The 288358-nt window shown below is 37.7% G+C and overlaps 4 protein-coding genes across 5 annotated transcripts in view; 2 read left to right on the forward strand and 2 right to left on the reverse strand.

The window, feature by feature from the left end:
• The window catches only part of LOC306854667 (chemokine-like protein TAFA-1), a 159113-nt gene extending 151812 nt beyond the window's left edge, over positions 1–7301 (reverse strand). Inside the window, exons 1-2 of the mRNA XM_079392863.1 lie at positions 6833–7301; positions 4853–4990 (exon numbers count right to left, since the gene is read on the reverse strand). Coding sequence (XP_079248989.1) covers positions 4853–4976 — 124 coding nt within the window. The 5' untranslated portion in view covers positions 4977–4990; positions 6833–7301. The remainder of the gene's footprint in view (positions 1–4852; positions 4991–6832) is intronic.
• Positions 7302–11257: 3956 nt separating this feature from the next.
• LOC306854670 (uncharacterized protein) lies at positions 11258–17048 on the forward strand. 2 transcript variants are annotated; one of them, XM_079392866.1, is made up of 17 exons: positions 11258–11513; positions 11923–11986; positions 12148–12295; positions 12496–12546; positions 12669–13049; positions 13223–13324; positions 13450–13682; positions 13761–13939; positions 14038–14128; positions 14248–14595; positions 14672–14789; positions 14896–14987; positions 15140–15254; positions 15373–15468; positions 15559–15726; positions 16295–16462; positions 16557–17048. In XM_079392866.1, exons 2-17 carry the CDS (start codon positions 11924–11926, stop codon positions 16775–16777), a joined length of 2574 nt encoding a protein of 857 aa, XP_079248992.1. In that variant the 5' UTR covers positions 11258–11513; position 11923; the 3' UTR covers positions 16778–17048. The 2 variants fall into 2 exon arrangements, with proteins under 2 accessions (XP_079248992.1, XP_079248993.1); XM_079392867.1 differs by having other exon boundaries at positions 11299–11509.
• A 3055-nt stretch (positions 17049–20103) lies between these two features.
• Positions 20104–24969, reverse strand: LOC306854810 (uncharacterized protein). The gene is made up of 9 exons (XM_079393038.1): positions 24910–24969; positions 24283–24362; positions 24057–24191; positions 23512–23674; positions 22823–23363; positions 22245–22309; positions 21024–21091; positions 20355–20398; positions 20104–20266 (listed from the first exon to the last, which is right to left on the reverse strand). The coding sequence occupies exons 2-9, from the start codon at positions 24355–24357 to the stop codon at positions 20200–20202; spliced, it is 1158 nt and encodes a 385-aa protein (XP_079249164.1). The 5' UTR covers positions 24358–24362; positions 24910–24969; the 3' UTR covers positions 20104–20199.
• Positions 24970–118556: 93587 nt separating this feature from the next.
• Positions 118557–235153, forward strand: LOC306855419 (succinate--CoA ligase [GDP-forming] subunit beta, mitochondrial). Its single transcript, XM_079394129.1, has 11 exons — positions 118557–118660; positions 143384–143525; positions 169396–169495; positions 172324–172414; positions 175285–175437; positions 176491–176580; positions 181115–181211; positions 186435–186596; positions 190764–190906; positions 226293–226413; positions 234071–235153. The coding sequence occupies exons 1-11, from the start codon at positions 118577–118579 to the stop codon at positions 234184–234186; spliced, it is 1299 nt and encodes a 432-aa protein (XP_079250255.1). The 5' UTR covers positions 118557–118576; the 3' UTR covers positions 234187–235153.
• Positions 235154–288358: the final 53205 nt, after the last annotated feature.

Genomic DNA, 288358 nt, shown 5'->3' on the forward strand with positions numbered 1-288358 from the left:
CTACAGTTTCCACATAAATATTAAGCAGCACAACCACTTTCAACAATGATAATAATAAGAAATGTTTCTTAAACATGTTAAGTTAGCATGTTAGAATATTTTTTAACAATCACATGATGAATGTTTATGCTGAATGCAGTTTCAAGTCCACACATATACATATTTTTAATATCCATCCATACATATATACGTACATAAAATCTGTGCTTCCCAGCTCTTAAAAAAACACCAGCCACCACTGGCATTTTTGTTCTTCACATTTGTTATTAGAAACTCTAGTTAACATAACTTGATGAGTGACAGCATTTCTGATTCATAATCCGTTGTCGTCATTGGCTGTATACCAGAAGACAAGGTTAACTATGACCCAACATGCACCTATGATATTGGTAATTCTCATTCTCAGGAGCGTTCTGGAGGCAAGCAAATTGATGTGAAAAGAGAAAAGGTTAGTTTCTCTCACTCTGTTGCTGGGCTACACCACCACCCGTTCGGGAAAATATTCAACAGTGGTCAGTGAATCCGGCCAAAACCTTCATTTGGTAGGGAGAGAGGAGGAAGAGAAACACTGCAGCCTGGGATTGTCATGTCATATTCTACTCATCTGTCAATGTAGTGGATTATTTCTTGAGAGACCAGAATTGGCTGCCCGGAATCAGACCGCCATCAATCTCGGCTGAGAGTGGAAGGCAGGCGGGGGCCCATCCTGCACAGACTCATGGGATGCGGACGGCTTGGAGCCGGTGCCTGAACAGGTGATGGAGTAACGGAGCGACTCAACTCGTTACTCAATATAAGCCTCAGCTGTGACTGTTTTATTTTTTTGGTCGTTTCTCAAAAAAATTGTGTTTTGGGGGACAGAGAGAGAATTCAAAAGCAACCAAATCCATTTTGGTATTCATGTCAAGCTCTTGTTAAAAGGAGGTAAGCCGATTTCTGCAGTATTGTGAAATGCCTGAACTGCATGGAGGATTACACTTGTACAGAGACACCTCTGACCTGACAACTACTGTATCCATCATCCTCAGACAAATAATGATTCTGCTAACTGTGCAGCTAAAGCTACCAGACTGCATCAATTCTGTATTTACTGCATTAACATATTCATTTTAAACACATTTTGCCTTTTTATTGAAAAAAGAGAGCAAAGGGAAACGGTATCAGGATATGTTGCAGGCTGGATTTGAACCTGCATTACCCACTTAAGCACCAAAACTCAACATTTAGCATCTGATTACTTGTTGCCTGATCATTTGGTGAGCTAAAAGTGGTTAACTAAAAGGCAGTACTTTGCAAGAAATCGTCAATAACTGAAAATATATTTACTGAGTGATTTTTACCAAAAAAAATAGCCTATTATTATATATTTTTTTGTATTGCCTTGGTCAATTGTGCAACAGTATTCAAGGCATTAACAAAGGCATGTTTTCCGTCTCTTTATTAAAAAGAGAGCGAGAGAGAAATGGAAAATGCATCAGTACACATTGCAAGCTGGACTTGAACCTGCACTGCCCACACAAGCACCAAAAGCTCAACGTTCAACATCTGATTATTTGTTGGTTATTTGTTTTTCTATCACTGATTTTTTTTGTCTAGCTGCAAGCATTTTCTGTAAGAGAGAGAAAAAATTGGACTGTGTTTAAGACGCGTTACATGTCAGACATTAACAAAACAATTCTTCCTGAAATAGAAAACATTTTTCATTGTTCAGCACAACATCTATAATCTTAAGTTTGTCTTTAAAAATAAAGAGTCAGTCATTAACAGAGAATGTAGAAAGATAAACATCTGCCTTAATCTTTTCAGCATCAAGGAAATCAGCCTGCACTTCATCATTTACGAAAGATTTTGGCTCAGGCACTTAAACTTCCACCTTGATTATGGAAATACAATTGCTCCCGGTAACACGGACACACTTCTGTCTAACCCACAGAGTAATATGGTGCTGTTCTCTCCTATCTGGATTTTGAAGCATTTTTTGGCATTGGTATAAAGTGTTTGTCCTGGAATATCATCGGTGGGGGTGTTTCACAGTTAAATAAATGATGACAGCTTTTCAAAATGAATCATGCTCTGCTTTCCTTTACTCAGTCTCATTTTTAATCTTGGATACTTTTTTTAATAGGCTTTGATTGCTGGATAATAGCACCATGGATAAAAGGAGGGGCAAGAAAAAACATTTCAAAATGTTAAATCTCTCTCCAGGCAATGGAAATCTATTTATATTAAAAGGTCTTCTTAATGAAACTAGATATGGTTTTAGAAATACAAAATCAATTTTAATTTAGGTATTAATGATAGTTTTTTTTAATTCCCAGAAAATTGCTGCAGTCCAAGTGATTATTTCAATGACAAGCCTTTGTATTATCAAATTCTTATGACTAAGTGCTTTTTTTATTTTCTAAAACTTTAGAACTGCACACACGGGTGGAGATCAAAGAAATGAAAGTTGTAAGAAAGAATCATATAATAAACAAAATAAGAAAATAAATAATTATAAAAGAATTTTCAAAAATATAAAAAGACACAAAAGTAGAGTAAAAACAGACAAGTTTATTTTTCTTGTCAAAAGTCTTGCTTCACATTTGTCAAGAAGAGCAGATATCTTGAAATCAGCTTCATCAAAACTCTCCATCCAAAAAGTTACTGCAATTTAAGATATTCTCTGACATTCGATACAGTTTTAAAGTCAGTTGAGATGGAAGAAGCCAGGAGGTAATACCGAAGGATAGCCAATGATGTCTGCAGACCTGACATCAAGAAAGATCATTATCAATACTGCCGATACACCAAGCTTTAGATGTTTGTTGATTCAGTTAGCTACAAAACAGGGCTTTTGAGGAAAGGCTTGAGGAGCTCAGTGACATCTAATTAGCCCGTTCCATGTCTTTGCACCTTTGCCATAATAAAGGACCTAAATAAAAAGACTCCATTAAACCAGGTTCATCTAACAGATGCAGTATTAAGCCCAAAGTATACTTTGTTGTATGCGTACAGTCGAACGTGTAGCCTTTCAAAGTATACTCCATCTGAAAGCTTCATCCATGTCCAGCGTCTGCTCTACTTTTCCCCATATGTTATGGCCGATAAATAATTTTTCTTGTACTCTTTTAAACCAAACCAGGGCTATCTTATTCCCTCTCGCTCACAAGCGCTTGTCAATGCAAGCATCTGTTGTTACTGCAGTCCCTGCTATTTTGTTGTAGTTCCACCTCTTTTCAGTTTCGTTTTCTACTATGAAACAACCGAACACGATAGTGTTTCCACCTTGTGGAACAACTGATTACTGCAAAACAAATTCATAACTATAAGCGTAGACAAAGATTTCATACTTTGAATTATGATTCAGTCACAAACAAGGTCTCACTAAGAACTGAATCTGTTACTGAATCATTTTAATGTGAAAATGTCACTGCGGTATTTTTTACATAAAAAGAACATGAATTTTGGTACCACCATGATGGTCCAACAAAAGTTGCAGTTTGAACAAGTAATGTTTTCACAGTAAACATGTGTTTAGGTTCAGTTTTTTCCTAAACAAACATGTGCCAAACCATGAGCACTTTAGCAAAAGCAGATGAAAGATCTTCAGCTGCTGCTATATGGATGCGTGCGAGCATGGGAGAGTGTTTAAAAGCTACAAACCACCATTACCAAGGCCTTCTTGACCTTCCTAACACCAGAGATGTGATTTCTCACACACGTTTTTGTCTAACTTTTTCATATACCGCAGAGTAGGGTGGGGGATGATTTCTTTTTGTTGTTCAGCCGACCCCTTCAATAATTCAGGGAACACTTACTATAGGGCACGCTCTTCTTTGTACATCTCTGGCACCGTGCTCTGCTGGGCCGGATAAAAACCTGGAAGCATGGTGTTAAAAATTCATCTGGGTCTTTCTGACGTTCATCGCACTTTTCTCTCCTTGTTTTGGATTAATGTGTTTGAAGAGCTGTCTGAGATGTGAAACTCTCTCACATGTGTAAGGCATCTTATAAGATGGTAAACATTAAAAATAAATGAATAAAATTTGCAATAAATCAGGTGCGAATCAGCTATACTAGGTCTCCTGGTGTGCTCCTTTTTTAAAATCGATAGTAATGAAGTAACAAACACATTTGCTTTTATTATAAGGACATTTATAAGGACAAGACATTGCAAATATTTAATGAGCATGCGGTGATCTAACTCGCACAGCATTAAATTGCTTTGGAGTTCTTTGTAGCCTTGCTCCGCTGCTGAAAGTATGCCACAATCGCTTCCATTTGCATACTTAGTGTTGAAGAGAGACCCACCTTGCTGTCTCTCTTCCCGTCGGCCCTCATAGCGAAACACTACTTAATTGCCAAATACTTCCATAGAGCAGTCGATAGATGTAAATTGTCATTTCCACCAGAGCCTCTGTGATCAAAGCTGCTCATATTCACAGCATGCTGATAGGAGAGTTTAGCCTCAAGCCTGTCTCGCACACACATACACACACATGGAAGATTGCAGTCTGGGTAACTCGCGATGCGAAACCCTTTACAAGCCACTCGTTGAAAGCAAAAACAAAGCGTCTTGAGCTGGATTTCTACATAAATCTCTTTTCATGACCGAGGTGGGGAACAAGAAGAAGATAAGATACCAATCACAAAGTTTCATAAGCACCGCAATGAGCGCTTTATAGATTTAAGATCACTTTTATGCAAATCTGATTGATAAAGTCAATACATACTCATCTCGATCTCAAAACACGGGCGTCCCCAAACAGAACATCTACAACACTTGGACTTCCACAATCAGCAGGGTTAAACACTTGTTAAACGCACTGATTCAGTGACAAAGAACATATTGTTTAAACGAAACACTGACCCAGTATCTGTATGGCGTTGCGGCCCGGGCGGGTCACATGATGCTGTTGGATGGTCTCGTACAAAGTGGCGTGGCACAGCAGTAAGCAGCTAACACTTATCCACAGACACAGGAGCCAGGACATGGCAGGAGCACCGGCTGAAGAGAAAAGACATCAAAGACAGAAAATAAAAGCAGGATGTTTATTCTATATGACAGACAACTACATGCACGCGCTATTTCAGCCCTCAGCATTACTGAATATTCTGCCGTTAACAAGCATTATTTCACACTGTAAATTTATTTAAAGTCAATATAATATAAAAGTGGCAATGCGGTTTGAAATCAGCAGGTATAGTGAAATATGACCACTGACTGATCACTAGATAGTCTTAAAACTACACGAATTAATCTTAAGGGAATTTTTTTGCAGTACTTTATGGTGAGTCCTTTCATAACTAGTGTATAACCTTGGATTGATCAGCACTGCGAGACAGGAAGACAAACCATATAGGTTCATTTATTTCTGCTTTCTCATATAATGACACAGTTTTTGGGTCAAAACATATGGTATCCAATAATATCAACCAAAACAATAAACAATAATTGACAGTATAGACAAATGTGCAGTGATGAGCCAAAATCCTCAATATAGAACCTCTTGAAATGTTTAAACGAGTCCAAGTTTTCTCCAACTTTAAATTTGTAAGACAAAGACTGACATATGTATTGCTATTAACACTTAAATTACACCTCGGCTCATCTTCTAACTAAAAATGACAAAATCGCCCTCACTTTAAATGGCAAACAGTGTTTAATTAATGGATGGCACATCTGAGTTCTCCTGCACTCTTCAAGCTGACAGGCAGGAGCATCAGTCAGTGTACCCTCAAATGACATTGAAATTTCCAATGAATATTCATCAAGCCCCAAAATTAAGCATATAATTATTAACAGCACATTGTAATCCCCTTTGCTCCACTAAAGCCTCCTTAATCCACAGTTTTGTGGAAATGTGAACTGTTCCCAGAGGAGAGTTATTCTTTCCCTGGCTGGCAAACTGCCTTAAAAACTTCAACTGTCTTCTTCAACACTATAAAAGAAGATTTTGCACATGCAATCAACTCTATTGACATGCAACAGAGAAAGATTATCTTTAAGCAAAATAATCAGCCTTGGACTTTAGAAGGTCACATAAACCTCAACACCGACGCAATGTATTCTATTGCAGATCTTTCATTTTCCAGGTAATATAAGTCACTTCTCTATGAGATGGTGGTTGGCAGGTTACTGAGAGCAGCTTGGGGATTCGGTGCTCGCAGCTACTGTATAATTAATGCACTGACCTGACAAATCATCTGTTTGGATGCTTTTACATGTTTTACTTTATGGTCCGCATGCTCATCACCGTCCTCTGACACACCTGGACACGATCACTGCAAGATATTACGTACTCTACACAATTCAGATGAAGTGCCTATACATTTTTGAGGGTAGAAATAAATAAATACATGTTTTAATAAATTGTATTATTTTCTAATATGAATAATAATAATTATTATTAATATACAATTTATGTGTGGCTTCACACATATTATTCTGAGGGAAAAAAAGTAAGAAATATTGTCTATATAGCCTACTCTATTTGTTCTTGGACTGTATTGCATCTGTTATTATTACAAAATACAGCTTGAGTGTGTTATTGAATGTAAAATATTGTCCATCATATGTTCACTTATCAGCACTGAGCTTAGAAAGGACTGGCAGGAAAATCCTATAAGATCATCTGATCTGCACCGTAGTGAAACTGTCAACTCTTAGCATCTTTTATTAGCACGTAGGCAAATTATCACATAATACATGCTTAAAAGTGGTCAAGTTTTCTGCTTCAAAGATGCACACACCTGCTGGCTTTCCAGTCATTCTTGCGAACTGACTTCCCGTAGATTTTTTTTTTCGCATCCTCCCATGACAGAACTATCACATTAAACAATCACTGACCTGTGAGATACCGTGAGGAGAACGTTAAAGAAACGTGCCGTCAGAGCTGTTCATCCAATATCCTTAGCAAATAGTCATAAATCCATCCATGCTCTCGGGAAAGAGCTTCCCAGCAAAACTTCCTGTTCAGATCTGCGGGTCAGAGGGGGGATGAGGAGACTTTTGTTCCCGCTCCTGCCCTTGATCCCCTCTTCTGTTGTAAGTCCTCCTGGCTGCAATCCACCGAACACAGTCAGGCACCCGACAACAGAAACTCCGTCACAGCTGTGAAAGGCTGTCAGAAACTAGCTGGGATTTGAGGGACGAGAGGCTTGTCATGTCACCTTTAAATCACCAGAAAAGCAACCACTTCCTCCTGTTTCTCAGCCTCCTCACGCCTCTCTCTGAAGGTGAAGCTTCTTTGGGGGATAACAAGATAATTTGCCTCTTCACTTTTTGGTCTTGCACATGCAACGGCACTTCTATTTCTTTCTCTCTCTCTCTCTCTCTCTCTCTCTCTCGTGCGCTCGCTCTCTCCTCTCAGCTCTTCTCTCTCATTGAGAAGCCACTCAGTACGAGTCTCTCCTCTTCCCAGTGTACTGATTGGTGTGCACACACATGTGTGAGTGCAGGCGTGCTTGTGTGTATGACAATACCGCCTCGCGAGTGGGAGAGCGAGACGCATCAGACATCTTAAAGCAAGACTACCCACTGTAGCCGAACAGAAAGACACCTATACAGATGATCTAACCTTGTATGCGTGTGGATTCTGCGTGCAACTGCAGCCTGGAAAGAAGACAGACAAGATGGTTTAATTTCACAATATGCTTCCTCAGTTCTTCAGATTTTGGAGGGTTTGAACAAAGAGACTGAAATATGCTCAGAGCAACACGCTTTTAATAGAAGGGTGTCTGCAGCTGCGTTTGCAATCATCTCATTATTCTGAAATTGCTGCTGTGTTTCTTTGCCTGTTTGTACAATCTAAATGGCTCTTTGTGTTGCGCGTGGCTCTGCTGGTTGTTGAGTGTTGCCAGAATAAAGTTGCAGCTGGCACGCCTGGCACACAGAAACAGTCGTCCCCTTTATGTGTGCTGACGCTGTTGTGGGAATTCAGTCGTTTTTATTATCCAAGATGATTTTTAGATAATAAAAATTGATAAATAAAATAAAATTACAATAAGAAATATGTGTGTGTGTGTGTGTGTGTGTGTATAGTACATACAAGTAATATGCGTCAGTGTGTACACATGCATACACATATATATATATATATATATATATATATATATATATATATATATATATATACATATTAATATAGAGTTTAAATTATACATCCTTTTATATACAATTATATTTATCTAAATATTTACTTATTTAATTTTAATCAGATATTCTATATTATATATATTCCTATATATGTATACACACACACACACACACACATATATATATACATAGCAGATGGCCCTGATACAGAATAATGTGGTTAGAAAAGTATCATATGAATAATAGAATGTATAGAGTTTAAGTAAGTTAGAAAGGCAAAATGATACACACACACGCACACATTTATATATATTTATGACTTTTCATATTACTTTTCTAACCAAATATATATTGTATTAGCAACAGAAACCACTGTCTCTCAGGGGCCAACTGGGATACGAAATGTAGGCAAACCAAATCTCTTGAAATTTTACAGGCGTGTGCTGAGGCAGTCCTGTCAAGATCTATTCCTTCTTTCTTGACACGACTGACTACATCGTGACATTTCAGTGACAGTAAAGCTGACAAATGCTGCATAGAGCAGCTGGAGCGGAGAACCTGCACACGCTGTCGTCACATGAATATCTAAGGGCTAAAAAAATATGTGTGAGAGCGATGCGTGAGTGTAGATGAGCGAATCGAGATCGGACAGATAAAGCATTTGACTTCCCCAACTGATGCTTAAATCTGAGATTCATTTCTGATGGTAGGAACATGGTTCTACTTGAGCGCAGACAGTGAGCCTAGCCAAAGGGTGTTTCTGAGACGCTCGATGGTCTCCACGTGCAAGACTGCCAAGACTGGGATCGCAGGCTGGAGTGGAGCAACTGTTGTTAAGGGGTACAGGGGAAAAATACAGTGTAACGAAACAGTGAAAGGCAGATATTTATTACTTTCTCAGTAAGATGCCCTAAAGAGACCAAGGGACTGGTTACCTGCTGAGGTAATTGGCCCCTGTGTAAGTGTAACTGTTAACAAGGCATTTCTGCATGTACACTAGTGGCTGATGATGTGTTTCTCCAAATCGCATGGTAATGGCTTCAGAATGTCTATAAACTGTCTTTGTGAAAAAAAAGATCTAAAAATACTGTTACACGTGTTTTAGTTCTCATCTGTTTACATTCACTTAAAGGGATAGTTCACTCAAAAATAACAATTCTGTTCGCATCACCCTGGCGCCATTTTGGAGAGTATCGCATACACAAACAACATATGCAACGTATCCGGGTACGGTGCTGCTGACACAGACACAGTATGATGATATAATGATGTATTTTTGTGATTATTGGTTGGTAAATGTGAAAGAGAAGTCAATTTCGGCTTCAAACAACCTTTTCTGCAGTGGAAATGCACGGAACGGTTCGAGAACGGACACAGGCTGGGAACCCGCACCAGGATCACTGTTCTCTGTGCTTCATCTTGCGCTTCAGATGTGTGTGCAGCATGGAAACAGTGTGCAAGTTCTTTCCCCTCCTGCACTTTAATAGTTTAAAATCACATTAAAATGTGAATGCAGGAATCGTTTAACTGAATAGAAATGCACGCGTCTTATCAAATACCCGGTTCTTGGAAATTTTGAACTGGTTCTAAAATGGAACAAGTTCTCAATACCCAACCCTATCTATAACATGGCTAAAAAAGAACCGAAAAGGAGCAACCATCAATGGAAGAACAAATTTTGTTATGTGGCTTCCAGTCTCGACAGCTCCATTGATGAGAACAATCTAGTTTTGACAAGCTGACATGGTGTGAGCAAAAAGGCAACTGTGAGTAATGAGGAAAAAGTTTATGAGTCCCTGTGAACTTTGAGCACAGACCTTGAATTTTATTATGGCCGCCCTGTTGACCACTGCTTTAATCAGAGCATTAGAGCCATAATGTAATGGCCGTGACTCAGCAAAATACTGCCGCTAAAGATGAAGGACTTAATGGCATGGACAAGAAGCACAGAATGTGACAAAATGAGTATAATTTGTAACTAATGCACTGCCACAAAAGCACAATGAAGGGGAGAAGGTGGAATTAAGGCAGCAGGGTTAAAAAAAAATCTGAATTAGCTTAGATGAATGCATTAGCATTTGACTAGATGTGCTTTTAAAACTCCTTTTGTGCTGGCTGTCTTCATGAAAATGTTTGGCTTATGAATATGGCTTGTGTTTATTTTAGGCGCTTCAAAATCACATTTGTGTTCTGTCAATGTTGTGTGCCACTAAAAACTTGAAACACATCTTTCTCAAAACATCTTTATATGCCTCTAAGGACGACTTAAAAGAAAAATCATCCAATTAGCAGTTTCTCACGGCGATTATGTATGTTTACGACAGCGATGCCGTTCCGCGTCTCATTGTTTTGTCATCTGGGGTTAGGTTTTCTCATTTATGACTTTTTTTTGCATCTTGAGGTTTTCGTTTTGAGACGCCACTGGCTTTATCGTTACTGTAGCTTTCACTCTCTACCCTTCCTTTAGTCTCTCTTCTCTTGGGCTCCTAATATCTCCAAGCATCTGTCGCCGCTGTCCATGCCAACCCAGTCTCTTACTACTGCGTATCTATACAACGAGTTTGCATTTTCATTCGGCGTAGTATTTACACGCCAAAGTCACATTTTTCGTTCACACTGCACGCAAAGCCCTCCCGTTACGCTTCCATTGCTGGAAAACGCGTAAGCATTGTACGCAGTGAATGTATTATTGTCAACGTCATCACCATCGTCCCGCCCCTTCAATCATAGTCAAGATTTATGTTTTTGTTTGTGATTGTATTTGGAATAGTACAAGTATTAACTAGTAATAATGATGATGATGATGATGATGAATATATAAAGTGGTTTTTAGCTCTTCGCTGATTCAGGACCCACCCACTCCAGCTCGGAACCAATCAAATCGTTTAGCGTCTCATCATTATCCGGCGAGTATTCTCCAGTTCATCACGTCATCACCATCGTCCCGCCCCTTCAATCATAGTCAAGATTTATGTTTTTGTTTGTGATTGTATTTGGAATAGTACAAGTATTAACTAGTAATAATGATGATGATGATGATGAATATATAAAGTGGTTTTTAGCTCTTCGCTGATTCAGGACCCACCCACTCCAGCACGGAACCAATCAAATCGTTTAGCGTCTCATCATTATCCGGCGAGTATTCTCCAGTTCATCACGTCATCACCATCGTCCCGCCCCTTCAATCATAGTCAAGATTTATGTTTTTGTTTGTGATTGTATTTGGAATAGTACAAGTATTAACTAGTAATAATGATGATGATGATGAATATATAAAGTGGTTTTTAGCTCTTCGCTGATTCAGGACCCACCCACTCCAGCTCGGAACCAATCAAATCGTTTAGCGTCTCATCATTATCCCGCGAGTATTCTCCAGTTCATCTCGTGCGACCTCGTGCATCGTCGAAGCTGTCAATCAGCACAACACAAGCAGGTATTTAGACAAAAATATGAACAAATAAATAAATATTGTAAATGCAAGTGCTAATAGGATTTCTAATGCGTGTCAATGCTGTCAGCATCAAACGTTATTATTCTCTTAAGTGAGCGTGCACTTGTAGGCCCACAGTGTTGCCACGCGGTGTCTGTTTAAAATCATTTTCATTAAATGTATTAGAATAAAATTAGTGTAAGGGTCATCTGTGCGCAAAGATTACTTTTTATTGATTCATCATATGTATTTGGTTACATTATGATGAGATCACATTACTTGTGCATGCCAGGCATTACGTGTCGATCACAGATATGTAGATTAATCTCATTGTAACCCTGGCTTAGAACAACTTGTTTTTTAATTATTATTATTTATTTTTTTTTCCTCCCTATTTTACATGTTCAAGCAGAATGTCCAGAGGCTCTTTGGAAGCAGCACATCTTCTTGGAGATGTGTTTCTTGATCATATGCCGGTAATTTTAGAAATTGTATCTTAAATAATAATTTACTTTGACTTATTTTTCTCTGTCAAATAATTTAAAGAAAGCTACAGATGATTAATTATATAGGCTAATATATTATTCATGTAAGTGTAAACTACTTTAAAAACCTGTAAAATATATTTGCAATTTAGAAAGAGGAAAATAATCAAGCCAAAAGGTCTAAGCCACATCACACGACTGTAAAGTGGAGGAAAAGGGACAAAAATGGGAATGTGGTAAGGCCACTCAGAAGAAAAACTGCAATGAAACCAAATCTGAAAAGAGCGGCCCCTAATCATGGTGAGACAGTTGTGAATTTACAGTTATCATTTAAATGTATTGTTATTTTCAGTTGTGATTTTGTCTTTTCTCCCTATTTGAAAAAATGTTTAGCTATGTGCAGTCTGTTTTAATCTTCAAGTGCACTTATTTACTTACAGAACTAGATATAAAGAACCTTAAAGCATTATTTATGTATTCACATTTTATTTTGTTTAAAGCTCCTACCAGTGAACCTATCCAAGAGGAATTTGTTTATCGAGCAGGAACTGGTAACTGTTTTAAAATAGTTTATTCTGCCAGCTGTAACATAAATAATTGCATGATCATTGTACAATATCTCCATAAAAATGGATTGTATTGTGACTATAACACTGTTTCCCTTTCAATGAAGTCACACTCATTGAAGAATTGGAGCATATCCTTAATGACGACTGTGTTCAGCCTGAAGAGGTGTCTTTGGCCACAGCCTGGCAGAAGCGGCAATCCCTTAGCCATGAAAAATGGCACATTGCAAGGCAGTCCTTGGTTATGAATCTTTTGGAGGCTGAATATGTTCAGGAATGCATCTGCCAACACTGTCTAACTGCTGAGGCGATCGTACGGTGCAGGGACTGTCTACCCAGGCAGTATCTATGCACCCTGTGTGATGGAGATGTCCATCAGCACCTACCTCTTCATAACAGGGAGTCTATGGTCCATGGGTTCTTTAAGCCATTGTGTCCAACCACTGCAGTGAAGAGACATTCTGATTCATTTGAGTTCTCTGAACAAGGTATGCTTTCCATGTGTCCCATCATTCGTCTGAACATTTTAAATGGCTGTTCATTAGTGAAAAAAAATAATAAAGTATTTTTTAATAATATGTGAAATTATATTACATTTGACTTTTTTTATGAATTCTTTGCTGAGGAGTTGTTTATCATTGTTTTGCTTTTACTTTTTTAGTCCGATATCTTCCACTACTTTTGCCAGATAAAATCTGTGCCTGTTCAGAAAGTTCATGCAGAGTGACCAGTGGCAAGCCCATTATTCTAATTAATTTTAATGGTAAGATGTGTTTTCTTTCTCTTCATGAAAAGAACACTTGAAGTAATACAAGAAAACTCGATGCTTGCATGTAATATCTGTTATTAAGAAGTTGAAAGCTGTTGTGATACATCATTTTTTATTAGGACGGTACAATCTCACTCTTCCATCTCTGGAGTGCTCATGCTGTGGGAAAACATGGACAGTGGAACTCCGTAATCTCCTCAAGTCTGGGTACTGGCCAGCCTCTATACATTTTGAGACTGTATATGAGGTTGAACTTTTTAGGTCTTTTCTGGACTTAAAACTATTTGCTCCAGGTCTTTCACGTCAAGCATTTCTTGGAATGCTTGACCGAAGAACAGAGTACAATGGCAGGGTAAATATTCTTATTCAATGTACTGTTTACATGCAATTTATTCCTTAAAGTGATTGATTGGTTTGGTTATTTCAACAGAATGGTAAAATATGTGGAGACACATTCCAGAAAGCCTTTCTGGAATGGACCTTTGCCCAGCATGAGGTTGAGAGGCTTTGTGGTGCCCAACCATTTAAATGTCCTGCTTGCAGTCCATCCATGCATGCAGTCTCAGTGGATGGTAACAGGAAGCTATACAGGTTCCATAATGCACATGGGTATGTATTTTTTATTTTTTTGTAAATTTTATTGTGTTTTATTTTATTTATACTTCTTAACTGCCTATATCATGTTTTTCTTTCTCTATAAAATCAAGGACAGAGAAGGGCTACTTTGATGGCATATTTATAATGAAAGCTGATGATGTTTCCTCCTTTGTGGAATATGTTCATGAAAAGACCAAGCATGTAATAACCCTTAACTTATTTTATAATTTTATGTTTTTATTTATATTTTATAATATTGCATATTCAAGTCCACCTGCCATTATTGAAATATTAATACTAATTTTAATGTAATATCATAGGGCACAGGTAAAGGGGTTTGTGGCTCCTCTCAATGGACAGCAGCAAAGGAGTCAGCGAAAAAGTCAGCCTCAAAGATTGATGAGGAAGGCCTTGAGGTGGCTGTTTGCCGACATGGAGGACTGTTAAAAGCCCTAAATATGTTTAGAGGGGAAATTTTTGCTTATCCCTTGTTCCTTCAAAACACCCTCTCGAAGGAAAATGTGGCATTTTTCTGTTCAGATGTTGCCTGCAAGTACTGGCCATACTTAAAGAGAGTGGTGGGACACTGTCCGGAGCTAAGCCCTTTATTAAATATGCGCCCACTATTATCAGTTATGCATGCCAAAGCACATGAGTGGAGTTGCGAGGTAAGATTCTGTTATTACATATTTTTGGGGTATGGACATTCGCTTTTATTTCAACAGCTTTTATTTTTTTTGGTAGATAAAATGGTCCGGAAGAAATCAAGAGGGAGCTGGTCTTACAATTGGAGAAGAGGTGGAGCAGGTCAACTCCTTCTTGTCGAGAGCAGCAGTCTGCACTAAATATATGTCCAAAGCTGGTGAAGATCTTTCTTTACTACTTATACTACTTTTAACATGTTATTTCTAAGTATAATTTAATCATGACTAACAATATTTTTACTTTGACCACTTGTCTAATAATAGCACGCTCAGACATGCTCACAGTTCTTGCTTCTGCATGGAACAAACGCAAATCTGAAAATCTGGCTAAAAGTTTGTCGCAAAGATACGTTAAGGTATTTTACTGATGCAAATGTGATTTTTTTTTTTTTTTTTTTTTATTATATAAAAAGTATATTTACAATTATTTAGCAATTATTACTATTGCATACTTGTTATGCTATAAACATTTATCAACTTAATTTATAGTGTTTTGATATGTATTTAGACAACCGAAAGGCTGAAAGTGGAAAGAGACAGATTTGCAAGTCTGCAGGCTGAGCTTAATGTCAGCGACGAAAACATTCAGCAGTGGGTCAGTGATGTCCAGCAGTGGGCCGCAGGTAACACATGTTGAAGGGCCTGTTTGAATTTTTAACGTAATTTATTTTCCATTATAAATGTTTTGCACAAGATATCTAATTTGCAAAGTCTAATTTCGACTACATGTTTGACATGTAGTATCAAGAGCGAAGGATGACGCTGGACTTGAGGGCAGAATTCGAGGCCTTTATATCAGCATAAAGCTGAGAAAAAGCAATCTGTACCATCGGACAGGTCAGTTATTATGATGATAAAAATGTAATTCACATAGCTAAGGAATGAACTTGAGTGCTGTAATAATAATGTATGTTGTTGATTTATTAGATAGCAACAAAAGAAGGCACCGAATAAGAAGAAGAATTCATGAAGATAAGTCAACCTTGGCAGCTGCCATTAAAGAATTTAATGAACAGTCAGTCCACCAGCTTCCTTCTGTGGACGAACTCCTCGCAGCGGATCATTTCCAATGGCCATGGGAATGCCCGGACACTAGTAATTAACCTAGAAAATACACAGTGTATTTGATAAACATTGTTTGATGTTAATACAGTTCTCAGTGTTAACCTCTTAACTGTCACCCGTCCCCTCAGTGAAGTTATAGTGAAGTTTACTTCACTATAATGCAAATAAATCCTAATCTAATCATGACTAACTATATATCATTGGAAAGGTCTAAGACTCCTTAATAAATGTTTTACACGTTACAAATTATGTAGGAAAAGTATTTTATGGCTAGAGTGGACCTTAAATATCTACATAATAACAGGAGTTCTGACCTTTGTCACAAAAAGTCTTTCTTTGTTGCCTTTTTCCCTGTCATGCTTTAGAAATCATCATAAATTACATATCAATTGAAAGCTTAAAATCTCAAAATTCCTCCTTTTCAAATCAGACATCGTAATACCATGGAACTGGTGCATTAAAATCATATTACAAAATGTTTTCATTCATTAATTTGATAAAAATGTAAGTTTGGATAGTGCACTTCCACGTCTGTTCAAAAATGGGAGTGACAGTTAAAGGCTTAAAGGTGGTCATTTTAAACCTTAATTAATTGCAGGTAACAGCAGCCTCTCAACTAAGAAGATTTTCTTTGACCGGTTCATGTTGCTTTCCCGACTGAAGGAGGAGGAGCAGATCATTGTGATGGAGGTCAAGCAACACTGGCAATCACTGAAGGAAGCTGAATGTTCCCTGAGGGATCTCTCTGTTAAAATACAAAATAACAGTGAGTAGCCATAACAAAATTCAATAACCAATGCACTGATGGAATTAAAATTTAGGAATAATTTTATTTATGTTTTCATTTCTTTTTTATGTAGACAGTGACTTCGAGCTATCAGAGGGGAGCTCCAACGGACTACTGTGCCTTCTCAAGAGAAAATTGGAAGATCTTCAGTTTCTACAAAATAACGCTAGGATGTTATACAGACAATGTGTTCTGGGACAGGCATCAGACAGCATTCTATTTGAAAACATGTCCGATGAAGAAACTGAGGATGCAAACTATAGTTCTGATGAAACCCAAAGTGATGAAGACTAAACCTGACCATGTAGACTACTGAAGAACAATCATACAACCTCGGTCCCTATTATCTCTTTTCTGTTATTTCAGTCTTTCTTAGCTCTCATGGGACCATGCAGTGTGTAGTAGTGTATATGATGGTGGAGGGGGAGGGGATAATGTTTTGCAGTGTGTACCTACATCTTACATTGATGGAGGATGCGTTTACATATACTGTTGATAAAGTTTCTACATAATACATGTTTTTCCCTACTGTAAGAAAAATAAAATGCTTGTATAGTGATCTACAAAAACAGTCTTGTCTTTTTATCTCCTTGATTTAATCTCTGTTCAGGCAGGTCTTGCATGATAATTCTGCAGTATATAAGAAAATGTATTCCATTCTTTAACAACATTAAGTGCATTAAATGTTACATTATGTCAGGTTTTCCCAGATGGTGTTAAAAAGCTATAAATTAAATTAAAATTAAATGATTTAAAAGACGACATTAAAAAGTATTTCAAAAATATGATTTGTTTATCTTTGTCATGTGACCATTTGATAGACATTAGAGTATAAAACTTATTGACTTATTTTTATCATTGATATAATTTATTAACTAAAAATCTTAGAGCTTCAAGCAAATTTGTTAGGTTAAAGAGCTTCAACTGTCAAACATTTTAGAGAATCCCTGCATTACATGTAAATATTAAATCACATGAATTTGTACATTTTAATGTGTTTAAAAGACAAAAAGCTTTCCAAAGAGAGTTATACATGGTTAAATAACCCACTGAATGATATTCATATAATAATGTTTCTATCAGGAGTTAATTAGATATGCAATGTTGAGAAAACACTTGTTAAAAGTAAAATGTTTTCTGTAAATTCAGTGATCAAATACTGTGTTTTGCTTAGTTTTCAGTGATAGACACATGACTAGTGGCTAGTCTGTGAGTGCTATTCCACAAAGAGTAGGCCTCAGAATGTAAATAGAACAATCAGAATGTAGGCTTTTTCAGAAAAATAAATAAATTATATATATATATATATATATATATATTTAAAATACAAAAAGTATGGATAATTTAAAAACTATGCTTTTAAAAAGTAATTTTAAAATGTAATATAATCTAATTACAAGTAGGCCTGCATAATTTCTGGAAATCTGATTACATAATCCATAAAAAATATGTACAACAATTGCATTTTAGGTAATAGTACAAATCTCTACATATATAGTTTACATATACATCTTGTGCCACAATCAAGAATCTTGAATTAGCATTTCATTAAATGTCTTGGGTTAGGGTTAGGGTTAGAGCTGTCCTAACGTAAGTAACCAGGAAAATGTCAAAATGTACCCGGAAAGTGGCCTATTTCATCAATGTTTATAAATACATAAACCTAATCAGTTCAAGTAAGCATATCAGTAAGCAAATAATGTTGTATGCTATAAATTACTCAATCAATGCTTCATTAAAATTATTACTAAATTAGTACAAAATCAGCCTGTAAAGACCAGTTGTGTTTATTTGAATCATTACTTATTTATATTGTGGTGATTATTAAATTATAAAATACAATGACACTTGTTCCTTTTGACCTGAAGAATGAGAAAACATTTGAGGACAAGCAGGGCCCCACACTGGATAAAGATGATGAGGCTCCTCTTTTATCAAAGCCATTCTCTTCCATTGCAGAGTTATCTTGAATCCTCTAGAAATTATTAATAAATTTGACTTTTGAGTCTTAGAGTCTTCTCCTTAGATTTTCCTACAAACTTTGGAATGGTTTTCATGATACTCTGAAGGATCTAGAGTGTCTTTGATATAAACTGAGACTGAAGACTCGTCGTTTTAGACTGGTAAACAAATAAATCATTACAGTAACATTGTTTTTGAGTTCCCTTCATTTTTCTTAAATGTTATGATCTTCCTAATACAAAATTATCTTTTGAACTTCAGTTGCCTTCAAACACTGAGACACTCATTTTGTTGCCCACTACCTCTGATGCTCCCACCACAAACCCTACTTCTTCACCCATCTGCATTGCAAGGTCTTGTGTAGTGTAAGTTCTGTCATCAAAACCTTATTTTTCATTATCATCTGCTTTCATTATATTACCATAAAATTGACTAACAGTTATTTCCTCCTTAGAACTTTTTCTCACCCCATTTGATTTGTTCAGAGGCAATGTGCAGGCACTATTAGTTGATTGTTTATGTTTTGTATTATTAAAAGCATTGTTTGACTATACAGGGTAAATATTTTGCATTTTTAATATGGAATTTACTGTCCTAAATATATTATACAATTATGTTGTAAATGACTGTAAATACAGTTAGTTGTATGTCACTTTTTCTAGATTCAATTCACTGGGCCCATTTGGAGCAATCATTGTCTATGTTCTTATACAACATACCTTAATACCTTGCTATGCCTCACTGCTCCACTCTGATGCCTCGGGAACAGTGGACGGACCAGTCTGTACCACCTCAACTTTAGCACACTCAACCACCAAATTTATTTCTTTCTTTCCTCTCTTCTGCTTTATAATCTAATTATTTACTGAATTATACTATTATTTGAATTATTTTCCCTCGTCCCTCTGTCCTTAATGAAAGGAGGAAAAAAACTATATATAGAGAGGTGTACAACTCATATTCATAATCTCACACCAACACTGCACATAGTTACATGTAAATTTAATTTAATTGTTTGCGCTCTTGTTTTGGCTTAGCTTGTTTGTCAAATTTTCTTTCTATTTACAGCACTGTTTTCTCCTATGTTGTGCTGTTTCTCTGTATGTCCTACTTTGTCCTGTTCTCTTGTTCTAAAGCAAATAAAAAAGAAAGCAGCAAAAGAGATGCAAATGCAGTGCATGATTTTAATTAGAGCATTATCATCCCTTGGGGAAAAAGACAACATACCTTGTGCATCTACTCTAGTGAGAATATGGTTGTTCATATCTATATATTTACTAAACTGACAAGGACTAAGGTTAGTTATTATTTCATTGTGTATATTAGACTGTACACATACACAATAGGCTTATAGTATTAAAAAATGACAATGTAATACAACAAATCACTTTTTTTATTTCCTTGAGCCCTTCTTGATTGTTTTCCTAGTGTTGCTGGGGGGTCCCTCTGTGTGCACCAGTGTTTTCCACACTTCAAGAATAGGCAGCTATGGTTAATCAGGAACTATTGGCTATATTGTGGGTGTCATCTTTGTAAAAGACCGGTCATCTGTTCGGGGTGATTCTCTACCTTTGGCCTGTAGCTGGGATCCTGGATATTTCAGATATTAAAAAAATGTGTTTTTGAAGTTTCAAAAGATATAAATAGAAGACCAAGTTGCACATAGTGAAAACACAAACCTTTATTTGTCCACTACAACAGAAACTTTGAACTCAAATGGACAAACAAACTGTCATTATGTACCGGTAATGTAATTAACACTGACTGAGGGTAATTTGAACATTATCCTCAGGCTCCCAGGTGGGTGGCCATGTCTTCTCACTGAAAAAAAAGAAGTAAAAACAACAACCAATTTGTGAGAACATTACAGTAGTTAATTAAGTTGGCATGTAGGTTTACTTATTCTTACCAGGATGGACATGGCAACCAATGCACCAAGACCTCTTTACGTCCCTATGAATTAGGTGAGAAAAACAGCCAATTACAAAAATCATCATTACATTTCCATCATTACGTTACGTTACTGTGGTACAGCCACATCACAGCTCAAAAATAGAGACAGGGTAGCGACAGGATTCTTACCACTGAAGAACTGCTGTTACCATATTCATAAGCAATGGAAATATACACCTGTACTTTAAATGTTATATAGATTATTTGTTATATTCATAGTACACTACTGTAAAAATTGTTTTACTCCTAATCTTTACAGTAACATACATTTACAATTCTTCATGTTGTTTATTTATTGATTGTGTACTGTGTGTGCTTCTCTTCTACCTTATGCTCTTTTGCACTGCCTTTACTCGTACTGAAATGAGTCCAATATCTTGCATGCAAGAGGTTCAATAAGCGACTAAGAATTCCAGATGTACATTTGCCAAAAAAATACCATATTTAATGTGGGGTTTTTAAAATTACAACAGAGACAAATTTTTGGATACTCATCCATCCGTTTTGGAGCAAAAAACAATTATTTACATTGATAAATGTATTACATTAATTTATTGTAGAGGAAAAGGTCACCGGTATTATTAAACATAACATTAACAGACTGTAGATACAGATTAATGCCAACCTTTCTGAGACGCCACCTAGAAACAAATTCCACAGGAAATGTGTCCAGAGATGCATGGAAAGGACATTCTGTATAAATGTAAAATTTGGTTAGAAGTGAATTAATTACTTAACTTGAACGGAGAACGTATAAAAGTTTAAATGCAAAACAAATATGAAACATTTCAAAATCTAAACAGCACTGAAACAACAAATATAAATATCAATATTGTGAAAACTTTCCAAATAGATAACCTGTAATAGTTTAACAATGCTAAAGAGCTAAACTGGTCTCAAACTCAGTTCTTGGAGGGCCACAGTTCTAGTTTTGCTCCAGTCCTACTTAAACACACCTGATCCAGCTAATCAACGTCTTCAAGATTATTAGGGCGCATTTCCTATTTGCGCATCCTTGTTTCCTTTCCTTGTGTCTTAGCTCACTCCCCCCAGAATATGAGGTAAGGATGTGTAGAAAGAAAATGAGGATGAAAGAATATTTGTAGTTTGGAATATTCTTGATCACTCAAGCATCACTTCAAAGGGATCTGCCCTTATGTTGTTAAAGTTTAAGACATTCATATTAAATATCAATAAAAACAAGATGCCCCATTAAAATATATGACATGTATGATTTATTAAAACTGCAAAGGTAAAATATAAATTATTATGACAGATGTGAAGGTGGAGGAGAAATTATATGTCCGTCAGGTTTGTCGAGGAGAACTTCCGTATAGGATACACCTGTTTTCTTGCTCATAGCTCCTCTGGAAGCTTCCTCATTCCTCGTTCCTTGCCTCCTCAGGTGCAATTAGAGCAGGGGTCAACAAACTTGATCCTGGAGGGGCGGTGTCCTGCAGAGTTTAACTCAACTTGCCTCAACACACCTGCCTGGAATTTTCAAGTATACTTAGCAAGACCTTGATTAGCTGCTTCAGGTGTGTTTACTTAGGATTGGAGCTAAACTCTGCAGGACACCAGCCCTCCAGGACCAAGTATGGTGACCCCTGAATTAGTAGAGAATTCAGATGTCCTTCAAGGTGGCTGAGTTTGATCGGTTTCCGGGTCACAGGATTGAGGACAGGAAAGCAAGGAAATGAGGAAGCATGAATTTGAGTATTATGAGAAGCACCCCTAGAAGCTTCCAAGCAGGAGTTAGCTGGAGTTGGTTGGAGCTAAACTGTGCAGGGCTGTGGACCTCCAGCAACTGAGTTTGAGACCACAGAGCAAAACTGTATTGTATAACCTTCTATGCCTGTGTCTATCTTTTTTTGACGCTTTCTTTTTGCTGCCATGTTGACAGGTGATTTGCTGTGAAGAAAAAAAAAAATTAGCATTAGTTCAAGTGCATGTCAAAGAACAGTTTTCATTGAGCCTGATTTCACATTGTTCCTTGTTCATTGCACTGGCTTTACCCAAATTCCCTTTAAGACAAGTCATTTCACTCAGCAGTCATCTTTGATACACCTCTTGGGCGTCTCCAGTAAGTGCAGATCCTATCTCTTTGAATGGGGAAACTGTTCACTAAGCTTACGATTAAATTTCATGTTTGAAATCACCAATGACATCTCTTACATCTGTCTTATAACGTTCAAATAGAGTTTAAAAAAAGCTTACTTTTCAGACTAAACCAGCCAATGTGCATGCACAGTCATACATGCACGTCTCAGAATACTGTCTATTTCTATAGAAACGGAGCTTCTAATGGCAGCTGGGGTTAATTCTCCATATTGAGCGTTACACTTTCTCCCATTCATAAGTAATAGGAGTGCAGCATTTTCCTATATCTAGAGTCTTTGCTTCACCTCAATTTCTTCTACTCACCAATCTGCCTTTAATACGACTCCCTCCATCTCTCTTCTCTCTTCCATTTCCTCCATCTCAAGTGCATTAAACTTTCTTTTCTCTGCCCGTTTCTTCACCCTCTTTGCCTGTTCAGTCTTTTTTGTCACTTTGTCTCTCTCTTCCTCAACAGGCCTCTCTGGTTCTTCCTCCCTACTTTCTATTTGTTGTTCTTCGATCTGCTCTTCATTTTCCAGTCTTCTCACTTCTATATTGTCCTCCACTACAATGTTCTCTTCATCTTCTACAGTCTCTTTCAAGTCCTGACTTACTTTCTCATCACTTTTGATGAACTCTTGTTCTTTTTCTGGACTTTTGTCTCTCTCTTCCTGAACAGGTCTCTCTGGTTCTTCCTTTCTACTTTCTATCTGTTGTTCTTTTATCTGCTCTTCATCCTCCAGTCTTTCCACTTCTACATTGTTCTCTGAGATAATGTACTCTTCTTCTTCAACAGTTTCTGTCATGTCCTGACTTTCTGCCTCATTACCTTCTGTGACCTCTTGTTCTTTTTCTGGACTTAAACCTTAAAAAAAGTCATGTTAAAATACATTAAATAAAAAACTCTAAAAGAAAGCGCAGTTTAATATAGCAACTTTATAGCTACATAACTTATTTTACACATTAAAATATTTTCACACATTTAATTATTGGTGCTTGCCAATATGTCTTACCCTGTAAAATATGCTCAAAAATTATGAGCATTTTTTCCATCACACCATGTCCCTCAGGTGGGAACTCAAGGGGGCATTGGACCTCTGCTGTCCACTTTTGGGCCTTAGAACATTTCCCCAGGAAAAGAAGAGGGACATATCCAAGAGCTTTAAGCTTTTCCATCTAAAATATAAGAATGACAAACATTACAGATTTTTTAAATGGTTTGTAATAATTCTGAAAACAAACTGTTAAAAAAATCTGTTTAACCTCATGTCACTCCAAACCAACATGTTTTTGTTTTTTTGCAGTTATGTGTCACTTTACCAAATGCTAAATAGCTCTTTTATTTAGAAGAGTTCTGCCCATTTAAATCTGGCACATCAATTTACTTTTTATTTGAACGGTCAGTTTACAAGAATTACAATTTTCGCATGTTTAAGTAATGCATTATGTTTATGTATTTACATGTAAAACATCTTTATATTGTATTGCCTCTTATTTAATTAATTTAATTATTGTAAAGAACAAAGTGTGAGGGATTAGGATGCTGGATTTTGCTTACCATGACATTTAAATTGTCAAGAACTTTTGATTGATTCCGAGACTTAATAGTTGTTTTTGCCCACTGTTGGGCTTGGGCACGAAACTTTGCCAATCGTACTGATTGTCTATGTTTAAAATCAAGCAATTTTCCACACTACAAAAAGAGAAACAGAAATACATTGAGTATTAAAATAAATGCAATACCATATAAAGAACCAGTGTTAGTTACACACAATCACAATCACCTTAACACAGCACCGGTTTCGGCAATTCATCTTGTTCTGGCAGTGGGGGCATTGGCGAACAGTTGAACCTGGCATTTTGACTATACAAAAACAACACAAAATGAATGAATTAGGCAAGACAGACATCACATGTAAAGGTTTAGGCAAATTAAAGATAAATTAATAATTAATAAGTATAGTTTTTCAGAGGTGGGTACCTCTCAAAAACTACATACTTATTAAAGACTAATTTATCTTCATTATCATCAAGAGTTGGCCAAAATAAACGCTGTAACAAAACTTGATGACTGTGCAGACCTGTAAAATCTACATATCTGTGATCGACACGTAATGCCTGGCATGCACAAGTAATGTGATCTCATCATAATGTAACCAAATACATATGATGAATCAATAAAACGTAATCTTTGCGCACAGATGACCCTTACACTAATTTTATTCTAATACATTTAATGAAAATGATTTTAAACAGACACCGCGTGGCAACACTGTGGGCCTACAAGTGCACGCTCACTTAAGAGAATAATAACGTTTGATGCTGACAGCATTGACACGCATTAGAAATCCTATTAGCACTTGCATTTACAATATTTATTTATTTGTTCATATTTTTGTCTAAATACCTGCTTGTGTTGTGCTGATTGACAGCTTCGACGATGCACGAGGTCGCACGAGATGAACTGGAGAATACTCGCGGGATAATGATGAGACGCTAAACGATTTGATTGGTTCCGAGCTGGAGTGGGTGGGTCCTGAATCAGCGAAGAGCTAAAAACCACTTTATATATTCATCATCATCATCATCATTATTACTAGTTAATACTTGTACTATTCCAAATACAATCACAAACAAAAACATAAATCTTGACTATGATTGAAGGGGCGGGACGATGGTGATGACGTGATGAACTGGAGAATACTCGCCGGATAATGATGAGACGCTAAACGATTTGATTGGTTCCGAGCTGGAGTGGGTGGGTCCTGAATCAGCGAAGAGCTAAAAACCACTTTATATATTCATCATCATCATCATCATCATTATTACTAGTTAATACTTGTACTATTCCAAATACAATCACAAACAAAAACATAAATCTTGACTATGATTGAAGGGGCGGGACGATGGTGATGACGTTGACAATAATACATTCACTGCGTACAATGCTTACGCGTTTTCCAGCAATGGAAGCGTAACGGGAGGGCTTTGCGTGCAGTGTGAACGAAAAATGTGACTTTGGCGTGTAAATACTACGCCGAATGAAAATGCAAACTCGTTGTATAGATACGCAGTAGTAAGAGACTGGGTTGTCCATGCCAAGCTGGGCTAGACTAGTCCAAACACCAGGAGCCAGCTGTTTGCAACCAAGCACCACAGATAAATGCTGGTCTGGTCCTGCCACTACCCACAATTTCTGCATGTCACAAATTAGTTGAACAACGCCTTAAAGGGACAGATCAAGCAAATATGTCAATTCTGTCATCATTTACTAACCCTTGTCTCATTATAAACCAGTATAACTTTATTTCTTCTGTGTAACAAATATATTTTGAAAAATATATTGTTTTTATTTGTCTGTTCAATGAAGGTAAATGGGGTCCAATTTTGGACAATGCACATTTTGAGTTCCGCAGAAGAAAGAAAGTTTGGAATGAGATAAGGGTGAGAAAATGACACCAAAATTTTCTTTGAAGGTGGTGACCAAGGTTATATCAAGCACATTAGAACCTAACACGCACTTGGATAGTTATGAGGCTTACTGGGGTATACTTTGTGGAGTGCATGTTTTACAACATCAGATGTCTTCAGAGTGAGATATTCCAAAGCAAGAAGAGGAAGTGCACTCAATGATTCATAAACTTAGTGGGGTGAGTGTCTGAAGCACATATGAAACAATCTTGCTTCGCTTGGAGGTGCCTCAAGGCCAAAAGGGCCTGGAAATGAATTAAGAAAGCAAAAAAAAATAAAAAATGTGCGTGATCCAGACAAAGACAAAATTCATTGCATACATCTGTCAGCTTCTTAAACACAAAATACTGACTTGTCCTTGATTAACCTTTGGCAGAAATCAAAATAAAAATGTTCTTAAATCTTAAAACATCAGACATGGGAGGAAGATCCCACCCAGAAAATTATAAAATGATATTGTCATTAAAACAGATTTACACTGAAGTTTAGTATTCAAACACTGCAAATGTTTGACATTATTACAGTGCCCACAATCCTCTTTTTTGGACATTAAAAGGGGTCCAATCAGGATTTATAAACTGCCCATAACCTCCAGTTTTTTGCTTTGTTTTTCTGAAACAAAATGCTTATACATCTAATATACACGTTTCTGCATTGCTTTGACTCTTCTCTACAGATCCCACCTTCTCGAATAGCATAATTTTTCGAGTACTTTTTAATTACTAACTTCAGTAAAGGTAACACAGGATTCACATCTCACACACAGATCTAACAGATTACAGCATTCACACTAAAAGCTTGAACCATTGTGTTGCGTCCCTTTCACCAAAATCAAAATAACGTTAAAAGCTTTGTGGGTACAATTGCGAATGACTGACTCTCATACCCAAACGAAAATGTATATTCATGGAAGGATTATACAAATATTCCTATGCTTTCATCTCAGGCAAGATTGTCTGCAAAGCTAATGCGTGTCAGTGGCAAATTAAGGAAACCAATTAGAAACACATATTAGACAAAAAACATTGGCCAAGGGAATGAGCTTGTGAGCTACGTAAATTAACTGAATAAGGCTTGTTAATATTAGTTCAGAAACAATATTTATTTTATAATTTTATAAGTAAAAATTAATGTTAATTTCGGCCTAAAACACTGTTTTTTACATTTATCAAGTTGCATAAACGGTATATATACAAGTATACCTAGATAAAAGATTCCTAATTACTATTTTGTTTTAGTTTTTATGATTAAATAGTATTATAGGGACCTCCATTCCGCCTGCCAGTGTCCTCCTTTTTCTTTTTCTTTTTTAAACCCAATATGACCCTAATATTATGTTTGTAACTTTATTAGTCACCTTAAGGGATCTTATGCTAGGGTAAAATGTGAAATTGATTTGCTTGACTGCAGTGTTATGAAGTTGTTTGTCTGTTGTACTGACCTGATTAAAACTCCACAGTAAATATTATGTTCCTGTCTCCTCATTTGAATTTCAATGCAGGAGCTGCACATGGCCCATGAGTTAAGCTAAATTCACCTAAATAGGGTACAAATACCAGTGTATTTGCATGCGATGTCTGCTTTGTTTTACTGCCCAATTTTCAGGCATGGTGTAAATTTGGTAAAAGCACAGACATAATTACAATGGGCAAGTTCATGATAATGAATAATAATGACTTCATCTAAATACAGCACAAAGCATTTTATGCGAATTTCACGAAGAATCCGGTAAGCCCATCTAGGACCCCAAAATGTCAAAAAATCTGTACTCTATCCGGCAGCTGAGTATAAATCCCAAAATGATGTGTGTCGTCTGAACTATGTTATTAAGATCATTAATGTCCTTCCTTACATTACAAGCATTACATACTGCATAATAGTATATACTGTAACTGAATCTATAGATTCACATTTTGCAAGTCATGCAAAATGCAAATCATTACCTAATGATTAAAAATTTAAATAAATTCATTTTTAAAAACAATGAAATCAAAAACACTTACTAAAAATATAAAATATTTAGTCATATTTGTCATAGGAACATCAACCAAAATCAGAACTGCTAACTTGTGAATGTGTTTTTAAATTATTTAAACATTAATTTAAAATATACTTCACGGAAATATTCAAAGGGGTTTAGCTGACAAAAAAGTTTGCGAATCCAAATTTGTTAGAACAGGCACAGCAAAAGGCTACCCCCTTGGGGTCCTAGGCAGACTCAACTCAAAACATTGATGTTCTTGTGCTAAACTACACTATGCAAAAGTGGTGAAACTGGTTAGAGAATTTGCCCCAAAGTGTGTTTAACACCGCAACATGTCTCTATTTGCTCAATTATTAGGTCTTAATTAACGGTTAACAAATAAAAAAAAAAAATAAAAAAAACATGAATAAGCTTGTTGCTTCATTCTCCTCCAGCATTTTGAGAGACAGGATTTCTGCCGTTTCCCTCAAAATCAATATTTATGATAGCTTCAGGACTGAGAATGATGTGGAACGTTGCGTATTGAAGGCTGTTCTTAATTATTCCCTCATGGTGAAGAAGAAGGAGCACACAAGCCTATGCGCTCTAATTGACACAGTGTAAAATCTCCCTCAGGTGCACGGCACAGAAACCGGTATAAAACAAGGTGTTTGTGCATTTTTCAAAGAGGTTGGTTTGAAGAAGACTGCAGGATGAGACTGAGACTTTATATTTGTCTCTGAGGTGTTTACATGCGGAAGAAAGAGTGCAGATTGGTGGCTTCTCGCGATCCCCGTGGAATAAACCTTCTATTAGCGGTTAGAGAAGATACTGAGAGGAGCTTGGGTGTTTGTTTTGTGTTGTATTCTCTTCTCCCTCTCGCACAAGATGTTTGAAGTAGGTCAGAGATGTTGTGTCGGTAAAGTGTGGGGACCTGCGAAGCCTCAGCGGGAGATTTCTTCCAAAATAATTGAGTGATATTGAAGTACTTTTTTCTTTTTCAAGATGTCTGCAATGGCAACTTACTGTACCTGATTCAAATCAAAGCCTGCATTGGTTCCTGCTTAAAGGAATATGTTTAAAGGGATAATTCACCCAAAGAAAATGAGAATTCTGTCAACATTAACAGTCTCTTATGCTCATCAAGGCTACATTACTTGATCTAAAATACAGTAAATAAATAGTGTGTAATATTAGAATTAAAAATGTAATTTATTCCTGTGATGGTAAAGCTGAACAGACCAATTTCATGTAGACGTCACAGTTACGTCACTAGCAGCTGCGCATGCATTGTGGTGGCAGATACACACGGTAACAAGCGGAGTAAAACGGGAAAAATCCACAGAATAAGAGATCAAATGTATTGTTGTGCCTTTGGATGTCAGAATCAGATGTCATTTTTATAGAATACTGTCATCAAAAACGCCATTTGAATCTAAACACAGACGTTTAAACGGACAGACTAATGAATGAAATCTGCTATGATTACTCTACTTTTAAAGCATAAATTTGATTTAAACAATTGGTCTACGTAATTTTCACAAATGCAGTTCATTGGGAACATATTATATTTGCCCAACAGTTCCAGCATGAAATACTATTTAAACCTATAACCTTTTACATTTAACGTTACCTATTTTGTCTCACAATTCTTTTTTGAGACTTTTTTTTTCTCGCAAATGCAACTTTATATTTTGTATTTCGGACTTTATAACTCGATTGAACTCAACAATAGTGAGTTTGTCCATTCTGAGGGGGAAAAACCGGGATTTCACAGCATGCAACTGTAATATTTCACAGTAAATTACATTATTATCACTTTACAGGCTTTTACTGTGATTTTCACAGTAGAATACCGTATTCGGGAATTTTACTGTGAAAATAATGTAGACGGAGCAGTTACAGGAAACTACTGTGAATTCCTTCCCGCTTCCGCATGCTGTGTTGTCTGACTGAGCTCTCTCATCTCCTCCATTTTCTCATCCGAGTCCAACGGATTCAGCGATAAGTGTTGAAATGTCAAATTAAATGCCTTTTTTATATGATAGTCAGTGCATGTAATTTAAAAGTATTAACCAAGTAGAGTTCGTTGTAGGTTATTTTGTCACGTTGTTAGCGGTTAGCTTACTTGTGTAGGTTTGAGCGCGCCAATTTTTTAAACCATAAACAGACATTGGTTGTAGTAATCTTATCGTATTAGACTTAGTTCACACTGCAGGTCTTAATGCTCAGATCGGATTTTTTGCTGAAATCCAATTTTTTTGCGCTGTTGTTCATATTGTCATTTAAATGCGACTGCCATCAGTCTCATGTGTGAACCGTATACGGCCCTGAAGTGACCCGCATGGGCAGAAGAAGACGTGACGTCAGACGCAGTGCACTGTGTTTGCGGAAATAAAAATGGATGCTGCTCGTGTTAGCGTGTGTTTAGCAATTTTTAAGTTAATGTGCAATCGGAGCCTAAATAACGAAGTGATATTATTGTCTATATATATTGTCTGCCATTGTGATTTTAATCTTCCCGCCTCCTCCAGCGCAGAATTGTGACGTCTGTCACATTTCAATGACGTAAAAATCGCATGAAATGCGACATGGCCGTTCAGACTGTAGTCTCATTGCAAAACATCGAATATATATCCGATTTAGGACCACATATGAAAGTGGCCTGGGCCTGATTTGAAAAAATCGGATTTGTGCTGTTCAGACTGTCATAAGAAAATCAGATATGGGTCACTTTAGCCTGCAGTGTGAACTAAGCCTTAATTTTAACGTTAGTAGCTAACTGTGATACATTAGCTAATTTTTGAAGCCTCATTTCGATTTTTTTTTTTTTTATTATCTCAACTTTAGCTTTTCTTAGTGCTAACCGCAATCTCTTTCCCTTATTAACGTTAACTGGGCTTCTTCATAATTTTCTCCCCTGCTGTGTGTGTGATACGGAGCAGCCTTTCTTTGCTTCATGAACTGAAAAATTAAGTGCATATATACGTATATTTCTGATAGTGCATGTAATTTAAAAGTATTAACCAAATAGTTAGTTCTAGGTTCTGTTGTCACGTTGTTAGCGGTTAGCTTGCACATATAAGTTTGAGCGCGCCATTTTTTTGAACCATAAACAGACGTTTTTTGTCGTAATTATACCGTATTATGTGAGTAGCTATCTGTGAGACATTAGCAAATTTTTTTGGAGCCTCATTTCGGGAAAAAATGTCATTATCTCTTAACTTTAACTTTTCTTAGCACTAACAGCGATCTTTTTCCATGTGTAGGTTCTCTCCACAGAGGTGACCACTGGGAAATAAAGTTGTATGTAAGGTAAGATGGCCTTATGATCGTTATAATCAACCAGAGAAATTATAGTGTCGTGGATTATGGCAAAGGTAGAGTAAATTCATCTAAAATGAGTAATGTTAACTGGGCTTCTTCATATTTTTCTTCCCTGCTGTGTGTGTGTGTGTGTGTGTGTGATACCGAGCAGCAGTGTTGCCAAACCCCTCCCTCAGAAAATCTCTAGAACCACCCTCAAAAGTCTAAATTTTTCACAAAAAGTTGCCAAATATGAAACGAAAGTAAATACAGGTAAATTTGATAAAGGTAAGTAAATATATATACATACTTTGCAAATGATGACAGTATAAAAAATGTAATGATAAAGTAGGCCTATAACAAAAAAATCTGAAGTGAAATTAGTAAGTGCTTAGGCCTACTTTTAACTCTACACGACACATTTGAATCAGTAAATTCTTCCTGTGATCTGCAAGCACATCAAATATGATGGAAATTACAGTGGTGTGAAAAAGTGTTGGCCTCCTTCCTGATTTTTTATTTTTTTGCATGTTTGTCACACTTTAATGTTTCAGATCATTAAACAAATTTAAATGTTAATCAAAGATAACACAAGTAAACACAACATGCCGTTTTTGAATGAAGTTTTTTATTATGAAGGGAAAAACAGAATCCAAACCCACATGGCCCTGTGTGAAAAAGTGCTTGTCCCCTAAACCTAATAACTGGTTGAGCCACCCTTAGCAGCAACAACTGCAATCAAGCGTTTGCGATAACTTGCAATGAGTCTGTTACAGCGCTGTGGAGGAATTTTGGCCCACTCATCAAGGCAGAATTGTTGTAATTCAACCACATTGGAGGGTTTTCGAGCATGAACCGCCTTTTTAAGGTCATGCCACAGCATCTCAATAGGATTCAGGTCAGGACTTTGACTAGGCCACTCCAAAGTCTTCATTTTGTTTTTCTTCAGCCATTCAGAGGTGGATTTGCTGGTGTGTTTTGGATCATTGTCCTGCTGCAGAACCCAAGTTTGCTTCAGCTTGAGGTCACGAACAGATGGCCGGATATTGTCCTTCAGGATTTTTTGGTAGACAGCTGAATTCATGGTTCCATTTATCACAGCAAGTCTTCCAGGTCCTGAAGCAGCAAAATAGCCCCAGACCATCACACTACCACCACCATATTTTACTGTTGGTATGATGTTCTTTTTCTGAAATGCTGTGTTACTTTTACACCAGATGTAATGGGACACACACCTTCCAAAAAGTTCAACTTTTGTCTCGTCAGTCCACAGAGTATTTTCCCAAAAGTCTTGGGGATCATCAAGATGTTTTCTGGCAAAACTGAGATGAGCTTTTATGTTCTTTTAGCTCAGCAGTGGTTTTCTTCTTGGAACTCTGCCATGCAGGCCATTTTTTCCCAGTTCAAACACTTTTTCACACAGGGCCATGTGGGTTTGGATTTTGTTTTCCCTTCATAAAAAGAACCCTTCATTTAAAAACTGCATGTTGTGTTTACAAATTTGTTGTGAGCAGTTTCATGTAGGAACTATTTTCTTTCTACAGATAGTTTCTACATGAAACTGCTCAGAATAAGGTTTGTGGATTATCTTGGTCATGATTTCTGGAAAAAGACATTGCTGTAGAGTGAGAATGGTTCTGACTATGATACTAGTGATGTATTAATTTCATTTAAAGGATCTAAATGTAAACAAAAAGGTTGCCTCACTGCCTGAAGTCAACATAAACGATTCAAACCTGTTATCACTTCTGAACTAAATCATTTGGTCCTGAAAAAATGTTTAAAAAGGCCTATATTTGCAACTGTCTTGGTTTTAAAACAAAAAAATTAATAATCATGAAAATGACAGATTTGTAATAACAAAACTGTTAAGTGTTTAGTTATGTTAAGTATTAGTTATGTATTATTTTAATGTATTATTTTAATAATGAACACACTGGTTTGTAGTGCAAACAATTTTACAATTTATTTGTTATTCTTCTTGTTATTTCCCTACAGCAGCTAATGAAACAGAAGTCTCACACATTCACAGAAAACGGCTTACGTCTGCGTTGAAAAATGGCAATTATTTTCTTTTAAAATTAGTCATCTAAAACTCAGTAGTTATAGTATGCCGCCACACTACTCTTTTCACTCTAATTTCTTAAATAAATAAATCTTGATTTCTTTTCTGAACAGTAGTAGGGGTGACCCCGAATTTTCGAATCTTGCCGATAGTCGACTGATAGTCGCATCATATGTTTGGGGGCGGGGGCGGGGTACATTACCAAGAGTCAAGTCAGAAATTCGACAGTCATAATTGAAGTTAACACACAGGGAAAATGTGTTACGGACACCTCACAAAAATAATGTTTTATGTTTTGATTAAAAGATAGTTCATATTAAACGTCAGCGAAACCCTAAGAATTCACAACATTTTTTACAATAGTGCTCTCATTATAACATTATATGACTGATTAATGTTCTGCATTTCTGTTTTGAGCTGCGCACGCTGAAGATGACCAGTAGAATGAAGCATTTGATAGCAGGTTTATAATCAATGGGATTTAACTCATCATTTATCTCATATAGAATACGCTTCATTATTTATACAACATAACGTTATATTATGACTTAGTTATAGGCTATCTGCACAAAGTGCCCTGAAAGCATGAACGTGTCTGCGCGGCTCTGAATGAACTCCTTTTGTGGACGAGTTCTTCACGCAACAACGTGCAGAAACACGGCAAGTTGGCAACTGAACTCTAAATATTCACAGCGTTTTATTATAACTGTGTTCTCATTACAATGTTATTTATATGACAGTCCCAGTCATAGTTATTAATAGTCTGCATTGTTGCTTATACTGCTCGAGCTGCACACACACAATATATATAAACCGGCTGAAATCACTCGTACCCTACCTGATCGGAAAAATCCAGGCTTTCACTCTGCCTGAGTCACTTTGAGTCTTGTTAAAGACTTAAATCCCTGCTGCCAAGATGGGAGAAAACCGGTAGTTCTATGTGAAATTAAGAAATTTGAGCACCCCCATATAGATATATAATCATAACACCCTGCGAATATTCGACCATGAGATTGGGATTTGAATCAGGCTCCTCCTATCAAAGCATTGAATCGTCGACTATTCCGGGTCACCCCTAAACAGTAGGTAACAGTATATCTGTTTCTGTTCCGGATGTCACAATGAAGACTAGGGCATGGATGCTGACATTGGAAGGTCAATTTGAAGTATGATGAAGATGCTTCTTGCACTCTGGAATTTACCAAAGGTAATTTCTACATAACATTGTACTTGAGGGCTTGTTTTCTATTTGGTGGGTTAAACAAGGAATGTTTGGGTGTGTTGGAATTTTGCAAGCTGCGCAGGACCACAGCAGCCAAGTGGTGATGACCACCTTCTCCCCCTCAAATAAGTGGTGTGGAGACCAAACAAGCTGTGCTGGAGACCAGAGAGGAAGCTGTTTTTAAAAGGATGCTCCATCCTCTGCAAACAATACATGTAAAGTGATGTACAGAGTTGTGTGCAACTGCTCTGACTGGATAAATCACACGCCTCTACTTTGTTGCAGGACTGTTCTTGACTGTGTGTTTGTGATGGAAATGTTTTTAAGCTGGTGTTATTTAAATGGTTAGGGTTAATATCACCTTGTTCTGTAACTTTTTGGTCTGTACTGCAACAGCAGTGACCCACTGAATGTGGTGACTGGGAACTGACACCTTTTTCATCCAACCTGAAAGAAACTAACAGCTTTCCTCTCTGCCTTTTTGTTTACATGTACTTCTGAAGATCAATCCAGAGACGGCAGAGAGGACATATCAACCAGCAAGTCTGTACCCTGATCAGGAAACTCATTGACTTTGAATGGATGTCAATCTAGTGTGTAAGCAATGTTCCAACGCCAAAATGGACAAACTCAACTCTGGCTTTGTGTTAAGCTATCCATGCAGTAAGATGATCACTGAATATGTTCTATAGTGTGTCCTGGTTCAATGCAGAGAAGAATGACCGTCTGAACCTTTTTGCTGGAAAGCTTAGACAGAATTTATTAAACTGCAAAATAAATGTGTACAATTGATTGTTTTTGTGTTTATTTGAATTGAACATATCTTTCCAGTGTTATCAGAATCAGAAGAGCTTTATTGCCAAGTGTGTTTGCACACACAAGGAATTTGTCTTGGTGTTAGGAGCTTCCAGTACAGAAAGTACAAACATAGTGCAGACAACATATAATTAAGGTGATAAAGAACACTAATAATGAAGAGAATAGACAATAATTAAGAATAACAATAGTAATAAAAAATAAAAATATACAGAAAAGAGACATGACCATAGACAGAACTGTGAATGTGCATGTGTCCTATGTACAGATGAAGGTTTGATGGGTTATTTACAGATGTACAGTACCGGGTGTGTTATGTGTTGTTCAGGTGGGATACGGCCTGGGGGGAAAAAACTGTTCTTGTGTCTGGCTGTTCTGGTGCTCAGTGATCTGTAGCGCCGGCCAGAGGGCAACAGTACAAAGAGAGAATGGGCTGGGTGTGAGGGGTCCAGAGTGACTTTCTTAGCCCTTTTCCTCACTCTGGAGGTGTAAAGTTCTTGGAGGCTGGGCAGAGGGGCACCGATAATCCTCTCAGCAGTCCTAACTGTCCGTTGTAGTCTTCTGATGTCTGTTTTGGTAGCTGAACCAAACCAAACAGTTATAGAAGAACATAGGACAGACTCGATGATTGCAGAGTAGAACTGTTTCAGCAGCTCCTGAGGCAGGTTGAACTTCCTTAGGTGGCGGAGGAAATACAGCCTCTGCTGGGCCTTTTTCGCAATAGATAGGTTATTGAATGGGTTAACAGATAAAATGTAAAAAATTACAGTATTTTATAATAAATTAAAAGTAAATTTTAAATAAAAAGTTTTAACAATAATAATTAACAATAAATCTTATAGTAAATTAAAAACACAATACTGGCTACTGAGTTGCATTACTATTACAGTTTACACTGTAATTCTACAGCAGAATATTTCTAAATTGCAGTAATCTGATGGCATTAACTGTGACTTCACAGCTAACACGGTAATTCTACAGCAGACTACTGCTAAATTGCAGTATGGAATAACTACTGTGAAGTCACAGTATACAGCTGTCATTTCACAATTATTTACTGTAAGAATAACAGTAATTTACTGTGAAAGTAATGCAACTAGTAGCCAGTAATTTAATGTGAATTTACGGTAAAAACAATGTACAGTGCAGAAATGTGGGCTATAAACTCAAAAGAAAGAATGACGAGTTGATTTTTTTATCAGAATTGTGAGATATAATCTTGGAATTGCAAGAATAAAGTCAGAATTTTGAAATATTGAAATTTTAATGCTGCTGCCACTGCCAGACAGAAAACAACAACAACGACAGCTCTGGTTATTATGAGATAAACTGAGCGGACTGGACAGAAATGATTGTCAAAAATTCTTGCGTTTGCAGCGCACACTTCTGATCAGAAAAGGTTCAATAAAGTATTGTTTTTGTTGTTATGGGTGTGTCTAAAGATTTCTTACCAACCTGGTTTCGTCCATTAAAGTGAACCTTTTCAAATATCAATTGCGGTCCCGGACAGTGAGTGACCTTACATATGCAGGTAAAATCGGAATTTCTCCAGTTATTATTAAAAAAAAAACAAGCTAACAGACTTCATAGCTAGAGTTAGTGAAGCGGTCAGTGGAATCTCTCTGGCTCTGCCTCCAGCTAAGCTCCACCCACAGAAAAACGTCACAATGTTTACTAACAGAAAAAGGGTCTAAATTCAGCATTATTAGTGTCACATGATTCTTCAGAAATCATCAAATATGCTGATTTGCTGCTCTTGTTTTCAAAACAGTTGTGCTGCTTAGTATTTTTGTGGGGACAATGATATTTTTCAAAGATTTATATAAAACATATAGCCATCATAAAACATGAGGGTGAGTAAATAAAGATTTCATTTTTATCCTGAGGAACAGTACCATATATATATATATATATATATATATATATATATGTTCATGTTTAGATTTGTATTTATGTTTCTCGTTATAAAAAAAATGCATTTTACGGTGAACACAGTAAACTAAGCTAAGCACACGTGACGCGACATTCCAGCATCCACGCTTGCGACCGCTCACACCTTATGTTTGCGGCTGACTGCAAATGATCATAATTGATGGACAACTATACCCGGGAAAAGACAACAGCAATCCGGCACCAAGAAAAGAAAAATAACAAAAGATGAAGCCCGTGCATTACTTCCAGGTACATTCTTAATCCTGTGAAACTTTTTTTGGCTGTTGACGATAATGTCGGCAATAATTTAACCACCAACAACTCATCTAATATTCTCTCTTGAGTTTCTATGTTCCCTTACAAAAATTAGCCATGGTTTTACTACGAATAAAACCAAAAATCATGGTTATTGTAGCCATGGTAACCACAAATTAACCATGGTTTTGTTACTTTAAATAATAGTTTACAATTAGGATAATATTTTTTTTGTGGTTATAAAAACTGACCTAAGCCAACAATAGCCTTTAAAATTACTTAAAAATGCATTATACAAAAACAATGAGGCAATTGGTTAATTAATTGAATAACACTGTTAAATATACATAGTGCAATACAAAATAAACAATGTACATCACATATTATTATAAATGCCTGTAAAGGGCGCCAAAGGCCTTGTAACTTCTGCTGTTACACCTATGATCAAATCCTTGTGTAATATTGACCAAACATTTAGGCTAATTAAAAGATTCACTTAATCTTTAATTTTTGGCCACCTTTTTGCGATAGAAATGCTACAGCCTCTATAATTTCTTCAACAAAAACATGTTGACATCACAACCCTTACAAAAATTAACCATGGTTGTATCATAGTAAAAAAAAAATATTTTGCGTGAATTCTGAATGCTTCAGACTATAAAATCAATCAAACAACTGTAATAATAAAATCGTAGCTAGCCATAGGTAACTGTCTAGAGCTACAATTGTATTTGTAATTTGTAAATAATATAATTTAATTACAGTTTATTTATTTATTAACTTTTTGAGCAGGCAACGTCACTTCCTCAAGCCCCACTCGCGGCATTATTTAGAAGACGACAACAAAGTTAAGTCTGACATAGAGAATGGGACCGATGGCCAGTCAGCCGGGGTTCATCTTTGGGAGATGTGTGTGTACTTCTAACATGTTTGGTTGGTAAAATAAATGTTGTAAATTCAAATTAGAGCGTCTTCCGTGTCTGGAATGGATGTATTCTTGAGGTAATAATATAATAAGATAACCTTGTTTGAAATGGGTATGGCTAAAAGAAAATTGTGGTTTTGTCTATACTGCTAGGTACTTATATTATATTGACTGGGTTAAATGGAATTGTATTACTAAAAAGAGACTAAAATACAATTTTCATTGACGAAAACTAGACTAAAATGTCATCAGTTTTCGTCGACTAAAACTAGACGAAAATAGTCATTAGGTTTCGTCGACTAAAACTAGACTAGACTAAAAAGAGTATGAACGGGACTAAAACTAATAAAAACTAAAATGACAGCTTCACACAAAGACTAGACTAAAACTAAAATGAAAACAGGCCGCCAAAAACAACACTAATCCGTGGCAAAGTTGGAGAAATGGAGATGCACAGTGTTGCCAACTTAGCGACTTTGCAGACCCCTTTAGCGACTTTTTTTCCCCTCTTCAAAAAAGCGCCTAGAGACAAATCTTTAGGGTTTGCCCAAATCTTAATGACTCGTCTTGCTGTCCCCCTGTGTTGCACACACCCCTTTCTCTCTCTCTCTGTGCGTCTGCTCTGTTCAGCGCGCGGCGGAGAGGAGCAGCGCTTTCAGTTAAACACAGATATTATGTTGCTTCTCTAATTTTACATGCAAGTATAGCCGATATCACAGCACAGTTATTGTCATTATCTTGTGTTTTTGATTTCATCAGCTGATGGCTCGATTATCAGGATTTTTGTGCAGATTAGCATATTGGAAGAGAGAGCTGGTTATGTAATCTTAATGGGTAGAGTTTCACTCACTATTTCATATTCATTGCGTTGTCTGACTACAGAAACAGTAAAATATATATATGAAAATCAAAATGATACTGCATGTTTAAATTGATAATTTGGACCAGGAAACAGTAGGAACAGGAAACAAAAATGGTAGAGCCAACCAGATTGAAACTAACATCATCACATGAGCACAGCTCAATGTGTTGGAGAATCAACATGACATTACAGCATTTTTTTTTACATTATTCAAACAGGGGGGGGGGGGGGGGGGGCGGTATTTGAAGGATCTGTATGGATTTGATGAAAAAAAAAACCTGGACAGAGTGCAGGACCTTTGAAATGATGGCTAATGTTTAAGGCAGGAAAATGGAGCAGAGGAGAAAAAACGTACCAGGTTACGTATGTATGGGAACGAGAGCTGTGTCAAAATGCATATGGGAACGCCATCAGCGTAACCGACGCTCTGAATATTGTCTACAACCAGTCTAATGGATGGGCGAGGCGTCACTGCCGGGGTGATGTCACAACCAGGAAGTATATAAGCACGTGCTGCGGAGCCGGCGTCAGCTTCAAGTCATGAAGCAAGCGCTGGCAGGGATGCAGGGATGTCTTCTCTTTGATATCGGACAGGGTCAGCCACAAATGCCTCTCCGCTGCCACCAAAGCTGACATGGAGCGGCCGATAGCACGGGCCGACTCCTTAGTGGCGCGGAGAGCCAAATCGGCGGTCCTCCTGAGCTCTAGGATATCATCAGCTCTGATATCCCCGAACTTGTCTAACTCCTTCAGCAGTTCAGCCTGGCACGCCTGCAAGACTGCCATAGTGTGCAGACACGCACCAGCCTGCCCTGCTGCCGCATACCCCCTGCCCACTAATGATGATGTGGTGCGCAGAGGCTTAGTGGGCAGAGTGGGAGCCTTCAAGGGCGACGCCGCGGAAGGAGACAGATAGCTCGCAAGCGTCTGTTCGATCCGGGGCATCGCCCTGTATCCACGCCCATCCAATTCCCGCACCTTACCGTAGTAATCAGAAGCGGGAACGAAAGGGCGGGATGAATATGGTTTAACCCACGATCTCGACACCTCGGTGTGGAGATCGGGGAAAAACAGAAGGCTCCTGCGTAGAGCTTGGCCACTGCCCGAGTCACCACCTCTAGCAACTCCTCATATTGGGGCGAGAGAGGCGGCGAAACCTCGTCAACGCTCGTCACGTCAACCTCCTCGGAGGAAGAGAGACGGAGTGCTGAGTCCTCATCTCGGGGGGAAGGAACCGCTTCCCCGAGAGACGGGACACCAGATCTGGCGGATACGGGAGGAGATAGGGACATGCCCGTCTCACTCTCGCCAGCCAGATCAGCCTGTGAGCCCCACGAGTGCAGCCGCCGCTCTGCCTCGGCAGCAGCGGGACCAGCACCGTGTGGGGAGCTCACGAAGGCTCCCTCCTCGAAGAGAGCCCTCCGGGTGCGGAGTTTGCGCAGCGAGAGCCGCTCACAGTGCGGGCAATCGGCTCCCTCGAGAGCCGACGCCGCATGCTCCGCACCCAGGCAGACCACGCACAGATTGTGTGTGTCCCCACCCGTGATGTAATGAGGGCAAGGACTAACACACAACCTGAAACGTGATCTGGGATCGCCCACTGTCTTGGCCTTTGCTTTAAGCATCTTTTTTAGGACAGACAACACTAAATAAGATTGACAAGACAGAAATCAGACTGACAACACACAGAGCGCTTGCTGAATGACAGAAAGCTGACGCCGGCTCCGCCGCACGTGCTTATATACTTCCTGGTCGTGACGTCACCCCGCCCGTGACGCCTTGCCCATCCATTAGACTGGTTGTAGACAATATTCAGAGCGTTGGTTACGCTGATGGCGTTCCCATATGCGTTTTGACGCAGCTCGAAGTTCCTGGAAGGGAACAGCATGGATTCAAGGCTCATTTGCTCTATTCATTGCCTCCATTGTGTCTAACCAACTGGCAACACTATTTGGTTTTCAAGGTATTTTTCTCAAGGCAAGGCAGATTGCAACTGATCTGGGGCCCAGTGTTAATTTCGTTGAAGCAGACGACGACGAAAAATATTCGTCAACGAACCCTTTTTCTGTGACTAAGACGAGACGTTGACGAGCTAAAACTAATATCTGACGATAAAAACTATGACGAAATTTATGCGCGTCTTTGTTAACAAGACGAGACGGGACTAAAATGTTATTTGAGGACTACCGGACATTCAAAATACATCCTATAGGCTAAGTTAACGGTCTTGTCTTTCAAAATGTGCTTCTCTGTCATTGGATAAGGTACGTTTGCATATCTAGCCTCAGTATGGCAGCCGCATTGGACGGATAGCCTACCAAAACGCGAACTAGCGATCTGAAACAATGGCCTCAGCAACCGAAGGGTTAGGGAGTGGGTGACCAGACGTCCCGTTTTTCCCAGGAGTCACAATTCATTGTCGATTAACTTTCCTTTCCAAGTCAGTGAAGTTGCGATAGGCGGAAACGCGCTGATAGAAGTGCTCTCTCTCGCGCACGCTCCACTTCTTCAGTTCTCATACAGCGCGCGATCAGTTCTCAGTGCTCAAATACACACACAGCAGTCCAAATGTCTCTCATGTAGAGTATCTCACGGAAATACAGTCCGTTATGGTTTAAGTGAGCTTAAACAGGTGGGTGAAAACTGAATGTATGTCAGTAGGCTATTGCATACATACCTTCCGTCTTAAATGGACAGCATTCCTAATTATCTGTCATAAATGTTAACCAACAAAAGATGTTAAATAAATGTATACTTGTTAAGTAAACCTACTGTATCTGAAAAATTAGTTTAATTTATATTTCTACCAAAAAATGAAAATGTATTCCAGTTTTTCCAAATTCAATCCTTGATTCAAATTTCTCATAACTAAGCTTAATTGTTTTGGTCTAAAGAGAGAAGTATTGATGACTATTTTTGTTTGAATACTACACATAAAATAGCTACCAAAATAAATGTTGGTAACTGCAGTTTGACTAAAAGTAATGACTAAAAGTTGACAAAAATGCAATGACTTTTCGTTGACTAAAACTAGACTAAAACTACGATAGACTCAAATGACTAAAATGTGACTAAGACTATTAAGCATTTTCGTCTCAAGATAAAGACTAAGACTAAATCAAAAATGCCTGCCAAAATTAACACTGCTGGGGCCTGTTCTGGGGACTGTGGTGAGCAGGCGCTGACCTTCTGTGGCCATCAGCTGCCTTAGTGTTTCATAAAGTGATTATTAAGGGATTTGACCTCTGGCTTTTCTTCTAGCCATAATATTGAGTGACATCATCATCAAGTGTCTATCAAAGTAGATAGTGAAGGGCACATGGGAATTGCGGTTGAGTCCTTTTGTTAAAAAAATCCAATGCGATAAAGCAGCAAAGTCTAAACAGCGCTGTAAATGTCCTCAAAAACAGCATTGTGTAACTAACGCTCCTGTTTTAGCCTTTGTGTCACAACACAGGACACCTGAAACTGAATACATTTGAGTAAAGGCACATGGGACGTATTTATTTCTAGTAATAAAGCAACCTTCAGCAAATCGCTGGGTTTGAATATTACCCCGTGCGTGACTCTGACACATTTAGGAACAAGTAAACAGAGTCCCATCCATCGTACATGGATTATTTTATACATGGACCCTGCAAGAATAAATAACATCAGCAAAGTATGTGGGACTTTTTCTTCTTCTTTATTTTCCTTTGAAGAAATACTTCACCAAAAAAATGAAAATTTGCTTAAAATGTACTCACCCTAAGGCCATGCAAGATGTAGATTAGTTTGTTTCTTCATCGGAACAGATTTGAAGAAATTTGAATCACATTCTCACCACTGGACCCTCTGCTGTGTATGGGTGCCATCAGAATAAGAATTCAAACATCTGATAAAAACATCACAATAATCCAAAAGTGAAAAGTTAGTGTTAGTAATAATTTAAGTTAAAATAGTCTTGATGGATTTGTTTCCTGCAAACACACAGATTTTCGCAAAACAAGCCTTTGATGGAGTCATGTTGTGGATTATTGTGATGTTTGAACTCATTCTGATGGCACCCATTTACTGAAGAGGTGAGCAAGTAATGCAATGCTACATTCCATGCTAATAATGCAATGACAAACTCATCTAAATCTTGGATAACTTGAGGGTTAGTAAAGTTTCAGCAAATTTTCTTTAATGGACAAAATGAATTTTTAAACAGTCTGCTTAAAGTACAAAATAGAAATATAAATCTGGATCCAAAATGGACATGTCAAGAGGAGAAAAAAACAGAGATTTGTCCCAGCCCCTTTCTTGCCCTTTTAATGTCCACTCTTTGCTTACTTCCTCCAGGCCGTTCATCTCTAGTCTCCCAGTGGACCTGAGGGAAATGGACTCTTAGTCTGCCCTCCATACATCACCTACTGACACTGATGGCCCGACGTTTGGATTCTTACATCTGATGTTTCTTTCTTAAATCAATTATTCAAGATCTCAGATTCATGTCAGAGAGCAAGTCTATTCATCATTCCTAATTGCCATGCACCACGTCGCCATTGATCAAAGCACCTCCACCTTCCTCCTCAATATTTAACGTCATTAAAAAAAGACATGAAATAATACAAAAACTGTCACTTACTCCAAAAGCTTACTTGTGACCCTTTTATTCATATTGTGGCTTCATTCAAGATAAACGTCAGCTTTTGAGGAAAGTTTATCGACATATTGTCAGGAGCTATGCATGACAGGTAATTCCAGTCTGTTCTTCTCACAAATCTACTGTATCTTAAGGCTTTAAAAAAGTTGGAATAAAGTTCATGTCACAGAGACCACATTTCTGACACTTTTATGGTGCCTTTTTGTCATTTTTGAGCTTTTGAATGCCAGAAATTTCAGTTTGGGGAGAATTAGTCTTACAGCAAGCCGCACTTAGGCAAAAGTCCTCACATTTTTGTCAGTTATGCAGGTAAGCTAGCAAATATATATATATAAAACAAATATATATATATAAAACAAGCAATATATATATATAAAGGGGGTAACTTGTCATTACGATTAATTAAAACTACTACAATAACCTTGCATGAAGCAACATGGAAATTCAAGCTTGGGCCTTTCAACTTACCAATAACTCAAGTCAAGGAAGCAAGGCTGTTCGCCGTATGACCTTTGCTAATATGATAGTCATGCACAAATTATTGGAAAAGCGATTATCGGAATTTACTGTCCTGTAAACAAGCAGACATTGTCTTGCTAATTCAGCTGTTTGTGATAAGATCCCAGCAATTGATTGCAGCTTTGGCCATGTAGAGGAACAAAAGAAGATATCAGTGACCTCGCACTGGATTTTAATGAACCTATACAGAAGCATGTTTTCAGACGAACTACTGTAATGCTGAAGGGTCTTGAGTCAACACAAGAAAATGGAGGTCATTTCTAGAAAACTGCAAATGGGAATTACATATCTGTTTTTCTATATAGCGTAAACAGCCAGTGAGTGACAGCAGTCTACAAAGAATGAAGTGAGATTAGTCGGTTATTTAAATATTTTGAGCTAGCAAAAACAAGAACAATCAAAAACAGTTTAAAGTTTATCAGAATAATGTCTATGGTTTATCAGAAAGGATGAAATGTGTGTCTGCAGCAGACCAAAGTCCCCTGAAATACATTAACCTTTATAAAAACATAAACTGCAGCAAAACAAATATCTTCCCTGAAAATCTGTTTGATCAAGCAGTCCATTTGTATTTAACTGCAAAAAAACAAACAAAAAAAAACAGTCTGAGGTAAATAATATTGGCATAACTGTAGGAAAGGCTCCGGAATAGAGTTCGAGTCACATTTCTAATGCAAATGATTACCATCTTGTATCCATCTTCAGTACGCTCTCACCATGACCTTTCATAAAGCACTTTTTCTTTCTCTGATAGACTAGCATTTCAAAGAAGACATTTTCTTTCAAAAAGGCTACAGAGAGCAAAGGTTGGGGTCACTCACAGATCTTGGTCTTATTTAAGGTTTTTATCACTTTGTCTATGCCTTGGCTAAGACTCAATAAAGCCACACTCTTACATTCAACTGGCATAGACTACCATTCAGTAAATCAGTAGCTGACTTGAAGGTAATTGGGAAAACTCAGCTAAAGAAACATCTTAGCCAAATATACAAATGTTGTCATCATTTCCTTACCCTCATGTCCTGTATATCATTATTCAGATGTTTTCTTTTTCTTTTTCTATTCATTAGACAAAAAAAAAAAAAAACAGTCAGTGCAATCCTTTTTTCAAAATATCCTTTATGTTCCAAAGAAGAAATTCAAACAGCTTTGGTATAATTTTAATATTTTGAAAATATTAAATCATATTTTCATATTTCATATTAGCAAATTATGGTTAAGTCTGGCAAAACCAGAGCAGCAGTACCATACAAAGATACATGTCGTTTTTTGATGAAATCCGAGAGCAAAACTGGTAGTGTCTACTAGCACTTGTAAATCCTGTCTGAGTTGTAAGCCTTTCCAAACATTGTTCTAGCTGACCTATAAGAAAGTAAGCTGAGAAAAAGAAGCTAATCCATACTCCTTTTTTTTTTTACAACTGGCCTTACTTTCAACAGCCACTTTCAGATTGGCCTCTCTTCATGAAGGGTTCCTGCTAGCCCAGGTCAAGGATCTTTTCATTTGAACTCCTCAGTGGTGGATCTACCCTGAGGCAACAGTAAGAACAAAAAACAACACATCTGAATGAAGCCCCTGGTATAGCAAGAACGCATTCTCAAAAAACAAGCACCACTGAAGCATGCAAAACTTTTGAACAGTAACAGTGTTTCACTTTGTGCCTAGCGAACAGAATCAAACACGAGTCATGAAGAAAGCCCCCTTGAACTACCTGGCATGTAACCATGAATGTACAGTAGTTGTGCAAATTAAGTTTGTACTAAGAATTTATTAAGAATGTAGCAAAAAGAGAGACCTTCTGAAGTACATAAATACTGAAATACCAGAAGTGCACATATTGACAAGCTAATTATAAAAGCTAGAATTGTACATTTTCTGAAGAAAATGAGTTGTCCTTTTCTGTACAAAACTTGCTGCTGCCCAAGAGCTCTTGAAATAGTCTCAATGATATTCTAGTCCCTAGATCTGGGTGCTGCTTCAACTGAAGTAAATGTAAACTTCTTGTTTTATTAATAAGGTAAAAATTGTAAGTCTGAAAGAAAAAGGCCAGATGTGTCCATGTGAGCCTTCTCGGTCCCTGAGGCCACATGCATGACCATCTGGGGTATCTGAGAGGTGAAAATTCTGCTCAAGGATGAGAAGAATCAGCTGGAGTATCTCTCATTCTCTCTCATGAAGGAGATGAGACTGTCTCTAGAGTAAGAAGTGTTCGTTCTTTTGCTGTGCAGAACAAGGACAGCGTCTGAGCAACTATTAAATGCAGCATAGCGATCGGACAGAAAGAAGTTCCTCTCTCTCTTTATCTCGACACTGCAGCACATGCCCACAGCCACAAACACTTGTTGCATACCACAGTGAAAGCAAATATCCACAATTACAGCCAGACTGACAAAGAAGCCTAGGAACAGAGCTCAGTTGGTCTTAATGATTTCAGTCCATTTTCTTTCATCCAACAGAACAAAAACACATTTGACTGATGTCATCTAGATGACATCAGGAGGATGTCAATACCCTCTCTACATGATCAAACGACCACAAAGGGCCTTTTAAATACCACACCACTAAATCAGTGGAGACTTTTATTCTTTAGGACCCAGGCTTGATGTGATTTCTACATTTGCCCTTAAAGAAAACTCAATTTAAATAACATAAACTACTCCAAATAGACTTTAAACTGCATTTTGAAGGCAAAGGCGCCACATACACAACAGTGGCCATGACATTAAATCCCAGAAATCCTAAAACCGAGTTAAAACATCATGTGTAAGTGTCCAAATGTAATTGAGTGATAGGAAAGTGCATGAAAACCTGGTCTCTGGATGTCCTTAAGTTGTGAACACAAAGACGTGGCCAGCTCACCAAGGTGCTCCGTTTGCTTTCCGGCCTGCTGTCCTATTCACCAGGCCCCCGAAATAGACTCTCTTCAGGGACGTGTTTGATCACATGAGTATCGACTCACCAATGCTCTGATTAAAAGCAGGTTCAAGCAACTGAAATAATAGGAAGTGTCTTTACCTTTATTCATTTCTGTTTTCCTTGTTGCTCTTCTCTGCTCGGCTTGAGCTTAATATAGGTTATTACAGTGAAAATGAGAAATTCGGGAAAATGCATTTTGCTCCTTTAATACACCCTTAATGGGTCTAGCATAGATTGCAAGTGTGGCCCAGGGCTCTCTTGCATTCTATGAATATGTTTTCACAAAGCTGGTATTAAACAATGACTCCCTCTGAATGATGCACTTGTATGCTACACAAAAATCACATTTTGCATCATGCTGTGTTTGTTTTATCTTTATTATAAACCTCTGCATGATTGTTCATAATTTAGAATACAAATCATTTTCAATTCTAGATTCTTGACTTACAGTGGTAGTTTAACAAAAGAAAAAAAAAATCCCCCACCCCTTTACCCACCCTTAAGTCCCTTATTATTCTTACTGACTTTTTATTACTATACATTAATAAATAAATGATAAAAATACTGATTTTAAATGCATAAATTTGAAGCTTAACATTTTCAACTAAATTCAAATACATTTTTATAGTATTTTGATACTCCTAAAATACATTTTGTACACTTTTTATTTTTTATTTATTTTTTCTTCTTCTATGGACCCCAGTTTAAAAACCCCTGATCTATGGGAGTCATGTATTTTATTTCATATCTTCTGGAACAGACAAAAATTTAAGTCGTTATTTTTCCCTAGCTCTCCTTTCCACATTCATGGTAGTTCATCAGCAAATCTGAATCTGAAGCTGAATCTGTTCAAGTCGATCGTGTGCACAAAATTTGTCTGAATGACACACTTTTGCAGTGATACAAACAGTAACTGGTTTCCCACTGGAATGAAAAAAAGTAACAATAATAATAACTTCAATCTGTTCATCGCACAAACCTATTGTTGTATGGCATAGAATGACCTAGTGCATGGGTCATACAGTGAGCTCCTTTATTTATGAGAAAATAATTTTCTGAATGTTCCATACAAATGCAAATGTACTCAAAAATGTCCATATCTGTATTTCAGAGATGAACTTTCTCTCAACCAGCAAAGCAATGTTTGTTCTGTGTCTAAGAATGTTAGCGGGAATGCTCAGAGCACTCGCAGATGAATCAAAATCAAGAGGACTAGTGTAATTCAAGTGAACCTGAACAACCCTGTCAGACGCACAGACTGCGAGATGGGTCCACTGCGGCAGTCACATACATAGACACACAGACGCAGAGGTGACACAAATTCTACATCAGTCCTCCTTGACCCCTGTCAGGTAGAAGCTGAAATTCTCGATGACTGATGAGACAGTCGCACATGGTGCCCACGATAAAGTAAGTTGTCAATCTGGGACAGGCGTCCTCTGCCAGAACTCTCACCTTCTTACCCCCTTGAAAGAAATGGCAAAACTGGTCGGTCTGACACCTTACGTGTTATCAACACTGTTTTCATTGACTTTGTTGCAGTCATGTGATTGCTGCTTATGTCTGGCTTAAAAAAGGTCTAGAGCTTGTGGTGGAAGGACAGAGCGAGTTTATGAGTCTCTTCAAATGTCATTTGTAGTTATGTGCCATTTAGCAGCTGCTTTTTAATCAAAGTGACTTACAGTACATTAATTGCTGGGACAGTAGCCCTGAAGCTAGTGCTCACTTCAAGGTCAAAATGCAGAAAAGGCCGGATAGAATATGCAATTTCTTGGTTAGCAGCCCATCTACATAACCATTACACAAAATACTTGATGACAAGGACACATTAAATTGATCAAAAGTGACAGTAAAGACATTTATAATGTTACACAATATTTCTATATAAAAAGTTAAATTTCAAATGCTGTTCAAATGATGATTTATCAAACAATTCTGGAAAAAAATGTCTCAGTTTCCAAAAATATTTTCCACAGCGCAACTGTTTTCAGTTCTGATAATATCAACTGTTTCTCTGAGCATCTAATAATCACATTAGAATGATTTCTGAATGATCATGTAACACTGAAGACTGAAAATGCAGCATTGTCATTACAGGAATAAAATATATTTGAAAATATATTCAAATAGAAACAGCTATTTTAAATTGAAAAAAATATATATACTAATATTGATAATAAATTATTTTCAATTTTGTTCATCAAACAAATGCAGCCCTTTTGAGCATAAGAGACTTTTCAAAAACATTTTAAAAAATACAGTATTGTACTGTATTAGGTATCATGCTACCTTAAAGGAACTCTCCACTTTTTTTGAGATGGTCCTCACTGCAGAACACAAGATCCAGGGTGTCTGGTTGGATCTAGATCCAACTTCTCGCACCTTACATAGACCTAAACCTACCCGTCTCCACCCCTGATGCCTAAACCCACCCATCTCCACCCCTAAACCTACCATCTCCACCCCCTAGATGTGGATCCAACCCCAGCCCCTGGATCTTTGTTCTGCAGTGAGGGACTACTGCTTTTTTTGGAAATAGGCTCATTTTCCAACTCCACAAGAGTTAAACTAAAAAGTTGAGTTTTACCGTTTTTGAATCCATTCAGCCGATCTCCGGGTCTGGCGGTAGCACTTTTATCTTAGTTTAGCATAGATCATTGAATCAGATTAGACCATTAGCATCTCGCTTTTGATATTTTTCCTATTTAAAACTTGACTCTTCTGTAGTTACATCGTGTACTAAGACTGATGGAAAATGGGTGCAGCAGGCGCAATGATATTACGCAGTGCCTGAAAGTAGTCAGCTATATCATAACTAGTTACCTAGCTGGGGACTACTTTCAGGCACTGCGTAATATCATTGCACCTGCTGCATCCATAGTACGGCAGCAAAGTTCCTTGAATATTACGCCGGAATGAGAGTATAGTTCTTCGCAACTTTTCATTTTCCGTCAGTCTTAGTACACGATGTAACTACAGAAGAGTCAAGTTTTAAATACGAAAAATATCGAAACTCTTTGGTCATTTTTAAGCGAGATGCTAATGGTCTAATCCGATTCAATGATCTATGCTAAGCTAAGCTAAAAGTGCTACCGCCAGACCCGGAGATCGGCTGAATGGATTCGAAAACGGTAAAACTCAACTATTTAACTCTTGGGGAGTTGGAAAATGAGCCTATATCCCAAAAAAGTGGAGTGTTCCTTTTACTTTAAGTTAAAACTTAAAGTTAACTTAAAGTTAATATGGGAAACCAACAACATGACAATAGTGATAAATTATTGTACATGCACATTTTCGTCAATTTTCTTGGTTTGTTTTATAATCTTATACATACTATAATAATTTACTTCAGTCATTTAATCATGTCATTATTTAACTAGCAATTTAGTCTAATTCAATAAAAACAATAGTATTTCTCTCATTGGAAATGAGAAAGTGTCTATTTACTTTTATTTTATAAATTTTCCTCTTTTTTTATTGGATTTCCCCATATTTTTCTGTGTTTACAGCATCTGCGTGCAAGTAAAAGTTAGCATGCTGTTTTGGTTTCATTAACTGTCAGAGATGTTAATGGACAAGACAAGTCTGTAACCTCTTTATTCTGTTCCTAAAACTTCAGTAGCTCTCACTCATCCGCTAATGCATTAGCTGCTAAATCGACACAAGACTCAAGCAGAGTGAATCTTAAATGGTTTCCAGCCATTAACTGGATCCAAGGAACAGGAAACACACAATTAGAGGTGTGCATGCACAAGTAGGTCATGCACACACAAATCCATGATGTGGTTTTCCAGACGATGTTCCCTTCAGATTACTGTCTGGCTGAATATCAGTGTTTCCATTCAAATCAGCAGTCCAGCCATTACAAGCATTTTAATTAATTACATTTTAATTAATTACAAATTTAGTTAGCAGTAAATTTCCTAAACTTTTACTTTTTTTTTTTTTTACTTTTTAAGAAAATTAAAAATAAACCTTTTCCCCCTTAGTGTATTAGATCCCAAATCTGAAACAACCAAACAACAAGTAAAAAACTAGGTTTACTAAATAAGTGTGCTTCACCCACATATTAATAAAGGTTACACAGTTTCTCATATTTCTGTGTAACACAGTAATGTACAGTAATGAGAGCGAGCTGTGTACATGTTCTGTGTAATGACAGCAAACTACATACTGTATTATTAAAACGGTATAAAAGGGAAACGACATAAACACAATTCCATTACGGCTGACTTCTGTTTCACATGTGACCACACAATGCTTTTGACATTTATCATCATCATAAACTATAGTGTGTGTGCATGACCTGCGCTCTCACGGGTTTCAATAATAGGTTATACATTGGTCTTTTAGAAAAGAGCCTTTCTATTGTGTGAAAAGCCTTTCAGATGTGCTTGGCAGGTCATAGTAAATGGAAGGAATGGCAGCCCTCATCAGAAGATGGGGGAAATGATATCATGTCCATGTCGCGGACTGGAAAATAAAAGTGTATTCAGAGCGTTCTCGCTCTTTCTTTCTTGCCTACACTGTCAGTCAATCATTGTTCTTAGCTGATCCCAATGGCTTTGGACTACTCAATGGAAAGTAAAAGTATAAGTTTGTATGTCTGAATTTATGGCCTGTAACTTAATATAGACTCAAATATAGAATGTATGCATATGTCCTTATATTTTTAAACCAAGTGTCAAAACAAGACAGCTGAATCAATTGTCACAACAGAAAACTTTGGAAGCCTATTTCCACCATGTAATAAAAAAAAAAAGGTAATTTATCTCTCATAATTCAGACTTTTTTCTTGCTATTATGTACTATTTGAATTTATCTCACAATTTAAATAGAAAAAAATTGAATTATGATAAAACTCTTTCTCGCAATTCCAAATTCACATCTCACAATTTTCTTGCAATTCTGACTTTTTTTTCCTCTGAATTCTGAGTTAACACCTCATAATTCAGTTCTTTTGTGTCTGCCACAGACTAAAAAAAGTAAAAAATAAATAAATGTAATCGTGACTTTTTATCTCACACTTCTGAGTTGGTCAAAAAATCTAGCTTTTTTCTTAGAATCGCGAGAAAAAAAGTCAGAATTATGAGTTAAAAGTCGTAATTAGATTTTAGATTTGTTATTGCTTGACAAAAACAAGCTTCCATACAACAAAAATAATAATAATAATATCAGAAATATAGGTCATGCAAAACTTTTTTTCTCTCTTGCTGAGCTGAGCGTCATGATACTTTTCATTTCACTTTTTTACATTTAATAATAATAATAATAATAAATAGCATATGTGCACACTTAAATTTGATATAATTAGCATTTTTTAAAACACCAGCTGTGGAGTCATACGTTACACTTGTAGTTTCATCAGTTGCATCAAGTGTTTGTAGGATTCTGTTAAACAGAGCATTTAAACGCTGATTTTTTCAACAGCTGACTACATTTATATGAGCTGCAATAATGTGACTTCTGTTCTCATAAAGAACGACGATTTTCCATTTAAACATCATTTTCTAATTACCCTCAACCTAATAAGGTCAAATTCAGAATATGAATAATCAAATTAAGACATGCAGTATTCCAATTTCAGTCGCATTACCAAAGACACGCAGAAATGGAATGTGGCTCCCTCATGTTCCGTGGCATTTTACACAATACTGCAAACAATCCACAGCAATTTATCTGCATAATTAATGACACAATAACAAAAAAAAAAATGAATGGAACGGTCCTATAAGCAGCTCAGTCTGAAGGTTTTTGAATTACTGTTCTGCAGAGCTACTGATTTGTGCTACTCAAGTTTTATTTTCTGCATTCATTTTTTTTTATTATTGATCCCATTTGAAAAACACTGCCAACCAATATCAATAAAACAAGCCTCTGGTTATGTTTTAAATACAAACCTCCATCTTTGCCATATGCTTCAATGCGGTTATACAATGCATGGTTTTTTTTCAGTTTTTGTTTTTCCTTCGTTGTAACATTTTTTTTTTTAATCTGTACTCGGAAGCACCAGAAAATTTTGAAGTACCAGGACTTACAAATGACTTGATGGCATTTTGAATACTTCATTCATACATTTTAATTAGGTGATGCTTACATTGTTAGTAAACCCCAGGCTACTTTGATTATTCTTTCATGTTATTAATTACAACATACAATATTCAATTTAAAATATTAAATATAAAAATCAAATTTTCAAATAGTAGCCTACAAGAATACTGCATTGTCAGAGTCTACTGACTGATTAGGTATTATTCACACACACAAGGTTACAATATGATATTATAGTAAACATTTTGGATAGGACCAGAGGGTCAAAGCTCACAGGCATTTTCCTAGACTACAATGTATCTAGGCTAATTAATATTCACAAATCAATCATTTGCTATAGTAGAACAGATTTGTACATGTATACCATGTGTAGATATGCTTGGGCTGTTTAGCCTTGTATTCTTATCACACCGATTTATCATTGGCTTATCGCCATCATGACATTCATAACTAGTTAGTTACATTTCAAAACATATCGGCTATTATCTTTGATAATTAATTGACTACCATATTCATTGTATTTGAATAGTATGTCAGGGTACACGTTCAGACAAACAGGTAATGTCAAGAATAAAGCGATTCAAGCAAAATAATCGACTCAGTAGAGTGATTCATTGTTCACTGAAAAACGAACGAACGAAAAACAAACGGACAAAAGCAAACAAACAAACAAATAAATAAATAACGGAAATGCGATGTGATTGCTGAAAACGAGGAAAATGTTTCTCAGGTTGGTAAATGGTATCTCGTTTAGTTTCTGAGTTTAGCCAACATCTTGCAATGACTTCTCTGAATTCTGAGTTTACATTAGGCAATTGTTTTGTTGCTGTTGTTGTTGTTGCCAGATTCTCAAACTAGCAAATTACAGCTAAACAGAAGTTAAGGTGAAATGTGTGGGGGACCCTGGAACTTCTACCTGTATACTTCAGCAACTTTCTCTGAAATCTTCTGCACTAGTTGCTGAGGAAATAACTTACAACATCCTGCATGGCTTCTGTTCTCTCTCTTTCTATGCCTTTCTATCTCTATCTATTTTAGAGACCCTATTCTTTTTATTATATAATACCAATTTATCAGTCACCACAAAACCATTGAGTAAAAAATAATTGAAAGTTGAATAGATTTAATCAGTGCCGTAGGTGATAATGTAAAGATAGTCATCTTAATGCTCTATTCAACAATAGACTCAAATCACCTCAGGTTTTTAATGAGAGCTGTGATCCATGCTCTTTCTCAGTAATCTGTTAAAATCACCACTCATGTTTCATATGGACTGTGAAGGATGCAGTGGTTGTTCTAGAAGCAGTCAAGTGGTGTAATTATAGATTATACCTTCACAAGTGGCGGCCTATTAAATGTACGTACTGTATGGCTCAGGATAAGGATTTCCAACATTTTTCTTTCTTATTCTTTTGTCTTTTTTCAGGTTCTAACATCTACTGACAAACCAGGTCACCGAAACAAAGGAAATGTCTTATACTTTGATTTATACCAGTGAAGTCTCTCTAAGGCAGTAGCTGCTGGACTTTTTAGCTGCTTAAAGAATGCATGAAATACTACCAAGTATATTATCTATTTATCCTCTCTTTTTTTCTTCTTAATTTTTTTACTGTTTACCTTCATATTACCTTAATTCATCAGCAAAATGAGTTCTTGTGTTTTGTGTACACAGTTGCCAGGCGGGTAATGGTACTAAAATATACTTTCAGTTTCTACTTTTTGGTTTTAAAAATTTACCACAGTACAATATTGTCAATGAAATTTTTGCACATGACCCAGCAACAATGTGCTTTAAGCAGATTAAGTTAATAAAGCAGAAAGAAATGATTAAGTATAAGATTTATGAAATATGCTTTTTAAATACTTTTCACAGATCAAAAATCTGTTGAGAACTATAAAACTTTTGTGAGCGCTGCTGTACAAATGCACTTTTGTTGAACACACTGACATTGAATTATTAAATCTATTTACAGCATTAGTTTCATTTCTTGAGTCAACTGAGGCTGTTTTTGTTGGCATAGGAACCGATACTAAGGTACCAGAGGCTGGTATAGGGCCGAAGCCAAATTTTTTATATTGATCCAACCCTGTTGTGAGCATTTTACTCTTCCCAAGTTGCTTTTAATTTTGCACAACTGTGGTTAGGAAGTGCCAAGATACATTTGTTACATAAGTTCTATTTATTTCCTGAAGAAAAAAATAATAATAAAAAAGCTGCTGGTTTCTTCACGCCACAACAAACCTGATGGGAAGACTTCACCAACTGTAAGCCAAAGACGTCTAAAAAGAGCTCTTTCTTGGTCCCCTATAGGCACCTAGAACCTCCTTTGACCTACTGTTGCTTTGCTAATGGATTCTGTGTATATGGTCACTCATCATTTCTGCATCATTTGAGCCAAAATGCCATGACACTAATATACCTCAGATCTCAGCGAGCTGAGACGAATGAAAGTAACATCCTGTGGAGAAACCTGCTTCCCCTGCTGTTAATGCAGAACAGTACTAGAGCATTTGTTCAGTGAACAGTTCATAAATACAGACATAAACATAGTTATGTTGTAACTAAGACAAACACGGAGTAACTAAAGCTCAAAGTGTTTTGTTTTTAAAGGTACAGTGTGGAATTTCTGCACCACGCACCAACTAGAAATGTGAAGGTGTAATGTTGTTGTTGTTGTTTTCCAAACATTCTGCTATACCCTTTTTGAATGACAGCCCCCTTTGCATTATTATTATTATTATATGATTATTATTGTTGTTGTTGTTCAATATACAGTGTGTGGCTTCTGGGTAAAACTTATAAAAAACATTTTTTTTACTATATATTTACTATATTTAAATTAGTGTTCAAACTTTGAAGGCAGTAAGATTTTTTTAAGTCTCTTATGCTCACCAAAGCTGCATTTATTTTATCAAAAATACAGTAAAATAGTAATATTATGAAATATTATTACAATTCAAAAATTTTCAATTTTAATATATTTTAAAATGTAATTTATTCCTGTGATAGCAAAGCTAAATTGTTTGTCAGCCCTCAACACACTCTTCAATACAATTTTTGTGATTTTTGATTAAAATACAGCAAAAAACAAACCAAAAAAAAAAAAAAAAAAACCTGCATTTATTTGAAATATATACACTGTAAAAAAAATTGAGCCAACTTAAAATTAAGGCAACAAACTTGAGCAGATTTGAAACTTGTTGTTTTAAGTTTATACAACAAAAGTTGAGAATCTCCTACAAAAATAAGTTGAGAGAGCTCAAGAATCAGCAAAAGTTGGCTCAACTTTTTTTTCTTTTCTTTTTTTACAGTGTACATGTTTTTTTGTAATCATGTAAAAGTATATACTGTCACATTAATATCTTTTAAACTTTTTATTAAAACAAAGTCACATCAAACTGTGTGTGTTTAAACTGCTTCAAAAATATAAATTACACAAAATACATAAAATATTTTGTGCTGTGCATCTTCAACTTAAACTACAAACTGTTGATTGTCTAATATTATTAATAGTCATCTTGTTTTGTTTTTGGATAATTTCACATCAACCAGTTAATTTCAGTTCTGATGTAACCAAAATGAATGCTTGTGAACATTGTAATTAGTCCTTCCTTTTTAACCAGTTTGACACATTTAGGCTAATTTCCATTCATTACAAACATCATAGGCAGTCTTTATCCCATAGACGGCGTGATCAGCTGATCACAGCATGATGGAGGCCTTGCCTTCTCTCGATTATTTTGTTAAAGCACTGCCTACCTGCCTCCTCTGAGAAACTCACATTTAAACCTACTAAATGACTCACTATAGCTTTAAAAGGTAATCAAAATGTATTTCCAGTTCCCCCAGACTTCAGCTGATGCTGAGAGCTGTCAGCGGACACATTAGAAAGGCTTTCAAACATGACTCACCCTTGTGAGCACCACGCAAGTCCAAAATATGAACTCTGATTTGATTAAAAAATCCAAACAAGCCAATATTTCATCTCCACTCTATCAAATAATGCCAAAGTCATTGTAGCCATCGATATTTCATTTGTTTTCAGCGGCATCCCTCAAGTGGTTTTCCCCTCACAGATGTCTATGACTGTGCTGTTTAATTGAATTACTCTCTAGCTCTGCCGTGGATTAACAGTGGGTGTACCGCCCATGCACACCTATTCTCAGTATCCCCATTGGTCCCAACTTTCCCTTCTAAAGCGATCACACAGTTTCTTGTCATTCTTTATTGCATTTTTAAATCCCCTACATTCAATTACTGCTGGAGGTGACCAGAACAGTAGGTGGTTTACAGGAAGAGGGCCTCAAACATTAGTGCTTTCATCTCATACTTGATCCTAGTGGGACGTTTAAGATGATCTAGTACCATGTTCCTGATCTCAGCACTATCCCAATGAAATCCCAAGGCAAATTTTGGATCAACCAAACACGGACAAAATAATCCTTCAAGTATTCAAATAATTCATATAGTTCAATTTCTATTATTATTATTATTATTATTATTAAATGATATATTTCTGTGAGGTCCTGCGGCAGCTTAGCAAGTGCCATTCAGATAAATGAGAATACTATGGAAATTATCATGTAGTTCCAACACAAATCCATCAATTTATTATTATAATAAAAATATATTAGTTAAATTCTATAACTAATATTCTTATATTATAAAAATTGATATTTATGTTAATATTGTAAAAATTGGTTTCATTTATACAAAATTAAATGGACAGTTCCATGCCATAAAGATTATATGAATTATTATATAAAAAATATATTAAGTCAAATTGTCAGTAAATTCGTATATTATAATCATTAATATTAATATTCATTTTTGTTTTATTTTAACTAAATTAAATGTATGATTCCAACAAAAACAGATTAATTTATTATTATATTAAATACATTATTAAATTATATACTATTCTTAAATTACAATAATTAATATTAATGTTAATATAGTAATAAATTGTATTACTTTTACAAATAGTTCCAAGACAAATGGACTGATTTATTATTGTTTTTTAATTATTGATTGAATTATATAAATATTATAACTACAAATTGTAATATTAGTTAAGTGATGTAAATAAGTTTCTTATATTATAATGATTATTATTCAGGCTAATACTGTAATTAATATATAGTTTTATTTAATGGATAGTTCCAACACAGACTAATTGATTTATAGTCTCAACACAAATTGATTCATTTATTATTAATACATCATATATTATATTATATTAATAATTGAATTATAGAATATTAATATTAATTAATTTACTAATTCACATGGATGCATACAGTTGATTAAGTTTATACATTTGCATTAACTCATTTTAATTAAGTATACTGAACAAGCACAAAAATATATATTTTTTTTTCCTTTTTTTTTGAGCGGAAAGTATTTTGCAGGTGGGCCAAAACTTTCAGTCCATTCTGGTCGAACTTCATGGCAGGAGTTTGGCTGGTCAGCAATGCCAGCTGGTGCATTTACAGACTGATTCCTTGCCATCATTTACTTCAAAGTTCTCTCTTTTTCTGTACCTGTCTCACTATCTGTCTTATGTGGTCTTTCTTTCTTCTCCTTTCTCTGTCTGCCTATCAGTCTCTCTCTTTCCTTTTCTGTTTGTCTGCACATCTCTTAACATATGGTGGGAGACCAGGAATAGTCCTGATCTACTTGCAGCTTTGCAGCTCACCACCATCTCCTGACTCGCTCCTCTTCCCGGTTCCGATCCGGATGCGGCACTCTCCCAAACTTTACACACTTAATCTTACTGACATCGTTCGACCTGCACTCATTTTTCATAGTGTGCAGTTAAGGCATTTGCTTGAAACACTCCGCTTCCTTATATTATTATCAGAGCTGGCTTATGAAACAATTGCATTGTTTCAATGCAAATAAAAAATTGAACACTCAGCTCTTTCAAAGTGTAAGAAACTTCCATGGACGCTAATGCAGAAATCTACCATTGAATCGAATGAAAGTGATTTAATATCTTCAGCTGTTTTTATTTTCCTGCTAATTTCATTTCAGTTCGTCTGGCCCACTCATTTTATATGGCTTATTATTTTAGATGTGTAGTCTTAGTTTGAGTTTTGGCGCATTGATTGACGCCTAAAGGCCGAGGTTAAGTTGGATTCATAGTTATAAGTGGAAATAATCCATTCTCTCCCCTCTCCAAACCTGAGCCATTTGTGTACATGAAGGTCACACTATCGATGGATGCCATTAAAAAAGGCAAAGCAAGGTGAAGCACTTTTAGATCGATATGTTAACAATCTAAATCCTGAACAGCAGCAGCCATTTAGAGACAAGCTTTTCATTCCTAAAGCCATCAGGCTGTGGACCTTTTCAAATCTGATTTCCAAAGCCTTTTCACAAAGTTGATATAAAATTGGGCAATATTAGTTTGTGGCATTTGGCAGTTTGTTAAACTGTTTTTAATTAAGTTTTGTTTTTATTTATTTATTTAAAAATGAATAAATAAATAAAGATGGCCTTAAAATTTCACCTGAAGACCTTTTTGCAAAACTTGGTTAAACTACATTAATGCATAAGTTAATGTATCAGGGCAGTTTTATATGACACATATTCAAAACATTACATTTGCATATGATTTTGAAGTTTTGCCCAATATATTACATGCTTGAACACAAAAGTGGGTAGAAGTCCAAAATATTACATTTTTATTTATGTAAGACACAACAATATAGAAAACTTTACAGAATGATACAGTCACATTAATTAATCAAAATACGATGACAAAAAAATCACAATAAAAATAGTGGTATGTTGTTGTTGTTTTTAATTAGGGACAGGGTGAAAAAAATGTTTTTTTTTTTTTTTTTTTATTATAAATGTAATAGTGTTTCACATCACATCAAACCTGTCTTCCTGGGATGGTAGTTTTGAATCTACTTTCAATGTAGTTTTAAAATAAGATCATTTATGGAAGACAGATAAACAAGTTAATTAAAGGGGTCCTATTATGCTTTTTCACTTTTTGAATTTTAGTCAGTGTGTATGTTTGGGCATAAAAAGATCTACAAATTTACAAATCTCAAAGTCCACTCAAAAGGGACATATTTCCTTTTTAAAAAAAATCCCTTTTCAAGAACTACAACGAACGGCTCGTTTGGACTACAGCGTTGTTTTCCGGTGTTTGTGATATCACAAAGCGGCCCATTAGAATATCATTAAAATAAATCCAGCCAATGGAAATTCAAATGATTGACAGGTGGGGAGAACGCTTGGTTGGGCACTGCAGTTTCAAAATCCAAACCCGGTGCAGGTGTTTTTATATCACTATATTTCTGAAGGAAACCGACTGTCTTCAGAAAATTTTGGATGTCATTTTCATTTCATCTTGCATGTAATGTTTGATAAAGCAGCGTTTGTGAGCGGAGCCCTGCTTTGTGTACAGCCGTTACCGGGAAAACCTCGCTCTCTCCCACTCCATAGAATGAATTTGCATATATTTGCCACCACAAATAGGCTAGTGTAACTCTGTGGAATCAATTGTTGAACAGTTTCACTGCAATTCATGTTATAATGTTAGAATTAAATAACAATAAACATAATACATATTAAATGTAAATTCAGTTATTTTTAAGCTGTTGTTGACATACTATCTAAAATGTGATTTAGACAAAAAAAACAACAATAACCTTACCACTTTAATATGTCTTGCAATATCCGTGCGTGCAATGGTTCGTCTTAGCTGTTCGCCAATCACAACGCATTGGGAGAGCTAACCAATCACAACACATTTCGTTTGTCGGAAGGAGGGCCTTTATCAAACCCGAAACTAATCGAGCCGTTTGTGTCAGGCTGGTAGGTATTGTAATAATGTAAATTATGTGACAAATAATGCGTTTTTCAAACCACCAAGCATGAGAGTATGTTCTAGTACACCCCCAAAACAAAATCAAGACTTTGTAAAAGAGCATAAGTGGACCCCTTTAAAATTAAATAAATATCTAAAACATTTCAATAAATGAATAAAATAAAATAAAACCTTTTATGAATAATCTTTTGCAAGATACAAGTATAGCTAAAGTGGCTTTTCTTGAAAGTTGAAATGTATGGTTAAAGTAGTACTGCTGTTTGAAATAAAGACAAGAAAGAGCTTGATTTTCTCTGTTATTTGTTTAATTAGATTCTCTTTTTTTTTTAAACTACAACTTTGGTTGCTGTTTGTTAACTTGCAAGTATCCCTATCAAGTGCATACTTTAGGGCAACAGGGTTCTTTGGAGCAGCCAATAAGACTGAAAGAGCTGATGTAAAACCTCTCATCTAGTGGCTTCAGTAGTGATAAGCTTCAATGTTTATTTTCCCAGACGCCACGTGAGGCAAAATTGACTTTCTATCTCAGCGAATAGCAATTATCTGAGGCACCAGAAGCTTCTGCGCAGTGAAGACTAATTAGTTTCATTAACCTGTGTCAAAGATAATAAACAATTGCCATAATGTAATTGAAATGCTAGTTGTACCTCTCTTTCCTCTATTTTTCTCTCTCTCTATTTTGTCTCAGCCTGATTTTCTTCATATTCTCATTTGTCCTGTTAGTACATTTCAATTTGAATGTAGAAGAACAACACCTCAGTCAATAGAGACATTGACTCTTGTCTCCAGTAACAGGATGAATGTATTTTGTACAATTATGTATTATTGTATTTATGTAAATGATTGCTTATTATGTATGCATTTTCATAGTATTTATGCAGCATTTGTTTTGTTATAAAAACACAACTGGGCAAAGTACCTATTCCCCTCCAGTTAAAGGGCTGTTGAGGCTTTTATTCAGCCGTCAAAGGTCCCAAACTTAAACAGCAGTGAGTTTTAATTAGCAAATTAGCTCAAAGGGGAAATGTATATAATTAACTACAATTCATTATAATTAATTACAATTATTTATATCAGCTGCCAGTAACTGTAGCAGAATTAATTTTGTCATCAACTAATCTGTTCGTCCAGCGAACGTTCAGTGAAATTTCATATGAACTCTAAGAAATGATATTTTCGTGTCCACAGAAAATAACATTCTTACAGCATTAATGCATTAGAGCATCTAGCTTGATCGGAATCGTAAAAGGGACATTATTCATAAGCTGTGACAGAATCAGAAACTCATGTAATTCATGCACAAACATTTTTGTGCATTAACTAAGCACTAACCCAAACTAGTCTAACAAACAAACATACATACACTCACACGTACATACAAAGGGAAGCAAATTGGATGAAAGAAATGATTAGAGGAACAGGGAATGAAGCTATGGAAAAGGAATCAGTTAACCTTTGAGTGAAACCATCAGCATTGTTTTACAACGGGGTCTATAGCTTATACTTCAACTAAACCTCTGTTTCGTTTAGTTAAATGTACGATACTTGCATTGCCTTGGTCATTGAAGAGTGTCTGGATACAGTCTCGGATGAAAGTTTTGATGTTTTCAAGGTTTGGACTTGCAATCACATTCTTCCGGGTTTGGAAGAGTGATGAACTCCAAAAATGACTCAATGGTGAGTGGGAAAGTGAAGAAGAGCTAAGGGTTCCAGAAGAGTTCTAGATCAGCATCCCCATCTTCCCAGAATCTAAAAGAAGCTAGACTGGGGAGGCGGTCACTGATGTGAGGCCTTTTAAGTTCTGTCAAGGTCACACCTCTCGGGGGTCAAAGAGCCAATGGTGACTTGCATTTTTGGAGGGAAAGTTTATGACTCTTTGTCTGACTTAGAGCATGGTATTTTGCATATGTAATTCGATTGGGTGTTGATGCAAAAACTACAAAAAATTCTTAGAACACTAATATGTTGCATAGGTATAAACATATAATATTCACTCTCAATTAGATCATCCGAAGACACACTGCAAAAAAATTCAAGCGGTTTCAACTAATTATTATCTAGTAACTAGTTCCACAGAAATGTTACGTTCAGTCAATTTCTGACTTCAAAGTGTTATCTGAATTGTTATATTTTAGTTGACTCAACCTTTAGTGAACTAGTTTTATATTCCATTCAACTAAAATGTTTTAATTGGTCAAACATTTAGAAAACTACAGCAAGTTATGTCAATTAAAATCTAACCGTTGTGAGTATGTTTATCTACTGCTGAGAGGAGAACGATCACACAAGCTTCTTTCCTATTGGCTGTCGCTCCCAAAAGTCACTCTTCATTTGCATAAAGTTGAAGGATTATGAACTTTGTCCCGTCACTGGACATGCCCCATCCGGTCGCCAACGGTCGCTATAGCTCGCTGTCGCTCGTTCCGCTGGAAATCGCCAGCTCTCCATTGAAATGAATGGGATCGTGTCGCTTGTAGTGTGAACGGGGCTTTACAAATAGATTGATCGGTTGTCCCAATGTTTCCTGAGCCACTGTGCACTCGTTCACTACCTAGGGAACTGACTGAGACGCATCGAACGGCCTTGTGAAACGATTCGGTTGTTTATTTTCGTTCGGAACGACAAACTCTTTTTCCGAAGCACCATTCACGAGAACAAAAAAGCCATGTAACGTTAATCCGGCCCCTTTGAAAATAGCGACATTTCACCGTGGCTTGTTGTTAGTCACGTTTATTGTCGTCTTTTTACTTAACGGGACAATTGCAGAAGTTTACACACGCAAAAACCCATTCAACACGCCCATGTTAATTTAAAATGAGCGCATTACTGTGGTTTACATTAAGTTACATGTTTCATAGATTTCGGTTAACGTTAGTCATATTGAACACGATGACTTATAAAAGAGAAAAAGACTGCGCAATCTCTTCATATCTTTTCATGTCATGGAAACAAAAATATCATACAACACACCAAAATTAGCACACATAACACAGCTATCCTAGCACCCAGTTTATTTATTGGGTGAGGGGGTCTGTGATTATTTATTAATATAATGAATGATTGATTTGTTAAATCTAATGAACAATTGTGTGTCTGATTGGTCCAAATGCTACAGCATGAAATTTGTATTCAATTTTGTATGACAAGTAAATGGCATTTTTGACGAACTATTCTTTTAATACCTGTGATTAATATCAGACTCAGAGATTCATGTTCTAGATGGTGCACGTGAGCAGCAACATTGTTATACAATATCAACACCTGAAAATTTTATGAAAAAGTTTATGAATGCGTAGTTAATATGTGTAAATCTCTAGAGATGAAGATATGTCATCATCTTCATTATAAGTAACAGAATGTGTGTGTGGCTTTCCTTGGTGGCTTTCTTGTGTGTGAGTATTTGGTCTTTTATTGGGAATAAAGGAGAGATGACATTTGTAAGGGCTTGTTTGGTCTTGCGTACACAATGGCACAAACACCAGAGCCAAATCTCACAGTGGGGTTTCTCAGCTCTCTCTCCATGTGAGAAGGCATTGGACTTCTTGTTTTGACCTTTTGACGTGGTGAATCAATAGAATGCATTCAAAGTCATCTCAGCTGGATCTTGGGGTTTTTCACAGACCGAGGAATATGGCAGAATTGCAGCTTTTTTTTTAATGTGCATGTGTATATAGTTTTCTATATATTTTGAATGGGTGTATATATGGCACTGTTCAAAAGTTTGAACAGAGAATCCTGAAAAGATAAAATCATATAACACATTATCACACATACACACACGTACATATATATAATATACATATATATATATAATATTATATATATATATATATATTAGGGGTGGCACGGTACATCTATTCGTTCGGTTCGGTGCATGAGGCCTTATAACGAATACAGGGAATTCACCCCCAATCCAGAAGTTAGTGTTACTACAGTAAATCCATGGTAAACGATGGCGATTTGTAGATTGAAAAGCCTTCTGACTGTATCGTTGCACACAGTGTTTGCTGTTTGTCAGCGCTGTTTTATCTGGATTTAAACTAGTTTATATCAGTTTACTGATATCGACTGATACTAGTTTATACCAATCATTTGTGTTTTTCGCTGAATTCCAGCGCTTCTCACTGGATCTCACAGCGCTGTTTAGTGGTTGCGAGTGGTTTAGTGGTTTATCGAACTTGGTTTGTCGAGGAAAATTATATCACTCTATATTTATAGTTATCGTTTTATCGCAGCCCTCAAAGTATATCTGCTCCCGCGCCCTCGCTGTGAACTCTGGCGACCCCCTTAGGGGGGGAACCCCTGCTTTAAAGGCTTGTGCACTCAACTGTTTGCGAAATGAAGCTTTGTGCTCACGTATCCTACCTCTCTCATTCAGCACAAATCCAAATATTACATAATATTTCAACATTTGCTATGTAACGTATCTGAATGCTAAACTATTATTTATCATGTAAATTACAGGCTTTGTACTTCAGTCGCGTTCCAACGGTGACACAGAGGCGGGCGCGCTGATGTTTGGTTCACTGTATTTTATTTTGATAAAGTGCCAACTTTAGCAATGCTGGAATTGATGTGTATTGGTGTGTGTGTGTGTGTGCGCGCACGTGTGACGCGATCACTTCAACTGTTTCCTTATACCAGCAGAATCAACTTAAAACACTTATCGTCTTAATAATGCATCACTGTATGAATGTCTGCTTTTATTTGTGTACACTTACAATGAAATCAAAATATTTTTATAAAATAAAGAAAACAAATAGGATGTTGCTTTCTGTCATTTGAGTTCCCTTTCTGTGAACAAATTATGCCTGTCACAAAAATTAACTGAAACTCAGCATATATATACAGGTGCATCTCAAAAAATTTGAATATCGTGAAAAAGTTCATTTTTTCTTGTAACTTATTTCAAATATATTTTAGATTCATTACATGTAAAGTAAAACATTTAAAACGTTTTTTTGTTTGTTTTAATTTTGATGATTATAGCTTACAGCTCATGAAAGTAAAAAATCAGTATCTCAAAATATTTGAATATTTACATTTGAGTTTCAATTCATGACCATTCCTACAGTATAAATTCTGGGTCTCTCTTGTTCTTTGAAACCACAATAATGGGGAAAGACTGCTGACTTGGCAATGATCCAGAAGATGAACATTGACGCCCTCCACAAAGAGGATAAGTCACAGAGGGTCATTATTGAAAGGGGTGGCTGTTTACAGAGTGCTGTATCAAAGCATATTAAATGCAAAGTTGACTGGAAGGAAGAATTGGGGTAGGAAAAGGTGCACAAGCAACAGGGATGACCGCAAGCTTGAGAATACTGTCAAGCAAAGCTGATTCAAACACTTGGGAGAGCTTCACAAGGAGTGGACTGAAGCTGGAGTCAGTGCATCAAGAGTCACCACGCTCAGACGTCTTCAGGAAAAGGGTTACCAAGCCACTTCTGAACCAGAGACAACGTCAGAAGCGTCTTACTTGGGATGTAGAGAAAAAGAACTGGACTGTTGCTCAGTGGTCCAAAGTCCTCTTTTCAGATGAAAGTAAATTTTGCATTTAATTTGGATATCAAGGTCCCAGAGCCTGGAGGAAGAGTGGAGAGGCACAGAATCCATGTTGCTTGAAGTCCAATGTGAAGTCTCCACAGTCAGTGATGATTTGGGCTGCCATGTCATCTGCTGGTGTTGGTCCACTGTGTTTTCTGAAGTCCACAGTTAACGCAGCCATCTACCAGGACATTTTAGAGCACTTCATGCTTCCTTCTGCTGACAAGCTTTATGGAGATGCTCATTTCATTTTCCAGCAGGACTTGGTACCTGCCCACAGTGCCAAAACCACTTCCAAGTGCTTTGCTGACCATGATATTACTGTGCTTGAATGGCCAGCCAACATGCCTGACCTGAACCCCATATGGAATCTATGGTATATTTTCAAGAGAAAGTTGAGAAACAGTCGATCCAACAATACAGACGAGCTGAAGGCTCAATATTGCCTCAGCAGAGCCACAGGCTGATCGCTTCCATGCCATTCCTCACTGATGCTGGAGTTTGTACTAAAGGAGCCCTGTCAAAGTATTGAGTGCATAAATTAACATACTTTAAAGAACTTGAACTTTTCTGCTTTGTAAATCCTTTTTTTTGATTGATCATAGGAAAACTAATATTTTGAGATACTGGATTTTGACTTTCATGAGCTGTAAGCTCTAATCATCAAAATTAAAACAATTTTTTTTTTTAAATGTCTTACTGTCAGCAGATAGACACGGGACACAGAGGTAAGTGCAATACAAACAACAGGTTTATTGAAAAGCAGCAGAGGGGAATGAGATGAGCAGTCCGGGTAAGCAGACAGGGAATGGGAAAGTCTCTTGGTGCTTATCTGAGTGTTACTGTCCTTGTTTCTTTATCCAGGGGATCCAGAGGGAACAGCTTAGCGTGGAGACGGTGGAGCACAGGAGCGATGGAGAACGGGATAGGAATACAGGAGCAACTGGTAGGTAGACAAAAGGTAAGTGGGTCAGGTTAGTCAACATAGAATGTTTGAGACCAGACAGTGAGTCAACGGGAGGAGTGCAGAGATACAGTGCTGCTGATTAGTGCCGACAGGTGGTGGTGATCAGAAATCAGGGGATTGGGATCTGGTGAGTGTAGTTGGTGGAGACTGCGGTGACTCTCTGACACTTACTTTACATATAATGAATCTAAAATATATATAAAAGTTTCACTTTTTGAAATAAGTTACAAAAAAATGCAGTTTTTCACAATATTCTAAATTTTTGACATGTACCTGTATACAGCATGAAGAGTTTATTTGCAAAAACAGATGACTCCATTTTTTTACATTTTCAAAAATTATGTTTTTTTTATTATGCTATCACACTTTCAAAAATCGTGTTTTTTTTTTTATTATGCTATCATGTTATATTGTGTTTTATTGTGTTAGTTAGCTAGTATTTTTAGTAATTTTGTACCTAATCAAAATAACCCAACTGCAGTTTGATATATATATATATATATATACACACAGGGCCGCTGCTGGCCAAATGGGTGCCCTAAGCAGGATTGTATTGTTGTGCCCCCTCGCTCAAATATTATGGAAGTAAAAAAATAAAAAACCTACTATAGGGGTCAAAATAGAACTTTAATAAAATATAAAAGCAAATAAATAAATTGTAATTAAATTGCATTATTTACAAATTATAATTGTAGTTCTAGACAGTTACCTATGGTTATTATTTTATTAATACAGTTGTCTGATTGATTTTATAGTCTCAAGCATTCAGAAATCACGCAAAAGAAAATTAAGCAGTTTTACTACAATAAATGGTTAATTTTTGTAAGGGTTGTGATTTCCACAAACCTTTATTTATTTTATTCGTTTTAAAACCATGGCTAACTTTCCTAAGGGAACACAGAAACTCTGAGATAATATTAGATGCATTGGTGGTGGTGAAATTATTACCGACATTAAAACACGTTATTAACGACAACACCCAAAAAAGTTTCACATGATTATAAGTGTAGCCTACCTGAAAGTGACGCACGGGCTTCGTTTTAATGTTTTTCTTTTCTTTTCTTTTATTTTCTTGGCGGTGGATTGCTTAGCCTATGTCTTTTCATGGGCATAGTTGTCCATCAATTATGATAATTTACATACACATAAGGAGCGAGCAGGCACTGGTGCGAATGCAGGAATGGCGCGTCACAGGTTTTTTTTTTTGAGTAACTGGGATGGTGCCCCCCTGGGAGTTGGTGCCCTACTCAAACTGCGTACTCTGCGTATAGGGAGCGGCAGTACTGTATATACATACTGGCTCAAATGGCGTCCAGCATGTATGGTGACACCCTGGTGAGGAGTACCAAGAAAACTGTGTCTTGCCTACAGTCAAGCATGGTGGTGGTAGCAACATGGTCCTGGGCTGCATGAGTGCTGCTGGTACTGGCGAGCTGCGGTTCATTGAGGGAAACGATGCCCTCCCTTCAGAAACAGGGCCGACATATTTTCCAACATAATAACGACCCCAAACACACTGCCATGATAACAACTGCCTTGCTGATGACGCTGAAGGTGATGGAGTGGCTAAGTATGTCTCCAGACCTGAACCCTACTGAGCACATGTGGGGCATCCTCAAGCGGAAGGTGGAGAAGCATCATGTGTCTAACATTCAACAGCTCCGTGATGTCATTCTGGAGGAGTGGAAGAGGATCCCAGCAACAGCCTGTGCAGCTCTTGTGAACTCCATGCCCAGGAGGATTAAGGCAGTGATAGATAACAATGGTGCCCCTACAAAATATTGACACTTTGGACACAGTTTTGACATGTTTACTTAGGGTGTACTCATTTTTGTTGCCAGTTATTTGGACAATAATGGCTGTATGTTGAGTTATTTTTAGAGGGCAGTAAATTTGTACTGCTATACAAGCTGCACATTGACTACTCTAAAATATATCAGTTTCATTTGTGCAGTATTGTCCCTTGAGAAGATATTAGGGCTGTCAAAAATAGCGCGTTAACGACGTTAATTAGTTGTTTGTTGTTAATTACGTCAATTTTTTTACGCATTTCACGCATGCGCAGTGTGACAAATTATTCAGGTCAGGAAAGTCAGGAAAGTGGTTGGGAGCTAGAGGCGAGATGGAGCAAGGTGAGCAAAGTGGGCCTATTGACGGATTCAAATATAAAAAGAATGATGATGGTACAGTTAACAAGTACAAGGTTATTTGTAAGATTTGTAACAAGGAGTTTCAATTTCACCGGAGCTGTTCAAGCTTGAGGTACCATGTCAACGCCAAACATGCGTTTGCTGGGCCGTCAGGTTCAGCAAGTGGTTTGCGCCTGACCACGCTGAATGTTCGCAGGCCATTAACAAAATCAACCTCAGATAATTTGACCAACACAATAGCAAAATGGATTGCAAAGGATTGTAGATCCATTAGCATTGTAGAAGACTCAGGTTTCCTTGATGTTTTGCAAGTGGCGTCTCAAGACTCATTCTATAAGCCACCGTCAAGAGCCACAGTTATGACGAAAATCCACGAGCTCTATGAAAACCAAAAAGAAAAAAGGAAAGAGGTCTTGGCTCAAGTAAATCATATCGCCCTGACAGGAGACCATCAGTGAGTAACAACAATTACCTCGGAATAACTGCACATTTCATCAGTGACACGTGGGAACTGAAGTCTTTTGCGCTGACTATATTAAAAACTGAGGAGCGTCATTTTGCGGAGGCTTGTAAAGAACAGTTCCTGTCTGTTGCACGTAAGTGGGACATCGAGGGCAAGACGACAACCATTGGGACTGACAGTGCACGCAACATGGTTGCCGCAATTCGACTTACACGCTATGAACACATGAACTGTGTCGCTCACATGGTGCAGAGAAGTGTCACAGTGAGTCTTGCTGACAGCGGCTTTGTAAATGCAAAGTTGTCGGTCATTTTAAGCACAGCCCAGCAAATGCTGCGGAGCTTCAAGCACAACAAGTCAGCCTGGGAAAGAAGCAAGAGCCATTGATCCAGGATGTTCCAACACGTTGGAATTCGACGCTGGAAATGGTCAAGCGCGTGAGCAGAAATAAAGAGGCTGTCATCGCAGCCCTGGACAATCAGGAAACTCGTTTTGCCGACCGCAGCAGAGTGGGATAAACTGCAGAGGCTGGAGACACTTCTAGAGCCATGTATGTAAATCAGTCTGTAACTTATCAAATAACATTGCTTTGATTATTTTCTGGAATGAATTAAACCAAGTCAAATATCAATAACATGTATGTATGTAAAAAATAATAATGATAATAATAATGATAATAATAATAATATGTTGATAACCACTGTTCTAATAATACACTGTCTCTGTGTGCATGTGTGTGTTTGTGTGCGTAGGTATGTAACTGAGCTCCTGGGTGGAGAGGCCTATGTCTCCTGTTCTGTGGTACTACCTTCTCTCTGCCACTTGCCTCTCAAGATGGAAGCCTGTGATGAGGACCCTGCATATGTGGTGAGATTCAAGACCAAGTTCAAGGAGGACCTAGCATCCCATCAAGAACAGCTCAACAATGCATGGCTCCAGATTGCTACAGTTTTGGATCCTCGTTTCAAAGACTTGAAATGCCTGCCCAAGACAGACAGGGAAGAGGTGTGGACCACACTTGAAGGGATGCTGCAACAAGAATCACCCAGAAGGTCTTCACAGACACATGATGATGGGCCACCCAGGAAGAAAATCAGCCTTCTGCAAATGGGCTCAGATTCAGAATCAGAAGATGAAGAGGTCCAACCTGCCATACAGAGGTACAGAGCAGAGCCCACCATTAAATTGGAGTACTGCCCCTTGAGGTGGTGGGCATCTCATTCAGGAGCCCATGAGAAGCTGGCCTCACTAGCTCACAAATATCTAGTCACTTCTGCAACCACTGTTCCCTGTGAACGACTTTTCTCAGTTGCAGGTCACATTGTGAACAAGAAAAGGTCAGCTTTACTTTCAGAAAATGTGAACAAGTTAGTTTGCCTCAGCAACTGGCTGAAAGATGATGAAGCTCAGTAGATTTGAAAGGTGATGTTCAAACAAAAAGACCAGTTTCAGTGCAACATAGTTAGCAACTGGATTTTTGAGCAACTGGATTAAAGAATGGAGGAAAAGGTAAAAGATTGTTCTTTGGTTTGATTTAAAAGTTGTATTGAAAATGTTTTTTTCCACATAAAAACGCAACAGATGACTCAAATTGTGCAAAAATGTGGTAGGCCACTGTTATGATTTGACTACATTTATTGCTTTCTGTTCAATTGAATACTGTAAATTGTACATCCTGGTTAAGAGGAATGCCAAAGAGGAAGCGATGGGACATTACAAAGACAAATATTATGTTGTGTAGTATGTTTCAGCTTGATTTAAACCACCATTATTTGGCTGTGTTAATAAACAGACATAATATGAAAGTTATGTATCTGTGTCCTGTTATTTATCTTTTGGTATGCATTTCAGAAAAAAAATGGTTAGGATTCAGGTGTAATTGCAAATAGTGATTAATCCTGATTAATCCACTGAAAATTCTGATTAAAAATTTTAATCATTTGACAGCCCTAGAAGATATACTAAAATTGTTGCTGAAATGTGAGGGGTGTACTTGGCAACACTTACTTAAAACTATATGTTCTTATAAGTGTGCATATATGTGCTTTCAATTTATATATTTAATTTATAATTTATACATATGCACATTTTTTTGGTAACATTTTAAAAAGTGAAACGTTCATATATTCTAGATTCATTACATGTTACATGTTCATTACTTTCATTTATACTACGGGGCCGTTGAATGCTTGAATCTGATTGGCTGACGAACGTTCTGAGGTGTGCAATTATTTTCAGGGAAACGCACGGCGAACGTAGTTCCAGGCAGCTCTCTTGACCGCATTACAGTTCCATATCACTTCGCATAGTTAACTGTAATAACGGAAATTAGCATACAGTAGTGCTAACGTTACCTATACAGCACACAGGACTAACAAAAACAACAACATGACAGACATTTCTCACTAGCGAGGTAATAACAGCGCTGCATCTTAAAGCAGACTTACAGTTTAGAGACGGTGCTTCAGAACACTGTTGAGGGACACACAGAGGTAGCCTAATTCATACAAGCTCTCTCTCTCTCTCTCTCTCTCTCTGTTTCTCTTTCTGTGTCTCTGTCTCTCTCGCTCTCTTTCTAATAACTTCATTATTAACTGCATTAGTCTGCTATCAACGGCTCAAGCCTCCATTGCCAGCTTTAAAATGACGTTTTGGAACTAGCAAAAGAGTCGTTGGATGAGATGCGGAAGAAATAATCCTACTCACAATAGCGATTTAAGTAGAAAAACCGGACGAATCCCTTGAAATATATCATCTGATCGATGTCTTGAGGTGTGGCAACCGTAGTATAAGCGGAATAATTGACTCCGGACCGTTGAATTATTAGAAAAATAATGCACACCCGAGGTGTAACGGCCACTCCGCTTCGCGTCGTGGCCGCATCACCACCTCGGGTGTGCATTATTTTTCTAATAATTCAACGGCCCGTCGTCAATTATTCCTTACTTATGTTCATTTATGCACTCAATACTTGGTCGGGGCACCTTTAGCACAAACTCCAGCATCAGTGAGGTGTGGCATGGAAGGGATCAGCCTGTGGCTCTGCTGAGGCACTACTGAGCCTTCCGCTCATCTGTATTGTTGGATTGAATGTTTCTCATCTTTCCCTTGAAAATATCCCATAGATTACATATGGTGTTCAGGTCAGGCATGTTGGCTTGCCAATCAATCACAGTAATATCATGGTCAGCAAACCACTTGGAAGTTTGGTTTTGGTACTGTGGGCAGGTGCTAAAGTCCTGCAGGAAAAGGAAATCAGCATCGCCATAAAACTTGTCAGCAGATGCATAAAGCATCTAAAGCATAAAGTGCTCCAAAATCTCTGGTAGACGACTGCATTGACTTTGAAATTGATAAAACACAATGGACCAACACCAGCAGATGTCACGACACCCCAAATCATCACTGACTTTGGAAACTTCACACTGGACTTCAAGCAGCTTGGATTCTGTGCCTCTTCACTCTTCCTCCAGACTCCATACCTTGATTTCCAAATGAAATGCAAAACTTACTTTTATCTGAAAAGAGGACTTTGGACCACTGAGCAACAGTCCTGTTCTTTTTCTCCTTAGCCCAGGTAAGATGCTTCTGACCTTGTTTCTGTTTTAGAAGTGGCTTGGTAGTCCTTTTCCTGAAGAGTCTAAGCGTGGTGACGCTTGATGACTCCAGCTTCAGTCCCAATTGTTTTAATCGGCTTTGCTTGACAGTATTCTCAAGCTTGCGCTCATCCCTGTTGCTTGTGCACCTTTTCCTACCCAATTTCTTCCTTCCAGTCAACTTTGCATTTAAAGAGGTCATATGATGCTTTTTTAAAGATCATTATTATGTGTATTTGGTGTAACAGTGTTGGATTACAAATTCATAAAATGATAAATATAGGTTCCAATGTAATAGTATATAAACTGAAACATTGTGTTTTACATTTTGGAGGTAAAGATGACATTCTATGAAGACCAAGTCAGGTAGCCCAGGTGTCTGAGACATTAACACTTCCTGACCATTTGACAGGGTCCCAAATTAAAGGTGAATGCTAAAGCTCAGGCACAGCTGTGCCTTTGTCTCTATGATAATGTGAAGGTATGGGCAATACTGTCAGGCTGATTGGATTAGCACCTATGCATTTGAATGACACTGTTATGCTGATGAGGTCAGGGCTGGGGAAATTCTGGTAATGGGCTGATTCCTGTACTGCATTTGCATGCTTTGTTTAGATTGTCTCCACCTCTATGTATCCCTCCCCCTTGAAAGGTATAAACTCTACTGTGCTGAGATATAGTCAGACTTGGATGACTGCAGCGACGCACAGCAAGTTCTCAATAAAGAGTAACTTCTGCTTGAAAGATATCCCAACGTCTCCTGGTGGAGACATGTGGCTTTCAACCCATTTTCTGGATTGCTCCAGGACTTATTTCATGTATTTGTATATGAAATAAAAAAAAATTCAGTGTGGAAAAACATTTTTCAAGGCACGTCAGTGTCTATAACTTTTTATCTTTTTGAGCATTATCAACTCTGGATGATGGATAGTAAAGCATAGAATGTCTTCTTTCCAAAGATACCTAATTTGTTTGTGTAGCACACTTTGTCGGGAACTGTTACCATTTTAATTTAGGTAGGTTATTTTCACCTGTGAGGCCCAAAATGGGGGGCGAAGGTTAACATGTTAATATGCTTTGATACAGCACTTTGTGAACAGCCACCCCTTTCAGCAATGACCTTCTGTGACTAACCCTCTTTGTGGAGGGTGTCAGTGATTGTCTACTGGACCATTTCCAAGTCAGCAGTTATCAATATCAGACATTTTTGAAGAAACAGAACAGACATATAGTTCATGAGTGGTTATTCTGTCAGTGACAGGGTTAACGGGGTAGACATTGAATGGTCTTTTTGTTCCGGGGTTTATGACAGGGTTAACAAGGCTTACAGAGACTTCATTTACTGCTTCCATGGCTGTAACAGGCAGAGATGAGGATTCACAAACAGCCCCTATAGGCGCCGCAAAACAGTCAGGAATTTCACAGCCCGCATCCTTGGGTGTGACAGACAAAGCTGTGAGTTCAGAGGTAGCCTCCTCAGTTGGGTCAGGGCAGGAAAATAGTTCATAACTGGCCTCCATGGCCGGTTCAGAGCAAGGCAGGAGGAGTTCACAGATGGCCTCCATAGCCGTGACAGGGCAGAACGAGAATTCACAGGCGGCCTCTATAGCCGTGACAGGGCAGAATGAGGATACACAGATTGCCTCCATAGCCGTGACAGGGCAGGCGGAGAGATCATAGATGGATACCACTGACACCTCTGGAGGTTCCGCAGCAGGTGCCGCCACCTCTGGAGTTTCTACAACAGTACCATTAGGAAACAAGTAACTTTGTCAATTCGCTGTGGACTCTCCGATCTTCAGAAGAACCCGACGAAAGCCTCCAGCTCACTCTTACCGAACTCATCAAGAACCTCTGTTGTCTACTGCATCCGGACTCTTGTTCAGCAACAAAGCCAATGCAAGTAAGCGTTTCCAACTAGTTAGATGCGGGTCTAAGTTTGGGCCCTTTTGTTAAGGTGATTTTTGATTTTCTGATGATTTTCTCTAGGTTGTGGTTAATTGATGCTAAATACTGCCATTCTTTGTTCTTCTCTCTCTCTCTTTCCTTACTTTCCTTCATTCTGTATATATGTGTTTTGCTTAGGCTAGTTGTATGTTAGCTGTAGTATCATTTATTAAATTCATTATATTCACAGTTGATTGCCTCAGTGTGCTGCTCACAATTCAGAGTCACTGAATGTTGATCTTGCTACATGCTAAGTTAATGCTAGTACTGTACAAAATAGGAAAGTTATTCTTTCTTGGCCAGGAAAATAATCTTTCCTAAAATTGATAAATGATTATACTGTCGGTGGACAAACAGATTAAATCATTGCAATATTGATTCTGCTACAGTTAATTATAAGATCTGACCTAAATATTCATAATTAATTATAACCAGTTATTATTAATTATAAATATTTCCCTTTTGAGCTAATTTGCTACAGCGCTCATCTACGGTTCCTTTGACCGTGACATGACGGGCTGAAAGTGTATTGTTGGGTGCCACCACCACACAAGGACCTGAAGCGATCACCGCTGCTTCGAAAGGTTCTGCAGCATGAGCTGCCACCTCTGGAGAAACTGCAGCAGGCACCATCGCTTCGGGGAACACAGTAGTGGGCGTCACTACCTCAAGAGGTTCTGCAGCATCAGCCGGCATCTCTAGAGAGACCATAGTGGACGCTGCCACCTCGGGAGGTTCTGTGGTGGTGTATGCAGCCCAAACACACCAAAAAGTGATCCCCATCATGGCACTTCAGACAGGGGAATCAGTTCAGGAACAGAAGGGCTAAAGTGAGTGGGTTTGGGTGATACCAGCTGCACGTGCAGACACCAGTGGTGCATCCCTCACACTGGATACCAGACTAGGATACCGAGGGACTGACCTTGAATATCTGGGTGTGGCAGACAGGACGTGACAAGGCTCTGGATGATCAGCTGTGACGTGACTCTGGATGATCAGCTGTGACGTGACGTGACTCTGGGTGATCAGCTGTGACGTGACGTGACTCTGGGTGATCAGCTGTGACGTGACGTGACTCTGGGTGATCAGCTGTGACGTGACGTGACTCTGGGTGATCAGCTGTGACGTGACGTGACTCTGGGTGATCAGCTGTGACGTGACGTGACTCTGGGTGATCAGCTGTGACGTGACGTGACTCTGGGTGATCAGCTGTGACGTGACGTGACTCTGGGTGATCAGCTGTGACGTGACGTGACTCTGGGTGATCAGCTGTGACGTTACGTGACTCTGGGTGATCAGCTGTGACGTTACGTGACTCTGGGTGATCAGCTGTGACGTGACGTGACTCTGGGTGATCAGCTGTGACGTGACGTGACTCTGGGTGATCAGATGAGACGTGACTCTGGGTGATCAGATGAGACGTGACGTGACTCTGGGTGATCAGATGAGATGTGACGTGACTCTGGATGATGAGCTGAGACGTGACGTGACTCTGGATGATGAGCTGAGACGTGACGTGACTCTGGATGATGAGCTGAGACGTGACGTGACTCTGGATGATGAGCTGAGACGTGACATGACTCTGGATGATCAGCTGTAGCTTGACTGGACTCATGGCGATCAACGGTGACTTGACTGGATTCATGAAGATCAATGTGACTTGACTGGACTCACGACCATCAACTGTGACTTGACTGGATTCACGAAGATCAATGGTGACTTGACTGGGCTCACGAAGATCAGCTGTGATTTGACTTGACTCATGAAGATCAACTGTAACTTGACTTGGCTCTTTAAGATCAACTGTGAATTGACTTGGCTCATGACTGGCAGCAATGACATGACGGGGTGTTGTTGTGGCCACCATTGTGTGAACGGGCACCGCTGTCGCCGCCATTTTGTGAGCGTGCGCTAGCGTGGCTGCTATCACACGAGTGAGTAGATACCCACAGTGAACGCTGAAACAACAGTCCACAGAACATAATCCAAAAAACTACTCAGTGATGAACGAGGACCCTTATGAATCACTTTTGATTTCAAAGGCTGATTAAGGCCATCACAAAAAAGTCTATTAACATACAGTCCGGCAATTCTGAGCCAATAGCAAGAGCCAAATATTCCGCAATGTAACCCTCGAGTGATCGTGTGCCCTGCTTGAGCACTAGCAACAGAATCACTGCGTCCATACCTGGCAAATGTTCCTTGGAAAAGCCGCTGGATCCTTGTTGGGCCGAGTATTCTGTAACGGAGCCGACGAGACGTGAGGCATACGGATCCATCTGCAAGCTTTTATTAGAAACAAAGTCAAACACAGGCAGGGTCAAACATTAATAAACAGATACATGTTGAGGGCAAGACACACGAGTATTCCGAAAGCATGCGTGGGTGGTCGATCGGCGAACAATATCCAAAGGGCTTGACAAGAGGGGTAATCCGAGTACACGAGCAATAGTCCAAGCAGGGGCAAACAGAGTCCAAATGGCAAGACGATACGGCAATCCAAAAATACAAAAGCAAGAATCAAAACACAGGTAAACAAGCTAGGCATGAATAAGACTATGAAACTAGGAGTGGCTCCGTAAAGTAGCTATCAGCTATGACTGCGATAAACGCTAAAAAATACTCGGCGATCTGACTGAGGAAGTCCATGGCTTAAGTAAGGTGTGTGATGGGAATCAGCTGTGTAATCAGTGCAATCAGCTGCGTGTGTGTCATCAGTGTAATGGATGATGGGAACTGTAGTCTGAGGTGAAGTGCAACAGTTAGTGTAGTGCAAGAGTCCATGTGGTGAGCAGGTGACCTCTGGTGGTGAGTACATATATACTGTATTTAATTTCAGCATTTTTTACATTAAATTATATTATGTATGTCTCACCATTATATACTCATTAGCCATATCGGTATCACCAATGGCAGTATATCCATAACCCTACAGTATATCATAACGCTACATTTAACAGCATTCATTTGACTGATGGAATATCATTAACAGCACACACTCTTTAAGAAATTTACAGCAGTTACTGATTTCCCAATATAAGTAAGAGAATCTGAGCAGCTCTGAGGACTCATCTGCATCAATCTCAGTTAGTGGCTGCTTTATGTAGCAGAGCCGGTAGTTGTATGTCATACTGACAATATAGTTTTAAGTAAGTGCTGCCAAGAAGATGTCAACTCCCAGATCCTCTGTTTTCCTGTCTCTGTCCGATATTTTCAGAAAAGTTTGTCTTTATATTCTCTCCCTTGATCACGTTGAAGTTTTAGGCCAGCATGGACAGAAAATAGATATGATAGCCTAAAATGATTCAGGATATTTAAATAGAATGAAGTCAGTCAATGCAAACCTATCCAATTGTAGCACTGTAATTCCTGTTATCCAGAATCTGTCAGCAAAATATACAGCCTCGGGCTTGATGTGAATCATATTTGGTTTAAGGATTACTAAGAGAAGAAGGTCTCACTGTAAGATATGATTTAATCTGTTCCAGTGAAATCATGCCTTGATACTGTACAATATGTGCTATTATAGTTATATGTTGCACCACTGCATCACAATCTGAAGATGGATGACCAGTGATATTAAACCTCCTTTATCACACAACATTTCGGATGTGCCGTAAATCATACCAGAGACCCTAAAAGATATTTTCTTCCACTATGAGTTGAGAAATATGTCCAGTTAGCCACATGGCAAGCTATCCACATGAAAGAGCAGAAAGATGAAATGGTGTTCATGTAAAGTGTGTGTCAGAGTATTCTGCACTAGGTAAAATGTGTGTGTGACGTGCGTATTGATGGCGATTTGTTTGGCAGAGCATGTCGGGTGGCTGATTGCAGGATGAAAGCTTTTTTAGAAATGTAGATTCTGGTCATTCCATCTGTAAGTAGGAGGCACAAACCGACACTAACATAAATAGGTCCTCTTGTTTGGCAAAGCAAAGACTGAGCTATATCTGACTTTGTGGGAATGGAATAGCAGCAGTGTGGTTTTTCTCTCCTCCTCTTTCTGTCCCATCCATGGTTCAAAATGAAAACACACAAATAAAAAAAAAACATCTTTGGTGAGCAAGTTAAATTAAGTTGGAAAGTCTTAGCTCACAAAGGCAGCATTTATTTGATTGAAAACGCAGTAAAAACAGTAAAATTGTGAAATATTATTACAATTTAAAATAACTGTTTATTTAAATATTTTAAAATGTCATTTATTCCTGTGATGGCAAAGCACTCTTCTGGTCTTCAGTGTCCCATGATTCTTTAGAAATCATACTAAAATGATTTTTGCTGCTCCATGTATTACCCATGCATAAACATTCATATTTGTATGGGGTCACATATACGTTTATATATAAAATTGTGCCAATTTCTAATAGGTGTCAGGTTGCTACTACAGATAAGCGCACGGAGATGAAGACACAGTGAGAATAGGCTTTAATCCTAAATCCAATTAATACAGAGTAGATTTACAGGAAACGCCCCTATAGGAAAACTTTCTTGCTCAGTGGTTGCTTTTCCTAAGCTCAGGAGACTTAGATGAGATTCTCATATATCTCTCATTTTAGTATCAACAGCATTTCAGATGTTTCTCCTAAAATTCCTTTGGAGAAATAGAAGTAGAGACAAATGAGACATGAGAAATATCTGAGGGGAAAAAAAGTGTCAAAACGGAGAATGTGGCGGAAGAAACAGAATATCTCTTTATTATCTTGCTGCAATCTCTATCAAGACTCCTTTATAGGAATATTTTATTGTTCAGTGGTTGCTCTTTCTAACCTCAGGAAACAGTTGTGATTCTCATGTATTTCTCATTTTAGTCTCAACAGTGTCTCAGATGTTTCTCCTAAAAATCCTTAGAAGAAATAAAAGTAGACACAACTGAGACATGAGAAAGTTCGGAAAGAAAGGAATGCAGAGAAACGTGTGAGAAACTTGGGAGATATCTTTATTGTCTTGCTGTAATCTCTTGCAGATCTCCTGTAATAAATGTTTTACTGCTCAGAGGCAGTTTTTTTTTTTGGTTGCAATGTTTTTTCACCTTTAATGTTCAGGACAGTAGGACTAGAGACAGGAAACAATTGGACAGGTGATAATTGAACAGGAGCAGGAAAGCTGGGATTCAAACTCATGCTGTCTGGTATGCGGTTGTGCCTCTATATGTCGATGTGCTGCCCATAAGGCTACGGCTCTGACAGAGCTTACTCTACGCTCAGGATAATAAGGGGTGATTCTCTTATATGTCTCATTGAGATATCAGCTTTGTCTTAAGATGTCTTAAAATGTAACACAAGTGTTTGTTTGTTTTTGTCTTGTATTTTGTCTTGTACAGCCCATTTTTGCATGTATGTAAATATAGGTTATGGTTTCCTCTGTTAAGTCATTGTGCAATAAAACACTGTCTACATAAAACAACTTCAAATATGACAGTGCATGTATTGTCTTTCATTTAAATAGTCTGGATAAATGACACTGAAGCTAACCAGAGGGAAGAAAAAAAATCTCTTTAATATTTCAAATATTTCTCCTAGACAGAAACGTGATTATTTTAAGATTGAACGGAAACTTTTCCTTGAGTCTGCTACTTCTCAAACTTGTCTCCTGAGACAAAAACTCAAAAAATCTCACAATGGTCTCTTTTAAAGCTTTAGAAGATACCTCAACAACTTTACACACTGTGCTCAGATTTTTCTCCTAATCTAAAGACTTTGTCTTTAAAGAAAAGTCTCATATTTGTCTCCTCCAATGTTTCAAACAAGATCTCAACAACATCACAGAATATGCTCAGATTTTTCTCTTTAGCTAGAGATGCTGGATCTCTCACATGTGTCTCCTCAAATGTTGATAAGAGATCTCAACAACATCACACACTGTGCTCAGATTATTCTCCTACACTAAAACTTGAGAGCTCTCAATATTGTCTCCTCTAAATTTCAGAAGTGATCACCAAGTCAAATGCCTCAATATGAGCTCAAACATTTCTACCATATAATAAATAGACATAAGCCATTTATGTGCCTTTCAGCAAAGAAAGCTCCAGGGTTACATTTTCTGTAAATCATTTTTGATTAAGGCATCCGGTACATTACTATTTCCAACAACAAATTATGTGCCTAAGAACATAAACATTGTCCTATAAAAATTAACATTATCCTTATTATTTCTGCATAATTTCTCTCTCAATATAGCCTTTAGCTCTGAATGTATTATTTTTCCCCATTTATTTAGTGACTTTCAAGTACCTGACTTGGTGCACACTTTGTAAAGTTGTTGAGATCTCTTCTAAAGCTTTACAGGAGACAAATACGAGACCCCCAGGTTATTTAGCTAAAGAGAAAAATCTGAGCACAGTATGTGATGTTGTTGAGATCTCTAATCTAAACCTTTGAGGAGACAAATGTGAGCGATCCAGTGTATGTCCAGAGATGTCCAGTGTTTCCTATGGGGCAACCACCGAACACTGGACACAGGAAACACTGGGCTTAAGTAACAAGGAGAATTAATGAGGATAATTAATAGAACAGGTGAACCTACTCAGTAACCATAGAAATTAATTAACAATCAGAACTAAGGCTAAGAGAAACATGATAAAAAGTGAAAAATAAACCAAAATAGAACATGACTGTGACAATAGGATGACTGTTTTTATGTCATACATGGAAATTTAATATATGTACCTGTACATATATGTGACCTTGGACCACAAAACCAGTCATAAGTCACACAGGTATATTTGCAGTAATAGCCAACACTACATTGTATGGGTCAAAATTATCGATTTTTCTTTTATGCCAAAAATCATTAGGATATTAAGTAAAGATCATGTTCCATTAAGATATTTTGTAAATTTCCTACCGTCAATATATCAAAACTTAATTTTTGATTAGTAACATGCATTGCTAACAACTTAATTTGGGCAACTTTAAAGGCAATTTTTCTCAATATTTAGATTTTTTTGCACATATAACATTTGCGGACGGGTTGCCATGTTTTGCTAACCTGGAGATACTGTTCTCCAGGTTTATTATTGACCTCCTCAGTTGTGTCAATAAACAGCGATTTAATTTCCATTGAGCAGTTAAGAGCTCTGACTCCCAGTAAACTGAAAACAGTTCATCTTTCCATATTATTTTCCATACTATGGAAGTCAATGGGGACCAGCAAATGTTTGGTTATCAATGTTCTTCAAAATATCTCTCTGTGTTCAGCAGAAGAAAGAAAGTCATACAGGTTTGAAACAACTTGAGGGTGAATAAATGATGACAGAATTTTCATTTTTGGGTGAACTTTGGATTTAAAATGCAGTTTTATTTATTATATCTGTTTTAAATTAAAAATGCTGCAGTGAAAACATTTTCAAGAAGGAGAAGAAAAAGAATGATAGTCTAATAGCAGGGCCTGGACATGCATTCAGATCACAAGAAAACCCTCGCAACTCCATGTCCCATCAAAGCCATCCATGCTGACCAGCTCTCGTCCTGCAAACAGCCTTGCTTTGATGTCAATACTGTAAGCAAGATAAAGGAGCTGCTTAGCTGAAATACAATAAAGACATTTTTACTCCGGAAGGATGGGATCAATGTGTCTTTCTAGGCGTGTTTTCCTGTAATGGGCATGCATAAATAACTTGAAGGAATAAGAAGTTAATCATAACGATTTCCCCCAGTCTTACACAACCTATCGATGCGTGACTAGGATATTATGGAATGCTGTATAACGTCAGTCCTGGCTCTTTATGAGTCTGCTGTGAAGACTGCAGTAGGATGGATGTCAGAAATGACACTGACTCTTCTGCAGATTAGCACAGTGAAGAGATTCAATAGCAGATAGCAAAGCTTTTGTGGAGCCGAGGTGTTTATCTGGACTTGGAAAAATAAAGAATATGGCTTGAGAAGTTTTCATAGGCATGTTTGGTTTATAGTTCTTGGGATTTGGTGGTTTTTGAAATAGTTTTGATATATTTCAGAGTCTTCTTACTCTATAGTACCATGTAGAATTGTCTGTAATGCAATACTTAGTGTTTAGAGAGAAACATGAAAAAAATAAGTTTTTGTTGCATGAAATGACTTCCCACAATGTTCTTCAATCTATCTGAAAATCTAAGTGGCGTTATTGTGAAAATGTGAGCAAAGGGTTTTATAAAGGTACAATCTGAAAGAAGAGGCATCTTTTACTCTGGTCTTTTTCTCTGTTTACAGTTCATTTCTCTCAGTCTTCAACAATTTGAGGTTTCTTTTTGTCTTTTTTTCTTTTTGTAAATATCTTAAATATTCAGCGTTCTTTGAAGTGTAAATGTGTTTTTCAGGCGTTGGGAACGTGCGATCAGTCCCAGTGAACCTGCCTGTCAAAGTGCATGTCAATGTGTTCGTTTTCCTCAGTTCTTTCAAAACAGAGCTTTGCCCTGTTTTCCCTCCGTTGAGTGAACAACAAATTAAACCCAATTAAGCTCACAGCTGTTGCATGGGGCATTGCGAGTTTGTCTCATGTACTTCGTTCCTCTTATGAACTATAGTTTAGGTGTATTGAGGACAATCAGGAATTATTAGTCCTGAGAGAGAGTTGTAAAATGACTTGTATTGATTAACACCGGTTTTGCTGTATTTCTTTTAATTAAAAAAAATGATTTATCCATGTTATTGTCACGGAACACTGAGAGGAGCGCCGTGGAAAGACGAAGTCTGGGTCCAAGTGCAGGTAAGGATCAATTTTAATGAACAAAAAGGCCAACAAGGCAAAACAAAACAGATTAGGAACGGGATACATCAACGGCAACACAGCGCATGTATCCCCAGAGTTTCAACAGTGACTACGACTAATACACAAAATTACAATTTATTCACCCAGACAGAGCAGCGGGAGTGTGGTGTATAAATAGTCCATGACAAAGGGGAACAGCTGGGAGTGTAATTTGTGACAGGTGTGTGTGATATGCGGCAGGTGTGTGGAGTTAGGGGAATGGAGTCCGGGAGGATGGGAGATGGTGACCTCTGGTGGAGAAAGGAAGAAGTGCAGAGCCCGGACTCGTGACAGTTATATGCAGATTTGTGCACAAGATTAATATCACACACACTTTGGGAAATGGACCCATTCAAATATAGGAGCAGGAATGAAAACATCTGCTATTGTTTGAGTGTAAAATAAGTTGGGTCTTATTGCACTCTTTTATAGCGCTTAAAATACTACTCAAAGGATTATTGCTTGCTGTCATATTTTAGTTTTACAAGACCATTTTTCACTCATTCTCTGACCATAAAAAAAATAGGCAGTTTTTTGGAACCATACATGGCCTATTTTTATGATTGGCAAATAAGCATATTTTGTATGCATCTTAAAGCATCTTTAGGTAACATTTTATTTTAAAATGTCCTTGTTACACATTACATTATAATAACAATAAATGCATAATTACATGCAAGTAACCCTAAACCAAAGCATAATCTTATGGAAAAAAAAATGGAAAATGGCATTCTACACTGTTTTGTCATGAAATACTACATACTAAAATCAATCATTTTAAAAGTGAATTTAGGCATCGCTACATTATAATGAACAGCAGGGATAGGCAACTTCGGTCCAGGAGGGCCGGTGTCCTGCAGAGTTTAGCTCCAACCCTAATCAAACACACCTGCCTGTAACTTTCTAGTGATCTTGAAGACATTGATTAGCTTCTTCAGTTGTGTTTGATTAGGGTTGGAGCCAAACTCTGCAGGACACCGTTCCTCCAGGACCGAAGTTGCCAATCCCTGATGTACAGTATGAAAAATGGATATTCGTTTTGAGATATGCTAAAGTATTGTTAAAAGTCTCTCATGCTCACCAAGACTGCATTTATTTAATGAATACAGTAAAAACTTAAATAATGTGAAATATTATTACAAATTAAAATAACTTTTCTATTTCAATAGATTATATATTCAAATTTCCTGTGATAAATATGAATTTTTAGTAGTCATTGCTCCAGTCTTCAGTGCCACAAGACATTGTTGATATGCTGATTTGGTGCTCAAGAAACATTTCTTATTATCAATGTTGAATACAGTTCTAAATGTTACTTTTTCTTATTAATATTATTCTGGAAACCATGATGCATTTTTCAGGACACTTTGAAGAATAGAAAGGTTAAAAGCACAACATTTATTTGAAATAGGATTAACATAATACATTTCTGTAAATGTATTATTTAAAAAAAAAAAAAAACCTGACCCATACTTTTGAACTGCTGTATTTACAGTATTTACAGTGTTATTCAATTATTTAGTTATATATACAGTTAGGTCCATATATATTTGGACACTGACACAATTTTCATAATTTTGGCTCTGTATGCCACCACATTAAAATTAAAACTAAACAATCAAGATGAAATTGAAGTGCAGACTTTAAGCTTAAAATGCTAGCAATTACAACCATTTTTATACACAGTCCCCCCATTTTTAGGGGCTAAAATGTAATTGGACAAATAAATATAATCATAAATAAAATGTTCATTTTTAATATTTTGTTGCGAATCCTTTGCAGGCAATGACTGCTTTATGTCTAGAACTCATGGACATCACCAAAGATTGGGTTTCCTCATTTGCGATGCTTTTCCAGGCCTTTGCTGCAGCTGACATGTTTGTTTGTGGCTCTTTCTGCCTTTAGTTTAGTCTTCAGCAGGTGAAATGGTTGAGATCGGGAAATTGACTTGGCCATTGCAGAATATTCCACTTTTTTACCTTCAAAAACTCCTCGGTTACCAGTACCAGTAACAGTAATGTTTGCTCCTCGATAATAACAGATATAAAATTTCAGAGCCAACTATGCCTTACAAGATATTATGCATTGCCTCCGTATAAAGCATTTAGTCTTTCAGACATTGTGATTTGACCTTGATGTGGTCATATAAACGTTCAGAGGCTGATGATGAACTGTTCGGTTCAAAATGTACCTTAACAGTTTAGGAGCTTTGCAAATTGTGAGGCTATTTGTTCCATTTCACTATAGATCCGGCCCTGATGAAATGTTTCATTGCAGTATATGGGGCATTCAGAAGGACACACAATTACAAATATAGAAAATAGGCATTTTAAAAGGTCATGAGAGAGATATCTAATTGGATATTTATTATGCTCAGATACTTTCAACTTTTAAATCAGAACCTCAATTTGCAATTGAATAAACTGCAATGGAAACATCCATAATTCAGAGTCTAGTCATGAGAGAGAGGAAGTACATAAGTGTTTTTCTTCCTGGATAGAGAATGTAGTTGGGGACAATTTTAATTATTGTGAAGTTTTGGAAAAAGATGTATATGGACAAAATACTATGTATGTATGTATGAATTTATTTATCTATTTATTTATTTACAGGACACTGTTTAAATGTATTCTTGCAGAATTTATTAACATGAACTGTTTTTTTTTAATGGTTCATAAAAAATGCGTTTAAAAACAATTCCAGGCAGTAAATATGGCCTCTTATTTATTTACTGCTAAATAAATAAATTATATGTTACAGTTTAGTACTACAGTTACACTTGCAACAGAGAGTGCAATCTCAAGTTTGTTGTCCTCACTACGTGAGTCAGTTGTTTTGGTACATTTGTAGCTGTCAATCAAAATAAAACATGTGCGAGATGTTCAGCCCTGTGAAATTCTAATCGTATCCCTAACCCATTAAAAATGCATGATATGATCCTGGACTTTAGAGTTTTAGAAAGCTGACCCTCTCTGTTATTTATTTATTTCCACAAATAAGTTAAAATAGGCTGTCATCAACAGAAATAAGCTTTCCACAGACTGGATTTGCATATACATAAGATATTGGACATTTTACACAAACTCACTCTAATTGGATATTTATTATGCTCAGATACTTTCAACTTTTAAATCAGAACCTCAATTTGCAATTGAATAAACTGTGCATTGGAAACATCCATAATTCAGAGTCCAAATATGCACAAGATTTGAGACTAGACATAATTTTTTTTTTTTTTTTTTTTGTCATTTAAAGGGAAATTAAAGGGAAGCGGTGTGTGGCCAAGTATGGTGACCCATACTTTGAATTTGTGCTCTGCATTTAACCCATCCAAGTGTACACACAGTAGTGAACATACACCCGGAGCAGTGGGCAGCCAATGCTGCGGCGCCCGGGGAGCAGTTGGGGGTTCGGTGCCTTGCTCAAGGGTCTCACCTCAGTCGTGGTATTGAGGGTGGAGAGAGTGTTGGTTATTTACTCCCCCACCTACAATCCCTGCTAGACCTGAGACTCGAACTCACGATCTTCAGGTTACAAGTCCAACTCTCTTGCACTTTGCACAATAAAATCTTATTTATTTATTTATGTTTCTTCATATTAAATAGAAATAATTATTAAAATATTTATACTAATCTATAAATATATGTCAATACTTTTTATATAATTTATTATTATTAAACACCTCTTTTATTCTTCCACATGCTAAGCCACACAGCTGTGAAGCCTTGGTGCTTGGTGGGCTTTGTGGAAGGGTTTAAGTTTCATTGCAAACTAACGGTTTTGACTCTTGGCACCGAAATGTCTGAACAGTTTAATAAAAGCCCCCTTGCAGCAATTACAGGTGTGATCAACAGACTCCCAGGCTCCTTCATTCTCAATCAATGTTGCTGTGCTCTAATTGTTCCAGAGGCTCTTGTAGCAGCAGTTACAGGTGCAAATCTATTGGCTTTGACAGAACACAGCCACAAAAATATCCCCGATGTATCCCTGCACCCATCAGGCAGGATTCAAGAGCTTTTCTCTCAAAGTTACGCCTACGGAATAGATCCTGGGTTATTGAACATGGTCAGAGATTTGAGAATTAATAAAACACCGAGAAAAACTATTGCCTTTCAATTTCATCGCTCCACTGTTTTATAATTCATGAGAAGCTATCGAAATGTGCCAGCCTCAGAAAGAGATGAACATGGGGTGGCATCAGACTCTGATCCAACTATACATATTTCAGGGATTTACTGGAAAAATGTGGTTTGAGTTACATATGACAAGTTATCCATCTAACAGCTTCTTTTTTGTTTTGCTGGCCTTTTTTAATCTAAGTTTTAAAATGTTTATGAAAGTTTTATGTGCTGCCATCTTTCTGTCTTTGAGGAGACTTTGAAGTGTATCCTCTTCCTGACTTATTTGTATTTTTCATTGTATCCTAAACCCTGACTTTTACAGATGATTTTCCATTATATCATCTCACTCTTTCCTGCCCTCTGCTACTGCCATTTATCACACAAAATAAACATTACTCTGTTTTCCTGTCACAGTCAATATATAAAGTATACAGTGAATGAAAATTCATATAAAATATACATGTAGACAATAAGAAATGTTTCTTGAGCACCAAATCAGCATATTATGATGATTTCTGAACAATCATGACTCTGAAGATTGGAGTAATGGCTTCAATTCAGCCAAAATTCAGCCTTGGTGAGAATTAGTGACTACATTTAAAAAAAAAAAAAAAAAAAAAAATCTTGAATCCAGATGCAGATGCAACTGAATCCAAATGCAATGCTGCAACTGAAATGAAAAATCTTCCATCTGTTTCTACTGAACAAACTGCCCTACAATGCGACGTCTTAATACTAATACTCGGTATGTGCACCAGCACAGTGACCATTAATTAACCATGCAGTCTGTAGATGTGCCTCTGTGCAATGCAATAAAACAAGTTTATGGCGTACTGCTGCCTGCCTTCCTTTTCCTCTTTTCAGCACTGTGACAAAGTGCACTTAGCCTAGACAGAGTGTTAATCTTGTGCTCAGACAGCTCAGAGGACTATGTTCAGGTAGGGCAAGGCTCTTTAAACTCATCGGGACTACCATAGATCTTTGTCTCGCTACCCAGGGCTACTTGGTTGGCTAGAAATTAGCCTAGACTAGACAGGATCAAATGGCCATGACTGGGACTCCTGTTACCTGATCTAAGAGTCTCTCCGGAGGAAACAGACGCCTCTCGCTCAATAATGGGTTTCTCAGATGCGTAGGAAGACTGTGAGTAGTGATCATCACACCCGTGTGATGTTTTACTTTGTTGTTCTTGCTTTTATGTCTACAAAATTCATCCTTGTCTTCATCACCTTCACAGCACACAGATTAAGACAAAGTCAACATTCTGAGAGAATCTGGTGGCGAAAGAGCCTTTGAAGCCATTGTTGGCCGAGTGGAGCTGTATTCTGGAATCCCTAGAGGTCACCTTTGAGCAAGTAGCCTCCCCAAATCCTATTGGTCCATCTCCAGCTCTTTAGTGCTCCATTTATTTGCATTGTAGCGAGGCACAGGTGTTGCTTTTAGATTACGCCGAGTGTCTGTCGGCGTGGGGAAACGGTGTAATCAGGTTAGGCGAATAAAGAGACGTGGTTCTCCTCTATTCACCGTTACAGCTATTACAAAGATTCACTCACACCAGGTCAGACGCCATCTTTGGCACAAATAGACTGAAGGTGAACGGCTACCAGCCTCCACACATGCGGCTCAAGTCTGAGAGGCTAGTCTCCCAACGGTTACGCTCATATTTGGCTGGTATTATGGAGCATCTGCCATCGACTCCAGATTCATTTAGCAGTGTCCCTCAGTGACCATCAACGCTGTGTCATGTGTTACAGTCCTCCAAAAAACATAAGCATAATGCCTGTTGGCTTTTACTTTATTGAAAATGCCTTAAAACCTGAATCGTGGTTTCAATTCAGTGTATACAAGTCTGACTATGCATTTATCAGAAGCTGTTTATTGGAGTCAGGAGGGTTTTGAGCCCCTAAGGGAAAAAAACAACCCATTTTTTTTTTTAATTTTCAAAAATCATGTTTTTTATTATGTTTTTATTGTGTTTTATTGTGTTAGTTAGCTGTTTTTTAAAGTAATTTTTAACCTAGTCAAAATAACCCACAAGTGCAGTTGGATTGAAATTAATTGGAATGCACAATGAAAAAACATGATTTTTGAGAATTGTTAAAAACAGAGTTATCTATATATATCAGATAAGGGGAAAATATATTTCAGTGCTTTTGAGGTCACCTGTAAAACATTTGCATACTCTCGCAAAATTATTACATTTTCCCAAGAAACTACATTTTTCTGGAAAAAAATTAAATAAAAAAGTGTTATTTGTTAAAACATTTGCATTCTCTTGCATAAGTATTGCATTCACCTGAGAAACATTTGTAAAACATTTGGATTCTCTTGCAGGCCCTAGTAAAAAGTAATATATTTAAAATACATTTATTTCATACTAAGGATAGTTCTAATCTATTATATATGCTCAAGACTTACTGATAGAAAAAATTATAATTAAACTTTATTTGGAGTACTACTTCTGCACAATGCGCATTTCTTAATATTAATCCTAAAATGTGTTTTAATGTCACTATTGATAAGGATTTTATGATCTTTGAATAATATCGGACGTTACCTGAAGTAGGCTTTCAATAGTTCCACTTTAGCCCAATCAAATATACTTCAGGCAGTCGTGGCCTAATGGATAGAGAATTGGACTTGTAACCTGAAGATCGTGAGTTCGAGTCTCAGGTCTGGCAGAGATTGTAGGTGGGGGAGTAAATAACCAACACTCTCTCCACCCTCAATACCACGACTGAGGTGAGACCCTTGAGCAAGGCACCGAACCCCCAACTGCTCCCCGGGCGCCGCAGCAATGTCTGCCCACTGCTCCGGGTGTATGTTCACTACTGTGTGTACACTTGGATGGGTTAAATGCAGAGCACAAATTCAAAGTATGGGTCACCATACTTGCCCACACACCCTTTCCCCTTTCAGTATATCTTTAGTTGGACTTCAGCACTACTTCTGCACAATTAAAGTGCATTAAGTACAAAATTAGTTGTTCCAGTTTAGCAGACTTTAGTACACTAAAAATACAATTGTAGGGTATTTTATTAAGAACATAATTATGTAAATATATTTGTAGTATATTTAGCATGAAATAAATGTATTTAAAATACATTTTAGCATATTTATTTATCACTAGGGGAGGTATTGTGATTTCCCAAGAAACATTGCATTCCCTTGAAAAACATTTGGGTTCTGTAACAAAACACTTGCATTCTCTTGTTAAAAAAAAACAAAAAAAAACACGAGTTCTCCCACAAAAGTACTGCATTCCCTGAGAAAGTTTGCATTTGCTCATGAAAGCACTGAAAAAGTTTTTGATCCCATAATGAAATATGAAATAAATATATAACTAAAAATGAAAAAATTTTTGCAAAGTAAATTTTACAAATAATTGCAAAGAAATGGCAAGTAACACATTGAATTAAACATTTAAGTTGAATTAAACAATTAAGCTGAAAGACTGAAATAGTATTTTTTTGTAAAACATAAATCAACAATCTTTGTATTATTTATTATTTCCATTGCAAAAGTTTTCCACACAGTTTCTCGAGGAACACAATTCTTTTGCAACAGAATGTAAAAGCAATGAAACAGATTTTTTCCAGAACAGAATGAGGAAGTCCATGGCTGTGTCCAAATTCAGGGTCTGCATCCTTCGGAGTACTCATTTGAAGGATGTTACGTCACAGCGCCGCGACGAAGGCTGTCCAAATTCGTAGGATCCTTCAAATGCGGCCCACAAATACGTCCTCCTTTTCCCCGAATTGGAAGGATGGGTGTGGTGGATCCTTTCCCGTCCTACCTATCCCATAATTCTTTTCGGCAGAGCGTAATGGCGGACGAAGCGAGCGGTAGCGGAGTGGGAGAGGAGTTTCTCTGACAAAACAAGCTAAAGTTTATGCTTCGGCTCAATGAATTTGTAGGAGAAATTAGTAGAATACTTAAAAACAAATAAAACTAGGCTATAATGGCTTACCTGGATGTGACGGTCTTGTAGTCTGATATAAAAAACTCTCCGACAACGAGCAAAGAAAGTATTTAATTTATTTAATTGCTTTATTTCTTCCAAAAGAATTAAAATGAGGAGAATAACTCTTTGTTTGTCCATTTTCCCGCTTCTTGCTTGGTGCTGTCACGGTTGCTAGGCGACAGGATATGAGCAACGAGTAAGGGAGGGAACTGAAAGAAGGGTAGGCTGTCCAAATTCACAAACACCCACTTCCGGGTTTTGCGGACGTCGGAGGATCCCTCCTCCTTCATACGGGTAGGAAGGATCCTAAGGAGGATGCAGACCCTGAATTTGGACACAGCACATGGCTTAAGTAAGGTGTGTGATGAGAATCAGCTGTGTAATCAGTGCTTTCAGCTGTGTGTGTGTGTGTGTCATCAGTGCAATGGATGATGGGAACTGTAGTCCGGGGGGGGAGTGAAACAGTAGTGTAGTGCAAGAGTCCATGTGGTGAGCGGGTGATCTCTGGTGGTGAGTGAATGGAAGTTCATAAACCGGATTTGTGACAGTAGACTAATTGTTTTATTGTGCACAAAAGCAGACATGAAGAAACAACAGGTGTGTTTTAACGCTAATGCGATCACATTTAATGAGGTTAAATATTACAAATTCATCAAATTATGCTGGTGTCCTAGCCCAGCCTGCTGAAAAGTGGCCAGAACCTTTCTAAAACCAACTAAAAGACCAGTATAACCAGACAAACTATAAGAATTGTAATCCACCATAGGCTGGATTAAAATGTTTTTTATTCCTCAGCAGGGATATGCTGTACAGCATTAATAGTCCACGCAGACAGCAAGTCACTGAGAAATTAATATTCTGTCACCATTTCCTCACCTTCATGTCATTCCAAACCAAGAACCTAGGTTTTTTTTTTTTTTTTTACCTCAAACTGCTCTTTTCCATACACTGAAAATGGATATCAGGGGCTGTTGAGCTTGAAAAAAAGAAGAACTTAAAACCCATCATTCTTCTATATTCAAATGATGCCACATGATACTTTTGTTCAAGGAAGTGGAACAGCCTGATATGTAATTACTTATTGTAAATTTAGCTTGACAGCCATGGTCACCATTCACTTTCATTGTATTCAAAAAAGTAGCTTGGACTGCTATAAATAACTCCATTTGAGTTCCACAGAAGAAAGAAGTCATACAGTTTTGAGTAAATGACTTCTCATGCTGTCAGTGGCACCAGTCTTTAAAAAACAGCTCTATGTTTATTGTTGTGTAGAAAAATTCAAGTGGCTACATTTGACTAACCATCATGCAGTTTCTAATATTCTAAAGGCCTTATAATTTACAGACATGTTCTTTGATGACTATATCAGCTGCAAACTAATTTTTGTCAAAGACAAAAGGCAGAAAGTAAAGAATCAGGCAGTTTGATAGAAATTAAATTAGCTTCAATAAACTACTGATTGCTCATCTCACTTAGCTTAGCAGCTTGTCCTAGGTCTTAGTACTGCATATGATTCCACAAAGATTTCCTCGTGTACTTAAAATGACAAATCTTTGTTATCTTCAAGATACCAAGTTAAAGTCTGCCAGTAAAGACTAGGCTAATCCATGTACTAAAGGATTCCTGATGCTCGCTTCTGTGCTAATCCCAGAGATACGAGATGAGGTCTATCCTGGAGTGGTCATTCTATTCCCTGCAAGGAACTACAGCCTCTTTTCTATTACCCACTTTTGAAGGAAAAGAGATCACGGTAGGATCAAGAGTAGGTATAACAGCAAATTAAGCATTTGTTATTTAAATTTGAACAGTCCAATTAAATCAAAATACAATTTCCCTCCAGTAATTGTGCCATTTGTCACAATGGAGATGATCAAACAGTCATTTTGTGGCCAAACAACAACACGGAGACATGCTGTTACTAGTTTCCTCCAGAATGTCTGCCCACCAGAATGCCCTTTAAATGGGCACGGCCTGAGGTCTGCCTACAGAGATGATGAAAATCTATAGTGCACTGTTCCTGTGCACCTGAGTCCACCGCTGCAAAGGAGTCTCTTATCTGCAGGGTGAATATCACAGATGGGCACAGATGTTCTTGGCTTCAGCTGTTCTCAAAAAAGAAAACTCTTAGATTTAAGTGTGTAACAGACTTTATTTCTATCTTTTGCTGTAGAGTGTCAGCAGGGGATATCACTTTATATTTCCAAACATTCCTTTTACCATTAATTGTAATAATCCAGTGCGATTTGTGTATGCACACGGAGTCTGACAACAGCCAGTGCTCCACACAGAGATCTCTGAGAAAAACTGAGACAGACTAAATCCAGAATGTGGCAATGTCTCCAAGATGCTTCAAGAAACCTACCTACAGTGGTATCTAAAAAATGATGTACTTTGCAGATGGGCTTCTTCAAGCATCTTGGAGACGTTGTCACAGTTCTTCTGGATTTAGTCTGTCTCAGTTTGTTTTGTTTCTTCATGTCATTCCAGACAGACTGGATGATGGTGAGATCAGATCTCTGTGTGGAGCTCTGGCTGTTGTCAGACTCATTGTGCATACAAAAATCTCACTGGATTATTATTACAATTAATAGTAAAAGGAATGTTTGGAAATGTAAACTGATATGTCCTACTGACACACTACAGCAAAAGATAGAAACAACTGACTTAAAACCTTTTTTGTTTTAGTGAAAATACTTATGGCCGAAGACATTTGCACAGTAGTGAATATAAATGCATAATTTATGTGTACAAAGTAGGATTAAGATGATTAAGAAGTAGATTTTATATAAAATCTATAAACTAGAATACATATGTTTAAAAGTACTTATTTCATATAGTAGCCTAATTAAAAATAAGGTTGCACTGAAATGAAAAAGAATTGAAAGAAGGTTTTGTTGCAGGGTTTGTTTGGTTGTTTTACTCATTGACTGAAAAGAGAATGCATTCTTAGTTCTGAACCCAATCAGAGATCCTGTCAGTTAAGACTAAACAAGGCATTGATTTTAGCGAAACAAGTCCCAGCCTCAAAACCTTATGGGAATGTTAGCTAAGTTTAGTTACACATCTCAAAAATACCTGTAAATACACCTACAGATTTGCCATTGCTAGAATGTTTGGAGTTCTTCTCCTTTTGATTTGAATGTATTTGTTACAGTATATCACCTTTGAGAATTAATTCAAAATTAACATGTTTTCCAATTATTTAGTTGGTAGGCTTGCATTCAGATGTGCCTTCATCCAATCAACTATCTTAGATAGACCCAAGACCCCACCCTAATTTTTTTTTTTGTTTGTTTCACTCAGAATTACTTTAAAATAAAGCAGAAAAGATCTGTCGATAATACTGCTACATTGCAAATGCATGAATGTCATTGCATAAGATAACAAAATATCAAACAAAAGCTGCTTGGTCTTTTCTTCACTTATTATTAATTGTACTTCTAACCAACTGTGAATTCATCACATTCACGTTCACCAGAATGTTCCAAAATGCTTTTTATCTTGATTTTGAACAATGTATCTTTTGTTTTATTATTTAAAACCTAGAATAGGTTCAAACCTAGTAGTCTAGGTTTTAAACTATTCTAGGTTTTAAATATAGGTTTTGATTTATATACATTTTAAATACATTTATATATATATATATATATATATTACAGTAAGTGTCTTAATGGACTGAAAAATTATAACCTAAAATGGTATCTAAATTAACTGGTTTTATTTAAGTCAAACTATTATTTAATATCACTGTTTTATATGTGTTAAATCAGGCAGAAATAACTCTTTACAGTAACAATTGCGGTTTACCACATTTTACAGTGTAGGGTCACTTCAGAACCCTCCATCTCTTTAAAAATGAAAATACATTCATTTTAACAAACCAATGTCACAAGACAACACTTGCTCTAACTACTTGATGAAATCATCATTTATTATTTTGGTCCATGCAGTGCTGCATTTCCACTGAAAATCGTACATGTGTTGATCTTGTAATCCATTTTAAGGAAAGTATTTGATTTTCTGACTGCTGTTGCAAATTCTGCTCATTTATAATCAGGTACACACAATTGCATTTTATGCAGTCTTGTGAATTCAGCGTTCAAATTCTATTTGTTCGTATTTTTCCAGCGCTTTTCTTTTAGTTCTTATTTAACTCTTGTCATTGTCTATTTAATATAATCTAAAATTATGTACAGTTTGTTTTTGTAGTCCTTGTAGTGTGCTATCTTATGTAGCACCATAGTCCTAGAGGAACACTGTTTTGTTTCGATGTGTGCAGGCTCTATAGAGTTGAAATTACAATAAAGCTTCTCTGACTCTGATCAATATAATGTTATATCTGGTGTTTTGTCAGGATTTGGACTATGGCATTGTATGTCATCATTTTCTAGAAAAATTAATCCTGTTATATATTCTAGCTGTATAATTGCAGTTGCAAAATTAATGTAATTATTTGTTAAGTAAAATTGAATAATTATAATAAATATAAACAAATTATTGCCATAAAGCATTTGTATTATAAACTATGGCCTGACGTCTATTTTGGCACAGAGGTCAGAACCTGACTGAATTTTCTAGCCCGCACTTAGAATTCCCGAAGGAAGTTCACACTTGCCGCGCTAAAGAAGTAGAGTAGAGCCGTGTACACAGAGACCAGGGGAAGGTCAGCTGGAGGGTACCTGACGATGTCTTTAGCCCCAGAGGAGTTTCTGCAGACTGAGATGAGATGGCCCCATCTCTACACTACATGCTTCCAAAAATTAGTTGCGGTCCTCTGGGAATAACTGTCATAAACAGTGGGAGAGAACAGTACCATATTCTTCAGACCAGTTCAGCCAAATCCCTTAAATCTACAAATATATAAACAAAGAAAAAATATGGCTTGGAAAAAACACATGGTCAGAGAAGACTCTATAGGAGAGCGGGCTAGAAATAATAAAAAATGATTAAACAAAGAGGCTTTCCGCCCTTATTTTTTTATGGATTCTATTTTAATTCAGACTCCTCCACAGTAGCGCAAAGAAAAGAAGTGCAATTACACACCTGGGGAACTCCCAGCCTCCGATCTGTAATCATCAAGATGCCCATTAAATGCTGTGTGACACATAAAGAATTTCAATGAGGAAAACATGCTCTGGAGAAATGCAGATGCTATAATTCAAGAAATTATACATAGCCTAGGTGATGTTGTCTGAGAGGTGCAATGCTCCTACTAATGCACGTTATCTCAAGTAAAAAAAATAAAATAATAATTTCTCAGTTTTTTGTTTAATAACAGCAACACATCCAAGAATGTTCTTTGGTAATATAATGATAGCATCGAGAACATATACTCAGCTGGATCTTTGCGCATACTACACCCACTCACCACTGAGCGGCCACTGTGGGCTCACCGGAGCCGCACGTCAATCCTCTGTCACATTAAACACCACCTTGGTGGGTTCCAGAACAAACCGTGACAGCTGGTGTCTTAATTATCAAGGCCTTTTCTCTCTCCTTCTCTCTTCCGTTCTCGTTCTTTTCAGGTTGTGATATCTCTCTGTGTTTTCTTAGGTGCAGGGGCGCGAGGGACTCACATCTGAGGGGGAGAGTCGAAGGTGAAGAAGGCTCGTGTACACACAGTGGCTTGTTTTGCCTGAGTACCAGAGCTTTGGCTGTGTCCGCTTTCATTTCGAGAAACAATAGGCCCATTCACAATCACCTCTGCGGTTTTCTTCCGAAAGCAGCAGACCTCTCGGCCAACAACGCCGTGGCAGCTTTATTCTATCCCGTTTGATATAGTGGAGCTATTTCTAGAACTCTTCTAATCAAAACACACAAAAGTGCATCCACTCTGGGACTGCTCAGAATACCAAAGCCAGAGCTCATTAAATGCTGTGTACGTAAAATGAAGCCATTGCTTCATAAGAGCATCCAAAGATAAAAGTCAAAGGAGATTTTTAGCATTTATTTTATTTATTATTATTATTTCAATTCTGTTCAGACTTAATTAATTTTCAGACTTAACTTTTGCATTTCAGGGGATAATTCATTTCAACAAGTGTTTTCAACACTTTCAATCCCAAGGGTCTCTCATATTAGGATTATCTTTAATAATAACATTAAAAACATTGTCAGTGAAAATATTTTGAAAAAAAATCAAAATGAGATAAAATAATGAACTATTAAATAAGTCACAAAAATAGTATTAAAGTTATGCATATTTATGCAAAATATGCAAATTCTGGCATCCATGGGACAGATAGGCCTATTTAATATATTTGCCATTAACCAACATCAGTCAAATACAGTACAGAATCATAATTCAGTCAAATTACTGGATGCAATGTTGAGGTTTTCAGAGTGGTTTTGGTTAATGGTTTGATTTTAGCGAAAGATTCTAGGAGAAGATTCTAAGACGCAGACCACAGTGAACAAAGAAAATTAAAGTATACTCACACTTGCAGAATCACAAATGATGATGTTGATATCTATATGAACGCAGCTCAGACATTGCTTCAACATGCGGACATGCACAAATAAACAGCTCAAAATAATGGAGCTGCACAGGAATTCAATTTGCAGAATCCAGACTGCGCTGTATGGCGCAACTAGAAGAAAGCGTGTCTGAAATAGTGACAGCAGAGCAGAGGAGGGGACACAGCAAGAGACAAAGAATATTGGAAAATTCAATATATTGTCACATATTTTTGTAAGCAATATTATTTCTATTACAAACAAAATAAACCTTGTTTCATAACATCAGTGTTTGAATGAAACGGTTAACTGAGTGATTCAATGACACACTAATAAAGACAGTAGTTGCACTAAAATTGCATACTTCTTTACTATCCACCTTTTTCCTGAATGCAGAAGTCTTGCTTGACTCATTCTGGAATGATGCTTTACATTTCTGGTCTCTGGTGTTTCTAATCAATTTATCATATTTTAACTTTATATTAGCCAATAATATAGCGTTAGCCCTATAAAATTGGTTTTAAAAGCATGACGCCATAGTGTCACACTTTACATTGTTGCAATGACCGTCTTTTTTGCAGCAACTCATCTGTCATAGTTTGCTGCTTTGAAAACAGATCAGCACACATATCCTACATACAGCTCCCCACTGGGATGAAATTCAATGGATTTTGTCCACAAAATAATATGAGCACACATCATTTGATAATTTCACACACAGTATTTTAACTAAAGCAGCACAGCTCAATCCTCTTATATTTAATATAAATTTAAAAGTTGTATTTATTTATTTTAGTTTGATTCATTCAATTTAACATAGATGTGGAGACCGAAACACGACAGCATCCAAACAGAAGTAAGAATCCATCATGGTGCTCATCGGTTACTCAGGAAAAAGTGGATACAGTAGGTGAAAAACATGTCCGAATTCACAGTACTCACAAAACAGTGAAAAGTACCCAGATTACTTTATTTCCAGTGGGATTCTTGAGTGCACATCCAATGGATACTTTACTATCCCATGAGGCCATGGGAGAGGAGTTGTGAATGGCAGTGAAGCAATGCAACTTATGCTGGTAGGTCACATGACGAAGACAACATGGTAGATATAGTGTGTCTGGATTACATTCATACTACACACATACAGAAAGTACCTTTGTAGTGGTCACAAAGTAGCCTAATTACTTATTCAAAAATGTAACCAAATAGTTTGAATGAATTATTTACTAACTCAATCACACAAGACTAATACGATTTCTCAGGAATCCAGTATACTGAATACTGACAGCATTTACACTTCAACTTGATTCCTTCACATCTATGCAGCCATCCATCTTTCCATCTATCCCTCTAATTTAGCTTAACAGCTCGACCTTTTATCCACTGCTATATTTTATACTACCTATGAACTTTCTTTTAATACCCTCTCATGCATGAAGTCATATTTCAGCTCTATATTCTGGAGAGTGTTTAATGAATTCCTAATGGCCTCTGATTTACATCATGGACTGCATAGTCTCCTATTCCTTTCATTTAGCTTCCGCCACTCTTCTTGGAGAATGCTCATCACGCATTCATGGGTCATGGCTGGGCTGCAGTGTTTGATACTCACCTCCAAAGATGAGTCCTTCACTACATAGCCCTGGTTATGTCCGATCTCCCTGCCTGTGATAGGAGCTCTCAGGCCGGGGTACATGTGTAGGCCTGTCTGTTAACTGCATCCCTTGCATGAGATTTAGTTTAGGCCATTTGCATGAGATCTAGACATATAAGATCAACCTAGCTTCTGTTTGGGTCCTTTTGTTGAAATCTAGTGTAATCTGCATGTCGGGGAAAAACAACTTCAGCTGGGATAAAAGGGCTGATAATTAATTATTCATGTGGTTATAAATGTAGGAGCATGGGCTAATGGCCTATGTGGCATTATATAATAAAATACTATAATTATACATTATCCATTATTCCAGAAACCGATGATGAATTTCAAAATTATTGCAACGCATGGATTTCTTTATATCTGTCTGTCCTGGCTCTATATACTTATTGCGAAAAATGTACTTTACAAAACCGTAATTAGAATATAATTGTTTTTGGGTCTAGATGAGCACAAGTGAATTAGAATTTGCTGAATCGTTCCCAGATTTATTAGTTTTCCTATTTTATAGTCTGCTCTTTTGACACAGCGACTCACAATACGCAGAGAATGTAATCTTGCGTGAAAATGACTATTAAGATTGTGTCAAAACAGTCATTTTTTCAGCCTCGCTTTCAGAAGATTGCGAGTTAATGCATCAGACTCGACAACAGTGAGCGGAGGGAAAAGACAGCGAAATGAACATGAGCTAAAATAGCACCCAGGGGAGACGTTCGTTCGCCTCTGTTCTGCTGCCACAGAAAACAGGGTACATTTACGAACCTGGCTGTTTCCAAAAAGAGAGGGAGAGGGAAGAGGAAACTGCTTGAGATTCTGGAGGAGTCGCCCCTGCCATCATTTTCCACCGCTCTCCTCCGCCTGGCCAACCTGTGCCTTAAACACAAAGAGCATTATGCATGAGCCCCAGAAGGTCTGTGAACATGCTCCATCCTGCCACCCCTCTGCCCAACCTTCACACAATGTCACAGTCGTCCCTTAAAAAAGTTTTGTTACCCACCACCATTCTCATCATAGTGAAGCAATTTACTAAGTTAACTCAGACTCTCGATTAAACTTTCTTGAAAAAAACATATTTACTGTATAATTAACAGTATTATAATGAAACAGTAGACATAAATATAAGACATATTTCCATTACGTATAAATAAATATGTACACAATCGAGTTGTATTTATATATAACTATATAAATTCTCGTTTGGCTCTGTTCGAAGGCGGTCGCATTTTTCTACCCTCCCTATACTGAACTTCCCTGCTTGCTCTCTCGTATTGTCTTGTCCTTCTTAAGAGACTCTCGCTGCACTATTTACAAAACCGAAATTATGGATCTGATCAACTGGTCTCTTAACGCAATTGACACCATCTTCTCGACTAGAAGATCGGGATCTGGAGAACCGGAATGTCCTGCTGGGACGTTTGCTGCTGGCTACACGATGGACGCATGGGAGAGATGGCGGGTCGTGTGTCTGGCGGCTCTCTCCGTGGAGGACATTGAAGACATCTTCTTATTCGGAACCATGATAACTGGGTTTCTGCTGTTTGGATTAGGTGTTGCCCTAAACTATCGGACAATTAAGGAGATGGGATTGGCTATCCAAAACCTCCCAAGGCTGCCTGTCATGATTGAGGCTGTTGGCAGAGCGGTCGGCTCTGAAACAGAGACGATTAATCGCAATATGGATTCGATCACGGCTAAGCTCTCGGCTTTGGAAAGGAAAATTGATGGACAAGGAGATCAGAATGGACAATGAGAATAGCTGTGAAACCAGAAGTCAAAACAATCTTATCTCTTTCCGGCTTCCCAAAACAGAACGGCTTGGCAAGGCCGCTCTGGTATCAACTCTCCTGTGAATACTGCAGGGAGACGCTCTTTCTTCCCTCCCCCATCAAACTCCTTGTTATTGTCGGGTGCTTGGGCTCTGGCCAAGGTCGTTTCCATGGCAATTGCTATGTCGCACCACAACCTGCGAACTGAGACAACTGGTTTGGAGTACTGGCGCAACGGATTTCAAGGCATACGAACTCACACGAACTTACACATACACACACTCATACGCTCATATATACAGATTGTCATCCACCTCCCTACCCCCATCCCACGCCTTCGTCGCTTCTTCCCGTCAGTTGATAACGGGTCTGTGTTCGCGCTGTAATGGCTGCAGGCCGGATGGCTGTTTCGTCTGAATTGGATTACTATGCAAGTTATGTTCCTGCGTTGACTGTGCTCTATGCTGAGGTTTTTGTCTGTTCTCACACTGCACTCTCGTTCAGGAAAGTAGTGTGAGGACTATTTTTTTCTCCTCTCTTTCCTCATGTTGTGCTGTATTCTTCTTCTTTATTGCATTTCGTTGCCTTGTACCTACATGTGCAATGACAATAAATTGAATCCAATCCAATCCAAAAATGTATTACCAATGCACATTTAAAAGACCATGATATTACCATTTAACATTTTCAAAAAAGTAGCACATATTCAAAATTGTGTATGTCCAAAAATACATAATTGTATTGCTAGATATCAAAACAAACAAACAAACAAACAAAACATGGTCTTACACTTTATTTTAAAGTATCCTTGATACAGTGTAATTATACATTCAAGAACTGAGTAGTATAACATGATGTACTTATTATAGGGGTATAGTTAGGATTTGGGTTTGCTTTAGGGTTAGTTGCATGTTATTATGCATAATTTACTGGTATTACCACTGTAAGAACATATAACGTGTAACCAGGACACTAAAATAAACCCTGATACCATGTCTAAAAACCAAAAATTTGGTTTGTTAAAGTTCTCACAAACATTACAGGCAGCAACTTTTACTTGACAAAAATAGCTTTTATTCCCTCTGCTTTCAGTCTGTTATCAGAATTTATGGAGATCAGTCATCACAAGATCCCCAATTTTATTCAATAACTTCATATTCAATATTCAATTTTATTCAATAACTTCAAGCCTTCATATTTTTTATATATTCAAATACTTAACACTGCCTTCAGAAATTCATCACTTAAAAAGAAATAATCACACATTGGAGTCTAGGCTAAAATATTTTATTTTAAGCTGAAATCAAGGGGAACAAATATATAAAGATTATGTTCTTAATTGCAGAAAAAAGTTGCTTGGTAATGATGTTCCTTAAAGTTATCCACAGATTTTCAGATGAACACACTGACCTCAAAATGATGGAACCTATCCACTCATCATGTAGCTATGAGAAAGAGGGACACATGAATATTTCCTGATCATAAATGTAGGAGTGCAGTTAAAATAAGTATTTTAGTGACATGAAAATGTGGAACACCTTTTTCTTACCTAAAGTTTCATGATTTATAAAAAAAACTAACTTTTTTTTTTTAACTTCAAAAAGAAAAAAAATTAAAATATATTTTTATATTGTTTTTAAAAACAACAATGGAATAAAATGCAAAAATGATTTCAATATAATTTTCATAAATTGAAATTTAGGGGTTCGGGTTTGGCACAGACAACTCCTAATTGAAAGTGCCCAATAAATTATGATTTTATATACACTATACATTTGAAGTGAATCAAAACTTTTAATCAAAGTTGTCCTAAAAAAAAAATTATATATATTTATTTTTAGGTTTTAGGACAACTTTCATTAAAGGTTATATACACTCATTGGTCACTTCATTAGGTACACCACATGGCTGCAACTCAATGCATTTAGGCATGTAGATGTGGAGAAGATGACTTGCTGAAGTTCAAACCGAGTATCAGAATGGGGAAGAAAGGGGATTTAAGTGACTTTGAACGGAGAATGGTTGTTGGTGCCAGACGGGTGGTCTAAGCATTTCAAAAACTGCTGATCTACTGGGATTTTCATGCACAACCATCTCTAGGGTTTACAGAGAATGGTCCAAAAAAGAGAAAATATCCAGTGAGCGGCAGTTGTGTGGACGAAAATGCCTTGTTGATGCCAGAGGAGAATGGGCAGACTGGTTAGAGATAGATAGAAAGGCAACAGTAACATTAAATGCAGAATACCATCTCTGAACGCACAACACGTCGAACCCTGAAGCAGATGGGCTACAGCAGCAGAAGACCACACCGGGTGCTGCTCCTGTCCAATTCACACAGACTCACCAAGATTGGACAATAGAAGATTGGAATAACGTTGCCTGGTCTGATGAGTCTCGATTTCTGCTGCAACATTCAGATGGTAGGGTCAGAATTTGGTGTAAAGAACATGAAAGCATGGATCCATCCTGCCTTGTCTCAGCGGTTCAGGCTGGTGGTGGTGTAATGGTGTGGGGGATATTTTCTTGGCACACTTTGGGCCTTTTAGTACCAATTGAGCATCGTTTAAACGCCACAGCCTACCTGAGTATTGTTGCTGACCATGTTCATCCCTTTATGACTACAGTGTACCCATCTTCTGATGGCTACTTCCAGCAGGATAATGCACCCTGTCACAAAGCTCAAATCATCTCAGACTGGTTTCTTGAACATGGCAATGAGTTCACTTTACTCAAATGGCCTCCACAGTCACCAGATCTCAATCCAATAGAGCACCTTTGGGATGTGGTGGAACAGGAGATTCGCATCATGGATGTGTAGCCGACAAATCTGAAGCAACTGCGTGATGCTGTCATGCCAATATGGACCAAAATCTCTGAGGAACGTTTCCAACACCTTGTTGAATCTATGCCACGAAGAATTAAGGCAGTTCTGAAGGCAAAAGGGGGTCCAACCCGGTACTAGCAAGGTGTACCTAATAAAGTGGCCGGTGAGTATATATATATATATATATATATATATATATATAATGTATATGCTTCAGGTATATGCTACATAAAATAAATACAGACTTCCTAAACAGCTGCCCCCGTGGGTGCTGCTTTTCTCAAAAACCATTGTGTCACTTTGAATTCAGAGAAGGAGGATCACTTGTGGTGTGTGTTCGAACAAATATTGGTTTTGTGTCAAAAATCCACTTGAAAGTTGGATATGTTAATCTCATTGCTAATGGCCCTCTGAAAGGTTTCTTAATATTCTCTCCTCAGCCCACTACAACAGAGCCTGTCTCCACAAGGTTAATTAGTTGCAGGTCCCCCGAGGGCCTGTAAGTGATGAGAGCTTAAGATAGTGAAAGAGGTTCCTCGGCTCATAGCGACATAACAAGGTTAATGGGTCTCTCATATCTTTCATCCATGCCAACCTGCACTACTGCCCACTTTGTCAGCATGCTGAGCCTGGGTACTCCATGCCCCCCCACACCCACCCCCCCATGCCACACCAGCCATTAAGTTACTTTGAGATGTACAATCATAAATAATCATGCTCTTTTGCTTCATTCTCAAACACTGAAGCAGCAGGTTCTACTCAAAAGCGAGAGCCACATCTGTTTTTCAAACAGATGATTTTCTCAATGTTCTTTTCCTCAATGTGCAGTCTGTTCCTCAAGCAGCTATTCCTCATTTAAGCAAAGTGAATTACATGCTCAGAAATCAAAAGATTATTCATTGGGGTCAATGTGACGTTCATTTATATCAATTTATTTAAATATACAAAAGTAAAAGACAAAAAAGCAACGACTTGAATACATCTCTTGTACTGTATAACATATTTCAGAAAAAAAATTCATAAAGAAGAAAAAAGAACTGAAGAGGTAAAGAAAGAAATACTAGGTAGTTGGGCCTAATTTATTATTCTAATATTATATAAAAGTCTAGATTTAGATTTTTACTGCGTAGTTTTGAAGTTTTACTGCTTAGTAATATTTGAAAACGTTTTTTCTCATAATGGTTTATGGGTCAAAACAAATAGGGGTTTTTTAAACATCAACATGCGCACACACACTAGGGGATGTAACGATAAACTGATTCGAGTTTGGTCTCGTTCTGTCTCGCGTATCTTGTCAGTGTCTGCGCTTGCTTGGTCATTTGTTGTGGAAAAATAAGGAAAGTGTGTCCAGCTAAATTCAGTTAGTATTTTGTTAGATGGGTATGAAAAAGCTTAGTTTACCGTGGCAGTTGTCATGTAAAGTCCTCTTCAAGTGATGACCGAAGAGTGTAAAGACCATCGACTCTACTGTGAGACTCCACTGGGCTGGGACACCGGCAAAGGATATAAGTATCGCTTTTGATTTCTCCTCTTTTCTACTACTTGTTTCACTTCTGTTTCAGTTTTTATAACCATTTCTTACTATGTGTAAGTAAGTTGTTGTTTTTAGCATGTGTGTTTGAAGTGTTATTTCTTAGGATTACTGATAAACTGTATTGTTGTGATTTGTATTTGTTATCTATTTTAATTTTAGTTAAATAATGTCTGAATTTATTATGTCCGTATAGGTCTTTTATTAAGTTTTAGTTTTATGTAATTTGAGTTATTTTAATACTTCACCAAGCTAAATGGAAATGAAATTTTATATATATATATATATATATATATATATATATATATATATATATATATATATATATATATATATATATATATATATAAATTTATATATTGAATTTATAAATGTGTGTATATATATATATATATATTTATGTATGTGTGTGGTTGTACAAATATATAGTTTTTTTTTTTTTTTTTTGCTGTTTGGCTTGGTGTTATGTTAGAATCATTATTATACTCATACCTTTTATTCTTTAATATTTTGAATTGTATTTAGCTTTATTTTTTAATTTTTCATTTAAATGTTAAGTTTTGAAATTTTGTTGTATGCATTTGTCATTTTTATTTAATTTCTTTATTTTTAAAATGTGTATATGTAGTATTTATAAAGTTTGAGCTTTTAGTTTTGGATCTGTTTTTAGTTGTTTTAATACTACAATTGATTGCTTCTGTTGTCCTCATTTGTACGTCACAAAAAAAAAAGCGTCTGCTAAATGACTAAATAATAATAATAATAATAATAACTGTGAGCCGGTTGAAAATCGATTAAAATATGTGACGATTCAAATCGGTTGCTAAACAAATCACGATTCAAGGGGTAGGATTTTATATGAATGTATGTCTGAGGGGAAATTACTTTCTTTAGAAAAGTTTAGATGGTATTTTTTTCTTTTCATCTTGCCTCTGTGTAATGCATATTAAAGTTCATAAGTGCAGTGCTGCTTTGTTTACACCGGAAACCAAGACAACGCTTAAAGCGCCACCTGCTGGCAGAGAGGGAATCTGCATCTCATTCAGCTCGTCTGCTGATTATTTTTTTATGTAGTTTCACAAAACGTCACACCATTCTGTTTTTGCTTCAAATTTCGAAATTATACAATTATATACAATTCCTTCATGTATACCATCTGTGAAGGTCACATGACCATGTGTCTCCCTGCATGTGGCAATGTTAGATTTTATCTCTCTGTTTTTGATCTCACAATTTGACTGCTTTTATATATCTTAATTGAGGTTTTCCTCAAACATTCCTCAAACATCATGGTCAAAGTATGATTTCTCTCTGCTCGAGGAGATCGTGGATGATAGTAATTATTCTAATGATAAAGCTAAGAACCTGAGGCATGAGTGGGAGTTTTTAGCCCCTCGTCATGTTTATTATGCATGTATACAGCACATGGGCCTTGAGTAAACATCATCCCCAGATACTACTCTTCCTATTTAAGATTCAAGATCAGTGTTTGAATTAAACCAAAGCTTCTGGGTGCTACAAAAAAATCAAAGATGTTCATTCACTGTCACATGCTGATGTGCTGCTGGCTAAATAGATAGTGAACTATAACAGGTGAAGGTAAGATGGAAAGAGGGATGCTTTGTTGAGGAGAGGAGAAAGGGGAAGAATTTTAAAATGTGACCTGTCACTTGAAGATAAAGGCAGGTAAGTGTGCAAGGCTTGAGCATGAGTTTCATATTGTTGGATCCCTCATATGCACTTCTAAGCCTTCTTTTGTGCTTGAATGCAGGGGAATGTATCAAGCCAGCAGGTGATTTGTTCTGTAGAAGCTTTGAAGTCTATGATTTGAATATTGTTTCAATGAATGAAATGATTATGTTTACTGCAGCTACAGAGATGTTGACACCATTAATTTGATTCAAACATCAAGCAGAAAAAGTGTGACCACAGCTACATAGCGACATACCATACCATAGCTACATACATAGCTACATTTTGAAAAGTGTGACCATTGCTACATTACTCATCCTTAAAGAAGGAAGTGTAAATATAAAAAACATTTAATTATTAAATCATTGCATTCAAAAGTTTGGGATAAGCTTTTTTTTTTTGAAAGAAAATATTACTTTTATTCAACAAGATTGCATTTAATCCATCAACCGTGTCAGTAAAGACATTTATAATGTTACAAAAGATTTCCATTTCAAATAAATGCCATTCACTGAACTTTTTATTCATCAGAGAATCCTAAATTACCATGGCCTTCATATTTAAAATAATTTGTTTTAATTAATTTTGGTGGCTGCACTGTGATCCTTAAATAGAGTCATCTAATGATTCTTGTTCTAAATATGCCTGACAAGCTTAACAATTAGAACCTGATAAAAGCGTGCGGAGAGGACCATCCTGCTGCTACACAAATATCCTCTAGGGGAACCCCTCTAAAAAGAGTTTGAGAGGAAGCCACGCTCCTAGTAGAATGCGCCCGGACGCTGAGAGGTGAAGAAAGACCACGCACCTCATAAGCCAGTTAAATAGCGTCCCTCACCCAGTGAGAAATTCTGTGCTTCGATGTGGCAAGCCCACAGTGGCCAGCACCAAAACATACCAACAACTGGGGAGATTTCCTCCAATGGCTGGAGCAGTCCACATATATCTTCAAAGCTCGGACAGGACAAAGCATGTGAAGCTTTTCATCCTCGCCTGAAGCAAAGGGAGGAGGATGGAAAGAGTGAAGTGTGACCACCTGAGAGTGAAACGATGCGGATAAAACCTTGGGAACATAGCCAGGCCTAGGCCGTAAGGTCACCTTGACCAGACCCGGGGCGAAGTCCATACACATCTTGCTGACAGAAAGAGCTTGCAAGTCCCCGACTCTCTTTTTTTTTTTTTTAAAGACGTTAGCGCCAACAGTAACCTTGAGAGTCAGAATCCGTTCTGGAGCTGACTCTAAGGGCTCAAATGGGGCTACCATTAGACCCTCAAGGACGACAGATAAGTCCCAAGAAAGAACTCCAATACTGAACTCCAGTACTGGTCTCAGACGCCGGACACCATGCATAAATGCAGAGACCATCTGATGTCTCCCCAGAGGAACCTCATCCAGCTCTCTCCGAGCGGCAATGGCCGCAACATAAACCCTTAAGCCCCTGCCGCAAGTTTCTGTTGCAACTGAGCTCCAGCACTGAACCAACAGGGCAGTTAACTGGATCCACTGCATGGGCTAAACACCAACACTCAAAGACCTTCCATTTGGAAGAGTAAAGCTTCCTAGAGGAGGGGGCTCTGGCACTAACGATAGTCTCCTGAACCTCAGCAGGAAGACCAGAAATCAAAACACATGGCCCTGGATGGGCCATACCCACAGCTTCCAGATCTCGGGTTGAGGGTGCCAGATCTTGCCCTGAAGCTGAGAGAGCAGGCCCTGCCTGATCGGAATCTCACAAGGAGGCCAACACAGAAGAGGAATCAGCTCCGAGAACCACGTCTGGGATGGCCAAAACAGGGCTATGAGTAGGAGACGGACACCGGTCTCCTTCACCCTGCACAGAACTGCTGGAATCAGCTTGACGGGTGGAAATGCGTACAGCCTCATGTCCGGCCAAGGGTGAGCAAATGCATCTATGCCCAGAGGTGCCGGGGAACTCGGGGAGAACCAAAGTGGGCATTGGGATGACTCCTGCGATGCAAAGAGGTCCACTTCCGCTTTGCCGAACAAATCCCAAATCTGGGCTACCGTTTGACGGTTCAACATCCACTCCCCCGACCTGAGCTTCTGTCTCGACAGAAAGTCGACTGCGAGGTTCAAGACTCCCGGGACGTGAACCGCTCTCAAGGAGAGGAACTTGTCATGAGCCCAAAGGAGGAGACGGCGTGCATGCCTGTTTAGGGTGCGCGCATTTATATGGGATACTACCGCCATGACAATCACATGACACCCCCTGAGAGAGGGGAGAAAGTGATTCAGTGCCAGGAAGACGGCTCTCAGCTCCAGGCAGTTTATGTGCGAGGAGAGGAACTCTCCTGTCCAAACTCCGCACACTCCACTCTGGAGAAAAAGGGGGTCCCGCCATATTAAAAGGGTGCGAAAGCAACTGCGCGACACCCTTACTAGGCGAGTGGCTGGTCCTGTGGAGGGGACCCCTGAAAGTTTAATTCACCAAAGGAACGGCCTCATGTGGAGCAAACCCAGGGGCAGCACAGGGGAGGCTGCGGCCATGAGGCCTAAGAGCCTGCAACAAGTGCTCATGGAGACATGATGGTCTAGCTTGAAGCGGGCCAAACATGTATTGAGGCTGGAAATCCGGGCAGGGGCAAGACAGGCCTGCATTTGAACGGAATCCAAGTGAACTCCCAAAAACACAGTTTGTTGAGAAGGGGAGAGAACACTCTTCTTGGTATTCATTCTGAGGCTAAGGGCACGAATGTGGCGGAGGACGACATCCCTGTGACGGCTCACTGACTCCCTGGAGTGGGCCAGAATTAGCCAATCGTCCAGGTAGTTGAGTACACGAATGCCCTGGAGCCTCAAAGGGGGTAGAGCACCATCCATGCACTTTGTGAACGTCCTCAGTACCAAAGCCAGGCCAAAGGGAAGGACCTTGTATTGGTAAGCCTTCCCTCCAAAAGCGAACCGAAGGAACTTCCTGTGCCACCGAACGACCTGAATATGAAAATAGGCATCTTTCAGGGTGACAGTGACAAACCAGTGTCCCTCTCGTATGTGAGACATAATAGTCTTCAATGTCAGCATCTTGAACTTCCCTTTGTAAAGGGAGAGTTTGAGACGATGCAGGTCTAGAATAGGTCGTAGATCACTGTCCCGCTTTGGCACAAGAAAATAGTGACTGAAAAAGCCTCACTCCAGGTCCGATTGAGGGACTTCCTCTATTGCCCCCTTAAGGAGGAGGGAAGACAGTTCCTGCTGTAGCACAGAAGCCCTTGAGGCGCTGCTTACTACTGTCAGGTGAACCCCGTCGAAGCGGGGGGGGGGGGGGGGGGGTGGTTGTGGCCAAACTGAAGTATGTAGCCAGATCGAACTGTGTGGAGAACCCAAGGTGACACCCCTGGTAGACGCTCCCATTCGTGAAAGAAATGCGATAGAGGAAGCAGAGTGCTGTAGTCTTGAAGACATACCTGTGTTAGGGTGTCGAGAAGGTCTGGAGGGGGATAAGTTGTCCACCAAGAAGGAAAGCCTATGGCGTCCTCGTTCAGGATGAGGGAGTCCACGGGGACTGATGTACCGGACTGAAAAGCGGCCGGTACGGGGCCTGTAGGCTGTGGGAGAGAACCGAACGTGTCTCCTATCACGCGAGCCACGGGTGATGAAGGAACAGGTAGTAGGGGGGGAAAGCCTGATGCGTCTCCCGACTGCCACACTGGAAGAGATAGAAGATGCCCGTTTGCTGCACACCGAAACCTGCTGGGCGGATGTAACAGATTTGAGTGAGGAGAGTGTGTTAGAGGCGGGCAGAAACATTTGAATGGTCTGGTTCTGCCTCGTGAGGTTTCTGGGAAAAACTCTCCTCAACCTGAATCGAGAGTCAGGAGTGACTCGATGGAGCTGAAGCGGCAGGCCTGTCGGGCCGTTTCAGATCAATCCTCCTGCGAGGTCGCCGGTGGGGCAATGGTCGGCCGCGGGCTCCCCAGACTGTGGTCGGAGGGGAATGAGCCGGGAGTCTGCTCCTACGTCCTGGGCAAGGAGCGCTCTCTAGACAAGGAAGAGGAGCGGGTGTTAGAACGGACCCTCGTCCTCCTAGGCATAAACTGCCTGAGGGCAGCTGACTGAGACTTGGCGGACTGAAAGTTCTCCACTACAGAGCTGACTGCCTCTCCAAATAGTCCAGTTTGAGAAATGGGGGCGTCAAGGAGAAATGAGAAATTCCATGAAGGTACCAAAGATGGCAAAGGGTGAGAGGCTAGCGTGTCCTCGATCACCGGAATGGAGGTATAGCCCTGCTCCATAGAACCCAGTAGGTTGGTGAAGTCAGCGGCTGCCGCGTTAGTAAGGCGGGAGGAGAAAGGCTGCTTCCAGGATCTGGAGATCTCGTGATGCAGATCGCTGAAAAACGGTAGCTTCCTTCGCTCAGGCCTTGAATTTGGGCCGCTAAGGAACCGCTCGCCAAGTTTAGATGACTGAGATTCGTGGGGTTCATCGGGCCAATCAATAGAGAGCTTTTCAGTGGTGCGCAAAAGCACGTCCACGAGCTCTGAGTAGGCCGCATGCGGGAAAGCATCGGCTAAAGCAGGCCCGAAATCCTCAGAGTCGGACGCTGCTGTCAATAACACGTCATCTAGCCCGAAGAAAATGGCGCTGCGTGCCTCCGGGCTAGGACATAAATACTCATGCACGAATTCAACCGGCATGATTCTATAAGGGCTTCAGACAATCGGCACGCCCAGGGGCATTCCCAAAGCGTCTTAGCTTACGCAGCGTTGAGTTAGCCTAGAGAACTCCTTTTTGAATTTGACCCATACTTTTTTTTTTTTTTGTCAAAAGGCTATGCAAGACTAAATGGAAATGAGAAATTGGACGTTGAGCAGCACGTCTGAGTCACATCAACAAAAAGCAATATACCCATTCTGCACACTGTGCCTTTTGAATTCTCCTGTGGATATGTGTTTAGCAGCTCTGCCATGGTAAAGCTTAAATTTGTTTACATGGATTGGCAGGGCTATAATACGGCTATGCAGCTGGTTGAACCATCGGTGTTGAATATAAATGCACGTTGCTCTTGCATACGTGTACACTGCCATATTAAATCACATCTAGTGTCTGAACAGGAGTTTGAAATCAATGCCCTGGTGAAAATGAGAGTGATTTAGCGTGCACTTCTCAAAGATCTGGCACTGAAGATTAATGATGTTGTGACATCGTCAATGCATTCAACATCAGTGGCTCATATTCTTTTTGTCCTCTCGGAATGTACATCTCCTGTCACTCAGAGGCAGAGGTATGAAAGGACTTTTATCCATGCTTGGAATCTCAAATTAGTGTTGATCGTGTCAATGAAAAATGTCTGTTGGCAAGGGCCCCATTTAAACCTGCGTTTTCTGTGATCAGATCATTTGATCAGATTTATATCAGAGGTGGAGTGCAATACTCTTAACATTCTCTAAAGCAGCTCAGAACTGTTTTTTAGTTTAGCGAATTGGTGCGGAATTTTAGAGGCATACGATCTTTTTACATCCCACTGATGTTTGGGTTTATGGGTGGATTTGCATGCTTACACTTGTTTCTAAAAATCTTTCTTTTTTTTTTTTTGGGGAAAATGCTAAATTGTTTGCAAGCAAATGCAAAGTTTTTTATTAGGAAAACCAGACACTTTTGCAAAAGAAAGCAAAAGTTGTGTTAGTGAATGCAAAAGCAATGAATTTTTTTCTTTCATCTCATTTTTTTTTTTATATCAAGCTCTCTTAGGGCTCTGCAGTTTTCTCATGAGATTGGGCTGCATAAATTATTCATTTCTAAAGCATGATGAATTCACAACACATTCAGTATGCTCATTATTTGATATTACTTCAGGAGCTCAGATTTTCACACCAAGAATATGTTAATAAATCTTTTATATGCTTGATACACGTTTAAATTAATAAATGTTCACTCAATTTTTTTATGTTTGAAATGTTTAAAAAGTAAAAAAAGTCATCATTTTGCCCATTATTTTATATTTGATATTTTTATCTGAGTAAAATGTATAGCATTTAAAATGGATTACAATTAATAGCATATTACTAAAAAATATGTACCATTTAAACAAATCATGGTAACACTTTAGAATAGGGAACACATATTCATTATTAATTAAGAGTTTTCCCTCATTAAACTCCTATTTTGCTGCTTATTAATAGTTAGTAAGGTAGTTGTTAAGTTTAGGTAATGGGATCTAGAACATGGCCATACAGAATAAGGCATTAATATGTGCCTATAAATTCTAATACACAGTCAATATGCTAGTAATATGCATGCCAACAAGAAACTAGTTAATAGAGAGAATTGGGCCTTAAAATAACGTGTTACCAAAATCACAGTATTAACTGAATTGTATCATACTACCCTCATGTTATAAATTATATTATATTACTAAAATTAATTTGTGATAGAATATTGAGCAAGTTTAAAGGACATCTCTCTCTCTAAAAACATGAAAATTATCAATAGGAGTGGTATGATTTTTCCCTCAGATGACGAGTTTATGCTTTCTACAACTAGGACTGAGCTGTTGACTTAGCAGTTACATGCACTCATTCAACAAGACTTTCTTACGACCGTCTAAAGCCACACAAACTGGTGATGAAATTGAATGCGAACTCAAGGCCATTTGCAGATTATAACTACATTTTATATACTAGCAGTACCTCAGAAATATTCACAGCCCTCAGTGCTCAGTGTGGTAATACTCTAAAAGAAAAATCGCCACGGCATTAAAAGGTACCACATCCCGTGCACAGATGGAGTGTGCCACCGCTTCCCATTTCTTTTAGTGGGAGACGTACTGCCAGCATAGTAAAATGAAATGGCCTTATTTGCATTGAGCTGGAGGAGAATAGCTTTTAAAGTGGGTTAGGGTGAAGGGGAGCAGAAAAGACTTCAGAACTGGTTTGAGGAAGAAAAAGAGAGAGACGAAGAGAGGTAAGAGGCTTAGCGTGCTTCAGGGCTTCGGTGTTTGGAGAACCAGACTGTGAAAGAAAGGGAAATTAGGCGTCATTCGCTCTTTCCCTCTTTCTCCTTTAACTAATGAGGCCAATAGATCCTAGCTGTCCTAGAGTCACACTGATGTCCAATGAGGGGGGCCAGATGTTTTCGCTTTCGCAGTGCGGATCCATAAAGCTACCTGCGCACAGGGGTTAAACACATTGACTATACAGAGAGGCAGCATTGAGATCTAAAGTTCATGCAGGAAAGTTTCACGGCCTCCAACTGGGCTGCTTGTATAAGAAAGGATGGTACGGGCCCCACCGTCCTCAGTCAGGAATTGGCTTTGGATATCTGACGCTCTTAGGCCCAGCCGAGGAGGAACTGAGAAGAAATGAAAGCAGAATCTACTTATGAGCGAATTCGCAAGCTCTTGCACCCTGCTCACAGCACTGAAAGCAAAGGAGGTGTTATCACTGCAGCGCAACATCTGGGGTTTTCACATCTCTAGGGAAGTTGGGCATGAAACACATTCTCTACAGAAAGAAAGAAGCTGGAAGATTCTTGGATGGCTTTTGAAACATGAAAAAGACTGGAGAAATATTTGAAACAGGACTTGTGGTGCAATACCACAGTCTAACAACGGCACGGGATCGGGAACGATAGCCTGAAACAAAAAATGGCATTCATGAGGTCTGACCGCTGTATTGGAAAAGTTTGCAGTTGAAACACTTTCAAATTTAAATACAAAACGCTTCTGTGGAAAATGTGACCGCAGCATAAATGTTTGAATAAGCACCGCATATCAATGTGGTATGAGAAGCAAAAAGCTTTGTTCGGTGGGCTGAAGAGAATCCTCGTCCTTTATTAAACATCTAAGTTCAGGTCAGCTTCATTACCATAATACAGAGCTCTTATACCATGAAACAAACATCCTCCCTCAAAAAGACAGCTTGGTCGACAGATTGGGAATATTGTGCATAGTGTGCAAGTTTTGTTTGTGTACGACGGCTGGATTTAAAAAAGGTGAGAGGTAAAGAATACACCTCACAATGAAAATATGGATTTCTTCCATTAAAAAGTAGCTGGAAACAATAGGCCAGCACAAAATCAAAAAAAAAAAAAAAAAAATCCTGGTAATTTGTGAAATAAATCAACCCAAGCTCATTGGAAAAATGTGCCTATACCTGATTCTTTGAGAAAATACAAAAACATACCCACTTATACATATACTTCACTGCATGTTCCAGCTGAAACACCAACAACTTTCATACCTTTTCACAAAAATAATGCTAAAAATATAGGCATATTCTTGCCTGGTATTCTTGCTCAATTCCATTTTGCGATGCTAAAACTGTTTTAACATTTATAAACTAATACATTTTGATTTATGCATCACATAACCAGCTGCATATGTACTGCTTTTCTGGTGTAGTAAACTTGCTCGGTAGCCCACCTGGTATAGTATGGCATTTGCGATGCGAAACACTCGAGTATAAGTCTAGTAAAACACAAGTAAAAAAAAAAGGTCATAAACTTACAAGCGATTTAAAATCTCACATTTCTTTATCTCATGCTAATGCTTTCGGTTATGTTTAGGGTAAGGTTTAGTGTAGGTGAAACATTATTTTTAAATGCGATACAGAATTCACCTTTTTGCAGCATTCACCAGACATTTAACTGCCATGATATTTACAACAACCAGTGTAATAAAACACTGCAAGATTCACGTTAATCTGTTAACCGGATAAAAGTTACGATAAAAACACATATTTAGCATCATTCAGTGGACATTTTAAAAGTGTCGCGAAACGTGCAAGAAGCAACCTAATGTGTCTGCATAAATGTCGCCGCAGGCACGTTTTTCCAATAAGGTTGGGTTGAAATAAATAAATAACAGAATAAAAAAGCCAATAGTGGCTCTTCTGCCATTGCAAAATGTCAATATGTGCTGATCTGCATGTTTTGGTTTGAATGTATTGAAGGGGCAGAAGCCTGTTTATGTGACCGTATTGTGAAAAAAGAAATAAATAAGGGAAGGAGAGAGACGCTCGCATGTTCTCCAGGAGTGGTTCATCATCCTCTCTGAATGGGGTTGACACACATCAGTTTCATTCAGCATTAAATAGCATGCAAATAACCTAAACACACAAAAAGACACAAGACTGAATAGTATTCAAAGGTACACAAGATTACATCAATAAAAAGCAAATATATCTAGATTTTATTTTTATGTTTATAATAAATAAATAAAACAACAACAACAAAAGAGCACACTTTTGGCAATAATATACCAAGCAAAATAGATTTGCATTTAAAAAAAAAACAAAACAATTTATTATAACAAGAAAACGCTCCATTATTCAACAGCTATTCAAAATTTTATTCATAACAATAATGCAAATTATTGTAGAATTGCAATTTGCAAATTGTTGACTTTTGGCAATAACAGAAAAGAAAAGTATTTTTGCGATAATTAGTAAATACAAAAATGATGACAAACTAGGATAAACAGAAAACATATTATTTTATTAATTTTAGCATTAATGACCGATTTTTATAGGCTGCCCTTTTATGGGAGGGGATGTATTTTCCTATTATAATACATTTGATTAAATTAGGGCATAAAATTCAACAGTTATTTAAATATACTTCCATAACATTTATGTAATTATCTACATTTAGGCTACGTAATTATCTGCACTTCACATATGTATAGAAGAATGTATACAATAATACTTGAATACGTTCATACAGCCTATAGTATGAACATTCATATAGATTTGTATACAACCAGATATTTGTGTGCAAATGAACTTTCGTCCTACCGGCTAGGGAGGTAAATGATAAATAATGTTGCAGTGTAAACGGTCCAATCCTGTTCTTTGTTTCACGCAAGAAGTCAGCCAACGCTCACTGTCACTGATCACACACGTGTCCTCGCTACAGGACTTACTTCCGGTTCAACATGGCGGCATCCATGGCATGTCAGGCGGCTGTGAGAGGACTCCGAGCAGCGAGCACTAAACAACTGCTTGTGAGCCGAACCCAGGTAACAGATCGCATATCTGTGTGTTTGTCCTCCAGTGCGTGTTGTGACCAGCAGAAGAACGTAGTGTTGCGCCTGATAATGATGATTTATTCTGCACATTATGAATACATGTACAAATAATAATTTAACCTGGCGTTGCTTGTTCATTTAACCAGCGATTTGAACATATGCTTTAATAGAATGACACATAGATGGTCTCTGTGCTGCTTTGCAGATTATTCATTTACTGTTCAAACTGTATACAAGGTATTTGATAACTGCATATAAATATGTTAATAAAACACATTGCATGATCCGCAAATGCGGTCTGATGATTTGCAATTAATTTAGACAGAGGTTCTGTTCAGAAGTTTTTGTTCTACTTCTAAAGATAATTATTTCGTTCTAGATATTTTCTTAAATTTTTTTCTAAAGGTTCTATTCTAAATTTTCTAGTCTGAAAATGTTGTTTTAAAGATTCTAACCAAGAGTCTCATAAGATAATAATAGTTTAAACATTAGCTTGTGTGTTCTGCTATATATATATGTTTCCTGGAATACTGATTCCTAAAGGTGATACTTTTTAATAATGTTTTGAGTGCTTTTTTTTTCATAAGCCTAGAACGGATCGTTTCACCTTCAGGTTTGTCCTCCATTCATTCAGTCAGTGAGCAATAGGCCAGAATCACGTCCATCTATATCAGCCTTTGACCCGTCAGTGATGAAACTTTTTCTGCTGAGCTGGCCAATAGCAATTTGCTGTCAGTCTACAGCAAAGGTTTAAAGGTTATTTTTAATATTTATATTAGGTATACCGTATACGCAGATTTCCCTGCTGTCATAATTCTTGTATTTTTGGGCTATTGTCTTGTTTTCCTCTTTTGGTCTTGCAACATGAAGAAGTTTTTAATGTTTCCTTATTTTGGGTGTCATTTGATGTGCGTACTGAAAGATTCTTGTGCACATATAAACCGTAAACCAGGACAACAGGACAAAGTAGATCAACAGTGCGGTTTCAATGGAAATTCAGACTTATGGAAGTCAGAGGCTATATTTTGACATTATAGAACAAAACTCGGAGGAAAAGTTTCAAGTAGGTCATTAAATAGATCTGAGCTGTGCCTTCCATTCTGTTTTAATCCTGACTGATATCCCTAAATAGTTCTGTGGCTGTTGGCACATAAAACAAATATGTTTGTTGTCAGAGGCTTGCTGTCTTTAAAGGAACAGTTCACCCAAAAATGAAGTTTGCTGAAAACTTACCAACCGTCAGTCCAAAGAGTCAGTCCCATTCACTGCAGAGGATCTGTTGGTGAGCAAGTGATGTAATACTAAATTTCTACACATGTTCTTTGATAAAGAAATAAACTCATCTACAGCTTGCATGGATTGAGGGTACGTTTTTAGCAAATTTTCATTTTTGGGTGAACTTTCTTTAAGAATGGATGTTTTTGTCTTAAAACTACATTGGAATCAGTGGAATAAGGCATGCAAAAACACTTTTTACCTGTAAAGAGCTGTTTTATAGGGCCCTAGAAATGATTTGGTTTATCTGAACCTAAATTATCAGGTGTGTTGTATGCGTTCATACTAAAATCTCACCAATCTACAGGCATCTGATAATAACAGCAGCCGTAATTTAATAGCAAAATTCTGTTTACGCATTATTGGCTTCACAATAAACCCCTTTGAACACCACAGATGTCGCGTCTGCTTCTTTCAGACATCAATATCGTCTTAAAACAATTTTAATCTGAAATTGCTTCACACAAAAGGCATGGCATCTCATAAATCTTTACGTCAGTTTGTACTCAAAACAAGGACTTTAAACGTTGGACGTTTTGCCTAAGCATCTTTCCAGTGACTTTAGTATGCACAGACTGAAATGATTTTCAATTTATTGATTCAGCTCCCAGGATGCAGCATTGATGTCATCATGAAAGTCTGCTTTTCAGTTTAAATTCATTTTTAATTAAATGACTAAATCTTTAAATACACCCAGTTTCTAATATCTGGTACTTTTTCGACCTTAATATTATTATTTTGTCCCTGACCTGCAGTTTCAAAGTTATATAGAGAGGTTCTGTGCTAGAAAATGACATTGGATCAACAGCAATTTGGTGTATAAGGCATCACTTCATTACTCCATGCAGTCCACTCTGCTGCCATAAGATGTGGTTTAGTAGTGCATGCAGAGTGCTTAGCAAGCATATATTTTCATTTCTTTCGTATAATGAGATGCAACCCGCTGCAACAGGGCACAAGCCTCATCCATCTGAGAGAGGTCCTGCTCTAATGAGCAAGTACATAGTGCCAAGTGCAGTTATATTATTTTTAATGAAATGACTTATTTAAGTCTTGTTTGGTATCTGAGAGAAGTGGCATTTTTATGGTAATAGACTTTAATGCATAGGTTTATATCCGCTATTTCTAAGATTGTGTATGTTATTGTAAATTTTAAAAGCACTAATATAAACATTTGATACAGACACTAATAAGATGCAGATTAGAGCAGCTTTTTCCATTTTTCTCTCAGTTTGGACTTCTCTTGTTTGGATCAAATCCATGTTTCACCATCTCCTTAGAAGTCTGGCTGTCAGCCAGTTCCTGACAACGATCAATGAGCTGTTTTTATTGATCAGTGACTGCATACTTTGTCGTTTGCACTAGTGCTGGGGAAAAATATCCATTTTCCGATTAATCATGATCTTCACTTTAACGATCACAAAATTGATTGCTGAAATCCCAGGATCTATCTTTTACTCGATGCCAGTGTTACCGTTTTCAGTGTCCGCAAATATACAGTACAGTTTGCAATCAGAATTGCATGTTATTAGAAAAAAAAAAATGAATGTGTACTGCAAAATAATTACAAGAAAATATGTCTCTTATGAGGATTCCTCACAGACAGCACACAATAACAAACAGCATAACTGTACACTAGTTCATGAACACTGATTCATGAACAAATGACTCTCATGAACTGTTATTTATTTAATTTTTTTGTGACTCAGACACACACAGCTCAATCAGTCTGATACAAAAATTCGAATTTTTGATGTTGTTCAAAGAAATACCTAAATGAAGAATAAAGCCAAAAATATCAAATGTCATCGATGTATGTTTACTGAGTAATCCACTGTTTTGTAGAGGGTGGTCAAAATGACAATTTTCACGTGAAATTCTGTGCCAAACTTTGCATGCCTGTCTGGAATTAAACCATTTAGGGCCTTAAAAATTAAGATTCCGAAAGAAAAGTTTCATAGAAACCAGAATCTAAAATCATAATAAGATAACTTTAATATTTCTTGAGTTGCAGGCACGCAAACTTCAGAAAAAGAATATTTATGGCACTCAAAAAGGTATTTGCTATGCAATTGATAGAGGAAAAGAATATACATTTAGACATTCCTGTTTAAAAGAAAAGTATCATCTGTATGCAAAATGACCCATATTTGGTTTTTGACCCCTGAAAATGTGTACAATTTAACAATTCACTACTGAAATTGCAATATCTCTGGAACTGAACCATATAGGGCTTTACAAATGAAGTTGCCAAAAGGAAAGTTTGTTAAGACCCAACATCTAAAACGGCATAAAGATATCTTTAATACCTCCTTAGTTACGACCATGCAATCTTTGGAGAAAAAAAACGGTCACCATTTTTGAACGGTCACCATTGCAAAATAATGCATCAAAGATTGCTAAAGTCAACCGATTTTACTAACAGACTTACCAATCTCTGTGTAAAAATAACATAATGATGCTGTTATCTTTCTAAGTCATTTTTACCCCCCTGTAATTTGACTCTGAATCTCAGGTGAAAGTCATTTTGACCCCTCTCTACAAAACTGTGGATTCCTCAGCATGACATTTAATATTTTGGCCTTCATCACTATACACGTTTATATTTATTCCGAAAAAAATACTGACAAATCAAAATAAGTTTTTGAAATTTGGTTGATTTGACACGGAATGACCCAATTACTTTTACATACTTTTCATTGGTAATCAAAAGAGACATTAAATATACCCAAATTATTCAGAATTTGGTCAACTAGTCAATCAGAATCAGAATGAATTGGGAAATGTTTATCAATACCCAGCCCTTATTCATAATGCACAAAACTTCAAGCTCAAGCACCCCCCAACTGAGTGCCTGAGGTTTTACAGAATCTGTTATTTTGGACTTTTACCATGGAGATAAGAGGCAGTGATTAGCCAGCTGCCAGTCTGCTGTAGTGGAGCTCAGGAGCGTTGTCTGGCAGGTATGTGTCACGGCAATTCACTCCCATCTTTGATGACAGCCCGAAAATTAGAGATGGCTTGTCAATGACAATGCACAAAAAAAGAGAGATGGATTTTAGACAGGCGATGGCCGATAACGCTAACGCCGCCTCAGAAATTCCTGTCTGGACCTAGAGATAATCCCAGAGCCGTTTTCCCCAGCACAACCATGGCTGCATCGCCAAACTTAAAGGAACATTTGCTGCTGCGTTCGTTTTTTAGGGCGGTGAAAAATCTTTACGCAAAGATTGAAGACGTCAAGGCTAATTCGCCTCACAACGCTGCAGCAGCTTGAAAAGCTCGACTGGAGTGTCGAAACAGGACCAGGGGAGTCTGCTGGATGAGGCTGCGTGCTGAATATTTTAAATGAGGGGTGGGAGGGTGCGACTCCTCTGGTGCAAGAACTTCAAACAGCAGGCGTCTCTCCCATCTGTCCACAGCGAGAACACATTTACATTTCCTGGCCGCCAGGGATACAGTAGAGCAAGTTTGCTGTAACCGGATTTGAATATCGTTTCGCCAAGGTTAATAGCCATTTCTGTTGCTCATGAGGGCTGTTTAGGCTTTTTCAATAATTTAGGAAGGCGGCAATCATTTAGAGTTCTGTCGGCAGTCTTTTGAAGGAGAGGTGTCTCTTTTGAATACTCCTGTGGGACTTTTATTCCAGTCCATTTGGGATAATTTATCTATAATGATGATTATGATGAGGCGGTATTTTGTGTTAGAGCAAATTAAAAGTTGTTATACCGTAACTGCTGTGTCAATGACAGTTGTGAAAAACTTTTAAAGTCTATATAGATATTTATTTGATTGGTTTGTGTTCCCTTGGATGTCTAAAGGCTCATTGTTAAAAGCTGAAGAGCATTTTAAACATTGCTTATTAAAGGAACAGTTCACTAAATATTACAGTTCTGTCATTATTATTATAACTTGTTGTTCCAAACTTGTAACACTTTCTTCTTCCATTGAACACAAAAGCAGAAATTCTTAAACTGCGGTTCGCTCTTGTTCATGCAATTACAACGAATGGCAACAATGGGAACATTCAAGCTTCAAAAAGGTCAAGTGACCATCATAAAGGTATTATAAAAGTATTATTTGTGTAAAAAACAGATCAGAAGTTATGTTGTTATTCAAAGAACTACTGCGATTGGATCATTGACCAGATTAGTCAGATTCATGAATAATTTAAACCATTTTTAGTTACCAAATCAGCAGAAATGCACTGAAAAGTTAAACAAAAAAAGGTTCAGTGCAGGTCTCCCATGAATGCTGCTGAGAGCGAATTTCTTGATTTATGAGTAAATTATGTATGTAAACTATAACCTGTACAACTCTATTAAAAAGCAAACTGAAAATCTTTTAGGAAAGGGGGAGTAAAAATAAACTAATGTTGTTGGATAGGTGTGCACACCCTCTTAAAACTAAGGATGTGGCTGTGTTCAGAATTAAGCAATCAGATTCAAACTCATGTTAAATAGCAGTCAGTACACACCTGCCATCATTTAAAGTGCCTCTGGTTAAACCCAAATAAAGTTTAGCTTTTCTAGTAGGATTTTCCTGACATTTTCTTAGTCGCATCTTACAGCAAAAGCCATGGTCCGCAGAGAGCTTCCAAAGCATCAGAGGGATCTCATTGTTAAAAGGTATCAGTCAGGAGAAGGGTACAAAAGAATTTCCAAGGCATTAGATATACCATGGAACACAGTGAAGACAGTCATCATCAAGTGGAGAAAATATGGCGCAACAGTGATATTATCATACACTGGATGTCCTTCCAAAATTGATTAAAAAAAAAAGATAAGAAAACTGGTCAGGGAGGCTGCCAAGAGGCCTACAGCAACATTAAAGGAGCACCATTAAAATATTTCAGTTTGTTTTCTAGTTGAGTTGTACAGGTTATAGTTTACATTAAAGATGGAAAAAGTTCTGAAATGATTCAACTTGGTCTCAGTTTTTTGTTTTACATCACAGAAACCTGCCATTTTAACAGGGGTGTGTATACTTTTTATATCCACCGTGTGTATGTGAATATACACACACACACATACCATACTTATACTATATTTTACTGTATTATTATAAAAAAAATCTAATTTATTCATTACTTTTGACCAATGGTGTGCTTGTAGCACTTGAGTCATATGAACCACTTTTATAGAACTTCTGCAAGCTTGAAAGCTGCAGTTCTTTGAAAGTTTATTGTAATTGCTTAAAAAAGAGCTTGGAAAAGCATGATTGGAACCAAAGTGCAGCTGGTATATGAGTGAAATCTCATTTTTATGAACTATTCAGTGTCTTCGCCCACTTCCATTTGTTCAGACTTGACCTCAGTCCTCCAGACCTCTCTCCTCCTGAATGATGTTCCTTATTAACTATGCTAATTGCTAAATTCATATCTGCAGAGAGTTGCCTTCACCTTCAGCCCATGGCTGTCTTTAGGAGATTAAGGCAAAAGCGTATCCCATGATGCAAATCTCTGCGATCTAAATCCTTTGGCATGCTCTGCTGACTCCCCATAACTCAACTCTGCTAACACACACACATCACGGCCTAACGGAGATCTCTTGTAAACTTGTCAAAGGCTGCTGCTCATCCAGTGCCCACCTGACCTTGCTGAACGGAAGTCATACGTTAAAATCAGACTATGAAAAAGCTGAGAGCATTCAGAGGTCACAAATGACTTTATTTGTTTTTTCCCCAGCACATGCTAATTAACTCATTGCTTCGTTATCCAACATTGTGACTTCGAAGGAATATTGATGTTCCAAATTAAAATAGTTTCACCATTTGATCTCTAATCAGCTTGTGCAAATGCTAAAACTGTGTAAATAGGACTTATTCAATCTTTTAAGTAAAGCAGCACTTTATTAGCTCCATTGTTTTAACATTGGTATTGTATTATTCATGATAAATGTATAAATGGCAGCTATCATTTCTGAATAAAGTAAACCAATTAGTTACAATCAGGAATGGGAAAATGTGTTAATTTCTTAAATCAAAACGCCCCTCAAGGATTCCACAAGTTAATTAATTGTGAGGCCATTTGGAGGTGCTAATTAGGAAGAGTCATTTCAAAGGGTTTAGGGCCGAGCTATGACTAATAATGAGGATTTTAACCCCTGGAGACTGCTGGCCTGTGACTGCGCTATGAAGGATCTGATACAGTCGACTGGGCCACTTCTTAAACACTGTGTGTCGAAGCATCAGATGCTGATAATTAGGGATAGAATTAACATATAACGGAGTAGGTGACTAGAAATGTGTAACAGGTAGGAACCTCATTATATTATGATATTATATTATTTCTACCTACTTAAGTTTTTTTTATTCCTTTTGTGGCTGAAGTGAAACATTTAAAGCTTTTTATTGTATATTTATACATTTCCATGTTATGAAAAATCCTAAAACTTGAAATACAAACTTCCTTTCTGTATTTAAAGATGAAGATTCAAAATATTAGATGCTGATAATTAGGTAAATAATTAACATATAATGCAGCAGGTCCATGTGGTTTGCTGTGTTACTAGAAATGTGTAAGAGACGGGTAGAGATGAGATGCAGGTAGAGGTAATTTGAAGCATTTTAATGTATATTTATACTTTTTTTTGTAAAGGTTTCTCATGTTATGACTGATTTTGAAACTTAAAATACAAAGTTCTATTCTGTTTTGAAAGTCACTAAATTATCACAACGTAGAATTTTCAGGAAACATGAATGATGGCTTTTATTTATTTTATTAGTTATTTTATGTGCTTTTGAAATTATTATTGTTTTTCAGAAACAATTATTTTTAATAGTATTCATTTTAGTTAGCAACAGCACAGATATTTACTGTTCACTGATGTTTATCTGATATCAACTAATTGTTTCTAAATAGTTATGCCGGAGTTACCCAGGGAAAAAGAGGGTTTGATATATGGGAATGGAAGATGGGAATACAGTAGGTTTTGAATGTAAATTATGGGGTGATTATAAAAATGATATGCATTTTTAATTTTTTGCACGGTGTGTGAAAAATGATCTCTCTGGTTTAATGTTTTTTTTATTATGCACAATGAAACAGCATTGCCCTCTGAAAGACCTCAAGAAAAGCTCTCATAAGCCTGTCCTCAAATCTCCTCATTTTAGCTTTTAAGCTCCTTTTCCTTCTCTCGGAAGAATTGGATTGGTCAATACAGATTTGTAAATACGCCCTCATGAATATGCAAATGTAAAACCCATTTTCCCCAGTGAGGACAGCAGCTGTGTTGCTTAATTTTATTTTATTTTTGTCTTCCTGCAAAAACTCTTTTAGGAATCAATCCTTCATCGACTTAAGATTTCCATTCTCTCTGGAGTCTGGCTGATGGAGCAGCCTAATGTACAAGTCATGTTGAGGGCAGACTAATAGTGTACTAAATGTAGTCTCCATTGACTTGCCTGCACTGTCTGGGTCTTTGGCACATTGAGTAATTCTGTAATATTCGTATCAGTTTGTAAAATCGGTGAAAACCCCAGCAGATTTCATGTTTAGCAGATGAGTGATTACATTTGATTCTCTCTTGTGGTTTTGTAAGGACGGATGTTGATTTATTTCCATCTTGTGTTCTTTTGCATAGTGATTGTGTCTCATCCATCAGCTAGATGCTTAAACATGTTCTCCTGAGTTGCTCTAACACTTCACGCCTGCCTGGCAAGAAGCAATGAGATCGGATCTCTAAGCAGCTGCTTGCTTTTAGTTTGTTGCACTCTGGTAATGGTGCATATGGTCAGGCAAACTAATAATGTTAGTTAAAGATGACATTACATCATAATAGATCATATTAATATCATAATAACTTCTATAATCCATGTTCAGTCTTATTATTTTGATTTAGGATTCATGATCGCATGTTATTCTAAAGAAAAAAAACTCTTTTTTTATCAAACTAAACTAATAACTATTTCTACATCTGAAACAGTTTTACTTTCGATGTAACCAAGTCCAAGCAGGTGGGGAAAATGAAATATTAATAGGGATGCAAAATATTGACTTTGCAGTGAATGATGCAACATCTTTTAAAGTGAAAAACTGTGTTTGTAGGGTGTTTTAACTAATAATTTGCTCATTACAAACACACAGATTTTCACTTCACAAGATGTTAACTGCAGGAGTCGTGTTTTGGATTATTGTGATGTTTTTATCAGCTGTTTGGATTCTTATTCTGACGGCACCCATTCACTGCAGAAGATCCATGGGGAGAAAGTGCTGTAATGCAAAATTTACCCAAATCTATTCAACTCCTCTATATCTTAGATGTATCAATTTCATTACTACTGGTTCTCTGGGGAAGTCGTGGCCTAATGGTTAGAGAGTCGGACTTGTAATCCGAAGGTTGCGGGTTCGAGTCTCCGGTCGGCAGGAATTGTAGGTGGGGGGAGTGAATGTCCAGCGCTCTCTCCACCCTCAATACCACGACTGAGGTGCCCTTGAGCAAGGCACCGAACCCCCAACTGCTCCCCGGGCGCTGCAGCATAAAATGGCTGCCCACTGCTCCGGGTGTGTGTTCACGGTGTGTGTGTGTTCACTGCTGTGTGTGTGCACGTTGGATGGGTTAAATGCAGAGCACGAATTCCGAGTATGGGTCACCAAACTTGGCTGAATGTCACTTCACTTCACTCTGTATCAGCCAAAATGTCTATATCGCTGCAGTGCATCTCTTATCATAGCATACTTTTCATGATCCTGGTCCAAATGCATAAAAGGCTCGACCTACATTTATTTTTCACACTAAACATCTTGTTTAACTTCAAAATGTTACGTTATTGAAGTTAAATGTTGCAAATGTTGTTTGCAGTTGGTTGTCATTAACATATGGTGGCATTTCAAACCCACTGTTTACTACTGTTTACACACACCACCCAAACACAATCCAAAATACTATTTTTTTTCTTATCAGTCACAGTTAATGAGAAGCAGTGCAGGTATCAGAATAGGGTTATAAGAGCAATGACTGAGCCAGGAGTCTATTACATTCAAGAGCAGCAGACCCTCTCCAGCACCTTAGAGTGTTTTTTTCCCCCCTCAGTTTGAAGTGTGTGCATATTACCTTCATATCCAGCTGGATTAGCATAGACCTCGTCATCACTGCAGTGCAGTCGCCCGTTCTTTCCATTGGAGTACTGCACCCTCAAATCTGAATATACAGTGGGGCAAATGAGTATTTAATACACTGCCGATTTTTCAAGTTTTCCTACTTGCAAAGAATGGAGAGATCTGTAGTTTTCATCGTAGGTACACCTCAACTGTGAGAGACAGAATCTACAAAAAATCAAGAAAATCACATTGTATGACTTTTAAATAATTAGCTTCTATTTTATTGCATGAAATAAGTATCTGTGATCCTCATGCACAAGGAAAACACACCAGGACAAAGTGTGCCAAATGCACAAATGTAATTTCACATGTAATTAAGAAAGTAATGCAGCAAAATAACATCAAATCTATGACTGCATACCATACACTTCCTTCTTTCAAATAAATGATGAAGAAAAGGCTCTAAAAACTTAACTCTAGTGTTGTCACGATACTGGAATTTCTAACTTCGATACGATACCTTGAAAAATATCAATACTCGATACCATTTTCGATACCACGGAGAAAAAAACTGCCACAATATTAAGGGGGTAATTTTTTTAATTTAAAGATAAATGTAACAAGTCGAGAACATGCGGTATATTTTACATGAACAAAAAAATGTCTTGAGGTACTGCATTTGTTGATTTATTTATTAATCTTTTATTAATCTTAGTTAAATGTTAATTGAAACTAACGTTTACTAATACATGTACTAATTAAAATCCAAAGGTCTATTTGTTGATATTCTCATTTGCTTCATAACATTTATTTTTTTCTACATTCAATTTTTTCCACTTAAATTTTTCTGGATTCCGTTTTTTTTCGTTTGAATTTTTCTGGACTCTTTTTTTTTTTAATGGTCAAATTAAATGCTATTAATCTAAATGCATGTCTAATTCATTAAAATCATGAAAATTATACAATTTAACATTTAATTTATTAAAAGTATAACAAAAATGACATGTTTAGGGCCGTATAAAATGTTTTATTTTTTTCTCACCTTATGTTTTATTGTTACCAAATTCTGTGTTTTAGCATGTCTATTAGGCTATTTGAATGCATACAAACAATTTTTATTTATTCTTACAGTAGCCTTATGAAATGTGTTTTCCCCCTCAGAAATTCTGTGTTGTGTATTTAAATTTTACTGGATATCAGATGAAGGCATAAAACAATTTTAATTCATTTATATTTGAATTAATGAAAATTAAACATTTACATTTTTGGCAAATGAAGGGGATTTACTATTAAAATTTAAATATTTTGTGATTATTTCTTTAAAAAAAATTAACAGTAGTAGTATTATGTACATTCTACTAAGGCTAAGTTAAACCGAATTTTTATTTTGACGGGTTGCCGTGAATACTTCTAAAGTTCTGTGTGTGTATGATATGACGCTAGTTTTACTCAAATTAAATGGTAAAATGCTCGTAAAGTGCCTTTCAGATCAGTTCTGGAGATATTGTTGATGTATTTATGTCCTCATTGAGACGGCAGACGCTGAAATCACCGCGAGCGCCACATTAGTAAACACAACCGCACGTGCAGCACATTCACACAGAGACGCGCAGAACATGCAGGATTCATATTTAAATCGACTTTTGCACCTTAATATTTACAGATACTAGTCCATATCGCGATTTGATTTAAGTGTAATGACCTACTTTTGATTAATTAATCCAAACTTTGACAAATTCCGTGACATTCCGCGTTAAACTGTAAATTCCGTTTTTATGACTGGATTCCGTGCGCGTTCTCTGCATCGCGGAGATCATAGATCCCTACAGATAGCGCTCCTGCTGTGTTCTTTAACAACCAGAGCAGTCATCTTTCTATTCACTTCACTTTTGCTATTTAACCAGAGCGAAGGAGACGAGTGCGGTCACGTGTGGTGCTTGTCCACGCGCCTTTGGAGAGAAGTGAAAGTGATAGCTCGGCTAGTATCGGTGTATCGATACTTAGGGAAATTAATATTGGTACCGTTCAGATATTTCAGTATCGATATTTATCGAAATATCGATATTTTTGACAACACTACTTAACTCTGTGCCTGACTTTCTAAAGTTGATGTGGGGGCCTTACAGAGCATCTGCTATCTTGTGGAATTTGATGCAACTGCTGCCACAGCTTTTCTTCGTCCTTTCACCTTTGTGAGAGAACAACAATAAGTCAAGATCTGCTGTGGGCCACCATGTCCTTAAGAGACATCTGGCCTCCCAGAGGATCTAGAGAAGCTGTTTCTTTCAATGCTAATAAAGGATACAAACTTGAAAAGAAAGCAAATGTTTCTGTTTAGGTCAGGTGAGAATAAGGTTGTTTTAGGATTGTGGGGTTTGTCCACATTTATGCAGCTCAGATGTTCTCTAAGTAGTGTGGAGAGGTGTAGCCTACGGGACAAAGCTTAAGGTGTTGTTATACCCATAAAAGTAAATTCTATTGTCATTCCACCGTCTGCTTTCCCATTGGTTGCTTCTGAAATCATTGACTGCATCTTTGGTTAGTAGGCTAAAACTGATGGATTGTTAACAGTCTCGACTCTCTGAATCATTCAGTCAAGGTTTAAGACTCTACATGCATTTCCCAGCTTTTACGAGGAGACCGTAATCTATCTTGTTTGTTGACCTAGTTGTTGATCAATCTCCTTCCCAAAATAATTTCACAATTCTTAAGGCCGTCATACATAAATTCCTTTTTTTTTTTTTTTTTTTTTTTTTTCAGGTAGTGGTATAAGAGTAGCAGTACCGCTTGTGCTAGGTACAAACTGATCATGGTGCATAACAAAAGCAAGCCTTTATCTTTATTTATTTATTTTTTCGGTTTGGGAAGCAGCCTAAAAAGAAGACCATAAAATAAGATCAAAAGAGACATTAAATGGTTATATTAGTATTTTTTTATTTACTTTTACAGTACTTTTTGAGGATGGTGATTTATTATTTTAACTTTTTTCCATCGATCATAGATAATATAGAAAAAGAATACAAACATTGTTAAAACAAGTACCTTATTTTTAAGCTTTGTGATATATATGGTGGCATTTTGCAATGGCCTGGTTGGTTAGAGGGAGACGGACTTACCTCAACAACATTGGTAGTTCAAGGAACCATCACAGCGTGTGTAACCGATCTGAAAGAGAATGCGGTGTGCTGAAACATGGCTTTAAAAATGTAACTAATTTTAACTTCACATGGCATATTTAAACAAAGTTTATTTAATTACCTGAGACATTAAAGCAATTAACATTCTCTTAAAACTATTAACACTTGATTTTACAGTGACACTGTTGAATTGAAGCATGGTGAGCGGTTGATAAAATTGTAGCACTTATTTGAGTAGTTGAACAGTTTTAATCTAGAATGACTTGTGAGGAAATTGGGAATTTAATTTTTATGCCATTCTTTGACATTTAACAATTACTGCAGAATGTCATGGTTGTCACTTCTAGCTCGCCAAAAATGAAACTCTAACCAAAAGTCAGACCGTTTTGGAATAGCATTTTATTCTCTGAATTTGAAAATATTGACTTGACTATTCATGGAAAAAGTTCAGAAATAGGATTTTATGTAGGTGTCACTGAGCTTTAGTTGTTCTCTTGTGACTTTATCCACCTTGTTTTTTTTGTAGTGCAAACATTTTTACAGTTTACTGCACTTTGATATTGTGGCAGTCGTGGCCTAATGGATAGAGTCGGACTTGTAACCCAAAGATCATGGGTTCGAGTCTCTGGTCCGACAGGGATTGTAGGGGGGGGTAAATAACCAACACTCTCTCCACCCTCAATACCACGACTTGATTGGCTGCCCATTCTGAGTATGGGTCACCATACTTGGCCACATACCACTTCCCTTTCCCTTCCCTTTCCTTTTTCTCGCTATTTCCCTACAGTGGCTAAAGAACCACAAGTCTTGCACATACACAGAAAACGGCTTACTTTCACGTTGAAAAATAAGGTGGATAAAGGTATATATTATTTGGATTTTTGTTGTCAATTGATGTTTTAAACATTTTGAATATCACACATATAAGAAGGCAGTCACATTATAATATGGAAGCCTATTTCCACTACATAAGAAAAAAATAAATCATGCTTTGATTTACATAAGTCTTAATTGACAAAATGAGATGGAGGAAAAAAAAATCAGTCATGAGATTTTAAAAAGACAACATTTATGATATTAAAACAAATATGGTAAGTCACAATTAAGTTTATATATCTATATCTATATATATATAGATAGATGGATAGATATGTCTATATTATGACTTTTTATCAATTTTAACTTTTTTCATAATTATGAATTTTTATTTTAGTTTTGTCTCATGATTTCAACATTTTGCCATAATTACGATTTACCAGAGCATGAGGTTTTTTATGCATCCATAGACATGATTTATTTACTCCTTTACTTATAATTATTTTTGTTTATTTGTTTTTATGTGAGTACATCAGTGCATCTATTTCATTTAACTCTATTTGTATGTATATGCATATTTTTTAGCTTTCAACTGCATGTGTGTTTGTGGTTGTAGAAAGCTGTGCGTTTGTGTGTGTGTTGGTATTTAACTGGTGGTGTCTCCAGAGTGCTGATGAAGATAATTACTGTTGAGGCAGAGTCTCAGGGGAGATCAGACACCTGCCGTCCCCATCTTTCTGCCTCCTGCTCGCGCCCCTGACACCCACCTCCCGGTTCGGATGCACCTCAACCTCTCTTTGCCCTTGGGTGAACTTATAACCTGTACAGCTACAAAGTGGGCTCCTGCTAAATTTAGCGAGAAGGGGGAAAAGAAAACAATTACCGCTAACATTTGCAAAGAGGTTGCCATGGTTGCCAGCTCTTTTAGCACTTCCACAGTCTGGTTAATCAAGCGGGGCTGGAACCAGGAACGCTGATAACACCTGACAGACAGACCACACAAAAATATACCTGCTAGGCAAATGTCATCACCTCAGATCTAGACTTTCATGTTGATATTTTTAAACTTATAATTCTCTCATTAGACTCCAGATTTAGATGTTCATACACCTGACACCTACTATTGATAGTTTGCTTTCCTGGTCTTTGGATGACACAGGGCTGTGAATCTGAGGATGGTTTAGGAGACATTCTAGAAATTTCCTGCCGCTTTAAATGCTTGGGCTTTTCCAATTGGCTTGATTGGCTGTCAATGTTTTTTATAATTTATCTGCTGAAAAAATCTATAAAATGTATAAATTAACTTCAGTGAATGAACAAGCATATGGTGTGCGGTGGTGTTCTGAAATGAAGAGGCAAAGTCCTCAGTTTTCAATCAAATGTAAATTCATGTTCCAGTCACATTTTTTTGGTTAAATAAACATTACTAACACTGTCAGAAAAAGAATGGAAAAAACAATAATAACATTTTTAATAGTTTTTTTTTTTCAGCTCATCAGTCATCAAAGTTTGGTAAATAGTGGTCACAGACATGGAGATTTCCTTTAAATTTCACCAAGCTGATTACTCACTAAAAACTCCCACAGACATGTTTTGAACAGACATTCAAGTCATTTTTTGACATAACAAAGTGGTTATATTTAAGTGTGTGAGTTGTTTACTTACTTTATTAAATTAATCTTCCCACTAACAGCATTATATTGTTCATTCAGACTGATTTGCGAACGCAGAACACGCACGAGAAACAGCTTGGTTTATTAGCTTAGCATAGCGCTAAAAAGTTACATGCTTTTGAATCAATTGACAAACACTTTTTAATTGAAAGCATAGTTCAATTTACTTTTGTTCACCACAAGTTATTTGTGTTTCCCTTCACATGTTTTCCTTTTCACCTAAAAGAACAATCCACCCTTCTAGGATTGTCTCGCACTTCATCTCGCATATCTCTTTATTAATATTTGCTTTGGGAACTTTATTAATGTAAAGCACACTTTGTTTATTGATGATGCAATGAAGCATACTCTGTTAAGAAAACGGCACTTATTTCCCATATGAATTAATAAAAAGCTGTGAACCATAAGCCCATTGTGCCCAAGACAGTCAGAAAATAAACCCTCATCTGTGAAATCTAAATAAAACCTTCAGCTGTGTGACTGACTGAAGGTAAATGTTGCTCTGCAGTCTGTCCATGTACACATGTTGTATATGCTATTTTAAGGTTATCGGCAACTTTGTGTTTTGTCATAAATGTGGCAAAAAAATAAGTACTAAAACACATGGTATGCTTAGTTTGATGTGTCCTTCCGTTGAACCTTTCATAAGTACCTTAAGTAGCTAATGTTAACTTTAGCTAGCTTGTACAACAGGGAGCTGTTCCCAGTTTTAAATATGACAGTATCCACCCCCATACAGAGGTAAAAATATACATCGAATGCTACACCACGGCCATTAGGAATGACCCTCAGAGCAGATGCTAACCATGAAAATAATACCTTTCTGTGGAAAAAGCCATATTTAATAGCTGACAATGGTATTGTGTACTCGTAGGTGCTATGGTGATTGTTGATACATTATATATTTATATATTGCACCTAAGCATACTGAAGTACACTAGACCATTGTTTAAAATAATAAATGTAATAATTGTTTTTCATTATTAATAGTAATGTTTAAATTATATGTAATATGTCTGATATAATAAAGTATGTCAACCAAGATCAACAATAGATGGTCAGTGATTAAATATTTAAATTAAATGATAGTTATTTATTAGTTAATATAAAATGTAAATTGTTAAGTTAAATAAAAATATGGAACAATGTGTATGCCAACTTGTATACAAAATATGTATATGCAATAATTATGTATAACTGTATTATATTTTCATATAACATGTATATACATCATTATTTATAATATATTATATATAATTTAAATATTATGCGTGTGTATATGTTTATAGAAAATAGATAGATAGATAGATAGATAGATAGATAGATAGATAGATAGATAGATAGTTAGTTTGCATTTTACTTGTTCAGTAGGAGGAGGAGTGATATATGGTCTCAAAGTTTCTGTACCATTGATCCTGGCAATGTTCAAATTCCAAACTATATTTGTCATGTAGAGCAACATAAACAATATACATAAAAAGCATCATACAAAAGTGATGCTGCTTCTGATCTCTGGTTCTGTTCCAAATGGCACACTTCATGTGGACTTGACTTCTTGTTTGCTCACACACATTTGTTAAATCCACAAGACGATGGAGTGTCCAAATTCATTTTAGACTCAAAAGTGTTCTCTCAAGTGTCACCTGTGGACTTCATGGACTTTAGTGAGCAAATGCTACATGGACTGTACTTTTTCAAGCTAGGCAATTCTGAGTGTACACATTTCTAGACAGAAGTGATTGGTTGGAAATTGGTTCCACATTATCCTGATAACCTGAAGTCTATTACAGATGTTATATTCTGAGCTAAGTGAGAAAGTGAACATTTATTGTACAATGCATACAATGTCAGGAAGTTGTTAATGCAATATTAATGTTTTGGCTAAATTTACCAACCGAATCCTTTCGTGATCTGTTTTCTCTTATGAAAAATGTGTAGCGAGCACCAAATTCAATTATATGATGAATCATAGTTTATTTAGTTCTCTGTAGCCAAGCACAGTCAAAGCACACTGTGATGTATAGTAGTGAAATGATGAAATGCAGGCGTTGAGAAGAACATTGCCGAGAATGAGAGTAGTGGATCATCTGACTCTTATCAAAGAGCAAATTATTAAGTTAGTGAGAGGATTGGAGACATACAAACTTTTCTTTGTTGTACTTTCGGTTTCTGGCTCTGGTTCTGTTCCAAATGGCATACTTTATGTGGACTTGATGTCTTGTGCTCTTCGCTCATACACATTCGTGAAATCCACGAGACAATGGAGTGTCCAAATTGTCATTGTAGACTCAAAAGTGCGCTCTCAGTATTTCTCGGAGGGCAGGCTTTAAGTATAACTCGTTTGAAGTTATGGTGCTGCGTATAACATTATCTAGAGAAACACATGTTAGTGATAAATCCCCTGTGATGTTTGTACTGGCTACTGTATACAGGCCACCAGGGCACCACACAGACTTTATTAAAGAATTTGCTGATTTTCTATCTGAGTTAGTACTGGCTGCAGATAAAGTCTTAATTGTTGGCGATTTTAATATCAGAATCAGAATCAGAAAGAGCTTTATTGCCAAGTGTGTTTGCACACACAAGGAATTTGTCTTGGTGTTATGAGCTTCCAGTACAGAAAGTACAAACATAGTGCAGACAACATATAATTAAGGTGATAAAGAACACTAATGAAGAGAATATACAATAATTAAGAATAACAATAGTAATAAAAATAAAAATATACAGAAAAGAGACATGACCATAGACAGAACTGTGAATGTGCATGTGTCCTATGTACAGATGAAGGTTTGATGGGTTATTTACAGATGTACAGTACCGGGGTGTGTTATGTGTTGTTCAGGTGGGATACGGCCTGGGGGGAAAAAACTGTTCTTGTGTCTGGCTGTTCTGGTGCTCAGTGATCTGTAGCGCCGGCCAGAGGGCAACAGTACAAAGAGAGAATGGGCTGGGTGTGAGGGGTCCAGAGTGACTTTCTTAGCCCTTTTCCTCACTCTGGAGGTGTAAAGTTCTTGGAGGCTGGGCAGAGGGGCACCGATAATCCTCTCAGCAGTCCTAACTGTCCGTTGTAGTCTTCTGATGTCTGTTTTGGTAGCTGAACCAAACCAAACAGTTATAGAAGAGCATAGGACCGACTCGATGATTGCAGAGTAGAACTGTTTCAGCAGCTCCTGAGGCAGGTTGAACTTCCTTAGCTGGTGGAGGAAATACAGCCTCTGCTGGGCCTTTTTCGCAATAGAGTCAATGTGATTGTCCCACTTCAGGTCCTGAGAGATGGTGGTGCCCAGGAATCTGAATGACTCTACTGAAGTCACAGTGCTGTTCATGATGGTGAGTGGGGGGAGAGCAGGGGGGTTTCTCCTGAAGTCCACTATCATCTCCACAGTTTTGAGCGTGTTCAGCTCCAGGTTGTTAAGACTGCACCAGACAGCCAGCTGCTCAACTTCCTGTCTGTAAGCAGACTCGTCACCGTCCTTGATGAGGCCTATGACTGTAGTGTCGTCTGCAAACTTCAGGAGCTTGACAGAGGGGTCCTTTGATGTGCAGTCATTCGTGTAGAGGGAGAAGAGCAGTAATATCCATGTCGATATGAAAAAGATGCATTAGGATCAGCATTCATAGACATTCTGAACTCTATTGGGGTTAGACAACACGTTTCCGGACCTACTCCTTGTCGAAATTATACTCTAGATTTAATACTGTCACATGGAATTGATGTTAGTGGTGTTGAAATTCTGCAGCAAAGCGATTATATCTCAGATCATTATCTAGTCTTGTGTAAACTCCATATAGCTAAAACTGTAAATTCTACTCCTTGTTACAAGTATGGTAGAACCATCACCTCTACCACAAAAGACTGCTTTGTAAGTAATCGTCCTGATTTATCTCAATTCCTCAGCATATCCAACAGTGCAGAAAAACTTGATGTAACAAAAACTATGGACTCTCTCTTTTCTAGCACTTTAGATACAGTTGCTCCTTTACGCTTAAGGAAGATCAAAGAAACAGTCTGACTCCGTGGTATAATAAGCACGCTCGCACCTTAAAGAGAGCAGCCTGGAAAATGGAGCGCAGATGGAGGAAAACAAAACTAGAGGTATTTCGTATAGCCTGGCGGGAAAATACCCTATCCTACAGAAAAGCATTAAAAACTGCTAGATCTGATTACTTTTCGTCTCTTCTAGAATAAAACAAACATAACCCCCGGTGTTTATTCAATACAGTCACTAAATTAACGAAAAATAAAGCATCATCAGGTGTTGGCATTTCCCAAAAGCACAGCAGTAATGACTTTATGAACTACTTTACTTCCAATATCGATTCTATCAGAGATAAAATTGTAACCATGCAGCCGTCAGCTACAATATTGCATCATACATATGCACTATAGATCAATTAAGGAACAATTTCACTCATTCTCTACTATAGGAGAGGAAGAATTGTATAAATTTGTTAAATCATCTAAACCAACAACATGTATGTTAGACCCTATTCCATCTAAACTACTAAAAGAGCTGCTTCCAGAAGTCATAGATCCTCTTTTGGCTATTATTAATTCATCACTGTCATTAGAATATGTCCCCAAAACCTTCAAATTGGCTGTTATTAAGCCTCTCATTAAAAAAAAACACAACTTGACCCCAAAGATTTAGTTAATTACAGACTGATCTCAAATCTCCCTTTTCTGTCAAAGATACTAGAAAAGGTAGTATCCTCGCAATTATATTCCTTCTTAGAGAAAAATAGTATTTGTGAGGAATTCCAGTCAGGATTCAGACCGTATCATAGTACTGAGACTGCTCTCATTAGAGTTACAAATGACCTGCTTCTATCATCTGATTGTGGTTGTATCTCTTTATTAGTTCTGCTGGATCTTAGCGCTGCGTTCGACACTATCAACCACAACATTCTTTTAAATAGATTAGAACACTTTGTTGGCATTAGTGGAAGTGCATTAGCATGGTTCAAATCGTACTTATCTGAACGCCATCAGTTTGTAGCAGTGAATGAAGAGGTATCATATCGATCACAAGTGCAGTACGGAGTACCTCAAGGCTCAGTACTAGGGCCGTTACTTTTCACGCTTTACATGTTACCCTTGGGAGATATTATCAGGAGACATGGTCTTAGTATTCACTGTTATGCTGATGATACTCAGCTCTATATTTCTTTGCGGCCCAGTGAAACACACCAAATTGAGAAACTAACGGAATGCATAGTCGATATAAAAAACTGGATGACGAGTAACTTCTTACTGCTAAATTCTGAAAAAAAACAGAGGTGTTAATTATCAGACCTAAAAACCCCACATATAATAACCTAGAACACTATCTAACACTCGACGGCTGCTCTGTCAATTCTTCTTCATCAGTTAGGAACCTAGGTGTGCTGTTTTATAGCAATCTTTCATTTGAAAGCCATGTTTCTAGCATCTGTAAAACTGTGTTTTTCCATCTCAAAAACATATCTAAATTGCGACCTACGCTCTCAACATCAAATGCAGAAATACTAATTCATGCGTTTATGACCTCAAGGTTAGACTATTGTAATGCTTTATTGGGTGGTTGTTCTGCACGCTTGATCAACAAATTACAGTTGGTCCAAAATGCAGCAGCTAGAGTCCTTACTAGAAGCAGGAAGTATGACAGGACACCGAGATGAGCGCCAGAGACAGATCCCCAGTGAGGACCCCGCCACTTAGACAGCCATCGGGAAAGACCACTGGAACCAGTTGAGCCCTTACGATCTGACTTTGCTGCAGTTGGAATTGAACTGCTGGTTCGTTTGGCCAGAGGAGAACTGGCCCCCCGACTCAGCCTGGTTTCTCCCAAGGTTTTTTTCTCCATTCTGTCACCGATGGAGTTTTGGTTCCTTGCCGCTGTCGCCTCTGGCTTGCTTATTTGGGGACATTTCATTTCCAGCGATATCGTCGACCTGATTGCAAAGACACTATTTAAACTGAACTGAGCTGGATGATGACATCACTGAATTCAATAATGAAATGCCTTTAACTGAAAATCTTTTTTTTTTTATCTTTTCATTTTACATTATTGACACACTATTTTCCTTTTTTGATATTGTGCAGTTGCTTTGGCATAATTTACATTGTTTAAAGCGCTATATAAATAAAGGTGACTTGACTTGACTTGACTCTCAAGCGCCTCCTCTGGACGTTTGTAGAATACACTGCTAACTGTGTGCACTTTTGAGTGTATATTTTGGTACTGTGAACTTTTTGGGTCTTCAATTTCAATTCAGGTGAGGCATTTAAGATAAGTCCTATAGTATGTCATCATAATATAAGCTACACTTCTAATTGTGTGCTTCTGTAGTATTGAATTTTGAGTGCATAGGCTACTTCCATAGTGTATACATCTTGTAACCTGTAATTGAGTGCATTTCTGAGTAAAGAGTTTTGTGGAATTCCCTTTTTTATGTATACATGTATTTCATAGTTTGTCACCATACTGGGTACTTCAGTTCCGCATCAAATGCACCTCATAATATGTGCACTTCTGTAGTGTGCACTTCTGAGTATACACTTCCACAGTGCTCTTCCACAGCCTGCCAACTTTTGTGGCCGCACTCATTATTCTCCATGGAGACACGTAGACGCTCAATTAGAAGAAGCCATAGAGAGTTGTTCAAAAGCATGACTTAATAAGGTGCTTAACTTCATTTAGCACTGTGCTGCTCTGATAACCTGTTTCACTTTCATTCTATAGTGGTGAATAATGGGAAATTGTCTATTTAATGAGTGTCTTATGGGTTGTTAACTATCACATTCAATGCTCATCAAAGGACGTGATCATGAATTTGTGTGAATATTAACTTAGTGCCGAGCTGCAACGATTTGAAATCATAGCCTGAATGCAAGGCAAGACATCAATGGTCTTTAAAACGCTTTATTACAGTTGATGTCTGTTGTGAAATGACTTCAAAGAGCTGCCTGAAAAAATTAAACCTTCATGGTTTATTCATGGTAGGTAGGACAGAACCGTATGACGGCATATCCCACGTGACAGTAGAGATGTGTCAATGTGGCAAATTAAATGTGGTCTAGTTTCTGAACTGTTACATATGTGACCCTGGACCACAAAACCAGTCTTAAGTCGCAATAGCTAAAAATACATGGGTCAAAATTTTTTGATTTTTCTTTTATGCCAAAAATCATTAGGATATTAAGTAAAGATAATTTTCCATGAAGATATTTTGTAAATTTCCTACTGTAAATATATCAAAACTTAATTTAATAAAACAAACCATACATCAATGGAAAGCTTATTTATTCAGCTTTCAGATGATATATAAATCTGAATTTTCGAAAAATTTACCCTTATGGCTGGTTTTGTGGTTTTGGCTAGTTCCAAAAGCAAACAAGGAAAATCAAACAAAATTGAAAAAATAATGCTATATAATAAAAAAATATGGAATCAAATACAATCTACACAATTAAAAAAAAAACATTTCTCTGTTGGACATTTGCTATCAGGTTTTCTTTATCACTGCTTTGCTACCAGACTTCAAATTGGAGCAGGCATGGAAAAGCTTCATATCATGTATTTTATTAAGTAGGCGAAAGGTTCATCTAATTATGATTAGTCAAAGTATTTTATTGTATTGTGTTTCAAGGCTCAGTCACATTAGCGAAACTGTCAACGTAATTCCAAAAAATAAAAAAATAACTCAAGCTCACTTAAGACAAGTAAACAATTCATCAATTTAATAAGAATAAGAAACTAATTACAAGCAGTAGGACAAAAAATACAGTAGAACAAATTAGAAATGCTACATACGTTGTATAAAGTAATCAAATGTATAAAAACATTTTTCAATGTGTAAATTAAATATATATTTTTTCTTATTAAAGTTACAAAAGTGATTTAGTCAAGAGCAGTGAGAGATTTTCTCTCTATTGTTGTTTGAATGAATGACAGACAGCAGGAATATTAGACTGCTGCCACTTTAAGAGCTGCCGGATCCAATATACTGTTACACATGTGTTTTCTTTCTTAGCTGTTTGCTTTCACTTAAGACCTAAATTACAGTATTTATGAGGATACTTGCAAAGACGCACATTTTGTATTTAACCGTTCGAGGCCTATAAAGTGGCAAAAATAACCGTCTTCATGTGCACGGGCCTCTCTAACAGTGCTCAGAAACTCTCAGACAGTGTGAACATAGCGAAATGAGCTCTCTTTCGCTGCTGATAGCATTTCAATGGCTTAAAATCACTTGTTTTTAAACTGCAATGCTTAAAACGCGTGCAGACAATAAGTTTTCGTGACCACGTAGCACAGCAACATCATGTGAGCGTGTAAGGGGTGTTGATGGCGCAGTGGATAAGACACATGCTTTGGTGTGAGAGACCCGGGTTTGAATCCACTGTGAGACACCAATGTGTCCCTGAGCAAGACACTTAACCCCCTAGTTGCTCCAGAGGCGTGCGACCTCTGACATATATAGCAATTGTAAGTCGCTTTGGATAAAAGCGTCAGCTAAATTAATAAATGTAAATGTAACCATGATAGAGATGATAGTCCAAAATCTCTACCAGTTGACAAATTTCTACCGGAATATCGCCCACCCCTAATAAAAAGAACATTAAATCAGATGTAATGTACACAATTATGCAATATTTTTAAAAAACATTTCATACATTTGCTGCCAGACTCCAGACTGGAGCAGGCATGAGAAAGGTTCATATCAAATATTTTATTCACAGCTTTTATTACGTAAACCATATTGTTTATGTCTTTTGTGTTTTTAGTTAGCGAGGGTAAGTCCCAGAAGATGGCTGAACCTGCAGGAGTACCAGAGCAAGAAGCTGATGCAGGACAGCGGCGTGACCGTCCAACGCTTCTTTGTGGCTGACACTGCCTCTGAAGCCCTGGAGGCTGCCAAGAGACTCAGTAAGTGTCCTTCTCATTCTAATCTGCTTGTTATTAAGTGTCCAAACGCAGTGCCGCTTTTTTGATGTCTCTCTAATAGCTTTCAGAGTCAACAGTGTGATTACATGCATAACACTTAATTGATAACATGCTAATGAGGTTATGTTTATTTGTTAACTTGATTGGTGCTTGTATGCTGAGATTTGGCCTCCCACGCAGCTAGCTGGGCCATGAGGGATAAAATTAGCCAATGAAAACGAAGAACACAAATTGCATTGTTTTTGCTTTTATTCTGGTGGACATGCCTTCAAGGGTCAACAGGACTGAAGATCGTCTCTTATTGCTTCTGCTTCTCTTATGTTTTCATGGGTTGTTGCTCCCTCACTGTTTTATCCATGCAGGCTCATTCTTGTTTTCTTTCATGCCTTTTTATTTAATTCCAAGCATGTGAGCTTCTGTTTCCGAGACAAGCACCTTTTATATGTGGCATTTCCGAAATCCAAATTTACCAGGCTAAATCCAAGAGGTGGACTAATGTCTGTTAGTTCCGGTTTTCAAACCTCACTCGGTTTCATGTGTAAGACACTATGGATGCTTTCCAGAGGCTCACAGCTATAATCTTCTTCTTATCTTACTCTACAGAACAGGCTTTAGCGTTCCATTTCGAGCTCTTCCACCCTTACTGTATGTGACAAAATATTCACTTTCAAATGGGGTTTGTTGTTCATATGAGTTTGATTCTGCAGTCCAGGTGCTGTTTCAGGTCAAATGTTGAGGGTGAGACATCTTTTTTTCTGACTCAATTTGGAACATATTTCAAGATGGCATTTCCAGTCCAGCACATTGAGTGTTTCAGCCTGGCTGCTTTGGGATAGGGCAGGGCCCAGGCCCGGGCGACATGTACAAGGCGACCAAGCGAGACGTAAAGGATTTCTGTGACTGCGATAGTGCAGTGAGCTGTTCTCCCCAGTGCAGAGATGCCACCCCACAGTTGGGCCCACTTACCCATGCGGCAATTCAGCTGACAGCTCAATTCAAGCTCTGCGGTTTACTGCTCCTCAAACACAGCAAACAATGCTTTTAAAGAAACAATGTTATTTATTTTTTTAGTAATTTGTCTTTTATTTTACCAGAATGTTAACCCTGCTTTCTTCCATAAAATGAAACTAAAATGGGGACCAAGAGCTGTCAAGCACAACAAAGTATCATTAAAGTAGTCCACATGACTCATTCACTGTATCCCAAAGATTTCTGATAGCTTTTTGTGAGAAAAGCTAAAATTTGGGTTGTTAATGATTATGCTTGACCGTTTACGTTCATTGTATTTGAAAAGAGCAGCCTGAACACTCTGCTAAACATCTAATTGCGTGTTCGACATAGAAAAGGAAGTCTTACTGATTCCAAACGACATGAGAGTGAGGAAATAATAATTAAAATTTCAAATTTTGAGTAACCTCTCTCTGAAAGATAGTAGGAAGAATTAATTATAGTGACGAGTTCAAGTGACAAGTGACTGGGCTTAAAACTAAGAAGGGAGTGGTGAGTTTATTTGTTGACGTTCTTGCTTTGTTTGTTGACTGACTGTAGGCCATGGTGCTAATGATCCCACACCTGTCCATAAGGTTGGGCCTGTGTTTGGCACAGAGGCAGGGGGCTGCCCATTTTAAACAACCCCCTGTGCCGTTAAGTAATCTGACTGTCAAAGAGGCAAGTCTGATGCTGCCTTCATCAGTCACCAACCGCCACTTGATTATGCAGCTCTGCTTGCTGCTAAAACACACACACACACACACAAAGGAACAATGAGACAGAAGACAAAAGATAAAGTGATTGCGAAAGAGGGCCAGAAAGATATAGGAGGAGAAAATAGAGAGACTGAGAGTGGGGTCACACAGCATAGCTAAAATATGCTACCGCTGACTTCTGATTGGACGATAAGGTGGGAACTTTTTGCCACCAAAATGAGACGGTGCAATAAATCAAAGTGAGAATGGTTGCGTAGCTCAACCATAGAAAGACTCTCTCAAACTATCTCGACCCTGCTCTTGTCCTATTTAAGAGGGAGAGATCTGCCCAAGATCGAAGGGTTTGGGAATTGGAGAGGTTCCTCATTTTTGGCTGGAAAACGAGCGGATTTTAACACCTGTAATCATAAGTGAATCCACCTCGGAGAGAGGTCTTTTTATAGGTAAAAATAAATATGCAGGCTGACGCGGGTTCCAGTATAACCCCTATTCCCAGAACACCATCTTCTGACATGAAAGGAAAATAAATGTTAATCATTACTTTCGCTGCCTTTCCATCCTGGTACTCGCAAACAGATATTTCTCAGCCAATGAGAACGCTGAATCATATTGGCCTGTTTTGTTTTTGCCGCAGGTCCTGTTGACAGATGCATCTGCTGGGTAAATGTTGATGGATTTGTCTGTTAGAATGTTCCAGAATGGTTTTCTCACTGTCGGCATTATTCAGGCCCAAGCAGAAGCAGCATAGATGGAGAAATATTTATTCGTAGACAGACTTTTGTTCAAAAAAACCAGGCAAACATTTTCTTTTCTTGCACTATTCTTTTCTCTCTTATTAATTCAGAAATTAGGGCCTGTTTTAAATGACAGAGAGCGTTAGACTGACAATTAACAGGAGAGGGATGTGTTAATACATTTCACAGAGGTATGAATATTCAAAGTTAACAGCAATGGCTTATGCATGGCAGTCAAATCTCATGTGTCCTTATTAGAGAGGCAGCGACTTTCATATGTCAACCTACAGCGGTATGCTGAATTATCCTGATATTCAACAACCCTTAGAAGAGAGGCAGAGGTATATGGCATAATGCAGAGCGGTTTTACATATATAGTTTGACTCGACAAGAGAAAAGGTTTTGATCGTAGCTTTAAAGGAAAATTTGATGAAGGTGACACAAGTTACTATTACATAAGCTATTCATTTCGCTGAGGTCTCGCCGCTGATTATATTTTCATAACAGCTTTTTACATCATTTGGATTGAGGCCGTTATTAATCACGACCACTGCTTTTGATCTTAGTGGGGAATAGTTAACATCATAAAACGAAAGCTCAAGGTTGTTGCACCTATGCCCCTTTTTCTCTCAGCACACCATTGCATGCAGACATGAGGTTATAAAATGTTCCTCTCAACTTTTACAGTAGTAAATAGGATTTGCTTTTTATTATTAAATTAATTATAAATTATTAAATATTAGAATGTAAAAAAAATACTCTTTAATCGCCATTAGTTGTGTCCAGTTGTGGTGAGATCGGCAGCTTTGACTCTCAGAGGGCCTCAGAGCATCGATGCTTTCACACTTCTCTTCTCCAGGCTCTTCATCAGTGGCATCACACCATATGTCTCTCCGCCGACCCACCACTCTGCTACATATGCGCCATCTGCCGAGTCTTCCCTCGTTCCGAAATCCTCCTCACTCACAGCTTGTGTTGACTAGAAACCGACTAGTCTATACTGTATCTCCATATTTGAGGTATAATGACTCTGTGTGTGTTTATGGTACAATGAAAAAAAGCATTTAAAGGGATAGTTCACCCAAAAAGTAAATTCTGTCATTAATTACTCACCCTCATCTCGTTCCAAGCCTGTGAGACCTTCGTTCATTTTCGGGACACACATTAAGATATTTTTTATGCATTCCGACAGCTCTCTGACCCTCCCATATACATTTTGGAGAGTATCACATACGTAAACAACATGAGAAACGTATGTATGCGGATATGCTGTTTACGTTGTTTGCGGTTTTATCTGAATGTAAACAGCGTATTCGCGTACATGCATTGCAAACGTTGTTTACGTAAAGTTACGGTTGAAACACTGATCTCACATGGATTGTTTTAGCAATGTCTTTGCTACCTTTCTGAGCCTTGATCGTGTTAGGATCCTTGCTGTCTATGGGAGGGTCAGAGAGCTCTCAGAATTCATCAAAAATATCTTAATGTGTGTTCCGAAAATGAACGAAGGTCTTACTCATTTGGAACGACATGAGGGTAATTAATGACAGAATTAAAATTTTTGGATGAACTATCCCTTTAAATAGATTTCTCTTTGTGCTTAAATATTCATTTTGCCCAAAAAGTTCCATACACTCTGGCAGATTTTACATTTTAGGGATTCGCCAGTATTCAATTTCTGGTCGATACCAAAATCCAATATTTATTTTGATGAAAATGTGCCATATTAAAAACTGTTATATATAAATGATAGAAAATCTGTTCTATACTGTTTTGTGAAATAAATAAATAAATGGTTCTAATAAATATTTATTAATAAATAAATAACTTCATAAATTATAAATTACTTTTTTAAATGTGTGAATTACTTTAAAATAAAAATATAATGTAAATAATATATAGGTATAATATGTGCAGTGCATTCTGAAAGTATTCAGACCCCCTTCACTTTTTTCAATTTTGTTATGTTGCAGCCTGATACTACAATTGTTTAAATTAATTTTTCTCATTAATCTACACTCCGTACGTCATAATAACAAAGTGAAAACAGAATTTTAGAAATGTCTGTAAACTTATTAAAAAGAAAATCCTGAAATATCACATATTTGCATAAGTATTCAGACCCTTTGCAACAACACTTGAAATTTACCTCAGGTGCCTCCCATTTCTCATTGCTGAGATGTTTTTACACCATGATTGGAGTCCACTTGTGGTAAATTATATTAATTGGACATGATTTGGAAAGGCACCCACCTCTCTATAAAAGGCCTCACAGCTGACAATGGATATCAGAGGGAAAACCAAGCCATGAGGTGAAAGGAACTGCCAGCAGAGCTCAAGAGACAAGATTGTATTGAGGCACAGATCTGAGGAAGGCAACAAATTTCTGCTGCGCTGAAGGTTCCTAAGAGCACAGTGGCTTCTATATCAAATGGATGTAGGGTCTTCCAGGACTCTTCCAAGAGCTTGTCGCTCAGCCAAACTGAGCAATTGATGGAGAGGGGCCTTGTCTAGACTGGTGGACACCCTAGTTGAGTTCTATGATCATATATGCAGATGGGAGAAGCCTACAGAAGAACAAACATCACTGCAACACTCCACCGATCTGGGCTTTATGGCAGTGTTGCCAAACTCAATCCTCTCCTTGGTGAACTGAAGACACATGAAAAAACACTTGGAATTTACAAAAAAGCACCTAAAGGACCCTCAGATTCTTAGAAACAAGATTCTCAATTCTAAAGCTCATGGTGGAAGGAAACCAGCTCTGCTCATCACCTGCAGAGTACCATCCCAAAAGTAAAGTGTGCTGGTAGCAGCCTCATGCTGTGGTGCTGTTTTTCAGCGGCAGGGACTGAGGGACTCGTCAGAGTAGAAGAAAAGCTCAATGCACCAAAATATTGAGAGAGCCTTAATGAAAAGGCTAGTCCAGAGCATTCAGAATCTCAGACTGGGCCGAAGGTTCACCTTCCAACATGACAATGACCCTAATCACACAACCGAGGCAACGCAGGAGTGGCTTAGGGACAACTCTGTGAATGTCCTAGAGTGGCCTAGTCAGAGCCCTGATTTGAACCCTATCGAAATTCCCTTAATCCAGGTGTACAAAGCTTGTTGAGTCATACCCAAAAAGACTCGAGGCTGTAATTGCTGCCTAGGTGCTTCAACTAAGTACTTAGTATACTTATGTAAATTGGACACTTCAGTTTTTCTTTTTAATAAATTTACAGACATTCCTAAAATAATTTTTTTCACTTTGTCATTGAGGTACGGAGTGTATATTAATGAGAAAAAATTAGTTTAAACAATTGTAGTATAAGGCTGCAACATAAGAAAATGTATAAAAGTGAAGGGGGTCTGAATACTTTCTAAATGCACTATATGCGTGTTTGTGCTGAACCTTAAAGTGATCATGAACTGCCTCTTTTTATTTAATATATTTTTTTTTGTACTGTTCTCTGAGGTCCACTTATAATGTTATCAAGATTTTTACATAAAAAAACATCATAATTTAGAAGTAACAGGCTATTTTCTATTTTCACAGAGAAAACAAATGATAAAGTTTCATCGTACGAGCAGGGGTGGGCGCTATACCGATATTAACGTGACTACCGGTATTATGTTATGCCATGATATGGATTTTGCTATACAGTTACATATTCATGAATTTAATAGGATGGACAGACAAAGATTTTTTTTTTTTTCGCGGTCATTACTGCGTCATCAGAGAGAGAGATGCCCCGCTTGATTGGACATAAATTAAAACCGGATAATTTTTTGCTCCAAACACACAATCGGCTTTTCGGAACGGCACACAAACTGGATTACAATAATTTCCCAAAATGTAATTTGTGTGGTAATAATACTAAGTCTGTAAAAGGTTGTTAATACAGGACAGAGATGCAGAACACGGACACAAAGAGAGAAAATACTGTAGCAGGCAGCGCAAGATCACTGTTCTCAATGCTCGAAATATAGGAAGAAAATTCCACATTACGTCATTTTCGTCATTAGCAGGGCTTGCGGACAGCCACACACCCCGCCCGCGTGCAGGCAATTTGTTGTGACCGTGACCAACAGCGCATGCGAGGTGAATGTTGAGACAGCGCAAGTCAAGTACTGTGCATGTGTCGAGCTTGTCCGTCCGCACTCATCCGCGGTTGAGTATACTTTGAAAGCTGTGTGAACGTGGCTGTGCGCAAGACTGAACGGAATGTGGAATGTGAAGTATACCCGGGCCTTTATGTAGCATAATTTCACACATCTAAAGTCAGACCATTCTATTTTTGCCTTAGGTCTTGAAATCATGTTTTTTTCTAGTTATATAAAATACATATTTTGCCTCTAATTTAACTTAGGTCTACTAAAATGTGATTCCAATTTTTTTTTATCTTATCGTGATATAATATCGATATTGTCTGGACAGTGGAAAATATTGTGATATGAATTTTAGCTCATATCTCCCACCCCTACGTACGAGTTTATTCCAGTGTGTTTTTGACACCCTCATCAGAACGCTTTGTTTGAATAGGCGTCGTGAATTGTAGACTCGGATGTAAACGCCAACTGCTATGATTGTCTAACGTTGTGTGTGTTTGATAGTACATTCCTCATAGATGGACTTAGGTCAGAAACGCTTAAATAACTCCATACATATCAAGCGATCTGCCTACTCACACTTATGTTGCAACATTACTGTCAGATCCAATGTAGTCAGTGCAGCATCGTCTTTAGTTTCAGTCTTTTTAAAAATCCTGCATCGCATTGTGCCTTGTTTGTAAACGAATCTGCAGTAAAAATTAAAGGGGTCATTGGATGCCCATTTTACACAAGTTGATATGATTCTTTAGGGTCTTAATTAAAAGTCTACAACATACTTTGGTTAAAATTTCTCAATGGTAGTGTAAAAAACACCTTCTTTACTCTGTCAAATTCAGCTCTGTTTTCAGCACGCTGATCTAGTTCATGTTGCTCGTACGATGCTCGTGAGCTCTGCTGACTCTGCCCCTCTCTTCTGTGGCGTGACGAGCAGACCATCGATATCTGTAGATTCCCTATTCGACCACTCCAGATACGTTGATGCGTCCGCCATCTCACATTCACCGTAATAATCAATTAATATTAAAAGATATACAAGCGTATAACTTATTGTAGATGCACACAATGCGCTCAAATTCGCAGACCGTTCCAAAAATGGCGGATGGGTTATGTATCGCGGCCCATAGAAACAGTCGATAATGTTGGCATCTAGGTATATACAGTGCCCTCCATAAGTATTGGAACAATAAAGACAAAATTGCTCTGTTGGCTGTGGAGTCAAGACATTTGCAAATATGATTAAAAGATGAATATGAGACAAAACTACAGAATGTCACATTTTATTATTAGCCGTTTCAACACATTCATGTTTTACCAAATAAAAAGAACAGCACATTTAGAGTTCATCCCACTCATTGATGTGAGCATAAGTATCGGGACAGTTGAACATTTTTGTTTAGTTTAGTTTAGTTGCAGATCCCTTGCGCACAATCACAGCAGTGAGTCTGTGACCCATACACATCACCAGACTCTTGGTCTCATCCTTTGAAATACTTTTCCCAGCCTTTAATGCAGCCAATTCCAATTGTTGCTTGTTTTGTGGAGTTTCTGCCTTTACTCTCCTCTTCAGCTGGTGAAATTCATGTTCAATCAGATTTAAATCTGGAGATTGACTTGGGCAATCCAAGACTTTCCTTTTCTTTGCCCTTATAAATTCCTTGACTGAACTGGCAGGGTGTTTTGGGTCATTGTCCTGATGCAATATGAAGCACTTCCCAATGAATCTGGTGGCATTTTCTTGCATATTGGTAGGCTAGATGGTTTTGTACTCTTCCAAATTCATTCTGCTACTGTCATCATAAATTAAGTCATCGGTAAAGTTGAAAGAGCCTGTTCCAGAGGCAGCCATGCATGCCCATGCCATGACACCACCTCCACCATGCTTTAAAGATGAGGCTGTATGCTTGGGATCTTTTGCAGTTCCCTTTTTTTCTCCACAGTTTTGCTTTCCCATCACTTTGATACAGGTTCATCTTTGTCTCATTGGCCCATAAACAAAGTTGCAAAACTCTTCTGGCTCACCTTTATGCTTTTTTGCAAACTCTAATCTTGCCTTTCTATTTTTTGTGCTGGTCAGAGGTTTGCATCTTGCTGTGTAGCATCTGTAATTCTGTGTCAAAGTCTCCTGAGGACAGTAGATTGTCAGAGCATCAGCCCAGCTTTCTGGAAGTTGTTGGTTATTTTACAGACACGTCTTTTAGGGTTCATTTTCACAGCTTTTATGGTTCGTCTGTCATCAACTACTGTTGTTTTCTCAGCTAATCGGGTCGTTGCTGGTTTCACTGGTGGTTTCCAAACTCTTGATTTCTCCTTGACCTTTGTTTTTGCTGTAGCTCTAATTGACTTCCTCTTCTCTTTTAGCATCCAAATTGCTTGCTTTTCTCTCAAAGCCAGCTCCCTTATCTTCATCCTAGTTTGTGTGTCATCATCGAATGCAAGATTCAGAATGCAGAAGTAATGGATAAAACTGATGCGACACATTCCCTGCTTTTAATATCTGAAGAATTAATGCAACAGGACACAGCTGATCACTTAGAAAGACCTGTGAGGCAACTGTTCCAATACTTATGCTCACATCAGATAGGAGAATGAAACTCTAAAAGTGTTGAACTTCTTAGCTGGTAAAACATCTGTGTGTTGAATCACCCATTAATAAAATGTGACATTCTGTAGTTTTGTCTCATTAATCTTTTAATCATATTTGTAAATGTCTTGACTCCACAGCCAACAGAGAAATTGTGTCTTTACTGTTCCAATACTTTTGGAGGGCACTGTATATATATATATATCTATGGAGCATACTAAACTTCAGCTGCGAAACTGGCTTTGTAGCACATTATTAGGAAAGGCGATTTGCAAAGATTCATAAAAACCCTTATACTCACTTCTTCTGTAGATAAAGCTGGATCACGAATGATTTGCGCGAATATAAGATGCATTTATGTAGATCGGGGATCGGTGCATTCCCTTCAAAATGAAAGTAATGTTAATCCTCTGCGTCTTCAGTGGCTCAGATGTCAGGAGTAAATGACGACTGCTATATTCATTATTACATCCAACAACTAAACACTTCAATCGCTTAATCGGAGACATCTTGTCTTCCCCTGCACCGGAGGTGGACAGCTCTCAGCTCACTCAGGGCGGGTCTAAGGTAAGGCGGTCTTGTTAATCAACTATCGTGGGAGGGGCCAGTACAGAACTATGTCATCCTGACAGGAACCTCAAAACAGCCTGATTTGAGAGAGGGGATTTTAAAATGGGTATTTAAAAAAAAAAACACTGGGTGGATTTTTATGATTATAGGATGGATGTGTACACACACTTCCAAAACACATTTACTGTATGTTCAAACAACTTGTAAAGTGAATTTAGCATCCGATGACCCCTTTAAGTGAACAAAGGATTGAGTTCTTGCTGACGTGGTCTGGATCTTCATTAAAAATAAAGTTCATCCACTCTTTCCTAACGTTGGGATCAGAAGGAAGGCAATGCAAATACGTTTTTTCCACAGGTTGGCACTGTACAGTGCCTTGTTGTCTTATTGTCTTCAGAGCCAGATTCTTTATCATTTGGTTTCTGTATAGACCAGCACATTCACCTCTCCCGTAAACACTACATGCATGAATCAGTGGGTGGGGCTAAATAGGCAGAGATATTAAGGCGTTGATCTTCTGCAGAGGTGGTGCTTATACATCATAGAGTAGCACATTCCAAAAGCTGTCGTTTTGGCAGACTGACTTCAATTTAAGCTGTTTTTAGACTAGCGGCAAAGTTTTGAGTTCTGAAACTTACAGGATGTTTTTATTGTACAGTGACCTCTTATATGTCAAAAGATCAAGAGAATTTTAGATTATCAGTTTATGACCCCTTTAATAATAGTTAAATCGTTAAAATGTTGCATGTTGATTCTGTTTTCTTTTTCTCATTTATGATTATTACATTTTTTCTCAGTCTGTCATTCACTTTGATAGGCTATCTCTGGCACAGAGTTGTTGGTCGGCTGGTTTTGTTGCTTTCTCTGATCTGAGATACAGGAGAATTGTAGTCCCCCCCCCCCCCATTTAAAAAAATGATTCAGTGCTAATGGCGTCCAGTGTTTGCAAGTTACCTGTCCAAAAACAACACGACTAGATTGGTATACACACATACATACATTTCCGCTTTTTGCACAATTTTCCAATAATAATAAAAAAAGGCTTATTAACTAAAAAAAAGCTCCACATTTATGGATCATAAAGAATAGTAATTGGAGAAATGATTTGTGCAGTGGCTGTTAGAAATGCCTTTCAAATGATTGTACAAATACACACAAAGGGAATACAAGCTGCGTTTGATAGAGCTCACAAATCAAAATGTAATTTCGGTTTGTTGACGGCTCGGCTGCGTTGATATTACACATGGCACATTATCATACCTCATGCCTCCAGACCTCACAGTGCTGCCAGTGTTCTACAAGCAGAAGGTGCAACACCATTATTTTGGTGATGTGGACTCTAAATTGCATGTTTTATTAGAGGTATTCCATGGTCCATTGTGCACCAAATTTAGAAGAAGAAATACAGCTTTTCTTTTTGTTCCCTTTCTTTACTGACTTTATACTGTAGGTGTCTTCTTTCGGTTTTCTGGATGCTGAGGTAAAATCATGTTCTTTGAAGTATTTAGAAAATGACGTTGTTGCTGCGTAGGGGTGTAACGGTTCACAAAATTCACTGTTCAGTTCGATATGATACAGTGGTGTTATGGTTCCGTACGTTTTCGATACAGCAAAAAGAAAGAAATGCCAGAGAAATTTCCTTGATTTTTACAAATTTTTTATTTTGAACAATGATGGAACTATACTTGACCCATCTTCTGTGGTGTCTTCTTAGCAGCATATAAAACAAAAACAGCTCCGGTTTGAAGTATTCCAGCTGATGTTGCCTATTGTCATGTAAAGATTAATCTTTTCAAATAAGTTTAAATACATTTTTACCTTTTTATGGGCATTTGTTTTTTACCTTTTATAAATATCACGTGTAACTGCTGTGAAAAGAGAAATTAAAAGGTGTGATAACAGCTTTTTTTTTCTGACAAAAAACTGGAATGAACGCTAGTCTGGGATTTTTTTTTTTAAGTAAATTGGACCACAGCAGATTTTTAGGGGTTCCATGGAATATTTGAGTTGGGGATTTTTATGTATATATAGTAAAAGCCACTGATTTACAGCTGCTCAATATGACCAAAAGAAATTATATATTTTTTTCATATCGGCTGATATTGATAATTATCACGGTAAATGTCAAATTTGTATTTCTTTCAAGTTTAAAGGCAGATTTTTGCTTCAAAATGAAAGTTGTAGAAACCAGACAGTTCATTCTGGTTTTAAACTACTCTTTATGGTCAGAATATGACAAACATTTCACGTTTCACATTTTCACGAGTGGATAAATAGTCTGTGTGGTTCAAATGAACAGCGCTCTTTCGTTCTGCTTTTGCCGCATAAACATTATATCGAACATTTATCGAGCTCTTGTTATCAATTTATCACCCAGCTCTATAATGATTTAAGCATATAGAACTAATAAGATAGTTTTTTTTTTTTTTTCAAAAAGTAAAAAAATAAATAAATCTGGATTGTCAATCAGCAACTAACTAGCTAATTAGTGAAGTTGACTGCATTTTTTTCCCTTTTCTTTCTTTGTTTTTAACATGTTTTAATTAGCATCCTGTGCTTTAGCTGTTAGTTTGCACAGTAATTAAATGTTTTAATTAGCATGCTAATTAGCGCTATCGCCTAAAATATCAAAATTAAAAGAAAACAAATCTACATCTAATCAGTTGTTGGATGACTAGTCAACCATCGTGACCCTTCTCTACTCCCTATACTTCCAAATAACCCTTAATGTTTACCATAGCACTTCTGGACACTGAATTATCTGATTTTGTTTAGACCGGGTGTCCGTCATCCACCCAGTTTCTTGCCAACATCTCCTTCCATGTGAGCCTGTAAAATCTGAGCAGTAGCTCTGCTCTTCACAAGGAGCTGAAGAGAGATTGGGGACAAGACTGCGATGTTGATTGACGTGGACATGGATGTTGACAGCTTGTGGAGTGTTCCAGAGAGTGGAATAAAGCGGCGAGCCAGCCAGAGGTCAGATTCCGCACCCGGATTTACACACTCGCTCTGGCTCAATCACAGCCGGCCTACCTCAGAAGGCGCTGTTCTCTTGCTCTCTCTTCTTCTCCTCTGTTTGATATTGTGCTGGGACAATGAATCAGAAAGGGTAATGAAAGCCTCTCAGCTTCCCTGAGGAAACTTTCCTCACTTAATTACTTCAGCCTCCTCTGGTGAGCTTGAAAAATGCTTTTTTGGAGCCAGTGCAATCTCTCTTGGATTAATCCCTCACAAAATTGATGTTTACCATGCAAGCAAACAGAGTATAACCAATCTGTATCTTGTTAGTGCTTGTGAAACGGACAGTTGATCATCTGTAGAATTAACTCAAAACGTTAAATTTGAGGCAAAGCGCGTCAAAGATTTTGTAAACAAAGTTTCAGTGCTTAAATGAGTTCGGTTGGTGTTTATGTAGTGTACTAACAACTTATTAGGCTTCCGTTTGATCGTCTAGACATGAAAAATCACCTAAGCTTTGGAGGTAACTACTTTGGAAATAACATGTCAGTCAGCTAAAGTTATATGAGTGAATATGAGCTTCAGCAAAGTCGCTGACATTTTGACTAGTCAGCGGTATCATTCTATGAAGCTGTACCGCTGCATAAGTTCCCAGAATGCATCAGGACTGACAGGATTTCAGCACACAATGCTGTCATACAGGAAAGATGGATGATGTGTGGAATGTTCTTACCATCATTACCTAGCTGGAACCCTGAGAAAAACAACCATTCTCGTGCTAGTTCATTATTTTCACCATGCAGAATCAAGTCACATCTAATTTTCATTTAATTTCACCTCTTTTTCTCACAGAAAAGCACGCTGTAAAGGTTTAATACTATTTGCACGCCATGCACCCGTCGTGTTTTCATTCACTGTGTCTGATGTAGGTGGGTGAGATTTGAGGTAAGGTTAATGTGCCACGCTCAAGGGCACAGTGAACAGATTTGCCGTTTCCTGCAGCAGCAGAATGTTCTCGCTGCCAGATGTTGCTGCAGAGAATGGAGACGAGATTTCTATAAGAAGAGAGAAGATGATGAAAATGTATGATAAATGCTTACAGATGGAGTCTGGGATGCTAAATATAGATTTTTTTTAGAGGCTGTATGAGACGGAGATAATTGTGAAAGCACAATTGCAGTTCTGTGCTAGCTGGATTTGTGTGGACCGATAGATCTGATAAAAGTTGGAATTTGAATGGGTCAGAGCTCCCTTTTCTTCTGAAACTTTTCAATTGAATTATTTTGAACTATTTATTATAGTGTTTGCAAAGCAGCACTGTATTGATTTTTCTCCAAATTCTTGGTTGTTTTCTTCCAATCAAATCTGAACTTTTGTTTGTGTGAACTTTGTACATATGCCATATGCTTGTGTTTATCACTTTAGCAGGTCTTTTCCTTTTGAAAAAACAGACCAAAATAATTGATGACTCATCCTGCACTGCAGATTTTCATCCAATCAAATGCAGTCTGGAATGAAAAAGTCCCTGCCCTGATAATAACTGCAATGAAAGTAGCACATCATTGTTGATGGCTGAGACGTAACTAAAGCCTATAACCTGTTTTTAAAAAATATATATATTTTCAAACTTTGTCTCAATTGAAATTAAGTCACAAACCACTTAACATACAGACTTTATTTAAAAAAAAAAATATTTTGTAATTTCTGACTTTTTTCTTTAACTTTAGATTTTGTAGATTTAAATTTAAAATGACTTGGTCTTATTTAAATTAACTTAACAAATTAAACCCTCTTTGTCTTATTGACAGAATGTTAGTCTTCTACTAAATTAATGTTTTTATATTTCTCTCATTTATTTAAGCCTTTACCCTGCAAAGGTGGTGCTATGTTGTTAATTCTTGTACAGACGTCTGACGCATGCTAAATATTTAAAGCCTAAAACCTTAATATGTATTTCTTAGCAGCCTTCCAATAGTATTTTCTTCAGGAAACTAATCTTTAATATGCTATATTTTAAAAGCATTTGAGTTCTTACAAACTGGATGTTTTAGCTGCAGCACAAGAGCACAACAATTTAGTTTTTCTTAATTTGGTTTCTTTTGCATTCAGTGTACTTTAGTAAACTGCAAATTATGGATCCATTTACTGTTTATGAGACGATAGTTAAATAAAACAAATTAGCATACAGTGTTCATTTTCTTGTGCACTGTGTGACTTTCTGTAATGTGATCTTGTGAAATTTTGAACACACTCAAGAGAATCGAGAGAACCTAGTTGCCGCCTTCTCCAGCCTGTTCAGGTGGTACGCAAGGTTTTGTGGCAGGTTCTTTACTTTGTTGCATCACTCTAATGGTGGTGGGAGATCATTATGAAGGATTGTGATGAGGAGCAGGTGGATGAATTTAACAAGAACTCAGCTGTCAGTGCTGTGGTGACAGCTGAAGTTGAAATAACACACATGAAACTTGAGACAGAAGAAGTGGCCCTCTCTTATCAACCATCAAGCAGACAGGCATCATTAGACAGGAGTTCGAGCCGGATCATTGTTCCACTCTGACTTGTTCCTGTGCAGTTAGGAGCAGACGCTGATGTCTAGAGATGGAAAAACACTGCAGCACGACGACTCACACAGGTCAAGCACTCAAGTCAGAGCTGGGCTCTTTTTATTATCCAACAACAAATTAGGACAGAGAAAAACAGTATTTTTGTATTATGGTATAAAGAAATGTTGCTTTTAAGTTTTTTAGTTGTTTGCCTGTTAGGCCTGGGTATCTGACTCTCAAGGATTTCATTCCATTTACATATTGTTACAACTGTATTATTACATTTGAACAACAGTACAGTAAAAATGTAATATTGTGATTTATTATTATTATTAGTAGTATTTTTACAATTTAAAATGTTTCCTATTTTAATACATTTTAATTCCAGGTTGCAAAATGCAGATTTGGTGCTCAATAATGGTTTCTCATTATCATCAATTATGAAAACAGTTGCTGTCTAGCAATAGATAGAATCTATCTATCTATCTATCGCTCTTTCTTTCGCTCTATCACTCGATCGATCGATTGAACTAACGAACTAACTAACCTTGGTTACTGTACATAAAACCAGTTTTTTTTATTTTTATTGCCATGTCTAGTGCACCCTAAATGTGACCCTGGACCACAAAACCAGTCTTAAATCGCTGGGGTATATTTGTAGCAATAGCCAAAAATACATTGTATGGGTCAAAATTATACTTTTTTCTTTTATGCCAAATATCATTAGGATATTAAGTAAAGATGATGTTCTTTGAAGATATTTTGTAAATTTCCTACCATAAATATATTATAACTTAATTTTTGATTAGTAATATGCATTGCTAAGATCTTCATTTGGACAGCTTTAAAGCCAATTTTCTCAGTCTTTTGATTTTTTTTTGCACCCTCAGATTCCAGATTTTCTAATAGTTGTATCTCGGCCATACATCAATTGAAAGCTTATTTATTCAGCTTTCAGATGATGTAAAAATCAAAATTTTTAAAAATTGACCCTTATGACTGGTTTTGCGGTCCAGGGTCACAAATATGGACTTAAAGCCTTTTGTCAGCTTTTTGGGGGGTTAAATAACAGTTGTTGGTTTGATTTTTAAACTTTGTAACTTGCATGTCATTTAGAAAACAATTCCTGTCCAAATAGTGCTATTGCTTTTTTTGATTATGGTTTTTCTGAGCAAATTATGTTTTCCATTGCAAGAGTAAAAATAATACTATAATTTGCTGTAATCACAGTGACTGTGATTCACTCAGAAGGTAGATCCTGTTACCCTATTATCTTGAGATGTTTCATTTACTAATATTTGCCCTATAGCAAAACATCCCCAGCTCAGTCCCCCTGTTTAGTATGTTTTTCTTTGTCTCGACCCATTTTATGGCCTTAAACACACATGAGGGATCTTGACTTTCCCGTGTTTTGTCTCAGCTGTCTGAAACCGCACTGTTTCCCCTGAACCCCGCTCCACACCCCATTACCACAGCCCCATTGCTCTCACTGAATATCAAACAACAGGACACCTCTGTGCCTCATACCCTGCAGTCATGTCCACAGCCAGAGAGACATTAGGGACTCAGAAAATAAGAAACAGTGAAGCAGAAGCAGCAACCCAGTGCTGAACTACTGACTGCTGTCATTGGTACATGAGCTTCAAGTTCATTTGAACTCATTAATGAGGAACTGGGGGCTCTGTATTACTGCAATTACTTCTGATGCCAAGATATATTTGTACAGATATATTTGCTTCTACATGTAATTTTTTCCTAAATAGTATGTTAGGGTTAGAAAATATTAGCGTTTCACTTCAGTAGGCAGTAGTTTATTTGTTTATTTTAAACTCTTGCTCCTGGGCAATATTTTATACTTTATTTTTGCCCGTATTAAAATTATGAAATGACAGTAATGCAAATTATACCCTGAATTAACAGTTCATGTTCATTTAGCATTCAGTTCAGTTAATTAATGAGATAATCAAACAGTGTACTGAAACACAATGTTGGATGTTTTTGTGAAGTCGACCTTTGATAATTTGGCACACTTAAAGATGATGCTAGCTTTCAAGAAAATGGATTTTCATGTCATTAGATGTATGATGCAATGACAAGTTAGTAATTATACAAGATGACTTCATGAAATATTTAATTAAATGTTTTAATAAAATATTGACTAGTAAGAATATATATATTATAACGTAAAATGTAATATGTAATTTAAAGCAAATAGTTTAATTTAACTCAAAGGGAATCATTTATGATTTTATAGGGAATTTGAACAGACTCACTGTTTCACGGCTGATCATGGAGTCGGCAGCGATTCACTGAACGAGCCATGTAACATCAACTCTGAACTAGATATTAAAATCCAAAATATAGTGAAAACACTATTTGGCACAGTAACAAGATAGGCAGATTAAGACATTAACTTGTGAGCACAAAACACGAGATACTTCTCTTTTCAATATAAATAAGATTTTATTTATATAAACCTAAGACATAACTAATAACACATGAAAACAAGCACTCACACATTCACACGTTGCAGAAAGAGAGAAAGTGAGGAAAGGATGAGTTTAAGAGAATGAAAATGTGAAATCCCAAGTTTACAGCAATATGTGCTATTGCATAGACCTGAACCACCATCAATCACTTATTTAACCCTCGCTTTGTGTTTCTCAATGAGGCTAAAATTTGTATTAAATGCACCAATTTAGTTAGAATCTGGAGGTTACTTGCTTGCATTGCTAAAGGATTCCCTTTTGTCGTCGTCGTAGCAGGAAAGGGGGTTCCCCGAAGTTTCTGATTGGCTGAGAGTTCAGTAGTCGTTGAAGTGACGTCTTGGGAAGGCAATCGTTGGGCGTTGGCTGAGGATGCGGAGTTGTGGCTGGTAGAAGTTTTGGGACGCTCACAGACTCGAGATGAACTCGGAGACGAGGCGTGGCGGCAAAACTTAACTGAGTACACGAAACTCGCAACGGAAAAGAAAGTAAAAGAATAAAGGGACGTAAAGAGACTAGGTGGGTTTTCTTCTCATTGTGGTAGCAGCTGGCACACAGGCCAGAGCACGCTCAAAGAGCAGCCTCAAAAACGTGGTGGCTAAAGTTGAAGCAAAAAAGGAGAGAACCGAGAGGTTTGATGGTGTCCTGAGTTTTTAAACTCTGCTTCTGGACACATCCCCTCTGGTGTCTTGACCAATTAGATACTGTCCTGGCTCGGGGTGTTGCTTTGTTTGTCCACCCAATCAATAAATCAACATGTTATCTGATCAGTCACGTGTCCGAACTTTACAGGCTTTTGCAAAGTATAATTTTGGATGTGATTTCTATAACCAGAATATTATACATTTGACAAAGAATCAATTGGAAGAAACGTTTCAAGCCAGAATTGTCAAACTCATACATACCAAACACGAATAACCCTTAAAGTCATTCAATAGTTATTAAAAAGACATACATAATATGTGCTTAAAACAAAAGAGTCTAATGTGTGGGTTACATACATAATATGGGGTTGTGCATAGAAATGTCCTTTTAGGATGATTTTAGGTGCATATGAAAAAGAAAGTCTCTGTGTAGTTCTATGGAGAACAAAAAGGTCAAAAGGGGTTTGGAAGAAATTTCAGTCTGGTTCTTTGTCTTAGGTGGGGGAAGACCCACCCAAGAGAGTCTGTAGCTCGTGATTTCTATCACAGATTTACATGTGCCACCCATCTCTTTGACCATCAGTCTTGATTACTTGCCCCAAATTTGACGATCTCCTTCCTGTGTTGGACTTATTAATAAGTATTCTTTTGTCTTAATGTTGCAAGCTGTTTTGTGAAAGAGGCTTGCTGGTTAAGCTTTCTTCAGATGGGCTGGCGCTAGGATCTGGACAGATTTATGACGTTGTCCTGTTTTCTTGGGCCTCTGTGGAATTTCGGCTCGTTATGTTTCAATGTTCTGATCGCATCTTAAATTTGTCTGATTCGGTCTCTGATATTCTACAATATATATCTATACAGTCATGGCCAAAAATATCAGCACCCTTGGTAAATATGATCAAAGAAGGCTGTGAAAATGAAGCTGCATTGTTAATCCTTTTGATCTTTTATTTTAAAAAATCACACAAATCTAACCTTTCATTTGATAAGAATTTAAAATGGGAGGGGGGGATATCATTATGAAATAAATGTTTTTCTCTAATACACATTGGCTACAATTAACCCTCTGGGGTCTGAGGGGATTTTGGAGCCCTTGAGATGTTTTGACATGCCCTAATATTTATGCTTATTTCAGCTATTTATAACATACTATTGAATGCTTACTCATTCACAGAAAACAATATATTGATTTACATTTTTAAAGACTGTTTTGTGATTGAAAGCCAATATGCGAGGGAGTGTCAATGACCTTGAATATTAAGTGATTTTCGCCTGAGAGACAAAGGCTAATGGCCCATCAGTGTGACTGTGACTTTGAGGCAGGTGAGAGAGAATGCAAGGAGATTGAAAATATATATATTTTTATATAGTAGAATATTGTTACAAGGCATCTATGAGTCTTAAAGCATTAATCTCTCTTTATTTTATAAAACATCTTAACTTTAGTATTAAAAAAGGGTAAAAAAATTTGTATGTTGTATATCTAAATTAGATATTCCAGTGTTCTTATAGTTAAGGAGAACTGAAACTACAGCTATAACCATTAATTTCAGCTATTTGCCAAGAGAATATTTTATTTGAGTTTATATTGATGTACTGAACTAAGTATAATTAAATTGAAACTGAAATAAAAATTTATTTTTAAAATACATAGACACACACACACACGACCATTTAATAAATATCCATTTAGTTTTATTTTATTGTATTAAGTAAATTATAACAGTAAATTATAACAAATATCAAATACGGTCTTAATTATGTTAAACATGCAGCTATCATTGTGTGTTCAAAAATAAATACATTTAAAAATTAAAAATAAAGTGACAAATACATTTTACAGCTCCTATTTCTTTTTCTTTTTTTTACATGAGAATGCCATTGCAATACAGAACACTTTGCTAACTATGTCTTATTTTTTGCAAAAAAGTGTGAGTATATACCAACCCACACTTCCTAAAAATACATTTTTAGTATAAGGTGACAAAATGTGTTTTCTCTTAGTTATTACTCGACCTGTCTCTGCCTCAGACACGCAGCCCACAGAACGTTCACAGAGCATTTGATATATATTGTATTGTACACAAAAGTAGCAAAAGCAGGCATACCACGGCATGCACGTAAATACTGTTGTTGAAAAAAATAACCTGCCTTTGAGGCTTTTGTGGTCTGTTGATCTTGAGAAGACAATGTAGGTCTTGCACCTGAAGCTCCAGGCTGTTCCTAGAGAGAAAAATGTCTGCATTAACTTCATATATCATCTTATGATGTAACTTGATGTGTAGCTTCAGGTTAAACAATCAAAAAGGCAGCTTTCTATCTTGAAAGCATTTGAAGTGTCACTTTGTGATGGGTGAATTAAATTGTCAACGCGAGTGTTGAACTGTAAGGTGTTACAAAGTGTAAAGAAATTATATATAAACTCATTTTAAAACCATAAAGCCACGGGCTATGTACTTCCTCCACTTTTTAATTTGTTGCTCACATCATTAATCTATAAGAAATAAGTGGATGCTGTGAATTAAAGTGCACCATTTGGCATGGGCATTACTCCTGCACTCGCTAAATAGAGATAATTGATGTGAAGTGATGGATTGTACGTAATGTACTGAGATTCTGGATACCATCCAGTACTTTATTTGATAATGATGATATACATGTATATTTTTCTACAAATTGATATGAATGCAGACATAGAGGACTGTATAGTACTTACAATCCACAAATGTACTATAGATACTACTGTTCAAAAGATTGAGCTCAGTATGATTTAATTTATTTTAAAGAAATTTTTTACTAGAAATTAATATTTAAAACTGACAATGAAGGCATTTTATAATGTTATGATTTCAAATAAATGCTTTACGTTCTATTTATAAAGGAATCCTGTAAAAAAAAAAAAATGTATCACTGTTTCCACAAAACAAAATTAAGCAGGACAACTGTTTTTAACAAAATAATAATAAGTACCAAGCACCAAATCAGCATATTCAGTGATTTTTGACACTGAAGACAGGAGTAATGATGCTAAAAATTCAGCTTTCCATTACAGGAATAAATTACATTTTAAAATATTTAAATTGTAATAATATTTCAAAATATTACTGCTTTTACTGTATTTTTGATTAAATAAATACCGTTTTAGTGAGGAAAAGAGTCTTTCATAAGCTTTAAAAAGCCCAAACCTTTTAACGGTAGTGCAACTTTATATAATTTTTTTAAAATTAAGTAATAATAAAAATGTGTGTGGTATTTTACAGTACTTTGACTGTACTATTCTCACAAAATGTGCTAGCAACTTTAACTGGGACAATTTTAATGAGCTAGTTTAAGTCAAGTCAAGTCACCTTTATTTATATAGCGCTTTAACAATACAGACTGTGTCAAAGCTCAAAGCACTTAACAGTATCAAATTGGAGGATAGAGTGTCAGTAATGTATAATAATAAGATTAAACACTAAATTTTCAGTTAAGGCATTTCATTATTGAGTTCAGAGATGTCATTGTCTAGCTCAGTTTAGTTTAAATAGTATCTGCGAAATCAAATTGACGATAATCACTAGAAATTAAGTGTCCCAACTGAGCAAGCCAGAGGCGACAGCGGCAAGGAATCAAAACTCCCTCTGTAACAGAATGGAGAAAAAAACAACCTTGGGAGAAACCAGGCTCAGTTAGGGGGCCAGTTTTCCTCAGGCCAGGAGATAATTGTTTACTTAATGTTTACTTTTTGTTTTAATTAAAATTTTAAATGTATTTATTTATATTTTATATTGTTGCAATTTCTAACAATAATATTATTATGTAGTTAGGTATTTTATTATATTTTTAGTTATTTTCTTTTCTTTTAGTTTTAGTTTTATTGCATTTAATATGTTGAGGTCTTCACTGGGGATATGTCCCCGGGGCTCATCCAGGTGTCCCGGCCTTCGCCGACGATCAGGGAGACATCATCTCCCGACGCCGATCCACCATCTGATCCGCACACGGACTGAGAAACAGAATAAATCTCAAGTCTATTAATCTCAAGTCTTCTCACAAAAATCCATTAAATGATGTAAAATGGCTGGATAAACCCTTCTGTTAAAGCACATCTGTTGTTCACACAAACAACAGTTTGTGTGTGTGTGTGTGTGTGTTTATGAATATTGCTGCAAATCCCATTCCACCTCCAAAAGAGCTTCTCTGGTTAACATCTTAGCAGCTAAATTCACAAAATCCACAGGGATGTTTAGGATTTCTGTATTTTCCTGCTTACAATTTATTTATTTGACTGTTCATGATGTTACACGTGTCTAAAATACAGTGAACTAATTGTCATTTCCTCCTTGCTCAATTTTTTTGTCAACATTTTGCATTGCATTTTCCTAGCCTTGTACTATACATGCCTGAATGGTTAATGTAAAGTTGTTCTCCACATAGACCATCAATTCGTAACATATCACTCTCATCTCTGGCTCTCTGTAGCGCTCATCACATTCCCATGTGCAGGAGTTTCCTGTCTAACACTCAATCAGATCTCTTATCGGGACAAGAGGGCTAAATCTTCACCCTCCCCTGCCTCTCCTGAGTTGTTATATCTCTCTTAGCTTAGATTAAGTGATCCAGCGGCTTCCGTATCTCTGTTTTTGCCGCTTCTGCATTCTTATCCCTTACGGTCGCACACATGATCAATGCTATCAGCTCTGTGTGGCAGTGATAAATTATGCATGCGCTCCAGTCAGTGGTAGAGTTGTGGTTTGGTTGAGACACAACGGTGATAGTGAGTCTTAATCAGCACCTAAAGGGTGAGAACTCTTAACGTCCACCCCAAGGGCCATGAAGAGTGGCGTGGCTCTTTAAGTATGACTTATATGGGAGCCTTCATGCTCCATCATGTTAAGATGTTGTGCATTGTTGGTTCGAACCTGAATCTCATTCTTCACTGTTCTCTTCATCATTTCCAGCCATTTTAAATATTCTCTAAAAGTGTTGAAATTATTAAAATTAACATGCACTATGGTTCTGTAGGGGTGGTAGAAATTTGTCAACCGGTAGAGGTTTTGGACTATCGCTTCTATCGCGGATACATGCTCACGTGACATTGCTGTGCTATAATTTGCACAAGTTTTTAAGCATCGCTGTTTAAAAACAAGTGATTTTTAATCCATTTAAATGCAATAAGCAACAAAAGAGAACACATCTGAGAGTTTCTGAGAGGCACGTGAAGACCGCGAGAGTATTGAATTGGTTAAATACACACGTGTATGTGTCAAAATGCCCCTCTTTGCAAGTATCCTCGTAAATACAGTAATTTAGGTCTTAAGTGAAAGCAAACAGCTGAGAAAGAAAACACATGTAACAGTATATTGAACCAGGCAGCTCTTAAAGTGAAAGCAGTCTAATATTCCTGCTGTCTGTCATTCCTGATAATCAAACAACAAAAGAGAGAGAATCTCTCACTGCTCTTGGCTAAATCACTTTTGTAACTTTAATTTACACAGTGAATATGCAGTGTTTTTATGCATTTGATTACTTTATACAATGGATGTAGCATTTCTTATTTATTTGTTCTACTGTAGATTTTTGTCTAATTGTTTGTGATTAGTTTCTTATTCTTATTTAATCGCTGACTGTTTACTTGTGTTCAGTGAGCTTGAGTTTTTTTAAGGCTAGTATTCCTTTTTTCTGATATTATGAAATTTCTATTTCTATAATTTTGATATCATAAAGGCCTTATTTAAAGCAAAAATGACTATATTGTGTTAGGGTTATATGTGTGTGTGTGTGTGTGTGTGTGTGTGTGTGTATAGCAGAGATGGGCACTCGAGTTAGTGATTCGGACTCGAGTCACAATTTTCTAGACTTCAGACTTGACTCAGTCTCGACCTGAAATGACTCCAGACTTGACTCGAGGAAAAGGACTCGTGAATATTTTAAAAGCAACTCGAGTCTTTTATCCTTAAATACTTAGGCTATATAACTGATATTCAAAAGGCGGGCCGTATCCGCACCCTGGCATCCATCTGGACCGCGAGTCGTAACAGCAGCACCATTTTAACTGAACAGCACGTAAAAAGGTATTTTTATCTAAAGCCAAACAAGTTTTATTCAAGCCCTTTCAGCTCCATGCGCTTTCTCTCTCTATCTTCGGACGCGCGCCGGCATGGATGACACGGTTATTTTATCTATTTATCTATCTATAACCTATGACTCTGACAGTTCAAACCAAATGTGACAAGCCGATTCTGATCTACATTTAGCATTTTAATCTGTAGGCTAAGAACATTTCAAAAGAATCCTGTAATTATAATTGGGAAAATTGTTGTTAGATGGCTAGGATAGAACTTAAACTTTGAAAATGCTAGTTATTTAAATTTTTTGCTCAAGATGAGAATGTTTTGATTTTGTTTTTAGTAGATAATGCTTTTAAGTAAAATATTAAAATAGTATAGATTTCAGGAGGAAAACCCTGAACAGTATTTTTTCTGTCACATGGCCTTGCGTGTATCTAAATGTATAAATACAATGCATGTAAAAATGTTTTGTTGTTTTATTTTTATTTATTTATTTATTTTTGTCCAGACCTCTGCTTAGAAGAAAATATAGAGGCCGTGCCTCTTCGAACTTTAATTGAATACCCCTGACTTATATCATAAAGAAAAACTCGGACTCGTGACCAAATACTTGAGACTTGACTCGGACTCCAAGTTAAAGACTAGTGAATATCTCTGGTATATAGTTACCGTGAAACACAATTACTCATATTGTGGTATAAGATTTTGGTCTTATTGCCCACCCCTATTCTGTACTATTGTTATCAATACTTTTCAGCACTAAATTAATTAAAAGCATATTTATAATTATATTTATATTTTGACAGAGCTCCGCTTTTGTCTTCCAGGTGCTTTAATTGGTTTAGAGCACCTGTCAGTCACTAGCGCTTCTGATTTTTCTTCATTTTTTTTTTTTTTCTTTTTTTTTCTCCCTGTTTATTTCCCAGATGCCTGCAGGACATTACGATTCATCTTTGAATAAATTTTTAGTTCTCAGCCTTTTATGATCAAGTGAAGACTTTGTGAAATTGTCCACCCTGGTTGACTAATAAAAAAGAAAAAAAATCTCTGAGGTTCTTTTAATCTCAGTCACTCTGCAGTCGCAGTATATGGTCTTTTTCACAAAATTGGATAAAATTATTCATATACCACAATATTGATCAAATGTTTCAACACAGTGTCTCATGACAAGCTATTATTTCCTCAGCCTTGTGCTTCCATCTCAGTGATGTTTCCGTGATGAAAGAAATAATGACAACATGCCTGTGGAGATCAGCGTAATATTTAAAATCAAATTACAGCTGAAAACACCAACTCCTCTTCCGATCTCATTTGTTTTTCTCTTGCTTGTTTATCTGTGTTTGTTGAGGTTATGTACTGTGTGAGTCTCTTAAAGGCCAGATTTGAACCTGCGCCACCCATAACATGCTGCATTGTATCTGGAGCCCTTTTTTTGGTATCTTGAGGCTCTAAACCTTTTTTTTATCACTTTTGTCACTTTAGAAGCGAAGGAGATTGTCCTGAAAGCTCAAATTTTAGCAGGAGGAAGAGGCAAAGGAGTGTTCGACAGTGGCCTGAAAGGAGGGGTGCATTTAACAAAAGAGTGAGTACCTGCCTAGACCCATTTTCTGAGAAATTTCCTCTCTTTCATTCCTCTTAAAACCCCTGTCATTCTTTGACACCTTTTATTTCTCACCAAGAAAATAGAGCAGAATATCACTCTACCCTCAGCAATTGTGATGTCCTTAAACCTTAGTTGTACTGTGGAATGATGGATTCCTCAGCTGAACAAATTATAAGTGTTATAGAAACTATAAAAATGTTGTGAAAAAACCCTTGAGAATGAGGGAGATGTTTGAAATATAGCAATCTCTGAAAACTTTACCAGAAAGCCATGAGTTTTCCTCAAGTAGGGGCTGATTTATGACTGAATGCCTGCATCGTGAATCACTGTCACGTAGTGTACTTTGGCATTCGGGATGAAGAGAATCGTCCAGAGAAAACACTCTGAAACGCAGCCTGATCTGTTTTATCTAGCAAATGAGCACAGTGCTTTTTGTGGCCCTGAGAGATCCTCTAGAGTTTGCTAGTATGTGTTTCTTAAACTAAAACTTCTTTTTTTTTTTTTGTTGGCCTGTACCATTGTTATTTGTAGTACAATAAAAAGATGATGCAGAGAGTGATAGAACTACGTGATCAGCAAATTAGCCTGATTTAAACTTGCATTACTAGCATGAGCACCACAGCTCTTTAGTATCCACAGGCCAAAAAATATCATGATGAAATGTTTCATATCAGTTGATATTGATAATTATCACGATACATTTCAAATCTTTATTTCTTTCAAGTTTAAAGGCAGAAGTTTTGCTCCAACATGGAAGTTGTAGAAACCAAACAATTAATTGTGGCTTTAAACTACTCTTTATGATCAGAACGTGACAAACACTTCATATTTTTGAACTCTTTACACTTTTCCAGTCATTTTTTTCTTGAACGAAATAAATATCTTATAATAAATATAAATAATTTCTTAGTTTCTGCATGCTCTAATGCCTGATATTGTTTCAAATCAAGAAACAGGTTTGTGTTGCCTGACTTTGAAGACATGTATTTTCAACATAGTTTGAAGTGCAGGCTGCAATATTAATAATATTACAAAAATCTATACAGTAGTAGTACCTTGAGTTAGGATGCAGATGTAAATTTATGTTCATTATCAAAAACAGTAACATCTGTAAAAATTACCTCTTTTTTTAAACCGCTTCTTTGTTCCGCTTTTGGTGCATAAACATTTTATCGAACATTTATCAAACTCGTTATCGTTTTATAGAGGAAAATTATATCGCAATAATTATCGTTATCTTTTTATCACCCACCCCTATCTGCACGCAACAATGGATATACAGCGTGAGCCGCATTGTCTGATCTGGAAAAAAATGACTCCTACGAATTGATTCTTTTAGCCAAAAAGAATTCACGAAACAGTCAAGCTTGTTCATGATTTAGCGATTAGAAGCAAACTCACTCATTTATGCAGCCCATACACTATTACACTAAATGATTGTTTTGGGTATCTTGAAGTTGCTGTGGCTTGCACATAACAGGATGGATGATAATTCACACCATGTATCGTCAGTCATGTGTCTGCGATCTCCAGAAAACTGCCGGCGAGTAAAGATCAGGCCTAAAGTCATGTACACTGTAAAACATTTGTAATTTTAACTAAAATTTTGTAAAAACGCTACGGGAAAAAAAATTGTTAATAGGTTAACAGTAAGTTCCCGTACTATATACAGGGACAAACTGTAAAAGAGATAACCAGACATTTAATGTAATTTTACAGTAAAATGCTGTTGATTGTACAGTTTTTATAAGTAAAAAAATAACAAATCAATGTATAATTTACGGTGAAAAACTGTAAACTGATATTCCCAGAATTCCCTGCATGTCACTCCACATTTGAATTTTTTTTTTTTTTTAAATCATGTTTTTTAATCGTTTTTGTTATCAGTTATGTGCATTTGGGCTTTGTTACATCTTCTGTTGTTTAATGAAAGTTTATTGCATTATTTAAGTATCATGTGTGTTACCATGATGGTGTTTTGTGTTTGCATGAATGACTCTTTGCACCTTCTATATATTAGTAGCTATATACTTCTGCTTGTGGTGAAGCTACTTGTGAAGAGCTTTGATTCTTCATGTGGCTTTCTCTTTTACCACCTGCACTATTATGGTGGTTGTCAGTATGTTAAAACTACAAAACAGATTTTAATAGCGGTGTGTGTTGTTGAATTTACTGGTTTACATTCAAATTTCCTTATTTGTAAATTACAGTTTTATACTGTAAATTTTACAGTTTGTTCTGTAAATGTGTTTACAGTTTTTCTTTATTTTTAACTAAATTATTCTGGCAACTACAGCTGCCAAAATTATTTTGTAAATGCTACACTTTTTTTTTTTTTTTTTTACAGTGTAGTGTATACAATAATCATTCCTCTTTCATTCCTTTGAGTTCACAACTGACTCCCTCACTGAGCCGAGTCAATTTAAAATGAATTGAGATTGTTTACTGTGATGTATATTTTAGGTTTGTGCGACTTACAATAGTTTGTTACAGATTAGTTATTCATATGACAACTAAAGATACTGTAATTAAAGATACATATATACAACAGAGTTTTGATGTATAAATTAATGGTATTCTATAATTAATAATGTTATTCTAAAAGAAATTTAAAAAAAAATCAGAAGATACTCTATACAAAAATCATGAACCAAATGGATCAACTGTAAGCGAATCTAAGTTTGAGATGCATACATACATACATACATACATACATACATACATACATTCATTCATTCATTAGTAAAGCAATTGGTTATTTGAAAGTCACAATAAATGAAAAGTATAAAAATGTGTCTCTATTGCAGTCCTGCTGTTGTTGGAGAGTTGGCCGGTAAGATGCTCGGCTTCAGTCTGACCACCAAACAGACCCCTAAGGAAGGAGTGAAAGTGAAAACGGTATTAAAGAAAGCACTTTGTTTATCTCTGGCATATTATCTCTTTTTAATGTTATTCCTTTAAATAAATAATCGCTTTTGCACTTGGAAATGAAATCCTCTTTCTCTCTCTCGCCATTCTCCTTGTCTTCCTGGCTGCAGGAGAAAGCTGTATAATACCATTTAAAGATGCACATTTTTTCCTTTGTCATTTTTTAAAGAAATAAATATTATTTTGCTGTTAGCTGAGTTAGGTCTCGTAGGTCATTGAGATGAATAAACCGTGTGAGTCAGCCCTCGGTGTGCAGGGAATGTTGGTAAACAGCCATTTCCATGCGTCACTAACAAGCAGAAATATCATTTTCCTCCCTCTTTCTCTGCTTCTCTCTATGTCTGACACCCACACAGAATGACGTTCGCCTACAACCACCCCGTATGTTTATCACTGTTTACCTCTCTCCCCCTCAGGAGGTAATGATGGCTTCCTGCACTTAGCACGTGTTTGTCCTCTCATCTTTAAACGCGGCCTAGAGCTCCCCACTATCATCCGCTTTTATTCCCGCCAGCTTCCCCTCACGCGACCGCCCTGAAACTTTTTGCACAATGACGGCATTTTTGTCTTTTTCCTGCCCGAGAAACAGCCACGGGGGGTGGAAGTGCATGGCTGGAAGAATAGGATGGATTCATAAAGGGAGGTGGTGAGGAGGAACAGAGGTGGGATATAAGCAAAAATAAATAAATGCTTTAGAAATGCCAGCTCGAGCGTGTGGCATCCCCCACCCCCGCAAACTTCTCTCGCTGCATTTGAGAGAGTGTCACATTTGCTATTCAAGAGACCTCTGGTTTCCTTCTCACATGGATGCATTCTTGTATAATGAGGTTTTCCTCATGAATTCAGAATACAGTATCGGTTTATTGAGAGGAAAAAGAAAAGTATGTTTTGTAAAATTGTGTCCTCCTTTAAGCCTCTAGAATATGTTGTCTTACTTCACAGCAGTTACTAGGACCTGGATATAAGATTCATATAATATATGAGCAAAAATGGGTCATTTGGAAAATGTTATTATATAGAATGATGCTGAAAATTCAGCTTTACCACCACAGAAATAAATTACATTTAAAAATAAATGTAAAGTTAGTATTGCTGTACAGTTTAACAGTTTTGACTTTATTTTGTGGCAAATAAATGCATCCTTAGTGAACCTAAGAGATATCCTTCAAAACAATTATACAATCTTACTAATTCCTTTTTAAAACCTAAAACTTTTGAATGGTTGTGTGTATAAATAATTGTTTTGTTGTTGCTGTTTTTGCTTTTTATGAGTAAAAAAAATATATGTAGGTCAATGGCTGATGGCTGTTTGGTTGAAATAAATACATAAATATGCATTGAATAGATTTTATTTTGTACTCTTTATATCTCTCAGCCCTTGAGGGGATTGAATATGAATGAGGTTTTGAATATGAGTGGTGTTAAAAGGATGTAATTGTGTTGTCAGTCTCAGAGATGAATGCTGCTTGTGAGCTGTCAGTGTGCCATCAGGACTCTGCGTTAATGTGCCGTTTTTCACCCAACTATGTTAGCGCAGTCTGTCTTGTTGGCCTTGTCTCTTTCTTTTCTGCCATAATAGACTGTGAAGTGAGGAAATAGAGTAAAGGATAAAATAGATGGAAGCACAATTCAGGAAACAGAATGAACAGAGGTGCAAACATTTGGCTTTCTTGTTGCCTCCATCACAAGCTGAAAAGGATAAAAATGGACTCGGGAGCTGGAGATTGGAGTGTAGGGGATACTGGGGCAATTGGAACACTCTAAATTTCTTCAGTCTTATAAAAGTAAGAGTGATGACACTTATTTAACACTTGCTCAGTAGCGTTCTTTTCCTTCCTGAGTGTGATTCCGCCTTTTGGTGTGAAATGTTCAACGAAAATATTTTTATATAAAATGGCCAAAATGTAAGTTTTGATGATAATTTTATTTTCTAGTTTGTTGGTTAAATGTTAACATGAATGAGAGATATGACACCTCAGATTCATGTAGACTGTTACTAATTGAAAACTCTATCTATCCATCCATGTCTATAGTACTTCTGTATCTGTGTGTGTGTGTGTGTGTTATTTAACAGTGAAGAGGGGACAGTAGTATGTTATTGAATGTAAAAATGTTACAAATACACCTGGTCTCCCCTACTTTTTATTTTATGTGTTACAATTAATTTTATTTGTTTAGTTTTATTTTGTTGTTGTTGTTTAGTGTGTTTTGTTTGAGTTTTTTTTTATTATTATTATTTATGTATGTGTGTGTGTGTTGTTTGTTTTATTTAATTTTTTTAGTTTTTTTTTTTTAACAGTGAAGAGAGGACAGTCGTCTCTTACTGAATGTTAAAATGTTATAATATTTGTGATTTGTTTTGTCTTGTTTTGTTTTTTAGCCTTTGCACCATTTACTTTTCAGTGAAAAGGGGACAGTAACACCTAATGTTGAGAAATAGAATCTGGGGGTGTTGCAGGCGAAACTCAAATCTGCATAATCCATTTGATTGTTATGGCTCTATTGTGTGTGTTATGGAACATGTCAAGTACACAAACGCTGGTACCTAACCCCTTGCTTTTCTTCCTGGTTCCCTCCCTCATCCTTTTTTGTGTCACTTCTCTTCCATCACCTTTTTATTAGTTATTTCAGCCCCCGTTATTGGTGGTTCTGTCTTTATCCACTTACCATCTCTCATCAAGCTTCATGATGGCTGATTATCCAGTATTAGAAGTAGCTGTAGGACCTGCAGCCAGTGCCCTGCTTCAGAAATAAGTCTGTTAATACACCATAATGAATAGATAACACGCAATGATGAATCCCGTCTCACCTGGTGTTTGTTTGTTGTTTGTGCTGAGCAGGTGATGGTTGCAGAAGCTCTGGATATCTCCAGGGAAACATATTTCGCCATCCTGATGGACCGTTCCTGTAATGGACCCGTGATGGTGGGCAGCCCTCAGGGGGGTGTGGACATAGAGGAAGTGGCTGCCACCACGCCAGAGCTCATCTTCAAGGTATCTGTTCTATCTGATTGAAAAGGTGTATGAGTGAGTTACTTTGTGATTTTCTGTTAAAGGGGTCTTTGGAGGGGGTGTTTTGAAATAAACTTGCTTGTAAAAAACATAAAAATATACAGAAATCTAAGTTGCTACAAACAAAATGTAGAAGCTGAAGTCTTTATTTATTTTTAGACCAGTTTAAAAAGTGAGCTTTTGAGATTGGTTGAATTTAGCTGGAAAATGTATGAAAATTCCATATTTTAAACGTTGTGGTAATCTCAATAATATATGTCTCTGATGTAGGTTAAGATTTTTGTATTGTCTCCCATGAGAGAAATTTTCTTGGATTAGAGACCAGCTGCATCACCAAACAAACCCAGACATTACCTTTAAATGAATAATAATATCCAACACATTATAATAAGTTTTCAAAAAAGAACTAAACATTTCAAACACAGATAATCACAGTGCCAAACGTACCCAGTTTTGAAGCAAAATGAATTGAAATTCATAAAGCCAGATCCTTCACTAAGCTGCATTTAAATCCCAAGTTTTTTTGTTGGTTTGATTTTGCTTTGTGGAGAATTTTATAGACGAATAGTTTAAATGCCTTGAAATCTCTATGAAAATTATTTTTGCATGCCAGTTTTTGCACAGAAGACTTTATTGTTGTTGTTGGTATAATAGCCTTGTCCACCATTGTAAGTGAACCATTTTTTTTTTTTTTTAAAGAAGTATGCTATGACTCTTTTAATGGATTTCTTTCACAGATAAACTCATATTAAGGCATGTAACAGCTGCTTCTCATTCTTGTAGCTCTTTGTGATGTCTGGTTTTGCATTATCTCTCTTGTGTGTGTCTATCTCTGTGTATGAGTGATCTTTTAGAGATGGCCTTATAATTGCAAAGCCATTGTTCTCCAGCTCTCGTCTTTTTCTCGTTTCAGTTTGGCTGCATGCCAGCACTTAATTGCAGCTCTCTTGATTTTAATATGAACATCCGCTTTGTGTCAAATTTTAGCTGATGGTTGGTTTTCTCTTGCTTTCTCTCTCCCATCTCTTGCCTCAGGAAGTCATAGATATTTTCGAGGGGGTCCGAGATGACCAGGCGCTACGTATGGCAGCTAATTTGGGATTCAAAGGACCGTTGGAGAGACAGGTAATGGGTTTGGACTGAATCGCTGCCAAAGAGATTGTGCCATTAGAGTGTGTGCCGTTAAGCACAGTGGCCCTCACCTTACATCACCTCCCCCCAACCGTCCGCTATGTCTCCATTTTCGCTCATGGAAAAAGCAAGAGTAATGGACATGATGACTGCCAATACAGTCATTTAAACATTTCTTGTACGCGTTTAGGCCTCAGCAGACATCACCGGTCATCAACAGTTCGTGCTGGTACATCGTTCACATAAACTGCCACCTATAAACAGGTCGCAGATTTGCCGTGACTGCCTTCGCCGTAAATGATAAGCACGAGTTTAAACCTGTAAGATTTAATGACAGTTATACCAAGGCCTCGTACAGGGTCTCTGAGTGACTCCTGTTTCCTCATTTTCACAAAATGTGCATTTATCCTAACCTGTCACTTAATGTGAGTCAAATACAAAAATTGTATGTTATAACTATTGTTAAATCTAGCGTTCAGATAACTGTACAAATATTTATGGACACTTAACATTTACCTATTGCTCTTTATATTTTGGGAATTTAGGAGGGAATTTAAGAGTATGAATTACAAAATTTAAGTATTACCAATTTATGAAATGTGAAAGCATTACAAAATCTACTAAATTATTCCAGAAGGTCAAAATATTTAAATTTTATCTTACAAAGTCTGAAATAATTATGAAATCATAAAATGTAAAATGTATACAGAAGTATTACATACACATGAAATATATGGAAATATAGGAAATCTACTAAATGTTAATGAAAGACAAAAGTTTTTCCTCGTCTACAAAGGTTTTGCGAGAATATGAAATATGACTGTATTACAAAAGTCTTTCACAAGTGTTGCAAAACTATGAAATGCTAAAGTATCAAAAATTCTATAAAAGTATTACAAGAAGGCAAGAAGTATTATACATTTGTTACAGAAAGTTAAAATATGATTGCATGTTAAAGATAGTGCTCTTAAACGATTAATCGCGTCCAAGTTTTTGTTTACATAATTATTTGTATATAAATGCAAACACATACAGTTTATATTTTGAAAATATTTACATGTATATATTTATATTAATATAATTTATATTATATATACATGTATTTAATATATAAACATTACATTTTTCTTAAATATATACATGCATGTGTGTGTATTTATATATGCAAAACAAATATACACAGCACATAACCATCTATTATGTGAATAAAAACGTTTATTTTGGATGCGATTAATCACAATGAATTGCTTGACAGCACTTGTTAAAAAGAATTAAATGAAATGATTCATAAATGTTATGAATGTCTGAAATATTTGTACAGTGAATTGAGATTACAGTATGATTTACCAATTATTTTCAGATCCATCTGTTGATTTTATTTATAAGCACTGTTGACAAAAAGTAGGGGGGCATTTATGAAACCTCTTAAAAAAGGCCTATTTTTAATATTAACCTCATCTCCCTTCAGTGCATATTGAGGAAATATTCCTATTAAAACTAAGGGCAAGTAAAGTTTGTAAAGAATCAGTGTTTTCAACCTTACATTTAAAGGAATCTGTAGTAGTTGATGTCATTAGGCTAAATCATGTTAACTTATAAAGTCTCTCAACATTGTTTATCTGTGTATACAAGTGTATGATTTTGTCTGTACAGACATTGGAGAAGCTTAGCATTATGGAAATTACTGCTAAATGTCTGGCTTGTCAGTTTGGCTCTTCTAAAGTCATGCTTTTACAGCGCATCTTGTGGGAGCATCTATTTGAGTCAATGCTAATTAGAATGTTTGGGATGCAGTATACCGTTAACTCAGCTTCACCACTTTGAAGTGCAGCGATATGACAAGGAGCCGGCGCTTGCCTGTGCGTGCTGATGAGAGCAGCGCTACAATGTTTTCTGTCAGCATGCGCTCATTATCAAAAGCGCTTCCGTTGGCTATGGGGAAGGGAGATGTCATTTTAGCTCTTAAGCGCTTTGAAAGTAGAATTTGTTAGGATGACATGCTTTCAGAAAGCACATGAAAAAGCAAAGTGTAGAGCAATCAGCAGTCAGTTATCTTTCCTGTCTTAACCTCTCGTCAAACCTTAGCTGTGGTAAACTGAATCAGATGCTGCCTTTCGTAATGATATTAATGAAGGAATGAACAAAACAAAAAAATGATTTGTGAACGTTTTACAAATAATAACTTTTACCTTTTACTTTGTAATATTAAAAAAAAAAAATAATAATAATTTTTGTGAATTAGGAGATTACTGTGATTATGAGCATGAATTTTAATTTGTCAAAAAGGATCCATACTCTCGTTTTTGCACAGAAAAGGCACAGTAGGCATATATATATATATATATATATATATATATATATATATATATATATATATATATATATATATATATACACACACACTCCCCTCCAAAAGTATTGGAACAGTAAGGTCAATTTCTTTTATTTTTGCTGTAGACTGAAAACATTTGGGTTTGACATCAAAAGATGAATATGAGATGAGAGATTAACATTTCAGCTTTTATTTACAGGTATTCACATCTGGATCTGATACACAACTTAGAAGATAGCACCTTTTGTTTGAACCCACCCATTGCTCAGGTGACCAGCTGAGGACCTTGCAGGAAAGGGGCTTCCCCGAAGTTGCTGATTGGCTGAGAGTTCAGTAGTCGTTGAAGTGACGTCTTGGGAAGCCAATGGTTGGGGTTGGCTGAGGATGCGGAGTTGTGGCTGGTAGAAATTTTGAGGCGGTCACAGACTCAAGTTGAACTCGGAGACGAGGCGCGGTGGCAAAACTTAAACTGAGAACTCCACAGAAAGAAAAGAAACTAAAGTAAAAGAATAAGAATAAAAGGATGTAACGAGACTAGGTGGTTTTTCTTCTCATTGTGGTAGCAGCTGGTACGTAGGCCAGAGCAAGCTCAAAGTGCAGCGTCAAAACGCGGTGGCAAAAGAGGAGAAGGAGACTAAGAGTTTGTGTCCTGAGTTTTTAAACTCTGCTTTCAGACCGTCCCATCTGGACGTCTTGACCAATTAGATACTGTCCTTGCTTGGGGTGTTGCTCTGTTCCTTTACCCAATCAATAAATCAACGTTATCTGTTCAGTCAGAGGTCCGAACTTTACAGGCTCTTGCAAAGTATACTTTTGAACATGATTTCTATAACAAGACTATGATGCATTTGACAAAGAATTGATTGGAAGAAACATTTAAAGCATGATTTTTCAAACTCATACATACCAAACACGCATAGGAATCCTTCAGCTATTCAATAGTGATAAAAAACATACATAATATTTGATTAAAACATGATAATCTAATGTGTGGGCTACAAACATAATATAGGTTATTTCTATGCAGAAAAGTCCTTTTAAGATGATTTTTAGTGCATATGAAAATATCGTCTCTGTGTAGTTCTATGGAGAATAAAAGGCATGTTCTGTGACTACCAGAGAGAAGTTACAAGGTCTCCTAAGGAATTCCAGTCTAAGTCTTTGTCTTGTATGGGGGGAGACCTGCCCAAAACAGTCTGTAGCTTGTGATTTTCTATCACAGGTTTACATGTGACTGTCATCTCTTTGACCATCAGTCTTGATTACTTGCCCCAAATTTGACAGTCTCCTTCCTGAATTAGAATTATCAATAAGTGTTCTTTTGTCTCAAGGTTGTAAGCTGTTCTGTGAAAGAGGCTTGCTGGTTAGTTTACTTGCTTCAGACTAGTTGGAGCTAGGAATCTGATTTACGGCATTCTGTTTCCTTGGGCCTCTCTGGAATTCCAGCTCCTCATGTTTCAATGTTCTGATCGCATCTTAAATTTGTCTGATTCAGTCTCTGATATTCTACAAATTATTATAAAATCTTTCACGACAGTGTTACAGAACTATAAAATTATCACGTAAAAGTATCACAAAACATTACATTTAAAAAAATATTAAAATATTTAAATGTCACAAAATTATGAAATGCAAAAATATGAAATCTTCCATGAAAGTATGAAAAGTTACAGAACCTATCGATTAAAAAATATGTATAACAGTATTATGAAATTGTTATAAAAAGCACAAAATAGAAAATCATTAACAAATCAATGTATTACAAAATCTCATATAACTAGCAAATCTCACTATCCAATTTCCAGCCGTTTTCCAGTCGTAAGCCTGATTTGCATAGCTGCTGGGAATTGGAGAGAGCTGCTGGACGTTGGAATGTCTCTCAGCAGGGACCCATTAACTGCCACCGTGACTCCCTGCTGAGTTAATGGCCCTACCGACTCCAAATCAATTTCGGTCACGTTTGAAGTTTTCCACGGCAACTTCTCTTTGTCTCGCCAGCGACCTTTCTGACCAGCGGAGCAAGTGTCCGGTTAGAGATGCGTCCTCATTATTGCACAGTGTACAGTATATAACCCTGAACGAATAAATATTTGTGTTCAGATGTGCTTGTGAGATGTCAAAGTAGTTTGAATGGCTTATATAAGCTCTCAGAGCTGTGCAGCTGGGTAATTAGTGCTCTCTGTGCTTCTGTCACAGGCTGCAGATCAGATTAAGCGACTCTATGATCTGTTCCTCAAAGTCGACGCCACTCAAGTCGAAGTCAATCCGCTCGGAGAAACACCTGAGGGACAAGGTAAGACATGCGTGTGTGTGTTCGTGCGTGAATGACAGACAAAAACGCTTGCTCACGGATTGCATAAGAGCTTCTGTAAAGATCCAAATAGGACTTTGCAGCTTCCAAGGATAAATGTCATTTCACACTAATGTTTATATCAAACTCGTGGATATGGAGAGTGCTGCCTCAGCAAAACTTTACAGGGCTTCTCCCACGTAACACTGGCACAAATATGTTCGTAATATGACCAAATACTACTCCCAGTACCATTTCCACTTGTTTTTTTTATAGGTACCTGTTAGGAAATGATGTAGGATGTTGTAACGTTTATTGGTATGAAATTACATACAGTAGGTCCAGAGAGGGTAATGCCTGTCAAATTAAAGAAGGGGAGAGAAATCATCTCGGCCCTGCACCATAATGGCAAAATGATTTAGTCCTCATAGGGGCCTTCACAAAAGTGCCACCACATTTTCTCTACTTTTTTTCCTTTCTGTATGTTTGTTCTTTTAATTTCTTTTTTTCTTTTATTATCTTTTCTCATTTTATTTTAATTTTTTATTCATATTTTTATTTAATTTTATATATACTGTGTGTGTGTGTGTATTTAATTATTTTTAATTAAAGGGGTCATATGATGCGATTTCAAGTTTTCCTTTCTCTTTGGAGTGTTTACAAGCTGTTTGTGCATAGATAAGATCCCTGAAGCTGCAAAGACTAAAGTCTCAAAACCAAAGAGATATTCTTTATAAAAGTTAAGACTCGTCCATGCCCCCTAAAACGGCTCATTCAAACACGCCCTCACATGTCTACATCACGATGTGGAAATATTTGCGTAATGCCGCCCAAATGTTCACGCAAAGAAAGAAGGCATGGTTTCAGTAACCGCAGTAGTGTGTTTCTATGTGAAAGCAAAAACACTTTATTTGGCCTTCCGAAAGTATATGCATTTAGGAATCATTAGATTACTTACAACAGAACAGCACAACCCAGATGTTATCACAATGCATTTTATGGACGACCGTTTCGTTTCGTACTGCAAACACATAGGAGCATCATTACTGTGTCTGTCACGTGACTCTGTTCCCCTCTCGGGCTTGATGATAGTTGATGGTAAAACTAACGACATTATTAACTGTCTTTACATTATTTTGAAAGCTAAAGCTCACGATTATGGAAAGGGGCGTTACATTTCCGACTCGTGCTTGTGGTGTTCGGCCAATCACAATGAACTGGGTCAGCTGGCCAATCAGAGCAGACTGCCGAAGGTGCGTAGGCACCTATTGTAATCGTTAGCGTTCTTATTCTTCTTCCGTTTCTTCCACCAGAAAATGAATGGCAGCCCACAGAACCGATTGCGGGAAAGTTGTAAAATTTGGCACACTGATAGATGATAGTGTCAATAGTAAACACAGCAAATTTGGAGTCTCTAACTCAAACTCTCTAGCGCCACCACTTGTCCAAAAATTCAATTTTTAAATGCTAATAACATTTGAATCGTAAGCCACAAAATGAAAATTCTTTTTTTTTCTCTGAATCCTTGGCTCAAGCCGAGTCCAGTCCAAAATTCAAAAATCGTAAGGTTTACTTTTTTCGATATCTTCAATTATTCGTTAAACCTACTTTGTCGAACTCGTCCTAGACGGTTAGTCCGATTCTCACAGCTCAGATCATCTACAGACCATGGAGGCAAAAAGTTATGGAATTCAAGTCGATTCGTCCAAGCGTTTTCGAATACCCCACTAACGAATTCGCCGAAAAGCACGCAAGAATGGATCTGAGGCTATATCTCCGCAAGGGTTTGGCGTATTGAGACGAAACTTGGTGTGTTTTATAACAAGCATGACCTGAGGCGACCTGCAGTGTTTCGGCGCTGTGCCACCTAGTGGTCAGGAGATATGAACAATGCATATTGGGCGTTTGGGGCGTTGGCCACGTTGAATTTTGTAGTAAAATGCTATATTTTACGAACGCATTAACGTATTGTTACAAAACTTGGTATGGGTCATCAGCACGATGCCCTGAAGGAGCCTGAGAAGTGTCGAAGCAGCGCCACCTAGTGGTAAAATCAAATTTTCACATGCTTATAACTTTGGGTGGGGTTGACATATTTTCACAGGAGTCACCTTTTTAGACTCCTCGATGGAATCGTTGCCGAGTCCATCGATACCAAACTTGCCAGGTTTAGCCTTATGGTTTGTGCTACATTGCATTTTAGCGCTTAAAAAACATCTGGCAATATCTTAGAAACCGTTACTCCGATCGACACGAAACCACCGTGGGAAGTTCGGAAACATAGCGTCCCATTGATAATGGAATGCCCAATTGCCAAAATGTTTATAGTTAGTGGCACAAAAATGCAAACAAACTCAACAGTCAGTCATTTTTCATCTACTTACACACAAATATGTCTATAACTCCAAAACAAAATGAGATATTTTCACCAAAATTGACACACATGTATGGACACACTCTAAGCACACATAAAAAATTGGGAAGGATTGTGCCTCTTGGTGGCGCTATAATTGAACAAAACATGAAATTGCCATTGACTATAATAGGGTATTGTGATTAAAAATGCTATATTTTACGAATGCATTGGTGTACCATTACGAAACTTTATATGTACCATGGAGACCATGACCTGAAAGTACTCAAAAAGTTTTGAAACAGTGCCAGCTTGTGGTCAAAAGTTATAATGAAATTTCAAATAAATGCTTATATCTTTCTGTGAATTTTGCCTATTGTAATGAGACTGGTATTAATAGATTCCTTGGGTTATGATGAGAACAGTCATACCAATGTTGACATAGTCAGCCAAACTTCCTCTCTGCCCTTTTGATTTTCTTTAAAAACCTACTTTTTCCAACTCCTCCTAGACCCTTGGTCCGATTTTCACCAAAATCGAATCATATCTTCAGACCATGCTGACAAAAAGTTATGGATCTCATGTTGATAGACAAAACGGTTTTCACATACCACAACAATGAATTTGAGGCATGATGCCAAAATGACACTTGAGGCCGTATCTCTGCAATGCTTTGGCATATTGACACCAAACTTTGTGTGTGCCATTGTCAACTCACACAGAACACACCACATCGATTTGATAACGGTGCCACCTGTTGGTCAAACGCGATAAGCCAATAAATCATGGTTGGTTTATATATGATTTTTCAGCTGTTTTGACTAAAATAATCCTAAAATGGCTTTTATTACTCATTTCTGCAACTGGTCTGATGCTCCGTGCTATGCTTAGCTCCTCATTTTGCCGCTGATGTGCTTGGCCCCGTCATTGCTGCTTGCAGCTATATTTTTTCTTTATTATTATTGTATTATTATTGTTATTATAATTTTTAACCTTTAAATTTTTAATCATTATTTTTTACCTTTCTCTATTGTTCTTAACTCTTTATATTTCTCTGTATATTTGTCTTATATTTAATCCTTAGAAAAATATAAATTTGATTTTAATCCAGAGATTATTGCAGAATTATTGAGATTACAGATAAGATTTGTTTAGTTTGCGCAAACTGTAGTTTTTGTATTTTTGAATAACATTATTTGTATTTTCTAATTTTATTTAATTTAATTTTCAATCTTACAATTTTAATATTAATTTTTTTTCACCTTTCTCTATTTTTCTCAACTCTTTATATTTCTCTGTACATTTGTCTTTATTTCAGGCTTTCATTTATTTTTTCGGTTAGTTTGTTTGTCTATGAAAATCTCTTTTGTCTATGAAGATCTTTTCAGGAAACACTATCATTAATCGTGATGTTTTCTTGACAGCAGCATCAAAACAAAAGTCAACAAATGGCTTTGGCTGTCTTTAGATGCATTGTTTGCTTTGTTTTATTTGTCAAAAGTGACAATAGCTGTCTTGGTCTCCTACTTAAAGCACTTTCAAACGTATTCTCAAACTGCATGTTTTCAATAAACATAAAAAAACGCTTTTTTTGTCAGCTTGCAGTGGTGAAACTGATCTAGTTTCTTTGTTACTGTCTCTGCTTTGCATTCATCTTCTTTCCTTATCTGTTCTTTACCCATAGTCCCCTGCAAAAGTAAGTGAAACTCTCCTGGTAACAGTGTAAAGTTGAGTTTGATAATAGCTCAGTGAACCCAGTGTACTTCCCTTCACAGATTAGCTTTGTTAGGCAGCGCCGAGCCCTTGCAGGCTCGAGAGGCTGCAAAACACTACAAATGAGAAACTTGCTGGGTCTGGTCACATATGGCCAAGACAGTCACAGAAAACGCTATTCCCAGGCTAATTTTCTGATACAGCTTCTGTGTTTATGTGGCTGTTTGTTGTATAAGATGCTCCCGCTGCACAATATGAGTTCTATAGACGTACATAGTGTCAGTAAAGATCATGTTGTTACTATGGGCTTTTGTCATCAGCGCTGTATAACTGTTTACACTTATATGCAGCTCCCTTTCACTCGATGTGAATTATTGGATTTGGAACTGCTGTCACCAATTTGCCACATGCACTAGATACATATAACTACATTTAAAATAAAGCTGCATTTATTTTTGGTCAAATATTTCTATTGTAATGAATTTTCAGTCTTCAGTGTCACATGATCCCTCCGAAATCATTCTAATATGATGATTTAGTGCTCAAGCAACATTGTTATTGTTATCTGTGATGGTTTATTTTGTTTAGTTTTTTGATAAATAAAAAGTAAAATATAAATATTTTAAAAATATAAATATTTTGTAACATCATAAATCATGTCTTTGTCACTTTTAATCAATTTAATGCATCCTTGCTGAATAATATTTATTTCTTCTTTCACAAAAAAAAAATCAATCAATAAATAAATTAAAATACATAAAAAAATATTTTTGAAAAATAAATAAATAAACAAAATAAAACTTACTGACCCCAAACTTTTGAATAGTACTATGTGTGTATACAAACAGAATTTCTTCTCTCCTTATTTTAAAGAAAGGTGTAGGCATTTACATTTAAGCCTTACAAAAATTTCTAATTGATTTTAATCCAGAATTATTACAAAATTAATGACCTTAGAGAAAAGGTTTGTTCAATTTGTTTGTGTGAACTGCAGTTTTTGGAATAACACAAATGACCTGTAAAATTTGAAATTTAACTTTGCTTTTTTATGCTGTTTGTTTATATTTCCCTGTATACTTTAGTACGAGTTTGACACAAAAGTGCATTGAAATGCAGTATATGACAATATGTTCCAACACTTTTCTGCTGTCTGTCCACAGTGGTTTGCTTTGATGCTAAAATCAACTTTGACGACAATGCAGAGTTCAGACAGAAAGCTGTGTTCGCCATGGATGATACCGCGGAGAGCGACCCCTTGGAGACAGAAGCAGCCAAATATGATCTCAAGTATATCGGACTGGATGGAAACATAGCCTGTTTTGGTTTGTTTTAATCTTTCATATACTAGAATACCAGATGAACTTCTACATGAAATAATGAACAACATACCAAATGAACTTGAAATTTCAAAGCTTTCAGAAACCTGTTCCACATCGAGCTCATGTCTCAAGGGATATTTCAAATCCAGCTTTAGAAATGCTCTTCTTAGTAGTTTCCAACATGTTTATTTTAGTCTTGAGAACAGGATTTTGTGAAAGTGTTACCAAACGGGTGCCGATCCAGTCATCATCTCCAGCAGCTCTCTAACAGCTCCATAAGGGACCTGCCTGAACCGATGGGCTCTAATTAGCAGGAATCTTCCGGAAAAACGACTCAACCAAGATGATTGTTAGTCTACACATTTAAGTGGTCCCTCATTATAAATCCCAGCTCTCACAGCAAAGCGCCAAGAAAGAAGCGTGTAGACAAGAAGAGCGCAGAAGTGACTCTAACTGACCTTGTCGTGTAGACACAAACGCACTCGCGCACAATTTACTTGCAGTTAGTTTACACCTTAAAAGCTTTGTAAACTGGCAAAGTGACAGCTGTTCAGCTGAATTTCACTTTATTGAATCGAGTGTCAGAGCCTGTGCCAACACGTTAGCTCAGCACTGAAGAACAGAATAAGGGGAGATGTGTGAGGCCGGGAGAGCTGGGATGAGCAGGAAATGGCTGAATCAGTTGGCTGCCTTACACCTCAAAGCACGATGAGATGGGACTCACCAGGCCGGCTAACACAGATACTACAACCACTCTTGACACCCTGTATACTTTAAGTCAAACACAATTCACTTTCCTTGAAAAGCAGTGGGCAGCAGATTTAGAGCTGAGCTATTCATTGGGGTTGGGATGTGAAATTACAAGAATTCTGGCCATTATATTGCGTATCATTATAGTGAATTTTCTTTTCAATATAATGAAGGTCATTTAGGACTGGGGTTGTGAAATGTTAAGTCTCAAAACATTCCATACAGTAGCTTTGAATGAAGAACAGATTGAAATTTAAGCTGTGACAGAGTGAGTTAGCACTGTCCAAATTATTATAAACAAATGTTTTGTTAGATTCTTTTAATAAATCAATTGATCCATTTTTACCCAAGATTCTTTTACAAATCTCACTTATCTGATTAATGATTTCAACTTAGTAACTAAGTTACTAAAGTGAATAATGACTTTAATTTCCTCTATTCAACAGGCAAATTTATCATATAGCTTCAGAAGGCATGGCATATAGCTGTATAGATATATTTGTGTACAGCTGTATTTTTTTATGTTATATTTTATAATTTTATTGTTTTTATCATGGACTTGTGTCATTTTTGAAGCCTGGAGGTTGTTGTCCCTATAAATTTTAATTTCATACAAATAAGAAACTGGCACATTATTAAAGGCTTAGGTCACTTCCAGAAAAAATAAAAAAATAAAAATAAAATTCCTGATAATTATATAAATAACCCCCGCACTGTCAAAAAAAAAAAAAAGTTGACCTAACTCAAAAACATAAGGCATATGGCAGTCAACTTAAGTTAACTCAGTTGGCAACCGACAACTTAAAAACTTGAGTTCATCTAATGAATAAATGTCAGTCTATTGAGTGATAAAAGATCTGTCAGAGCAGCCAAAGATTTTTTAGCATTTAGCAATGTTAATCTCTTTTAACAATCCTCTTTCCTTTTAGATTTGTGTTTATTTTCAAAGCCTTCTGCATAATATGGGTTGTATTTGCCTCTAAAGGCAAACATTTATGCTGAAAGACAAATGCATTAAACAAGATGCAATAATGCACATATACAGGTACTATACATCTCAAAAAATTTGAATATCATAGTCAATAGTTTTTGTCACTCATTTCAGAAAGTGAAACCCATATATTATATAGATTCATTACACATAGAGTAAAATATTTCAAGCCTTTGTTGAAATTTTGATGATTATGGCTTACAGATAATGAAAATTCTGTGTCTCAGAAAATTTGAATATTCCATAAGATCAATAAAAAAATATATATTTTAAACCGAAATGTCAGGCTTCTGAAAAGTATGTTCATTTCTATGCTCTCAATACTTGCTTGGGCCTCCTTTTGTATGAATTACTGCATCAATGCGGCGTGGCATGGAGGCAGTCAGCCTGTGGCACTGCTGAGGTGTTATGGAAGCCCAGGCTGCTTTGATAGCAGCCTTCAGGTCATCTGCATTGTTGGGTCTGGTGTTTCTCATCTTCCTCTTGACAATACCCCATAGATTCTCTATTCTCTATGGGGTTCAGGTCAGGCGAGTTTGCTGGCCAATCAAGCACAGTAACACCATGGTCACTGAACCAGCTTTTGGTACCTTTGGCAGTGTTGGCAGGTGCCAAGTCCTGCTGGAAAATGAAATGAGCATCTCCATAAAGCTTGTCAGCAGAAGGAAGCATGAAGTGCTCTAAAATTTCCTGGTAGATGGCTGCGTTGACTGTGGACTTCAGAAAACACAGTGGACCAACACCAGCAGATGACATGGCAGCCCAAATCATCACTGGCTATGGAAACTTCACACTGGACTTCAAGCAACATGGATTCTGTGCCTCTCCATTCTTCCTCCAGACTCTGGGACCTTGATTTCCAAATGAAATGCAAAATTTACTTTCATCTGAAAAGAGGACTTTGGACCATTGAGCAACAGTCCAGTTATTTTTCTCCACAGCCCAGGTAAGACACTTCTGACATTGTCTCTGGTTCAGACGTGGCTTGGTAGCCCTTTTCCTGAAGACGTCTGAGCGTGGTGACTCTTGATGCACTGACTCCAGCTTCAGTCCACTCCTTGTGAAGCTCTCCCAAGTGTTTGAATAAGCTTTGCTTAACAGTATTCTCAAGCTTGCAGTCATCCCTGTTGCTTGTGCACCTACCCAAATTCTCCCTTCCAGTCAACTTTGCATTTAATATGCTTTGATACAGCACTCTGTAAACAGCCACACCTTTCAGTAATGACCCTCTGTGACTTATCCTCTTTGTGGAGGGCGTCGATGTTCGTCTTCTGGATCATCGCAAAGTCAGCAGTCTTCCCCATTATTGTGGTTTCAAAGAACAAGAGATACCCGGAATTTATACTGTAGGGATGGTCATGAATCGAAACTCAAATGTAAATATTCTAATATTTTGAGATACTGATTTTTGACTTTCATGAGCTGTAAGCTATAATCATCAAAATAATAAAAAAAAGCTTTTGAAATGTTTTACTTTACATGGAATGAATCTAAAATATATGAAAGTTTCACTTTTTGAAATAAGTTACAAGAACAAATTAACTTTTTCACGATATTCTAATTTTTTGAGATGTACCTGTACCTCAGCACACAATTCTCAACAATGGTGAGGATCAACAGACTTTAAAAAGAAATTATGAAAAAAAAAAAAAGAACTCTGATCCACATGAGAGCTAACTGACAGTGACAACAGCAGCAGCCTAAATTAAGCCAGTAAAATTTAAAACAATGATAATATTTTAATAATAATTAACATAAAATCCTTTCAACTTGCAATGCATGCTGGGAACTTGTGCTATTTTGTTCAACGTAAAATTGTTTGTTGAGATGACTCAATTTGAAAAGTTGGGAGAACATTTGCATATGTTGTGAATAAATACTTGAGTATCTAAGTAAGTTTAACAAAAAAACTTGTGCTAGCGACATGTTTAGAGTATTTTTGTTCAGTTCACACAAAAAATTAAACTGACTTCTACTAAAACTTATTTGTTCAGGCTATTTTTTTACATTGGTTAGTAGAACTTTTCGAAAGTTGGATTTTTTTACAGTGCATGTCATCCAAAATATTCATGTCTGTCTTTCTTCAGTAACAAAGAAATAGTTTTTTTGAGGAAAACTTATTTCTTGATTGTGATCGTGTAGAGCGCTTTGAAATTGCATTGATCGAAACTACACTTTAGACCTTCAACCCATTGGGTCCCATTGTCCACTATAGTCCACTATATGGAATTTTTTTTTTATTCTGGAATGTTTTCCTCAAAAACCTTAATTTATTTTCGACTGAAGAAAGACGTGAATGTCTTGGATGGCATGAGGGTGAGTAAATTATCAGGAATTTTTTATTCTGGAAGGGTCAGTAAATGATGACACAATGATAATTTTTAACTGAGCTAATATTTTAATTTCCAAAACATGGTCTGTATCCACAGTTAACGGTGCTGGCCTTGCTATGGCAACATGTGATATTATCGACTTGCATGGTGGAAAGCCTGCTAACTTCTTGGACCTGGGTGGAGGTGTAAAAGAGAACCAGGTGTACGCAGCCTTCAAGCTTCTCACTGCCGATCCCAAGGTAGGAATGATTCTGTTTATCCGAACCAAAAATGTAAATACCCAAAGTAATTTTACTTCAACCATAAAAGATTAATATAAAGGTGTTTTGAGAGTGTGATAAGAAATAAAAAGTTAAAGTTGCTCTCCTTTAACTTCATTACAGTTCTCAATTTAGTATTACTTTTCTGCTCTTTGAAGTTTCCTCTGTGTGAGATTTTGTTGACTCCTTAGGCACCACAAAAGAATGTGAGCTTGCGGCCGAACCCAGTTCTTTTTACCATCATTACGAGCTTGTGCTCTGATCAATATCTTCGCTACAGTCACACTTTTCAGCTCTGGAATTGTAAACACACCAAGACAGACAGACAGACACACACACCTCATAACTCATCTTTTCACCAACGCTTTTCTCCCCCAGACACACACTTGCTGTCCTCCTCCTGTTGATTACTCGCTCTGGAGCACAAGATCCTTTTTCTTGCAGCTTTTACGAGCCGAGGAGTTGTTTCTCAGATAATGATCCTTTTCTGAAGCAGACCGGAATTCTTGGCACGTTGCTGATAATTTGCTTGTATTTGTTGTAAGCACACATGTCAATATGCACCTGATTTGGTTTCAGCTCAGTGTGTTTGTATTCAGGATGCACACTGACATCTTCATAACAGAACTCTCTTTATAATAATATGAAACAAAATTCATCTAGTATCATGTTCATTATGTGTCAGAAAACAGGAGTGCTGGGATTTAATAGCACACCTTGCTTTGAGTATTCTAGCTCGAAGCAGCATGCAGATAGTGATTTCAACTAAAGATTGAATCACTTCATATTCATATTTGTCTCAGATGAAAGATACACTTTTGTTTTTGTAGGAATTTATCAGCAAAGGAAAACAGAAAAGAAAACTATGGAACACACTGGGCAACATTCATTGTTGCCAAACAACACAAAAATATGCATATATGCTACATTATTTTGACTGAATCATACTTGATTAGATAAAGGAGGTGGAAAGATTGTGTTGAATATTTTCAACGTCTATACAGTTGAAGTGTATAGTTCCTGTCTCCTCCTGTCATCAGTGGGGTACCTGAAATTTTCTATGCTCTATTGGGGTAGAGTGGTGGCCCTCCCCTGCAGTCACACAGTTCCCATTCTGGAGCCTCTGTGTACAGCGATTTGCATTTCACAGAAGCGTTCACAGCCACCCAGGCTCTGTGGAAGGAATATTAATGGAAATGTTAATTATTGGATCCTCTGGCGGGATGAAATATGCAGTTGCCTTCAATCTTCCATCGGAAATGTTTGATTTGTTTGTTTTGGGAATCTTTTCCCTTGCCTCCTTCAAATCATTCTCATTAATTTACCAACTGATTAGTGGTCGGAATCAACCCACCCACTCCTGTCAGAAAAAGCTGCATAAAATTAACTGGAAAACTAATCATTCAATTGGTCCTAAAACTGACACCTGAGGTACACCACTCTTCTAGTATAGAAATTTATTTAAGGAATGTTCTGAGATTCAATACAAATTAAGCTTAGCTGACAGCAGTTGTTGCATGATGTTGATTACCTCTAAAAATATTTTTGAAGCAAAAATACACTTTCAATGAAAACAACCAGGGCAGGCAATACATATTTAATTCTAGTGGCTTTAAACAGTGTATTTTAATATTATACATGTTAACATGAGACAAACAGAATTACCTACTAACCTGTGTGAAGTTGTAGCTAACTTTAAACTAAAACCTTTTCCAAAATGTTTGTGCAAGGATACCAAGAAGGGAGGTTTTGTAACTTGCTTGTTAACTTGAAGTAACTTGAAGATATTACGTTGGTGATGAATAGTTTGTCCACCTCCAGTGTGGGCCTACTGTAATGATGATTAAAAATTTTACAGCACAAAAAATGCACATTTTGTAAGAAAGAAATTAATATTAGTACTTTAACACAGATGTGAGCTTGTTTTTCCTTTAAACTCTCCAGTTGCGACTGTTCAGTTTTGAACCAAGGGTTGGGTGAAATTGTCTGAGTAATCGACATTATGTGAAATGATGTTGTCAAACGTAGCTTTTTTTGAACTCGGATCTTTTTTAAAGTACAGCTAGAATTGCAGTATTTTATAGTTGAGGACTTTGAAACTGAAGCATGGAGAGTTTAAGCTGATGCACCACCAGACTGTGGAACCCTTCCTTTAGAGTCTGCAGGGAGGCAAATGCATTGTATATATGCACTCCTTTGATATACAAGATTTTATTCTTACTCACCAAAGCTACCTTCACTGACAGCTCAAAGGAGAGGCACTCTTGAACTGTCTCCCACTCTCACTTTCTTAGTTTCTCTCCTTTTTTCCTCGGACATGGGGCATTTGCTCCCCAAGCCTTTTTTCCTCCCATTCCAACCCTATTAAAACAGCCTCTCTTTTTATATTTATAATGGTTAGGTTGATAGATGAAGGCAGTACCATAGAAGTACATGGAGAGTGGACACATTTTGTAACACCTGGATTACATGAGTCAGTCTCCATCAATAGGCATTGTTCAAGTTCTTTATTTACGAGACCGAAATGTGGAAAAAGAGCGATGGAGAACTCTTTACTCTTGAACTTAGTCAACACACACCACACACGGCGCATTGCAAAGTTTTATCACGGAACATGAATAAAACATTACACATTTGCCACGGTTTTAGAAAAAGCCGAAAGCACCTGCTAGTCGAATCCAAATGGCAACAGCTAAACAACGCCATTATCCCACCCCCTCCCTCCAAAGTTAGATGTGGGAGACGTGGATGGATAGATGTTTTTGCTCGTGGCTATTTGGTCCCTATGCAGTGTAGTTTGGAGTGGGAGTGAATTAGGGCTGTGGCACGTCAGACGTGCTCCCAGGCACTGGATGTTTGATGAAGGTGCTTGGCTGGGTAATTGTGACCGGTGGGGATTTCACCTGCCCTGGGTAGAGACGACTGCAGCACCGGGTTGTGTGGTGTATTTGAGGTTAACTAGGAGCTGGAGCTTGATACTATTTGCTGGCCGCTGCAAGGTAAATCTGAAACAAATGTTGTTGTGTGTCAGTTGTGTTGGTCGAACTGCTGTGAACATGAATGTTTGAGTTCCCGTACAGCATATTAATCCTGGAGATGACACATGTTTGCTCAGGGCATCATGGGATTGAATATGCCTCTCTTACACTGAAATGGTGCTGGTGCTCGACCGGGGAATCTGCCAGCCTTTCTCAGAACTGGCCCATGTTGAAAGCCAAGCAATGATGTAACTTATTGCATGAAGTGGCCACAATTATTTTAAAATTTAAAAAAAATTTAAGTATTGAACTTGTGACATACATCATCCTGTGTTGCAAGATGTTGAATATTGCAAGCACAATACTTTAAAAATTGTTTTTTTTTTTTTTTTTTTTAAAGATTGAAAGTATTGGAAACATTTTAACACCCAAAATAGTTTAATTTAGATTCTGTATGCTACCACATCAAATGTTACAACAGATAAAATGTATTGTAAAATGATTTTTTTATGATTTCAATGATTTGATAATTATAATATTTGTAAATCATAACTTTTTATTTTAGACCAACATGGGAAATAAAAGGGAGTTATGAGATTTAAGAATGTACATATTATATACAGTATTACAAATAAAATAGCTAGCTATTGTATATTTATGATATTTATAAATACAAATCTGAATAAAATTAAAATTAGCATGTAATTAACATTTTAAATACTACCATTCAAAAGTTTGCATTCTGTAAGATTTTTGCAATGTTTGTGAAATAAGGGCCAGATTTACTAACATCTTGCGCCAATGCAAACCATCTTTTAAACAGTTAAAACAGTACTGTCAGGATTTACTAAAGACACGCAGTAAAGAATTTGCACTGAAAAGGCATCCCACATTATGGGAGGAGAGTATTAAAATGAATCACTCAACGCGATTTACTAATGTTTGTGCTTGTCAAATTACTGGTATATGCGCCATTATTTAACGCCCAAAAAAAGCATGTCTTAAACTGTTTTGCACCTGTGTCGTAAGTAGATCACCCGTACCTGATGAGCATTGGCTCTGCTTATTTTCGACTACACTAAGTTGCGCTGCACTTGGTATATTGCATTGGTCGATAAGTAAATCAGATGTTGCGTCTGTGTTTTTTAATTTGCACATTGTCAGTAAATCACCCGCAGAGATTTCCATGCCCATCTGCCCTGTTTAGTAAATCTACCGCTAAGTCTCTTATGTTCAGTAAGGCTGCATTTATTTGATCAGACATACAGTAAAATAGTAATAATGTGAACTATTAGTACGCTTTAAAATAACTGCTTTCTATTTCAATATATATCAAAACATAATTTATTTTTGTAATGGCAAAACTGAATTTTCAGCATTCATTACTCCATTCTTCACATGATACTTCACAAATCATTCTAATTTGATCTGTTTTTTCCCGAGATATTTTTATGAATACGAATATGAATTATGTTTACAAAACATAATTTGTTAGAAATATCAATGTCTTTTACTTTTGATTGTTAAACATTAGGGTTTATTTTTATATTTAGTCATTTTAATATTTAATCTTTTTTATAATTTAGAATATATTGTATTTATAATTCAGCGTAAATGCATGAAAGCTAATTTTATCTGAAAATGTCATTTCAGTACATGTTCTGTTTCCACAATCACTCATATCTTATCCAACATATTCAGCGGATGAGCTGAAAAATCCAGTTGGCTCGTTGTGTCCTGCTTCACGGCCAGAGTCTCTCGCAGGAGCATGGGGAGAGCACGCTAGTGAATAAAGCAGGATGGAAAGATGTGGTAAATGAAAAAGTGAAAGAGATGTTAACGCTGGAGGATGAGAAGCCCTCTTTCTGCTCTCCTCATTACTGTCTGTGCCACTGTCTGCTCAACATTAAGCACGACTCTGGCCTTTATATATGAGTACAAACACACAAATATACTCTTGCTCCCACCTCGCACATACTCCATCATTTGTATCCTTTGGGGCCTCCATGCCCCTGTCATCTCCATTGTGCTGGCGATGTTATTGTATAATGATCAGTCGTCCCTTCTCTGCTGTCTCAGGCCTGAGGGAATCACATTTCCCATTTGTTCCAAATACAGGCAATAAGAGCCAGCCCAATCTCCCAGCCCCAACATGGCCACCTCAGTAATGGAGCTCATTTCCCCTGCGTCTGGCTGTCTGGCCCCAGACTGCGCTCGACGGAGCCCCGCATCGCCAGATCCTCGGCCCCTGCACTCAGACCATTAATGCTGACTGATAGAACAATGTCTCGATGGCAGAAGACACATTTATTTTGTGTTCAGGCTGCTGAAGCTCAAGGAACAGTGAAGAATACATAAGCAAACAATAACTAATCTTTCCACATGGGCTGAATTCGCATGGTGTCCACAGTCCTGCATCATTTTGATCCCTGAACAGGAACACGTAGATTATGTTTTCTGTTATGTAATTACTCGCTAGTAATCATTCCACCTGGTTAGGTAGTCCCGCAAAACAAGTTAGCTCCTAAGCGGTCGTGAGTTTGGGGGGGGATTTTCTCGCTTTTTCAATATTTTCAACACTTGTTTCAAAACTTTCTTTCCCACCCATGAGTATGATGGATGATGCTTTACAAAAACCAATAAAACTAAGCGCTGTTCTTTCTGATGTGCTAGCAAGCGAGCAGCAAAGAAGCTGCTTTCAGTATTACCTTGCGTGCATGAGGTCTCTGGAGTATGCTGGTTTTGTTTTGAAAATGCTCTTCACATAAGGCGTTTCTCAAAAAGGGGTTTGAGAGCTTGTTATGCAAATTCGGGATATAAAAATGTACTCAGAAATGCAAATCCTGCATTTCGTTTTTTCCGAATGAGGCAATGTCTATTGGTTTTTCAGTAAGATCTCTTGGAGGTAGACAAAGAGTTTTTATTTTTTAGTCCAGGTCATTATTTAATCTTCACAGCAGAAGTTTTTGCAGATTTAGAGGGGATGCAAACTGCAAAATGACTCATGACTCTTAATTAGTCGTTTTAGCTCTGGGGCCTAATGGGGTGTTTTGCACTGCAGTGGTCCGAGTCTCAGGGCTGAAGATTAAAGTGATTTATTGTGAAGAAGAAATGTGGTGAGATCACAACCTTCCTGTTGTGTCCACCTTCTGCTATATTGAACCAGTGATGAGATGAAAATAAACTATAATTTGCAGTCATTGGCCAATTACAACCAGAAATGTGAATATGACCTTGTTGACACAATAAATAGCACTTTGTAATGTTATATTTAAAGCTATAGTGTATCATTTCTGTGCCACAAACAGAACTAATGACTGGTTTCAAACATAGTTTCAAACACCCCCCCCAGGTAGTCCCACTCCAAACTGTCACTGGTTGAGCCAAGTCGGGTCATTTTGCACTTCCATTTGGTGCTTTTAGTGGAACAGAATGTATACTGTTCACTTTAAAGTTTGTTGGAGCTCATTTTAAAAGACTGTTAGTCTGCAGATGGTTTCTAATGGGAACTATAAATGTTCCGATTGCCCAGTAGTGCCCTGTGAAGTGGACATCACAGGATATTTCACCATATTATGTCTATACGGTCAGTCTGAAGGGCATTGCGTACAGCATAGGAAACAATTGTACATCAGTGTATATAAAAAGGAACTGAGGCTCCTGACATTTAAATTTGGCTTAATTCACCTTAAAAGAAAGTGATATAGTGAAATATCAATACAATTAAAAAAAAAAAAACTATTTTAAAATGTATTTTATTTGTTATGGCAAAACTGATTTTTTTTGATGAATAGAAATGCATTTCAAAGGCATGTATTTTCTTTTGAAACATTATAAATGACTTTACTGCCACTTTTGTCTATTTTAATTCATTCTCACTGAATAAAAGCAATAAATATTTTAAAGAAAGAAAAGTGTGCTGATCCCAAATTTTTTAATGTTTCTATTCTGTTCTATTCTATTCTATTGTTATATTATATTCTTAACCAAGAAGAAAGAGATAAAGGAAGGAGGAAAGTGGAACCATGATGAAAAGAAAAGGAAGGAAGTATAGCAAGCAAAGGTTACAATCTTCTTTAATCTCATTAATGAACATATGAAGATAAAAATCGCCCACCGAAATGTCCATGTACAAACACATCATCCAGTGAGCTTTGATCTCTATTAGATGAAACGGCACCAAATATCCCTGAATTCCTGAATTTAAGCAAAGAACGAATAAATAAATAACCCCCATGCAGAATGATATCTGTGTTGTATAGTCAGTGTCTAAATGTTAGCTTTTGATATTGCTTTTTTTAAACTGGGCCTGTGATCTTTTCCCGAGAAACCTCATAGAGGACTATATATCCAATTAGTATGAGAGCTTATATTTGTTAGCCTTTTCATTGACTAATGCAAGACCTCAGTGGAAGAGGCACTCGACAGATGTTTTTGATAATTTGCTTACAGTGTGCCATCTAGTTTTTTTGTTAGTCAGAAAGGTTGTTGTGTGCCTCAATTTCGTCTTTTACTTTGATCTGTTCAACGGTACAGCAGACTCGTTGGTCGAGTTGAAATAAAGTGTGCATAGGACCATGTGCAGGAAGATGCTCATTGAAATTTAAAAGTGGTTGTTTGGCTATTTTGGCCTCTTCCTTGATTTTAGCCCTCAATAATCTGGCTCCTCAATACTTAACCGATTTGTTGCTTCCGTATACCCCGTCTAGAACCTTGAGATCGTGTGACCTTGGCCTACTCATAGTCCTTAGAGTTAAACTTAAAAATCGTGGTGATCACTCCTTCACTACTGTGGGACCGAAGCTTTGGAATAGCCTTCCTCCCTTTATCAGACGTGCCCCATCTATTAGTGTTTTTAAATCCTATTTAAAGACATATTTCTCGATCTACCTAAATCAGTCTATGTTCACGCGAATCATTGGTTATCCAGCTTCACCTCCAGAAGAAGTGAGTACAAGGTTTTTTTAATGAATCTTTTCAAATCGCCTTTCCTAATAATGTGCTAATTAGCAAGTTTCACGATGAATGCGGCTAAAGTAAACAATCTCTCAGAGAGCAGCTCGGAAGAGAGGGGCGGAGTCAGCAGACCTCATTAACATTTAAAGGAGAATGACACAATACCACTTGCTCTAAGAGCTGTTTTTGACAGGGTAAAAATGTGTTTTTTACACTACCAATGAAAAATTTTAACCAAACAATGTTACAGACTTTTCATTAAGACCCTAAAGAATAATATCAACTTGTGGAAAATGGGCATTATATGACCCCTTTAACAAAATTGTGGTATACTAAATGATCCCCTTGTCATATTCCTTTGCTTGGACGTTATGTAATACTCATCAGAAACACACACACACCACTTTACTAGCGTCCACACACTCTCGCTCCATACATGAGAGCTTATCATCACATAAATACAGTGTTTGACTGGCAGGCAGGGCTGGGAAAGGCAGATAGATGTACTGTCCATTTATGCAATGAGAAAAGACCGAGCTGTTGTCAGAGACAAGGATGAGTTTCTGTTTAAATTTCTAGATGTCTGAATGTCAGAAAGTACAGGTACAATGGTACCGGTGTATATGCAATATATAAACAGTGTATTTATTATACTAGTTTTGTTATGGAGAATTCTGAAACTTTACTGGAATTGACACCGATTACCAACACTTTTGGTATTGTTTTAACTCTACTTTCATGTATAAGGACACTTGTGGGATCTGTCCCAGACTCAAGTTATCTGTGTAAGAAACTTTTGAAATAATGAATGATACTGGCTTTATCTTGCTTGACCATCCCCGTGAAATTTTCATTAGATAACCTTACTATCACTTTGTCCTTAACCATAGGTTACAATTTATTCATTAAGTGCAATTCTGCCGTTGTATGTCCTTGTCTAATTTGGTTTCGGTATTGATCGTGGTGTATGAAGTTTTTCCTTTGGGTCTCTTTATTTTTCCCTTTCGACACAAATCTCGGCCAGATAAGATCTGTTGTTGTATTCCTAAGTGTACTGCTGTCCAAATACAAATGCTAAATCTGATCTGGTCACATGCATCTCACAGGAGAGTGCGAAGTGAAATGTTGATCCGATATTTCCCTGCTATCTCCTCCGAATTATTCCTGAGCTCATTACACACGTGACTCAAAGGAGGCCCGCATTGCCTGAGCTCTTCGTTATCTGTCCCTGTCTCTCTCATTTTAAAGCACTGTATCGTTGGGCAACCTGGAGCTCTTCTCGATATTAATTAGCTCCTCTTCCCTTTATCTTTACTTCATTTATCAATTGCTGCCAGATAATGGTGTGCCAGGACCTGAGAGAGCATAGCGAAGAGGATAAAGAATATGTGAGGGGGAAAAAAACTGGTAAGAAAGGATTTAGTTTTGGCGGAGATGGGATTTATGAATGATGAAACATCCTAGTATTGTTTAGTCACTTCCACATTATCACTGCACATTATCGCATTTTCGTGTTTATGTGTGCAAATTATTCAGAGTTTAACCAAATGGCATGATGAACCAGATGTGAAAACCAGGATTGATGAAGCACAGCTTAATTACACTTGCAAAAATGCCTAAATTGATCATTATACATCAGTTATATGATTTATGCCACTGTTAGGGTGCTTAGTAATGTTTATGGAACCTGTCATCAAATTATGTACTGTTGTGGAATTGAACTAGTCTGGTTTTTCAATGATGTCATTTTCTCTTGTACTACTTTTCATGGAAAAACTCATATTATTACAAGATATTAATAAACCTTTTTTTTCCAGGATTCTTTGAATAGAAAGCTCAAAAGAACAGCATTTATTTAAAATATAAATCTTTTGTAAAAATGCGCTTTACTGTCACTTTTAATCAATGTAATATATCCATTCTGAATAAAATTATTAAAGTATTTAAACATTTAAATTTCTCTACCTCCTTTTCTTTTACATTACCGAACTGTAAACTTTCGTGAATCTGAAGCGCTTTTGTATGCATCACATTGCATTGATGTGATTTATCGGTTTGTAATGTTGCATATAGTGGTAGATCATAATAAAGAATCATCTGGTTCTCATCTCTTCAGAGTGCTTTATCATGTATGCATCATGAATGCAATACAGTTCCATAACAGAAATAAGAACCAAGAGTGTTCTAAGTCATTCTACTATTAATAAACTAAATCAAGTTTAAGATGGAATGAAATATAATTACAGATACCTAAGAGAGGTATAAGATGTTCACCTAATGATGTTAGACATGCTCCTTTATCTCATGTCCGTCACACACATGGCGATGTTGACGAGGTGCTCAGCTGTAGGGGGCCTTGTTGGGCTTTCGGGCACTTGTCGCTGTTCTTTTTCAGTGTCAAAGGACTGATGAAGGCCTGATGAAGCAGATGAGCCCTCGCCTGGAGCTCTTCCAGAAACACACACACCCAATCACTCACACAGTGCCGGGGACAGATGGCGATAGCGCAACAACACACACTCACATACGCACATCTGTAACAATAGAAACATAAATTCTCATCCACACATCTCTTGAAAATTTGCTCCTCCATTACTTTCTTAACCAAGAGGGCGACGTGAATTACGGGAAGCTACGCGTGTAGTCCACAAATTGAAAAATGCATGAAAATGTCCATATTACCGCAGAGACCAAGAAACCATCTGTCCTCTGGTTTCTTAAATGATGTTGAAATTACGTCGTGAGAACGGGCACAAATTCAGTTACGTTCATTACATGCTATTTTCCACTTCGTTTAAAAAGATTGCTGTAGCATTTAAGCTTAGCGTACCATCCGCAAAAAACATTCCCGTTGGGGGCCTCGCAGCTTTTTTCCTTCTTATCTTGAAGGTTAATTTTGAAAGGGATTGAATTGTCCTGAGTGCCCCCTGACTCTGATGAGTTGTCCGATTGATCTATCCGCAGGGACACTCTCTGTTCGTGTCTGACTTGGGTCCGGCAATTGTATTCGACACAATCATGAAAGAAGTGGCATTTCAATCGCACCAAATCGGGTCAGACGAACCTACACCCTGCCTACCAATCATTGGAATATATGCTTTGCATATTTATTTATATTTCCAGCCATGGATTTTCACCCGCCGAGAACCCTCACCGCTGTCCTTCTTCAGAAAGTAGCGGTTGATTGAAAACTCTCTCGTCTGCTGTTCTTCATCTGGTAAAGATCGATAAAGGAGCCGAGATAGGAGCCACACTAATTGAGTCGTTCTTTTACTGTTATTGCGTAGAGAACCGTTTTGTCATGTCAACGGTTGTCCTAGATACAGCGGTACTCTTTTTTTCATCCTCGCTCCCTTTCTATCTTCTCATCTCTCTCTCTCTGAGCCTTTCTCATCTTCCGCTCTCCCTCACAGGGACCAAGGGGAGTTAAGTCCATAATGAAGTGAGTGTCCAGGCCCAGCAGTTCTCACTCCCCCCAGCAAAACTGCAGACCTTTTTTTTTTTTTTTTTTTTTTTTTTCAGAAACATGATACCTTTTAAAAATTGAAAACCATGCATGTGTGGTGAGCTGAAAGTTTAATATTTTCTGGACAAATTTTCCTAGTTCCTCTCCAGATGGTCCAGAAGGGATGGTCATATTTGGACTCCAAAGCACTGCCAATGGAAAAGGAAAAAACTTTTATTCTCCAGCTTCTCTATTTTCTTGTCTTTTATTGTCTTGCATTAAAAATCGATCTGATATTGTAACAACCATATTTACATGAAATAGCAAAAAAGAAAATTCTGTCATTTACTCATGTCTTTCTCATATATGCTATACATATCAGTGGCTAGTGTAGACTTCTTTAACCCGGAAGGCTGAGAGCAACAGCTCAGTTTTCCACTTGGATGAACGATTCATGAATGGCTTTTCTTACACATGAAATGCCAACAAACCAATGAGAAGGCGCATTGATAATGACTATTCATAGCAATGGGGTATTGGCACCAAAGCTGCTATAGACCCACTCACCCAAAACAGACATGGATTTGCAGAACATCCATCGTTTGGCATATAAATAATTTACGGGTAGTTACATGCATATTCCCAACATTTTGTAATGTAAGCTTTGTTACACCTCAGTTTATAAGGGAGTTTCTAGTAACAGCTCTTTGTGTGATTGTGTATAAACTGTCATTTGCTATACTAATTATGAATATTTATTATTTTTAATATATCGCTTTTATTTGGTTATTAAACTTCTGACTTTGGTTTCTCAAACAACATATTTTTACAATTTAAAGGACTGTGTAAACAAATCGTTTTATAAATCATTTGTTGACAGGAAGCGACAAATGTATTGTTTTGTTTTTAATTATTTTACTCTTAAAGATTTATTTGGTCACTTCTCTAATCCATCGGTGGCCTTTTATTGGATTTTGCTGTGATAAAACCCAATTCACTGTGTCATAATTCAATTGTGACATTTTCTCTGCCTTCAAATGTCTCTCGATTAGTAACTCCGGTCTGTCTCATGCCTCATAAAGAACCTTCAGCTTTATGAGCGTGTCGCTTACTGAGGGTCACCTGACCTTCAGCGATGACTGAATTACATTATCGCCATGACTATTTGCACCTTTTAGCGATTAGGTAACAATGCATTTATGTAAATTTAGCATTACATTCAATGTCCTTCTGTTGTCAGAAGTGTAATGGCCATTCCGATTCCCTCAATTCTTTTGAGCCAAGTGAATTTTGACTATAACCTTGCGTAATTTATCTAAATTTCACAATTCAATCTGCTTGCAGATTCTAAATCAACAGGTTTTGCTGTTTATGTTCCATGAACTCTTTACAGATTGTCTGCATGCATTCGAAAAGCACCATGTATTGTCATTGTTACCATAACAGCAAGAAGATTGTGAGTCCTGTCAGAAAAACAGCTCTGCTGACTAAAGACGTTAGACAACTCGGCATGGCACTGCAGTGCATAATTGCCGTGTTTGCCTTGCTAACATATCTAAAAATATGCTAAGCAAGCTTTCTTATGTCGCCAACTTTACGTAATAAACCAGCAATCTCTGACTGAGAGTCTGGAACAGAGATTGGTGGAAGAGAGTTATTTTCATGTGTACACATGATATTTTTGAATCCAGTTATGAAGGTAGTTTACTTGGAAATTGTTGTTCTGTTTAATGGATTATTTAACATCTGCACCATCTATTTTAATTGGATAGAAATACATTTGATTGCGTTCAGTCTAATGATTTTCTGATTGAGGTGTTTTCATTTTCATGAGTGAGCTGTCAGTCGGATTATTAGGCTGCATGTGAACGTAGCTACTGATTCCTACTAATAAGTGAATTATACACTCACAGACTGTGGAGTGTATCGATTGGTTTTTCATTCTGCTCATAAGCGTGGATTGTGTCCAATCCTTCCCTACCAACATAACAATAACAATGGACAGAGTTTGGATCCTGGGGTGCGTAAAGATAAGATCCAATTTGTCCAGTTTTCATTCCACGAGCTAGCATTGCACCTCCGTCATTATATGAACACCTACGGTTGACAATTTCGAGCATGATTCCCCAGACTATTTAGTTGGCGAATATTACCTCAGTTGTTAAATGGAACATTAGCAAGGTTATGATGTGCAGTCCTCCTGAAGTAGCTCATCATATCAAAGAGTTTCCAGTTATAATCCTGGTAAATTCTCAGCTGTCTGTTTTGCTCCCTGTTGATTGAGTTCAGTGCAAGGCTAACATTGCAGTGCGACGTATGGAGATAGACAGTGGGGAGGCTCCTCTGGTCTCTTTCTTTATATATCATTGCACCAATCATAATGAGTTTGGCACTATAAAGACTTCATTATAACTGGAAACAGTAAATACCCTAGTGAAAAAACAATATACTAAAATGTATTTGAAATACATTTATTTCATGCGAAGCATACTACAAATACCTTTACTTATTTAGCCTATGTACTTAATAAAAATACAAACGTAATAAAAAATTAAAGTCTGCTAAACTGGAACAACTAATTTTGTACTTAATGCACTTTAATTGTGTGGAAGTAGCACTCAATCCGTATACCGTATATCTTTAGTCAAAGTATATTTGATTGTGCTAAAGTATAACTATTGCAAGTATTCTTTCAGTACACTTTAAGTAAAGACTGATATTGCTAAGAAATGTGCATTGTGTGTGTGTGTGTGTGTGTGTGTGTGCGCGTTCATAGGTTATAAACAAAGGGTAATTTGACACCATAATACCGTTATACTCTATCATCATAATATTCTAGTATTTCATAAAAGCTTATTTTGCAAAATCTTGTGCCGAAAACCAGGTTTATTGAGCATTTTCCCTATATTCATGCTGAATTCAATTTGCTATATTCAGCAGAATCTGTTCTGTTTAGTCATTTTCACTGATTATGGTCTTAGATCAATTAATAAAGGCAATGTCATCCAACACCCTCCAGTTGCATCATTAGCATGTCCAATCCATCCTTGAATCTGCCCCCAACCGTTCATCCACTCCTACCATCTTAGGGCATGAACACTTGCGGTTTATTGCTTGTTCAGAAGCAATGAAGCAGATGTTTGCATTCCTTGTTGCCAGTAACCTCGAAGCCCTCAGCGTGAGGATTACATCGATGAATAAGTTCAGAAGATCTCTCTCATTGCTGACAGCTCTACAGCCAAAGGCATTATGGTGCGTTCAGTTGTGCTTTATGAAGCAGAAAGTTGACTGATGTTCTTCAGTCCTCCATTATATACTGATACAATTTCAGATTTAAGCTAATGACCCACCACTCTGCACTAGCCACAAGGGTTAGCTCGTGTCACAGGCTGTGTTTGCATTCCCAAGCAACTATTGTGTGTTTAAAATGAACCCAAGTAAGCCTGATATCTGAATGTCCACCAGAAAAGCTTTCCATTGCCAGTTTAGCTCACTAAAGTGTGCAATATGCCTTTTAAGTTAGATGTGAGTCATGCACTGCAGTGGAATGTAAATTTTGCCTCAGTAATGTAATAGTCAGCTAGTTGTTTATTTGTGAGTCCAAAGAAGCAGAGAAGATTTGAGAATGTAAAGCATAATAGTTCTAATCTATTCAGATTAAAGCCATCCAATCACAACTCACAACACATTATTTAGTATCACTTATGCATAATTATAATAAAAAAAAAAACTATTGCCTGCTGCGGGGGTTTTCAACAGGTTTTACTTCATGACTATAGCTTTACACTGGTCATCACAAACTTTGTTCATGTTTTGCCGATGAGGGCATGTCATAGAACCTCTTCATGGTGAAATCTGTTGGGATGGGAATTTTAAGGTTGACTTCAAATTGTTTTGATTTGTGATGCACTGTTTTGACAACTTAAATGGTTAGTTTAACCAAAAATGTTCTTCATCGTGTTGTAAAATCATAAACCCTAACTGGTTCTCATGTGGCAAGCGAACGCTGAACTTCTGTGTTTACCATATTCAATGTGCTCTATGCATGTGCATTAGGGATGTTCATCTCAATAACTGAGGCCAATGCGATAGACATTGATCAATATGTATTTATTTGGTTCAGACTTCTAATGCCTCGTCTCCATAGTGTTGTGATACGTCACATTCACGTAGCAGCAGTGGTGATGAGAGAACGTGCTTGAGAACCAGTTTAGAGAGGAGAAATTATTGTACATATAAAATATTGGTCATATATGGATATATAAATAAATAGTTTTTTATTCATGCAAATATGTTAGAAACGATGCATCGCAATTCAAATGCGAACTTGTTTCTGGTGCACTCTTTGACCACAACCTAAAGTTGATACTCACTGGGAAAAGTCTCGGTGGTCCTTATTTCCAGCCCATTTCTATATTCAGATATTCAAAAAGGTGGCATTTGTTAAAATAGTTGTACTTTGTGTGTCTTTTCGCCTCTAGCTTGCACGCAATCCTCTTTCTGTTCAGTTGAGGCGCTTTATTTCCCTGCCAGTATCTGCTTAGACGTGCCAACAGATTTTTTTTAGTTGTTTACATCAATAAGCTATAATCTTCTAAGTCTCTTTCTCTTTGCATCATCATCTCAGTCTAGAGCTTGATTTGCCTGTAGGCTGATACTTTTGCTACAGTTTCTGTACTTATTATTAGTATGGGGCCGTGTGGAGACCCTGGTCCTGAAGTGACTCCTCTGAGGGCCTGGGCCTGTGCCATAATTAAGTTAATGATGTATGATAAAACTGATGCAACCGGACAGACCCGTCACCCTCACCCAAGGCTCCTCAATCTTTGCGTCACATCATATTTTGCGTAACTGTAAATCTTTGTACTGAGTTTTGCAACCATATTAATTGGATTTGGTGTAGTTTTATGTGCATTTGAGTACTTTTAGCTTTCTCTCTCTCTCTCTCTCTCTCTCTCTCTCTCTGATATGATGAAGCATGCTGAGAGGTGTTCGCAGAGATTACTGTCAGTGTAATTTGGCTTGCAGGGGCTTGGTTTGATATCAAGCTTGTGTCTGATCAGCACACCTCTTTTGCCTTGTAATGGAGAGATGATGAGAATCGCGTGAAACATTTCTTTCATTACGTGGCTGTTGAAGCATGCAGTCTCTCATAGCTCAGGTCAAGCCCTCACTCTCTGTCTGTCTGGCCTGCCACCACCTCAACAGAGATGATTTCGAATTGAAACAAAACCGTGTGCCGGACATTAACCCCAATTGTTGTAGTTCAGCAGCTACTCTGTTAAAAAATCATCATGAAGAGGCGTTCAAAACCCATTACGTCTTTTTTTATTTATTTATTTTTTTTTTTATATGTATTATTTTTTATATTAATGAGTATTTAATTAATACATTAGTGTGTGGCTTGATTTTGTCCATTGGGTATTGATTGGGTTGTCAAAAGTGAGCATTCCACGATGGGTTATTACCATAACGTGTCATTTCCTGACTAAAATAGCATATTCAATGAGATGAGATTTGATGTAGAATGAGACTTTATTTTGTCAGTTGGAAATTGAGTGAATTGTGAAAATTGGGGTTTACACAATAGAACCAGACCTGAATATGGAGGACAACACCTAAAACAAGGCTAACTTAGACTTTTGAGGCTTTCCGAGAAGGATATGTAAGCTGAAGCTCTAGAGCAATTCGACATCTTATAATTATAATGCTGCTTTCTCACATCTATCATTATTTGCTATTACTGCCATAACCTTTGCACATATAACATTAACAGTATTAGATTACGGCATTATCTATTGGCGAGATGTTTCAGAAACATGCATTACCGTAGACTAAATGCCCATTTATACCAAGAACAATAACTATATTAGCGTCCACACCAATGTACGTTAACGTTCTGTTTATTGAAAGCGCATGCTGCTTTTATGTTGTCTGCCACTTAAATGCTCGAGCTCTTCAAAGTCTGATGTTTTCTGATTGGCTGCCATTGCTTTTATTGTTCATAAACTGGAAACTGGTTGTGGACTTCCCTATTCTCATATCACAGCCTGTGCAATAAGAAAGTCATTTTAGTGGTAAGTTATTACATTTCGATGAAAGATTAGGTTTTTTTTTGTTTTTTATAAATAATGTGCTCTGATGTATTTTGCACAATAAGACTAGAAAGAGTCCTTTTATTTTTTTTCAAAATCAAAATGGGAACACATTCAAGCTGCTATGAGGATTCACCGTTATTATATTATACCTTCTAGTTGTTGTTGTTCTTGTTCTGCATTTACATTTTGTGGAGATGATTTGGCCAGCCCACTACCCAATAGTGTACCTGCTTCCTGATCTTCTCACAAAGCTCAAGGCTGGTTTGCGTTTAAGTAATAGAACGTTCAAGGCTTTGTTTGGCACTATTGCACTGTAACCACCCAGCAAAAAGTGCAATCTGAAAATATCTTCTGTCTCTAGAATTGCAAATACTTTGTTGACAGCAGGGATTTCCAATCCTCAGAGAGACAAGTGGCAATGTTCTGCAGTTGTTATTTGCGGAGGTGTAAGATTTTTACAGTCTGATGAAGAAAAATAGAAACTGAATGTGCCCCATGGCATCTGTTACTGACACCGTTTAAGGAGGCCCTATATTTCTAAAAGCAAGCAGCTCACACAACCACTGATGTTAACAACAGTACAGACCCCTCAACATCAGCACTCTGGGATTTTTAAAAGGGTCGTAAAATCCAAGTATTCACTATTCAACATTTTGTTGAATACATAACTGTTTGTGCATAGATGAGATTCCTAAAGTTGCAAAGACTAAAGTCTCAAAACCAAAGAGAAATTCTTTATAAAAGTTAAGACTCGTCCACGCCCCCTAAAATGGCTCATTCAAACACACCCCCACATGTCTACTTCACGATTTGGCAATATTTGCGTAATGCTGCCCAAATGTTCACGCAAAGAAAGAAGGCGTGATTTCAGTAACCGCAGTAGTGTTGATGCAGCCATGTTAGGGAGACACTGTGTGTTTCTATGCGAAACAGCACAACACAACCCAAATGTTCGAATTTGTGCAACAATGGACGACAGTTTCGTGAACCTAGTAGAGTACAAGGCTGGCTGTGCACGAAGGCTACTTCTAAAAAAAAACAAAAAGGGTCAATTCCGACTTTGCTATGACAATCTGGCGCTTCTGAATCAGCGACTGTAAGTATGTTTTGTTATTAGTTCAAGTATTTGCTATTGACTGTTCAAATGCAGATTTTTGTGCGTAACGCATTGTTTGTGTGTGTGTGTGTGAGGGGAACAGAGTCACATCACAGCGGAGTGTACAGCCCGTCAGAAATCGTCTTAACTGCGGCTTGTGTGCTGCAAATACATACGAGCATCATCACTGTGTCTGTCACGCGACTCTGTTCCTCTTTCGGGCTAGAACTGATAAAACTAACATGAAAGCTGAAGCTCGCGATTATGCTAAGGGGCGTTACATTTCCGATGCATGCTTGTGATGTTCGGCCAATCGCAATGCACTGGGTCAGGTGGCCAATCAGAGCAGACTGCACTTGTTGGAAGGAGGGGCTTTGTAGAAAATGACACGTTTGAGAGAGACGGGGCATAGAGGAACTACAATAATGAACAGTATTTGAAAAATGTGTTTTTTGAACATTAAAGCATGTCAGCGTATTCTGTTACACCAAATACACAAAATAATGATCTTTAAAATAGCATCTTATGACCCCTTTAACTTTTTGTGAATGGAAATTCTGTTTTTATCTTCCCTCTGAATTCAACATTTTATGTGGTTTCCTCTCTTTTTTTGGAGACTGAATCAGTTGATAGAAGCTTTCACATTTCCTATTTTTCACCACTTCTGTCAGGAGCTGTCTGTGCTCCAGCTCCTGTGTTTGGAAGTACAGAAGTGATTACATTGTCCATCAGCACCTAGAATGTCCGCATCAGCCGGCCGGATTGATGTTTGACAGAATAATTAGAAAACTGTCCACTCCCGTAATCACTGAAGCTCATCTTTTAGGAAGGCTTTCAAAGGCCTGCATCAGAGGCTGATGGGAAGGTTACCTGTTGTTTGTGTGTAGGTGTGTGGGTAATACTGAGAAGGAAAAGGATTTTTTGAGATTGGATGGGAGTGAATGTGAATTCTGGTACTTTTTAAAGCAAGTCAGGCCATCTTGGTAATGCCCCTAGGCAGCGATTCCCAGTCACGCAAGTTCAGCTTTTGTTTACTTGAATATAGAAAGACAGAAACCTCCAAAACTGTTTGCTCAGCCAGTGTTTCAGTCACATTCAGTGAGATCCAAAAGTTGAAATGGTTGTTTTTTTGTGACGTATTGCATTTACTTTCATTACAAATTATTGGCACTGTCAATTTAAAGAGTTAATCCACCCCAAAATGAACATTTTGTCATTAATCACTTACCCCCATGTCGTTCCAAACCCGTAAAAGCTTTGTTCGTCTTTGGAACACAATTTAAGATATTTTGGATGAAATCCAGGAGGCTTGTGACTGTCCCATTGACTGCCAAGTAAATAACACTGTCAAGGCCCAGAAAAGTATGAAGGCATCGTCAAAATAGTCCATCTGCCATAAATGGTTCAATCTGACTGTTATGAAGCGACAAGAATACTTTTTGTACACGAAGAAAATAAAAATAACGACTTTATTCAACAATTCGTCTCCTCTGTGTCAGCGTAGCGCCCTTTTGGAGAATATCCGCTGGACACACATAGCATATACTGTTCTGTGTTTTAGCCGCACCACATGGATACGTTGTTTTCGTTCAAATCAAAGTGTAAAGAATGTAGAAGACGTATCCATGTGGTGTGGCTGACACAGAGCAGCGTACACTATTTGCATCCAGTGCATATTCTCCAAAATGGCGCTACACTGACGCAGAGGAGACAAATTGTTGAATAAAGTCGTTATTTTTATTTTCTTTGCGTACAAAAGTATTCTCATTGCTTCAAGTTCAGATTGAACCACTGATGGCAGATGGACTATTTTGACAATGTCTTTCATACTTTTCTGGGCCTTGACAGTGTTATTTACTTGGCAGTCAATGGGACAGTCACACGCCTCCTGGTTTTCATCCAAAATATCTTAAATTGTGTTCCGAAGACGAACAAAGCTTTTATGGGTTTGGAACAACATGGGGGTAAGTGATTAATTACAAAATTTTCATTTTGGGGTGGAGTCACCCTTTAACACATTAATTTTGCACAATGTAATTTAGCTTAGAGAAAACGTATGAATTTAATCATATCCCCTTCCATTATCCTGGCATCTTTATTGTACATATTTGCTTTGACAAACAGACTGTGTGTCCTTTGTTAACCTAGATCTAAATCTTGGATAGACAGACGAAATAGATTTTTGTAAACAGTAGGAAATTATAGTTTCTCACACACTCCATTAGCAGTGCATATGCTGTGCGGTTTTCTTTTTTTTTTCTCGTCTTAACGGGTTAGAGCATTCGCACTGCATGCGGATGCGGCCCACCAATGCATTCCAAGAGTGGTGCGTATGCAGCAGTGCAGCAATCGTTTCCACACCAAGTCTTTTTTAGCTGTGCTGCACATGCTGAATTAAAGTGACAGCGGTAAAAATGTACAGAATATTGACAGGAAAATGTAGTAATTACACCATAAATGCATATATTTAAAGGTATATTTCACCCAAAAATTTAAATTCAGTCATTAATTACTCACCCTCATGCAGTTCCAAAACCGTAAGACCTTTTTGATGAATTTAAAAAATGAATTAAGATATTTTTGATGAAATCAGAGAGCTTTCTGACCCTGCATAGACAGCAGTGCAGCTACCATGTTCCAGGCCTAGAAAGGTTTTTAGTTTTCTTTGCACACAAAAATATTCTCGTAGTTTCATAACATCACGGTTGAACCACTGATCTCACGTGGACTATTTTAAAAATGTCCTTACTGCTTTTCTGGGCCTTGAACGTGACAGTAGTGTTGCTCAGGGTCAGAAAGCTCTCTGATTTGATCAAAAATGCTTAATTTGTGTTCTGAGGATGAACAAAGGTTTTACGGGTTTGGAACAACATGAGGATGAGTAATAAATGATAGACTTTTTATTTTTGGGTGAACTATCCCTTTAAGGTCTACTGTGTTTCACTGTCAACACATGGCTTTTTGGTAAGTGGTAAAGCAAGGAAAAGTTTGATTTTAGGGGCACAAGGTAATATTAGATGGCACTTGTGGAGGCAGAAAAACAAAGTTCTGGTAGGATTGCTTGTAATAAAGATACTGTACTGTGTAAAAAAAAAAAGAAGATTCACAATGCTGAAAAAGTGTTTTCAGTAGGTTTGGATTTGAAATTGAACTAATGGATGAATATTTTGTTTGTAGTAAACAGCCGAGGGTCAGTAGCAGAAAATGCATCCTATGTAAAAGCACAATGAGCCTGTGCTGCTTCTGCACCACTTACAAACTGCACACAGACTGCATGCGCACTGCAAAAAGAGAATGTGTGAAACATGCATTATGTTCAATGTTTATACAGGTGTTGTAAAAAAAGAAAAAAAGAACACCCATTATTATAGGGTTTGAGGTAGTCGGTATTCACCTGTTTCTGCAAAAAAACGACTATAGAGAACTTCACAAAGCCAACATCCATGAAAGAACTTCAGTGGCTAAAACTTTAATCACAGACACCAATACTACTGTGCAGAAGGCAAATTATGGTAAAACAAATTGTGGTTGGCTTTTCTCCTTATAGAAGTTTTGTCTTCTGTTTCTCTTTTTCTTTTTCTTTTTTATTCTAGCAGTCTCATTAACCAGCCTTAGTTACATGAGCAGTGGACCCCACCAGTGGAGAGTGTGTCCTCCATGCTGGACTTTAACGGCTGTTGGACAGGGGATTGGGATCAGTGTGAAAATTCAGTGACTCATAGATTGAGGGCCACAGCTCATCTGAGCCTGAGCTAGCCGATTTGATCCCTTTAATACCTAAGCAAAGCTGCAATGGCTAATTGATGGGCTTCTGAGCTATGCAGATTGAGGCTTCAGTCTGCAGGTCTTAAGTGTCTGTCAAGGGGCATTTGATCCTGCCATGGAGAGACTCTTACCCATTTTAACACTGCTGTCTCTCAATCTGGTGCTCTTTACACATTCATTTTTAATTAAATGGAAAGAGTGACAAGTGTGTACAAGACCAGCCTAGTCTCGCATGGTATATTTTGCTTAGTGGTATTCATTGGTAGACCACCAAAATATCAAATAACACTTCTTTTTTTTTTTTTTTTTCTGTATGAATTACATACGCTTGTCATCGGTTGGAATGTACACAATAATTGTTGATTGCAATATGCATTTATAAACAAAATAAATATGCATTTTAAATGTATTTTTCATCAAAGACAAGTCAGCCGAAGTCTTCAAATCAAGGTCAGAGGATCAGTAAGGTTTCACAGAATTTGGCGGTGTGGAAAAATATCAGAATGTGTGATAACATGATTTTGTTTGATGCTCTGAATTTGTTCACATGCAATCAGTGTGTCCATTATTTTACAGGTTTGATGTTGATGGATCCTGTAGACAGCCTTGAGGAGCCTGAGAATAAGGGAGTGATGAGGAAAGGGGTAGGAAGGTAAAAGAGAGGGGGAATGGTGAATAAAAGAGAGAAAATTCTATAAATTTTTAAATTACTCATTTAGTTTGGGCGGAGAGGCAGCAGAAACCAGTCATTGCATTTCAATAAGTGCAGGGATACAGTGATTCACACCGATGAATAACAAATTAGCGGTCTTAAAAGACCCTATTTTTAGAATGGGCTCTGCTCAGGGCCAAAGCGCCATATCAAAATAGTATTCCATCTATCTGGATTAAAACGTTCTGGGGTTATTTCATCCTAGCTAAATTGCCTTGCACGCTAAACAGTGGCAGAAAAGTGAATTATCCGGTCCCTGTGCACACTTTCTTTCTTAGCTTTATCATCGTGGCTGTAAACGTATACAGTATGGCCGATACAAACACATGAATTTATACAGTATGTTTGAACATACATTTACACTCAGTGTCTTTGATACTGTAAAAGTAAATAAAAATGTATTTTATAGCTGGAAAGTGTACTTTTAAATGCAAATGTTTTCAGTTACGATTAAAAATATGCTAATAAATATTAATTCAATTTAACCTATATAGTTAGTTTTACCTTTTCATGCGAACATTTTTAATTATAATGACAAATGTTTATAGTTATTAATTTATTCTAGTGCTGTCAAACGATTAATCACATCCAAAATAAGTTTTTGTTTGTGTGTACTGTATAGTTATGATGTGAATACACACACATGCACGTATATATTTAAGAAAAGTATGTTATGTTTATATATTACATATATTGATATATAATATAAATTTATGAATAAATATATACAATATAATTTAAATATTTTCAAAATATATACTGTGTGTGTGCATTTATATATACATAAATATACACAGTACACATTTTTTAAACAACTTTTATTTCATCACAATTAATCATTTGATGGCACTAATTTATTCAGTATTTTATTTATTCTGCTTTTTTTTGCATTACTGCTACGTTTTTGAATGCAGACGTTTTCAGTTATAATGCAAAAGCTTTTAATAATTATTAATTTATTATTAATTACATATATTATTATAACAAAATGTCCAATAACAGGAAATATATTATAAGTAGCATTCAGTTGGTTATGTGGTTGAATATATGTAAACACCCCTGAAGTCCCATTCAAATAAAAAAAATTAAAAGTGCTTTTTTTTTTTTTTTTTTTCTGAGGGAAAGATTACTTTGTGCACATTGTAAAAGATATGGTCCATATATAACTATAGATAAGAAGAACTATGTAGAATTAATAAATACAAATTATCTTCAACTATTTACAACTTTAAAAAGTAATTTCATACATTTTTAATGTATCGTCGCTCACCGTCCTTGTCCAGCAATCGTTACCACTGCCAGCTGATGTTTAATAGGCTTACTTTTACAGCTGTTGTTAAAGACGGGTTCTGTGGCCATTAGCAAGTGTCGTTTTTACAAAGGCTGAGACATGTCTCTAAACTGTAACTAAAAGAGGACGATTTGCCTTGCAAAAAAACTGCACAGCTGCCCTTTAGATGCCTCATTGCCTTCTAAGGTCCAGAGCAATCGGAATCTGAATCATTTGGATAATTGACCTTCTACGTGAATACATTAGAATAAATTAATTTTGATTGGCCACGGAGCGTCACGAACAAAGTAGGAGGGTCAGTCTTTTATATGCAGTGTTGGTTTGTTGCAACGAGTCTCAGAGGTGATTATGTATGCCATTCTGTGTGTATTATGCATTTCCTCAATTTAATAAAGTAATTCTGGCTCGCCGCAAAGCGCAGCGCCGCAGTCTACTTGTGGCAGAACTCCATGATTGAAGTAGATGTTGGGAACGTCTTGTGCAGAAATGCACTGCTATAAATTTTTCTACCCAGGCCTGTCAAGGGAAAACTATACGCATACAGTCTGACCGGAGATAAGCTCCAGTACAGCTAGCAGATCTCAAGGCCGGCAGTGTGCGAGGGTTGTATGGCCTCAGTTAAGTCTGTCTGCATTGAATTTGGTTGTCTGACACTTCTGCCTTATCACAAGCTGGCGAAGATTTTACGTGGTAAAAGTGGATGATAAATTTCACTTAGGTGCATGTATGTCCATGTTAGCAGCACTCATGCAAATCACTTTACTTTCATGTGACTTCATTTTATCGACCAGGAATGAATGGTGCAGGCGTTCTATAATAGAGTTTGCAGGTCATCGATTAGTGAGTAGTAGCTACATTTATTTGTTTTTACATTTAATACTTTAGCTATGACCAATGGCACCAGTTCAGTTGGGCATATTTATTTTTATGGGTTTGGGGGTCAGTAAGGTTTACTTTTATTCATTTTTACTTTAATACAGTGAAGATATGTTACAAAATATTTCTATTTTAATTTTTTTTTCATTCATCAAAGAATCCTGAAAAATAATTATCATAGTTTCCACAAAAATATTAATCAGGACAAACTGTCTTGAACATTGATAATAATAAATGTATCTTAAACAACAAATCCGCTTAATAGAATGATTTCTGAAGGATCATGTGACACTAAACACTGTTTAAAAAAGTTACTTAGAAATCACAGGAGTAAATAGCATTTTAAAATATATTAAAATAGAAAACAGTTATTTTAAATTGCAATAATATTTCACATTTTTACCATTTTTACTGTATTTTTTGATCAAATGAATGCTGCCTTGGTGAGTCTAAGAGGTTTATTTCAAGTATGTCACATTTTTTGTTTGTTTAATATTATAATATTGGCCACTTATTGGATTGTATTTATGTCTTCTTTAAAAAGACTGTGAAAAGTCATTAAAAAGCCATTAAACTGCTTTTTTAACATTTATTTACCATTCAAATTATCAGCAGTAAAAATACTAAAATCATTGTCAATGGAACAATTAAGGACCCAAAACTGTTCAATTCTTTACAATTCCAATCTCTGGTTATAACTGGGCTAGGGCATATGTATCAAGAAGGTCATTTGGGTGATTAGGTCTGTAATTCAGTGTTCACTTGAAATATCTCTATCTCTATATACCCATTTTGTGTAGTTGTGCCATGAAACACTAGTGTTCATCCACCAAAACACTAAAGCGGCATTTTAATAATACCATCAACAAGTTCTTATATTAGAGAAATGACAGCGAGTCAGATACCATAGCTGTTCTGATATGAAGTCAAATTCAAGTCATTTCAAATTTAGCGAAATCCCAAGGCAAGTAGGACTTCATACATTTGTGAATGTGTCAGTTGATTCTGTCGAGCGTCTTCCTATATTTAGCAGGATTTCCGCTCCACGGTGCTTCTCCGCTCTCCTGTATTCAGTGTGTAGTGACGGCTGCGTGAGTGTTGCATGTTTTCCTGTGCTCTTGTTCATGTGTGATACATTTGCTGTTTGTTGAACATCTCTGTTCCCCTGTCTCAGTGCTCTCTGATCGACACACATTAACCCCTCTGAGGGTGTTATGGGATATTTATGTCTGTCTGTCACTGACGACACGTCTCTCTTCGGGATGAATAATGTTCCTGCCACTGTCTGCTGATGTCAGCCGCTCAGCACAGCATCTCTCTCTCTGTGTGTGTGTGTGTGTGTGTGTGTGTGTGTGTGTGTGTGTGCGTGTGCACGCATGAGTGAAAGGCTTCATGAGAGGAAATGAAATCTGCCGTCTTGACTGACATGTGTCAGCTTTCTTGCCATGCTTGCTTACTCGCTCTCATTTTTTATCCTGTCATTTTATCATTTCTGCATATTTTAAAGTGTCACTGTTTTTGAGTGTCACAATATTTCCACTCTCATTTTTTCATTGATGGAATATCAGCTTTTGTATGAAAGATGTTCTGTCCCAAGTTATAGTGAGCTGCCTAGTGACTACATTGGCAGCTGCCTTTTCATGGAACCCTTATAAGTGACTGATTTGGATATCAGTAGTTCTCAAACAGGGGGCTTCAGAAAACATGATTTAACGAAAATTTCATTATTATTAATATTCAGTAGTTTTTGTTTTTAGCACGCTTTTAAGCTAACAGCTTAATCCACCAGCTAATTCACTATCATGAAATATTTTTTTTTATGATAGCTTGATTGTCTTCAACACAAAGGATACTTGTTTTGGCTTAAAACTGAACCAAAATGGTGTCTTAAGAGCCTTTTCTGTGTCATGCCCTTGATATCTCAAGATGCCTTCTCACTAGGCAGCTCACTGGATTTTGGAACAGAGCAATAGTGTATCATTTTTTAATCAGTTTTCCATTTCCTCTTTCATATCTGCAGCACATTGTCTTCCGAGACCTTTGAGACCTCCAGATTTCTCATAAATGAGCCTGCATCCAAGTATAGATTTTAAATTGAGCTATGTTGGGCATTTACTTGGTTTCCTGCATCTGTGTGTTTTTTTTTTAAATGGTCTAATTAGAAAATGCAGGAAGAAACATAAAGAGACTTAGAAGCACAGAGAAACTCACATGCACAGACACACGTACAGATTGTGTTGTGCTTTTATAGTCCCTTTGTCAGACAGCACAAGCCATAGCGTCCTAACCCAGTTGTGACATGACAGGCTCTCTAGTCTTTTTTTCTGTCCACACTGAAAGCAAAAATTAAACGCCAAACATACTTGTTTAATGTACAGTTACTTGGAGCAAAAACCAATAAGATTTCAAAATGGACAGAGCCACCCAGTGCAAGTAACTATACTGTTAAAATTCTAATGCCAAGTTACATTAGGATATTTCGCCCAAAAATGTTTTTTTTATTTACTCATTGTTCTAAACCTGACTTTCATTTTTTACAATTTCGCTTTTTCACAAAAACAACTGAAACATTCTTTAAAATTTCTTTTTTTGTGTTTCACAAAGTCATACAGGTTTGCAATGACATGAGGGCAACAAGTGATTTTTTTGGTGAGCTATCTCTTTAATTAAAAGCCTTTCTTTTGGGTGAACTATTCTTGGTTACATATAACCAAAAAAAAATGCATATGCACCAGAAAATCATTTCAACAGGTGAGGGCAACTTTAGATAGGTACTGTTGTCAAAAGCTGGAATATTGCAGGCTTGAGGAAAACCTGCAATACTGAAGGGCAGTTTATTGATTCTCCAGTTAAATGATTCAAATCTCCATTATTCGACTCTTTACCAACAGACATGCTGACATTGTCTCAAGTGTTTATGCATGTGTGTTTGTAAGTCTTTTGTGAGTGTTTTCATCCTCATGAAGCTCAATCTGTCCTTTTCTCTATTGACAGTATTGAGTCCTGTGTGTTGAGAGAGAATTGAATGACGTGCCGTCTGAAAGGATGGTCTAGCTCATCTCTGATATGCTTCAACCTGAAACGGTAGCTGTCACAGTTCACAACCCTACCACTAAGGCACAAGAGACACAGACCTTGAAGTGGATATGGCCGACGCCAGGTTTCAATTCACTAGGACACACTGCACCCCCTTCCATCAATGCCTGTAGTCTGGCTGCAAATCCATTTCTGCTTTGATTACTTTCTTTTCTTTCCTGGAGATAGAGAGAGCAGGCACACATGTCTGACCATGACTTCACGTGGTACGGAGGGATGAAAGACGTTAGCAAAATATGATTTCAGATTTGCCTGGATCTTACGGAGAAAATGGTATGGGTTTTGAGAGGGAAAAATAATGATTTTCGTTTCGAGAGCAAGTCATTGACATCTCTACGGAGAAGAGAGATTCTTGGAACGAGGTAGATTGAGGGACCTTCAGGATGCAGTTGGACCCTATGAAATAAAAATTTTCCTGTGCATTGCATAAAAGATGGAAAAATTCTTGACAGTATAGTATTCTATTCATACTATCTGGTAGGTTGAGGTGTGTGTACTCTTTTAGTGCCACTCAGTGGACATTTCACATTGAATATGTCACGAAACGTACATGCCAGTACGTATTTCACATCTTGCCAAAAAGTTCTCACAGGTACGTTTTCGTCATGAGATCAGGTTGCCTGAAGCTCGCGTTGACCAAGATGCATTCAACTCCAGCCACAAGCCAGAAGAGAGATCCTGTCAAAACTGTCAATCAAGAAAAGTCGACCGGCAGTTCTCAAGTGTCTCCTAACACGAAGTGATACTCGGAATGGCGGTGTCAAGATGTGTCTGTGTTTTGCGAGGTGATTTTTTTTTTTTTTTGACATAATGCTTCATCTCCTTCACTCTGGGTGAAGAGAGAAGCTGTCATGCTTCAGCAGGCTGGATAATTATTTCTCTCTTATCCCCTGTGCCAAGCCCAATCTGAGCCCTCAATAACAGCCTGGGACCAAACCACGTCTTTCTCTCCCCCCGTCCCTTTTTTTCTTTCTCTTTGCTCCAGAGGAACGGCAGAACCAGTGGCAACGGATTAGCAGAAGGGGAAAAATAGCCTCTAGATTTGATAAGATTGTGCCAAATGAAGAGAGCCAAAAGACGAAGATATCAAAAAGGAAAAAGCATATTAACTTTCTTATCGACAGCGCTGGCTTTGCTGTCACTAATCTCACACTTTGCCAAAATATTAGAATATTTTTTTCATATCTCTATGACTATGCCAAGTTTGGGTGACTGATATGAGGAGATGTGAAGCCCAGTCTGTTCAAATGGCACATGTTAGAGCATTTTGTCCATTAGAAGTGTTTCCCAGCTCTGATAACATGCCTTATTTCCTCAAAAGCATCTTGTGTATTCATGCTCTGACTGTTAATATTTAAAACTAAGGATGAAGTTCGCCTAATATCCATCTACACACCTACAGAAATGCCATTATTTTGCCTTTCTAATGTGCAAAACAAACAATTCCCCTTTCGCTTGTCCTTTCAGATGGATGACTGCTGTCAGCCGCCCCTCTTCATTTGAAAATGTTGGGTTTTACCCTTTGACTTCTATCTTATTGAAGTATTCCACATCAACTAAGAGACTAAGGTGCGAAAGCATTCAAAAGCTAGCAAACAAAGCCTGCGTTGCGCAGATAAACCAGAACAATGGTGCTAATAGGGTACGGCGAGATGAAGGTTTTCACTCTTTTAGGCGTTAACAAAAGACAGATGCACTTCCGCAGATTGATTAGCACTGGTCAACGGAGTAGAGCCCCCCTTTCTGTGGGAACACAGCTGCCAATGTGTGGTTGGATGATAATGCCAGCACTCCCCGACCACACCACAGGCGTTCTGGCGCTGATAGCAGCACAACGGTATTTCTAATGAGCAGCGCGTTAATGGAGATTTTTTTAAATCAAAAAGCTTTTGTTTCATCTTGTTTTGGGGATTATTGTTCCAAGGTCTTAAAACACATCACAGAGGACAGAGAAAACTAATGATTGACCAGTGGGTGCAGTGTAAAAGCTATTGGCACAAACCCGCTACCAATGCCAGAGAAGTCTCGTTTCGCAGAGAACGTTCTCTGAAACAAAAGATACTCCAAAGCAGATAAAGATGAAAAGGCCTAGTCAAAAGTAGGCTGCTTTCTTAAAAATGAAAACCAACAGGGACAACATATTGATGCCGTTACTCACAGCTTTCTTAGAAGTCATGATACTAGAACAAGCATGTGATACTAGACCCACTGGCGACTAATGCAGACAAACAGCAACTCTGAGAGATGGTAGACTTTGCTTAAGAGGGCTTTGATACTATTTGCAGATGCAGAGAATGCCTCAAAATGGCATTCAAGATCCCATGTGTTGTTTTCTTTCCTGTATTGACATATTTCCTCTACAGGATGTTTGACTGGAACATATCGAAGGACTTTACAAAATGTATATAAAAATGGCCTGTAGCCTAATTATGTTGCAGACGGTTTTGGAGAAAGAACATTCTTATTTGTATCTTTGTTATTCTTAGGGAGCATTTGAGTGGACAAAAATGTGTAGCGCAGTGTTTTTGCTCTGTTTCTTATGAAAGCCAATTTCTGCCATGACAAAAAAAAGGGGTAATTGTGACTTTTTATCTCACAATTCAGACGTCTTTCTTACGGTTTATATTTATAAAAAAAAAAAAAAATCTGGAATGTTTGATGAAAAGTTGCAATTACCTTTTTAATTTCTTTTTTTCTTTTTTGTTTTTACATGTATTTTTCATTTTTTAATTTATTTTATTAATTCTGTGGCTTCCAGGGTTTCCATTACATTACATTCCTTTACTTAAAATTAAATAAAATAATTATTTCATTTATTCATTCATTTATTTTGACATCTTTTGGGAGTACAAATAACATTTCAATGGCTTCGAAGCTCTTTACTGTGAAGCGTCCTTTGTTCTGCTGTATTGTGCTGCTTATTTTTATTGACCAAACATGCTTGAATGATTCAGAGCATCATTAACTATCTTAAGCGGTTATAAATTTATCTAAATTGAGCTTGCACTTAACAAAGAGTAGATTAATTGGATTACTGCAGCTATGAAAAGTGTACAGCTGACATTAATAAAACAATGTAAGACAGCTTCATGTTTAGCATGTACTGTACACACAAAGTTATTTTCTAGATCAATTTGTGGTCTGCTACTTAGTGTCATTACCTGTAGTGCATTCAGTCCTCTTTTTCACGTCACTGTCATAAGCAAAGCCTGTTCTGCTTTCAGCGTTGCATACGCTCTATACTTCAAATTTCCTTCAGAATGTTCAAGCCTGGAGGTGCAGTCCGACATTTCAACAGCAAAATTAGTTTGTTTGCGAAAAATAGAAAAACAAGATCCTGCACCTCTGACAGTTTCTATCGCATTTGTTCTTTTTCATTCTAAATCCCACTGGCAGTTTGAGTGAAGTGCACTATATTTTTACGAAGCAGCATTTACTCATGTGCGAGAAAGCATAAATCATGCCTACTGTATCATTAATATACATAGATGTCAATAGGAAACGCATGACTGGAAGAAATATGACTGTGCACAATAAAGGCAGATTTGAAAAATGTGCTGCAGCTGAAGACAGTTCTGTGTGGAGAATGAGGCTTTGTGCTGTTGCTCCTGGATCTGTGCTGCCCTCTAGTGTCAGTCGAAGGAGTGTAGGGAAAACCTGAGGAGCAGGGCAAACCTAAAGCTGCTGGGACAGCAAAGAGCTTATGTGACTCAAATGTGGCAAGAAATGACATCACAAATCAGGTTTAATTGTATTTGCTTCTATTTGAATAAAATATTTGATAATTTTTTTATATTTATTTTAACATTATAATCACCTGACATTTTTCTTTAATTTATTGTATTTCAATAAAATATACCCAATTATAAGACCCAAATGTGACAAATAATTTTTTTAAGAGCCAAATGTGACCCATCAAATCAAAAATTATTTTTTCCCTATTATTTTTATCTTTATATATACATACTGTGTGTGTGTGTTATTTATATATATATATATATATGTATGTATATATATATATATATGTATATATATATGTGTATATATATATATATGTATATATATGTATGTATGTATATGTGTGTGTGTGTGTGTGTGTGTATGCATATATGGGGTATATGTATAATAACATTGTTCACCATCAGTCAGATATATTAGGTGTATCGGTAAGTAAAAATCTAAGGCCACCTTGAAATTCTTGGATTGAAAATATAATCTAATAAATAGATTTAAATTAATACATTTAAATTATTTAATTTTATTAATATTATAACACAATTGAATCAACTTTTCACTAATTTGATGTGCTTATAATATAATTTATAATGGAGAAAATAAATATTGAATGCATATTTGGTCTCAGGCATTTTAAACCTTTTGATTTGAATTCTGAGCTAGTTTTAGTCTGTCACAAACTGTCAGTGTGACATGCTTCAGTGTGGTTTTGTTTGTGACGAGCTCTGAATTGAAAGGTCTGGGTCAAGTTTTACTCGTTTTGGCTGAGCTTGGCATGCTTTTTCTTGTCTGTGTCTTGTTGGAGTTGTGCATTGTGTAAACTGCAGCAGCTCAGACGTTACCATTGATGGGGAAGACACAGCAGATGTAGATATTCTGCAGTCATGGTAAATGCCTGCCAGTTCCAGCATCAGCAGCTGTACATTACAGACACTTTCCCAGATCCACCGACAGACCCCACACTCATCTGCCGTGTGCGGTTTCAGGGTCACATGTTGGAAACGCTGCCATTGGGCACCCTTTACTCTGTCAGCAACACCACAGCCAGACGTGTTTTGCTTCATTTGTTTTGGTGTGGATTTATTTATATCACAAGTTGACAATGAAACACTAGCTGTCTGCGATATCTCAGGATGTAAAGATGTGGATTTGCCATCTGGCAGCTCAGCCAGGTGGGGATGTACCTGTTGGTGGAGGCATCGTCTTGCCTGTCTGTGCATGGGTCTCGGCCTGTATCTATTTCTGTCTCAGTCTTTTCACCTCTACTGTCTGTCAGCCTGTGGATTTATCTTTGATTCTGGTCGCCTTTTTATGTAAAAATCTTATATGGATTTTCTTTTTCTCTCTATGTGTGTCTGGGTGTGTCTCAGTCAGTAGTAAGTGCACTCTCTAGGGAGTCAGCCATTGTGAGGGCTGTCAAGATTGTTGCATTGCACCGAAACTGCCTTAAAATTTCCAGAATACACTATAAAAACAGTGAGCATCAGCTAGTCACTATATGTTGTTTTATGAAGGGATCAAAACCTAATTGTTTTTTATTTATGTATCATTATCAAATTAGTGTTTCGTTTTTTACATTATTATTATTATTTGTTGTATTATATTATTATTTATGCAATGTTTTAATTTTATGTTAATTTGCAGGATAAACCGTTCATAATGGCATTTTTGTATTTTGATGTATTTTGTATATTTATAATATTATCATCACCAATAACAACCATAATAATAATAATAATAATAATTATTATTATTATTATTATTGTTTTATTAAATGTATTATTATTGTTGTTGTGGCTTCTAAGAATAAGAATAATAAACCGAAATGTAAATTATGAAAAAGGAACTTATGCCATTTATGAACAGTTTTTTGACTAAATAAATCATTATTATTAACTGAGTAGAGAAATGTGTAGAATAAATATTAAATAATTAATAATAATAATCAAATAGATAAATAAAAAGCAATTATGCCATTTTAAATGGTCTATTCTGCATTAAACAAAAAAGTGAGTAAAATATTATCATTATTGTTGTTGTTATAAACAAACAATAATGTCACCATGCTTCTTTTTAATTGGCTACAATGAAGATGCAGTTACAAAGTACAAGCTACACGTAATGTGTGACCCCAGATAATTGAGTTCTCAAAATCCCTGTGTTTAGAAAACTTTTGCTAGTGTCTGAATTCATGTTCACACTATACATATTCACAGAATAGGGAGCTCTAGTTTCTAGCTGGTAAGGCAAGTAACATCATTTGTGGGCAAAACTGCCAATATCTCTCTGATCCTCAGATTTCCTCTCTAACCATGTAAACATCATTACCACCGAATGCTGCCAGCAGTCACTGCCACAGATTAGCATAGATTATGAGTAAACATGCAAAATTAATCTGATCTGTTGACTTGCTAATTTGACAGAAATGAATTGGCATTGAGAATTCTGTGTGTGTATGCCTGTTTGCACACATTAATGTCCCTTTGATTGCTGCTATATTTATGTAAATGATCATTGGATTGTGTGAAGTATAATCTGCTTTTTTTCCTTTTGAGGAATTATGGTCATTATATAGCATTGTTAGCACAGCTAATACCGTGCTAGGCTCAAATATCTAGTTTCTCCTCAGGTGGGCTGCTCGTTTCAGGATTTAAGCACCTCAAATCTCTTCCAGCCCCATGAAGGTTTTTAGCATGCTAATGCTAATAGCCTATTTGGCAGCTGGTCTTTTTTCACGCGAGGTTCAGGGTTTTCTCCAGTCATGGAAAGCCTGAAAATATTAGAACTGTTATACAATTTTCTTAATAATAGACATTTTCATGATTGTCCATCATGAATATGAACTTTTCTAGTTATCCTCAACTTTAAAATGTTTAATTGCTTTGAAATTGACTGATTTTAATGGTCACACTTTATTTTAAGGTCTAATTCTCACTATTAATGAACCATTAACTATGACTTTTGTCTCAAACTAATAATAGTAAGGTAGTTGTTAAGTTTAGGCTTTGGGTAGGATTAGGGATGTAGAATATGGTCATGCAGAATATGTGCTTTAGAAGTACTAATTAACAGCCAATATGTTAATAATAGGCATGCTAATAAACAACTAGTTAATAGTGAGAATTATTCCCTATACCAAAAGGATACCACTTTAATAATAATAATAAAATTACTGGTTAAAATGTGTGAAAACCCTGAAGGTTTTGCTTTCTTGCCTTTTTATCTTCTTAAAGATTACGTTTGCTAATGCAGTGTCATGTTTTTGTCTAAATAAAGCTTTTTTCACCCAGTTTTTATTTGTATTTTTCTGTATTCAGGTAGCAGCCATCTTGGTAAACATCTTTGGGGGGATTGTTAACTGTGCCATCATTGCTAACGGCATCACCAAGGCCTGCAGAGAACTGGAGCTCAAGGTTCCCCTGGTGGTTAGGCTCGAAGGTGGGTGTGGCCAATTAATGTCAATTAAATCAAAATGTGCAATTTCTGAATCAAAGGTTCCAGTTTAACGTTGGCACCAATAGCCTTGTGAGCAGCACACGACATACAAACGCGAACCAGCGATCTGAAAAAATGGCTTCAGCACCCGAAGGGTTAGGGACTGGGTGACCTGACGTCCCATTTTTCCCGGGAGTCACAATTCGTTGTCGATTAATTTAAAGTTAGTGAAGGCAGGACAGGCGGAATCATGCTGATAGAAGTGCTCTCTCTCATGCGCACACGCTCCACTTCAGTTCTCATACAGCGCGATCAGTTCTCAGTGCTCAAATACACACACATCAGTCCAATGTCTATCGTGTAGAGTCAGAGTATCTCATGTAAATACAGTCGGTTATGGCTTAAGTGAGCGTAAACAGGTGGGTGAAAACTGAATGTGTGTCAGTATTACATGCATACCTTCCATCTAATATGGACAGCATTCCTAATTATCTGTGTCATCAACGTTAGCCTAACCAACAAAAGATATTAAATAAATATATACTTAAGTAAACCTACTGTATCTGAAAAATGAGTTTAATTTGCATCTCTACCAAAAAATTTAAGTTTATTCGAGTTTTCCAAATTCAATCCTTGATCCAAATGTCTCATAAGCTTAATTGATTTGGTCTAAAAAGAGAAGAATTAATGACTATTTTTGTTTGAATACTACATATAAAATAGCTACCAAAATAAATGTTGGTAACTGCAGTTTGACTAAAAGTAATGACAAAGTTGACAAAAATGCAATGACTTTTCGTCGACTAAAACTATGAAAGACTCAAATGACTAAAATGTGACTAAGACTATTAAGCTTTTTCGTCTCAAGATAAAGACTAAGACTAAATCAAAAATGCCTGACAAAATTAACACTGGTCCCGAGTTCGAATCACGACTTCAGGACCTTTCCCTCTCTCTCTTCCACTTTGCTGAACTGTCCTATCATAATAAAGGCAAAAATGCCCCAAAAAAAAAATAAAAAAGGTTCCTGTTTAACTTCTAATATTTAAAATGTGTTCTGTAAAACCTTTACCTGTAAGCAACCCTGTGCCTGTCAAGTGTAGAGATTGTTGGTGTTGGTTAGCAAGCTTGTCACGCCGCAGCATTTGTTGGTGGCAGTGAGAGGAGCAGAGGGACCAGGCGTTGATTGTGGGACCTCTCACCTGTGTATGCTAACGCTATGCGCTCATATGACACTGGGCCTCAGCCTGCTCCCATCTGGCCATTAGGATAATTGGCAGAAAACAGCTGAGTCGTTTTGCCTGAAGGGAGACATATACTCCACTCCATTAGTTTTCTGCTCCTCGTTTGTCCATGCCATACCCTGTCCTTCTGAGGGCAGCCTTAATATAGACCAAGAGCAGGATGAAGATATTTAGTACAATTAAATGCTCATCATATTTAATTTTCTGATCATATTTGCACTTTCGGGGGAAATGCACATGTGGGCCAATATGTTGGCAATGAGCCAAATACTGTACATCATTGAATACAGTTTAACTGGTTAAGGGATAGTTCACCCCAAAAATTATTATTCTGTCAAAATTTCCCCTCATCCTCATGTCGTTCCAAACCTTTAAGACCTTCATTCATCTTTGGAACACAAATTAAGATATTTTTGATGAAATCCAAGAGCTTTCTGACCCTGCATAGACAGCAATGCTACTACCACATTCAAGGCCCAGAAAGGTAGTAAGGACATCGTTAGTCATTGTGACATCAGTGGTTCAACCTTAATTTTATGAAGCTACAAAGCTAGCAAGCAATCCACAGAGCATCCAAGTTCTACTACATCATGGTACTCTCGTGAATGTGTGTCGAAGTCTGGCACGGAAGAGAAGAATTGTTGAATGAAGTTATTTTTGTTTTCTTTTCACACAAAAAGTATTTTCGTAGCTTCCTAAAATTAAGGTTGAACCACTGATGTCACATGGACTATTTTAACGATGTCCTTACTACCTTTCTGGACCTTGAACGTGGTAGTTGCATTGCTGTCTACGCAGGGTCAGAAAGCTCTTGGATTTCATCAAAAATTTCATCATTTGTGTTCTGAAGATGAACAACTTCTATTGGTTTGGAACGACATGAGGGTGAGTAATTAACAATAGAATTTTCATTTTTGGGTGAACTATCTCATTTATAATGTTCATTCACTTAAAAAAAATTTAATGCTTTTAAATTTACATATTAAATATTATTCAGTCCTTTTTATTTTGAACTAGCCCTGCAAATTAAATGGCTAAAAGCCTTTATATCATACATAGTGCAAAAGTAATTACTGACACACCATTTTCACAAAGCATTTTCCATCCAAATGAAAATGCCTTGAAGCAATAGTGGCTCAGATTCGCCTGCCCTCACTGGAAAAGTGAATTAGACACAGTGGCCTGAAAGCCCTCAGTAATGGGTGTAAGAGGCAGCGTGCTGCTTACAGATCGATCGTCTATTCTGTCTCTCTGTCTGTGGTTGATCATGTCTGACAGATCGCTATAAGATGGTTCCCAGCTTAGAGTTTAGTTGTATTAGCTGCCTATTGATTCAGGCCCATTTCTTACCCCAGCCTCTCCATAAGTCCCACCTTTCCAAGAAAAACTTCAGATGCATATGAGTGTGTGCGTGTGTATGGACTTATACTCTCTTCTTCCAACTCTTTCACAATCAGCTCCCTCATATAGATACCTAAGACTGTCAAAAACACATAAAGAACATCCTGTTTGGGTATACTGTAGATTTTGTTCTTCGACACACTGGATCAGTGGGACTCAATCAAGTTGTTCACTCAAAAACATCTTAAAAATCTAATTTTAATTAATATTGGTATTCTTTTTGTCGTCTTTTTAAATATGCGGGCTATGCATGTCATATAGCTGCATAAAGATATATTAAAATTGTAATCAGACATATTATATAAAAAATATTATTTTTCAAGAGTGTAAATTTGCTTGATTCTACCAAAAATATCATAAAAGTACTGTTGCAAGGGAAAAGTATGTAAAATTATGATTTCTGTATGACACTGTCCTAAAATAATGTGTCATATTCATTTAATGATCAAAGACAAACCATATCTTTGGAATAATGGTTTTAAAAAAAAGTTTTATTCTCTATTTTAGCATCCTATTATCAGAATCTGCTGACATTTTCAGATCAGAATGAGCTTTATTGCCAGGTATGTTTGCACATACGAGGAATATGTTTTAGTGACAGTAGCTCCACAGTGCGACAGAATGACAGCAACAGGACAGGACACAAATTTTGCAGATTTCTGTGCAGATTTAGTGACGAAGCCTGTGCAATACTTCAGTAAGAATTTAAATCTGGTAAAAATGTATTTTATGAATGGAGCTGCGAGTAGAACACTTGGGTACTAGATGTTCCAAAACACTATTTTGGTTACCAGCAATAGTATTCTCTACACTGATTTGTGAAGTGTATATGACTAGGAAGAGGACATAAAATATATATAGGGCCTTATCATGGTATAGCAGAGATAAAGGAGTTTGGATGCATTTAGTCTTCACAATATTGTGTATTTTCGTAAATATTTTTGTAGATTGCTGTTCAAAAGTTTTTAAGATTTTTTTTTTTAAATTACGTTTTTATTTTTTAATATTTATTTATTGTTTTAATTTAAATTTCTATTTTGAAAGCTGCATTTATTTGATTTAAAACATTATTACAATTTAACTCTTATTTGAATATATTTTAAAATGTAATTTATTCCTGTGATATCAAAACTGAATTTTCAGCATCATCACTCCAGTCCTCAGTGTCACGTGATCCTTCAGAAATCATTCTAATATGCTGATTTAATGTTTAAGAAACATTTCTTCTTATCAATGTTGAAAACATTTGCACTGCCTGACCTCAGAAGTTTGAATGGCTGTGTCAAGATAATGCTGTATATGTTAAAATGATAATTCACGTGTCAATAGTTTTCTGATAGAACTTCTTTCGAAACTCATTATTATTATCTGCACATGCTTATTCAGAATCATATTCTGTCAGTTCCATAATGAGTATGCATGTTTAAACATTAGATACTCTAAAGTAAGCTTTGTTCAGAGGCATATAGGCCAAATTCATACTGAATCGTTCTGCTTGGTTTTGGTGTTAAGTTGGTCTCTAGCAGCACCTTGTGGCAGTGAGTGAGAACAGACCTGTGTGACTCTCAGCTCTTACATTCTGAGATCAATATATGTGTGAGATATTACCACATACATAACACATGCAGAGATTTGACTCTCACAAGGCAATCTAAGAGCCCCCGATCAAAGCAGTCGTAGAAAAAAGTCCCTTTAACTATGTGTAGCCTATATGAGTATTTTTCATGGCATTGGTTGAAGTTTGCTCTCGTTGCCCTCAGACGACTCGGCATTGTTGAGCAGCAGCGGACAGCAGATATTCTATACTCCCAGCACACGGCCTGCTCGCCCTCATCCTCTGCTAATGAAATTATACAATTGATTGTTTTGTGCTGCCAAATGTGGAAGACGTGTTAGAAATGAGTTATTGTGCGAGCGGACAAAAGCGCTGAAATATCAGTAGTTAAGTGGTGCTGGTAATTGAATTCCTCATGAAACTGCTATTGATTAGAACATCCTCTCTCCTGAGAGAGCAAGTATTATCATAATTACACTGCTGGACAACAACACACGCGCACACACACACACACACACACACACACACACACACACGTGTATACAGATACTTGTACGTTGGCATAGAGATATTTTAGAGTTGTAAGTATGTTGCCTAAATGTATATACTGTAAGTCAGATATACTGTACAGACACATTAAAAGACATATTTTTGCACATGTTGAAATGCAGATCCAATCTGATAACCTTCAGATTTATATGCAGGCCAATAGGATGATGCATTCAGGTAAACACTTATTTTCTGCCGCATGGGTCATTAAAATGTGAGGATTTGGAGTCATGGCTTAGCAGTTTGCGCGTAGATCCATGGTGCTGAGGTGCTCATGCGGGCGATGCAAGGTCAAGCCTGACTCGCATCATGTTCTGATCTCTTTCCCGTCTTCTTTCATTTCCTAGACACTCTCTAAAATTTAGACTGTATAATGTAAATATATATATATAATGTATACATTTAAAAACTAAATAAATCAAAAAAACTATTTGTTCATGTTTAAATATGTCTGAATAACTTAATAAAAACAAAATAAAATAGGTTTATGATAATAATGCAAGAGTAATATAATATTGTCATATAAGTTTATGAAAAAAAAATATACATTATTAGATCAAATATATAATTGTTAAATAAAAATAAATGTTTAATTAATTAAAACATAAAAATATATACATTTAGAAAATAAATATAAGTTTTTAAATAAAATTGCAAATAGTTATAGATTATTAAATAAAACAAAAGATATATAATAGTTTAGAAAAACATGAATAATTAAAATATGAAATAGAGTGCAATTATGTTCAAAATGCTGAAGTAATAAAATAATTAAAATTAAATATATAATAAAGTATAAATGTAAAAATGTAATGGTAAAAATGTAATGGATTTTTTTTTTCCTTTTTTAAAAAAAGTACATTTTAAAAATGTAAAGTAAAATGTTTAAATAATTTCAATGTTTAATTATTTTTAAAGTAAATTAAAAAAATGTAACAACTAATGAAAACGTCCTGCGCACTGCAAATCATTATTAAACATTTTTCTCAAATACCTTCTTCAGTAGTTTTAAAATAACATTTAAAAAATTAAAGTACAAAAACTGAAATCCATCTTTTAAATGCATTTAAACACACATCTCGCATGTCTGTTATTCCTTCACTTACATCTCACAACTTCCATTCCCTGTACTTCTTGCCCTTCTGCCTTTTCTTCTCAATCTGTCTTCGTCCTATTGACCCCTGTGGAGTAGTTTTCTGATTTGTTTTATTGTGTTGGCCCCGGGCCCTGGCCCTGTGTCAGGGGGCCAGAGTTCAGTGACATTCAGAGTTACTGTGCTATCACAAGGGCGGCCCAAGCAAAATAATACAGTGCGTGCTCAGTCGGGACGCCTGCAGCTGGCACCAACACGTCCCCCCGGCCAGTGAACACAGCACTCGTGTTTCCAGCCAATGGAACGAACAACCCCATTGCCATTCAGCCAATGGAACATTTCCTGTCCTTTTCAGCCAATGGAGCGATCCCAAAGCATTTTCAACACTACTGCTCCTACAAGCCAGCAGAGACACACTCCCCAAACTCTGCCCTGCCACTCACAGCATTTTGAGAAAGCAAGGACTTTTTCTGATTTTTAACTTTAGCCAGATTTCCTTCCTAGGCCTTATCGTAAGGATGGATACTGATAAGCATTATTAAATTATGCTTAAAGAGATAGTTCACTCAAAAATGAAAATTCCGTCATTAATCATGTCGTTCAAAACCCGTCGGAACACAAATTAAGATACTTTTGATGGAATCTGAGAGCTCTCTGACCCTCCATAGACAGCAATGATGTTACCACGATTAACGCACAGAAACGTAGCAAGGACATCAGTAAAAGTGTCCATGTGACATCAGGGATTCAACCGTAATTGCTGTAAAAGCTATGAGAATAAGTTTTGTGCGCAAAGAAAACAATCATAACATAATTTATTCAGCAATTCTTCTCCCCGAGTTACCGTCTTCTGCCATTTTGGAGCGTACCCCAGAACTTAATCGACATAATCAGCGTTGTTTACGTTCAGTAGAAAGTGTGCGCATGCTGAACGTAAACAATGCTCATTACATTGAATACATAACCCTTTCATTTTTATATAATGCAATGTATTATTTTGTTTTATATAATATTAGTTATACTTTTGTGTGATGTTATACTTTTGTGTATATATATATATATAAAGACCTGAATAGACCATATTTTTATCTGCAAATATTCATTTAAAATCTGAAGAGTTCATTTGCAAAAACAGATAACTCCGATGTTAACAATTTTCAAATATCATGTTTTTCATTGTGCATTCCAAGTAATCTCAATCCAGCTGCAGTTGGGTTATTTTGATTAGATTAAAAAATAACAACAACAAAAAATACAGCTACACAATAAAATACAATAAAAACATGATAACGTAATAAAAAACATGATTTTTGAACATTATAAAAAAAAAAAGTTATCCGTTTTTGCAAATAAACTCTTCATATGCAGGCTTAAATATGAAAGAGTTTATTTGCAATATATAAATATATTTGTGTGTGTGTGTGTGTGTGTGTGTGTATTATGGACCTAAACAAAAAATCTGTTTATTATTTTATAATTTACAGGTCTAAACAACCAAATTATTTTAATGATAGGTTTGGTATTATATTTTGGTATTCTATTTTGTTATATTATTTATATTATATACAACCTGCGATGAACATAAAATAATATTAACACTTCAGATGTATGTCTAAGCTAAAATAAACATGATTGTGGACACAATGGTGAAAATCAAGCTTTAACATTATAATATTAACACATGCCAGTAGATAATACAAAATAGCCAATAGAGTATATCATGCATCCCTGGTGTGTGTGTTTCAGAATGAAAGTGAAGGCTTAAAAACTCCCATTAACCAAAGTATCTTTGCTATTGTTTTATGTTTTGATATTCAGGAACCAATGTTCAGGAGGCAAAGCGTATCCTGTCTGAGAGCGGGCTGCCCATCACCTCTGCCATTGACCTCGATGATGCCGCCAAGAAAGCTGTTGCTGCCATTGCCAAGAAATAAATGCATATGCATACACACCATTATTACAGTATACACAAACCAATAGAGCTGTGGCCAGAATCCCTTTGACATAAACAAACAGAGCCTTACACACTTAATTCACACACACATGCCTTTCTCATCTGCCTGCTGAACCACAGCTACACACAGTACCAGCCTGCTAGAGTCGCTGGGCATCTTGTCTAGTTTTTCCAGGGACAACACTGTATTTGAGGCCCTCTTCACAGGCCCCAACTTCTCAAAGGGTCTTAAATGTGAGGCAGTCTTGGGAAACATGGTTTTTCTTGGAGTTAACCTCTTTGTTGTCTGAAAGCAGCCATTTCTATAGCTCAATCAATAACTCCGTTATATCCATTGCCTTTTTATGGAAAGTTTCCTTTTATTGATCATAAGTATGGATTTATATTTTCAAATTAAACTTAAATAGTTAATTGCGTTCCAGATTAATCTCAATAGTAAATCTTTATCGCCTTAAGTAAACCATGAAATGTAAAAGTGTCATATGGTGGAATAGCCTCATTTTTTTTTTAGATTGAACTGTGAAATATATCCCAAATCTGATATTGATTTCTTAATCTCCATATGATATCACCATCCCAGTCTGAATTAAGTTTATTTTGTTTAGAAGAGTGTGATGAGATTTTTTTGTGGGTATAAAATCTAAAACTAGAGATTAAGTATTGTTTGTCTATTTCTGAAAATGTGTTATTGGACAGTAAATTCAATATTGAAAAAGTTTCCCTATTACATGTAAAAAAAAAAAAAGATATGCTTCATAATGTATATTCACTTGCATATAGTTTATTCTTTTTAAATAGTCATAAAGTGGTATAGTTTTTATACTGTGCCTGTTATATAAAAAGTCCACAATAAATGTAATTAGCTTTTTGTAATCTCGAATATATTTTCAAAGTTAATGTATATTTAAAAATGAGTCAACAATGTTGAAAATAAAACTTTTCTCTTTACTTCTGTCTTTTGCTTTATTTTTATTTTTTGATTGAACATCACAATAATTTCAGTACTATAAGAAAAATGTGTTTTTAAACCACTAGTAATAATTACAGCATTAGAGCGTGTGTGAGTGTGTGTTCACAGGCGTTTTCAGAAATCCATCGCTGTCAGCGGGTTGGAACATTTAATGGATTATCTGTCAGGCGATCCGAGAGGACACCCGGATCGGATCAAGTGCCTCGAGCAACAGACCTCTGTCTCACTTTCTCCTTGTCTTGTACTTTTTCATTCTGCCTTACGTACCTCACTTCTCACTCTTCAGCCTCGTAGTCAAATGATTCTGCAACCACTAGAATCCCGAAATCCTGCGCAGCCTACAAAGTGTTGATTTTTGACCAAGCGATGCCATGTTGTGCTGCACGTACCCACCAACATGTGAAGGTGAAGTGCAGATGGGTATAAATCGAGGAGATGGTTCAATAATTGCCTATTTCAAGCTCTTCCTTCACCGTGTCAAATACAAGTGTGTTGATGGATTAGACTGTGGAGTTGGAGTCGTTTTAGAATATGCTCTTGTGGCGTCATTGTATAATTCAGAGGTCACCTAATGCGAGTGTCGGAGAGAGTAAATGTAATGACCAAAATTAGTGCCGCTTTCTTGTATAAATATAGCCTAGATGAGCTGAAAACCCTTAAGATGGTGCTGACTGTAAAGTCAGCTAGCTGTCATATAGTGGTTCGAAAGCTATTCTGTATCCTGTTCTCATTATGTAAACTGCATTTTAAAAAGCTATCTTCTTTTATACACCCTTGTAATTGTTTACTTGGAGTTTTGAAAGAATTACAATCACTTTTTTTCTCTCAGAACGGATGTCAAAACGGTAATTGCCACTTTGGGAATCTGTCTTTTGAGTTTAGCGTGAAACTGATCGCCAGCCTCTTCGTGAAAAGCACAATTTCCTCCCTGGACAGTAAGGTCAAGTCATCCGTTCAGGAATATTGGTTATTTATTGTGTCGTTTAGTGGTAACAGCCACAAATTTATTAGTTCATAAACCAGCAATGTGCTTGTGGATGGCGTGTCGCTATTGTATTTGGGTTGTCAGACGCATGGGCTATTCACTCATTATGTGCTGCCAGTTCAGTATGTTATGGTGGGAGTCTAAAATGGACATCTAGAGCTCTTCTGTGGGAGTTTAATACCTTTCAGTACTTCTCAAGGTCAGGTGGAAGTTCCCTGAAAACTTGCCTGAGAAATAGGCCTCAGTCTGCCGGTGTCCTTGAGCTTTAGGAGGTATTGTCGTCTAAAATTGCCTTCTGTCACTGTAAAATTTCACAAAGAGGCTCGTCTCGTGGAGTCTGTGCTGCATTATTGCGGCGAGCCATAAAAGACAACGATGGATATGTTTTACAACAAAGCTTAAGGGAAAATGTTGGCCGAAAGCGCTCTCAGGTGGTTGATTTTGTTATGTAGTCAGTGCTTTATATTTAGGTCTCATGGTTTGGCCATATAGCACAGATGGGCAGAGAAATCCATTTCCCTCTTATAGAATTGCAGCCTGGGGTTCTGTAATTGCAGCACTTTAAGATCGATTTAAATTACTCTCTTTGTCTCCTTAACAAGTTGAGTTTTAAGGTGGAGGATGAAAAAAAATAAAGTTACAAAACCTAGATGCTTGATTCCTTGTACTAATATTTTGTTTTCGTTTTCAGTTTTAGTTTTATGAACTTTTTCTGCCTGGAATAATAGACCTGACAGTCTTGAATTTATTCCAGCCGTTTTATTGTTGCCATTACTGCAGTTATTTCTTTTATTTGCTCATCATCTGTGTGACTTGGTCATGCTGTCCTCCTGTCAAAACTTTTACAATATGTAAATTATTTTATGTAGAATATTGTGGAGAGAATTTGGGTAAAAGAAAAAACCCATAAGAAAACCTTTAGTTCATGCTCAGTGAGTAAATAGCTTTCCATCTCCTATACATACTCACACACAAATATACATACATATAGACAGAGAGAGGTAGGGATGGATGGATGGATGTAGAGATATAGAGATGAAAAGCTATTACTCACTGAGCATGAAGCGAAATATTTCGCTCATATTGTTTGATGAGCTTTGATCAAATTAAGTGAACAATAAAGAATCCAAATGTCACAGTTTGACCTGCGTACATTGCTGGAAAGTATACATAATATATTTAATTAATTCATTATTAATTAGTCTGTTTATTCATTATATAAAATGAGTTAATTAATGAATATAATATATGCCCAGATTTAAAGTAATTTCCCATCTATGATCCCAAGCCTAGTGTGGCCATATACAAGCCACAGCACAAAGACATTCTGGTATCAAACTGTAAAGAAAACAGATAAGGGCCACTGTGATGCTATATTCAACTTATTAGGGATGATTTTGTCAGGTTACCCAAGGCTAAACTTTCAGAGAAGTACCTTGAGGTTTGACTAACATCTCCTGTCCGTGTCTTACTGAGTTAGTCAGTCTTTTCAGCTACTCCTGCTCTTACAGTTTCATGATTGGGCTTTTTTGTATTTTCATTTATATTGTTAAACTAGCAATTGGTCGTCTCTCCTTTCTCATTCTCTCATTTTATTCGCTCCCCCTCGCCATCTGGGGCTGTATATTATCCCCTTTGTTAACGAGCGCTTAATGGCTCTTTATTAATTAAACGTGGATGCAACAAAGGTGCTGACTGAATACACTGCTGGCAGTCAAGCGTGCCGTCTTTTCAAATATTTGTTAGTTTCTTTTTGTTTGACAAACTTTCTTCCACCGCAAACTTTTGACAGTGATTTGTATGTGTATTTGTGAGTGCTTCTCTGATCCAATTAACTACAAAGATGTATCCAGAGAGACGGCTTCAATAAAGAGGAAATCAACTGATGGCTGACATTAATTAAAAGCTCATTTCATGTGACCTCTGAAAAAGCCTCTCTAATTAAAACAGAAGTGAAAGCAGGAGAGTTTGGTTTAAAACGGCCTGATAATGAGATGTTGTAGCGTCCTGGTGGAGTTTGGAGCAGGTGCGAGGATGACATGAACACACACGCAACACAAAAAAAACCAGCCGACACGCTGCTGATGCATTCAGAACAAAATTCAGTGGTTTCACCAATTTAATCAAACTGTTAAAAAGTCTGTTATATGATAATCTGCTCATTATTTGTTCAATTGAAATGTTTTGGGTTAAAATAGAACATTTTGTTAAAATGAGGTTGATCTAATACCTTACGAACTCTATCCATTAGCATTGAGGATCATTTCGATTCTTTGTTGACTAAATCCAGTGTTTTAGATGACCAGCTTGGCAAAACAACTCAAGGTATACGTACTGACCCGGAAAGTGCGATTTGTAATGAGCGCGGGGAAAAACAGGATAATACAAGCTTTTGTTTACCCAAAATGAATAATCTGACAATATTGGAATCAATGTGCTTTATTCCTGTTTATATGTTGTCATATTCGGTCTGTGCCACATGGGAAGAAAAAGTCAGAATTGGGTTTAATGTAGCCTAAATGGGGCCTTTAAATCAGGATATTTTCTGCTGGGCAGGTTACTCTTTTAACCAATCTTCTGAGTCATAAATGTAAACTGCATACAGACAAAGATTCTCGTCCTTCAATCTGATTGGCTGATAAAAGTGCAATGTTCAAGCGATATCTTAATGCTGCCTTCATGTGCTATCCGAAATTTCCTATTTCCCACTTATGAAGTTGTGATTACGAGCTTGTCGTGTTCAAGTGCTTTAATGTCAGAAAGAATAAAATGTAGCATCCCATTGGTTGGCAATCATATAAACATTCACTGTGCTAAACATGCAGTTTGCTGACAATTCTAGAATTTGTCAAATGCATGCTTATTTCACTGCTTATAAAACATACAAAATGGTTTCAATGATCGTTCATATCTAGCCAATAAATACACTACTTTATCGACAAGACAAAGGGATGTAATTGTTGTGAGAACAGCATTGACAGCAGCAATGGTTGTCCCCTCCACCATGTTTAAAATTTATGATCCGCCCAACTCGGAAACTCTGGTATCAAAATTCTTTCTGAATTTCCCAGTAGTAAATACGACTTGAGAGGCCGTTCACGTCCAATTTCCGATTAGGAAACTCGTATTTACGATAATTCCGATAGCACGTGAAGGCAGCATAACTCCACCTGTTTCACTGTTTGTATCACTCCGCTTGCAGTAATTCTCACAGTGTCATATGACGGATGCCCAAATCCACTAAAATGTAAAAAAAGTAATACTGTTTTTAGACGAGAATGTAGTTATTTAGACTTCAAATATGCTGTTAGTTATTAAAGATGGCGACTATTTGAAAATTTGCTTCGTTTTCAGAGATATGAGCTCCAGGGCATCAGCGGCCATTCAGCGCTCATGAACCGGCTGAGAGCGCTTCACCTCGGCCAGATCTTCTGGAATTTGCCGCTGGCTCTGATGTCTCCATAGTGGTTAAACATGAGATATGGCTGTATATTGGCACGCTCATATGCTGTGGTTTACCATATAAACATCCTTTAATCTTGTAAAAAAAAAAAAAAAAAACGCAATAAAAACTAGCCTATATACTAAGGCAGTGGTTCTCAACTGGTTTGGTCATGGGACCCATGTGTTGTTTCCATAACCCAGAAATACCATTATCACTTTGTGTTATTTTGTATATGTTTAAATGACTGTGGTGGCTCATACAAACTTAATTATATTAACAAAAACTTGTTTGGAACTGCTACTTTATAGCCTTACCTTACAGGCTGTTTATTCATCAGTACCTACTAATATTCTTACAATTTACGTGTTTGTTAAATATAGAGGGACAGTACATTTTTTAAAACAAATGTCATAAATATATATATATATATATATATATATATATATATATATATATATACACTCACCTAAAGGATTATTAGGAACACCATACTAATACTGTGTTTGACCCCCTTTCGCCTTCAGAACTGCCTTAATTCTACGTGGCATTGATTCAACAAGGTGCTGAAAGCATTCTTTAGAAATGTTGGCCCATATTGATAGGATAGCATCTTGCAGTTGATGGAGATTTGTGGGATGCACATCCAGGGCACGAAGCTCCTGTTCCACCACATCCCAAAGATGCTCTATTGGGTTGAGATCTGGTGACTGTGGGGGCCATTTTAGTACAGTGAACTCATTGTCATGTTCAAGAAACCAATTTGAAATGATTCGAGCTTTGTAACATGGTGCATTATCCTGCTGGAAGTAGCCATCAGAGGATGGGTACATGGTGGTCATAAAGGGATGGACATGGTCAGAAACAATGCTCAGGTAGGCCGTGGCATTTAAACGATGCCCAATTGGCACTAAGGGGCCTAAAGTGTGCCAAGAAAACATCCCCCACACCATTACACCACCACCAGCAGCCTGCACAGTGGTAACAAGGCATGATGGATCCATGTTCTCATTCTGTTTACGCCAAATTCTGACTCTACCATCTGAATGTCTCAACAGAAATCGAGACTCATCAGACCAGGCAACATTTTTCCAGTCTTCAACCGTGCAATTTTGGTGAGCTCGTGCAAATTGTAGCCTCTTTTTCCTATTTGTAGTGGAGATGAGTGGTACCCGGTGGGGTCTTCTGCTGTTGTAGCCCATCCGCCTCAAGGTTGTGCATGTTGTGGCTTCACAAATGCTTTGCTGCATACCTCGGTTGTAACGAGTGGTTATTTCAGTCAAAGTTGCTCTTCTATCAGCTTGAATCAGTCGGCGTCATTCTCCTCTGACCTCTAGCATCAACAAGGCATTTTCGCCCACAGGACTGCCGCATACTGGATGTTTTTCCCTTTTCACACCATTCTTTGTAAACCCTAGAAATAGTTGTGCGTGAAAATCCCAGTAACTGAGCAGATTGTGAAATACTCAGACCGGCCCGTCTGGCACCAACAACCATGCCACGCTCAAAATTGCTTAAATCACCTTTCTTTCCCATTCTGACATTCAGTTTGGAGTTCAGGAGATTGTCTTGACCAGGACCACACCCCTAAATGCATTGAAGCAACTGCCATGTGATTGGTTGATTAGATAATTGCATTAATGAGAAATTGAACAGATGTTCCTAATAATCCTTTAGGTGAGTGTATATCCATTTCAACACCTCATAATATTTTATAATTTTTTTATATTTTTATTGAATAGCTATTTAATAATGTTTTTATGGATATTATGTATCATTTACACTGTTTAAATGTAACTACATTTTCTATATGTTGTAATCCAGATTTTTGCTATAATCAATCTTTTTTTCTTTTTTTGGTTCTTGCAGATTGTACAATTCCAAATTAAATTCTATAATCATAGATGTGGTGCATAAACCCAGATGTCTCGAACACACTCAGGTGGAATCAAAGGACAGAGGTGACTTTCTCTATTTCCCCACAGTTTCTTTAATCTCCTCCTCCCTGCCCTTCTGCTCAAGGTGAATATATAAAGCTTGCACATGTCAAATATCGTTGGGATAAAATAACTGAGCGTGTGGCACGGTGTAGCGAGTGTGTTGGGTGCGAACAGAGGAAGAGTGGGCTGTCAGCACTGGTTTAGGCCGTCTGATAAAGCAGGTCTGTAATGAGCTGATGAAGGCTACATATACAGCGCAGCACCACTCTATAAATTCTGAAGGTGATGAAGTCTGGCATCCTCACCCGTGATGAGAACTCCCTGCTGCTTTGCACTTTGATTTGTGTGTATGCGCGGTGAAGAGAAGGAACGCATTTGTGAATTTGTTTGTTTTGTTTAGTCTAGAGGGTTAACACTAATAGAATGAATGTTGTTTAAGCTACTCACACTCTTGCTAGCACCTGGTGCACACAATGAAACAGTGCAGCATTTGACAATTCTGCCTAGTCACATCACTGCACCTTTATCATCTACAGACAAATGTAAAGAACGTTGCTATGCAAAAAATTCATTGCTGCAATATTTTAAGGCAGGTCACTTTCTGCAATAAAAATAATAAACATTTATTGACAACACTATTTAATAAGGTCCCATTTGTTAGAATTAGTTGATGCATGCTAACATGAACTATGAGCAATGCACGTTAAACAGCATTTATTGATCTTTGTTGATGTCTGTTTAATAAAAATTAAATTGTTCATTATTTGTATGACACTGTTTGACAGTCACAAATACAACTTTTCAATTTAAAAATGTATTAGTAGATATTAACTAAGAATAATAAATGCTGATGAATTATTGTTCATTGTTAATTCATGTTAACTAATGTTAACAAATGAAATCCTATTGTAACATGACACCCATTTTGTAATATACCAGCTTTTACAACCCAATTGTTACAAGTCGGTCAGGTTCTCCCCTCAGCCAGTCACAACGCACAGCCTCTCCTGAGTACTAATCTTCTGCGCCTGTTCCTCATCACCCCATCAAGCGGACACAGGCTGTGTCCAAATTCAGGGTCTGCATCCTTCGGAGTACTCATTTGAAGGATGTTACGTCACAGCGCCGCGACGAAGGCTGTCCAAATTCGTAGGATCCTTCAAATGCAGCCCACAAATACGTCCTCCTTTTCCCCGAATTGGAAGGATGGGTGTGGTGGATCCTTTCCCGTCCTACCTATCCCATAATTCTTTTCGGCAGAGCGTAATGGCGGACGAAGCGAGCGGTAGCGGAGTGGGAGAGGAGTTTCTCTGACAAAACAAGCTAAAGTTTATGCTTCGGCTCAATGAATTTGTAGGAGAAATTAGTAGAATACTTAAAAACAAATAAAAATAGGCTATAATGGCTTACCTGGATGTGACGGTCTTGTAGTCTGATATAAAAAACTCTCCGACAACGAGCAAAGAACGTATTTAATTTATTTAATTGCTTTATTTCTTCCAAAAGAATTAAAATGAGAATTAAAATGAGGAGAATAACTCTTTGTTTGTCCATTTTCCCGCTTCTTGCTTGGCGCTGTCACGGTTGCTAGGCGACAGGATATGAGCAACGGGTAAGGGAGGGAACTGAAAGAAGGGTAGGCTGTCCAAATTCACAAACACCGACTTCCGGGTTTTGCGGATGTCGGAGGATCCCTCCTCCTTCAACCGGGTAGGAAGGATCCTAAGGAAGATGCAGACCCTGAATTTGGACACAGCCACAGTTTAAAAGCACACACCTCAGCTTCATCCATTCTCCGATCTCGTTAATGCGAAGTGGACTCAACCTACTGGTACTATCGGCTGATACTAGCAAAGTGACTTACCTGTGTTACTTACCTGATTTCTCTTCCTCCAGTTGTGCATGTCATCTGCAGCTCCATACTCCACACTGAGGTGTGTGCTTCCCGATCTCCGGTCCTTCAGTTCTCCTGGTCTCCATCTCCACAAGCTCCTGAAAGGCAAAAGGATTCCTGTTACTCCCAGAATTCACCTCCCTGGACTAACTCAGTGTTGAATTACTCACCTCAAGTTCCCCGTCTTCCATTCTGACCTAACCATTCAATAAACTGTTCATTGTTAATACTTACCCCTGTGTCCAGATCTGTACTCGCATAACACCAAGTTACAGGAAACCATTTATTTACTTAATAATAACAATAAATTATGCATAATTAAAAAATAAACCAATCGGAAAATATGCATGCAGATACTAGAAAATAAACAAACAAATAAAATGCATAAATAAATAAATAAGATGGCTGTAATAGGTAATATATCTATTAGAAAAAGATTTTTGTATCTGTTGGAAAGAACATTCAAAACATCAGACATGGTTTTAAAACCAGGTTTAAAACCTTTATTTTCTACTTTTCACTCAGTAATGCAAATTTGTAGTAAAAGAAGAAAGAAACAGAAGCAGGGTCAAAAGTCCTCTCAAAATTTCAAAAGTGGGCTTTGAGATTACATTGCCGGTCAATCTGGACTTGAACTTGCAAATGAAATGCTGTCCTTATAATGAAGTATATGAAGTGCCTCAAGAACTCTAACAGAAACTTCTTTTCTACTGTAATCCAACACCCGTGTTGTGCTTCTCATAACCCTGCCGTCTAGGCCTGATCCATGGCCCTCAGACAGATCTCACAGCAGCCATTTCCCCTAAATGTTCTCATTACTTACATCCACTAGATATTTCAGACACTTCCAGCTGTAAAATTCTCCATTACACAGGTCAAGCAGGGGCAATGAGAGATGAATAACTGTCTGATCATCTGAAAAGGCTCTACTAGAATATTTCACTCCTGCTAAAATATCTGTCATCACTTTGATTGCGTTTTAGAAGAGACTTATTCACAGGGACAAGGGCAGCTTCTTCTTTTTCTATTTTTTTAAGAGGCCTGTTATTTTTTCTCGCTGTCTGAGGGGGATGAGACTCCTGCCTCTGTACATTCATTCAGCAGTCCATTGCAAAAATGAGAAAAGAGCGCAAATGAGAACCTAAAAGAAGAAAAATGAAGGGGGAAGAAAATACTCGGGTCAGCATCTCATCTCACAGAGATTAAAAACTCATCTCTCAGACCGGTGTGGTGTTATTTAGGCTGATTTGCGAAGCTCTCCGTGCAAATTGCGAGGTGATTAGTTGTCGTGTTTGGCTGGTGGAACAGCGGAGGGGTTAGGACACTTCTTCCCCCCTGTCCAATTATGCCTGCCTGTAGCATGGGATGACGCCCCGTCTGCACGCCCATGTCATTAAGAGGAATACAGGCTCTAAACACGACTGTCGTCTCTGTGTCTTCCATCCTGTCTGTATCCCGTGCCATCCTCTTTCACTTAAGATTTAATGAAGAGTAAAGCAGGAAACACATCCACACACTAGCCACTGGATACACATTCATTATAATTCCACGTGTGTGTGTGGGGGGGTGCAGTTGCTGAGGCGTGCAATCGCTTTCTTATGCGCTCTGTTTAATCGGTTTCACTTTCGCTTTCAAAATCGATCAGTACTGCCGCTCTCTATGCGTACGCAGTTTGCGTAGGGCACCAACTCCCAGGGGGGCCCCATCCCAGTTGCTCAAAAAAAATTTAAAAATCTATGACCACTCACACCTCATGTTTACGGCTGAATGCAGAAGATCATAATTGATGGACAACTATTCGCATGAAAAGCAATCTGGCGCAAATAAAAAAATTAAAATAAAGAAAGATGAAAACGAAGCCCGCATGACACTTTCAGGTTGGCAACATTCCTAATCAAAGAAGTATTAAGATAATATATATATATTTATATATATGTGTGTGGTTATAAACACAGACCTAAGCAAACAACAGCCTTTAAAATGACTAAAAATGCTTTAGATTAAAACAATGAGGCAACCCTGCTAAAAAAAAAACCGTATAGACCATCACAGAAAATTCCAACACCATCACAAATGAATCACAAATAAATCACAAATGCCATTACAAACCATCAACTTTTAACCATTAAAACCATTAAAAATGGTTTTCTGTAGTGTGTTTTGGGACATATTCCATTAGGATTTATTGGTTTTAACAAGTCACCAATAGAAGGTGACCAATTACCATTAGAGACCAACAGGGCCCATTAAAACCAATACAAGTCCCATTATAACCAGTAAAACCATTACAAATTTTGTGATGGTGTTTTTTTTTTTTCAACATTACATGTTATTACAAATGCCTGCAAAGGGAGCCAAAAGGTCTGGTCATTGCTGCTGTTACATTTACAGGACGATCAAGTCCTTGTTTAATAGGCTAAGTGTAACAGCAGCAATGACAAGGCCTTTGGCTCCCTTTGCAGGCATTTGTAATAACATGTTGAAAACAAAAAAGAAAAATAGACACCAATGGGCTATTGACCAAACATTTAATTCAAATATCCACTTAATCTTTCATTTTTGGCCACCTTTTTGCTATAGATGACACAACCTCTATAATTTCTTCAACAGAAAACATGTGGACATCACAAGCGAGTGAGTGGCTCACTCTGCTAAGTCGCTTTCCCTGAACCTTTATGGGAAGTCGTGGCCTAATGGTTAGAGAGTCGGACTCGTAATCCAAAGGTTGCGGGTTCGAGTCTCGGGCCGGCAGGGATTGTAGGTGGGGGGAGTGAACGTCCAGCGCTCTCTCCACCCTCAATACCACGACTGAGGTGCCCTTGAGCAAGGCACCGAACCCCCAACTGCTCCCCGGGCGCTGCAGAATAAATGGCTGCCCACTGCTCTGGGTGTGCGTTCACTGCTGTGTGTGTGCACTTTGGATGGGTTAAATGCAGAGCACGAATTCCGAGTATGGGTCACTGTACTTGGCAGTATGTCACTTCACTTCACCCTTACAACCATGGTTTGCGTAATAAAACTGCTTCATTTTCCTTTGCGTGAATTCTGAATGCTTGAGACCATAAAATCAATCAGACAACTTATTACTGCCATAACTGTCTAGAGCTACAATTGTAATTTGTAAATAATAGAATTTAATTACAATTTATTTATTTTTTATATTTTATTAAAGTTCTATTTTGACCCCTATGGTAGGTGGGGTTTTTTTTACTTCCATAATATTTGAGGGAGGGTGCACAACAATAAAATCCTGCTTAGGGCACCCATTTGGCCAGCAGCGTCCCTGATAAAAATGCCTCCACGATCTGCTTTTGAAGAAATATCGTTGTATTGTGCTACAGCACACATTCTATCAGCTGCAGTTCTGGCGCCACCGTATCAATATACTGTACAGTGCCACATACATTCACATCAGTAAGAAGATATTTTGAAGAATGAGGGTAACCAAACAGTTGCTGGTCCACATTGACTTTGACAGTAGGGGGGAAAAAATACTATGGAAGTCACTGTGGACCAGCAACTGTTTGGTTTTCCACCCTCTACTGCTAAACATAAACGCTATTTTGAAGAAGGAAACTCAGGTTTAAAACAACGTTTTATATTTGTTCATTCAGTTTCTTGAATGCTCCTGCTAAATACACTTATTGTACCTGAAAATTAAAACACTGTTTATTTTCTTTGTATATTGTGTGTATTTGTAATGTGTATTCTTGTTCTCATTTTTTAATAACAAAGATAAAATAATGACAAAGATTTTTATCTTCACCCACTTTGGCCTAAATATCTGCCATACTTTTTTATATTTTGTTACCTTGAAAGGCTTTGTCTTTATAATAGGGAAATTAGTTTGGCCGTAATGCTCAAACAGCTTGCAAAATAGAAAAACCATCATGACAAAGAATCATGATAAAATCGTGAATCGTGATGCCCCCAGCCGAGGGGGAACCCCCACCCACCGGTCCGCGATTGTGCCCTCATAACACCATTTCTCCCCTGCCCCTCCGGAGGCCTGTGCACGCCACTGTTTGTGGTCACGTCCACTTTTATTGAACGAAAAAGAAAAGTGTGAATAGTTACAAAACATACTAATTTGAATTAAGATCAAATATGAAGGTGACACAAATTGTTAATTATTTGAACTTTTAAATGCTTTTAAATGCTCTGATAACATGATTTTTTTTTATCTTGTTTCAGGCAGATTTAATTCTCTATATTGTTTTTAAAACATTTTAACAGAAATTCTCATTTTAATTATTTTACTTAATGCTGGATAATCAATTAACAGTATTGGTTGCTGTTTAGAGAAGGCACAGCTGGTTTCCTATCTGACAGTCCTCAGCAAGCAGATCCATATCACATTATGCTGATGATGTACTTAGATATGAAAAATCTGTCTCTGCATACCACAAATTGTATACTGCCCAGCCAATTTTGCTGAATAAACATAATCACAGTATATATACATGCAGAGGGTCACTTACACACACATGTTTAGCAAACATTTCGTCATATCATTATACATTTTTAGAAAAGATACGCTTTTTATGCAGTATTTTATTTTCTTAAACATTACTTTAATAAAGAAGCAGTACTGCTTGATTGTGAATGTTCATTGCAGCTTAGACGTAGCACCACCCACGGAAACAAGCAACTTCTATGGTGTGCTGCAATAATGACTTTTTTTTTTGTAGGCCAACCTGGAAGTTAGCATCACCCAGTTTCCCTCTTCAAAAAAAAAAAAAATAAAAAAGGAAAAAAACACACCCCACAACCCTAAACCTACCCATCGTGTAGCATATACACGCCAAAGTCCATTTTTGCATATCAATACCACGATTCAGTTTTATTTGGCGTACTATTTATACGCACTTTCATGAAATCGGGTTGGCGATAAACAAGCTACACCATCATCGCATGATTTGGAAGTCACCACCGTTAAGTTTAAAACATTTGAGAAAGATTGAGTTTGAATAGTTTGCAAAAGCATGATTATGAACACAACAAGACGGTGAAAGCGGTCTAGTGAGTTGAGTTTATCTTTTTGGTGAGATGTTTAATGTCTCCTACAACCTCTGTAGTCCCATTGAGCCACTTGTTAGTCTTTGAAGTTAAAGCTTAAAAAAAAAAAAATCACAAGGGGGTATTACTCATGTATTTTACGTTGTTGAATGAAATGAGAAAATAGCTCGAGCTTGTTAACCTCGGAAAAACCTGTTGGCGCTCAGGACGACAGAACCAGAAGTGCTAAAATGCTAACTCAGGTTTCTAAGTTTTGGTCATCCCAGCACTCTGCTGGTCAATGCTGCAAATTGCAATTACAGTAATGCTTTTTGAATCCCCTGTTTAATCATTAAGGGCATTTCTTCACATCTACTTACCCACTGACTTTTGTAACCAGACAAGCCGACATCTTGGAATAGAATAGTCACTTAAGTCCCGACTTTTCTCGCTATTCTGTGAGGTTCGTTTTACAAATGCAAGGAGCTGATCCTGAGTCAGTGATGATTTAGTTTTCAGGGGAGTTACTTGCCCAGTTAGAGCAAATTATCTCCTCCAACGTTTGAGAGGATGCTAAATGAGTCTGCAGCTTCTCTTTGAGAGGCAAACACTGGGGAATGTATGCGAATGTGATGTAATAGCTCTCTGAAATTCTAATGCTTTCACAAATCATTAAAAGATTCTGCCCAATCCCTTTTTAATGAACGCCCACAGTCGTGGAGTATAGCAGAGATGAGAGACGAGATGAGATTCTATATTCATGCTGGGTTGTTGTCTCATTAACCTTAAATTATGCAAGCTAATACAGTTCAAACTACCCATCATGAAAAGGCACTTTCTTCTCTTTTAAAACGGATGAGGAAAAGTCCTTTTAAGTTGGACTTGATCTCCGAGGGTCGAGTCCGTTTTTCTATTTAAAGCTGCATTCTGTGAGTTTCTCACTTTTAATGAGTCTGCTGCGCTGGAGCCATGCCACAGAGATGCAGTTCGTGAAATACACAGTTTGGTCTATATTATAACTATATTCACAGGTCACTGTCATGCTTGCAAGGTTATATGAACTGATTATTTCCTCTCTCGCTTCCAACCATTGATAACTCAAGTCCAATTAATAGCTTAAGCCATCATGCTAGTAATTGCCTGGGGCTTTTCCTTTAAAAACTAAGAATATGTATCTCTGTTCTTATCGGTGACTTGACTGGATCAATATGGATTAGAATTTCACACAGAATCGGATGTCTCCCTCTGTAATTTACAAGGGTAAAACCTGCCAGGATTATTTTTTCGAGAGCGGTATTCATTTCGCTCTGCATGTGTGCTTATTGTATTTTTGTCAGATTTAAAATTAGATAACAGTAGCATTGCAACTGGGTTATTACCAGTCAAACTGACGTGTTCAAAGAGCTGGAAAAGGTGACCTGGTTATTGCTTTTTAATGGAGATTTTATTGTACACTCTATTGTCTGTTTATCTTTCAATGGCAAATTTGACCAAAAGACCAAACTTCTGTCGTCTCACCTTATTCTATTTCTCAAATGAAAAAGTTGTTGAGATTAATCCAGTTAGTAGTGTCAAAGTAAATTCTCAGGGATGTACTGAGGCACAGTGTAAAACCCAGGTATCCCTCTGCATGTTTTAAAGAAAGTAGCTCTGCATATTGTCACGGTTCGCTCATTCACTGTTTCCTTCTCGTCCTGTACCATGTGCGTTTGTTGTGTGTGTGTGTGTGTGTGTGGGTGTGGTCGAGCTGTCACCGATCATCAGCGACGCAGCTGTGCCTCGTTTCGAGGCCAGCTGCAGCTCGTCACCACACCGCTTAAATACTCATCTGTTTTTCCTGTCCTTTGTCAGATCGTTGTGGATGTTTCCCGTGGTGTGTCACTCTGTTTCCAGCTCTCGAAATCTTCGCCGTTTATCGTGTTCCTGTGTTCCTGTCGTGCTCTACGTTGTGTGTTCGGTGTTCGTCACGCTCTGGATTATTCATCTCATCACGGACCCGTCTCTTCACTTCACCTCCGTTCCACTTGGCCCATCTGGTTCCTGTGTCACCCAGCCCGGTTACATCTCTGTCTGTGTAGCCATCCTACTCTTAATAAACACTGAACACTTACCTGCTATTGCTTCCTCTCCTTGCTTGACCATGACAGAACGATCTGACCGTTCCTTGGAAGCAGCGGGTGCCCCTGCCGCGGCATTAGAACGGTTCATCACCAAGAGCAGTGAGCGGATGGCTACACAGCAGGCGAGCCTGAATAGCGTGGGCTGCGCTATTCAGATTCTTGTGACACAGGTGTCCGAGCTCACCCAGCAGTTCCAGGAGCTAAAGATTCCCACTGCGTCACTCACGCCGTCAGTTCCTCCCATCCCGGTGGAGGCTCCCTTCCAACCTGAGCCCCGCCTGCCCGTCCCCGAGCATTACGGCGGGGAACCAAGATTCTGCAGAGCCTTCCTGACCAGGTGTTCGATGCACTTTGCCCTCCAACCACGCACGTACAGTTCGGAGAGGAGCAAGGTGGCATTCGTGTTGGCTCTGCTCACGGGCAAGGCGGCACTTTGGGGAACGGCGGTGTGGGAGAATCAAGATCCGTGCTGCACCTCGTTCCAGGCACTTTCGGAGGAAATGAAGCGAGTATTCGATCGTGCTGTCGCCGGGAGAGAGGCGGCCGGAATACTCGCCGATCTCTGCCAGGGTGAGTCATCCGTGTCTGACTTTTCCATCCAGTTCCGCACCCTGGCGGCGGAGTGCCGTTGGAACGAGGAGGCGCAGTGGGACATGTTCCTGCATGGGCTGGCTGACCGTGTCCAGAAGGAGATCTACGCCCTGGACCTCCCCACCACACTCAATGGACTCATCGACCTGGCCTTAAGGGTGGACGCACGGCTCGCCAGAGTCGAGAGCCGCGTCCAGGCCACCCGAGTCCCTGGTGGGTTGCAGAGTCAGCAGGGTAGCAGCGGGGACGCGGTCAGCCCCGTCTACGATCACGAACCCATGCAGGTAGGGCGAGCTCGGCTTTCCCGGGAGGAGAGGGAAAAGCGGAGATCCCAGGGACTATGCCTTTACTGTGGGAGGGCTGGACACTTCCTGGATAAATGCCCGGTAAAAGGACCGAGCCCGATAGTAAGCGTGAGGCTACTATCGGGTGGGATCTCCGCTGGAAAGACCTCACCCACGTCATCTACCCTCCTTCCGGTAAGACTGAGATGGGCCACTCACTCCTTCACCGGTCAAGCTCTTCTGGATTCCGGGGCAGAGGGTAACTTTTTGGACTATGCACTTGTTCACAAACTTCAGATCCCCACCAAACCCCTCACTCACAGGATTTCCGTTCACGCCCTCAGTGGTCAGGAACTGCCCACCATTACCACTGTCACTGAACCTGTCACGTTAATCACTTCAGGCAATCACACTGAAAGCATCTCATTCATGATCATGGACTCCCCTCTTGCCCCCGTCGTCCTCGGACACCCCTGGCTCATTTCCCATAACCCCAAGATAGACTGGAACCTAAACACCATCTTAGCCTGGAGTGATCATTGTCATAAGTCCTGTCTTGTGTCTGCCTGTCCGTCTGTGTCTGTTTCTGTTTTTCAGGAGGAGGCAGTGGATTTGTCAAACGTGCCTTCGGAGTATCAGGACCTGAGGGAAGTGTTCAGTAAGTCTCGAGCAGCTTCTCTTCCTCCGCATCGTCCCTACGACTGTGCTATAGATTTACTGCCAGGTATGTCTCCGCCTAAGGGCAAATTATATTCGCTTTCTGTCCCAGAAAGGGAGGCTATGGAGAAATATATTTCTGATTCCCTAGCTTCCGGATTCATCCGCCCTTCCTCTTCTCCAGCGGGGGCGGGATTCTTTTTTGTGGGGAAGAAGGACGGATCCCTGCGCCCTTGCATTGATTACCGAGGGTTGAACAACATCACGGTAAAGAATACCTATCCTTTGCCGTTGATGTCTTCAGCCTTCGAGAGGTTGCAGGGAGCGTCCGTCTTCACGAAATTGGATTTACGTAATGCTTATCATTTGGTCCGCATCAGGAAGGGGGATGAGTGGAAGACTGCTTTTAACACCCCTAGGGGGCACTTTGAATACTTGGTCATGCCCTTCGGGCTGTCCAACTCCCCAGCAGTCTTCCAGGCACTCGTCAATGACGTGCTGCGAGATATGGTTGATCAGTTCATATATGTTTACCTGGATGACATATTGATTTTTTCTTCATCTCTCCAGGAGCACGTGCAGCACGTCCGGCGAGTGCTTCAGAGGTTGCTAGAGAATGGGCTTTTTGTCAAGGCGGAGAAATGCGCGTTTCATGTACAGTCTGTTCCGTTTCTAGGGTACATTGTGTCGTCCGAGGGAGTGCGCATGGACCCTGACAAGGTTAAGGCTGTGGTGGAGTGGCCAAATCCAGATTCCCGTAAGGCCCTACAGAGGTTTCTGGGCTTCGCCAACTTCTACCGGCGTTTCATTCGCAACTTCAGCCAACTAGCCGCGCCTCTGACAGCTTTGACCTCCCCCAGAACTACGTTCAGGTGGTCTAACGCTGCCGAGGCAGCGTTTACCAAACTGAAGGGCCGCTTTGTTTCAGCCCCCATCCTTATAGCCCCTGATCCCTCACGTCAGTTTGTGGTGGAGGTCGACGCATCAGAGGTGGGGGTAGGCGCAGTTCTGTCCCAGCGTTCTTCCGCGGACGACAAGATGCATCCCTGCGCGTTTTTTTCCCATCGTTTATCGCCAGCCGAACGCAATTATGACATTGGTAACAGAGAGTTGTTGGCAGTCAAGTTAGCGTTGGAGGAGTGGCGTCACTGGTTGGAGGGGTCGGGGGTACCTTTTATCGTCTGGACCGATCATAAGAACTTAGAATATATCAGAACTGCCAAAAGATTGAATTCCAGGCAGGCTCGGTGGGCACTTTTTTTCGGTCGCTTTGATTTTTCTCTCTCGTACCGCCCGGGTTCCAAGAACATCAAACCCGACTCTTTATCTCGTATTTTTGACCATTCCGAACGCCCGTCTACTCCCGAGTGTATTTTACCCGAGACGCTTTTCGTCTCCACACTCACATGGGAGGTCGAATCGAGGGTCAAGACGGCCCTAGAAGGGGTAACGCCTCCGCCCGCTTGCCCACCGAACCGTTTATTTGTGCCAGAGGAATTAAGGTCTGACGTTATCCAGTGGGGGCATTGCTCCAACGTGGCTTGTCATCCAGGAGTTAATCGCACCAGCTTTTTGGTTAAGCAACGATTCTGGTGGCCTCGCATGGCTCGCGACAGTCACGATTTTGTGTTGGCTTGCTCGGTTTGTGCCATCGGTAAGACTTCCAATCGACCCCCAGATGGGTTGCTCCAACCGCTGCCTGTCCCTTCGAGACCCTGGTCCCACATTGCGCTAGATTTTGTTACCGCCCTCCCGCCCTCTCAGGGCAACACGGTTGTTTTGACCGTGGTGGACCGGTTCTCGAAGGCGGCCCATTTCATCCCCTTGCCCAAATTACCCTCAGCCAAGGAGACAGCGGTAACTGTCGTAGACCACGTCTTTCGCTTACATGGCCTCCCGGTAGACGTGGTCTCCGACAGGGGTCCCCAGTTTGTGTCCAAATTTTGGCAAGAGTTCTGTAGACTGCTGGGGGCGACTGTCAGTCTTTCCTCCGGGTTTCACCCCCAGAGCAATGGCCAGACCGAGAGAGCCAACCAAGATTTGGAGAGAGTGTTGCGATGTTTAGTCTCCAAGAATCCTTCCTCTTGGAGCCAGCAACTGTCTATGGTGGAGTACGCCCACAATGCATTACCAGTGTCATCCACGGGCCTGTCTCCGTTTGAGTGTAGTTTAGGTTACCAGCCACCTATCTTTCCCAGTCTGGAATCCGAGGTCGCGGTTCCCTCCGCTCACGCCTTTATCCAGAGGTGTCATCGCACTTGGACGAGAGCCCGTGAGACTCTACTCCAAGTGGGAGCGCGCACCAAGGCTAAAGCCGATCGCCACCGGTCTAAGCCTCCCGTCTACGTCGTGGGTCAAAAAGTGTGGCTTTCTTCTAAGAATATTCCTCTCCGCTCCGTCTCCAATAAGCTTGCTCCCAAATTCATTGGCCCGTTCACTGTCACCAAGATCATTAGTCCGGTGACAGTCCGCCTCAAACTTCCTCCAGTGTACAGGAGAATTCACCCCGCCTTCCATGTATCCAAAATCAAACCCGTGTTTCATTCACCTTTTAATCCGCCAGTCCCGGTTCCCCCCCCGCCGCGACTCGTAGACGGGGAACCCACTTATTCGGTAAATCGTATACTGGACTCTAGACGGAGGGGACGCGGATTCCAGTACTTGGTGGACTGGGAGGGTTACGGTCCAGAGGAGAGAAGTTGGGTACCTGCGAGAGACATACTGGATCACTCCCTGATCGATGATTACAATCGCCAGGTAGGAGAACCTGGGAACGCCAGGAGGCGTTCTTAGGGGAAGGGGTACTGTCACGGTTCGCTCATTCACTGTTTCCTTCTCGTCCTGTACCATGTGCGTTTGTTGTGTGTGTGTGTGTGTGGGTGTGGTCGAGCTGTCACCGATCATCAGCGACGCAGCTGTGCCTCGTTTCGAGGCCAGCTGCAGCTCGTCACCACACCGCTTAAATACTCATCTGTTTTTCCTGTCCTTTGTCAGATCGTTGTGGATGTTTCCCGTGGTGTGTCACTCTGTTTCCAGCTCTCGAAATCTTCGCCGTTTATCGTGTTCCTGTGTTCCTGTCGTGCTCTACGTTGTGTGTTCGGTGTTCGTCACGCTCTGGATTATTCATCTCATCACGGACCCGTCTCTTCACTTCACCTCCGTTCCACTTGGCCCATCTGGTTCCTGTGTCACCCAGCCCGGTTACATCTCTGTCTGTGTAGCCATCCTACTCTTAATAAACACTGAACACTTACCTGCTATTGCTTCCTCTCCTTGCTTGACCATGACACATATGTGCTGCACCCCTGGGCTACTAAAGATGCCAAAGGCTCTACCACTCTTTTCCCCATCTGTAAATATTTTTTGGGTGACTATAGATATGTGCTGTACCAGCAGACAATCTTCAGAAAAGCTTTTGACAACTTGCTGGATATATGGTGGTGGTGCCATTTCTGGGTGAATGCATGCATACTACTATTATTATTACTACTATGTATTCCATTCAAAAAAATTGGGGTCAGTAAGATTTTTTTAAAGAAATTAATAATTTTGTTCATCAAGGAAGCATTAAATTGTTTTACATATTACAAAATATTTCTATTTTAAATAAGTACTGTTCTTTTGAGTTGCTGTCAAAGAATCAAAAATGTCCCGGTTTCCACAAAACCTTTAAACAGAACAACTGCCTTCTGTGTAAATAATAATAAGAAAAGTCAAATCGGCATATTAGAATGATTTATGAAGAATCATGTTTCACTAAAGACTGGAGTAATGGCTGCTGATATTCAGCCTTGCCATCACAAGAATAAATTACTTTTTTAAATATATTAGAATTAAATTGTATATATTTCACTATATCAAATTTTATTATTTTTGATCAAATTAAATGCAGCCTTTATAGGCATAAGAGACAATCAAAAACAAACTCTGAATTTTCCCTAATTAAGACTCCAGAAATACTCATCTAACAGCAGCTGCGGTGTTAACTCAATGCTGTTAACTCAACTCTGTATCATCTCGTTCTCTCACTCCCTCTCCCCCAACATCTCTGGCTCATTTCCTCACTTTCTCATACCCCGCTATTCCATAGATGACGATACATCAAATATTCATAAAAAATAACCTCTGAACACAGTCATTAGTGTCAAGGTTTAATATGGCGCTAATTCAGCAATTCCCACCTCACTGGCAGATCTTTAGCAGAAGGAAGTATGCCAGCGAGATCTGCTTTCCAAAGCCTAACTGCCAAGGGCAAAGCAAACAAATTACACGCCACACACCCTACTTTGCACAAAAACGTTTGGATTTCTCCCCCTCTCTTTCCTTCTGCCAAGTCTGTTTGATGTGATGATCCTATTTTTTTAAGTCTGTAAAATGTTAAACCCTTCACAGTTTGAACTGACAAGTGTAAAAGTTAGTTACCTTAAAGAATCTCTGTACTTAGGGTGATCTCAATTGTATTCATACTGAAATTATATGTGTGTTCATGTACATTGACATTATCTAATTATTGCAAACATCAAAAAGTTTCTTAAATTAATTTTGGAATAATTAATGTTTTTGAAATATACATATTTTGTGAAATGCATACATTTATTGTGAAATACTATTACCTTTTAAAATACCTGATTTCTGTTTTAATATATTTTAAAATGTAATTAATTCCTGTGACAAAAAAGCTGAATTCTCAGCAGCCATTACTCCAGTCTTTGGCGTCACATGATCCTTCAGAAATCATTCTAAGTTGAAAAATCTCAATTATTCCAAACCTTTGACCATTATTGTAAATGCTGTAAGCGTATATTAACGTGTGTGCTAGCACTACAGTTTGCTTTCAATTGCTTACAAATACTAATCAGATCACATCTAAATGCCATCGTCTCAGAAGAGGCAGCTAAAACTTCTCAAACTGTGAGCCTGCAGCATTTCAGGTTATTAATTACTAGCCAATTACTTAAACAAATACGCAACATTAAGCAGCTAATTTAGCCACTAATGCCAGAGCAGATGGATGTTGCTGGAGTGAATGAACGGCCTTGACTAGCACAGTGTAATAAGTGGGTAGACCCGGAGAAGAATGAAGCCAAGCGCTGCACGCTTCCCCTCAGCTAGCTAGCACACCTGTAGTGCGCGCTAATAACTCAGCATATTAGCAGCCCACTGGATTGAGTCGCATTGGGCAGCATTGTGCATATGTTCACGTCGCCTACTTTAACTGAACTTGGTCAGTTTAATTGAAGGAGGAAAAATGTGAGCGTTCAACTGCAAAGTATGCATCTGGTGAGCCAAACAGCAATTTGTCTTAAGATTGTTTTGTTTTCTGTTTAAGCTCAGTTGTCGTTACGCCAAGCTGGTTTTCGTCATGTTGCAGCGTTTTTGGCAGCTTAAGGAAACGCAAGATTAGTGAAGCATTCCCGATGAATGTAATGAGACGATTGGGGTTGTTGTGACAGGAAATAGTCAGGTAAATCAAGGTGGATGTCGCAATAATTTAGAAGCATAAATTATTCAAATGATTCCAAGCTAATTAACATTCAGCAAACAATGGTCGGGATGACAAGCCGTCAAGCCGGGTTTACCAAAGCAAAGAGAGCAGAAATGATGCCAGGTTAGCCATTAGTTTGCAGACAAGACAGAGTACAGGTGATAAAACAGCATTTCAAGAGCTTTGGATCTTTCTCAAATAGCCAAACTCACACTGCAAAACCACAGTAATTCTCCAAAGCCTGATGAATCACAACAATGCACAAATTGGTTCCAAGAAAACCTGAAAAGATACGAAGGTACAAAATTGTGTACCTTTAATGGGATTAATCAATGAGTAAATTAATGACATTTTGTATGATTCAGCATCAGTATAAAACTATTGACATTGGAGTTATGAAAAGAGCCCTGGGTCTTTAGAAAACGCTCAGTCACAGATTTATATGTTCCTCATTAGCGGATGTTTCTATGGGCTGCTGTACATGGAATAGTCAAAGCCGTTCCATGAACACTAAAAAGCAAGTTGACTGTGTGTCTGTAACCATAGTTCTACCATGACAACTCTCGGGACATTTTAGCATGACAGTGTTAATGTATTAGGTCTTGGCGGAACAGATCTGCTACGCTGCAGAATTGCCGCTGCTGTTTGTTATTGCTGTTGTTGTAGATTATTGCTGCTGCTGCAAAGCAAGTACAGGAATTTGCTATTGCTAATGCATGCGCCAATGCAGTGCTGTGAGTATTTGAGACATACTGCTGCTGCACAAATAGCATATAAAATAACCCATAGCAGATCTATACAGGTGGAGTTGGGGAGGTGGAGGGTTTCAGAGGATCTCTGTAAGTGCGCTGTGAAATGCTCAAGTGAATGCTAACCTTCCATTTCAATGTAAAGCAGCAAGCTCATTGGCTGCGTATGCAACCTGAACCAATCCAAGCCAAGTAGTTTAATGCTCTGAATATCCTCAGTTTGTGTTAACAACTGAGTTTCATGACAGAACTTGGCAGTTATGTGCATGTATCTGCAGTAGACTTGATACACAATACAAAAGACAAACACGTTCTCACCTCTGAAAGATTATTCCATTTGTTTGGGAATTTACATCTATGAGTTTTTTTTACAACCAGTGGCTGCACACTGTTGTGGCCTATTGGATAACTCATAGATTTTTACTGAGTGATGACATGTTGACTATTCCAAGATGGCCGACATGTTAACAGAACTGGAGTGGTCAACTTTGGTGTCTAGGCTATAGATATCTTCTGTATGATCTCAATGGCTACTTTTGAATGGCCGACAGTGGAAAAAGATGCTGTAGTTACATCATCTACTAGCAGGGCATTACTAGACCATGATAACCAGCCAAACTATGAGCCCCCTCTCACTTTTCATTACTTTTACTGACTCTTAAGACCTCGTTTAGTGCGCACATACAAAAAGCTTTGTAATTCTTTAACCAAATACACAGTTCTTCTATCTCACAGTAGAGTATGCTCAATTTTAAGTGCATTTGCTTGCTACCACACTGGCATGAAGCTGTAATTTTACTCACCTGTCAGGTGTAGTGTGAAATGTGTAATGTTTTTGGCTCAGGCTCTGTCATTTAGTATTCATAACATGAGTTCAATTACCCTAGCAGCTTGAACATGACACAATCCACACTAAAGATTTTATCCGCTCCATGTCAAAACCCACACCAAACAGGTTTTTTCTTCTGTGCCTTTGCTGTGAGTTTAACCTTCGTTCAGGAGTAAACGGATTGGAAGTTAGAGAGAGAGAGCAGGGACAAAAAAAAATGATGGGGGACCTTGGCCTTCCAGAAGTGGCTCTCTACCTGCTCCTCTCGGGATGCTTCACACACACAACTATTGATCTTTTGTATTACACTTCACTGTATATAAAAAAGAAAAGAAAGAAAAGAAAAAATAGCTCAAGAATGGAGTTTAGATGGCTTTTTTAGTTAAATTATTTACATGAAGATTGTAAATGTGCCTGAACTGAACTTATAATGTATAAAGTTGCCATGATATATATATATATATATATATATATACAGTATATAGATAGATAGATTAATCATTTGACAGCACTAATATAATATATATATATATATATATATATATATTAATGCTGTTCTTTTTGAACTTGCATTCAGTTAAAAATTCTGAAAAAAATCTTTTACACAATTTATTTTACAATTTTTACAAAACATGTTTCTTGAGCACCAAATCAGCTTATTAGAATGATGGATTATTATTGCTTAAGGATACTATTACAGAAGATTTCTATATCCAATAAATGCTGTTCTTTTTAACTTTCTATCAGAATCTTGAAAAAAAATTATCAATTTACACAAAAATATTAAGCATTAGCCATGTTTTTAACACTGATAACAAATTTAGCTTTGCCATTGCAGAAATATTTTAAAACATACAACAAAAGAAAAGAAAAGTTGGGTAACACTTTATTTTAAGGTATCATAATACAGAGTAATAACCTAATTAAGTACTTAGTAGTAGCCGTTGTACATGAAACAAAATGTACTTACCATGTAACTAAGTTATGGAACAGCCTGTAATTACAGTTTGTAATTATCTAGATGTAATAGGCAGCTACTGTTACACATATGTAACGGACAGAGTCTGTTACACAGCTACTTTTACACTTAAGTACAATCTTGATACACTTTATTTTAAGTAGCTTATGCCTGTGTAATATTCTGTAATTTTAATGTAATTAGAAATGTGTTACATGTATTTTAGCTGTGTACTGGTGGGTTATATCAAACTAAGGTGCCGCTGGATAAGATGTACAGTATAGATACACATGAAGTACACTTAAGTACAATCTTGATACACTTTATTTTAAGTAGCTTATGTCTGTGTACTTACATTTATAATTACGTTGTATAAAGTCTGCAACACATATGTAACAATGTTTTGGTTACATAAGTAGCTGTGTAACAGACATATGTGTAACAGTAGCTGCCTATTACATCTAGATAATTACAAATTGTAATTACTGGCTGTTCCATAACTTAGTTACATGGTAAGTACATTTTGTTTCATGTAAGTGCAACGGCTACTACTAAGTACTTAACTAGTTAATTACTTTATATTGTAGACACCTTAATATAAAGTGTTACCAAAAGTTGTTTTCTGCAGTATTTACTTGATCTTTGAATGTGTTACAGTATTAATTTCGCATCTCACCGATAACAAGTGTGTGTGTGTGTGTGTGTGTGTGTGTCTGTGTGGTTCTGTGCAGTGTTGTATTTCATACACTGTCATGCCCATCAAGTCTTATGGTTTTAAAATATCTGGTGGTTGATGCTGTGCTAAATTAGAGTCGACATGGTAGGTTGAAGCAGCTTTGAGGTTATTGAGGAGCCTGTCGGTCGGGGCTGTATTTTAAGCTCATTACAAGCATCAGCTCTCATTTTCTCTGAGAGTGAAAGAGATACAGAGACAAATGGAGAGAGATAAAATGAATAACTGAATAAATATTAGTCGGGGCTCGTCTCTGGTGGGCTGCCAGTGTTTCTGAGAAGGAAAAGAATGACTCTCGTGAGAGACAGAGAGAGGAAGAGGAAGAGGACGTAGTGAACACTCTGATGGGGGAAAGTAAGGTATCTAAACCTCTGAAGCGAAGAGCAGATCTCTCTCTGTCCCTGCAGACACTTCTACTGTATTTCACATTTTGAGCATGACAGCATAAATCATCTTCAGTCTGCTGACTTCCTCTTCTCTCGACTGCCTCGCTCACGGCCCACATATGTAAATTTTTCGTAAAGTAATGAAAAGGGTAATGCTTTAGATTACAACCAGCAAAGAACTATGTAAGTATACTGAATTTACAGTGTACATTTCTGTAATTATAGTGTACCTATAAAGAACGTACGTGTAGGTATAAGGGAACAATATGTTACATTTTGGTAATAAGGGAGTAACAACCAGAAATGCAACCTGCAAAGAACTGCATAAGTAAACTGAATTTGCAGCGTAACGTTTTTGTAATTATAGTGTAGGTATAGGGGAATAATATGCAACGTTTGGGGAATAAAGGGGTAACAACCTGTAAAATTACAAATCATTTATACTGTAAGTATTTTGAAACTAAGGGGTACCTATTCTAATATTACGTGGTATGGCCTAAACAATAATCTTGTGTTTAGGAGTGATTTAGAAAGACAATATTCTTTGTATAATTTTATACTGGTATTTTATTATACGCCTAGGTATTTTTAACCATTATATTATTAAAGAAAACATGATGATTACTGAACAACAAAACATCTAGTGAAATAAGTTAATGAGTTTCTGCTATGATTTATAATTCACAAGTCAGCTTACCTTATGAAAACTTATTCGTCAATCTCAGCTGAGTCACAGCAGCAACTTCCCAACACCACTATCACCAAATAACTATACCATCAAGGTTCAATGCAGCTTAAAACAAGCTTTCCTCTTTCCAGCTGTTCGCAGAAATAAAATGCATGATACAACATTTGTATTTCAGTGGATGTATACTGTGATGTTTTTATAGCAAAAAAAAAAGGATTTAGTTTGGCCATCAAACAATTAAATTAAAACTAGTGCAATATTTTTCTCTGTAATTACTGTGCAAATATACACTTGTTCTGTGTTTAAGCCCAACTTGTTCCTCCCTTATTCCATATAGTTACAGGGTAAATACAACATTTGCGAGCTGTAAATTAAAGTTGTGCTTGTTCGCCCCTTATTCCATGTAGTTACAGGGTAAATACAACATTTGCAGGCTGTAAATTAAAGTGGTGCTTGTTCCCTCCTTATTCCATGTAGTTACTGTCACGAATCCTGGCCATGAACTTCCATTTGTTCACCACCAGAGGTCACCCGCTCACCACATGGACTTTCACACTACACAGCACATTGGACTCCATTTCCCATCATCCATTGCACTGACGACACACACACAGCTGATTACACTATCACACTCACAGCTGAGAACTATCACCCAATCACACACACTTTATAAGCTTTGGACTTCCTCTCTGTCACTGCCGAGTATTGTATAGCGCATATCCTAGTGATAGCTACTCTACGGAGCCTACTCAGTTGTTCTATTCTAGTCTTGCCTTGCCTGTTTCCTTGTGTTTTGATATCTGCCCGTGTCTCCTGGATTAACCCTTTGTCTTGCCCTTCGGACTCTGTTTGCCCCTCGTTTGGATCTTTGCTTGTGTACCTGGATTATCTCTCTGCCTTGCCCTATTGGATATTGTTCACCGATCGTTGACCCACGCTTGCCCTAGGATTACTCTGTGTCTTGCCCATGCCATACCTGTCTGCCGTCGTGTGACCCTGCCTGTGAATTGACTATGTTTATAAATAAAAGTTTGCATATGGATACGCATGTCTCACGTCTTGTTCAACCCGTAACAGTTACAGGGTAAGTGGCTACAACAAATTGCTCTAAAACGATTGTTTATACAGTAGGTCATACATTATATATCAGGTAATATATCATTATAAACATGGTGACTGTTTTATTTCATTCAAATATTATTTGAAATTTGGGTTTTTAAATTAAAATCACACACAATATGACAACAGTAACAACACAGGCAACAGATAATAAAAGATAAAAATGTATTACACCAGTTCAGAAAAAGCAAAGCAACTCCATACTTATATAGCTTATACAAAAAAAAAATTCCCAGGGAAAACCGCGGACTTGGCAACACTGTTAACCCAGGACCGTCGGGTTACTTTTATTACTGCTATCCACCCAAATTGGGTCAAATCAAGTCAGCTTCCCCACGCAACAGTCTCAACCGAGCGTTGGGATTGAAACAATAACCTAGCGTGTTTAAAAAGTAGGCCTACACAGTGTACGTTTTTGCTAAATCGCTTGCAAATATAAGATTGTTGTATAACCTACATACCATGGGGGAAGTCGGATGGGGGAAGTCGTGGCCTAATGGTTAGAGAGTTGGACTCGTAATCCAAAGGTTGTGGGTTTGAGTCTCAGGCCGGCAGGGATTGTAGGTGGGGGGAGTGAATGTACAGCAATGTCTCCACCCTCAATTCCCCAACTGAGGTTCCCTTGAGCAAGGCACCAAACCCCCAACTGCTCTCTGGGCGCCGCAACACTGCTCCAGGTGTGTGTGCGCGTGTGCGTGCGTACATGTGTGTGTGTACACTTTGGATGGGTTAAATGCAGAGCACAAATTCCAAGTATGGGTTACCATACTTGGCCGTACGTCACTTTCACCACGTAATATTAGAATAGGTACCACTTAGTTTCAAAATACTTACAGTAGAAATAATTAGAAATTTTACAGGTTATTACCCCAAACCCCAGTTACCCCAAACTTCACATATTATTCCCTTATACCTACACGGAGGTACTGAATAGGTATACTATAATTCCAAAAAAGTTACACTGTAAATTCTGTTTACTTACGCAGTACGTTGTGGGTTATAATCTAAAGCGCCACCCATGAAAATGTTTTATGTCACTTAAATGTTCCTTCATTCATGACCTAATATGACCTCGTAATCAGAGAGCATTACTCACTTCTTTTATTATTAATATTATTATTTCATATATGGGGGAAGTCGTGGCTCGTAAACCAAAGGTCACGGGTTCGAGTCTCAGGTCTGGCAGGGATTGTAGGTGGGGGGAGTGTATGTACAGCACTCTCTCCACCCTCAATACCACGACTGAGGTGCCCTTGAGCAAGGCACCGAACCCCCAACTGCTCCCCGGGTGCCGCAGCATAAATGGCTGCCCACTGCTCTGGGTGCATGTCCACGGTGTGTGTGTGCACTTTGGATGGGTTAAATGCAGAGCACAAATTCTGAGTATGGTTCACCATACTTGGCTTTATGTCACATCACTTTCACTTATATTATATATTGTTTTACAATAGTAGTCATTATATATTTGCATATTTACTGGAGTAAAAATCAGCTTTTCCATCATAAATATATACTATATGATATACACTTTTTACTGTATTTTTGAACAAATGCAGCATCGGTGAGAAGAGACTTCCAACTTTCGAATTGTAGTGTATATTTATGGCTTTATTCACTATTTTAGAATAAGAAAGAAACATGCCATTGTCAGAGGAGGTTTTTTTGTATGCAGCACAAACATAAAACATTTGAACCAGCCTTCATGTTGGAAGCACACGCTAAGATGTTTTGGAACAGAGCTGTTCCCTGTGACATGAAAAGCAAGTGGGGTTTTTATTAAATGTAAAGTGTTTTATTGCAATATGAGGAATACTGGTTATATGATACTGGTTTAGTATTAGGCTGTTTAAATGAAATGTTTCTTATTGCTGTTCATATTGTGGAGCTGAGCTGTACCTGTCTGTAAACAAGACAGGCTCATTTTTCTTGCTGTCAGATGCAGAAGCTCTTGTTCTATGGCTCGCATTTACACTAACATGTCAGGCACAGTGTGACAGGATCGGGTCTGAACCTCATGTGTGGTGGTCCTGAGCAGATGACTGACTGACGGGTAGGCTGGGCCTTCTCACTGACTTATCAGCTGAAAAATATTCAGCTCAGAAGAACAAAAGTGCTGTAAAGTTAAATTTACACACATATTAAAGGGATAGTTCACCCAAAAATGAAAATTGCCCAATTATTTACTCACCCTCAAGCCATTACAGCCTAGTTGTATATGACATCCTTCATTCAGACGAATACCATCAGAGCAATATTAAACAATGTCCTGGCTCGTCCAAGCCTTATAATGGCAGTGAATGGGGGTCGAGATTTTGAAGCCCAAAAAAGTACATCTATCCATCATAAAAGTACTCCACATGGCTCCAGGGTGTTAATAGTGGATCCAAGTGGGTCCAAGTGGATGCTGCACACTGGTGGTGGTTGAGGAGAGACCCCCCCACGTGATTGTAAAGCGCTTTGGGTGTACAGCAATACACAATAAAGCGCTATATAAATGCATCATTCATTCATTCTGTCAGTGTCGGTTTCCTTTCAGTTCTGTTTTGACCATATTTGGTGTTTCCTGTTCTTGTTTCCTGTAATTAGTTAATTATTAGTCTATCATCATTAAGTATTCTCACCTGTGTTCATCTCGTTTGCTCATTAGTCTCTGTCTTTATAAGCCTTTAGTTTATTGCTTTTCATCGTTCAGTCTTAAAGTAACCTTTGTTGGAAACGTTTGCTCTTCCTCATTAAAGTTCCTTTTCATCATATTTCTGGATCCTGTGTTCCCTGGTGCACGTTACCATTACACATTCATTCATTCATTCATTCATTCATTCATTCATTCATTCAATAAAGGCCTTCTGAAGCAAAGCGATTTGTGTAACAAAAATATCCATATTTAAAACTTAAACTGTAATCTCTCACTGTTGTATGTGCATCCATGAGAGAGTGGCATTTTAGCTATTTGTCATTTTAAAAATAAAAAACGGTCAACATTATTTTATTTATTTGGATTCCTTAATACTTATGTCTGTTGGGAAAGTCTTAAAATAAAATAATAAAATAAAACATATTTATAATCAAACAAACATAATTCATATTGCTTTATTAGAATAAAATAATAAATACTTTATATTCAAACATATAAACAATGAACAAACTAACCAATATTTTTTATTAGAGTAAAATAATAACACAAATTTAAATTAATACTATTAATTTATTAATTTATAATCAAGCTAACATATAAACAATGAACAAACTAACCAATTTATTAATTAGAATAAAATAAATACAATTTTAAAATCCTATATTTATAATCAAATCTAACATGTAAAAATTAATTAACCAGTATATTTTAATTAGAATATAATATAAACATACTACAATAAAATAAATAAAATTGAAAAAATACTATATTTATTTTCAAACTAACATTAAAATAATCACACTAACAGATATTTTTGTTTAAAAAATAATAATAATAATAATAAAATAAAGTACTATGTAGCATTTGGAGCAATCTGACACAAAACTATTTGTTATATTTAACAAATAATCTCTTATGCCTCCTCACCTTACCAAAGGGCCAACTATGAGGGTCTGTGGACCCTTCCCCCGAAATGCATCTAACACCTGAGAAAGGCAGTACAGGCCTCTGGTTCCATGGAAACCCATCTTATAACACTTGTTTTATTGCTCAAAGGATTGCGGGCAGAGCAACGCACTTCATTTCCCCTTAGGAATAAGAAATGATGCCATAAAAATGGACTGTTCTCTAATTAGTTAAAAGAAAAACCTTTCTTTGAACGAACACACATATCTTCAGGTCATATTATTACTGTTCTTGTATATGTTTTTGTGTATTGTATACTGTTTTATGCATGCTTACGATAGATCACTAGTTAATATCACTTTAGCTGTACCATGTTTAGTCTCTATCAATTCGTCTTCAGATGATCTAATTGAGAGTGAACATTACATGTTGATACCTATGTAACATATTAGTGTCCTAAGAATCTTTCGTAGTTTGTGCATTAACCCAGGCGAATTACCTATGCAAATTACCATGTTCAGAGATAAAGAGACATAAAACTTTCCCTTCAAAAATTCAGGACTCCATTGGCTATTTGACACCCCAGAGGTGTGATCTCTATATCAGATAAAGCTCTCACATCAGTGACGCCCCGCCAGTCTGCAGTTCTGTTGGATCCTAAGAGGATGAGGAGGATGTGAGCTAGAACTCTTCATTCTCTGGTTTCCTGATGGTTTCATCCATCAACTCTCATTTGCCCTTTCCCCATGTATGAGTGATTCTATGTTTGCTTGTTTGTTGGACTAGTTTGCGTTAGTGTTTAGTTAATAAAACTCTTGTGCACAAATTACATGAGTTTTTGATTCTGCCTTGCAAATTAATGTCCCTTTACGATTTTTGATCCTTACTACATGCTCTAATGTATTAATACTTAGGAAAGTATTTTCTGTGGCCAAGAAAATATCCTTTCTTAGAGTTGATATGAACTTACACTGAATGTTTGCTGGGCGAAAAGATTAGTTGATGGCAATTTATTTCTGTCAGCCGATTGTAATTATTTATATACAATTCCCTTTTGAGCTAATTTGCTACATATATTAATATTCAAATTAACATGTATCAATGAACAAACAAACCAGTAATGTTCCCTACAAAGTAAAAGTTCTGAGTTTAAAAACTGTCAGTTTAGAGATTCATTGTAATTTAATAGTTTTCCAACAGTATTTTCTTATAGGCCTGTGGCAGAATGGCACCACAGAGTGGCCAGTTTGGAAGCTCATTGCTCATTGGCTGCTGCATAAAGGGTCTTCATGGGACGGCTGGATCTGTGACTTAACTTCCCAATTATCCCCTCTCCATCTCATCGCACCGTTCCAGCTTCAGTGGGCTCTGCAGTCGCTCCTGTAGCTTGACTTCTCTAATGGACCCCTCCATGCACAATCTGCCCACAGTCACTGCAGCACATTCCAGTCAATATAACAGTATGAGCCCTCCACATCAAGCACAGGCTGTGCCTAATTAGCCGCCCCAACTGTTAGAGGAGGAAAGGGAAATGGGTCTTAATTAGGAAATTAGAAGTTGAAGAGTCATCAAGTTTCATTCCTCAGTCTTGGTTTCCAGGGCTGTCCTCATGTCTCTTCCTTCTTTTTCACATACTCTTTCTCTTTCCTATCAGGATGTGTCTTGTTTCCCTCTTTCTCCCTCTCCATACTGCTCCCAACCTCCCCTAGCAGCCTGCCTAGCGGATTCAGACCAGCACTGGGCAATTAGTACCATCCGCTGGGGATCCGGGCTTAGCATGTCGCCTGTACCTGAATCAGTCTGAAGCCCTGATATCATCCAGCCCTGATGGATGTTTGCTTGGACACTTGGCTGTGCCAGGAGGAGGGAGCAGGTGATGAAAAGCAAAGAGGAAATTGAGGAAAAAGAGGAATGTGGCTCATTTCATATAGTTTGATATTTTTCATCATTTTTTATGGGGAGGACATTTCTGAATTTGTGAGGGTTACACACTGTCACTAATGTGAACGTTAGTGAGAGAGACATGCTGATCTCACATGCTATCACCCACCCAGATTGTTTAGAAACTTTTTCACTAAATGTTTCATGATCATTTGAAGTCCACTAGTGGGCTTGTGTAAGTTCTCACTGCAGTCTAGACACACACATCGTTCTAGCACACTATCATTCCTCTCTATCGTTCATTACCTCTTTCATTCTATTTATCGTTGGTTCGTTTGTTTGTCATTCTGTCGTTATATCTATAGTTCTATTATCGCTATCATTCTATTTATTGTTTGTCTGTCTGTCTGCCTGTTGTTCTAACATTTGATCTGCTATCTCTCTATAATTGTACTATTTATTGTTCGTTCGTTCATTTTATCGTCTGTCTGTCATTCTATTTTTCTACTGTTATATAATTCTATTATCTCTCTGTTCTATTCTATTCTATTCTCTCTATCTATTTATTAGGGCTGTCATGCACTTTAATTATTTACATGAGTGTAGGTATCAGAGCATCTCCGTTCACAGTAAATGGTGCACAACACAAACCGTTATCATTTACATGTGTGGAGCGTCTCAAACTCATCTCTGCATATTATTGTGAGTTTGGGTTTATTATAATGATTTATATACCTACGCAAACACAGGAGAATACGTGTGTCACGAATCCTGGCCATGCACTTCCACTCATTCACCACCAGAGGTCACCCGTTCACCACATGGACTTTTCACACTACACAACACATTGGACTCCATTTCCCACTATGCATTGCACAGATCAGCTGTCACCATTCACTCATCACACACACCTGATCACCATTTCACAATCACCATCACTCTATTTAAGCCTGGGATTGCTCTTGCTCACGGCCGAGTATTGTTAGCGTTTATCACTCGCATAGCGATAGCAACTCTACAGAGCCATAGTCATTGTCTTAGTCTTGCCTTGTTTTCCTGCCGTGTTTGACCCTGCTCTTGTTTCCTGGATTTACCCTTTGCCTCTGCCGTTTGGACTCTGTTCGCTCCCTGTTTGGATTATTGCTCTCGTCTCTGGATTATCTCTCTGCCTTGCCCCTTTGGATACTGTTCGCCGATCATCGACCCACGCTTGCGCCCCGGATTGCTCTGTCTTGCCTCTGCCATACCTGTTTGCCACTGTCTGACCCTGCCTGTTTTCTGACCATGTTTTTTAATAAAGCTTTGCACATGGATCCGCACGTCTCACGTCTCGTCAGCCCCGTAACAGAATACTCGGCCAAAAGAGGATCCAGCGGCTTTTCTAATAGACATTGGCCAGGTATGGACACTGCACTACTGTTGTTAACCCTCGAGCAGGGTTCGAGACCGCTCGAGGAGTATATACAAGAGTATTTAGACCTCGCCCATGTTTCTGATCTGCCGGACTATGCACTTATAGATTTTTTTTGTGAGGGCACTAATCAGCCGCTCAAGTCTCAGTTAATCCGCGAGGGTCCCCGTTCATCTCTCAGTAAATTTATGGACTATGCTTTGCTGTGTGTGGGCTCTCCGTTCACTGTGGGTGTCGCGGAGGAACGCGGCACCGCACTCACTCACAAAATGGCGGCAGCAACAGCACCCCTTCACGTCGTCGCTGCCAAGCCAGAGTCTGCTCACGTCGTCGCTGCCAAGCCAGAGTCTGCTCACGTCGTCGCTGCCAAGCCAGAGTCTGCTCACGTCTCAGTGCTCCAGCCAGAGTCACACCACGTCTCAGTGCTCCAGCCAGAGTCTCTTCACGCCTCCGCCGAACTGCCAGAGGCTGTTACCACAGATTCAAGGTCAGTCCTTCGAGTGCTGATATCAAGGGTGATGGACCCACCACTGATGTCAGTGCGAGTAGCTGGCATTCCCAGGGCCTCAACCCTGGCTGTTACGGAGACCGTTCCCCTCACCTCAGTGCTTCCCGTTATGGCGGTCGCCATTTTGAGTGTGTGGGCTGTACACTGTGCTCCTGAGGCCTCTCCTGTCCACGAGTCTGCTCCTGAGGCCTCTTCAGTCCACGAGTCTGCCCCAGAACCTCCAGAGGAGGCGGCATCCACTGCAGAACCACCAGAGGTGGCAGCTTCCGCTGCAAAACCTTCCGAGGTGGTGGCGCCCACTAATGAACTCGCTGTCTGCCCCGTCACGGCCACGGAGGCCGTCCCTGAACTCGTTGTCTGCCCAGTCACGGCCACGGAGGCCGTTCCTGAACTCACGGTCTGCCCTGTCACGGCCATGGAGGCCGTCCCTGAACTCACGGTCTGCCCTGTCACGGCCACGGAGGCCGTTCCTGACCTCATGGTCTGCCCTGTCACGGCCATGGAGGGCGTTCCTGAACTCACGGTCTGCCCTGTCACGGCCACGGAGGCCGTTCCTGAACTCACTGTCTACCCTGTCACGGCCATGGAGGCCGTCCCTGAACTCACTGTCTGTCCTGTCACGGCCAAAGAGGCCGTCTGTGAGCTCGCGCCCTGTCCTGTCACGGCTAAAGAGACCGTCTGTGAGCTCACGCCCTGTCCTGTCACGGCTAAAGAGGCCGTCTGTGAGCTCACGCCCTGTCCTATCACGGCTAAAGAGGCCGTCTGTGAACCCTCGCCCTGTCCTGTCACGGCTAAAGAGGCCGTCTGTGAGCTCTCGCCCTGTCCTGTCACGGCTAAAGAGGCCGTCTGCGAATCCTCGCCCTGCCCTGTCACGGCTAAAGAGTCCGTCTGTGAGCTCTCGCCCTGTCCTGTCACGGCTAAAGAGGCCGTCTGTGAGCTCTCGCCCTGTCCTGTCACGGCTAAAGAGGCCGTCTGTGAGCTCTCACCCTGTCCTGTCACGGCTAAAGAGGCCGTCTGTGAGCTCTCGCCCTGTCCTGTCACGGCTAAAGAGGCCGTCCGTGAGCTCTCGCCCTGTCCTGCCACAGCCATAGAGACCGTCCATGAACTCTCGACCTGCTCGGTCACGGCTCCTGTGACCATGGGGACTCTCTCTGTGGTGTCTGTCTCTGTTCTCCCCAGATCCCTGATCCTGTCATGGCTTCCTGACCAGTCCGCTCTGCCGTGGAGATACTCTGCCCTGTCTACGCCACACTGGTGGGCTCTGGTCCCGTCCTGCCCTGCAACGAAGACTCTCCCAGTGTTGTCGGTCTCTGCTCTCCCTGTGTTGTCTGTCTCTGTTTCCCCCAGATCTCAGACTCTGCCATGGTTTCCTGCCCAGTCTGCTTCCTGGCTAGGGTCTTCTGCTCGGGTCTGGTGGTCATCTGCCCCGCCGTGGTGGTCTTCTGCTCGGGTCTCGTGGTCGTCTGCTCCGCCGTGGTGGTCTTCTGCTCGGGTCTGGTGGTCGTCTGCTCCGCCGTGGTGGTCTTCTGCTCGGGTCTGGTGGTCGTCTGCTCCGCCGTGGTGGTCTTCTGCCCGGGTCTGGTGGTCGTCTGCCCTGCCGTGGTGGTCTTCTGCTCGGGTCTGGTGGTCGTCTGCTCCGCCCTGGTGGGCTCCGGTCCCGTCTGCTCCGCCCTGGTGGGCTCCGGTCCCGTCTGCTCCGCCCTGGTGGGCTCCGGTCCCGTCTACTTCGCCCTGGTGGGCTCCCGTGCCGTCTGCTCCGCCCTGGTGGGCCTCTGCTCTGTCGGTCCTGACCTGGCCTCTGGCTCCGCCCTGGTTTCCTGCTCTGCCGGTTCTTCCTCAAGGACCTGGCCCTCCGTCCCTCCCCCTGCTCCGCCTCCGCGCCACCGCCCTCCTGGATTGTTTAGGAGCGTCTGGAAGCCGCTCCTTGGGGGGGGGCTATGTCACGAATCCTGGCCATGCACTTCCACTCATTCACCACCAGAGGTCACCCGTTCACCACATGGACTTTTCACACTACACAACACATTGGACTCCATTTCCCACTATGCATTGCACAGATCAGCTGTCACCATTCACTCATCACACACACCTGATCACCATTTCACAATCACCATCACTCTATTTAAGCCTGGGATTGCTCTTGCTCACGGCCGAGTATTGTTAGCGTTTATCACTCGCATAGCGATAGCAACTCTACAGAGCCATAGTCATTGTCTTAGTCTTGCCTTGTTTTCCTGCCGTGTTTGACCCTGCTCTTGTTTCCTGGATTTACCCTTTGCCTCTGCCGTTTGGACTCTGTTCGCTCCCTGTTTGGATTATTGCTCTCGTCTCTGGATTATCTCTCTGCCTTGCCCCTTTGGATACTGTTCGCCGATCATCGACCCACGCTTGCGCCCCGGATTGCTCTGTCTTGCCTCTGCCATACCTGTTTGCCACTGTCTGACCCTGCCTGTTTTCTGACCATGTTTTTTTAATAAAGCTTTGCACATGGATCCGCACGTCTCACGTCTCGTCAGCCCCGTAACAACGTGAATATCTCAATATGCAAACTGTTCATCGCGATTTCAAAATAAGTTTAAACCCTCGCTCTGACTTTACATGTTTTGATATCAACATTCAAGAAATTACAGTGGCTGTTGCATTCTCTTGTAAAGAAATGCCAAATATTACAGAGTAAGTGGACTTTTGACTTATATATTGTTTAGTCCATTTTAAACAAGGATTACACTGTAAAGTGAAATCGTCAGGCCATCGTTTCGTTGATTTTGTTACTTTATTTGAACTAATTATTACTGCCTCATTGTTATTATCTGTATTTTAAGTCATTTTAAAGGCTATTGTTCCCTTAGGTTTATTTATATTACCACACAAATGTATTAAGTTTTGTTGTTGACTTCAAGTTGAAAATGTTGGTGAAAATTCTGATGGCTTGATGAAACTTTTCCATTTAGTTCTGCGGCTCCAAAACCTTCCAATAATGATAAACAAGAGAAAAATAGTCTGAAAAGACAATGTTCTTCAGATATAATATCAATTAAATATTATGGTCAGATGGTCTCTTTTTTGTAAATATGATTTCTTCATCAACCCATATATGTCTGGGATCACTCCCAACTGTCTTGCTGATAAGAACCTGCTGTACTTTTCTGTTGGCCTTCAGTCTTTGGGTGTATGTTCTGCATTTGTGTATGTTCCTATGTGTACACCTGCATTGCTCAACCCGTCACACCATATGTCTCTACATCAGACACAGGTGGAGGTCTCTGTCATCTTTTTACCTGTTAGACACACACTCTGCATCCACTGACTGCATGTGTATGTCTAGTAGACCCATGAGCTGCTTAACGGCACCAGTCTGAGCCAAAGCCCTTAGCACCCTGGGGCCCGGGCCCCTTCTGTCCCCCCACTTTGATTTCCAATATGTCTGACTACGCGGACAGATGGCGAGAGGGTAAACACTTCCTCCACGAGGCAACGTATACACAACCCTCTCGGTCCACTGAGCCCCTCCAAATTGGCACAGGATGGAGCGCCAGGCAAAAATTGGGGTGTAATGTAATAGAATATTTGATTGGCCTCCACAGAGCAGGTTACTGGGACTCGTGCCACTGTTAATGTGAATGTGTTTGGCTGGCACATTCCTTCTCCTGCTTCTCTTTTTCCAAATTTTATTTAATAACCTTGCCATTTCCTTCTCTATTGCTCCTCGTCAGCCCGTCAAAAGATGCTCGCTGTTTAACTAATGCTTGGGCTGGTTACTCTGGCCTTTCAGATAGTGGAAAATCAGCATGTCAGCTTGTGAATGAATAATTAAGGCCCTGCAGGATCTCCTCTAGAACCAGACAATGAGAGTGGACATGTTGAGTCTATGTTTGTTTAGAGTAGTGCAGCTTGTGCAAGTGTATGTGTGTTTAGGTGTTTGTGTTTGTAGAGACAGTGATTAACAGCAGTTAATCTGTGACAAACAAATGAACTGTGAGAGGCATCCGTCTGTCTGATATGTTCATATTCGCTGACTTTAGATGATACATCTAATTTGCAAATTAGTTAACCTCCATTTCTGGGAATCATCTCAGGTACTAAATGAAAAAACATGAGATACATTCGTTTGTTTTTTCATGATGCACTTTGATTTGTTTGATTGGTTTGATTGTTAAACAAAGCATCCTTTTTAACCCTGTATTGGCTTTGAATATAAACAAATTAAACTGCAACAGGGTTGGTTCATACTGACTGGAAGTCATTCATTTTGAATGAGAATTGGTCATTTGAGGCATCATGACAACTTAATGCAAATGAGCAGCTGATGAAACGTGGCAATTGATCCATCTTTGGCAATACTTACTGTCTTTGTAAAGATTTGAAGGTGCTGTCAAAATTTAGCATTGTACAGCAATTTTCTTGGGTGAAATCAAGTCATTTCAGTAGGAATACCTATGATCTCTACTGAAATGACCAAGTCATTTCAGTAGGAATACCTATGATCTCTACTGAAATGACCAAGTCATTTCAGTAGGAATACCTATGATCAAGGGGAAGTCGTGGCCTAATGGTTAGAGAGTTGGCCTTGCCCACTGCTCCGGGTGTGTGTTCACGGTGTGTGTGTGTTCACTGCTGTGTGTGTGCACTTTGGATGGGTTAAATGCAGAGCACGAATTCCGAGTATGGGTCACCATACTTGGCTGAATGTCACTTCACTTCACTTCTGAGATTTCTCCATGCAGATTTCGCAACAGATTCTCTGTATTAGCCAACAGAAAGGTGTTTGGTTTCAAAGTGACTGCTGCTTCCTACATTACTACACTATTGACAGAGGACAATGTACAGTGCCAGAATTTTCACTATTTTGAATAAGAATTGACTCACTTAGACATATTCATGTATTATTTTATGCCATATAAAAACTTGTAATAACTTGATTTAAAAAAATGTTAAAAGATTATCTGACCAGAGCTTAAGCAATTTCTTATGCTTATGGCTAATATTGTATGTATATAATATTGTATGGACATAAATTGTTCTGTAGGCTGCCATATAGACTCCTCAGTGGAGATAAACAAACACCAATAGGGCCTTCACATCTTTGCTGCTTGTCCTGTTAAACCATGTGGTTTCGATTCCGTAATTCACCTAATTTAAATATCATGTATAATATTATTTCTCCTGTTAATACTTCAAATCTACAGCGGCAGTGTTAAGGAGGTCATCTCCTTGCAAGAGCGGAATATTAACATCTCCAGTGGTGAGTCCCGAAATATACCGGATCGTCATGGTGTAGATCTGGCATTGACTATGCCTTTGACTGGATCTAGGAATCCTGTGATGAAAAAATATCGCATCACAAAGTTTTTCCAAACGCTCAATCAGGCTCGAACTGTGTGGGATCCTCGATGTAAAGCTAAAGGGTTGTTTGGTGGACATGTAAATATTCGGAGTATGGCAACTAAACACGAACAACTGGAACACTTGTAAATTCTAATATTGATTTTCTTGGACTGACAGAGACTTGGTTAACTCGTTCCTCCCCGGAGGCCCTTATTGTCATGCCAGGATATGATGTTTTTAGGCAAGACAGAGACCATGGGAGGGGAGGTGGAGTTTTATTATATGTGAAAAGTACTATCAAATGTAAACAAATTAAAGTGGCATAGGGAAATTGATATTGAATGTGTTGGTGTCAACACTTCACTTTCAGCTGAAATGGCATTTAGTTTAATCTGTCTATATCGAAAACCCTCAGCAAAGCTTAAGTTCTATGATCAACTAAAAAACTTCCTTCATAGTTTGGATTTTAACAAAGAGGTTATATTGATGGGGGACTTTAATATTAATTGGAGTGATAAGGGTGGAAGAAAAAAGCTTAAAAATATTACAGACTTTTTTAATCTTACACAGTTAATTGAACAACCTACAAGAATAACTAATCGGTCTGAAACTAAAATAGATTTATTATTCACAAATAGACCAGAAATAATTACCAAGACCTATAATCTAGTGACAGGGCTGTCAGATCACAATATCATTCTTTTTTCCAGGAAACTAAAAAAACATTGTTTGCATTCCTCAGCCACACCAATATGTAAATATGAATTAGTCCCAATTAGTCAACAGGAAAACCTTGGGGTAGCACTAAGAGAGATTGAATGGAACGGGGTCCTCTCTAAAGGTGACGTGGAGAGTGACTGTGACCAATTTACATCAACAATTAAGAAAGCGGAGCCAAAAAAAAAGCAGGGATACATTGCCCTGGCTAAATGAAGAGTGTAGGAAACGTATGAGGGAAAGAGATCAATTATTGAAACATTTTTAAAAACAGGTCTTACAATAGACCGACAAAAATTTACCTCACTAAGAAATAAAGTAATACAAAGGCTAAGTATTTAAGTATTTATTTTTCATTGATACTATTGAAGAGGCAAGAGGAAATGGGAAGAAGATATGGCAAACCATCAACAAGCTGATTGGCAGAAAACAGAATTATAACAATAAACATTTGAAAATGAATAATGAATTGATTACAAATCCGATCATTATATCTACAGAATTAAACATCTTCTTTTTAGACTCTGTTTATGAAATAACTGAACTTTTTAATTAATCTAGCTGTTCTATTTGCTCCATTAATTGTGGCTTAAAAAATTCTAAGGCCATGGATATCTATGGCCTTTATATACAATTTTTTTTTAAAAAGGCACAAAGAGATCCTCTTACAGCCCATTACATATCTGATTAATCAGTCCTTAAGACAATCCATTGTGCCATCAGCATGGAACATAGCCCTGGTTACACCCATTTTTAAATCAGGTGATAGATCAGACATGGCCAATTATCGGCCATCATTATTTTGCCTGTTGTTTATAAAATAGTTGAAAAATGGGTGGCTAAATTACTGATTCAACATCTTAATAAAAGCAATAATTCATTTCACCCTATGCAATTTGGGTTTAGGGCCCATCACGCAACAGAAACAGCTAACTGTTTGTTTTTGGAAAAGATTAAAGGCTACCTAGATATGAGTTCTTATGTTGGAGCTGTCTTTCTAGACCTAAAGCGAGCTTTTGATACTGTTAATCACAAAGTTCTTTTATCTAAATTAACATATTTAAATTTCTCTGAACAAGCTCTCAACTGGATAAAATCATATCTGTCCAGCAGAAAGCAATGTGTTCGTATTAATGATTCAAAGTCCCCATTCTGTGAATGTCCAGTAGGGGTCCCCCAAGGCTCCATACTTGGTCCAATCCTGTTTACACTGTATAGAAATGATCTGCCAGAGGCATGTAAAAATGTTGATGTTCAGATGTATGCAGATGATGCTGTAATCTTTACATATGCTAAGAACTATCATGAGATAGCATCCACACTTACATCTGCAATGGCTCACATTGATGACTGGCTTACTAAGTCATGTCTCTATCTAAATACCAAAAAAAAACAGTCTGTATGGTGTTTACCAAACAAAATTTGAAGGTGTCACATTCTAATGTGTTCCTTAGAGGACAGGAGCTTGATATTGTTAATGAATTTAAGTATCTAGGAGTCACATATGACTCCACCCTAACATTTAAACGTCATGTAAAAAAGGTGGCAAATAAAGTTCAATTCAATTTACAGAATTTTAAGCAAGTTAGACCGTTTCTTGACACCAAAGCTGCCAAGTTGTTCTTATATACTATGATCTTTTCACATATTGAGTATTGTTTTATAAATTGGTCATTAACTAGCACAACTATTCTTAAAAGTATTGAATCTTTATTTAAGAAAGCCATAAAAACGTTTGATAAAAAGCCATTGTCATTCCATCATTGTGATATCTTAGAGAGACATACATTTTTAATCTTTGACAATTTCAGACGTCTCAAGTATGCTTGTTTGGTATATAAAGTGTTACATAATCTTGCTCCCCCTCCGCTGCATGGCTTTTTCCAAAGACTTGAAAGCGGAGGTAGTACACGGGCCTCTGTAAATGGGGTCTGTGTGATACCATTTAGACTTACCACTTTTGGACAAAATGTATTGTCGATAATAGGTGGTAAACTCTGGAATAGTTTGCCCCTCCCAATAAGAGAGTGTCCTACTTCCAACACCTTTAAAACTCACTTAAAACAGTGGCTTCTAGAAATCAGAGATATATTCATTTTTAACTCTCACACATTTATATACACTTTCACTGTTAAATTGAATGCAGTATAGAGGTGGATGAATAATGTCTCTTCCATTATGTATTTTTGTTTTGTTTTTTGTTTGTTGTTAATGTATGTGTTATCATTATGTGTATTTTTATTTTTTTTTCATTTATAATGAATGAATGTTGTATTATTGTTGGTTGTTTTTATGTTACCTGCCTAGGGACTGCAGATGAAATGTAGTTATTGTTACTAATTCTGGCATATTTACATGGTGTATTTTTATACAACGATGTTCATGTTCAATGTTTATAATTAATTGAAAAAAAATCAAACCAAATTGACAGCTTTGATGGAATGTGCACTTCATGTTATCTTACACTTTGTAAGTGCATTTCACACCTGATACAAGGAACCAATTAGCAGTCATTTCATGACGGAACTCTGCTCATCTAAATGTTTTGAAGACTGCATAATATGAACAGTTCCGCTTTATAATTGTTTGTGAAATTTACCCTCAATTTCTGAGTGAAAATTGATTATACATCTTTTTTTTCAGTGTATATAAGTGTTTACTCAGAAAGAGGGAGACATAAACAAACTCTTGCCTTTATATAACAGAGACGATAGCAATAATGTCACCTTCACCTTGTGCCCTCAGCAGTCTCTTCAACACACACACATATCACAAGCAGACAGTTCCCCATGCTGTGCCAATACCATGTCACCCTTCATGAATCATGCAACTTAAACAAATATACAAGCTCTGATTCAGCGGAGTGGAAGGCTTTTTGCCCCGCAGGCGGTCACACACTCAGTCACAGCATCCAGTGGTCGTGCCTGACCCCCTCTGGCCTCTCACATTGGCCATACAGCAATTTGCTCACTTACACAAACACACACACACACACACACACTTTCTGTCTGACAGGACAGCAGGGGTCTTTGATGGGGGCGAGTGTGTGAGTTTTGGGTGGAAGTCAGACAGGGCAACATTTACTCCCATTAAGAGTGTGAGCTCTTAGGAGCACTTGAAAGGCACACTGCGGGGGACTCTCTTCTCCTCTCTCTCTTTTCTTTCTTTTTTCTTCATCTTATCCACATAACAAAGCCAGCTGCCTATTTTCTATCAAAAGATTTGATCCATCCAGTGCTTTCGCTGTATTTGTGAGCTCACTGTTACTTTGGCGATAGGAACATATGTTTGTTAGGGATGTAAGGGTACACAGAAGTCAAGGTTCGATACGCACCTAGTTTTTGTGTCACAGTTCAATATGAGTTCCGTACAACAGGAAATAGCAACAAATCCCAATGCTATTTTTTGTCCATTTATTTTGAACAGACGGTGGTGCTATAAACACATACAGCATGAGCAGTTGTTTGTAATTTGAATTAGATAATTATGTAATTTCAAGATTTAAAGCAAAAACAGAAAGTATTCGTCGTCTGACTGCATGAACTGAACCATGGCGTCCAAACCGCGATGGTTTGTGACAAATACATGTACCGATACACCCCTAATGTTTGTGTATGGGACCTTGTAATGTCAGGTGCGAATGCAGGTCTTTATCACATTCTTTCTGTTCTTTGAGGTGTAAGATGCTCACTCCAGTGTGATCATTACCACGTACATAAAACTGTAGAAACCCTTCTGTGAGGTGTGGAAAATGTTTGACTTGACACCTCAAAACTCACTGACAGGAAAGAAAAATGACGAATGTTTCTTTTTGACAGCAATGAGGTTAAATGTATAGGTCAAATGGAGACTTTTTCTTCAATATCCTGCTTACCAGGTTCAAATCCAATAATCACATATTCCTTGAATCAGAGTTTCATGTCCTCTTTTTCTCTGACATGTTCTGTTTAGGATTTTTAAATAGCCGGAAATATCCAGGCTTTGGCTTTATATCTATATTTGCATTGCTTTGACTGCTATCTGTAGATCCCACCTTCTCACACACCACGATTGGTTGCTTTTGTACAATGCCTGCACACACCATTGGTCAAACTACTTGTTCAGTCATTACCTTCAGTAATTCTGAAGACAACAAGAAAATAAATCCAAAACCCAGACATTTTAGGCAATTTAGAAATCCTGGCCAAAGAGGACATAATATGATCACCTGAGTCTGTGGACAAACCAAGGCTTTTTAAAACCCAAAGAAGAATGAGCTGATTCGATATCTATCTATCTATCTATCTATCTATCTATCTATCTATCTATCTATCTATCTATCTATCTATCTATCTATCTATCTATCTATCTATCTATCTATCTATCTATCTATCTATCTATCTATCTATCTATCTATCTATCTATCTATCTATCGGCCTTATACAGGTATAGGTTTTATACAGCACATTTTCTAGGACATCATGTGAATTTGCTCAGAGGTTTTGGTAGGAGACGCCCTCTGTCCAGTCTTTAGTCCATGGTGAATTGGATCACTGTCCTACTTGGACTAATGGTCTAAAAAGAATCTAAAATGAAAAAAAAAAGCCTTGAGGGACTAGTGGAGTATGAGATTCAATGTCACTTTACTTTTGAAGATAGACTGTACATCCTTTGTTGCAATCTGTTATTTTCTGAAGGAATTTTTAAGGCAGGACAGATAGACTCTATAGACTCCAAAACAAATCTGCTTCGATTATATACAGTATTTACTTCAAAAATAAAAAATTTCATTGGTATGCATAATTTAGATGAAGAAAAACATATTACTCTTTAGTCTCAATTCAATATTTCTCTATTAATATTTATTTGTTTATTTATTTTGTTTGTTCATTAAGTGGCTGTGTACTAAGTGGAATAATGACGGAACCCTGACTAGCATTATTTTGCTATAATATTCATGTTAATGACTGATTGACTGTACATCACCTACATCCCTATGTATGAGTGTGTGTAATTAGTAAGTCTGAGTTCATAGCCACCACCATCACCAGAGAAAAGAAGACACACATTTAAGTTTTAACAGATTTAAACTTTAACCCTGCAGGGAGCTCATTAACATCCCTATATCAACACAGCTCTGATCATTGAGAGTCAGAGGGACATCTATATAGCGCTGTGTGTGTGTGTGTGTGTGTGTGTGTGTAGACTGTAATGTCTAACCTGACAGTGGAAGGAGCATTGAAAAAATGCCTCAACCAGCCTAACTAACCAACCAACACATCTTTCAATACAGCAAACAAGCTACAAGAGCAACTACTTAGAGCAGCTGCATTTACATATAAGATTAGCATTCATGTCAGCAGTTTGGATTCATCCTTCACTCTTAACTCCATTCCTGCATTACCAAAGCAATGCTTTTAACTCAGTAAGCAATGCTGAAATAATTGTTTTAGATGAAAATTGAATGCAAAAGGTGCTCAGGTGGTAAATTAGGTCTTAAAAGGATTAAATGAATCAATTATTCATCATATTTTGTTGTGGTTTGACACATCTGTAATTATTATAGTGCACTGTATGTTGTTGTGTGTTGTCCTAATGAATGGAAAGTTGACATTAGGTGGCAAAGTATTGCCTGCACACACATACACACTAAAATCATTCATACACAAGTATACAAAGGATTCGCAATGAGCCGGAACTGAACAAAAGGGATTACGGTCCCCCCTTCTGTCACCCTCCAGTACCGTGGGTGAAATTCCTTTGAGCAACTTTGGCGCAAATTTATTAATATGATTTACATAAAGTTAAAGTTCCCGCAGCTAAGCGGGGCACTCTAAAATAAGGCAGCGTGACAGAGTCCATGCGTTATATATGTCACGCCTACGGCTGGAGGACTCTCTGGGGAGTGCTGGCCTGAAAATGACAGAAAGTGAGGAAGGAGCCCAGATACAGCCGAATCACTCATTTTCTCCTACGTAGGAGGAAAAAAAGGGACAAAACTGCTCTGTAGGGCTAATGCCTGAAAGCACATTTTTCTATTTTCAAACAATCTCAGGAGCAGTGCTTTTGACCTGAGATGTGCATTGAAATATGGGCTTTATATACAGGGACCTTTTGAATGGGAGTATCTTTGACAGTGAAGTCAGAGGATTTAGAGCCCAAATAATGTAATTCAGAGGTGAGGTTGTGCAAGGGGCGGGATCACACTGGTCCATCCAGATTGACAGATTGACCCACCCAATCAAATTTGCGATCAAATGTAAATTAGAAGAATTGGTCATATTATAAAGGTTTACATACGGTTTTAAAGTTTGTGGTTAGGAACGTTTCTTTTATTCAGTAAGGATAAAGCAAATTGATCAAAAGTGACAGTAAAAACATTTATAATTTTACAAAAAAAAATAAAAAATGCTGTTCTTTAGAACATTAAACAAAAAACCTGGAAAAAGTCAAATGTATCCAAGTTTCCTCAAAAAACATTAAGCAGCGCTATGGTTTTTAACAGAAAAGTTTCTTGAGCATCAAATCATATTATATTTGCATAAAATGTTATTTTTTTCAATATATTAAAGCATAAAACAGTTTTAAAATGTAAACATATTTTACAGTATTGATGTTTTTACTGTATTTTTGATCAAATAAAAGAGATTTATTTCAAAAACATTATAAAAGTTTTAAATGCTAATATTTCTATAGTATATATTTTTAGATACATATTTATTCATATGTATTGCTTGAATGCATATTCTCTGTTCACAAAAGATTTAATAAAATATATATATTTATTTATTTTTAAATATATATATATACACTGTATATTTAAAATATGTGTATATTTATATATATATATTATAGTATATTATAGCAATTGGTAAAATGATCAAATAATAAAATTGTTTCATAAAGGCTAAAGAAAATTATATCACTTCACAATATTCACAGTGAATTAAGAAAGTACACACAGAATAGTGGTCCATCCACTTGGAGATTTCTGAACTGAACAGGAAATACATATACAATATTCTGAAGTACAAAACAGCAAGTGTAGATTTAATGAATTTACAACAGGAAAACGTAAACATAAAAACTCTTCTTTATTAGCATCGGATTGAATCAGCTGATTCAGTGCACATATTACAATTAGATTCAAATCAATCCATTAATTGTCACATTTCTTGACAGGTTGATAACGATCAGCAAGGCTTCAAGACTGAATGCACATATGACATTTGATGTGTTATATGGAGTAGAAAATATCATAAGAGCCGGTGAGAAAAATCTTCAAGATTTTCAACTTTGGCACGCAGCCTTCACACACACACAATGAGACATAACAGCAATCTTATTTTGAAGCCATTTATGCTGTGGAATACAAACAGTGATGTGCATGGTAATAACAGAGTACTCAAAAAATTATATTTACAATTAATTTGATTATTAATTTACCTCAAACAACTGGGGGCTTTGTATGGAGTCAGTCAACAAGTTAGAAATGCTGCAGTGCTAAACTCTTTTTCCACCTATTAAGCACATAACAGTGAGTGAATAGGCATTGAAACAACATATGTTTGTCCATGCTTCTGTGGTCCTTTGTTTTTGACAGGAAATTCATAAACCACAGCAGCATATTAATTACAGCGACAGGATCCGTGCTATATTTAATATGCACACTGCATCACTGGCATTACGCGACTTTGTTTTCCACTCAGGCCCTCGTGTCAGCAGTAATCAAATCTTAATGTTGACAACACCACCTCGCCAATCAATTGCAGGGGGAAAATGGTCATGTTTTCCCTTCTGAATTTTAATCCTCCGTCTCTCCGACCGCTTTTGGTACCTATACTGAGACTGCGTTTCCAATGTTAATAACAGTGACCTGAAGTCCAAGACTGTAATTTATTTTGCAATGTAATATTTTGGCCCAACCAGCCAAAAACTCCAAATTACCATTAAGGTTACTATATTTCTTCCTTTTTAGCTTGATTGATGTCAAATGTCTAAAATACAAAAGTAATTTTGGTAACACTTTATAAAAGGGTTCCGTTAGTTAACAACATTATATAGTTTATGCATTAAATAACACTAACAATGGGCCAACACTAACAACTAACAATATATTTATTGCAGTATTTATTAATCTTAGTTGAAACACAGCTGTAGATTGTTAGTTCATGTCAGCTCAGTAGTAATATAAAATAGTATATATACCTTATCTGCCTCCCTGGCTAATATATATATATATATTAAAAACTGAAGCCAGATAAACAACTTTGAAAAGCACTGTTACTCTGCTTTCTTTGTATAAAAGTACTTCTGTATTTTCTCACAGAAGGTCAGTTCAATATTTCAGTGTGTGACTGGTGTTTGTTTCCACACCGTAACCTATGGAATATGTTGTTTGTTTTAGTATAAAAGACAACAGCTTTACATCACTACTTGTGTTTCTTGAATTGAGGTGAGTGAGATTACACTGACATTTCACTGATGTTCTTTCTCAGCAGCGGATTGAACCGTTTCCTCTAAATATTCTTACAGAGAAAACACCTGTGACCACACAGAAATCTGCATTTAAAATGATTTCAGTTGTGTTCATCTGTATGATGGAGCAATACTGGCCTCTAGTGTCTGACACATCCATCTTTAAGTATAAACCTCATTGAATTTATTGACTGTAAGAAGGTGTCATCTTGATAGGGTAAAGTTCGCACCTGGACAAAAAGAGTGTAGCATAAAACACTTTCAGATTAAAATCTAATGACGTTTACTGAAATAGATGTCCTGTGTGGTAACACAATTGTGAGTGGGGTTATCTATTTGTCCAAACAATAGAATCAATTATTTTCTCAACATTTCACATGGGTGTCTAAAATACTTTTTGTACAGCATAATTTACTGTACTTACTTTCACATTTCAAAAGTGAATTGTGGAGAAGACGTGTTATTTAATAAGTTGTTGGTCACACTTTATTTCAAGGTCCAATGCTCACTATTAACAAGCCATTAACTACAACTTTTGCTGCAATTAATTCCTAATTTGCTGCTAATTATTAGTTAGTAAGGTAGTTGTTAAATTTAGGCATTGAGTAGGATTAGGGATGTAGAATATGGTCATGTGTTTTATAAGTACTAATAAACAGCCAATATGTTAATAGGCATGATAATAAGAAACTAGTTAATAGTGAGAACTGGTCCCTTTACTAAAGTGTTACCAAGCTGTTAATTAAAGACTATAACAGCAGTCTGATTACTCAAACACATAAACTCACTTGTAGTCCTTCTTGTTGAAGTATGCTTGTGTATACATAATATTTGATAACACTTCAAGTTATGTTAACCACAAATCTTATGTTACTTACAAATCAAAAACAGCTATTCTTAAATCATGTTTTAGGGCTGAATATATTGTTTGGGAAACCTGTTTGGAAACAGTAATTTTGCAATTTAGTGCATTTTGCTGCATATTTCAGAAATCGCTTAAAGCCAGATGTGGCTGGTGCAAATGGACTAGACTGTGTTACAAAACATATCTGATAATCTGTGTCATATGTGTTTAACCTGAGGTTTACGCGGATATCTATTAAAACTCAGCACATTATGCATTGTAATTACTGCATACCTGAAAATATAACTCATTTTTATATTTTACAGTGCCCCCTCTCTCTCTGTTGGTGAATCTTTCATATGACATATTGGGGTAATAAAATGTCTCTCCTTAGGGATGGCCACACTTACTCTAATTAAACACTTATCTGCGACCTTATTGTGCCAGGCAGTTACCATAGAATCCTAATACATCTTCTAGGCTCCATGTCAAACTAGATTTCCCTTCTCCAATTTACAGAGAGAAGGGGAAAAAAGATGCAAGGTCATTACCACAGAGGGCCCAATTACATGAAATAATCTCCACCGTAAAAACAAGCTCTGCTGAGAGTTCGCCAAGTGACACAGAATACCTCCAGCCTTGTGTATGTGTGTGTTTGTGTGAGTGTAAGGAAGTTGCTGAGACATACACATGTAATATAAGAAGTGCTTGTACCTGTCAGTAATCAACAACTTGATGACAATGAGGTCATTTTCTCAAGACAATGAGGTAATTACAGCTTGATATTTTTCCATGCAGGCAAGATCAGGTTGCTCAGATTAAGTTCTACATTGCATTTTTTAATGAATATTTGCATTTGTTTGGGTTTATATGGTTATTTCTCAAATGAACATTCTGTGATCATTTACTCATCCTCATCTCATTCTAAACCTATATTGCGTTCATTATTTTGTGAAACACAAAAGGAGGTGTTTTGTAAAATGTCCAAGCTGCTCTTTTTCATGAAAGTGAATGGGACAAATGCTCCAAAAATGACACTATTGAAGTGATTTATATTGTAATCCAATGGAAGGCAGAAAGTCATATGGGAGTGGAGCAACATAAGGGCGAATAAAGACAGAATTTGCATTTAGGGTGAATTTTCTTCTTGAATATGGGGTTAAAACTAGCCTAATAACTAGTGGTTAACCATTATGGATTTTTTGATGGCCAATGCCCATGCTGATATCTACAGAGCAGGGTAACCGATGCCTGATATAAAACTAATATAAGCCTGTATTTTCACACTATTTAATTTCAAATGATATAGCACATGCATAATTTCTGCAAATAATTTATAATTTTTTCCATGAGAAAACATAACTGCTTACTGAAATCATTAGAATTAAATAATACAACCTTTGAAAAAATCATTATAATTAAGTGCTTCACAAGGCAAAATGATAAACAAAAAATAAATAATTAATTAAATAAATAAATAAAAACACTACACTGACAATGCTGTTTTAAAATTAAATCTATAAAATACATTTTATTTATACTTTATATTTCGGATAGCAGCTTCTTGATTATGCAATTCTATTACAGTATTAGAATTATTTAAGTATTTGTCTTAATATTTGCATATCGATTGTTGGACAGAACTGTTAAACAAAGAATACAAAAAAATTGATAATATTGGCCTTGGCAATATATCAGGTCACTTGCTATTACTAACCATTTAAAGGATGAAACTGTGAGTAAATGTGAACTGGAAGGAGGGGATGGAGAGTTTGCCAACACTGGCTGAAATGTTGGTCCGCTCTTCGTAGAGGATCACAGAGCACCCCGTCACCAGCTGCCACAGGGGGAAAGACATTCATCCATCACACCTCCATATGCCGCCCATTACAATCACCTGTTTTCACACCTGTCTAATGCCATCTGACCTCTTTCAACATCTGTTTACCATGCATTAATTACTGTAGATATCAGGAGAGACTAATGCTTCTTTGAGAGTATTTGAACTGACAGGTTTAATCACGGTCTGAGCGGCACCGTGAATCTAATGAAGGATCATCAAAGAGAGGAAACTGTGACAAAAAAAAAAAAGCTTGCAAGTGAAGACATTGGAAAGGATGCAAAAGAAAGAAAGAGAATTATACAGAAAGAAAGTGTTACTGCAGCTCTGTCGTGCCCCACATTTGTGCCATAGCAGGAATGATGAGTCCTGCACTGCATGTCACTGGGCCATGCCCCATCATGCCACCTCCTTCAAAAGCCCATAATAAATACACTCGATCACAGAGGCCCAGGCCGACCACCACACACACACTCACACGCACACACAGAGGAAATTAATTATAGATGTACATTAAATTACTTTCATCTCCTCCCCTTTTCCAGAGATGGGACACACACAGCGTAGTGACTGATGAAGCAGTATTTCAATACCTCCCTTAGCAACATGCGGGCTGGAACAGGCACACACACACATACGGATACATAGACACTCGTGCTTCTCATCCTTTTTGCTGCTCTGTGCCGCTTTTTCAGCTTAAACAGATCTTCGCAGAATGCCGTTTATTTCATCTGTGATCTTTTATTGTTCCACAGAGGCGTCTGAAGACTAAACGCTGATCTCGGCACGACAGTCTCACA

Source organism: Barbus barbus (assembly GCF_936440315.1).
Source record: "Barbus barbus genome assembly, chromosome: 35".
In the NCBI taxonomy this organism is placed as follows: Eukaryota; Metazoa; Chordata; class Actinopteri; order Cypriniformes; family Cyprinidae; genus Barbus; species Barbus barbus.

Bases quoted from the DNA above. Each gene is read 5' to 3' on its own strand.
- LOC306854670 (XM_079392866.1), top strand. From the start codon at position 11,924: ATGTCCAGAGGCTCTTTGGAAGCAGCACATCTTCTTGGAGATGTGTTT. The intron at 13,325-13,449 runs GTAAGATGTGTT...ATTTTTTATTAG, and splicing joins TATTCTAATTAATTTTAATG to GACGGTACAATCTCACTCTT. The intron at 15,727-16,294 runs GTAATTAACCTA...AATTAATTGCAG, and splicing joins ATGGGAATGCCCGGACACTA to GTAACAGCAGCCTCTCAACT.
- LOC306854810 (XM_079393038.1), bottom strand. From the start codon at position 24,357: ATGCCAGGTTCAACTGTTCGCCAATGCCCCCACTGCCAGAACAAGATG. The intron at 21,092-22,244 runs GTTATACAATAC...ACATTTATACAG, and splicing joins GATAGACACAGGCATAGAAG to AATGTCCTTTCCATGCATCT. The intron at 20,267-20,354 runs GTAAGAATAAGT...CTTTTTTTTCAG, and splicing joins TGGTTGCCATGTCCATCCTG to TGAGAAGACATGGCCACCCA.
- LOC306855419 (XM_079394129.1), top strand. From the start codon at position 118,577: ATGGCGGCATCCATGGCATGTCAGGCGGCTGTGAGAGGACTCCGAGCA. The intron at 172,415-175,284 runs GTATTAAAGAAA...TGTGCTGAGCAG, and splicing joins AAGGAGTGAAAGTGAAAACG to GTGATGGTTGCAGAAGCTCT. The intron at 186,597-190,763 runs GTTTGTTTTAAT...CTGTATCCACAG, and splicing joins TGGAAACATAGCCTGTTTTG to TTAACGGTGCTGGCCTTGCT.